This window comes from Suillus fuscotomentosus, assembly GCF_016647785.1.
Source record: "Suillus fuscotomentosus strain FC203 chromosome Unknown F5891scaffold_2, whole genome shotgun sequence".
NCBI lineage: Eukaryota > Fungi > Basidiomycota > Agaricomycetes > Boletales > Suillaceae > Suillus > Suillus fuscotomentosus.
In genome coordinates this window covers 161,862-396,081 of record NW_024539514.1, presented here as the reverse complement: position 1 = coordinate 396,081, position 234,220 = coordinate 161,862, and the positions used below count along the sequence as shown (strand labels likewise).

At 45.9% G+C, this 234,220-nt stretch overlaps 57 protein-coding genes across 57 annotated transcripts; 31 read left to right on the top strand and 26 right to left on the bottom strand.

Moving 5' to 3' along the window:
* Positions 1 to 5,160: 5,160 nt before the first annotated feature.
* On the top strand, positions 5,161 to 6,251 carry F5891DRAFT_939341 (uncharacterized protein; the record flags this gene model as incomplete). Its single annotated transcript, XM_041374220.1, has 2 exons — positions 5,161 to 5,938; positions 5,977 to 6,251. Coding segments are annotated over 2 exons (1,053 nt in total), but the record flags the coding sequence as incomplete, so codon positions are not given.
* A 171-nt stretch (positions 6,252 to 6,422) lies between these two features.
* F5891DRAFT_1180636 (uncharacterized protein) lies at positions 6,423 to 7,237 on the top strand (the record flags this gene model as incomplete). Its single annotated transcript, XM_041365959.1, has 3 exons — positions 6,423 to 6,638; positions 6,693 to 6,989; positions 7,037 to 7,237. The coding sequence occupies 3 exons, from the start codon at positions 6,423 to 6,425 to the stop codon at positions 7,235 to 7,237; spliced, it is 714 nt and encodes a 237-aa protein (XP_041233188.1).
* A 5,006-nt stretch (positions 7,238 to 12,243) lies between these two features.
* F5891DRAFT_939141 (kinase-like domain-containing protein) lies at positions 12,244 to 13,326 on the top strand (the record flags this gene model as incomplete). The annotated part of the gene is made up of 3 exons (XM_041374213.1): positions 12,244 to 12,313; positions 12,369 to 12,640; positions 12,691 to 13,326. 3 exons carry the CDS (start codon positions 12,244 to 12,246, stop codon positions 13,324 to 13,326), a joined length of 978 nt encoding a protein of 325 aa, XP_041233187.1.
* A 5,129-nt stretch (positions 13,327 to 18,455) lies between these two features.
* F5891DRAFT_996256 (uncharacterized protein) lies at positions 18,456 to 18,788 on the top strand (the record flags this gene model as incomplete). Its single annotated transcript, XM_041378358.1, has 3 exons — positions 18,456 to 18,533; positions 18,588 to 18,707; positions 18,765 to 18,788. Coding segments are annotated over 3 exons (199 nt in total), but the record flags the coding sequence as incomplete, so codon positions are not given.
* Positions 18,789 to 27,679: 8,891 nt separating this feature from the next.
* Positions 27,680 to 30,670, top strand: F5891DRAFT_938521 (uncharacterized protein; the record flags this gene model as incomplete). The annotated part of the gene is made up of 7 exons (XM_041374171.1): positions 27,680 to 28,111; positions 28,162 to 28,562; positions 28,616 to 28,744; positions 28,794 to 28,906; positions 28,959 to 29,318; positions 29,351 to 29,578; positions 30,030 to 30,670. The coding sequence occupies 7 exons, from the start codon at positions 27,680 to 27,682 to the stop codon at positions 30,668 to 30,670; spliced, it is 2,304 nt and encodes a 767-aa protein (XP_041233185.1).
* A 182-nt stretch (positions 30,671 to 30,852) lies between these two features.
* On the bottom strand, positions 30,853 to 31,566 carry F5891DRAFT_1180630 (uncharacterized protein; the record flags this gene model as incomplete). Its single annotated transcript, XM_041365958.1, has 3 exons — positions 30,853 to 31,258; positions 31,314 to 31,430; positions 31,487 to 31,566. The coding sequence occupies 3 exons, from the start codon at positions 31,564 to 31,566 to the stop codon at positions 30,853 to 30,855; spliced, it is 603 nt and encodes a 200-aa protein (XP_041233184.1).
* Positions 31,567 to 33,055: 1,489 nt separating this feature from the next.
* F5891DRAFT_1124516 (uncharacterized protein) lies at positions 33,056 to 37,740 on the top strand (the record flags this gene model as incomplete). The annotated part of the gene is made up of 14 exons (XM_041363900.1): positions 33,056 to 33,118; positions 33,261 to 33,363; positions 34,240 to 34,355; positions 34,403 to 34,645; positions 34,697 to 34,993; positions 35,111 to 35,304; positions 35,354 to 35,516; positions 35,582 to 35,730; positions 35,781 to 36,181; positions 36,236 to 36,412; positions 36,465 to 36,597; positions 36,648 to 37,351; positions 37,406 to 37,533; positions 37,555 to 37,740. 14 exons carry the CDS (start codon positions 33,056 to 33,058, stop codon positions 37,738 to 37,740), a joined length of 3,057 nt encoding a protein of 1,018 aa, XP_041233183.1.
* A 9,230-nt stretch (positions 37,741 to 46,970) lies between these two features.
* On the top strand, positions 46,971 to 47,809 carry F5891DRAFT_974296 (uncharacterized protein; the record flags this gene model as incomplete). The annotated part of the gene is made up of 6 exons (XM_041376448.1): positions 46,971 to 47,111; positions 47,158 to 47,261; positions 47,315 to 47,353; positions 47,403 to 47,471; positions 47,523 to 47,684; positions 47,788 to 47,809. 6 exons carry the CDS (start codon positions 46,971 to 46,973, stop codon positions 47,807 to 47,809), a joined length of 537 nt encoding a protein of 178 aa, XP_041233182.1.
* Positions 47,810 to 55,711: 7,902 nt separating this feature from the next.
* Positions 55,712 to 56,236, top strand: F5891DRAFT_1180622 (uncharacterized protein; the record flags this gene model as incomplete). Its single annotated transcript, XM_041365957.1, has 5 exons — positions 55,712 to 55,821; positions 55,879 to 55,917; positions 55,972 to 56,029; positions 56,066 to 56,163; positions 56,215 to 56,236. 5 exons carry the CDS (start codon positions 55,712 to 55,714, stop codon positions 56,234 to 56,236), a joined length of 327 nt encoding a protein of 108 aa, XP_041233181.1.
* A 27-nt stretch (positions 56,237 to 56,263) lies between these two features.
* Positions 56,264 to 57,749, top strand: F5891DRAFT_1180621 (uncharacterized protein; the record flags this gene model as incomplete). Its single annotated transcript, XM_041365956.1, has 7 exons — positions 56,264 to 56,341; positions 56,390 to 56,572; positions 56,638 to 56,802; positions 56,864 to 57,001; positions 57,062 to 57,077; positions 57,126 to 57,207; positions 57,257 to 57,749. 7 exons carry the CDS (start codon positions 56,264 to 56,266, stop codon positions 57,747 to 57,749), a joined length of 1,155 nt encoding a protein of 384 aa, XP_041233180.1.
* An 866-nt stretch (positions 57,750 to 58,615) lies between these two features.
* On the bottom strand, positions 58,616 to 62,048 carry F5891DRAFT_1124515 (uncharacterized protein; the record flags this gene model as incomplete). Its single annotated transcript, XM_041363899.1, has 14 exons — positions 58,616 to 58,809; positions 58,831 to 59,152; positions 59,210 to 59,277; positions 59,334 to 59,738; positions 59,808 to 59,913; positions 59,967 to 59,992; positions 60,038 to 60,063; positions 60,122 to 60,297; positions 60,363 to 60,495; positions 60,562 to 60,682; positions 60,706 to 60,795; positions 60,846 to 61,047; positions 61,099 to 61,817; positions 61,949 to 62,048. 14 exons carry the CDS (start codon positions 62,046 to 62,048, stop codon positions 58,616 to 58,618), a joined length of 2,688 nt encoding a protein of 895 aa, XP_041233179.1.
* A 3,457-nt stretch (positions 62,049 to 65,505) lies between these two features.
* On the top strand, positions 65,506 to 65,901 carry F5891DRAFT_1180617 (uncharacterized protein; the record flags this gene model as incomplete). The annotated part of the gene is made up of 2 exons (XM_041365955.1): positions 65,506 to 65,541; positions 65,593 to 65,901. 2 exons carry the CDS (start codon positions 65,506 to 65,508, stop codon positions 65,899 to 65,901), a joined length of 345 nt encoding a protein of 114 aa, XP_041233178.1.
* Positions 65,902 to 67,623: 1,722 nt separating this feature from the next.
* Positions 67,624 to 68,178, top strand: F5891DRAFT_938597 (methionine sulfoxide reductase; the record flags this gene model as incomplete). The annotated part of the gene is made up of 4 exons (XM_041374178.1): positions 67,624 to 67,680; positions 67,736 to 67,895; positions 67,946 to 68,071; positions 68,126 to 68,178. 4 exons carry the CDS (start codon positions 67,624 to 67,626, stop codon positions 68,176 to 68,178), a joined length of 396 nt encoding a protein of 131 aa, XP_041233177.1.
* A 983-nt stretch (positions 68,179 to 69,161) lies between these two features.
* F5891DRAFT_996250 (tropomyosin like-domain-containing protein) lies at positions 69,162 to 70,361 on the bottom strand. The gene is made up of 6 exons (XM_041378357.1): positions 70,257 to 70,361; positions 70,128 to 70,195; positions 69,953 to 70,056; positions 69,596 to 69,900; positions 69,452 to 69,542; positions 69,162 to 69,399 (listed from the first exon to the last, which is right to left on the bottom strand). The coding sequence occupies exons 2-6, from the start codon at positions 70,138 to 70,140 to the stop codon at positions 69,328 to 69,330; spliced, it is 585 nt and encodes a 194-aa protein (XP_041233176.1). The 5' UTR covers positions 70,141 to 70,195; positions 70,257 to 70,361; the 3' UTR covers positions 69,162 to 69,327.
* On the top strand, positions 70,259 to 72,368 carry F5891DRAFT_1160751 (uncharacterized protein; the record flags this gene model as incomplete). Its single annotated transcript, XM_041365239.1, has 11 exons — positions 70,259 to 70,283; positions 70,339 to 70,366; positions 70,424 to 70,518; positions 70,585 to 70,742; positions 70,904 to 71,069; positions 71,131 to 71,302; positions 71,354 to 71,681; positions 71,731 to 71,820; positions 71,874 to 71,957; positions 72,011 to 72,142; positions 72,203 to 72,368. 11 exons carry the CDS (start codon positions 70,259 to 70,261, stop codon positions 72,281 to 72,283), a joined length of 1,359 nt encoding a protein of 452 aa, XP_041233175.1. The 3' UTR covers positions 72,284 to 72,368.
* Positions 72,369 to 72,370: 2 nt separating this feature from the next.
* Positions 72,371 to 74,710, bottom strand: F5891DRAFT_996240 (P-loop containing nucleoside triphosphate hydrolase protein). Its single transcript, XM_041378356.1, has 10 exons — positions 74,562 to 74,710; positions 74,455 to 74,500; positions 74,280 to 74,366; positions 74,180 to 74,227; positions 73,484 to 74,128; positions 73,199 to 73,431; positions 73,032 to 73,147; positions 72,828 to 72,973; positions 72,706 to 72,776; positions 72,371 to 72,651 (listed from the first exon to the last, which is right to left on the bottom strand). The coding sequence occupies exons 1-10, from the start codon at positions 74,619 to 74,621 to the stop codon at positions 72,475 to 72,477; spliced, it is 1,629 nt and encodes a 542-aa protein (XP_041233174.1). The 5' UTR covers positions 74,622 to 74,710; the 3' UTR covers positions 72,371 to 72,474.
* A 41-nt stretch (positions 74,711 to 74,751) lies between these two features.
* F5891DRAFT_1135213 (ribosomal protein L21-like protein) lies at positions 74,752 to 75,365 on the top strand. The gene is made up of 2 exons (XM_041364788.1): positions 74,752 to 74,849; positions 74,902 to 75,365. The coding sequence occupies exons 1-2, from the start codon at positions 74,801 to 74,803 to the stop codon at positions 75,321 to 75,323; spliced, it is 471 nt and encodes a 156-aa protein (XP_041233173.1). The 5' UTR covers positions 74,752 to 74,800; the 3' UTR covers positions 75,324 to 75,365.
* F5891DRAFT_996238 (uncharacterized protein) lies at positions 75,326 to 78,283 on the bottom strand. The gene is made up of 10 exons (XM_041378355.1): positions 78,225 to 78,283; positions 78,092 to 78,170; positions 78,019 to 78,038; positions 77,901 to 77,963; positions 77,739 to 77,848; positions 77,373 to 77,688; positions 77,083 to 77,316; positions 76,363 to 77,022; positions 76,174 to 76,311; positions 75,326 to 76,118 (listed from the first exon to the last, which is right to left on the bottom strand). The coding sequence occupies exons 1-10, from the start codon at positions 78,228 to 78,230 to the stop codon at positions 75,423 to 75,425; spliced, it is 2,322 nt and encodes a 773-aa protein (XP_041233172.1). The 5' UTR covers positions 78,231 to 78,283; the 3' UTR covers positions 75,326 to 75,422.
* A 95-nt stretch (positions 78,284 to 78,378) lies between these two features.
* Positions 78,379 to 79,259, top strand: F5891DRAFT_996236 (exoribonuclease, exosome component 4; the record flags this gene model as incomplete). The annotated part of the gene is made up of 3 exons (XM_041378354.1): positions 78,379 to 78,381; positions 78,432 to 78,715; positions 78,767 to 79,259. The coding sequence occupies 3 exons, from the start codon at positions 78,379 to 78,381 to the stop codon at positions 79,257 to 79,259; spliced, it is 780 nt and encodes a 259-aa protein (XP_041233171.1).
* A 551-nt stretch (positions 79,260 to 79,810) lies between these two features.
* Positions 79,811 to 81,055, top strand: F5891DRAFT_996230 (uncharacterized protein). Its single transcript, XM_041378353.1, has 6 exons — positions 79,811 to 79,840; positions 79,908 to 80,364; positions 80,430 to 80,555; positions 80,610 to 80,741; positions 80,882 to 80,940; positions 81,000 to 81,055. The coding sequence occupies exons 1-6, from the start codon at positions 79,833 to 79,835 to the stop codon at positions 81,031 to 81,033; spliced, it is 816 nt and encodes a 271-aa protein (XP_041233170.1). The 5' UTR covers positions 79,811 to 79,832; the 3' UTR covers positions 81,034 to 81,055.
* A 967-nt stretch (positions 81,056 to 82,022) lies between these two features.
* Positions 82,023 to 86,670, bottom strand: F5891DRAFT_996221 (ARM repeat-containing protein). Its single transcript, XM_041378352.1, has 22 exons — positions 86,472 to 86,670; positions 86,333 to 86,422; positions 86,222 to 86,284; positions 86,036 to 86,168; positions 85,752 to 85,986; positions 85,601 to 85,701; positions 85,462 to 85,549; positions 85,311 to 85,409; positions 85,036 to 85,261; positions 84,605 to 84,983; positions 84,044 to 84,550; positions 83,886 to 83,994; positions 83,760 to 83,831; positions 83,572 to 83,707; positions 83,412 to 83,521; positions 83,195 to 83,362; positions 83,082 to 83,142; positions 82,941 to 83,029; positions 82,697 to 82,879; positions 82,490 to 82,644; positions 82,428 to 82,436; positions 82,023 to 82,372 (listed from the first exon to the last, which is right to left on the bottom strand). The coding sequence occupies exons 1-22, from the start codon at positions 86,545 to 86,547 to the stop codon at positions 82,354 to 82,356; spliced, it is 3,108 nt and encodes a 1,035-aa protein (XP_041233169.1). The 5' UTR covers positions 86,548 to 86,670; the 3' UTR covers positions 82,023 to 82,353.
* Positions 86,671 to 86,682: 12 nt separating this feature from the next.
* F5891DRAFT_1160745 (DUF185-domain-containing protein) lies at positions 86,683 to 88,714 on the top strand. The gene is made up of 2 exons (XM_041365238.1): positions 86,683 to 87,252; positions 87,307 to 88,714. The coding sequence occupies exons 1-2, from the start codon at positions 86,767 to 86,769 to the stop codon at positions 88,429 to 88,431; spliced, it is 1,611 nt and encodes a 536-aa protein (XP_041233168.1). The 5' UTR covers positions 86,683 to 86,766; the 3' UTR covers positions 88,432 to 88,714.
* F5891DRAFT_206632 (uncharacterized protein) lies at positions 88,560 to 89,831 on the bottom strand. Its single transcript, XM_041370896.1, has 3 exons — positions 89,672 to 89,831; positions 89,425 to 89,609; positions 88,560 to 89,356 (listed from the first exon to the last, which is right to left on the bottom strand). The coding sequence occupies exons 1-3, from the start codon at positions 89,723 to 89,725 to the stop codon at positions 88,915 to 88,917; spliced, it is 681 nt and encodes a 226-aa protein (XP_041233167.1). The 5' UTR covers positions 89,726 to 89,831; the 3' UTR covers positions 88,560 to 88,914.
* Position 89,832: 1 nt separating this feature from the next.
* F5891DRAFT_206639 (S-adenosyl-L-methionine-dependent methyltransferase) lies at positions 89,833 to 91,228 on the bottom strand. The gene is made up of 10 exons (XM_041370897.1): positions 91,190 to 91,228; positions 90,992 to 91,124; positions 90,922 to 90,939; positions 90,737 to 90,869; positions 90,643 to 90,681; positions 90,529 to 90,592; positions 90,412 to 90,480; positions 90,316 to 90,356; positions 90,203 to 90,258; positions 89,833 to 90,153 (listed from the first exon to the last, which is right to left on the bottom strand). Exons 2-10 carry the CDS (start codon positions 91,036 to 91,038, stop codon positions 89,991 to 89,993), a joined length of 630 nt encoding a protein of 209 aa, XP_041233166.1. The 5' UTR covers positions 91,039 to 91,124; positions 91,190 to 91,228; the 3' UTR covers positions 89,833 to 89,990.
* An 831-nt stretch (positions 91,229 to 92,059) lies between these two features.
* Positions 92,060 to 93,248, bottom strand: F5891DRAFT_1168895 (translation initiation factor eIF 4e-like domain-containing protein; the record flags this gene model as incomplete). Its single annotated transcript, XM_041365473.1, has 4 exons — positions 92,805 to 93,248; positions 92,303 to 92,749; positions 92,184 to 92,248; positions 92,060 to 92,157 (listed from the first exon to the last, which is right to left on the bottom strand). Exons 1-4 carry the CDS (start codon positions 93,032 to 93,034, stop codon positions 92,060 to 92,062), a joined length of 840 nt encoding a protein of 279 aa, XP_041233165.1. The 5' UTR covers positions 93,035 to 93,248.
* On the top strand, positions 93,249 to 94,818 carry F5891DRAFT_996202 (uncharacterized protein). Its single transcript, XM_041378351.1, has one exon. The coding sequence runs from the start codon at positions 93,449 to 93,451 to the stop codon at positions 94,631 to 94,633; it is 1,185 nt and encodes a 394-aa protein (XP_041233164.1). The 5' UTR covers positions 93,249 to 93,448; the 3' UTR covers positions 94,634 to 94,818.
* A 718-nt stretch (positions 94,819 to 95,536) lies between these two features.
* On the bottom strand, positions 95,537 to 96,313 carry F5891DRAFT_996199 (transmembrane proteins 14C-domain-containing protein). The gene is made up of 4 exons (XM_041378350.1): positions 96,205 to 96,313; positions 96,051 to 96,151; positions 95,922 to 95,995; positions 95,537 to 95,862 (listed from the first exon to the last, which is right to left on the bottom strand). The coding sequence occupies exons 1-4, from the start codon at positions 96,205 to 96,207 to the stop codon at positions 95,732 to 95,734; spliced, it is 309 nt and encodes a 102-aa protein (XP_041233163.1). The 5' UTR covers positions 96,208 to 96,313; the 3' UTR covers positions 95,537 to 95,731.
* A 6-nt stretch (positions 96,314 to 96,319) lies between these two features.
* On the top strand, positions 96,320 to 97,567 carry F5891DRAFT_206550 (vitamin-D-receptor interacting mediator subunit 4-domain-containing protein). Its single transcript, XM_041370895.1, has 5 exons — positions 96,320 to 96,346; positions 96,392 to 96,732; positions 96,786 to 96,995; positions 97,182 to 97,346; positions 97,398 to 97,567. The coding sequence occupies exons 2-4, from the start codon at positions 96,399 to 96,401 to the stop codon at positions 97,304 to 97,306; spliced, it is 669 nt and encodes a 222-aa protein (XP_041233162.1). The 5' UTR covers positions 96,320 to 96,346; positions 96,392 to 96,398; the 3' UTR covers positions 97,307 to 97,346; positions 97,398 to 97,567.
* Positions 97,568 to 97,692: 125 nt separating this feature from the next.
* F5891DRAFT_206527 (protein-tyrosine phosphatase-like protein) lies at positions 97,693 to 98,922 on the bottom strand. The gene is made up of 4 exons (XM_041370894.1): positions 98,412 to 98,922; positions 97,900 to 98,352; positions 97,819 to 97,846; positions 97,693 to 97,761 (listed from the first exon to the last, which is right to left on the bottom strand). Exons 1-2 carry the CDS (start codon positions 98,760 to 98,762, stop codon positions 97,942 to 97,944), a joined length of 762 nt encoding a protein of 253 aa, XP_041233161.1. The 5' UTR covers positions 98,763 to 98,922; the 3' UTR covers positions 97,693 to 97,761; positions 97,819 to 97,846; positions 97,900 to 97,941.
* Positions 98,923 to 98,960: 38 nt separating this feature from the next.
* F5891DRAFT_996188 (ribosomal L29e protein family-domain-containing protein) lies at positions 98,961 to 99,788 on the bottom strand. The gene is made up of 5 exons (XM_041378349.1): positions 99,678 to 99,788; positions 99,545 to 99,629; positions 99,481 to 99,492; positions 99,394 to 99,429; positions 98,961 to 99,339 (listed from the first exon to the last, which is right to left on the bottom strand). Exons 1-5 carry the CDS (start codon positions 99,692 to 99,694, stop codon positions 99,304 to 99,306), a joined length of 186 nt encoding a protein of 61 aa, XP_041233160.1. The 5' UTR covers positions 99,695 to 99,788; the 3' UTR covers positions 98,961 to 99,303.
* An 86-nt stretch (positions 99,789 to 99,874) lies between these two features.
* F5891DRAFT_206417 (PHF5-like protein) lies at positions 99,875 to 100,695 on the top strand. Its single transcript, XM_041370893.1, has 6 exons — positions 99,875 to 99,939; positions 99,993 to 100,025; positions 100,091 to 100,127; positions 100,179 to 100,282; positions 100,336 to 100,458; positions 100,522 to 100,695. The coding sequence occupies exons 1-6, from the start codon at positions 99,921 to 99,923 to the stop codon at positions 100,536 to 100,538; spliced, it is 333 nt and encodes a 110-aa protein (XP_041233159.1). The 5' UTR covers positions 99,875 to 99,920; the 3' UTR covers positions 100,539 to 100,695.
* Positions 100,696 to 100,704: 9 nt separating this feature from the next.
* F5891DRAFT_1124497 (uncharacterized protein) lies at positions 100,705 to 104,359 on the bottom strand (the record flags this gene model as incomplete). The annotated part of the gene is made up of 13 exons (XM_041363898.1): positions 100,705 to 100,771; positions 100,821 to 100,840; positions 100,891 to 101,057; positions 101,108 to 101,163; positions 101,217 to 101,332; positions 101,384 to 101,446; positions 101,495 to 101,716; positions 101,766 to 101,910; positions 101,957 to 101,987; positions 102,040 to 102,170; positions 102,221 to 102,332; positions 102,395 to 104,177; positions 104,246 to 104,359. The coding sequence occupies 13 exons, from the start codon at positions 104,357 to 104,359 to the stop codon at positions 100,705 to 100,707; spliced, it is 3,027 nt and encodes a 1,008-aa protein (XP_041233158.1).
* A 98-nt stretch (positions 104,360 to 104,457) lies between these two features.
* On the bottom strand, positions 104,458 to 113,549 carry F5891DRAFT_1098646 (uncharacterized protein). The gene is made up of 27 exons (XM_041363547.1): positions 113,327 to 113,549; positions 113,023 to 113,275; positions 112,869 to 112,973; positions 112,779 to 112,819; positions 112,450 to 112,726; positions 112,264 to 112,398; positions 112,119 to 112,209; positions 111,982 to 112,075; positions 111,509 to 111,928; positions 110,875 to 111,104; positions 110,593 to 110,820; positions 109,755 to 110,541; positions 109,054 to 109,705; positions 108,574 to 109,001; positions 107,951 to 108,521; positions 107,735 to 107,899; positions 107,128 to 107,681; positions 107,009 to 107,075; positions 106,639 to 106,956; positions 106,345 to 106,588; positions 105,810 to 106,295; positions 105,612 to 105,756; positions 105,485 to 105,559; positions 105,336 to 105,425; positions 105,070 to 105,283; positions 104,870 to 105,019; positions 104,458 to 104,819 (listed from the first exon to the last, which is right to left on the bottom strand). Exons 2-27 carry the CDS (start codon positions 113,219 to 113,221, stop codon positions 104,623 to 104,625), a joined length of 6,963 nt encoding a protein of 2,320 aa, XP_041233157.1. The 5' UTR covers positions 113,222 to 113,275; positions 113,327 to 113,549; the 3' UTR covers positions 104,458 to 104,622.
* A 113-nt stretch (positions 113,550 to 113,662) lies between these two features.
* On the top strand, positions 113,663 to 114,487 carry F5891DRAFT_974274 (uncharacterized protein; the record flags this gene model as incomplete). Its single annotated transcript, XM_041376447.1, has 1 exon — positions 113,663 to 114,487. One exon carries the CDS (start codon positions 113,663 to 113,665, stop codon positions 114,485 to 114,487), a length of 825 nt encoding a protein of 274 aa, XP_041233156.1.
* A 171-nt stretch (positions 114,488 to 114,658) lies between these two features.
* F5891DRAFT_1124495 (DRMBL-domain-containing protein) lies at positions 114,659 to 116,359 on the top strand (the record flags this gene model as incomplete). Its single annotated transcript, XM_041363897.1, has 7 exons — positions 114,659 to 114,846; positions 114,897 to 114,964; positions 115,018 to 115,361; positions 115,408 to 115,604; positions 115,658 to 115,692; positions 115,738 to 115,966; positions 116,044 to 116,359. The coding sequence occupies 7 exons, from the start codon at positions 114,659 to 114,661 to the stop codon at positions 116,357 to 116,359; spliced, it is 1,377 nt and encodes a 458-aa protein (XP_041233155.1).
* Positions 116,360 to 116,560: 201 nt separating this feature from the next.
* F5891DRAFT_1273388 (ribosomal family S4e-domain-containing protein) lies at positions 116,561 to 117,784 on the bottom strand (the record flags this gene model as incomplete). The annotated part of the gene is made up of 5 exons (XM_041370138.1): positions 117,718 to 117,784; positions 117,443 to 117,520; positions 117,202 to 117,382; positions 116,742 to 117,141; positions 116,561 to 116,693 (listed from the first exon to the last, which is right to left on the bottom strand). Exons 1-5 carry the CDS (start codon positions 117,718 to 117,720, stop codon positions 116,561 to 116,563), a joined length of 795 nt encoding a protein of 264 aa, XP_041233154.1. The 5' UTR covers positions 117,721 to 117,784.
* A 2,196-nt stretch (positions 117,785 to 119,980) lies between these two features.
* Positions 119,981 to 121,687, top strand: F5891DRAFT_996159 (uncharacterized protein). Its single transcript, XM_041378348.1, has 6 exons — positions 119,981 to 120,152; positions 120,208 to 120,287; positions 120,347 to 120,510; positions 120,571 to 120,600; positions 120,653 to 121,015; positions 121,067 to 121,687. The coding sequence occupies exons 3-6, from the start codon at positions 120,462 to 120,464 to the stop codon at positions 121,636 to 121,638; spliced, it is 1,014 nt and encodes a 337-aa protein (XP_041233153.1). The 5' UTR covers positions 119,981 to 120,152; positions 120,208 to 120,287; positions 120,347 to 120,461; the 3' UTR covers positions 121,639 to 121,687.
* Positions 121,688 to 122,120: 433 nt separating this feature from the next.
* On the top strand, positions 122,121 to 123,577 carry F5891DRAFT_892799 (triose-phosphate transporter family-domain-containing protein; the record flags this gene model as incomplete). Its single annotated transcript, XM_041373320.1, has 2 exons — positions 122,121 to 122,534; positions 122,585 to 123,577. Coding segments are annotated over 2 exons (1,407 nt in total), but the record flags the coding sequence as incomplete, so codon positions are not given.
* Positions 123,578 to 123,911: 334 nt separating this feature from the next.
* F5891DRAFT_1180591 (CRAL TRIO domain-containing protein) lies at positions 123,912 to 125,289 on the top strand (the record flags this gene model as incomplete). Its single annotated transcript, XM_041365954.1, has 7 exons — positions 123,912 to 124,193; positions 124,271 to 124,419; positions 124,471 to 124,629; positions 124,689 to 124,754; positions 124,807 to 124,883; positions 124,942 to 125,039; positions 125,092 to 125,289. 7 exons carry the CDS (start codon positions 123,912 to 123,914, stop codon positions 125,287 to 125,289), a joined length of 1,029 nt encoding a protein of 342 aa, XP_041233151.1.
* A 161-nt stretch (positions 125,290 to 125,450) lies between these two features.
* Positions 125,451 to 128,144, bottom strand: F5891DRAFT_206060 (uncharacterized protein). The gene is made up of 3 exons (XM_041370892.1): positions 126,123 to 128,144; positions 125,922 to 126,065; positions 125,451 to 125,863 (listed from the first exon to the last, which is right to left on the bottom strand). Exons 1-3 carry the CDS (start codon positions 127,757 to 127,759, stop codon positions 125,716 to 125,718), a joined length of 1,929 nt encoding a protein of 642 aa, XP_041233150.1. The 5' UTR covers positions 127,760 to 128,144; the 3' UTR covers positions 125,451 to 125,715.
* Positions 127,837 to 130,003, bottom strand: F5891DRAFT_996145 (uncharacterized protein). The gene is made up of 16 exons (XM_041378347.1): positions 129,734 to 130,003; positions 129,636 to 129,673; positions 129,525 to 129,577; positions 129,365 to 129,475; positions 129,301 to 129,314; positions 129,206 to 129,250; positions 129,073 to 129,156; positions 128,955 to 129,022; positions 128,871 to 128,902; positions 128,704 to 128,816; positions 128,574 to 128,651; positions 128,454 to 128,527; positions 128,316 to 128,402; positions 128,218 to 128,261; positions 128,120 to 128,168; positions 127,837 to 128,066 (listed from the first exon to the last, which is right to left on the bottom strand). Exons 1-16 carry the CDS (start codon positions 129,959 to 129,961, stop codon positions 127,976 to 127,978), a joined length of 1,209 nt encoding a protein of 402 aa, XP_041233149.1. The 5' UTR covers positions 129,962 to 130,003; the 3' UTR covers positions 127,837 to 127,975.
* A 97-nt stretch (positions 130,004 to 130,100) lies between these two features.
* F5891DRAFT_996140 (ZIP-like iron-zinc transporter) lies at positions 130,101 to 131,983 on the bottom strand. Its single transcript, XM_041378346.1, has 8 exons — positions 131,571 to 131,983; positions 131,483 to 131,513; positions 131,347 to 131,430; positions 131,182 to 131,290; positions 130,943 to 131,132; positions 130,816 to 130,886; positions 130,528 to 130,763; positions 130,101 to 130,470 (listed from the first exon to the last, which is right to left on the bottom strand). Exons 1-8 carry the CDS (start codon positions 131,729 to 131,731, stop codon positions 130,345 to 130,347), a joined length of 1,008 nt encoding a protein of 335 aa, XP_041233148.1. The 5' UTR covers positions 131,732 to 131,983; the 3' UTR covers positions 130,101 to 130,344.
* A 542-nt stretch (positions 131,984 to 132,525) lies between these two features.
* Positions 132,526 to 134,469, bottom strand: F5891DRAFT_996136 (uncharacterized protein). The gene is made up of 6 exons (XM_041378345.1): positions 134,319 to 134,469; positions 134,182 to 134,260; positions 133,915 to 134,134; positions 133,574 to 133,862; positions 133,332 to 133,524; positions 132,526 to 133,278 (listed from the first exon to the last, which is right to left on the bottom strand). Exons 1-6 carry the CDS (start codon positions 134,396 to 134,398, stop codon positions 132,880 to 132,882), a joined length of 1,260 nt encoding a protein of 419 aa, XP_041233147.1. The 5' UTR covers positions 134,399 to 134,469; the 3' UTR covers positions 132,526 to 132,879.
* A 100-nt stretch (positions 134,470 to 134,569) lies between these two features.
* Positions 134,570 to 136,952, top strand: F5891DRAFT_1273380 (P-loop containing nucleoside triphosphate hydrolase protein; the record flags this gene model as incomplete). The annotated part of the gene is made up of 9 exons (XM_041370137.1): positions 134,570 to 134,916; positions 134,971 to 135,140; positions 135,190 to 135,262; positions 135,311 to 135,502; positions 135,553 to 135,614; positions 135,663 to 135,839; positions 135,885 to 136,021; positions 136,069 to 136,619; positions 136,668 to 136,952. Exons 1-9 carry the CDS (start codon positions 134,677 to 134,679, stop codon positions 136,950 to 136,952), a joined length of 1,887 nt encoding a protein of 628 aa, XP_041233146.1. The 5' UTR covers positions 134,570 to 134,676.
* F5891DRAFT_996125 (uncharacterized protein) lies at positions 136,927 to 139,184 on the bottom strand. Its single transcript, XM_041378344.1, has 11 exons — positions 139,087 to 139,184; positions 138,939 to 139,025; positions 138,765 to 138,877; positions 138,516 to 138,714; positions 138,337 to 138,469; positions 137,928 to 138,284; positions 137,819 to 137,873; positions 137,741 to 137,768; positions 137,541 to 137,692; positions 137,275 to 137,488; positions 136,927 to 137,223 (listed from the first exon to the last, which is right to left on the bottom strand). Exons 1-11 carry the CDS (start codon positions 139,137 to 139,139, stop codon positions 137,010 to 137,012), a joined length of 1,605 nt encoding a protein of 534 aa, XP_041233145.1. The 5' UTR covers positions 139,140 to 139,184; the 3' UTR covers positions 136,927 to 137,009.
* A 146-nt stretch (positions 139,185 to 139,330) lies between these two features.
* F5891DRAFT_996121 (glycoside hydrolase family 47 protein) lies at positions 139,331 to 142,167 on the bottom strand. The gene is made up of 9 exons (XM_041378343.1): positions 141,377 to 142,167; positions 141,200 to 141,320; positions 140,975 to 141,150; positions 140,803 to 140,911; positions 140,651 to 140,750; positions 140,494 to 140,592; positions 139,860 to 140,443; positions 139,641 to 139,810; positions 139,331 to 139,585 (listed from the first exon to the last, which is right to left on the bottom strand). The coding sequence occupies exons 1-9, from the start codon at positions 141,697 to 141,699 to the stop codon at positions 139,432 to 139,434; spliced, it is 1,836 nt and encodes a 611-aa protein (XP_041233144.1). The 5' UTR covers positions 141,700 to 142,167; the 3' UTR covers positions 139,331 to 139,431.
* Positions 142,168 to 142,225: 58 nt separating this feature from the next.
* F5891DRAFT_996118 (ANTH domain-containing protein) lies at positions 142,226 to 145,583 on the top strand. Its single transcript, XM_041378342.1, has 9 exons — positions 142,226 to 142,309; positions 142,366 to 142,464; positions 142,517 to 142,643; positions 142,713 to 143,029; positions 143,079 to 143,190; positions 143,239 to 143,390; positions 143,440 to 143,584; positions 143,630 to 143,798; positions 143,852 to 145,583. Exons 1-9 carry the CDS (start codon positions 142,244 to 142,246, stop codon positions 145,383 to 145,385), a joined length of 2,721 nt encoding a protein of 906 aa, XP_041233143.1. The 5' UTR covers positions 142,226 to 142,243; the 3' UTR covers positions 145,386 to 145,583.
* A 141-nt stretch (positions 145,584 to 145,724) lies between these two features.
* On the top strand, positions 145,725 to 147,230 carry F5891DRAFT_1180582 (uncharacterized protein; the record flags this gene model as incomplete). Its single annotated transcript, XM_041365953.1, has 6 exons — positions 145,725 to 145,732; positions 145,784 to 145,933; positions 146,000 to 146,142; positions 146,195 to 146,476; positions 146,532 to 146,914; positions 146,964 to 147,230. 6 exons carry the CDS (start codon positions 145,725 to 145,727, stop codon positions 147,228 to 147,230), a joined length of 1,233 nt encoding a protein of 410 aa, XP_041233142.1.
* Positions 147,125 to 148,820, bottom strand: F5891DRAFT_1219577 (gamma-glutamyl phosphate reductase; the record flags this gene model as incomplete). Its single annotated transcript, XM_041369386.1, has 4 exons — positions 147,125 to 147,883; positions 147,939 to 148,261; positions 148,316 to 148,586; positions 148,653 to 148,820. 4 exons carry the CDS (start codon positions 148,818 to 148,820, stop codon positions 147,269 to 147,271), a joined length of 1,377 nt encoding a protein of 458 aa, XP_041233141.1. The 3' UTR covers positions 147,125 to 147,268.
* A 612-nt stretch (positions 148,821 to 149,432) lies between these two features.
* F5891DRAFT_938601 (Alpha/Beta hydrolase protein) lies at positions 149,433 to 152,217 on the top strand (the record flags this gene model as incomplete). The annotated part of the gene is made up of 16 exons (XM_041374179.1): positions 149,433 to 149,586; positions 149,639 to 149,825; positions 149,878 to 149,914; positions 149,973 to 150,067; positions 150,123 to 150,160; positions 150,209 to 150,240; positions 150,292 to 150,390; positions 150,435 to 150,548; positions 150,601 to 150,671; positions 150,725 to 151,074; positions 151,123 to 151,154; positions 151,201 to 151,342; positions 151,554 to 151,643; positions 151,691 to 151,701; positions 151,754 to 151,915; positions 151,975 to 152,217. The coding sequence occupies 16 exons, from the start codon at positions 149,433 to 149,435 to the stop codon at positions 152,215 to 152,217; spliced, it is 1,857 nt and encodes a 618-aa protein (XP_041233140.1).
* Positions 152,218 to 152,906: 689 nt separating this feature from the next.
* F5891DRAFT_1180579 (RNA polymerase II-associated) lies at positions 152,907 to 154,377 on the bottom strand (the record flags this gene model as incomplete). The annotated part of the gene is made up of 5 exons (XM_041365952.1): positions 152,907 to 153,146; positions 153,230 to 153,773; positions 153,830 to 154,034; positions 154,084 to 154,313; positions 154,361 to 154,377. The coding sequence occupies 5 exons, from the start codon at positions 154,375 to 154,377 to the stop codon at positions 152,907 to 152,909; spliced, it is 1,236 nt and encodes a 411-aa protein (XP_041233139.1).
* Positions 154,378 to 167,199: 12,822 nt separating this feature from the next.
* On the bottom strand, positions 167,200 to 172,409 carry F5891DRAFT_974257 (uncharacterized protein; the record flags this gene model as incomplete). Its single annotated transcript, XM_041376446.1, has 16 exons — positions 167,200 to 167,450; positions 167,511 to 168,262; positions 168,312 to 168,423; positions 168,516 to 168,621; positions 168,725 to 169,109; positions 169,161 to 169,306; positions 169,419 to 169,527; positions 169,580 to 169,761; positions 169,809 to 170,012; positions 170,064 to 170,480; positions 170,529 to 170,715; positions 170,998 to 171,542; positions 171,598 to 171,771; positions 171,820 to 172,031; positions 172,084 to 172,217; positions 172,273 to 172,409. The coding sequence occupies 16 exons, from the start codon at positions 172,407 to 172,409 to the stop codon at positions 167,200 to 167,202; spliced, it is 4,053 nt and encodes a 1,350-aa protein (XP_041233138.1).
* A 1,536-nt stretch (positions 172,410 to 173,945) lies between these two features.
* Positions 173,946 to 179,860, top strand: F5891DRAFT_974256 (uncharacterized protein; the record flags this gene model as incomplete). The annotated part of the gene is made up of 24 exons (XM_041376445.1): positions 173,946 to 174,052; positions 174,095 to 174,331; positions 174,498 to 174,520; positions 174,802 to 174,868; positions 174,923 to 174,988; positions 175,044 to 175,111; positions 175,165 to 175,231; positions 175,285 to 175,351; positions 175,405 to 175,436; positions 175,525 to 175,687; positions 175,743 to 175,940; positions 175,992 to 176,303; positions 176,338 to 176,402; positions 176,446 to 176,589; positions 176,638 to 177,053; positions 177,382 to 177,566; positions 177,611 to 177,715; positions 177,740 to 177,999; positions 178,061 to 178,189; positions 178,243 to 178,361; positions 178,400 to 178,579; positions 178,629 to 178,816; positions 178,868 to 179,119; positions 179,174 to 179,860. 24 exons carry the CDS (start codon positions 173,946 to 173,948, stop codon positions 179,858 to 179,860), a joined length of 4,137 nt encoding a protein of 1,378 aa, XP_041233137.1.
* A 10,909-nt stretch (positions 179,861 to 190,769) lies between these two features.
* Positions 190,770 to 191,003, bottom strand: F5891DRAFT_938936 (uncharacterized protein; the record flags this gene model as incomplete). Its single annotated transcript, XM_041374200.1, has 1 exon — positions 190,770 to 191,003. A coding segment is annotated over one exon (234 nt), but the record flags the coding sequence as incomplete, so codon positions are not given.
* Positions 191,004 to 196,027: 5,024 nt separating this feature from the next.
* F5891DRAFT_913394 (uncharacterized protein) lies at positions 196,028 to 196,372 on the bottom strand (the record flags this gene model as incomplete). The annotated part of the gene is made up of 1 exon (XM_041373661.1): positions 196,028 to 196,372. A coding segment is annotated over one exon (345 nt), but the record flags the coding sequence as incomplete, so codon positions are not given.
* A 28,321-nt stretch (positions 196,373 to 224,693) lies between these two features.
* On the top strand, positions 224,694 to 224,933 carry F5891DRAFT_913220 (uncharacterized protein; the record flags this gene model as incomplete). Its single annotated transcript, XM_041373658.1, has 2 exons — positions 224,694 to 224,771; positions 224,823 to 224,933. Coding segments are annotated over 2 exons (189 nt in total), but the record flags the coding sequence as incomplete, so codon positions are not given.
* A 5,390-nt stretch (positions 224,934 to 230,323) lies between these two features.
* On the top strand, positions 230,324 to 230,957 carry F5891DRAFT_1180568 (uncharacterized protein; the record flags this gene model as incomplete). The annotated part of the gene is made up of 4 exons (XM_041365951.1): positions 230,324 to 230,360; positions 230,413 to 230,471; positions 230,537 to 230,611; positions 230,664 to 230,957. The coding sequence occupies 4 exons, from the start codon at positions 230,324 to 230,326 to the stop codon at positions 230,955 to 230,957; spliced, it is 465 nt and encodes a 154-aa protein (XP_041233133.1).
* Between the last annotated feature and the right edge of the window lie 3,263 nt (positions 230,958 to 234,220).

Here is a 234,220-nt window from a genome sequence, read left to right as displayed (position 1 = left end):
CTGCTAATATCCTGCAAGTTCAGTCAATTGTAGATCGCCTGGGTGATTACCAACAGCGTCATGGAGATCTTCCTGCCCCTACAGTAGCACAAATTCTTGAGGCTGACAGACCATTCAGGATGGCATGGGCTGAAAAATGCGACAAGCTGCGGAAAGCAGATGCTGACCTCCGGAGGATGCAAAGGGTAAGGGAGTCAACCTCCAAAATGCTGAAGGTATTAGATACCATCATTGAGGCCTTTGAGGACTCAAGTAACATGTAAATATTGATCAATGTCTGATAGTAGACACATTGCAGTATACTTTACCTACTAAGTACTTAATACTTGGTACTTGTATACTGTACCTACTCAGTAGGTAGTCCTTGGTACTTGTATACTCTACCTACCTAGTACTTGCTGCCCGGTTTTCGGTGCTCGGTACTTGGTGCTCGGCACTCGGTGCTCAGTACTCGGTACTCAGAGTTCGGTGCTTGGTGCTTGGTACTCGGTGTTCGGTACTCGGTGCTCGGTGCTCAGTACTCGGTACTCGGTGTTTGGTACTCAGTGCTCAGTACTCGGGCCTTGGTACTCAGTGCCCGGCGTTCGGGGTTCAGTACTCGGGCCTTGGTACTCGAGATTTGGGATTTGGGATTTACAATTAGATTGTTAGTACTTTGACATATACATAATAGCACATATGACATTACACACGAGGGCAGGAACATATATGTAAATTAAGTGCGTCCCCGTGCTCTGGTTACTCTAGGTGTACTGTCTACTGGCATTTGCAACTTACTCTGGGTCGTCCTTGTGGATGGTTCAACAGTGACTCGAGTGCCCCGCCTCCGTTTCTGTGCCGGCGGCGTGATACTCTCTTCCATTTCAACATCATCTCTAACCTCGCCTGTCGCATCTTCAGTTAACCCAGCAAGGAGGTCTCCCATTCGTGATGTCAGTAATGCACCTTTTTTGGCCAGCTTGGCCGGGCAAGGCTTTGGAATTGCATGTGGGACTGCCGGCCCTCTGGGTGTAGGACCTCCCGTCCTGTGTTTCTTCAGTGGAGGTCTCCTGTCAGCCAGGTCATCATCCACATCATGCTCCATATGATGAGTAGCACTCTCCTTATCACTCTCGGCTTCTGTCGATGAGTCCCGAGGCCTTCGGATGGTAACCCTCGGCTGCCTTCTCACTATACGAGTCTGAGGAGAGGGTGAGTTGCCAGATATGACAGATGGTATCATGTCCCCATCTTTGTTCTTCCGTGCTTTGAACAGAAATGTGGGACCTTCGCCTGTTTCCTGCCGAGCGCGCCAGAAATGGAGCAACGTAGTGGTATCCCAAATTTGCAGCTTCGAAGGTTCCTTCAAGTCAACATCCGCCGGAAGATATGTCCGGGCCATGAAGTCATCCTGACTTTGTACAATGGCACTCCATGGCACAACTGCCTTGTCCTTCCCGGAGCATATCCCTTTGTCCATGCATTGAACAATTTGTCAGGTGATGCGATGACAAACTCACGATAGTGCAATGTAAGAAAGGCCCTCACTATGGCCTTCTTCTCCTCAAGTTTAGTGTCGGTGATCTCTGGAAGGAGTAGCATACCCTCCCCATCCATTTCGAGTTCAAAGGCTGGTTTTCGACCTCCCTTGACCTGATGTCCTCCATCCCGTGCCCTGGCGCCTATCATCGTGATGCTCAACATGTTCAATCTGGTATACATGATTCAAACACTCACCGAACTGTTCCTGTGCGTACTCCTGCCACACTGGCTCAATGTCCTCCCAGTCCTTCGTCTTCATGAAGCTGTCCCCATCTCCTAAGGCCTCGTTATCATCATGCCTGCATGAATATTTTGAGCCGAAAGATCTCCGTTGATGGATAAATGTACTCACATCCCAAACAGCACCTCGCCCTTTTCATTCTTCCAAGCCGACATCACAAACACTCTCATCCCACATTGCCTCCACATCTCATTCGAAAAGTGCTCCATATATGCCGGACCCTTCTTATGAGCCACTTGTGCTTGTATCTCCGGAGGCGGACAGTTGTTGGACCACTCTTCGGCTGTTTCTTTCACCTTCTCCAACTCGTTGTCATCCAATTCAGCCATGACTCTCTTCACCACCGCCTGATAATGTTTGAACATACCAGGATCTCCTGGCTTTACCCCGGACTCGTCCTCAATCCTCTTCAGCACCTCTTGGCGTTTCTGCTGGTAGACCACCATCCTGGGAGTCCATTTCCTCCCATACTTGATCATGTCCTTCTTTTCCTTCTTTTTCTTGTTGTTGAACAACCAAGTCTTGTACACCTAAGAGTTGATGAAAGAATGTGATGTTGAAAATTTAGTTTTTCCACACAACAAAGAAGCCTCACCTGCCTCCTCTTTTTCCATTGTTTTTGGTCCAACTTAGGAGCAAACAACCTGGCCACCCTTGCTATGGCAGTGAAAATTGCTCGCTTCTCACTCCTTTTGGCAGCAGACCACTCAGGAAGGTAGTTCTTCAACTCCAAAATCTCCTTGTCCATGAGCTTCTGAGACTGTGGTTGACGCATCCTGTGTCTTCCAGAAGTTGTGTTGGTGGAATGACCTGTTCTTGCCATAGTGAATCAGAATGCAGAAATGGCTAAGGATTTGCAAGATGGAAGTATTAATGAATTGTGCGAAGTTGAACTTTGAGCAAAGCCTAATGATGGGTTAATCGGCCCATATTGGATGTGAAGCCATTAATGGAAATGAATTTGTAATGCGCCAACAGGACTGCACCGCATCATATTGCAATAACAATTCATTACACCTGAGCTGATGCCTTGCTTGCAACATTAATAAACAAGATGAAGATAGGTAGATGCACCCCAGTGCAAAAATCTCACAGGGTGGAAGCAAGGGGCAGCAAAGGTAGGAAGACTTGGGTCAAGGTCCCACTTGCAAGCACGAGGCGACATGCCTACAGGTCCATGCCTAACTCTCCCCCAGAATCACCAACAATTCAGCCTGTTGAGGCACCACCTCCTTGGGAAGACTTTCCTGACAATACTTACGAGCAGGATCAAGGCCCATTTGAGCCTTTGCAACTCCCAAAAACCATGGCAAGTTCATGTACAATGTTGGAGTGTCATTCAAACTATGGCTAAGCATTCAAAAATACAGAGTCAAAATGACTACCTCAGGCAATGGCTGCCAAGGCAGGAATCATATCTACATCACCTCCTCGATCGAGAAGCTCCACCAGAAGACAGGAGATGCATCATCTGCCAACAGGATGGGGTGTACAATTGTCAAGATTGTCTTGGCGAGCCACTCTATTGCACGGGCTGTTGCAGGAGTCAACATCATAGCAATCCTTTCCACTGGATCAGTCAATGGAATGGGCGATTTTTTGAGCGGAGTTGTCTAGCTCATGTGGGACTCATTATATACCTTGGCCATGATGGCAAACAATGTCCGGCGGTCACCGATCGGTGGAATTTGTTTGAAGAAGATGAACCTGAAGACCAGCTTGAGCCTGAAGATCTGCCATTTGTGTCCAGACCTGAGTTCCAGCCAAAGGAAAACATTATGGTCATTGTTGACAAGTCCGGAGTTCATCGCCTGGAGGTTCGATGCTGTGAATGTCCGAATGCCATGAGTCCGGACATTCAAATGTTTCGACGCAGATTTTTCCCTGCATCTTTTAACAGGCCAAAGACTGTGTTCACCTTCAGAGTGCTCAATGATTTTCTACTGGACAGCCTTGAATGCGGCACCTTGGCGATGAACTATTACAGCAAGCTCTGGCGAATGACCTCCAGCATATTTCCACACCTTGTTCCAGTAATGCCTTACCCTCTTCATCTACTGGACATCATATTGACAAAGCACATTGCAAGGACCAATACAGAGAGTTCATGAGGGTCGCTCGATAGTGGAGGCAGTTGAAGACAATGAAATGGCATGGCTTCGGCCATCATTCTGATAACCCGAGCATAGGAGAACTCGCATTATTTTGGCCGGCATGTCCTCAGCCTGGGATTAATGTGCTGTTGTCAGAGGATGAATCTCTTGATGAGTGAGTCCTATTCTCAACCGCTGTGGTCTCCATAATAATACTAGCGATCCAAGCTGGAAATACACCCGGTCATTTGTGATGGACGGAAATTTCAAAGCCGAACATCTGCATCCCATTAAGCCATTCAATGAAGTTTGGCTGTCCGATGGGCTTGGATTCATGGTAGGAAAGGACAGGTATAAAATGCATCTGGCAGAGGCTGCTGACACAGTGAAAAAATCAAGCTGCAACAATCACCAGGCAGTAAATCAAGCTAATGCTGCTCAGCACAAGCTGGAGTCCACCGGTATCGGGGGAGTTGCCTGTGCCAGACACAGTTGCTTTGTCCCTCACTCCATGGTGGATTTTCAGAAAGGCGAAAGGCAAGCCACATCCACCATTCCCCATTCATGAGTTAACCATGGGTCACTTGCAGACAAATGAACATGGACTACGCCCTTTGTGAGGCTTCCCGGCACAACATGGAAGGCATCACCAGGGCTGTCACCTTCTATGATATTAATTGTCAATACAACAAACACTTTCGGGTTCGGGTGGATTGAAGTTGATTTCTAGAAATGGCACCACAACTAACCATCATTCCCGGAATTGGGTTGTGGCACGTTCATGGCCATCAGGACAGCTGCTATGTCCAATATGCTTCTAACTTTATTGAAGGCATTGGTCGGATCAATGGAGAGATCATGGAGATGCTATGGGCACGGCTCAATCTGATCTCCCCTGCTGCTCGGGGAATGTCATCTCCCCACCGAAAGGAATGCCTTGATTATCAGATGAATGACTCCAATTTCTGCAAGATGATTCACATGAAAAGGACTCTATGCCGGAAATACAAACTGGCTAGGAATGGCATCTCGGAAAGTGGAAAGGCATTCAACAGACTCAATGAAGCAGCACCCTCACATTTGAAGACAGAATGGTTAGCCAGGGAGAGGATAGCTCAGTCAAGCAGATTGAATGATCCTTCAGCCATGGATGAATATGAGATCAATATCAAAAAGGGTACATTGAGCTCCATTGTCTCCATCAAGGTCTGAATTAATATTGCACTCAGCACCTAGCAAAAGGAGATCGAGCTTAGATTGTTAGAGGAGGGTAATGCCCGCAATGCAGCACCCTCTCGCAGATCTGTGGCAACATGGATATCAACAGGGTTAGCAATTGAAGAGGCTCAGATTGCATTGCTCATTGAGGTCCGAAGGATCAGAAGAAGATCCACTGAGACACAGAGATTAGACATTGCCCATCAACGGGATCAGCTCCAAGGCCAGATAGATGGATTTGCTCAGTCTGCTCTAATACATCTCGGGGAGGGATTTGATGCAGATGATGAACCTGAGGACTTGGACGTAGACATTCTAGATGATCTCGATGATGACCCAGTGGATTTCACAGAGACATCTCATACATGGACAAACTCTCCCGAGCTCACTGTAATCCCATTGCCATCAAACCTGGGGGTTGATAGATGCAGACGATGCATGGCAGAGGATCTGATTCCCCTGGAGATGTCACTTCATGAAGGGCAGGCCAATGATGCCCTTCACAATCTCCACATTTACCTTTGCAACAAGGCCATCCTATTCCGAACAACCATTAGGCAGGCCAAATCCCAGGCCCTGAAAACTCGAGCTTGGTCCCAGGTGACATCGGTGCAGCAGGCAGTCTCCCTCCATGCCAGCATATATACAAAGACAAGGAAGCAAATGATGAAACTTGAGCCGGGGCAAGACCAGCTTCAGAAATACAAACCCCTGCTTCATGAGCAACTCAAAATCAGCACTGCAGTGGGCGACCCAAATGCCCGAGGTCAACAAAATGAATCTTTGGCTTGGTTTTGGTCTGTTGAAGTCAACCTCGGGGGTCCTGATCAATCGTGGAATGAGGAATGTGAGTTTCTGCTTGCATGTCATATCCAGCGGTTACCTGACTGGACCCATGCCAAGTTTACCGAGTCCATTGGCTGAGGGCAAAGGCACTACGGGATCAATGGAGGGAAGAAATGCTATTGGTCAAATTGGAGATAGATTGGACATGTAAGTTCTTTTTGTGGAAAACAACCCAATGGGGCGACCACATGCAGGAATCATTGGAGAAATGCCTTCTGGGTCACGGATGCTACGCCAGAAGGCAATCCCAAATGTATTCATTGCTTGCACAGGATGCGCAGGCAGCTTTTCAAGACCTACAAAATGTGTTGATAGAGGCTGGAGATGAATGAACATTGTTTTCTCATGAAGTCCCTTTTTCCACATACACAATTGAGGCCCAGGAATTGTCCGGGTCAGCCCATGTCGGAGTTTGAATTTCATATCCATCCATCAGTGATTCTTATCTTCACATCTTCACCATCTTTCACTTGCATTGCCAGCGCCATAGTCCTGTATTAGCCATGTCTGCAACTCCTGCATCCACTTCTGGCACTCTGAATGCCAGAAGCCATTACCGACCCTTGAAGCTGAGCCTTGCAACTATTTCCTGCACATTGGCAATGGCTGGATCACGCGTCCATGCATGCATCTCTCAATATCGGATGGAAGCTGCCAACAATGGTGTATCTTCTGACTGGATCAAGTATTTTAAAGCTGGGCTGCAATGGGAGATGAATGTATGTTACCACTGCCCTGATGACTTTGTTGGTCAATGCTAAGAATTTGAGCAGAATTTTGTCACACCACTCCTGCAGTACTCCACTTCACAGAATATTGTGTCGGTGGTTCCGGTCCCTGTCGCTTACATCCTTAAGTTGTATCCCATGCTAACCTGGAACACAGTTCCGGACAACGTCTTTCCATTCCACCTCCTTTCATTTCATGATGAGCCAATTGCAGGACATCCGTCCTGGATTGTGTTCGCATATACATGTCCATGGTGGATGGGAAACACCACAATCCCTGATCAACCATGGCAGTGGGATGAAATAATGGCTTCCTGTGTCTCTCACTACCAGTATTGGGCGGTAAGATCTTAGCTGAATTACCTTGATTGATGACTTATCTGTTTCAGCTTAATGTTGAGGATGATGCTTTGGTTCTTCCAGAGAAGTTGAAAAACACTTCAACTCCACCACTTATGGGACTGAAGTTCATTAAAGAACGCATGGAAGCATTGATGGAGGAGCAAGATCAGGGCATAAAAGCCAAGATGGGAGAGGTGAAGATGTACACTGACATGTTAGAGAAATTGAGGAAAGGCAAAGGAGTGTAGTCCCATTCAGTCTTCATTGTATACAAGATGTAACATATTCTATGCATTCAAAAATCTCACATCCGAGTCCCAGATGCCCAGGTCCCGAGTCCTGCATTTCGGAGGTCGGGGTTCGGCAACCTGGAGCTCGGCAACTGTGTTGGGTGTCAGGGTATCCAGAGCATTGGAAATAGCATGTGTCAGTATTTTGTGTTTCATGGTTCATGTTTCGTGGTTATGGAATCGGGCGTCAGGGACTCGGTATTGAGAACAGTGTTGAGTCCCAGGTCATGAGCTCCGAGTCCCGAGTGCCGAACCACGGGTCCCGAGTCCCGAATTTCAGAGGTTGGGGTTCGGTGACCCGGAGCTCGGCAACTGTTGGGTCTGGGGTTCGGGACTCAGGACTCGGTGCTCATGACCCGGGACTCAACACTGTTCTCAATACCGAGTCCCTGACGCCTGATTCCATAACCACAAAACATGAACCATGAAATGGAAAATACTGACAAATGCTATCTCCAATGCTCCGAATACAGTTGCCAAGCTCCAGATCGCCGAACCCCGACCTCTGAAATTCAGGACTTGGGACCCAGGGTTCGGCACTCGGGACTCAGAGCTCGTGACCTGGGACTTGACACTGTTCTCAATACCGAGTCCCTGACGCCCGATTCCATAACCATGAAACATGAACCATGAAACGCAAAATACTGACACATGCTATTTCCAATGCTCTGGATACCCTGACACCCAACACAGTTGCCGAGCTCCAGGTCGCCGAACCCCGACCTCCAAAATTCGGGACTCAGGACCTGGGCATCCGGGACTCGGTATTCAGAACAGTGTTGAGTCCGGAGTCCACAATGTCGGGGCTCAGGGTTTTGTCAAATGTGTATGGCAATAACAAATGTTAATTAGAGCGTATTTATACATCTTCCCCCAGTCTCAAATATCACGTGCTGAGGTCCAGGTGTTGGGACTCAGTAACCCGGCACCTGGGACTCCCATATGTCAAGTCATGAGTTCCAATTATTGAATACTGAGGCTTGCATCCAAATTATTCAGTCCCACATATCACTTTGCAAATGCTCAAAATTGAGTATTGAGGTCCGGATAACTATTGGTACATGGTATTCATTTGTTGGAATGTATATAGGTCACAATGCTTGCTCTTTGTTTGATCTTTCACACGCTGTATGCACCATCCACACTAGCCCATCCACATGATGGAACACCAGCGTAAATGTGAACAGCATCCCTCATATACCATGCCCAAGCAATCTGATCCCCTTCCACATCATAAACTCCATGTCTCACAATCCTTCCGGAAAATGCAATCATACAGCCGGAATTGTACTTGAACTCCAGCTGAAGGCTTGGCATTGTCATCCGAGCATTAGAATAGTTCCCCATGGTGGTGAGAATGCCGAAGCATTCAGCAATGGACATGTGGTCTTGATGATGGGGGGTTTCCTGATTGGAAATGATGGAGAGGGTGTTAAACACGGATGCCCAGTACTGCAGGGCCTCTGGCATCTGTGGCAGATCCTTGCTTACTGCTATATTTCCAAGGTTTGACAAGGTTCTCAATCCTGCCCAGTACTGCTCAGGATGCATGACTCTGAGTGCCGCGGACGCGATGGCTGCTGGCCTTGCAATGGCTTTGAGAATATTCTCACAGGAAGGTCCCTTCAATGATGCAGATACCTCCGGATCTGACACATTCTTTGGGATTGGTGAGTATGACTGCCAGAATCACCATCCCATCAGATCCTACCTCGTGTCCCTGTTGAAACCATGCCGGAGATAGATTGATGCATCCGGGAGTTGGTCCAACATCTTCCGAGCCCTGGTTGAACAATGTTTGATTAGTTCGCCAATTGCCATCAGCCCTTACACTTTCTTCGAGGCTTGGAGCGAGCAAATCGGTGGCCTCCCTGATTTCCTTCTGTAGGTTCCATTAATATTCAATATCCATTGAGTAACAATATATATTACACACCTGGGTGGTGTCGGTCAGGGAATCTGGGAGGTACCATGCAATGATGGCACCAGATGCATCGACAATTGTGGCAGGTTCATCGACCAACCTTTTGCCTTCATGGCCAGGAGGACACCTCTCAAGCAACCTCGCCTCTCTATGTTCATTATGCCTGGTGTCCTTTGGGGAGATCAATTTGCTATATCTTGCAATATCCATCTGCATCTGAACTGTCATGCAGGAATTTGAATGATAAAATGAATTTTCCGAATCTGCACGAAGACCCACTGGGATTTTTATATGCCTTTATGAGTACATCAGCCAAGCGATCACATGCCATCACCAGATCAGTGTCTAGGTTGGGAGAAGGTATGACTGGGCCTCCTCCAGTCTTCTCTGCCTTGAATTTCTGTTCAGTATATTCCCCTGCTTCATAAGTCACAGTCAGGGCCCAAGTGCGCCAGATGTTTATGCTATCAGGAGGGGAAGGGGAAGAACCGTTCATGCTGGATGTTAATCTTGGGAAATCAGACGCTGAATGCTGGATGTCCGGACTTTGGTGTTATAGGGGGTGGAGATAGAGAGGATCAGATAAGGGAGCCTGGGATAATTTTGGCTGTCAAAGATGTATTATTATCCATTGCTCAATGAAATACTACCTGATTGAAAGTGTGCTGGTCATCAGATATTCATTTGTTGACTCCCGGGTCCCGGAACTCGGAAGTCGGTACGGTGTAGGGATTCATTTCTGGCTGGGCTGGTAGAGACTGTTTTTACCTTACCTTATGTTGGCACTTTTGTAGCTTACATAATCAATCAATCTTTTCACCAGTTACCAGTATGAGTCTGAGTGCTCAGTAGTTTTCTATGATATTTCCTCTCCTCTGAGCCTTAAGCCTAGTCCAGAAACCCTTTAGGGTCAAATAGCAGCTAGGTTCTGCAAGACCCAACATATTGTTCAGACTCACCATCTGAATTGTTGTACCTTCAACGGTTGACCCATATTTGGGTGGTTGGAATTTGGCGTCTTGTAGGGCAACACAAGCTTCGCACAGCCATGTCAGGAGATCACCTGCTGCTCTGGGAACTTGGTAACTTTGATTTATTACCTCCTCTGAGTACGGTTGACTCACATTTTGGTGGTCAGAACTTGGCTTCTTGTAGGGCAACACAAGCTTCGCACCCCGGATTCCACATTCTGCAAGACAACCTAAGCACCATCAAAGGCCATGTCAAAAGAGCACCTGCTGCTCTCTTCAGAAACATCTCAACTTCGGTTGGCCATTTAACATGGAAAGTATTAACCAAATTATGTGTTGAGTTCCAGGTCCCGGAACTTGGAACTCGGAACTCGGTACAGTTGACTCAAATTCTGGTGGTTGGAACTTGGCTTCTCATAGGGCAACACAAGCTTCGCACCCCAGATTCCACATTCTGCAAGACAACCTGTGCACCATCAAAAAGTATTAACTAAATTATGTGTTGAGTTCCGGGTCCCGGAACTCAGAACTCGGTACAGTTGACTCAAATTCTGGTGGTCAGAACTTGGCGTCTCGTAGGGCAACACAAGCTTCGCACCGCCATGTCAGGAGATCACCTGATGCTCCGGGAACTTGGTAACTTTGATTTATTACCTCCTCTGATTTGGTTGATGTACAACTACCTCAGCTCCATCATGTCTACAATTATGATACACATGGGCCCACTCATCTATATTTTATACCACCCTCGGCCCACCTGTCTAATACAACATCCCATACAACACCCTCGGCCCACCGGTCTAATTAATATGTGTCTGGGCCCACCCGTATAATACAATATTTTATAATACCCTCGGCCCACCCGTCTAATACAATATTTTATGATACCCTCAGCCCACCCGTCTAATTTAATATGTGTCTGGGCCCACCCGTGAATGTGATAACAAGTACCTACCCATCTATCTCATACACATCTACCTTAATACACCCATCTGCATAATATCCAACTACCTTGGCCCACCCGTCTACCTAATATTCATGTACATCGGCCCACTCATCTACTCTATATATTCCCTGCATGGGCCCACCCGCCTCCATCGGGAATAATTTGCCTCCCGGCCCATCCGTCATAGTCGAGGATATTGTTATCCTGGGCCCATGGTCTGCTGGCCCATATCATATGGGATATTATGCACGTCCATTCCCTTGTATTATACGGAGATAGGTCACTGTAATATATGCTGCTTCTGCCAGCTGCTCACGTTGTTTCAGGATCTTCTTCATAAGTCAGTGTCGTGCCTCCTGACGAGCCATATGTTTCGCTGTGGTTTTCTTGTTCTTCGGAGTCCTAGGGTACCAATGCTTAAGTGATTGATGCTCCAGTTCGCCCTACCAGTGTGTGTAAGCATGTAAAGCCTAGGTATTTCTTAAAAAAATGTACCAGCTGAGTAGAGAAATTATCAGTGGTTCCCATGTGCCATATCATATTAGGATAGTCTCTGAGTGTGTGATACTTATAAGTCTCAAGGTTGAGCTTCTTTGACTTTGGCCCAATGGCCGCTGAATCTGTGGCCTTTTTCTTCCCATCCCTAACAGTCTGCTGACTCGCCAAGGCTGCAGCTCGTCGTCCATGGGCAGCATATTCATGAGGGAGCTCAGTGGTGTGATAGTGCGCACATGTTGTTTTGGAAAACTTTTGTACAGACTGACCCAAGACCACAGTCACAGTGTCGAAAAACCCAGGGTATCATCAGTATGCAATTGGAGTTTTGCATATCCATGCCTAGTAGTGCCATGGCTCAGCTATGGCTGGCTCTGGTTCAGTATTTACTGGTTTGCCAGAAGTTCAGTGATACCTGTTAGCCAAGCCACCAATCACTGACTTGGTCCGATTTATAAGCCATGTGAACCAGCTACGACTTTTACAAGCCGAAAATTTATGAACCGCGGCTTGAACCGCTTTAAGCCAGCTCAAGCTACACGGTGGTTGGGTGCTTTTTTTGTTGCCTCCAGTGTTGCTTGTCAGATCCCCTGGATTTCTCTACTCGCGGGCTATTGTACTATACACTATGGATAAGGTCCTTGTTCAAGTTGATGGAAGGTTTAGGCTAGGAGATGTTTTGGGAGCCGGCTCGTATGGTGTGTTATCATGATTACTGACTACATGTTGACTTTGACATTTGGACCCCATTAGCTGTCGTGTATCGTGCACGGAACATCATAAAGGATGATGCAGTTGCCATCAAACTTGAACCCATCACCCACTCATCTTCCGTGCAGCGTGAATACAACATTTTGAAACACCTTGAAGGCGGTGTTGGTATTCCCCGTGCCCTCTGGTTTGGTAGGGAGTCAACATATCACACTCTCGTTCTCAATCTCCTTGGGCCATCCCTGCACAGTCTCTTCCTTTTGCACAGCCGCAAATTCAGCCTTGACACTGTCATAAATCTAGGAGATCAGCTGGTCAGTCGGTGTGTGGGTTGCATGTACAGATCACTAACCCCTTTCCCCAGCTCTCACGTCTCAAATATATTCACTCGCACAGTTATGTTCATGGCGACATTAAACCCCAGAATGTTGTTCTGGGTCTTGGCGATTTGAGGCACACCGCCTTCATAATTGATTTCGGTATCGCGAAGGAATTCTGGAATATGTCAGGTGTCCATATACCATTTCACCAAGGTCAATGTCTCACTGGCACTCCTGCATTTGCATCAATCAACAATCACTTGGGAGTCGAACCAGGTCATCGTGACGATCTCGAGTCACTTATGTACATGTTGATATACTTCTTGCAGGGCTCCCTTCCATGGTTAACCAGTGACCAAGAGAAACTTTCCAGCACTTCCATACTCGAGTGGAAAGTGAACACTACCATCGAAGACTTATGTCGTGGAATTCCTGTCAAGTTTGCAACAATTCTCATTTACACGTGCTCACTCGCATTCTCAGAGGATCCTGACTATAACCACCTTTGCTCATTGCTTCATATACTTTGTTCTACACCACCTGCACCAGCTGCATGCTTGCTGGATATAAGCCAGCCTGAAGTAATACCTATGACGCATTCCCCTCCATTCTTCGACAAACCTTGCGTAATTGAGGCAGTGTCTCCATGCCCACCGCTTCGCAGATCGACTCGTATGTGAGTAGTTCATTTATCTTAGTACTTACAAACTAATGTGATTCCAAGTTTGCGCCCACGTAATGGCTCCCCATTACGTGCAACATCTTTAACTCCACGCTGGAAAAAAACTAGATCATGATGCTGTTGGATACATGTATGAGTAGTTTGTACAAGCACTGTTATGCATACTTTATGATATAGTATGATTTGCCGCACCTACAATTTCTCACAACGAGTTTTGCAGCATGTATATGACGTGGCGGATGCAATATATATTAATAACCACTGAACCAGGTATCCCTGACTCCCGAAAATCTCTTTAACTCCCACGCAGCGCCTCTTATCTATCAACATCCTGCAGGCTGCAGCCCTGCCTGGAAATGACCTTCGCAGCTCGCAAGGGACTCGTTGTGACTTCCTAAACAATTAATATTGGTAATCCAGCCACACCACATAATAACGACAACTCACTGAGTGCTTATCGATGGAGCTCTAATTTTGACTCCATCGATCATTCAACTGCACCTGAGAATGAAGATGTGCTCGACTTCAACCCTTTGGGCCCTCTGGAATCTGGAGCTTCAAGTCGGAGATGATTCTCTCCAGGTACGCACAGTTGCGCAAGTTTTTTTCACCTCCCACTCACCGCTGAATCAGATTTGACTTGCATGAAGCATGCATGAGTTGCGGAGTCATACCTCATGACAATCGTTCATTGGGCTTTCTATCAGGGACTCAGGATTACTGCATATTGGCATATTCTGGAATTTCCCCAGATGCCACGATATGTATATCTAGACCAGCAATTCTGCTGTTGGATCATCTTCACCACCATCACCACCAACATGCCTCCTCGACAGAAGAACGCTGCACGGGCTACTGCCAGAATCGCTGTCGCTGTTCCAACTGTTGTTCCCATCACTCCCACTGCTGCTCCCGCTCCAAATGCTGCTGCTCCCACTCCAATCACTGCTGCTCCTGCTCCAATCACTGCTGCTCCTGCTCCAATCGCTGCCGCAGTGAATGCAAATATCCTTTGTAATCCTCAAAGACATCGTCAGTGTCCTGTTCGATTCCGAGAAAATGGCGCAGATGAAGGAGAATCCTTCCATCTTGAGAATGTCTCTGGTGATGAGGGGGACGAAATGGTCAACTTACCTGCGCCAGCAGTTGGGCCTGCTGCAGGCCATAGTCCACTGCAGACTGCAATGAATACCGCTACAACTGACCCTTTGGCGACTGGTGGCCAATCAAAACCACCTAAATCCTCTGCTGATATTCATTTCTTCTTCAGACAGGACCCCACCACTCTTTCGAATATCTGCAAAGCCTGCGAGTGAGTGTCGTGTATGGAGTCTATAGTTTTTTCTGATATCCTTCACCAGAGCAATCCATGATGTTGACAATACTCACCACATTATGTTGTACCTTCCTAGTACAGGCACTTCAGCTCATTGTACACACACCTTCGCCGACCATACCGATACTTACCTGGAGGAGGCAGAGCGCCAGAACTGGCATGTTCTCCATAAGTCATCACGTTTGAAGACTTTTTTGGATGAAGGCTGGACAGTCGCGACCATGCATCAAAGGCTGAAGGACCCGGCTTGCATGTTAGACTCACTCGGTACTCCCCCTAGTCCTGGCCCACTCCCCGGAACTAGCCTCTCATTTCCAGACGATATACTGCCTGCCTTTACTCTGGATGAGATGCACAAACATATTGTCAAATTCATTATTGCCAACAATCAGGTGAGTCAATGTACACTTTCTACACACTATGTTTAATAATCGTCCTCAGGCGATTAACATTATAGAATGTCCGGAATTTTGTCGTCTGATCCATCTTCTGCAGCCATCGGTGAATGAGACCGATGTATTTCACCGTATCAAAATTCGTGAGTTGGTCATCAATGCTTTTCATAAATGCTTCAATGCTTTGAAGAGGGACCTTGCGGTAAGTCTACAGCTGTCAAGAGCCCTACCAAGTATCTTATATCTTTTAGGCCGCCCAGGGAAAAGTTTCATTCACATCTGACCTCTGGTCAGATTCTAACCTTCGCCCGTTCATGGCACTTACTGCCCACTGGATCGCTAAGGCCGATCGAGGTTCAATGCTCACTTTGAGGGCTGCACTCATCGGCTTCCATAATGTTCCAGGCAGTCACACCGGTGAATTGCTGGCAGGAGTCATCATGCATCTTACTGATCGCGCTGCTGTGACTGAAAAGGTCAGTGATTAATTGTACCATGTAACACACTCTGACTTCTTTTAGACTGGTCACTTTACCTTGGACAATGCTGCGAACAATCAGGTTTCCATGCGAGAGCTTTCGCAAAAACTGGAGTGCTGAGGCATTGATTTCGACCCCATCGAACGCATATCATTAATGATTACCACAAGGCCGACTTTTCACTCATGCCTGAACAGTGGGTAAGTGGTGATCGCACCATCATCAAGGCGGAGTATCTCAAAGCAGTGACCAGGCAAGCTATCAGCAGAGCTAGGGACCTTGTGCGCACAGTTCATGCATCAAACCAGTGATGTATTTCTTTCAGGGACACTATCATTACAGGTAACGAGAAGGAGTGGTTCCAAGATGACGTGGGCACAAAACTATGCCTCCCTGTTGTCGAACTCCTGCTTGATGAGGTAACCCATTGGGATTTAGCCTATGTCATGCTCAACCATTTACGAACCCTTCGCCAGGTAAGGCATCACGCATGAAACATTTGTCATAAACTAATATTCATCCAGGCAGTAGATTTATTCTTTGACTCTCCCACTCAACGCTCCATCAGCAAGTTCAAGTTGAGTCCGATGGATTGGCAGTTCTTACAGGATGTCGAAGTAATCCTAGAGGTTAGTTTTCTCATCTTCGAAATGTTTCATCTTATCGTTATATACTAGGCGCCCCACGCTGTCCAACAAAGCATGTTGGGCGAATGCACTCCCATGCTGAGTGGTACATATCCAGCATTCGAAACATTGATAGAGCAGTGGAATTCTTTGGCCGATCACGTCCCACACTGTGACCCTCTTGTTCAGATAGGTCTGACTTGGGCAGATAAGTATGACGACAGGCTGGGCGCCACAAATGCCTTTGCAGTCGCTATGCGTGAGCCCGGTATCTTTTTCAAATAATTGGTTGCTCACAATTGCATTTATAGTTGTTGATCCTGCGGTCCGAATGTCATGGGTTCGGAGTCGTTGGGCGGAACAACTGGTTCGAGATGTAGAGAAACATATAATCGATCTGGTACGTTGTGTCAAACTATAACAACGCAACTTTGAACTAATATTAGCACACGCAGATGCATAAAAAACGAACCACAAACAGCTCAGCATTTGTCGAGTCTCCAGCTTATGAAGTAAGACCTCAGCAACAACCACGCATGCTAGGCTCCCGCCTTTACGGACTTCCTGATATTGGTGTCCTGGCATGTCACAACAGTGGCACCCAAACAGTTGAGCAAGAATTTGAGGCCTACACCACGGGTAATCTCAGCGCCAAGGGAACTGATTACTTGGGTTCTGGTCAGTAAGTGTCCCATATCTCTACAATTCAAATCTTTATTGACCATGTGTTCACCAGGTCTCGGAGACCTTATTTCCGACACTCTATGGTATTGCGATGGACTACCTCCCTATACAGACCTCTGCCGTTCCATGCGAGCGAGTATTTTCGTCCAGCAGTGAGACCAACACGAAGAAACGCAATCACATCAGCCCGGTCCTGATGGAGGCCCTGCAGGTGGTAAAGTTTCTCGTGAAAAAAGAATGACTTAACTTTATGGAAGGTTGGGCAGCGTCGCAAAAGGCTATGGAGTATAAGGTGTTGGGTGAGGGAGACGAGGCTAACACTCTTTTGACATTTCCAGCAGCGGAATGACAGGTGATGTATATGACACCCTCCTCAGAGCTATTGCAGAGGAGAAGTGTGATGACATCGATGATGTTCCTATTACCTATGACATGTGATGTTTTCTTTCTTTGTTTTACTTATTCTGGTTGCCTGGCATCTTGCAATGTCTCTCATGTTGTATTATGATTTCAATTTTCAGCTATTCTCTCTTTGCTTGCTTGACTGTCTCTTTCACCCCTTTCATTTGCTGAGTGTCACCTCGCTCTGATGATCTATGACATTGTGAAGGTGACGGTGTAGGGATTCATTTCTGGCTGGGCTGGTAGAGACTGTTTTTACCTTACCTTATGTTGGCACTTTTGTAGCTTACATAATCAAGTTACCTTTTCACCAGTTTTACTATGAGTCTGAGAGATCAGCAAGTTTTTATGATATTTCCTCTCCTCTGAGCCTTGAGCCTGGTCCAGAAACCCTTTAGGGTCGAATAGCAGCTAGGTTCTGCAAGACCCAACACATTGTTCAGACTCACCATCTGAATTGTTGTACCTACAACGGTATCTACCATGCATCTTCTGCGCTATAATCCTCTCAGTACCAGGTGTGCCTTTTTTTCTCCCATCTTTACGATCACTAAACCATTGCCCCGCCAACCACCAACATCACCTTCCCCATGTTTTCTACAACTTGTCCCCCCTGCAGCTGGCAATACCATTGGCCTACCTCTAATCCCATTATCTCACATCCAGCCCTGCACAATGCTCGCTATGAAGGGTGGCCCCATCCCCCACTATTATCTCATGTGTTGCACCATTCGCACCACACTCACCAGTCCCATGTCTCGCATCAGTCTCATGTCTCGCATCAGTCCCATGTCTCATATCATTCACATCACACTCACCAATCCCAGTCGCGCGCGCGCTCGCCGGCACATGTGGAAGAAGATGACAGAGTGACGCCCACGCCCTCTCGTCCGCATTCTCCGTTGTTCTCCTTGAACCAGGCTGAGGAGGAGCTGGTAGCAAATGCACTGGCCAAACATAATGCTGGTAATTGCATTTTGTATGCCCCTAGTACTCTTGAACCAGAAATTGTCGACTCTCACTTCCACGATATGGACCTTTGTATCTTACTTCATCAAATGGACGATAACACCACCCATGAAGTGGTGAAGAAGGCGCTGCAAAAAGAATTGAGGCAGCGTGTCAAGAAACTGGGTATGAAATATGACCAAGATGTGCGCTCAACTGTTTATTCTTCATGTTGAATGTATCTTACATCCTCACAGTCCAAGCGACAGTACAGGAAGTCATTCCATGATCATGATCCTAGCGTTCATCTGGATGCGGGCTTCCAGCCAGACACAGTAAGTTACTCCAATTGTCTGTAACATTTGGATCTGACATCAACTCTGCAACAGCAAGAGCCACCTGAATGGGCCAAAGAGCTTATGAACAGAATGATAAAAGTCCAAGAGTGTCTTGAAACCCTCAGCCCTCAGTCATTGAATGCGCCCATGCCACCTCACAGCCAACAGTCATATGCCGAGTCTGCTGTTTCTCGAGAGCAATACCGAGCAGAGACAGAGTATTCAGAGAACATGGATCAGTACGGCCAAACCCCGTGCACTCAATCAAAAATGTCTTCTTAGCCCATTCCTAACGTTGTTTCACACAGTGACGAAGCGAGACAGCAATATGTATTCAGCCCGGAGACAAAGGCGAAATGACAAGACAAGGAAAGATCTCTACTTGGTACATCTGCTCTTGACATCGCGCTACCCCTGGCTCAAACGAAGCTTCCTCAACACTCCTTTCACCCATTTCTTCACTCGCCCTTCACCCACTGCTCCCTCGACTCCCTCAATGTTTCTTCTCACCCCCATTTGCGATGATCTTCACTTTCACAAAGCTGCATTCCTCCTCTCTGCTTGCTCTGCCTGCATCCTGCGAACACGATCCAAGCTACAATACAACTAAATCGGGTAAGTTTTCCAAACATCGGTGTAGAGACTGATATCTCTGTGGGCTTGCAGGGATCTAAAATCCCGTTGTCTCTATCACTTCCCAATATAGTGCGACTCATATCTCGCCCAGCGCACTTAAGCGCTTCATCGGCCGCTCACACGCACCAGCGCTCCAGCCACTCCTTAGTCGCACATCGGCGCACACATCCTCAGTTCTGTCGCACGTCCTCCGTCCATCCATTCCATGTCTGTTCGGTTCATCTGTGCGTATTCCGATTCTATTTTTCATTGATTCTAACATATCTCTGGCGCTTATGGCCTTATTTCATATGTTTTCCGTTATGGACCCTTTATTACATATTATCTCACATCCGCTTTGCTTCTCGGTTCGCTTTAGCGCTTGACAGCGCTTAACATTACTTGGTATATATAGACGCGTATAAATTGTATAATGACTATCTTTTCTGCCCACACATCATTGGACTATAAGTCTAAGTTGTCCTCTAAAATCTAAAGTATCTAAGTACAATATGAGCGCCGCCGCTGTACATTACTAGAAACTCTGCCCATTAGTATTCTGACTCATTAAGAGTCGCTGTGCTCCACCACCCGCACACGCACCGCTTCCGCTTAGCGCGCGCCGTTATCTATAGTCGGCCGCTATCGCCCATTGGCGCTTCACATCGCCTTCGCTCGCTTGCGCTTCACTCATCGTCGTGCGCCTTACCAGGCTTGATCAAGTGCCCGGTTCAGTGTTTCCCTCCGTTTTATACACTTAGAGGAACCTTCTCAGTAGCAATCCCCTTGGGCCGACGTATATCTCGCTCACCAAGGACTACTTGAGTTATCTCATACCACCTATATTCACCCACTTCCCAATCCTCTTCTACAACTAGAGCCCACCGCGAGGGGATCATCTGAGAAAACCGGTAGGTTACTCAGGCCTACTAAAGAACGCGTCGCAAGAAACGAAGTCTTGGAAGAATTCCGAAGAGCGGTTGCCTCTTCGCGCTTATCCACCATTCAGGAAATTCTGACTCTGGTCAAATACAACCGGCCGCAGAACTTCTTGGAGCTGACGCACCCCGACCTATCCCTATTAACACCAAACCCATTTGCACCCACATCACTGGTCACACCATCGCCCAGAGAATCAGTACATGGTGAATCCTCGGACGACTTCGAAACACATGACCATCCCCACAACTTGCCGCCCAGCGCGTTTGTTGAAACACCTAAAAATCCGCTAGATCTGAACTTTATTTCTTTGTCTCCGCTTACCCTGCTAACCATATCTAGCACAACCATCAAAGAAGAACCTTCATCTCAGATACGCGCGCCGCCAACAAGCACAGCGCCTATTGTTAAAACGGAACAAACAGAACCCCTAATTGGGCCGAACTCTATTCGGAACCGCGCCGCCATATTTATCCCTCAGTTCAGTCATCCAGGACCCTCAAACGTCATACTCCCAACACCCACCATAGCCAAGCCTCAACCTACCAAACCTCAATCCCAACCTGTCAAAATGGCCGCAACTATCAGAATGCCGATCTGCAGCTTGGACAAAGCGCCGAAGTTTGACGGCATGGCAGAAAATCTCCTCGCATTCATTGAGGATTATGAAGCATGTGCCGACGACGCGAACCTTGTCGGAGGTGATCGCATCAAAGGTATCATCCGCTACTTACCTAACAGTGAGCGCGTGCTCTGGTCCAGGATGCTGGAGGCGAAGTTAAGCGACTATAACACTTTTATTAAGGAAGTAAAAGAAATGTATCCTGGCTGTGAAGGCGAGAAGCGCTACGCCGTATCCGACCTACAGTCGGTAACATGCAAACACGCGGCTCTACCAATGCCTTCGCTCACCAAGCTCGGCAATTATCGCCGCACTTTCAGGGAGATCGCTGATTCCTTGATTGCGAAAGATCACATAGGTATGGCGGAATGGAGCTGCATGTGGTTAGAAGGGTTTCTGAGCAATATCCAAGCACTGCTTCGCACGCGCTTAATGATCAAATTCCCAGATCACCATCCGCGCGACCCTTATCCTTTTGCAGATGTAGACGCGGCCACCAAATTCTTGATTCCAGGAATGGGAGCGGTAACCCCTGAAACCATAGGGACGTCAGTATTAACGCCGTACCCAAGCGCTGCCACATCGGCGGCAAAGGCACTGCAACAACCGGCACAAGGTATGGTTGTTAAACAGGAGTACCAAGCCCGACGACCCAGCGGCAGTTCATCGTTGAGCGGTTGCATGTTCTGCGGAAAGAACGACCATTTCCTCAGCCGCTGCCAAGAGAAGGACACCTACATCAGCACCGGCAAGTGTAAGGTACACGAGACCTCGATGAAACTGGTATTGACCAGCAGAGATTGGATTCCCGGTTGCGCAAGCAATGGTACCCTGAAGGATCGGCTGGATAGGTATCACTCGAATAAGCAGGCAAACGAGGCGCTCCCCAGTTCTAGCGTTACCGCGGCGACGGATGTCGACATCGTACTAGACATAGACCCGTCCGCGTTTATCCACACTGTCGCAGAATCTGAGTCTGAAATAGATGAGGAGGAAGTAGATGTGTTACGTGCCGCACAAGCTCTCGTGCTCGCAACCGCCTGACGCGATACCAAGTGTGGATCAGCAAAAGGCAAAGGTAGGGGAAAGACCATCTGGTTTGACAGCGTAGAAATTGCCAGCGAGTACCGCGCCAAACCAGTGCCCGCATCTAGGCAAGCCACTGTAGCAGAGGAGATTGTCTCTCCTGCTGTCCAAGCTTCGTCGAGTAGGGGGAAAGCGCCAGAAGTCACGAAAGCAATAACCACGCCAGCAGTGGCCAAATCATCGGCGAATGCGCGCAGGGTAAACGCTGCTCCCATAACTTCATCTTCATCCTCACCCGGTATAACACACACTGACCTCACAGATTCGACAACAGCCACGGCATCATCTTCGGCGAAAACGACATCATATCGGTATTCGCACAGCTTAGAGGACAAGGACGCTGATAAGCACATCCTCGAGCGCCTGCTAGATACTCATATCAATATCTCGACAAGGGAATTATTTGCAATATCGCCCGACCTTCGCAAGCAATTCTGCGACCTCACCACCACCAAATGCATCACGGTTGGCACAGTATCGTCAATGAACTAACAGGACACCTGGTTTCGGACGAATGGATGCGCGACTATGACGCCAAGCACTTGTGAAGCGACGACGGCCAAGTTGTAGCGGACCATTTTGCACCGCTACGCTGCATTCGCGCAACCACGATCGGTGGCAGAGTAGTAACCTGCATCCTAGATCAGGGCGCCGAAGTTGTGGTGATGCCAGCCACCGTCTGGAAAACACTTGGTGTTGGTCTGTGGTCAGACCATCGCTTAAACATGGAATTGGTAAATACTAACAAGGACGCGACGCTCGGTGTCATCGAGAATGTGCCGCTAGACTTTGGCGGAGGGCCGCTGTACTTTCAAGTACAAGTCATACCCCGCGCGAGTTTCAAGATTCTTCTCGGCCGCCTGTTCTTTAAGCTAACTACCTGCCGCACGTTTGACCTCCCTGACGGGGAACAGGATATTTTGGTTACCGACCCAAACACGCGCAAGGAATTGCGCATTCCGACCCTGCCTTGGGTTAAGCGCTGCGAGCGCTGTACCAGCGGTCTTTCGTGTTCGGATCACCCGCCGAAAGTAAAGGAGGAAAAGGGTTTTTAATTTTCGATGATCTGCATTATCCGCAGGGAGACAATACCTCTCATACCCCCCGCTACTGGTATTTTTCTTCATCAAGTCTCATTCATTCTCGCATGTTTCCCGAAGTGCCGCAAAGTGTGCGCGCTTCAAGCGCTCGATTATCGCTCTTAAGGAGCATCCCCGCATCATTTCCCAATTCCGCACAAAGTTCTGTTTCTTCGTTTTCTCATCGCATCGTTTCCGAACTGTCCGCACATTATGCGCATTTATCGTCCACCCGTTCTGTTATTGATAAGGTGTCTATCGACACCTTCAATTCTTATTATTATGATTGTGCACTTCACGCGCTGGTATATAAACCAGTCGCGAAGAAAGTACGAATGGTGCCTACCACTATGCTGCCAGAGTATAGAATAGTGCGCCAGTTACCTGAAGACCCACTGTAGAGACTCATGCCTCTCATGGTGTGATATGGCACGTTACACTAGGAGTACATAGCACAAACTTGCAGCATCACTCTGTGTGCTATCCACAGGTATTCCACTATGAGGTGCAGCTTTCCCGCGCAATGCGCGCCATGCACGCGCCATTCCCGCGCTTCACGATGTATACGCGCGCGCGCGCGTTCCCGCACTTGAGCGCCCTATAGTGCCAGCCATCCAGAAGCACCCATCCACTGTCCACCAAGCCCTCTAGTGTGTATATTTCTATTTCTCTCATTGCATATTGTTCCACCTTTATTTTTATCATGAATTCTCACTCATATTTATCTTTACATACCTACTCAGTAGCGCTTTGGCTCCGCATTACAGCGCTTAGGCGTGCTATATAAGCGCCAGCAGTACATAGTGAAACTTACTTTTCAAACTACTTTTTACCTTACTGAACTTTCCACCTTACTTTACTTTCCACCCACTATCTACCTAGAAGAACATAGTAGAAATCCATTGTGTCTATACTTCACATCTCTTTTCTCTTATCTTGCATCATATTATCACTTAAGTCTAACCTCTCTATTGTTTCCACACGCGCGCGTGCGTGTTCCCGTGCCTTGCGCGCACCTGCGCTTTCTCACGCCTCACTTCAGCACATACCTCTAGATCTTCGCTGCACTTGCTTCCCCTTTAGGGTCGAACGTACTTGTCTTGTCAAGTAACGCAGACTAGGCAAAGCGTGACCTTACAAACATTTATAGATACAGTCTGGAGCCTCATTTGCTCCTCTCTGTATTGTTGTTTCTACACCGCTCGCCGGGTTACCCGATTTACCGACTCACCCCCCAGAATTCACACCAGGTACCTGCTTCACGTGTGAGCACACGGAAAAGCTAGATCTAGATCCGGCCAATTGGCTGTGGCCTGAAGAGCTCAAGTTGATAACTTGGCTCGTTAAGGCTCACGAACTCGCATTTGCATGGGGCGCCTCAGAGCGGGGATGCCTGAATGAAACATATTTCCCGCCCTATAAGATTCCGACAGTACCGCACACTCCATGGTCGCAGCGCAATATCCCAATCCCACCCGCAATCACCGGCAAAGTCATTCGCATCATCAAGGAAAAGATTTCATCAGGAGTATACGAGCCGTCAACAGCCGCCTATCGCTCGCGCTGGTTTTGTGTCGTCAAGAAGGACGGCCATTCGCTGCGCTTAGTCCACGACCTACAGCCACTGAATGAAGTTACCATTCGCGACGTGTCGGTTCCGCCGTTCCCAGATTTCTTGGCCAAAATGTTCGCCGGATATGCGGTATATGCGATGTTGGATTTGTACGCTGGGTATGATCAGCGGGCGCTGCACATAGACTTGCGCAACATGACAACCTTCGGAATGCCCTTAGGACCGCACCGCTTAACAACGCTTCCGCAAGGACATGCTAACACCGTTCAGGTTTATCAAGGCGACACGGCCTTTATTTTACAGGACGAAATTCCCAAGTACACGTCGCCATTCATCGACGATGCACCGATCAAATCGGTCAATACCCGATATCAGCACGAGGATGGCTCTTATGAGACCATACCCGAAAATCCCGGCATTAGGCGCTTCATCTGGGAACACTGTATAGTGGTCAATCGCATCTTACAGCACCTAGAAAATGTCGGCGCGACGGTATCCGTGACCAAGTTTGTATTAGCCACGCCATCCACAACCATCGTCGGTCACAAGTGTACTTTCGAAGGGAGGATACCCGACGAATCCAAAGTACAAAAGATTTGTGATTGGCCTGAACCGAAGAACCAGTCGCAAGTGCGCGGGTTCCTAGGTACATGCGGTGTCTTGCGCATTTTCATCCGTAATTTCTCACGCATTGCGCGCCCGCTGATTAACCTGACCAAGAAAGATGTTCCATTTGAGTTTGGCGAAGAGCAACGTCAAGCGATGCAAACACTCAAGGACTCTGTTCTAGATTCACCCGCGCTTCGGCGGATAGATTATGAAAGTGGCTGCGAAGTCATCCTAGCGGTTGATACTTCATGCGTCGCGATCGGGTATATTTTGCTACAAGTTGGCGAGGATGGCAAGCGCTACCCCAATCAGTTTGGATCAATTGCGCTCAACGAGGTGGAAAGCCGCTACTCCCAAGCGAAACTTGAGCTTTATGGCTTGTATCGCGCGCTGCGTGCAGTGCACGTATATATATTCGGCATCGTCAACTTAATGGTCGAAGTCGACACGAAGTATATCAAAGGTATGATCAATAATCCCGATTTGCAACCCAACGCAACCATCAATCAGTGGATCGCGGGTATTCTTCTATTTCAATTTAATCTCGTTCATGTACCCGCTGCGAAACACGCTGGCATAGATGGTCTCTCAAGGAGACCATGCACCGACGATGATCCAGAAGAAGATGACGATCACGAGGATTGGATCGACTGCGCTTACTCATTTGGCTTCACGATCCTGAATGATAGGACACTCCAAGTAGAGTCGGCCAGCGCCAAATATGATTTAATTGCGCATATGATGCCATTCATGCAGCCACCAAGGTGCCTACCTGTCTTACGAACCTTCCTTGATGTTACAGAGCCGCTACAAGATGACCCGCAGATCCCGCGTTCCGAGAAAGCGCAAGCGCTCGATAGGCGCATGGTATTGATAGAACATTTCCTACTCAATCGCAAAAGACCCGCTGAATTTACAGATGATGCATTCACCGCATTCATTAGCCACGCGGCGCGCTTCTTCATTCTCGAAGATAACCTTTGGCGCCGTGAAGCGAACAGCAAGCACTAGATCATGGTAAAGCCGCATAAGCGCTACCAAATTCTGAAGCAAGCGCACGACAATCTAGGGCACAAGGGAATATACGCTGTTCGCTCGCGGCTGCTACTGCGTTTTTGGTGGCCGCACATAGATGATGACATCAAATGGTACACGCGCACATGTCACGAATGTCAGACCAGGCAATCGCTTAAGCTCCACGTCCCACCGATGGTACTGACGCCCGGAGGTTTGTTCCGCAGGGTGCACATTGACACTATGAAGATGCCAAAAGCGGGCAGATATGAGTACCTAGTGCAAGCGCGCTGCTCGCTCACATCATATCCGGAATGGTGCATGTTGCGCAAGGAGAATACGAAGTCGCTTATGGCCTTCATATATGAAGAATTCCTATGCCAATGGGGCCCTATCACGGAGATTATTACTGACAACGCGCCCACTTATAGATTAGCCGCCGACATGCTCGCGGAGCAGTATGATATCCATCCAATCTGCATATCGCCTTATAACTCGCAAGCGAATGGTATAGTAGAGTGCTGACACCGTGATGTCCGGGAGGCCATCATTAAAACTTGTGATGGAGATGATACTCATTGGTATCAAGTTGTTCACTCGGTATTTTGAGCCGAGCGTGTCACCATGCATTGCGCGACGGGCTTATCGCCCTATTTTATGGTGCACGGTGTAGAGCCAATCTTCCCTTTCGATCTAACAGAAGCAATGTTCTTAGCGCCGACACCAGCGCGCGTGACGTTCACTACCACAGAACTCATTGCATGGCGTGCACGCCAGTTGCAGAAGCGCATAGAAGATCTTACCACTATTAGAGATAAGGTAATGAAGGCGCGCTTCGCGTCTGTTCGCGACTTCAAGAAGCGCTTTCGTGCAACTATCCGCGACTATGATCATGCGCCCGGCACCTTAGTGCTGGTGCGCAATTCGAAGGTTGAGTATGAGCTCAGCAAGAAGACGAAGCCACGATATTTGGGACCGATGATAGTAGTGCGCCGCACGAAAGGAGGCTCATATCTGCTGGCTGAGTTGGATGGCGCTATCTCTAAGTTACACTACGCAGTGTTCCGCATCATTCCCTATTTCCCGCGCAGCGACGAGTGCATTATGGTGACAAGTGTCACTGGTAAAGACGACGAGACCCTTGATCATTTAGCTGACGAAGATGTTGAAGAACCCAACGAAGACAGCCTTAGTTGTAGGATTTGACCTAGTATATATGGTAACTACCAGTTTTCCCATAGACACTATTCACGGCAACTACCAATTGCGCACTTTGACCTACCGTGCTGGCAAGTACCGCTCATGGCTGAGACCCTCTTCCTAGGCATCCCATCACCTGTTGAAATACCCGCCTCCAATATTCCTGGCATTATATTCATTTAATAATCATACAATACCATTTATACATTAAGCATGCACGTGGGGTAGACGCGAATTGGTTCCGCGGGATCAAACACTCCGTGCTTATATATATTAGAAAATATATATCATATATCATATTTGGTATGTACTTTGATTACAAACGCTGTCGGTCGATACTGCTTTCGTGACTATACTTGACTGTCTAGGCGTTTCACAAGGATGGAGTGAGTCAGTTTAACTTCTGATGGTTTTTACTTACTATTCGACCCATAGAACAAGCAGTCCGGTACCAGACAACACACCTGTAGTGACGCTATCCAACCCACTGCCCACCCCATTGCCCGACCCAGATGCGCCGCCTACACCAGCTCCTGGAACAAACAGTGATGATCCCAATGCCTATGTGGAAAAGCTGTTTTGCAACTGGGTGAAAAACTCACGCCTGGCTTTTTTGAACGATCATTTATCTACTTACCGTGAGCGCGTCAATCAGGGAAAGTCACAAGCGAACAATTATGTACACAAGGTGGTGAAAGATTACTTCAAACGATATCACTGGAAGTTGAAGGTATCAGACGAGCCTTCTGAAAACAATCCATTACAAATGGAGTCAGACGAGTCTCTGTCCCCAGTCGAACTCAAGCAGAAATCGCAAAAGATTATTGCGATGCAGAAGGTAAGCATTTATACATGTATTTATCTACAAAAATTTCAACCCTCGAGTAGGCAATCAAGAGCTGGCTAGATTATTGTGCCAAGTCCTCCAAGAAGTTGCTCGTGCGCAACGGCAAGCCGGAGAACAATGAATGGATTCGGCTTCTCAGCCAACTTTCTGGCGTCCGACGAAACAAACCGAAGGCCTTGCAAGCACACCAGCGATGGTCAAAAGACCATTTCGGGACCAAAATCAAGGCTCATTTTCTACGGAAGTGGCGCAGTGCTGGGCTACCTAGCAAGAAGATGGCAGCCTTCCGTGACAAGATCACATGCAAGCACTTCAAAAAGCTATCGAAAGAAGAACAGACTGACTGGAAGGATAAAGCGCAAGCTGAAGGTAAAGCAGCAATCCAAGAATGGAAGGACCGGCTCGAAGCTGCTCCTTCCACATCTCCCATCGACAGACAAGTGTAAGTGTTCGAATATCTTCATTTGTATCGTTATCGAGAACCAACTTGATTAGGGCCCTGGATAACCTAGCAAGTTTTTCTGGGCCGATTCTGGCTGGTATGTCCGCAACTCTCGGCATGCACGTATCCCTCTTAGTCGGTGGACCCGAACCTCGGAAGCAAGGAAAAATCACCGTCGTCAGGTATGTTTTTTGATATTGTTCTAACACAGGACTAATGTCACACTGGAAGTATGCATGAGGGCGTTGATTTGGGTCCCATACCATGCAATTGGCAGACCCGAGATCAGAAAAAGTTCAAGATGGTTACTAAATATTTTCAAAAGTATTTATCACAAGCCTATAGTATGTTTTTTTTTTCATTTCTATCATCTAACTCTATGATAATTGCCGTCAGCCAAACAGGACTGCGATTCCCGTCGCCTTCCAGACGATCTCGATAACATGTTCACCATTTCGCAGGCAGGCGATCAATCCAACGCCAAAGAGGATCAGACAGGTGGCGAAATGAATAAACCGACAGCAGCTAAATTTAGATCCCGCCGAGTGAAGCCACGGCAGCAAGGTACTAAACCAGGTCGTGCTTCTCGGCAGAAGCCTTCTAAACCTTCTGAGATGGACGAATCATCATCCGAATCATCTTCCCCGACCTCCGGCTCATCTTCGTCTTCATCATCCTCAGCTTCATTGATCTCTACAGATAGCAAAGGAGAAACCCACTGGGAATTACCATTTGCACCAAAGAAAATGAACTACGGTGTCGCACACTTTAATTAACGCCACAAAGAGGCAGATCTCAGGCGACTCAACGCAAGGGGAAGCCATCTTGTGCCAATGGAAACCATTTCACATCTGAAGTGTCGGATCAGACATCCGAAGTGCCGGATCGGGCATCCACAGTGCCGGATCGCTCATCTGAAGCTGCTGTGTTTGAGATGCTGGAAGATACCGAAGAATTTGATGAGCTTGCTGAGAATACCAACACCCCCGTTAATGAGGCCGAGATAACCATCGATCGTCCTCCTGTTCCACCTGGTAAATATGATATCTAGTTTGACATACAAGCGTACTAAATTCATATCTCCTTAGCAATCGCATCTGCGACCGTAATTGAGTCTCCCATTCACAATATCACTGCCCCCCCACCTTTCGCTGACAACGTGATTGATCCATGTCTCAGAGGTGTCTCTGGGGTGGCTGTTAATCATCCACCTGCTCCACTTGGTGAGTGCTGGCGCTCAGTATGCTGACATATTAATATTAACAGCCGGGCAAGATCTTCATGAGCCTGTCAATGATCATGATATGGGTGAGATATCCTCTGCCAAACAGGATACAGAAGGAGCTACAGATGATCATGACACACCTCACATGAATCTCGACGAGCGCACTGGTAACTCAAATCGGACTGCAAGTATGTAATCAATGCTTCTCTTTTGCACCATTAATCATCCAGGCTCATGTACAGCATCTCCTGATGGCAACTTATCGCTCAACTTACCTGCACTCCCGCTCAGCCCACCGTGGTTCAGAAATCCATTCCAGCAGTTGATGAATCCTGCTCTGGCTTCTCCCCAGTTAATCCAGCTATTTGAAAAGTTGGTATGCCTCGAGGATGCCTCGAGCTTTGCGAATGAGAAAGCTGCCTTGGGATGCGAGCATCGTCCAATCGAAGTCCACTGGTGGATTTCCCGCGGACGTAAAGGGAAACCAACCATACCTGATCTAGACGCATTCATGTCGCAATGGTGGTCCTGGTGGCTGACACTTCAACCGGAGTGGAGAAAATGTCAGGCGCCAACACTCATGGCACGTGCAGTTCTCCCTCGCACCGATGACGGCAATTGGGACACCCTTAACAAACCAGGTGCAAACGGCATGTTGTCAATTGTAGCTACCTTGAAATGGTGGGCAGACGGTGCCAATGGCAAAGGGCATGAAGAGTCCTGCTGGGAAGATGCTGCAGACGACGTGACTTGGGTTTTGGACCGGCTCACTGCAATTCGTTCTATGTCGAAGTCTAAGTCTTCCGGTGGTAACAAGAAACAGGGTTGCTCTGATACTCAGGTAAAGGTATCATCATCAAAGAGGACACGTAACCGGCAGTAGTAGACTTGCTGATTGATGGATCGCTAGGCTATAAATCGAGTCACTTGAATACATGTTATGTTGATTTACTTTTGTATCTCGCATCAACTTGAACACGCAATTGTCCGACCTAATTTTGTTCCACGCTTGCTGATAGATTGTGGCAATGAGCGAATTAACACTGTATTCTAAAAATGAAGTGGCTATACTCCAGGAGCCTCTAGTCCCAAGGTCGTCTGGTACATTGTTTCCCCAAGTAAATAAGCCTCGTCGAGATCACCTGAAAGAGCTAGTCTGTAGAGATCCTCCAGCATAGCTACCAGATGCCCAATGAACCTGGAAACCTCGTCAGCAGCACACCATTCGTCACATACACCACACATGTTGAAAATTTTATCCTGCCCCTGCTGTGCCCATAACAAATAAGGTTCGACCGCGGTGAGCCCTTCCCCGAATACCTCAATGTCCCCAGGAACACTGTCATGCAATGACATAGTGTATTTGCAGAGGATGCCCTTGACGTATATTGTAGGTGTCCCAGAAGGAACAATTGCCAGGACTTTATTCTTTGCATCACGCACGAGCCCCAAACAATCAGACAAAGTGATACTACAGCAGATCATTAAAGAAGGAACTTGATTATCATCGAGAAAAGAAGATGTACATTGCGTCGAAGTCGACCTCATCATCCGAGTCCGATAGGACATTTGTGTTAGACTTGGCTGTGATGGAAGGAGTGTTGTTTGTGTGACAGAGACGACGTCTCAATAAAATGAGGTCTCTGTGTCTAAATACTTCAGTTGCAGGGAGAGAGGCAGTAATAATAGTTGAACTTACTTTTCATAGTATCTTTTGCGTTTATCCCGTGATGCCTGCTGTTTGGCTGCAACAGTGTGATGAATGGTGGGGCGAACCATGAGGAAAGATCATGAATACGAGGAAACGAATGTAGCACCTTTATATAAGGAATTTGATTACCTTAAATTGACTCGCTGCCACATAGGCCCATATTTCAGTGATCTTGATCCAATGGTAGGACCATAACTGGGCCAGTCTAAACTCAGCATGCGAGTTCGATTGTGCATTCCCTTGAACACATGATTGCTCAAATCAATGAACTACTATTGATCAATGACTTGGAGCTATCTTACCAGGTGTGATCTTGATGATATGATGGTGAAATTTAGTGATCTTGATTCGACGGTAGGACCATAACCCGGCCAGGAGCCTAAGCTCAGCATGTGAGTTCGATTGTGCATTCCCAATACACGATTGCTCAAATCAATGAAATACTATTAATTAACGACTTGGAACTACATACCAGGTGTAATCTTGATTATTTGATGGTAGGACTGCTAACTTGACCCATGCTTCAGCGATCTTGAATGGATGGTAGGACCATAACCCAAGTTGGGCTGACTCGGAGTCCAGTCAGCATGCGGCAAGTTCGATCATGCATTCACAATGCACAGTGGCTCATGGGCTCATCAGCTAACTAATTAGTGTCAGATAACGAAGGAACATGGCAAATAACATCAATATCATTCACATATATGAGCACTGTGCTAACACACAAGCCACACATAAGTACATGATGCATCACTCGGAGTTCAACATTCATTATGTAATCAACTACTTTGTACATGATCCAAGTCTACAACGCACAAACGTCGTTGGAATCCATCTCAAAAGAAATCGACCACATACGATATCAAGCACTGTCAGATAACGAAGGTTCATTCTTTATTTTTTAAGACACAATGTCACTGTTCACACATATTATAGGCGCAACGCAGAAGTTTTATTATGTAAGTGAGAAATACAAAGTTTTGAGTTTCGACGCTACAGACACTGAACTTGATGAATTGTTCAACAGTCATTTCAATGTATTTAAGAAGATTCAACATACATTATCACTCGTCCACGCCGGAGTACAAAGCAGCTTGATCTGTTGTAGTCTCAGTGCCTTCAGTGGCTGCAGCTACAGCAGCCTCATATGCTTGAAGCCGTTGTATAAACAACAATACTGAGAGGAACAATTGAATGCTCCTTTCTGTATCTATAAAATGTTGTAGGTCGTGCGTTGCCTAGTCTGCGTTACTTGAGGAGACAAGCGCGTTCGACCCTAAAGGGAAGCGAGTGCAGCGAAGATCTAGAGGTACGCGCTGAAGCGAGGCACGAGAAAGCGCAGGTGCGCACAAGGTACGAAGGCATGGGAAAGTGCGCGCGTGTGTGCGGAAATGAGAAAGAGTAAGCTTAAGTGAGGATATGATGTAAGACAAGTGAAGAGAGGTGCAAAGTGCAGACAAATATATTTCTACTATGTTCAGCTAGGTAAATAGTGGGTGGTACTCAAGTCAAAAGTAAAGTTGGGTGAAAAGTAAGTGGAAAAACTCCTCTCGTAGTATGTACTGCTGGCGCTTATATAGCGTGCCTAAGCGCGGTCATGCGGAGCCGAAGCGCTACCGAGTAGGTATGTAAAGATATATATGAGTGAGAAACCATGATAAAAATAAAGGTGGAATGATATGCTAATAAAAGAAATGGAAATATACGCACTAGAGGGCTTGGTGGACAGTGGATGGATGCTTCTGGATGGCTGGTGCTATAGGGCGCTCAAGCGCGGGAACGCGCGCGCATATACATCGTGAAGCGCGGGAAAGTTGCGCCTTGTATAGGGATAGCTGCGGGTAGTGCACGGAGTGACACTACAAGTTCGTGCTATGTACTCCTTAGTGAAAACTTGTCATATCACACCATGAGACACACGAGTCTCTACACCATGCATTGTAATCCTCCTCTGCTTCCTCCCAAATAATTTGACGGATCATACGGCAGAAAGCTTCATTCTTTGTTGGATGTTTGGCCAATAGATCCACGACGGCAATTGCTACAAGCTTAACTAACAAGCAAGTGAGTGGTGGATTCTGTCGGTGCTAAATTAAACTCACCACAGCAGTCTGGCATGCAGATTCAAGCTACTCAATGACCGCACTGACCACAGACACTTTGAAGTGTAATCTCTGTGTGTCCACACTGGAAGACATCGCCAACGTTGTGCGGACTGTCAGGCGAGGGTGGAGGCGTAGGAGTGCTGGACATCTCGGGCGAGGGTGGAGACATAGTAGCAGTAGACATGTCTGAAGGTTTGGATTCAAGCTCAAAATTTTAATTGCAGACTTTTAACAGGTCTTTCGGTTTATTTATGCAAGTAACCGAATGAGCGATGAATCGACCAGGTATTTCCTATTATATTAATGTATCTACCAAAGTGATCGTCTGACACCCTCTTCGTACGTGCTTCTTTTTTGAAGCACTACAACTCGAGGGAGGGAGGGACTCGTTCGCGGGAGCGGGCGTATACTGGTAAGTTCTATTATTTTACCCTCGAACGAGCTTATTCATGTCAAAGAAAAGAAAATACATTGTTTACCGCGACGAGTCTGACTCAGACAACTATACGACAATAGCCTATGCGAGGATGGTAGCGGTGTCAACTAGCAGTCGCAGGCAAGTTATCGTACCCTGTTCTCCAACAAAAGTGAGGGCAGGAAATTTGCCGGAAGACCAAGCTTGGCCCCTGCAAACAGACACTTGGGAGACAGATCCTTGGGAGCCAACACTCGGCGATGATTTGGCATTCAACGAGGTGGAGTCTCGACCCGTCACAGTGGGCAAGGTACCAGCGAAACGTTATGTGAACTCGGTACGATTTCAATAAATTTCCCCTTCAAAAACTTATCTCTTTATTAGGACGCACCTTTGCATGAATGGATGGGGCTCGGCACGCATACCAGATTCCATGAAGAATATCTTCTAGAAGAGCTACGTCTGGAGGGTTGTGGTACCTTGGCGATGACGCCGTGCTCATGCAGTGATATCGACAATGACATACAAGAACGACTATATCGCTGCGAAGATTGCTATGGACCGGATATTTTGTGCAAGTATTGTTGTTTATCAAGGCACGCACATCATCCTTTACATATTATTAAGGTGAGTATTTCAAAGTTCTGACTCTATTAGTATGTTTTTGACGACGGGCAGAAATGGAATGGGACTTATTTTGAGCGCACTGCCTTGGCTGACATAGGGTTGAGAGTTCAACTCGGACACGAAGGAATGCCATGTTTGTGTCCGCAAAGAGGGCATAACTCCTTCGTCGTTATTCACACCAATGGAATCCACCGTGTAAACATTGATTTTTGTGGCTGCCATCAGCAAGTCTCTCATCGCCAGCAACTGTTACGTTGCGAGTGGTATCCAGCTACCTTATATTATCCTCAAAGTGCCTGCACAAAACGGGTTTTGGAGTTCTTCCTCATTCTGACATGGTCAAGCAAAGTATCTGGCTACGAGTTCTATACCAGTCTAGAATGACTCACTGACAACACGCGTTTAAAAATACCTAAGGTACGTGACCACACAGCCTACGTCTTACAAATATTGACCTAGTCACAGAGTCGGTATAAAGAATTCATGCAGATGGTTCGTCAGTTTCGGCACATTAAGTTGATGAAGCAAGCCGGCCGCGGCAATGTAATGGGTGGCATCTACGAGACTCAGCCTGGCGCATTAGCTGTAAAATGTCCTGCTTGTCCACACCCTGGCATAAACTTGCCGGAGGACTGGAACAAGGTGGATGAATCAATGAAGTAGGTTTTTTTCTTGATTCGCTGCATCCATTAAATGTCCCCCTCATAGATTTCTGTATTATTTAATTATCGCTATGGATGCCAACTTCCGCCTCAAGAACAGGGCTCGATCTTCTACAAATGCTGATCCTGGGCTGCACACAGGTCTGGCGTACTTCGTTCCTGAAAAACCTTATGTGGAGCACATACTCAGGAACGCAAGTCAAACCGATGTAGGTTTTGAAAAAGATTCACTCTCGATGCACATGCACATGCTTACGGGGCACCAACCCACTAGATTAGCACTTGTTCAGGCTTTAGGACATTGGCGCACACTGAATCTAAGTATTCGAGTGGGTTGCGAGCGACTGGCATTGGCTTATGTCTTTGTGCACGCCATGAATTTGTTCGACTTCAAGGAGTTGGAGACCTTCAAAAGGGTGAAAGGTATTTTCGTTTAAAAATGTCTATATCCAACTGTCTAATGAAGAATTTAGATACGCTAACATGGATTTCATTTTCTTCTCGTCCATCATGCCTCTCCTCCTTCTCTCCGTCGTCATCTCTTACGATATCGCTTGCCAGTGGAAAATCAACCTTACAAAGAGAATGGATGACCTTCCAGAACACCTTCAGATTTCGGCAGCTGTCGCTCTTGCGGCATTTATGTTTGGAATCCCTAAGTTTCACTGTCCTGCACACGAGGAAAAATGTGCGATCCCACATTCGTTGAACCTCATGCCAGGCGTAGGACGGACTGATGGTGAGGGAATTGAGCACAATTGGGCAGAGATGAATCGTGTTGCGAACAGCACGAAAGAAATGGGCCCCGGTTCTCGACACGATGTCCTCGACGACCATTTCGGATATCACAACTGGAGTAAATATACTGAACTAGGTAAGATTTTTTTTCTATTTCCACCTATACAATGATGATTCAATTGATTTACAGGACTCTCGCTATGGAGAAAACTTCTGAATGCCGTCAAGGAGCATGCTCATCACCAGTCCTTTTTGCGTGACTTTGATGAAGTGATTGGTGATACCCATCAAGGAGAATGGACTGCAATGATCGAGGCTTGGGAACGCGATAAATCAAATCCGAACCCATACGTGCTCAGCAGAATTAGTAATGTCCATATATTTAATTTTTGTCGTTGAAGCTGACTCTGGTATAACAGATCTTTCAGAGGCTCAAGTACGTATTAATCTTGCGAATGAGGAGAAGATTGCTATCAGTAATGGGCATGTACTTCCGCATGAAGTGACTCCCAGTTCTTTCATGAATATGGCCCTGGTTCTTGAAGATGCTCAGTAAGTTTTACTCCTGTAATAGTATGAGACTCCCTTCTGATCATTGTCAGGCAACGAATCAAGGTTGATGTCACATCATCTCTCAGCACGAATCAATACGCTGAACTTCACCAACGTCGGGTCACGCTACGACGACAGCTAGACCGCTTCCGCATCATACAGCGGGTATATATGGCAGGTATCGAAAAGTGGATTGAAGAACATGATGGGGACTTGTCTGATGACATCGAGGACGAACATCTCTGGCTACCATCAACACTCCCTGAAAGTGATCGAGAAGAAATTTGTAGGAACAATATTGCTCGCATTGAGGCCGAGCTTCGCAAAGGGCAGTGTCGTGATGCACTCGATAAGCTCCGCAAGCAATTACATACTAAATCTCATTTCATTAAGCACCGCAATCTCGATTTACGTGGACAACAAGCGAACACTCGCGCGACTTCCTTTCTCGCTCGCTTCGACAGCAAAATCAACGCTGCTGCTGCAAAATATCGTGTCGCTTGGTCAGCATTGCTCGAACTGGTTGGGATCAGTGAGCTGGAGAGGGAGAAGGAATTTCAATGTTTAGAGGTGAAGGATATTGTGGCACCCGTCGACACAATGTCAGGTGTCAGGAGTACTACTGGAATGCGCGGAAGGACAAGGTCCGAGCAAGACACATTTCGTGGATTAGGGCAAGGCTATCAGACGACATCGTGGATTTGGCTGGCTTCAGGAGTTCGGGATGATGAAGTTGATGGGGGTCTGAATGATGGTGAGTGTATTTGCTGTTGCATAGATTGACTTGCTTTTTGATGTTAAACGTCAGTGTTGCGTGTAGAATGGGGCAAGTCTCGTGTGCGTGCACAACGGTGGAATGAAGAAGTGTATCTTCTCAAGGAGGAAATGCGGCGAACACAACAATTTCTCACATGGTGTGCAAAAGAGTGGGAATCTGTTGCTAACCTATCGCACCAGGATGCACAAATCGTGGCTGGCGCTGCCGCATATGCGAACAGGCAGGTGGCAATTCAGCACGCATTACTGGCTCATTTCACTGTTCTCTGGGGCGCTGGAGTTAGCGCGAATGACACAGCCGGTGAGGATGAAATGACCACATATTTCGCTGAAAATGAGGATGATTTTGACAACGATGAGGGGTAGGGGATTGTAGGGGCTTTTTTGTCTATTATTTTGATCGTGCCAATATTATCATATTTGTGTTTAATTAGTCATCATCAATGAAACATTTATTTGAAACATACATTTAAATATGATTATTCGTGTGGATACCCATATTACTGGTGTGAACCAGGTGTGGGTGACAGAGTGGCAAGAGCCATGAATTAGGTCAAAGTGCATAGCTGGTAGTTGCTGTGAATGGTGTCTATGGGAAAACTGGTAGTTACCATTATACTAGGTCTAACCCTACAGCCAAGGGTGACGAAGATGAACCCGAGCGCGCGTCTGACGCATAGCGCTTATTCACTTCCCGCATATCAACCGACACTCTCACACACATATCCGCACATAACCGCCATCGCTCCGCTGAACAAATCAACAAAAACAAAAATATAACACAAAACAACTGCAAAAAAAAAAACATACCATAGATTTCTATTCTCTCCATTTTACCCCGGGTTTCGGCCAGCGACCTCAGTTTCTCTTATCATGTCTCATAACACGCGCATTGCATTGAACATACACCCAACAGGCTCTATCCTATACAGCCGATCGACTGATAATCAACCGCCAAGTATATATATATTCAAAAAGACAAGTTATCATAGAAGCGCGCGCATAAACCACCCATAGACTTTCTATTCAAACGCGCGCAGCTGCGCCACACCCATTTACATTTATAGAATGATATGCCAACAGAACCTAATAACCAAGCGACGCACAGGGATTATGAAGGAATAGACGTGACAGGACGCCCGACGAAGACAAGACAAGCGCGCAGCTTGTGCAACCGCTGTATTTTCCTTATAAATTCTATACCTTGTCATGAGCTTACCCATAAATTCCTACTTAATTAGGTCGGCGAACTTATTTGGACATGGAAATGGATTTGGGACAGACATCAGACTGGACGCGACAGGATATTATCATAAGGCGCTGTAGAAACAACAATACAGAGAGGAACAAAAGATGCTCCTAACTGTATCTAAAAATGTTGTAGGTCGAGTGTTGCCTAGTCTGCGTTACTTGAGGAGACAAGTGCGTTTGACCCTAAAGGGGAAGTGAGTGCAGCAAAGATCTAGAGGTATGCGCTGAAGCGCAGCGCGAGAAAGTGCAGGTGCGCGCAAGGCGCGGGAACACGCGCGCGTATTAGCGCGAAGCACGGGAAAGCGCGCGTGCGTATGCGGAAATTGATAAAGACTAAGCTTAAGTGATAATATGATGCAATGTAGGAGAAGAGAGATGCAAAGTGTAGACAAATAGATTTCTGCTATACTCTGCTAAGTAGTAAGTGACTGGTAGGAAAAGTAAGTTGTGAAAAGGTCAGTGAGTAATAGTATGTACTGCTGGCGCTTATATAGTGCGCCTAAGCGCGGTCATGCGGAGCTGAAGCGCTACGGAGTAGGTATGTAAGGATATATATGGGTGAGAGTCCATGATAAAAATAAAGGTGGAACACTATGCTAATAAAGGAAATGGAAATATACGCACTAGGGAGCTTGGTGGACAGTGGATGGATGCATCTGGATGGCTGGCGCTATAGGGTGTGCAAGCGCAGGAACACATGCGCGCGTATACATCGCAAAGCGCGGGAAAGCTGCGCCCCATATAGGAATTGCTGTGGACAGTACACAGAGTGGTGCTGCGAGTTGGTGCTGTATACTCCCTTAGTGGAAACTGCCATATCACGCCATGAGAGGCATGATTCTCTACAGCGCACCAGGCACCGCTCCGCTGGGAGACTCTATAGTACAGGCGCACTGGCGCCTACAAGGGAAACTAAACTAAAGCACATTCTAAGTACATCTACCGCTTTTCCTCTAGCATCTCCACGATTTCTTTCTCCCAAGCGCCCCAATCGCGCCCCATGCAGTAAATGTGATTGCTCATTGCCATTACCTCTGCCTCCTGCACACAGCTATGCTGCCGCATGTCTATGACTACTCCCTTCCACTTCGCCACCTCAGCCTCCAGCTCAGCATTTCGGATCTGCAGTTGAGTGGCCTCGATCCAAGACTCATCCAACTGCACCACTAAGTCAAGGTGAGGGTGCTTAGGCGCCAGTGCAGGACGGGAAGCGAGAGGACGCTTCGCACATTGGACGACAATAGTCTTGCCGCCAACGGCAGCATCCTCATCGACGGTCGACTCACCGACGATTTCCATGCCTGACAAACTGACATTAGGCACGGTATCAGTAACCGAACACAGCGCCGGTCCAGCGACAGGAGGAGGTGTCTTGCCCTTTTGGGCAGGCGCAGGAACAGGCGTCTTTGCCTTAGGTGCGGCTGGCGCAGCCACCTTGGGTTTGGGCACAGCCAGCGCGCATTCCTTTGTCTTGTCGCCAACTAAAAGAAAATATTTAGTGCAAGGAGAGAAGAAGAGAAAAAGAAACAAACCAAAGAAGCAGCCCTTCTTGGCCTTGGTGCATCCCTTGCATTGCAGGTTGCCGTCGACCAGGACACAAGGGATCTCAGTAGTCGCGCACCGCGCGCTGTAGAAACAACAATACTGAGAGGAACAAAGAAATGCTCCTGACTGTATCTAAAAAGTTGTAGGTCGTGCGTTGCCTAGTCTGCGATACTTGAGATGGCAAGTGCATTCGACCCTAAAGGGGAAGCAGGTGCAGCGGAGATCTAGAGGTACGCGCTTCAGCGAAGCGCGAGAAAGCGCAGGTGCGCGCAAGGTACGAAGGCGCGGGAACGCGCGCGCGTATTAGCGCGAAGCGCGGGAAAGCGCGCGCGTGTAAGCGGAAATAAGAGAGACTAAACTTATGTGAAGATATAAGCAAGATAAAGGATGTGAGATGTGTTGTGCTAATGAATAGATTTCTACTGCGACTTTCTAAGTAGTAAGTACTAGGTAAAGTTGGGTGAAAAGTAAGGTAAATAATAGTATGTACTGCTGGCGCTTATATAGCGCGCCTAAGCGCGGTCATGCGGAGCCGAAGCGCTACCGAGTAGGTATGTAAAAATATATATGAGTGAGAAACTATGATAAAAATAAAGGTGGAACTATGCTAATAAAGGAAATGGAATATACGCACTAGGGAGCTTGGTGGACAGTGGATGGATGCATCTGGATGGCTGGCGCTATAGGGCGCGCAAGCGCGGGAACGCACGCGCGCGTATACATCGTGAAGCGCGGGAATGGTGCGCGCATGGCGCGCGTTGCGCGGGAAAGCTGCGCGTCATATAGGAATCACTGTGGATGGTACACAGAGTGATGCTGCGAGTTGGTGCTGTATACTCCCTAGTGTAAAGCGCCATATCACACTATGAGATGCACGAGTCTCTACAGCGCACGGGATGTCCAGGTGCGTAATCACTGGTGTTGTGGTAATACGACCACCGAGACGCTAGTAAGAACAAGTTAGCGAAAAAGAGGAGACAAGAGGAAGAAGAAACTTAGGGGACAGCCCATATCAGTCACTTCCGCAGAGGCTGCCTTCTCCATCATCTTCGAAGCTTCCAGCACCTTCTCCTTCTCCAAACGCACCTGATGTGCAGTTGGCGCAGGTTCCACAGCCTTCTCCTTCCAAGCCTTGATGGCTTTGTAAAGGGCCTTAGCAGCAGCCTTGCCAGCGGCAAGATACACTGCTTCCGCATCACTGAGGGACAGATGTACCTCAGCGGCGCGTGCCTGATCGAACAGCGAACTCATATCACTCTAAGAAAAGTTATATTAGTCATCAGTAAGCGGCACATCAATCATAGGAACTCACCATCATCCACTCCCAAGCGCGAAGCCAGGACTCCTGGTCTTCAAGGAGCTCTGGTTTTGGAGGAGGACTAGTCTTCACCGAGATGTGCATCGTGCTTAGCGTCACTGCCCAAGACCAACGGATCCGGTCGGCAATGGTTTCCTGCGGCTCCTTTGGAGTCGTGTCGTCAAGAGTGGTGTCATCGACAGACGCGTTGCCTTCGTCTTGAGGGCGCTCCTCAGGTTCAGGTGAGGGAGAGGGAGATGCAGTAAGCATAGCAGGGTTAAAAGGAATGGAAGACATGATGGTATAGGTGATGGAAAGGTTATCGCAAGGACACGATGGATAATTGAATTGAAGAAGAGAAGCACGACATGAGGCCAGTTCTTTTATGCCCGAAACAAACCACATTATGTCAGCACAATAGCGCTCGCAGTCCACATCTTGCTAAACTCTGGTGGACCATTCCACATACACTTTCGGCGCATTCTGCCCACGATCACGTGACTTTCCTCGTCGAAATTTTGTTGAGTCCATCTGCCCCTATATACACTGACTGGGGACAGTCAGAAGCTAAGTTCCTATGAGATGTAGAGACTGATATCTCTGTGGGCTTGCAGGGATCTAAAATCCCATTGTCTCTATCACTTCCCAATATAGTGCGACTCATATCTCGCCCAGTGCACTCAAGCGCTTCATCGGCCGCTCGCACACACCAGCGCTCCGGCCACTCCTTAGTCGCGCATCGGCGTGCGCATCCTCAGTTCCGTCGCACGTCCTCCGTCCATCCATTCCATGTCTGTTCGGTTCATCTGTGCGTATTCCAATTCTATTTTTCATTGATTCTAACATATCTCTGGCGCTTATGGCCTTATTTCATATGTTTTCCGTTATGGACCCTTTATTACATATTATCTCACATCCGCTTTGCTTCTCGGTTCGCTTTAGCGCTTGACAGCGCTTAACATTACTTGGTATATATAGACGCGTATAAATTGTATAATGACTATCTTTTCTGCCCACACATCATTGGACTATAAGTCTAAGTTGTCCTCTAAAATCTAAAGTATCTAAGTACAATATGAGCGCCGCCGCCATACATTACTAGAAACTCTGCCCATTAGTATGCTGACTCATTAAGAGTCGCTGTGCTCCACCACCCGCACACGCACCGCTTCCGCTTAGCGCGTGCCGTTATCTATAGTCGGCTGCTATCGCCCATTGACGGTTCACATCGCCTTCGCTCACTCGCGCTTCGCTCATCGTCGCGCACCTTACCAGGCTTGATCAAGTGCCCGGTTCAGTGTTTCCCTCCGTTTTATACACTTAGAGGAACCTTCTCAGTAGCAATCCCCTTGGGCTGATGTATATCTCGCTCACCGAGGACTACTTGAGTTATCTCATACCACCTATATTCACCCACTTCCCATTCCTCTTCTACATCGGATCAAAACATTGACTTACATCCTTTTGTGGCCCCATATCGAAGGATGATTGTCGATATCAGATGCAAGTTTAGATTCTAGCGTGTGTTGTAGACAGACGTTAGCGCTGCCTAATTCGGAATCCAGGCCTTGGGCCTTGGGCCTTGGACCTTTGCTATTATTATCACTTAATGTATTTACTATTTATAAATTGATACAAATATATTTTATATCTATTCTAATTTTAAATGCGGCTGGAGCAGGCTGGAGCTGGCTTGAAGACCTATGAAACAGCTCAAATGACCGGACCGAGCCATATATTATGTAAGCTTAATTTGGTACACAGCTAGCCTAATTGTAGCTCTGCTCTCGGCTAAAGCCGGCCTCAAGCCAGAGCTGCGGCAACACTATCCATGCCATACAACTAAGTCAAAGAGAAGGTTGAGGACGATCAAGTCATGCTCTTTGGGAAGAAGATCTTTGAATACAGGGAGGGCACACTGCATGATTATATTATAGCGTAATTTACAAATAGCCCATAAGACATACCTGAAGGAGATCTTCAAAATCTCTTGCAGCAAGTTTCTTCATAGAGGACACATTACTGTGGAAACACCGAATAGTACCGTGTCCAAAAGTTGGAACCATGTGATACCTGGCAATATATCAGTCAGGCTGACACTGTCAGTATACCATTACTTACTGTTTATTGAGGTCTTGAACGGAATTTCCTGCTGCTGCATGCAGAATTCACATAAGGTGAGTAAAGATTGCTTTCCAAACCCCAATTTCGAACTTGTGCAGGAGGTCCACGACAAACAGGATGAACAAGTTGAATCCAAACCTTGTGAGTTTCTCTGAGAACATGTTCTAGTATATGATCAGGACAAGTTATAAGATTAGGTAGATGTACTTACTCGAGTAGGCACCATGGATTTATCGTTCAAAAGATTGTTCACCCAAGTACCAGAAACTGGAGCCCCCTTTCGAATATGAGTGACCAAGCCCTTGCAACACTATGATGTCATGAATGGTCATTGACGTGCTGCAACTTGTCTCAGCGTCTCAAATCAGACTTCATTCCCATCTTTGGAACATCTGCCTTCTTCACCAGACAGCACGGACATGGGCATTGACCCAGAAATTTGATACTCGCAAGTAGAATTCTAGAGAATAATGTCAGGGTAAATAACAAGGTTACAAAATGATACCTACTTTTCTGGATAGTCAGCTGAATAAGTAAAAAACCGAGGGAAAACTCGACGAGTGATGCCATCTGAACATTTGATGACAATACCATGTTCATAAGCATCCATGAACTTGTCATCCAGGAGGAGTGTCCAGATAGCATGCATCAGATCCCACTTGCAGAAGGTATATGTCTGGTCTGTCGAGGGTTCCCCAAATATGCCAATATAGATTTCTTGAAAATCACTGGCGAGCTATCTCAAAATATTCAGCCCTAATGTTCAGCAGTAGCAGATGAGACGACGTACAGTTGGTATATAGGCGACATGGTGACATGCACCAGATGTTGGCTTCCCTCTAGTATATTTAGACTGATCCCCAAAAAATAAATAAAACAGCCACATTGAAGTGTCCCCGAAATTAGTTAGATGAGTCGCATCAGACCAAAACATGAGGGAGGCAACCACGCGTTCAAGACCATAGTCAGGTTCACGTGGCAACTTATTGATCTCCTTGTATGCTTCGAGCATGGCAGGGGAGCTGTGAGCTTCTGAGAAGACCTGGACAGTCTTTTCCTCTGAGATCTTCCAGTACTGAGTGAAAGGCATCATATTGAAGGTCTGCGAGATATCGTCCTCGAAAACGGCTGTGATAATGTCAATGAGTGAGCAGTGGTATACTCCAGGTATCTCCAACTCAGGAGCATCCTCCTCTGATGCCCATTTCTGCTTCTCCTTTGGTAGACGAATCCTGACTGTGGATTCGCACCAACCATATTCCTCCTGGAAAGGATTGGACTTGTCGTCCAAATATCTATCGAGCAGCTTCGACTCATGGATATGCGTGATTCCAACTGCGTCTTTCTGGCAGAAGAGAGGATCGTTGAGAAATGTACCAAGGTGATCAAAGTGCGTGGCTGAGTTCAGACCTGTCCCAGAATACTGCCATGCCATCAAAAGTCCACATGTTGGATTGGTGAATGCATTGAACAATTCATCCATCCCTACATCTGTGGACAGAAGTCCAGCAAGAATCTTTGTGCACTTTGAGCCTGGTTGACTGCAGTCAAGAGTAGGGGCATCCGTCACAGTGTTAAGAGTGGTGCCATCTGTGGGAACCAGTGTGGGATGGGTGGGATAGATACAATATAGGCCCATGTTGTCGGGCTTGGTCTTGAAAGGCACAAGGGTGGGTTCTAGGCTAGGGGTGGGGCTGGGTGACTGAGGGCGATTGACAGCACTGTTGACCTCTGTATGCAAGGCCGACACTGCAGTCTGAGGCTGCTCACCATGCTGCTGGCGACTGGTGCCTGGCATATGAGCAAGATGTGTTGCTGAACCAGGAAGGTAATCAACATAGCGGCGTGGCATTCGGATTGTGTGCCCAGAGCATTGTGAGACAACTGGACCGGGTGGCAGGACTGTAACCTGAAATTGTATCAAGATCAACGAGACATTACAATGTAATTCACTAAAAGAAAACACTCACATTATCTTCAGGGAGTGGAACATTGTCGCCGGCTATGTGTGACAGTCCAGCAACATCATTATCCTGCTGCTACAATGTTTTATGAATATTATGAGAGGCTATAAATGAAATACTCACAGGCACATCATCATCAGGCGGGTCAACCCAGCCATCATTGCAGATATGCTGGATTCCATCCTGAACAATCTCATCTGAGTCTTCAATACGACGCCTCTTCTTGCTGTGCTTATCTGACCTGCACTTTTTTGGCTTTTCATAGATAGAGTCGGTCAGCTTAACAGACATATTATGCCCACACTACGCAGCATGCGACAACAGCTGCCTTGTCGATTTGAACTGCCTCCCACAACCAAGACACGTTGGACGGCCTGACATAGTTAACAAGATACAACACAGTGAGGAAAGTGATAAGTTACCTGGTCACGACACATCTGAAGTCTTTATAGTCACCAAGACTCGGTGTCGACTGCTGCCGATTCTAATCCTTGAGCAAGATAAGCTCAAGAGTCATGGGCTGATCCACTGTTCATGCGACAGTGTGCCAAGCTCACCAAGCCAAAAGTCACACTGCGACACCAAACATTTAGAAATTGATATTGAATATTGTAAAGCATACAGTACAAATAACATAATGGGTGCACTGGAAGTGGCATCTGTTAGACGCTGTTGTATCTTTCACATGGAGATTCTCATCAATCACCATGCTGATCAGGAGGGGAAGCACCTGGTTGATGAGTGGGGTAAGAAGAGACCTACCAGGCTGGCTCACCTACAAAATGCCAGTCAACTTGAGTCGTGGAATGGAGAAGGGAGATCCAAAAACTAAAACTCACCTCTGACACTTAGACAAGGAGGGGACCAGAACCATCCAGAATAGAACCAAATGTGGGAATGACGCAAGTGGAGTGGGGGATCCGGGGATAGCAAGTGCAATGTCAAAGTGGGCATATATAGTCAATATCTCTGGTAGGTTAGGAGCACCAAAATCAGAGTTGACCTAGAACAAAATAAGTGTCAAACTACTCACTTGAGTGTGTCAATGACACTCGGCCAAGATTGAGGTACCAGGAAGGAGGTCCAGTCAAAGGTCCTGAAAATTGCTGTGTTGGTGCGAACAGCAGAGGTAAATGGTCTATGTATAAGAAATGACATTGTGCACTTGATCCTCAGATAACCTACAAAAGGCTTGTCCAAAGGTGCACAATCTACCATGCTGGCTCACCTACAAAAGGCCGGCCAACTTGGGTTGTGGAGTGAAGGAGAAAGAAAAAGTTTGAAATTGTGGTTTTGAAAGTCACGTGACTTTTGAAAGTCAGCTGGAAAATGCCAGAAATGCAAAGAGACACGACTACACGTTTCTCATAATCGTTTCTATCAAATACTAATCGTTTTTATAATCATCTACTACTATGTCAGCCCAGTCTATTCTCGTTGATGGTATCAACCAGGTCATTATCCGTGACAATGTCATTGTCATGGATATCGAGAACCTCCTGACTGGCTGGCCGACTTACGAGATTAATTTTACGCCCGAGAACCCAGGCCCATTGGTATGTAATCTCGATCTTTTCATATTACTTACTGACTTTGATTTAGAAACTTATCATCCACCTCAAAGATCCCATCAAGATGGTCCACATTGAGGATTCTAGTGATAGCGAGGCAGATTTGTTGATTCCAGGCAATCACAAAAGGAAAAAGTGAGTACCATTTGGTTCTCCTCTCACAATGAGATCGCTAACTTAATCTACAGGACCTCATGGACCAATCGTGAGAACAAGAGGACCAAAACGTGATAACTTTGGTGTTCTAGTGAGTTGTACTCATGTCAAAATTTACAGGTTCATGACCGATACCATCAAGCTCACTGAAGATCTTGCAGGCCTCAAAATCATGTCCCAGAGTTCTGGGTAAGGTTTTCTTATATTTACTTGATCACGCTGACAAATTTTGATTTACAGAAATAACACTGTCAAAGGGAGATCAGTGCGCTTAGTGGGAGCCCGCAAAAATCCTCTGCCACGAAAACGCATATTCGACAGTAGCACTCATTGGCCGCCCTGCCGTCCTCTCCATTACAGGGACGTGGAAGATAAGGATTGCATTGCCAGTTTAGATATTTTGTGAGCTGTGCCTGCTCCTGTTACCACGGACTTTACTTAGTTTAGATTTTGCTGTACCATTCTTTTTGCTCTCGCACTGCTTTCATGCTATTTTATTTTGCAGTCTGTACACAAGAATCATGTAATTGAAGAATTAATCATTGTACTTGACACGTCAACATAGATTTTGAGATATCGCATAGACGTGTTGTAGAAACAACAATACAGTGAGGCGCTGTCATATCCCATATATTCACGCTTCTCTTCCGGACTTCGGACCCTGAGATCCGGTCCGGTCCGATGTATAGATCCGCTTCCGATCCGATTTACGATAAGCTTTCTAATTCATTTCCTGTTTCATATAACGTTAAACACAGCCTATTCGGTATTTCCTCTTCCCGGTGTTTCGGTTATGCTTATTACCGGTATGATTACTGATCCGTTAACCTATGTCTCATTTCCGACTCGCGTTTGATAACCTTTGCACATGCTTCGTACATAGCCTCGGACCTTTGCTTACTGATACTTCCGTTATCCTCATAGTATATAAACTCGTGTATATGTCCTGTAGTACCTCAGTTCGAATATCATCTTAGTTTGTCCTCTTTCTGTCCTCCGGACTTGAGTTCTCCTTACTCTTGTCACTCTCCGAGACTTCGGATAGATTCCGATAGTCTATATCCTCGGCTCTACCTTCGGGTAGTCTTTACTCTGTTAGTTTCTAGTTCGGATACGTCCGGATTAGCCTTATACGCGTTTCCGATATCCGGAAGACTTCCGGATATACTACGAGACCCGTCCGGACCTTCGGACGCGTTATCGTTAGTACTTTGAAATAAGGGACAGTACTTGGGAAAGGGGCACAGCGTACGAGCTGAGGCCGAAGTCCTTCGGATCCGATCTTACGAGAGTACGACCTTAACAGTATATTCGAACTCACACCTTTCCAAGTACACTTACTCATATCATGGCTCCTACTAAAGTAAACCAAGCCGCTTTGCACGCTGTCGGACTTTCGTCCACCCGACGCGATCCGACATCCGTAGTTAACGCCTTCACCAGTTTCTCTCAGCGCCGTGTATCACGCGGTCCTGCTCAAAGTATTTCGCAACTCATGAATCGTCCGCATCCGGAAACCCCTACGCGCACTCCTGCTGGAGGTGATCCGGATGACGAAGGACCTCCGGACGATGAAGATACTCCTGGTGGAAACCCTCCGGATGACTTCGGAGGTGATCCGGATGATGAACCGGATGACAACGATGATGAATTTGACGGGTTAAACCCACAAGACCGTGTCATGCTTCGGCTTTCTCAAGCCATCGACAATCTCACACGCAACAATCGTCATCCGACCTCGTCCGAAGATTCTAAAGTCAAGATCCGTGAGCCCGATACTTTCGATGGCACTGAGCCTCGGAAGCTTCGTGCATTCTTCGTCCAATGCGAGCTCCACTTCCAAAGCAAACCCAAAGCCTTCCGTTCCGGACGGGCAAAAGTCAACTTCGCCCAATCCTACCTTAAGGGTATGGCACTCGAGTGGTTCGAACCGGATCTCCTAGCCGACGAGGACGATGATCGTCCGGATTGGATGGATGATTACTCCGCGTTCATGCTTGAACTCCAAACCAATTTCGGACCGCACGATCCGTCCGGAGATGCGGAAATGCAATTGGAGCAACTTCATATGCGTGACGGACAACGCATTAATAAATATGTTGTTGAATTTCAGCGTCTTGCTTCACAAGTCCGTGGCTGGGGTGACGGTGCCCTAAGACGCCAATTCTATAACGGACTTCCGGCTCGTATCAAAGACGAAATCAGTCGCATGGGTAAACCTTCCACCCTTTCCGAATACAAGATCCTTGCCCAGACTATCGACGCTCGATACTGGGAACGGAAGGGAGAAGTCGCCCGCGAAACTAAACCCACCACCTCCATTCCTCCTAAGCAAACCACGTCCGATCGGACGAATTCCAACTCGTCCGGACCTTCGAGGTACAAATCCGACAAACCCGCTACTTCCGCATCATCCTCCGTTTCTAAACCTCCGGACCTTACCTCCAAGTTAGGAAAGGACGGGAAGCTCACGTCCGAAGAACGTAAGAGACGGATGGATAACAAACTCTGTCTATTCTGCGGTGGACCCGGCCATTCGGCTCGGGAATGCACCAAGTCTACTTCGCGCGCTGCCAAAGGCCGCGCTGCAGTAGTAACTCCGGAAGACAAACCGGAGGCTTCGGATGAAGCAAAAAAATAGTCCGCAACCCTCCCGACTCCGCACGGGATGAGGGTTGCGTTGACTCTACCCGTGCAACGGAGCTACGTCTCAATGCTGTTTCTCTTTCCGATCCGAACTCTCTTTGTCCATACGTTTCTATTCCTACTTTTCCTGATATTTCTGATTTTCCTTCACTAATTGATTGTGGTTCCTCTCACTGTTTTATAGACTCTGATTTCGTCCGAAAAAATAAAATTCCTACATATCCGATATCTCCGCTTTCTCTCCGTTTGTTTGATGGTACTTGTAATAATATGATTTCCGAAGCTATAGATTTGCCTATCTGTTTTCCGTCCGGTGTAGTTACCTCCGATACGTTTTACGTTACTCCGTTGGATTCTTCTTGTTTTATCGTTCTTGGATATAGCTGGCTCACCCTACACAATCCGTTGATTGACTGGGTTTCGGGCAGCATCGATTTCCGAACGACTTCTCATGGAATGCCTTCGACACCTCCGACGTCGCTTCCGTCTCCGGATCCGCATCCTCCGATGGAAGATTTACCTCCTCCGACTACATCCGGAACCTCCGCTGATAAAACCATCCCCAACATTTCCTTGATCAATGCGGTTGCCTTTTGCCGGGCCTGCAAATTGGAAGGATCGGAACAGTTCAGCATCTACCTTCGTCCGACCGGTGTAGACCTCCGGTCCGCTTCCCTTTCATCCGATCCTCCGGACCTGTCCGGAATTCCTCCGGAATATCACGAATTCTCGGATGTGTTCGATAAGGGCAAAGCTAGCCAACTTCCTCCTCATCGTCCCTATGATCTCAAAATCGAGTTAGAGGAAGGAACTAGTCCGCCCCTCGGAACCATTTATTCTCTATCTGCAGTTGAGCTTGCAGCCCTCCGGAAGTTTCTTGATGAAAATATTTCCTCCGGACTCCTCCGTTCCTCATCCTCTTCTCACGGAGCTCCTGTCCTGTTTGTCAAGAAAAAGGATGGCTCCCTTCGCCTCTGTGTAGATTTCCGTGGACTTAACCAGATTACCAAGAAAGACCGATATCCGTTACCTCTCATTACCGACCTCCTAGACTCTCCGAGCCACGCTAAAGTCTATACCAAAATCGACCTCCGATCCGCTTATCATCTCGTCCGGATAGCGGACGGAGACGAATGGAAGACCGCGTTCCGAACGCGTTATGGCTCATATGAATGGTTGGTAATGCCGGAAGGTCTCACTAACGCTCCGGCTGCATTCCAACGCTTTGTCAATAGCGTGTTTGCTGATATGCTGGATGTATGCGTTATCGTATATCTGGACGACATCCTCATCTATTCCCAAGACCTTGCATCCCATAAGGAACATGTCCGAGAAGTCCTTCTCCGTCTCCGAAAACATCGACTCTATGCTAAACCCGAAAAATGCGCGTTCCATACCACATCCGTTGAATACCTTGGTTACATCCTATCTCCGGACGGCTTGACCATGTCGTCCGAGAAGATCCAGTCCATCGTTGACTGGCCGGAACCTCGGAAAGTTAAGGATATTCAATCCTTCCTCGGATTCGCAAATTTCTATCGTCGATTCATTTTCAATTACTCGGACATCGTAGTTCCGCTCACCCGTCTTACCCGCAAGGGGGTTACTTGGGATTTTTCCGATGATTGTCGGAAGTCTTTTGAAACACTCAAGAAAGCTTTCACGTCCGCTCCGGTGCTTACGCACTGGATTCCGAATGTTCCGATAGTCGTAGAAACCGACGCCTCTGACTACGCTATAGCCGGAATACTTTCCATAGTATGTCCGGACTCAGAGCTTCGTCCGGTGGCATTTTATTCTCGGACGCTTACCGCTCCGGAACTCAACTACGACACTCACGATAAGGAACTTCTAGCCATCCATGAAGCTTTTCGGACGTGGCGACATTACCTTGAAGGCTCTGCCGAGCCGATAGACGTTGTCACGGACCATAAGAACCTTGAGTATTTCTCTACCACAAAACTCCTCTCTCGCCGTCAGGCCCGCTGGTCGGAATTCCTCCATCAGTTTAACCTAGTCATCCGTTTCCGTCCCGGAAAACTCGGAGCTAAACCGGATTCCCTTACTAGACGCTGGGACGTCTATCCCAAAGAGGGGGATAAGGACTACGCTCGAGTTAACCCTCACAATTTCCGTCCGGTATTCACTTCGGAACAGTTAGCTTCGTCCCTCCGAGCCTCAACTCTAGTAACTCTGGTTCTTAGGGCAGCCGTTCTGATTGATATCGACCAGCTCCGGAAAGACATCCTGACCGCACTTCCTAATGACCCTATCGCATCCGAACATCTTCCGGAACCTTCGGATCCGAGATGGACGGTGGACGATAGTGGTTTCCTCCGCTGCGACAACCGTATATATGTTCCGGAATCTAATAATCTCCGTCTTCGCGTCCTCCAGAATACTCATGATCATCCGTTGTCCGGACACTTCGGACAGAACCGGACGCTAGATATCATCCGACGCGAGTACACTTGGCCAGGAATCCGTACCTATGTCAAAGACTACGTCAAGTCTTGTACTTCCTGCGGCCGAGCTAAGGTTCCGAGACACAAACCTTACGGATTGCTCAAGCAGTTACCCATACCGGAAAAGCCTTGGAATTCTATATCCATGGATTTCATCGAGCACCTTCCGGACTCATCCGGCTTTACAGCCATCCTCGTCGTAATCGACCGTCTATCCAAACAAGCTATATTCATCCCTACCCACGACACCATTACCTCTCCGGATCTCGCTCGTCTATTCGTCCTCCACGTGTTTTCCAAGCACGGAGTTCCATCCCATGTCACTTCGGACCGAGGAACAGAATTCGTATCGCATTTCTTCCGGTCCTTAGGAAAAGCATTAGATATGGTCCTCCACTTCACGTCCGGATATCATCCGGAAGGAGACGGACAAACCGAACGAGCGAACCAAACCCTTGAACAATACCTCCGGATATACTGCAACTATCAGCAGGATAACTGGTCGGAACTACTTCCCTTGGCAGAATTCGCTTATAACAACGCTCCGAGTGCTACTACCGGAGTATCACCCTTCTTCGCCAATAAGGGATATCATCCGAACCTATCCGTTCATCCGGAACGTGACCTCTCATCCGCCCGCGCACGAGACTATGCAGTAGACCTTGACGAACTCCATCAGTTCCTCCGAGAAGAAATGGCCCACGCACAAGAAAGATATCAAGGACCTGCGGACGCCAAACGGAAACCTGCTCCGGATATGAAAATCGGAGATCCGGTCTTCGTCAAAGCAAAATACTTCCGATCCACCCGTCCGTCCAAGAAACTCTCGGAAAAGAACTTAGGTCCGTTCGAAATCATAGCTCGTCCGGGTACGCATTCTTTCACCATCCGACTTCCGGATTCCATGCGCTCCGTACACCCAGTTTTCCATGTCTCGCAATTAGAACCAGCCACACTCAATACCATTCCTAATCGTATCCAATCGCCTCCGCCTCCGGTCGAAGTCGACGGAGAACCCGAATATGAGATATCCGAAGTTTTGGACTCAAAGTTAGACCGTCGGAGAAGACAATGTCAACTCCTATACCTCGTCCGATGGTCCGGATATGAAGGAACGGACGAGGAGACTTCATGGTTACTTGCTACGGAGCTCGGTAACGCATCCGAACTAGTTTCGGACTTCCACGCTGCATATCCGAACAAACCCGGTCCTATTCAACTTTGAAGTACATAGTGTGCATACGAAATACAAGTACATTTAGAGAAGAAGCATAAACGGACCAGAAATTCCTACATCTCCATAGACCCATCCGCCTCTCCGGATCCGCCTGCATCACTTCCGGACGCCCTTTCCATCACCTCATCTTCCTCCTCCGGACCCGGAGACGTCCGAAATCCCTTCCGAATATGTCCGAACAACATGGCTTGAAATTCCCTCTGTTGCTGAAGGAACAGCTCAATTCCGGAGCTCATCCGGTCCGCTGCAGCCCTGCTGCCTTCCGCCGCCTGAATACTTCTCCATCATCTCGCGATAATCTCGTCCGGTCCGGACCGATGGTTCTTGTGCCTCTAGGGATCGGCCCTAAGGGGGGGATACTGTCATATCCCATATATTCACGCTTCTCTTCCGGACTTCGGACCCTGAGATCCGGTCCGGTCCGATGTATAGATCCGCTTCCGATCCGATTTACGATAAGCTTTCTAATTCATTTCCTGTTTCATATAACGTTAAACACAGCCTATTCGGTATTTCCTCTTCCCGGTGTTTCGGTTATGCTTATTACCGGTATGATTACTGATCCGTTAACCTATGTCTCATTTCCGACTCGCGTTTGATAACCTTTGCACATGCTTCGTACATAGCCTCGGACCTTTGCTTACTGATACTTCCGTTATCCTCATAGTATATAAACTCGTGTATATGTCCTGTAGTACCTCAGTTCGAATATCATCTTAGTTTGTCCTCTTTCTGTCCTCCGGACTTGAGTTCTCCTTACTCTTGTCACTCTCCGAGACTTCGGATAGATTCCGATAGTCTATATCCTCGGCTCTACCTTCGGGTAGTCTTTACTCTGTTAGTTTCTAGTTCGGATACGTCCGGATTAGCCTTATACGCGTTTCCGATATCCGGAAGACTTCCGGATATACTACGAGACCCGTCCGGACCTTCGGACGCGTTATCGTTAGTACTTTGAAATAAGGGACAGTACTTGGGAAAGGGGCACAGCGTACGAGCTGAGGCCGAAGTCCTTCGGATCCGATCTTACGAGAGTACGACCTTAACAGGCGTGAACGATGCTCCTGACTGTATCTATAATTGTTGTAGGTTGTGCGTTGCCTAGTCTGCTTTACTTGAGATGGCAAGTGCGTTCGACCCTATAGGGGAAGCGAGTGCAGTGAAGATCTAGAGGTAAGCGCCGAAGCGGAGCGCAAGAAAGTGCAGGTGTGCACAAGGCATGAAGGCGCGGGAACATGTGCACGTGATGCGTGAAGCACGGGAAAGTGCGCGCAGGTATGCGGAAATGAGAGAGAATAAGCTTAAGTGATAATATGATGCAAGACCAGAGAAGAGAGATGCGAAGTGTAGACAAATAGATTTCTACTATGTTCTACTAAGTAGTAAGTGCTAGGTAAAGTGAGAGGTGAAGTAAGGTAAAGTGAAAAGTGAAGTTCAAGTTAGGTAAAAAGGTGAGGAGTAGTATGTACTGCTGGCACTTATATAGCGCGCCTAAGCACTGTAATGTGGAGCCGAAGCACTACTGAGTAGGTATGTAGAGATATATATAAGTAAGGGTCCATGATAAAAATAAGGTGGAACAATATACAAATGAGAGAAACAGAAATGTACGCACTAGAGAACTTGGTGGACAGTGGATGGATGCATCTGGATGGCTGGCGCTATAGGGCGCTCAAGCACGGGAACGCGTGCGTGCGCATATACATCGCAAAGCGCGGGAATGGTGCGTGCATGGCGCGCATTGCGCAGGAAAGCTGCGCCTCATATAGGGATAGCTGTGGGTAGCACACAGAGTGATACTACAAGTTCATGCCATGAACTTCCTAGTGAAAGGTGCCATATCGCACCATGAGAGGCATGAGTCTCTACAGTGTCGAGGTTTCCCAGCGTGTTCTTGAAACACGTCAATAGAGCCAAACAAAAGCTTGTAATTGATAATGCCACGGACGCATCTTATTTCCATCTTATCTACTACTATCATCATGCCAGCACATAGGCACTGCTCACTGTCAACCTCCAGTAGCTCGTCATCAGACAGAGATGACTTGATGAAGAGTCAGTCATGCTCCACTTCACCACCCATGACTTTGCCAATGCACAAAGAACCGAAACAGAAGAAATCCCTGCAAAAATGCGCGAGGGAATCATCAGATAGCGACAATGACACGAAGAAACCCAAAAAACGAACAAAGTAAGTTAGTTTCGCGTTATCAGGTGCATATATGCATATCTAATCCCTCCATCTTAGGAAACATAAAGACTCAGACTTGGGCAACAAACCCAAACAGTAAGTACATGCCAGCACATCTGAGTCATGTTTATCTCTCAATGTCCAATACAGGAAAGGAATGTCACTGCAAGAGCAATGCTTACATGTTGCACGTTGGATACCCCGAGGGGTAGACATGTTTTGCAAACTTACTGATGTCTTTCAGGTCGCACCTCTTGTCGAGCAGCGAGAAGCAGCTGAAAAAGCGGACCATATTGAGGACAAACAAGTTAAGAGTGACCATGAAGCAATATGGAAGAACATGTAAGTACAGCTCGCGATCACATTTCATTTTCGCTGATGACACTACTCTAGCTCCAAGGATGAAGAGGCATGAATGATGCGAACCTACAAGAAGATAACCATGGCTGCCCCATACCTACTAACGCTGGTCAATGGTAACAAGAAGAAGCGGCGAGAACTTGAGGGACTTCTCACTGAGGTAAGGCATGCATATATGCACTGGTTTGTGCGCTAATGCCACTTACAGATGCAAATGATTATCGGACAAGTTCATTCAGAGGATGCTAGCCATCTGAAACCTGTCATTGGACAGTATGCAGCATATGACCCTGACAACAAAGATCTGGATCCTCCCATTTGTGCTAATAATCAGCGGTCACGCACAAAGATGGGTATCAATCACCCGCAGCTCGCCAGGATGCTCTGCCCTGTGAAGCACTTAGGTGAATATTTGAAAGATCCTATAGCATAAGTACTCTCCACCATTGGTTGAAGCTACTGATGGTTGTGATCAGAACACGCCAAAAGTTGGAAAACGGTGATATCAAGATGCGCGCATTGGTCTGGCTGGCCCTGGTATACTCTGATAAGATCGCTGGGGAACATTTCAACCCTCAGCTGGTGCAGAACGGGCTATTTGAAGGATGCCTTCTCAAGCGAGTGAGTGATTTTTTATTAGACCGATTGATCTTCGAGTATGCATCAAACCTGTCTCTCTCAGGTGATGAGGCATCTATTCACAGGACCATCCTCCACTCTTTGCACAGACAGTGAATCTGTTGGGACGTGTCCATGTAATGCATGTCTCCATAATATGATGGAGGTAGAAGCAGAGAATATTGCATATAGTGTGATTCAGGTACATCTTTCAATACACTTACTTTTTACATTTTAACTACTACTCAATGTCCTTATACAGAGCTGTTTTGCCATTGGTTTGCATGACAAGTGGAAGGAAGAAGACGGCACTTACAATTACTGAGATGCATACTATTGGATCATTTCAACAATCTGTGACGCCCCAGACCCTAGTTGGGCAAAGGCACTGCACGAACATTGGAACCTGTATGTATTAACTTCTTTAATGAGCAGTATCTAACATTGAGCTTCATAGCAAATTGTTCAAAAACAAACTTGGGCTTCATGCCTCATCTTCCATGAACACCACCGATGATGACAATGATGACAACTTCGCTCTAATGCGAAAGCAGTACGAGCAGAGGCTTGCAGATGAAGCCACTTCACGGATGGTTTCTTTGGATTCTGGTCCTGGAGAGGAGCTGCCTACTCCACTGAAGAGTCCATCTGTTCCTGTCACTGCATCTGATGGTGCTAAATCTAGCACGAGTCTGCCACCCGAGATTCTGCCTCCCAGCCCAGATCCAAAGCCTCAGGAATCTGCGACATCCGAGAAGCCCGAGGAGCAGGTAGTATCTGCTAAGGAACGAGCCGTTAATAATTTCAGTGATCTTAGTGAGCCTGATGAACTTGACGAAGAACCCCAGCCACCAAAGTCCAAAGCCAAGAGGGGCCGTATTCATAAGGCTGTTGTACAGTCACCATTACCAGCACCAAAGAAGGCCAGGACGAGCTGCAAGAAGAAATGAACAGTCACGATCACTTACTTTTGTAGGTCACTGCATGCTTTGCTTACATCAGGAAACTGGGTTTTTCCCTGATTTGGCTGATGTGACTGTATGACATGACTGGTCTGATTTCAGACCTATCATAATCCCAGATTGTCAAAATCACAGTCAGACAGTAGTGTCAGACACAACATACTCTCAGTTCATCAGAACATCATGATGCTCAAGTATTTCAGACAAAGCAGTCAATCCTATTCACAGACTATCGTGGTTGTCAAACACAGCAGGCTAGGCAGGATATCAGTCTCTCAGGACCACTGGACAATCAAATATATCAGACCAAGTCAGAACACAGTTCTGACAGACTTTCAGTATTGTCAGACCTATCAGATACATCATAAGCACAGATATACAATATAACTGGTTAGTCAGACACATCAGTGTGATCAAGCACTCAGATATTCAGCCTATCTGATGGTGCAGACACCTCAATAATAGCAGAGTCCCAGTCTGGCATATGTTTCCAGTTATCATAATGTCAATGTTGACAGATTCAAATGATATCAGACAGCTCAGGTACTTCAATGCAATTCTGCAGTTCCAGTCTCTCCATGTATCAGAATATCTAGTAGATACTTGCTTCTGAGTGATCATGATGGTAGGTGGGGAGGGGGGGTCCAGTTCTGCTCACCAAATTCTTCGATCACTTGCTTGTGAGTGATGGTAGGGTGGAGGTCAGTTGTTTGCCCCCGTCCTCATGCTAAAGGTAAGATGGCCTAGTACTACTATCTTATCACCTGCAGAGGGTAGTATACCCATGGGTACTATCTAGTAGTATATAGTAATACAAATACTAGCTGGTAGCCACTACTAGTACTAGTATTGAATCAAAAGGCAATTTCAAAGGCATGATAATCTGAAAACTTATTAACATAAAAGGCCACAAAAGCAAGTAAAGAATCAGAATGTTGCATATCATGATCAATGTAATCATTACCATAGACAGGAATCAAGTGTGCTGGACGCAAAATTGTGTCCAAGTGAATTACTGAAATAAGACGCTGACCATTGGCATCAAACTCTGGCTCAACCATTCACATACCAGTGTTAGGATGTGGCTGATCACCAATAGTTTCAAACCAACGGACAAGTGCACAAGGATAATCAACTCCCCAAAAGTAAAAAGAGAAAAAGAGAATGACTTGAGCAACATACAGACTCTTGAATCCTTGTAATGTAGGATCATGTTCAACAAAAACACAATCATGACGAGCAGGTCCATTACACCAAGTTGGTGTTGAGCGGATGATATGACGCAGCATACCATTGACTCCACAAATATCACTAGGAGCATAAAATGATGCAACTGCAGAACTAAAAACATGCACCCTGCCATTGAAGTCTGGACAAAGGGACACATCCATCTCATGCCCAGGCAGAGGATGATCAGGATTTCATTGATCATGTAGGAATTGGCGTACAAGATCATGGAAGTTGAGAACACCAATGAGTTGGCCAATAGCCTGTAACTGAGTTGGATGATGAAGCACTAATTGACATTCCACTCAATTAATATGCTCAAAATAATGAAAAAAATACACATACCTGGTGTTTTGGCCAGCTGAACAATTACTTCAGGTTTATCTTCCTCATCTACAAATGCATCTGCCAAATCTCCATCATCTCGACAATTTTCATCATCCAGATCACTAATAGAGTCAGAGTCGACAGCAATGATATTAGTTGGCAGTAAAGGCTGGCTAAGAAGGCCTGCAGCAAACTTCTCAGCCCAGAATTGAGCAAGTTTATCGAGACATTGATTAGTCACAAGCATTTGACCTAGTGCAAGATAGCCACTAGATCTTCGCCAAGGCTCCTTAACAGCTTTGCAATGCTTTGACTCAGTAAGGGAGGAACATAAACCATTTGGTGCACCAAATTGTTGGATGAGATGACGATAATGGCAAAGTGAATGTTGACGAGGCAAGGAGATCCCATTAGGTCGAACACCTGTGTCCACGAAGACACTTCACTTGTCATGAAAGCGTAGGAGGGCAGCATCAAGAGCATTTAGATCACCTTCATCTAGGCTCGAACGACGGACTATATAGCAGAAGTCCAAAAAGGCGCTAATTGCTTGAACCATTTTATCTGGGACATGGCCAGCAATGGCTGGTAGAAAGACCTGTAGCTCATGTATTAGAAACAAGAGTAACTGAATAAATAATGATTTTTTACCTTCATTAGTGCCTTAGAATCATCACCTGTCCACTGCTTGAATCTTCAGCCCTGTGGAAATCGTTGAAGACCTGGAAATGATGGGACCACAGCAATGCTAAATTATTACTAGGTCAATACAATAATACAGGAAACAACGAGATATCACTTAGTACTGATGATCAATATCAGCCCATATCAACTGAGCTTGTGCTTCGCCATATGTTATGACAAGGTACTCGTCAACCCACTTGACAAGATGGTCTTTGAAGGTGCCCTTGATAATCTGATGAAGAATATCGGGGGCAAGAAGTTCATGGATATCAGCACGCGGAAAATATGCTGTGAAAGACTATGAAATTATTGCAAGTCAATACTAAGACTTAAGTATCAGTACTACTACGAGGTAATGCCTACCAAAATATCATCAATGATACCCCACCCGAACCACATGTCTAATGCCGAAAAACCCTGCTTGAGAGTTCTCGTATGAAGGTGTGATCTTCGGCCACATTGTGTCCCATCCAAGTTTTTGGGATCGGCAGTCCCACTGTCAATAACCCACAGTACAGATTAGATTCGAAGTGTGCTCTTCGAGCAACAGAAAATGACGTACCATGGACACCAATTTTGAACAATGCACGATAACAACAGCTGTTCAGGATAATCTGCGATATAGGGTCCAAGACCATAGACTGCACGTTGGTAGTGGCTGTCCGCGCACTTAACATTGTTATCTCTGGCTTTTCCATTGCGTGACGAAAAGACTCGAGAATTGCCCTTAACGATGCATGAAATAAGTGACAGCGGAAGTTTCGAAACTCTTTGCTTCCATTGTGACCTCGTTCGGCTAATAGACATAGTTAATATATATTTGTATAATATTCAAAGGGAACGTACTCTTGGGAATTGATAGAAACCCGACGAGACTTACAGACTCTCGATGCGCACATCGAATGTTGTTGTGGAGGTTGCCAGCAGATATATATAATGGATAGTAATCGTTTTGACCGGTCGCTACTGAAACTGTGGTCTTGTCACTGCCGAGAATAACCAGCACGAACATAGCGCCATGGCAGTCTGGATCATCTGCAAGGGTATTCTACAATTATACCGGTTAACACTGGCCAGCGAACTACAACTGGGCACTCACACATTGGCCCCATGCCAAATTTCCAGTCATCAGATCTGTCCAGACCCACTGACCTTGCTCACCAAAGACTTGTTGTGGTGCATAGTCAATGCCTCCAGCAAACTCAGGGTTTGAAAGCTGGTTCCGCAGCAGCTCACGTGGGTCGTGATACCAAACATCATACTCAACACGTTTCCATGGAGCAGCGTCAGGATCATTCTGGAGTATCTCGAAGTCAGGGTGTTGGAGAGACAATGACTGCCACTGAACATCGTGTGAAGAGATGGAGTCGATGGAGTCGTAAAGATGGGTGTCGCTATTGAAAGGTGGATGGCTGTGAGTCTCGTCAAAATGTGCGAGGACCTGCATCAAGTCGTCTATTTGTTTTGCAGGCATTTGATTGCGGCGGAAGATGAAGTCGGCTAGCTCAAAATGGCTGTGGGAAGGAAAAGGATGCCAGGTATCATGTTCTGGGTGAGATGGGTGGTTGGGAGGCTGGTCTGGAGGCTGGTCTGGAGGCTTGTCTGGAGGTAAATCAAAACCCTCAGCATCACACAGCGTGCCATCTAACACTGGATGGTAAGTAAAATAGGTGCCCTGAGGCATCTCTTCTGGCGCAATCTCGTCATTGATGAACGGATGCTGACGAGGGCGGGTGGGACGTGGAGGTTCAATGTGAATAGCATTGCGATGCTGTCGGTATCCACCCAATGTCTTGAAACCACGTCGACAAGCGAAAACTTTAGAGTTGACACAATAGTATTTGCGTGGTCAGAATTCTGAGGTTGGCTCAGCCATTATGTGTTTGAGTTGAAGTCTACCAATTATTATACAAAAAACTTGAATGAATGGAGAGCATCAAATGACTTACAGTGTTTTCTCGTGAGAAAGTTGCGTGCTCCCACAGTTAATAGATTCCTGTGGTGGGACTTCAACTTGCTTTTTACGGGGTGTGAGCAAGTCCTAACCATTGACAATGGTTGCAACGTGTCTGTCAAACAAGTCGAAGCATCCAGGTAAGGTAGACTTACCTGCAAAGCAACAAAAGGATGCAGAGGACAGTGACGACGAGGACAATGTCAAAAAGCATCAGCCTGTCAGGAAGAAGCCAGCACCAAGAAGACACCAGCAGGCCAAGAAAGCTGCAGCAACAAAAGCGATAGCTCAGCTTGAGCTTGAGATGAAGGAGAAGGATGCACAAGACTTGTTGCAGGCGAATCGTCCCCCCATGTCGAATGTCTCGAAGGTACCTCGAAAGCCGAGCGGTAAGCCTAAGCCAACAGCAAAAGGGAAAGCAGCTTCTATATGTACGTGATTTTTTTAGTCTCTGTGCTTGGTGACCCAGCTGATGAGACGATCATAGAGGATGTAATGCTGATAGACAACGATCAGAATAATGAAAGCGGGGTCCAGAACAGCGAGAACTTACCAGGATCCTACAAGCCAGGTGCTAAGTTCACCAAGGCTCAGAAGGTGCACCGTGATGTTGAGGCTGCAAAACAGAGGGCTGCGGAGCAGCCGAAGGGCAGGGCAGAGAGCGAGGAGGACGAAGAGGCAATGGACAGCGGTGATGACAATGTCAGAGGTGTTGGAAAGAAGCGACAAAAGGGCAGCTGCACTTGCAGCGATGGAGAGACGTGAGTATGATAATCTGATTAGCGCTCGAGAATGCTGACTCACCATTCTACAACGTCAATCAACATTAATCAACACTTGTCAACATCGGGACAATGTCGTGCTCCCTCCTCTGAATGCCATTACCATCAAGATGCAGGCCCTCCAGCAAAAGACTCAAGCAGGATGACCTTCTGTTTTCCTTGCAACTGCCCCGGAGTGGCATGGTTAAGAACTGGTGTCAGGTCATATCCATGCAGGTTCCAAATCACAATCGACAACCCAGTGCTGCACCAAAATCTGCACCGGCTGCCAGTGGAACAGGTATGTACTAGTTAACTTCTTCCTTTTTTTTAATTGATTAAGTCAAAATTAAGGCTCACTTGCATCCGGAAATACTGTCCATCCAGGCAGTTTTGAGGTCGAGCTCAATGACGATGAGCAGCCTGAGCAGCCTGGACCCAATCAAGGAGAACAAGACCCTCTGTTGACACACGTTGAAGTAATCAAGGTATTTTTCTTTTCTTCTTTTTGCGTGTCTTTCAGCACACTAACTACTCATTTATCTTTACTTTAGAATCCTCCCTCCAACAAGGCAGCCCAAGCAACCTCCACAGCAACATCAACTCGCCCTACCCCCAATGAGCCTCTTTCGCATTCTCCTTCCAACGCACTTCCTTCGCCTCCTTCCTCCAAAGCACCTCCTTCGCGTCCTGCCTCCAAAGCACCTTCTTCTCATCCACCTTCAAAAGTGTCGATTTTGAACCATACTTTCGGAGAACCCCAGTTCTCACATGCGCATTGTAGAGACTCATGCCTCTCATGGTGTGATATGGCGCGTTACACTAGGAGTACATAGCACAAACTTGCAGCATCACTCTGTGTGCTATCCACAGATATTCCATTATGAGGCGCAGCTTTCCCACGCAATGCGTGCCATGCGCGCGCCATTCCCGCGCTTCACGATGTATGCGCGCGCGCGTTCCCGCGCTTGAGTGCCCTATAGCGCCAGCCATCCAGAAGCATCCATCCACTGTCCACCAAGCCCTCTAGTGCGTATATTTCCATTTCTTTTATTAGCATATCATTCCACCTCTATTTTTATAATGGACCCTTACTTATATATATCTTTACATACCTACTCGGTAGCGCTTCGGCTCCACATGACCGTGCTTAGGCACGCTATATAAGCGCCAGCAGTACATACTATGAAAGAAAGTTTTCCACTTACTTTCCAACTTACTTTTCACTGAACTTTCACCTCTCACTTTACCTAGTACTTACTACCTAGAAAGTCGCAATAGAACTCTATTCCTTTACATCTCGCACTCTCACATCTCTTGCATCATATTATCACTTGAGTCTAGTCTATCTATCATTTCCGCATACGCGCGCGCGCTTTCCCGCGCCTTCGTACCTTGCGCGCACCTGCGCTTTCTCGCGCTTCACTTCGGCGCGTACCTCTAGATCTTCGCTGCACTTGCTTCCCCTTAAGGGTCGAACACGCTTGCCACCTCAAGCATAGCAGACTAGGCAACGCACAACCTACAACATTTTTTAGATACAGTTTGGAGCATCATTTGTTCCTCTCTGTATTGTTGTTTATACAGCGTGATGAACAGGCTGGGACAGGAGGCTGGGAGCAAGCGGGCGGTGGATCTGGTGAGACTGACATGAGAGAGGGCGAGGACATGCACTACGGTAGGGAACAATGTTCCTCCCCAGAACCTGAGAGGGCAAGACCTTACATGTGGAAGGTGCACATTTTTTTTTATCTGCAACTCATTAATCTCACTAATCGCAACCTTTCAGCTTAAAGTAGTCAGTCACACAATTACTTGTCCTCCTCCCGAACGTCAGGGCTCAGCAACCAATTCCATGCAAACAGATCGATTGAAGACTGGCTACGGCAAGGTAATTCAACTCCCTTTTGTCCCTCACTTTTACTAATATCTATCTAGTCTAATGAGCGTCGTAACAACAGGGCCACAGGACAACAAGGGAAAAACAATGCTACCTCTCGCAAAGTAAGGTTTATTTTTACTCTTTGACTTCACTGATGTTTTTCTAGTCTGTTACAAATCCACCACGGTCCACGCGCAACAACAGCGAAGACGATGATGACAACGACAGCAGCGGCGACAATGAATCATCGCAAGCGCCACGTACTTGTGTCAAATTCACGAAGAATGACCTTCCCCCAGGCTCGCCCCGTGATTTTGATGCCCTCGTTGTGCCGATGTGGATTGATTTTATTTCCACCCTCGACAACATGTGGGATATATCTGATTTCACCGACGAGATGCAAAGGATATGGGACCTTGCATTACCAGCCATCAAGCACACTGTTTCCAAGTCGAAGGACCCAGTATACAAAATTGTAAGTGCTTACTTTGACTTATGCAGGCTGTTGTAACTACTTTGACTATGCAGTTGATGCAACGAGCATATGACTATCGCAGCGACTTCGGAGAGCGTGCAAAGATCGTAATCGCACAGTATATCAAGGAACAAGGCTGGATGTCTGACGAGATTCAACAAGTAGTCGCATACATAGTTCCCGAGCAAATTCCATTGGTCAACAAGAAGGGACAAACGGTCCTCATCAATCCCCCAATTTATCCTTACATGTGGAAAGAGTGTCGTGGAGATGAGAAAGATCCCGATGCAAGTACCACGACTTTATACCGAGCCAATTACTGATGTCGTTGACAGAATTATTATGGTGCTTTCGAGGACCAATGCATCCTTGATACGTTTGTGCTATATCTCGAGCATGTTCACTGCCTCCCAACTACATACCATTCTAGAAAAATGCCGAAGGGCGCGCTGTCTATCGCCACAGTCGCAGTACGTCTTATTCCTTGCTTGAGATACCATCATGCTGATACTTGTCTATAGGTCGAACGAACGTGGAATATGTGGAAGACGGGGCATTTTGTTCAACCAACCAAGGCTTCTCAGCGCCAATTTGCCGAAGGACTCTGGAGCTACAGCATGGAGCTCATCATGGAGTCCATTGACAGAGCCACTCATCGTAAATGGAAGAAGATCTTCAAGGGTGCTGCTCCATTCATCGATGCTCATCGGAAACGACCGACTCGGCGCACACAGTTACAGGCTAAGGGTAAGGGTGTGAATGGTCGAACTGTCTGTGTAGATGTAGATTCTCATTCGGATTCTGGTTCTGATATCTTGCTCATGGCCTAATACTCGTATTACTCTTCTTTGTCATTGTTTATAGTCTCCCAATGAAGCTGATGATTTGATGATTTGATGATTTGCTTAACTGTGTAGTGTGATAACCTGGGTAGGCTGAATGAATGATTATTATGACATTTTGCCAGGCCTGTTATTCAGATAGTATTGAGGATTCAGTTTGAACTGCATAGACAGAGTATCTTGATTAAGCAGATATGGCTGGTTACCTGAGCCAAAGGCAGTGTTGACAGGATGATTCACTGATCCCTCTGGCAATCTAATGGGCTGAAAAATAAGCTATGGCTACACAGATTGATTATTTTGATAGAGCAGGTATGGCTGGGTATCCTGAGCCCCTGAGCTTCAGGCACTGTTGACAGAATGACTCGCTGATCTGTCTGATAGGCTGTCATGTCTGATGAATATGATGTTTTAGATGAATTGAATGTCTGATAGGCTGTCATGTCTGATAAATATGATGTTTTAGATGAATTGAATGTCTGATCAAAATGCTGCGCCTGGCCAATATGGTATGTTGATCACTCTGACATTGGTCTGATTTCAGAAGTGACCTGTCTGAAATCTGACGAAATCTGACTGACTGATTTGTTTGATTTGACTAGTGGGCCTGCTGTCAGTCAATCCAGTCAAATCATGGAAAATCCCGGTTTCCTGATGTACTGTCATTGTGCTGACCAGCACAATATTCACATTTCAGGCTCGCACACCATTCCATCTCGTTGTATCATGTCTCTTCGCATCAAGGTCTTCGCAGTGCTGTCCATCTCTTTGTTGTTTTCGCTGTGTCTTTGCATCGATGCTTTCACACTGACTTCCGTCTGTTTCATCATTTGTTGTACTACTACCAGGATCCGGGATTACTCATGTTTCTGACTGCAACTTCCCTTTGTTGTAACTCACCACGTGTTTTACAGTACAATCAGGACCTTACTCATAGCTAATGCCATGTAATATGATAGCAAATTGACATCCGTTTAGCATGACATATCAGTGTGATAACCGGATAGAACAATGAAAATGGCTTAGCAGGACATATCAGCATGATACATGGCTAGCAGCTGAGGAATGATCAGCAGTTGAGCAGCACATTAGCGAAAAAAATGAACCTAGGTACAGAGTCACGTATCCTCCGCCCATGCGCGTGCAGGCTTCAGCCTTGTGTTTCAATATTTGCTGTCATAATAATGGAGGCCCTCGCGATCGGTTGGCCCTCGGTAATTGACAAATTTGTTTTTTGCTGGTCTCCCATTTTGTACATATGTCGGAAGTTTTTATACAGCATTTTAATCCATTAAAATGGCCTAACGACTAGGCCAATTATAACCCATTATTATATAACAGTCAGCATTTTATTACACATTTTGATGAATATTATAATAGATTGTAATGTGCATTTTTATGGTGTTCACCCAGTAATCGCAACGTAATCTAGTCATAATGGTGGTCGTAATGATTCCAAGGCACGTTAGAATAGGTTAGAATGCAGGGGCATTATAATGCCGGAAAAAAGTCTCCGACATAGCTTAGTCACCTTCATGACCCTTTTCGGCTGGTCACCTGACGTCATTGTCAGCATATTGCTAGACGACGTACGTCCATCATGATATGCGTAGTCTACTACGGCATCACAAGTCCATTGCGTCTTTCACCAGCATCAGAAAAGCCTCTCCTCTGACTTTCGAATCTCGTTTTCATCGATCCGCCTTCGTTATGGGAACTAACTCCAAGTCTGAAGATGAATGGCGTGCCATTTTGTCTCCACAGCAGGTGTGTTCTTCAATCTATACCTTGGACATAAGCTCACTCTTTGCGTCGGAGATAGTTTAGGATTCTCCGTCAGAAGGGAACAGAGGGACCCAACACAGGGGAATACAATCACCATGACACGTCAGGCGTGTACAGCTGTGCTGGCTGTGGCACACCACTATACAAGAGCAGCACGAAGTTTAACAGCGGCTGCGGATGGCCTGCTTTCTTTGATGGTAACTTATCATTTTCGGAAATCCATCTTCTCTCTCATGGTTCATCGTAGCAATCCCTGGTGCCGTTAGTAGGCATGAAGATCGGTCGATGTTTATGACGAGGACAGAGATTACCTGTACCGCATGCGGTGGTCACCTCGGGCATGTGTTCAAAGGAGAAGGATACGACACGCCAAGTACGCTCCTTTCTATCTTGCGTATTTTTGGTCTGGGTCTTACAACCTCTACAGCCGATGAACGACACTGCGTGAATTCGGTCTCGCTGAACTTTAAGGATGAATAAAGTTTTGGTTGCGTGAATATCATGAGAATGCAGATACAACGTGTACCATTAATGGCCGGTGATGCACCGTCGATTAGAAATTGAGCTTATCCAGTATCTCACCTGAGGAAGAATAGTCGAATCTCCTCAAGGACGGCTTAATCTCTATAACATAGCTGAATAACGAACAGCTGTATTATGACATACTGTAAGCTCGTTGCTTACCTGAGTTCTTATAATCAGCATAAATACTGTCCGCGATAAACAAAGCGTGCTTTGTTTATCACTTCCTTTTGACGTAACGGTTAAGGGACGACAGTCTTGGCCACTCACACATACTTTGGTAATAAAAATGCATGGATAAGCACAGGAACTGCACACCTCGATAAGAACGTCCACACGGTCCCAAATACAACCTGGAGATGATAGGCCAATCTCGGGGTACTGCTGCAAATGGACGAATGAGACCCTGGATGAAGACCTACGTATAGAGTCAGCCACAGGAAACAGAAAGGGTACACGGGATCGGGCGGTGTATAAATGATGCGATTGAGAATCGAGAAGCACAAGGAACGATAATTGGTAAGGCGAGTGATCAAGCTGGTACCGGCTTCATCTTGTCGATGAAATTCTACGGGAAACGAGGGGTCATCAAAGGGGGTGACTTAGAATCAGTGGTCACCGACTGCCTAGTAGTATTGCTTCACGCGATTGTCACGCGGTTGATGAAAAGATAAGTAGCAAACAACACATCTGTTCCTGAATCGTGGTCCTGTTTGTCGAGCTAAAGAAAAACACGATGTCCATTTGTGAATGTCAACTGCATGAGCAGCCTCACACAGTAGTGCCAGCTGATGATGCATACAGGATCAGTGCATGAGGCGTGTAGTCAGGCCAGGTGCCAAACTTACAACTTATGTAATCATGATTACGAACCCCCTAACGCTTCAGCATGCAGGAACTTACGAAGAACAAAGAATGTCGGATCGCGAGATCAGCCAATAGATTTGGGACAAGAATTTATTCGGTTAAATAATCAGACAATATTCCTGGTAAGAGAATTATGAGAATGTCGTGTAGGAAGGTCGTGACCACGCAGTGCTGGCTGTGGTATGAGATAGTCAATATCGAAGCCCTACATGGAGAGCGCACGAGACGTGAAGAAACAGATCACAGTGACTCCATGTTAGCAACCATGTTGTCCAGTTCTGCTTGCGACTGCTTGTACTTCTGTTGCATTTCCTGTGCAAAAGCGTCAGTTGGCATTTCAACAGCATAGAACAAATCGAGATACCTCGAACTTCTTCTCCCATTGGTCACGCTCTTGTTCGATTCGTTGAACTTGGCGTTCGAAGTGCTCTGCCTTGACGTCCACTTGTCGCAGCCTGAACAGGTAATCAGTCGTTGATAACAGAGAAATATGGTAGCCACAACGTACTTCTCCATCGTTTCTTTCACGTTCTTCTCAGCGGCATCAAGTTCCTCCTCCAGTAGCGCAATCTTTCTCGTAAGGTTCTCGTTCGTGCTCTTCAGCGATTCTCCCTCTTCCTGTGAAGCCTTGGCTTCTGCAAGTTTCGCATCTACCTTGTCAAGCTCCGCCTCAAGAACAGAGATCTTGTGAGACATCGAAGTAATCTCCTGATCCTTTTCAAGGATCAGTTGATCATATTTCTTGTTCTTAGCTTCTGCATCTTCGGCGCGGGTAACCGCATTGTCTGCCTCAAACCGCAGCTGGTTCATTTTCTACAAGCGCATGTTCAGTAAGATCGTATGTACGCAAACGATCACTGCCAACCTCTTTAATCTTCTCCATTGTGTTTGATGGATGTGCAGATGGTATAGACGATGATAGCGGTGAACGAAGAGGAAAACCGACTTGAACGGGCACTTTGCTGGGCACTGCCAATAGCCACAGTCAGCTTAAATGGGATGATACCGTGGGAAACGTGGATTCGACCATAAGCACTTGCCTTTTCCAATCATGATAGGACAATTCTTGGCAATTGGAAACCAAGCTGGTTTGCTGGCGTCTCTGTTCCTTGAAGAAATACAATCAGTATCTCACGTACTCCACGACGAGCAAGAACTGTGAATCTTACAGATGAGCGCACCGGTCGCGCAAGAGGGCAAGTGGCAGGTGCTACTTTTGATCCTGAGCTTCACTGATCTCTTATATCTCAGAACTGCCGATCCTCGAGGCCGTGATAAAGTGAGTCTAGTGCGCGCTCTTATTGCTACCAGTCCAACAAACCCTTGCCCACCGCAGCATACGGAACCGGCTTACTGCCCTGAAGAGGGACCGTGCCGAGTTTATCAAGCCGTCAGATGTGAATGCCCTATACCAGGCCGTCGTTAAACAAGGTGGGTATAATTCTTTCTTTCTTCCAAAGTGTTGTTTATCTCATTTTGGACACTTATCTTCCATAGTCACAAAACTCAACGATGTCCGTGATGATAACACGACCTACAACAATCGAGTGGATACAACACTGGCCGATGTGTTCAGCCTCCTTTCCTTGTGTTATCTTACATTGGGGCGAACGAAGGAATGTCCCGCTGTATACTCACAGCTGGCCTCCATGAGGGTCAGTATTCCATCTCTTCACTATCTCATCACGGGTGGTGTGCGCCCTGTGTTGCGGAGACCCAGCCGGCCATTGTCTACCGCATTCCATTCTGTCTCCATATCATCACACATGCGTCTACTGTATGAAGATCCGTGCTGATTGTTATTTATCACGCACAGCAATTACTCAGTCATATGGAAGAATCAGGAGTCTACAATGAATCAGACCTAGCTCCTTTCCAACGGAGACTAAGCGAGCTACGCCACATAGTACAACAAGATGCTGAGAGTAGTAAACACCCCGAAGCTATGACAAAGCTCCTGGAGCGCCAGTTTAATGAATGTGGTGCGCCTTCATCTCCGAATATCCTTTCTAAAGTCGCTTAATGAATGCTGCGGCTCTAAAGATGTTATCATGCGATCACTCCAAGGTTCTCTGTCGGTGCTCTCAGTAGAACTGGTTCCCATTCATGAACGCCTCGTCACGATTCGGAGACAACTAGTTGCGCTGGCTGCCAAAGAGGGTTCACACAAAGCCGAAATAAAGTCTCTGGCTGAGGAACTGCGCAAGATCGATTCGTGAGTGCGCCATCAACTAGACTACATCTTTTGTCTTTATCACCTTCACAGAAAACGTGTCGACGGGAAATTCCTTGGCCCAGGAGGAATTATGCCAGCTTCTCAAGCACTTTGCACCTCCCTCATCGAGGAATGCTTCGACATTCTCCAGCAAATTAAAGCGCAGGACGAGTCAAAGAACGTAGCGTCTTCTCTGAAGCCCATTCATGACCGCCTGAACCAGCTGCGTGCGGAACTGGAGAACCTTGTCCTCACGCATAGATGGAGTCTCCGTGAGACAGATCTTTATAATTATTCGATGAGCCTACACGAGATCGACAAGATGCGTATCGATGGCAAGTTTGTCGATACAGAGGGTAACAGGCCACCAGGACAGTATGTGAGTGGTGTTTGTACTCGTCGATGTGCAACTATTCATACATGTGCAGGTCCTACTGTACTTGCTGAGACGGTGTTATGGTCTTATCTACCGTCTATTATCGTCGAGCGAGCCGGTATCGGAGGAACTCATCCCCATCGTGCGTCTTTCTCCCATCTGCCCTCGATTCTGATTCTCATACATTGCATGCAGGCCAATAAACTCTCCACAGTGAAGAAGTGTCTTAATGAAGTATACAAATTTGGTGGTCCGTTTACGCCCCGGGACCTCTACCCCGTGAGTTTCCGGTCCTTTGATTATTTTGGTGTCAGGGAGTTCATTTTTCATAGTATCAACTGGCATTGCACCAGATCGACTCCATGCGGCGAGACGGCAGATTCGTGGGCGTAGGTGGAAATATTCCCGAAGGACAGGGTATCGTCATGGCACACCTGAACGAGTGTCATGAACTACTAGAGATGGTGCGTCTTGGTCTTGTTGTACTTCCTAGAACAGTAATACCGACGAAGCACGTAATATAGCTCAAGGAGTCCATGGGCGAAAACGAGGATGATCAAGATTATGACGATGAAGATGAGACCGAGACGGAAGTCGCAGCATGAGGCTAATTACTTGTTGCGAACTCTGCCGAATTCGATGTACCCCACTTATAGGCCTTGTATCTCACCATGCTGCTGACTTATATACAATATTACAATCGCGCTGCGAAAATAATCATGGTATTCGCGATAGGACTTTAGTGCGTGTCCATTACAACGGAAAAAACCGGGGTAGATACACAAGAATATCTAGTCTACGAGGAGGTGAACGACGAGACGTGGTCCTCAACGACCTTCTTAATTTTAGCCTCCATCTCGGGGGTAACATTGCCAGTCGCAATTTCTTCCAGAAGTGCACTCTGGGTAGCAGTTAGATGTGAACGGAATTCAGCTTCCCATGAAGTGATTTTGTCGACGGGGATGGAGTCAAGCTACATGATAGAGATTAGCGAGCGGCAGGTGAGGCTTGGAAGATAGTTACGCACGAGACCGTTGACACCAGCGTAGATGATGGGCACCTGGATCTCAGTAGGCAAGGGCTGGTATTGGCCTTGCTCTTTTAGAAAGCATTAGCTATATTTTTAGATCATTAAACGCAGTTGCTTACTAAGGAGCTCGGTCAAACGAGCACCACGGGAGAGGAGGAAACGTGTTGAAGCATCGAGATCTGAACCGAATTGGGCGAAGGCAGCGACTTCACGGTATTGAGCAAGGTACAGCTTAAGAGAACCAGCAAACTTCTTCATGATCTTCCTGTAGGCGGAGAGAATTGGGTTAAGGGTGATATACGAAAACCGTAACAGATACGAACGTTTGGGCAGCAGAACCAACACGAGACACGGAGAGACCAACGTTAATGGCGGGACGGACACCACGGAAGAACAGCTCAGCCTCCAAGAAGATTTGGCCATCAGTGATCGAGATGACCTATATGCGAGATGGGGGTCAATAAATGTGCAAGACTGAGCAGTCACGTACGTTGGTAGGAATGTAAGCGGAGACATCACCACCTTGAGTCTCAATAATGGGGAGTGCAGTGAGGGATCCACCACCGAATTTGTCGCTCATCTTGGCAGCGCGTTCAAGGAGACGGGAGTGGAGGTAGAAGACATCACCAGGGTAAGCCTCACGACCGGGGGGACGACGGAGGAGGAGAGACATTTGACGGTAAGCAACGGCCTGCTTCGACAAATCATCATAGATAATGAGGGCTAACATAGTACTCAGTACCGAGTTCGCCCGAAGAAGCGAATAATAACATACCGTGCTTGCCATTGTCACGGAACCACTCGCCCATTGCACAGCCAGAGAAGGGCGCAAGGTACTGCAGGGGAGCAGCCTCTGAGGCGGTAGCAGCAACAATAATAGTGTACTTCATTGCGTCGTTTTCCTCGAGGGTCTTGACTAGCTGGGCGACAGTGGAACGCTTCTGGCCGACAGCAACGTAAACACAGTAGAGCTTTTTGTCCTCATCCTTGCCATCATTCCATCGCTTCTGGTTGAGAATGGTGTCGATTGCTACGGCTGTCTTTCCGGTTTGACGGTCACCAATGATAAGCTCACGCTGACCACGACCAATAGGCACCATGGCGTCAATAGGTTTGAGACCGGTCATCATAGGCTGGTTGACCGAACGACGGGGCAAGATACCGGGAGCCTTAAGAGAGGCACGTCTCCGCTCGGCAGCCTCAATGGGACCCTTTCCGTCAATTGGGTTACCGAGAGCGTCGACGACACGACCAAGAAGACCTGGGCCAACGGGAACATCGACAATCTGACCAGTACGCTTGACGGTGTCGCCCTCCTTGATGAGGCGATCGTTACCGAAGATGGAGACACCGACGTTGTCAGCTTCCAAATTGAGACACATGCCCCGGACACCGGACGAGAATTCCACCATCTCCTCGGCTGCGAACAAGGTTATTTGCACGGAATGAATGGTCGAGAATCACGGCTTACCCTGGACATTTTTGAGACCCCAGACACGTCCAATACCGTCACCGACGCCTGCGCATATTATGAGACCAACAGACTGGAAATGACCACCGCGACTACGCACTCAAGACACGGCCAGTCTCCTCAACGTTACCACTGATAGCAGTACCAGCAATACGGGACTCCAGTATTGAAGAAACCTCGGATGCGGCTGTTTAAGACACGCAATGTGACAAATAACACCGGAAAGTTCCAATACACGTCAAACACAGTAGGATACGCCGCACAGGAGTACGCACCAGGCTTTGCGGTAGCATATGACCGAGAGGCAAGTGCAGCAACATTCTGAACATAAAAAAGTTGTATGAGCATGAAATTGAGTAGGAGAAAGCGGCAAAAGCAGGACCTTGGGGGCAGCGGCAAAGGCAGCTCTGCGCGCCGAGTTCTGGAGAGCGATTCTGTGCATTGTCGCGACAGGAATGAGTTGGATGGGAAGGAATGAGCAGAGTCGATGTTAAAGGAATTTCTCGGAACAGACTTAATTTAAATCTCCGACTAAACCGGTTCTCCGTGTCACAGTGTCACGCGGTCACGGAGTCTTTACTTGAAGAGAACTGCTGGTTGCCTGCTGGTCTTCATTTCACCATGGCGAGTTGGCAATTTCGCAGCTGGCTATCAAATAATCTAAGACGCGGTCGGTCATTTTTTTTATACATATTGGTAGTGCTTTCTGATACGATTTCTAGTGGCGTCGTGTTCGGTGTCAACACAGGCAGCGCTCCCGAAAAATACTAGTGCCGCGTTTTCTCTTATCCGTTCCCAACCTTCGCAATACATTGTCGCATCTCTCGCAGGACGTAAATATCTCCTCGCACCCAAGGACTTACTCACAGTCCCACATCTGAAAGACGTACGCGTTGGCGACGTGTTGGCGTTGCAGGATATACATGAAGTTGGCTCACGGGATTACACCCTTCGCGGTGATCCTGTAATATCGTCAAGTCGCGTTAAGGTTGATGCTACCGTCGTCGAGCATACCAAGGGTAAAATGGAGGTGGTGTTCAAGAAGAAGCGTAGAAAAGGTTATCAGAAGACGATCAAGAACAAGCATCCATACACTCGTCTGCGTATAGGCTCTATTGAGTTCCCTGATCCTTCGAATCCATAGCATTGGTCCGAGCATTATAATATTTTTGTTTTCTAATCAGTCAAATCATCACGCACAAGAAAACGGAAGTTAGTCAATATTAAAACCAGTGGATAAGTATCATATCTCCCCTTCTTCAGGCGTTTCCGCCCTCCGGGATCGTTCTCCGCGCTCCTCTCTAAAATCTACATCAGGATCGTAGCGAGCACGCTTTTCAGCGCGTTCACTATGTGCCCTATCAGAACCTCGCTTCCGTTCTCTACTCTGTTCTGGTTTATCCCCTGCAACATCTTCCTCGTCCCCGTATGGCGGCGCATCAGTCCGACTATAACCACGTTCCCTTGAACCTTTCCTACGCTTGCGCTCATCCCTTCCGTCCCGCTCGTCTCGGGTATGCCGTTTGTGCTCGCGATCCCTGTCCCTATCTCTGTCTCTTTCCCTGTCCTTCTCCCTATCACGTTCACGTTCACGTTCACGATCCTTTTCCCGCTCACGCTCGCCATGCCCGTCCTTGTCACGGCCATGGTACCCGTCGTGGTCCTCACGGTGGTGGTGTCTGGAGCTCCTGTCCCGCTCACGATCTCGCTCGCGGTCTCGCTCTCTGTCACGGTCATCGCGGCGGTCACGGTCACGATCCCGCTCACGTTCGCGCTCAGGCTCCTTACGACGTCTACTCGTCGTTGAAGCACCATCCTCCGACGGAGCCTCGCGTAGTCGTTCCTTTTGCCTCTTCACAAACTTGGCAAAGGCTGAACGTCGACTCTCATCATCGTCTAGGGCCTTGTACTCTGGGAGGTTCTCAATGAAGGGGACAGCCTGCATAAGGATTAAATTAATATCTGATGTCAAGGGAGGGCCACGAAAGACGCACGGCTTCATAGGACAATGTGATGTCAAGCGGCTCGGGAAGCTTCTTCATCGCGTAGCGAAGATCATCTTGTAGGTGCCTCTGCCTTCTCTCTGTGCGGCGCTTCTCTTCATTCTGCTTCTTCACGACTTGATCGTGGATCTACCAGACTCATAAGCACTCTCGTCATTTACACACAGAAAAGTAACACACCGTGTCATACACCTCGCGCAAATCATCCTCCCCGAGCTTGCCTACGCTGTCAGGGTCCCTCCTTATGCGAGCCTTGAACTCTTCGAATGTCGTCTGTACGGTCACCACGCTCACGGATTCTTTATCCTTATCGTTCTTCACTACGTCCATGACATTGGGGTCATCGCCACGCCTGGCACACTCCTCAGCAATAGTGATCTTAGCATCGAGCCTCTGGTCAAGTGCGTCGATAGCATCCCAGAAAAGTTCCAAGGGATTCGATCCAGGCTTGCCGAGCATATTGAGGTATCGCTGATCAGAAGCAAAAGTTGGGTAAACATGACGCCATTTGCTGCGCGCCTTGATTTTTCCAGTAGCCACAAGATCTTGCAGCAATCCCCTGAACGCCTCTCTGGCTTTGCGCTCCTCACGTGTCTTCTCAACTTGGGCGCGGCGCATGTGCTCCTCAAACTCACGTTCTTTGACACGCGAGTAATCTTCGAATGCAAGGAGGATATCTAGCGTAGGAAGCTTACGCAGCTCAGAATCAGCTTGCCAGTCGAGGGACTCAGTGACCATTTCGTGGGCCTTGCGCCAACGTGTGAGGACATTCACATCGAGTTCTTTGAAAAGAGACACGACTTTGGAGATTGCGCGCGTACGCGCAGCACGGGTTTCTTGCTGTGGATGTGAGTGTGAGTCAGGTTGTATTCATGATCAGGAGAATAAACAAGAACGCACCACTTCGCGCTGCTTGAGCTCCGCGACGTACTCCTCAAATATGAGCTTTCGCTCAGCCTCGATACGAGCTAGTTGCCAGATGGGATGCTGCGAGAACAATTTATCCGCAGTAGCGAATGTAGTGTAATGAAACACATTCGGATTGCCCTTGAGCATGTTACGTATAGCTGGGCGGAGCTTGGAAAGCCGTGCTTCACGCTCTTCTTCTTCCTTCTGACGCAAACCGTCTGTGTACTGGGCATGCCACAACAATTAAGTAATACAATATACCGTGAACGAAGGAAACGCACCTTCTGCCAAGTTGCTTTCTTCTCGGCTAAAGAGTTCAAAGCCTTATATAATGGATCCGTGATGATGGTACGCATAGTCTGGTCCCATGTCCAGTCCGCATCGACACCCGCCTTGCGCAAGAGATGCATAAAAGCTTTCTCACCCTCCTCAAAGGTGGCGAAACCATTGTGAGGAATGGTAGGGTCATCTGGAAGGTTCGGCCTTGCGGGAAGAACGCCTGTGTTACTGAAGGGGAGCGAGGCAGAGCCTGCAGTGGCTACGGTGCCGTCAGGCTGCGCTGGGGCTGTCGCAGCATGAATTGGAGCAGACGAAGTGCTGTATTGAATGATAAGGAGAAAGGGCAGGTAAATAGGCTAGGGACATACGGAATGGAACCAGCGACGACAAGTTGGCTGTTTTGTTTCTCCTTCTCGACTTTTTCAAGGAGCAGGAGCAGCTCGTCTGGCATGTCCCATTTTGATTCTTTGGATTCGGTCTGCTCAAGTAGATTAGATACTGATGAGAAATATCTTCATCGTTGGACGCACATTGTAATAATACTTTCTGCCTCCGGAGAAGTATTCTTTCCATTTTGTCTCCCCGAGAGCTTTCTGGAGGGACAGGCTATTATGAGTACACAGCTAGAGGGAAAAAATGTTAAATTACCTCAAATGGAGTCTTCAAGTCTAAACAGTTCACAATTAGCGCAGGACAGGACAGACAAAACTTCGATGCGCACCGTCTGGCTTCTCCCAGACACTTTCACGAGTGCCAGTATTGAACCAGTATGTCCTTCCTTCTGGATTTCGATGTTCAGTCTATTCCACCTAGTCAGTATCCTTTCTATGAGAAGCGATGGCGACGAAACTTACCCACATACTTTGCAAAATGGCAAGCTATCGACCAAAGTAATATTTGATCTCATACCAAGTTCTTCAAAGTCCGACTCGCGTGATTAGTCATCACACAGGCGCTTAAAGTTGGCTATCCGCCACTAGACCACACGTATTACCTAAGTGACCAACCATGGTGCGCCCATTTACTCAATCCCAACATAGCTCCCACCCATTCACATCCAGTCATCCCGTATCGAACTACTTAATGCTGGTCTTCTTCGCAGCGACGGTCGCAGACCTTATGAACTACGAACACTAGCCATCAACTTCGCACCACAAGGAACAGCAGATGGCAGCGTCACCTACTCACACGGCCTCACTCAAGTACGCGTCTCAGTCCTCGGTCCACACGAACCAAAACCAGGAACAAGACGCGAGACATTCCACGACCGTGCAACACTAAACGTCGAAGTCCAACTCGCCCCTTTTGGCATCGGTGAACGAAGAAGAAGAGGCAGGGGCGACAAGTAAATATATCACCTATACCAACACTTCATTACATCGCTAATACCACTCAGGCGTCTCCTTGAACTCGCAGCATCAATCAAAAGCACATTCGAACCAGTCGTACAAACCCATCTCTATCCACGCAGTGCAATCGATATCTTTGTACATGTCCTGCAGCTCGATGGCGGCCTCCTCCCCGCTTGCATAAATGCCTCCACCCTCGCTCTAGCAGCCGCAGGCATCCCCCTCTTTGACTTTGTCTGCGCCATCGGCGGCGGCGTGCATGGCACCCAACCCTTACTTGATCTAACTACAGTCGAAGAAAATGATGTTCCGAGCGTCGTGGTAGGGGTGATGCCTCGTACAGGACGCGTGACGCTCGTCCAGATGGAGACCAGGCTGCATATGGATCGCTTTGAGGAGGTTTTCAAAGTTGCGTGTGATGCAGGTAAGGTATTATGGAGTGAGATGAGGGATGCTCTCAGGGAACGGACGGGGGATTTGGTGGATAAACTTGGGGCTGGACCCGGAATGATTGTGGCGAAGGAGACTGAAGAGACGTAGGATTGATTACGACGACTATCTGTAAGTCGGAGCTTGTGATTAGAGATACTTGATAACGAATGACAGGCCCACTAGTCCTGACACGGACGTTCACAGCACGGAGCATTTGATCCCGTGGAACCAATTCGCGTCCAACCCACCTGCGTGCTCCACCTGCGCGCCACCTGCACGATCTTTGTGTACAACACTACACGCAGAGATTTATCTTTCATGTCGCATGCTAGCTTGTAAAGTACCACTATGGATTCAATATCATATGATATCAGATGCAGGAAACAATGCATCAATGGAAGCCCACAATCCCCTAGAATTGTACTACCAGATCAAACGCGGATAACGCGGATACTTTGATTCTTTATCTGCTGTAGGAAGACCACTTCGTTTCGCAAATTAATACCCCATGCTCATGTGGTCACGAATTCGAAGTAATGTACCAATTTCATTATTCATACGCCGCTTGGTTATGGTCAGGCGAGCTCACAGAAGGCGGCCAGGCCTTATTGGGTGTGCAGTATAAAGACCCTTCATGCGTGATCGTTTTCCCTAACGTTGAACCTGTCGCGATCATCTATCATGTCCAGGTAAGATGTGTCAAGTGTTTATTTATCTAGAAATGTTGCATGAAACGGAAGCTGAGTTTTCCCATAGTTCCCAATTCCCAGCTCAATCGGCGTCTCCTCTCGGTAAACTTGGTGTCGAGGCTGCCCTAGAGGCTGCTGCAGACCCATCCATCACACCAAAGCCCAAGATCTTCGATGAGTTCGCGCTAACCGACCGCGTTGGGCTTGTCTCCGGCGGAAATAGGGGCCTTGGCTTGGAGATGGCTCTTGCATGTTGCGAGGCTGGTGCACGTGTCGTATATTGCTTCTATCTTCCAGAAGAGCCATCAGATGAATGGATCGCAAGCAGAGATTACGTCGTGAAGCTAGGGAATAACTCGCGGCTGGAGTATTTCAGCGAGACCGTCACTGATCAGCAGGCGCTTTGGAAAAAGACAGAGGAGATTGGTGATAAAGAGGGAAGAATGGACTTTTGCATCGCTGCGGCTGGTATTCTTAGGTCACCCATAGACTGTCTGGAATACCCGGCAGAGGAGTACAGAGAGGTGGGTGATTATTGACTAGTTGCTTTCCACCGACCGACAGTTTTTGAAATCAACCCCGTGTGAAGGTCCTGGATGTCAACGCCAGTGGTGTCCTCTTCACTGCGCAGGCTGCTGGTAGACAGATGTCGCGATTCGGATGCGGTGGCAGTATTATTCTTATCGCATCAATGTCGGGCAGTGTCACTAACAGGGTGCGCATCGCCCAAAAACTGTTATGGCCATGTTTGCATACTGACCCTGTATAGGGCCACGCCTGGGTATCGTACAACACCTCCAAATCAGCTGTCCTGCAGATGGCTCGCAGCATGGCTTGCGAGCTTGGCGAAAAGAAGATTCGCGTCAACTCGTTGTCTCCAGGATATATGTACACCAGGTTTGTCTCGCGATTAATTGCATTGCAGTGCTAAATCATGATGGCTGTGATAGTATGACTAGAGCATATCTGGACAAATAACCGCACCTTCTCGATGTGTGGTCTAATATGAACCCTGTGGGTCGATTCGGACGCCCTAACGAGTTGCGCGGTGTAGTGACGTGGTTGGTATCTGATGCATCGACATTCTGTACGGGTAGCGAGTGCGTCGACTTCCTTGTATTTCTTTGCTTAGCAGTGAAGCTAACTGTAAAATTCGCAGTATTGTCGTCAGCGGTGGTCTTCACTCCTGGTAATGGAGCACTCGAGGAGGAAGGGCGAGTCCGTCCAATCATGAGGTCCATCATGACCCGCCTCGCATGTGTACATTGTACTTCAATTGAAGAAAATGTGTTACATAGACCAAAATTTCAAAGCAGAAAGCCATATCCATGGGACGTTTACACTTGACCTACATGTTATACCACAATCACGATTCCTCTGCTACTGTAAGTTAGTCTTTCAGGATTTCGAGGTGATCTCCACAGACGAACCTAACACAGTGAGGTGCACTAGTGTCTTCACGGACGCATCAGGGAATCGCGGGACAATGCAGCAGGGAAATATCTCCGGATTACTGAAATAAGACATTAGCAGACTACTCTTGGGAGCATGCAATTATGCACACATTACGAAACCAGTGCTGAACTTTGGAGTAACTGGAATTTCCATGCCGCGTTCGTCGCGAGCTTTATGGGCCGAGAAAAAGGCCAGAAAATTCACGATCGCTATCCAGAAACATGAAATGGATACCAGAAAGGCATCCTCAGGATCTGTGCTGCTGGAGATATGTGATGGTGGTGCTCATGAAAAATCGGCATACATTCATGGATTGACGATATTGCTTCCACTCACGAAGAGTCTAACTTGGTGGACGTCGGGATCCTCAGACAAGAAGCTAAAGGTGCAGCTGTGCCGTGTCCTCCTGCTAAGCTCTGACCAGTCATCAGGCCTTCAGGTTTGACTCGTGAGCGACCGCCTTCCTTCGTCTGAGGATTTCCCGAGGAAGACTATGTTGTCGTCATAGACGATTTCCAGCGAGGTTAGCCAATAAGGTACCACATTCAAAAACTATTTTCCGAAGCGTGGCTGGAAGTTCCAGCTCAGTGAGGAGCGTTCCCGTTTTTAACAGTGTCTGTTAGTCCAGGTACATTGACGAGTATAGTTTTGCTCTGGGTGCTACATACCGACAGGAGGGTGCGTTGTGGTAGATATCGCACCGGGCAAAGTTGAGCCAGAGGAACATTCTGACCCAGAATGACACAAATTATTTTGGAAGAACGATTGGCAGATGTTCCATCCATACTTAGAACAGCGTTCTAAATTAAGCGAAGTACATCGGCCGAGACAATAGTGTCATTTCGACTTGCCTTGAGATCTAGACACTTAGGCCTAGGAGCGATGCTTTTGGGATAGTTCAATACGCGTGCACACTCATGCCCATTTAGGTTTCACATCGCATGCAACATAATGCATAACCGGTTAAACCAGTCAGGCCGCCTCGAAGTGGTAATCTCGCTCTAACTAAGGAGTATTCAGACCACCCCATGATGTGCCCATCCAAGGCATTATCATCCCTACCCACTGTATTTGTACCTGACCAAAAAAATCAGTTCTGCCGTGTGATGAACTAGCTTGCATAGAAACTGACCAGTTTGTTCTGTTTGATTCATGATGAATAGATGAATGACCGAAAATATTATTATGCCATACCTTGCAATGACTGCCTCCTTCCTCACCGCACGCTTAGGGTCATCCAAAACCTTTGCTAATTCCTTCAATACACGCGTCTTGTAAGGATGCAGTAAATCATATCGCACAGTGCCTGGCAGCAATGCCAGGTATTTGAGCGCCGCTACGCGTACTCCCTTTGGCCATTCAGTAGTCCGAGCAAAATCAATGAACACGTGAACGACGCACAGGATCAGGCATTTCCGAACACATGCAATTTTTAAGCATGGCAAGCACGAGAGTCGACGCATACATCGAGACAGCGTCCTTATCAGCGGATGTAACATCGATATTGTTAGACAACGTGTTAATAATGTGTGAACGAATGGATGGGTCAACGAGGTCGAGTCCGCGTAGTAAAATAGGCATCAGCTAAGGGAACGCCGTCAGCAAACCAACCAATATGCTTTAGTCAAATAAAATGACGACTAACTGAGGGCATCTGACTAGCGTAGATTGCCTTCGGTACAGCATTGATGAGGTACGCCAAAGCAACCAAATATGATGTCTCTCTTCGCGATCCTTGCGAATAGGAAGTGTGTTAGATTATATGGAGTATGAACACTCTACACACCCTTGGCTCCTTCTAACAACCGCGGCATCACTACATTGAAGTACTTCTGCACGTGTAGAATCTAAAAATACGCAGTTTTTTTAGGATGATTCTGCTAGGTTTCCTTTGCATACCTTAAGAACAGCATCATTGCGTTTCGTCAATATGACATCCTCGCTTGCAAGCAAACCGATCGCTCGCGCTGCATCCCAGTCGACTGTGTTGTCATCCAAAAGCTCGAACAAGTGATTAATGAATGCATTTGCAGAGGGATGAGAGCGAACAAGGAGCGCCCTTGTAATCTGGAGAGAAAAATCAGGGCAAATAAGGTGCGAGCTAGAAGGCGAGTACAGATATCCAGGTACTGATTGCGTTCTTGCGTGCTTCTGCCGGGATACTTGTGTTTTTGAGGGCTGATGACGAGTAACCCTCCAGCTGGGATGTCAGAAAGTCAGATGCATCTGAAGAGAAGTGATCAGTCCGATTACAATGAACATATGTGATAAATCACCATCAACATGCTTATTAACATTGGATGCAAGAACATGAGATGCAGCTTCTCGTTGTAATATTGTACTGGATGGGCTATCACTCCACGCGACCAGTTCGGAGAGGAAAGTGGATAGATTGTCGACAGGCATCCGAACCTTGAAGCGGCATTAACAAAAGCACCGAAATTCAGGTTGAAAAGCGGCATACCTCCTTGCGTAATGATACAATGGTAGAAGAGAAAAGAGTGAAACTGTTCCGTTGTCGGGGACTGGCATTGAGCTAGGATCGGAGTCAATGTGACGTACATAAGGGGAATGTGAGTGTTGCACTCACATGGAGAGGTGCGAATGGTATGGCTGAGTTTAAGAGACCACCAGTAATCAGCTTCACGTCACCTTGCGTATAGGCGGCAAACACAGCGGCAACAAGCTTTTCTTGCCCCCTGCTACCTTTATCAATGGTGTTCACTCAGAGATAAGACAAAGACTCACGCAACAGTCAAGGTCTGACTCACGAGCCTGATAATCCTCGCCCCAACTTGCAGCAGCCTTGGATCTGCAGCGATAGCCACCACCTCCGAGCTCGCTAGCGCAGCATCCAAGTACAATCTGAACATGTGCGGCAGTAGCTGCTCGGCGTACTTGGGGACATCTACGTCTTTCGAAGAGACTTTGACGTCGAGTGTATTTGCGAGTGCCGTGAGGATAGCATGGGCATACGCAGCTGTACTTTCCTGGTCAATCGTCCTAGATGACAAGATTGCACAAAGGATATCAAGTTTGGCGATGAGCCTGACAACTAATGTCTCAAAAAGTTGTGGTTGTACACAAAGGGCACTGAGGGACGAAAGGGCGCGCCAGTAAGATGCGCGCTGCGTGATGGCATCCCTTGATGGAGCAACATCTGGGAGGAAGGAAAAAAGGATTGGGAGCGTCTGCGATGACAGATGGTGCGGGGCAATACCAGCGATGGTAGAGAGAAGCGCGAGGGTGTCCATACTGAAACCATGAACCTCAGTAACTCATCGTAGATGGAGAGAAAAATGTTCATACGTCACGTCTTCTACTTCATCAGGCTCCTTGCGTAGTAGTTCGCTGACCTCAAGCACTATGTACCCAAGCTCATCATCAGCTACTAATTTAGGAGTGCGCACAAGTGCGTTTAGACCATGCAGTGCTGGCAGGCATGTCGCAGGTCCTTTCAAGCTGACAATGAGGAGCCCAAGGAGGGGATCCTTCGAGGCAGCGAGTGGGGATAATGTTGACTGAGAAGATTGAGAAACGGAGGCATGCGTAACATCACCCCGGCAGGCTTCAATCAACTCTGTGAGTAATATAACCACTGACGCCCGGTTTGATACCTCATCTGGGTCATGGAAATTTCTGATGAGAAGCTCAGCAGCTTGCGAGACTGCAAAACTGGAAAGTGGTCCTGATGAATGAAGACTGTTGAGATCCAGCTTGTACCATTGTACAACGCTTACCATTAGCTCGGGCAAAGGCACATATGACCTTCATTGCAGCTCTTGCTTGGGATTTCTCAGGCTCCTTCAACGTTTGTATGCACTCGCTACACATGTCTTGTGCGAGGCTCGTGATGGAGTCCTCACCTACTGCGTCTTGGGATTTATCAGCATGCATGGTTCTAAGAAGGAACTGAAATGTATTGAGGGCTGAATGTTCGGTATCTGGATCAGTTGGTTGAAAAATCTGATTCCACGTAATGTTATACTCAAGATTCCAGGGGATAAAATCTTACTTCGATTTTCAGAGAGCTCCAAATTTTCTTCCCCAACTCGCGCGCCACAACAGGTCCGTAGACCGGAAGACAGGTATCCATTGCATGTAGAGTATCTCGCTGCCGATGGATTATTAGATTAATATTTAAATATCACAAGTGCAGCAGTGACCTTGGTTGAGGGTGATCCAGCAGTAAGCTTTTCCAGAAAGACTGGAATTCCAAGGAGCCCGAAGGCTGGAGTTGCGCACAGACAGAGTCTGCAGCAGCATTAGAAAATGGAAGACACAGTGTGTAAGACCTTATCGCACCGAAGAGACTGCTTCAGATCATCTGCACTGATGCCATAAGGATCATCGGGTGGTGGTCGGAATGTGATGGGAAAGTAGCAGAATGTTATGTCAAAGAAATCCTATGTACGACGGTTGGACGTGGAGCAGATGGCATAACAGCGAACCGTACCTCAGTGTGAGCAAGAGTGTCGAATTCTGCCAGCACAACTCGAGCAATGGCAAATGCCAACATGAGATTTCGAGGGTCTTTCTCTCCGACTGCAAGGTTCACATATCCCGCAAGGAAAGCACTTCCCATCTCCTTGAGGGTGTCTCGATGGCTAGCGATCAGAGAATTGACGATTGAAAAGACGAAGAAGCGAGTGGACTGCACAAGGGCTCTCATTTTGACATTGGCAAATATACTAGGCGATATTAAAAGTAACGGAAATGCACGACAATTCAAGTACGTACGCGTTGATAATATCCTTCACCTCGGCCGACTGTATGTTAGGAAACTTGACAAGGTAAGAGAGACCGTTGAGTGCAGGGATGATGGTCTCAAGATCTTCAAGCTTGCTGCAATAAAACGTGGTGAGTACACGAACTATTAAAGGCGGTGAGTAGAATTAATTCATCCTTGAGGTGACCTGTACTTACTAGCCTGGCGATTGAGCTTTTCGTGTGGACATCGTCCAAGAACAGATGAGAGAAACTCGACACCTGCAATGACTAAGAACAAGAACACCGACAAGTGAGTGACATGTTCACCTTTCGTCCGCAAGCGGTCCTCCTTAGATGTTAAGAATTCACCAAGAGCCTTTATAATATCCAACAAAGTTAATTGACCACTTGATATTCCTGAAGAATTCATTTAAATTTTGATATCGCCTTGCAACGAAATGTGTACCAGCAACGCTCTCATCGACCTCGGAGTCCTTCTCTGATGCCATCCAGGAGCGAACCAAACGCTCCGCTGTAGTCATTTTCGCCGAACTGTGGTACCAGCCGATACCGGAAGGCAGTGGCAGTTGAAGGAGATTAGAATCATTACTAGATTCGAAAAGGAAAGTGGAAGCTCAACAAATCAACATCAGCGCATATTGTCACACGGAAATTCTGTCTGATCGTGTTTCGGTTGAAGCTCTTGAAGGTGACTGTATGCATATAGCGCCAGCTGTATTTTCACCAAGTTTAACTAGCAAATGCTTCGCAGCATACTCTCATGTAATCATCGATGCTGTCCACGACAAACTCACCTCAAGGTCTACTTCTCTTCGACGGCGCTGACAGCGAACGATAAGCCGCCCTCGAAACACAATGACAAAATTAACTATAACCCGGATATCTCTTTCTCTACCACTGTCGACCCGAAATATCTCAAGTACCCAATGCTTTCGTCGCATGACCTAGAGTCTCATCGTAAACCACCAACCAGAGTACGGATGCTAGTCCGAGATTTCATAGAAGATTCATTGTACAATCCGCACTACGGCTATTTCAGCAAGCGCGCCACGATTTTCACTGCACCTCCGCATTGCGGTGGCGTTGAGGGAGGCTTTGATTTTAATAAGTATAGAGACAGTGTTGAGTTTGAAGTCGACGTTGCAAAGAGGTACGGGGAATTTGGCAATGGAGAAGAGGACGGTCCTGGGAGGCAACTCTGGCACACTCCGACAGAATTGTTCAAGGTGGGCAACCCTGTTTTTCGTGTTATTGGCACAGACAGCTAAAATGTCCTACAGCCATGGTATGGACAGGCGATAGCTCAGTGCCTAGTGTCCGAGTACCTGCTCAAATACTTCCCTTACGAAGATTTCAAGGTCTACGAACTGGGAGCCGGCAATGGCACGCTGGCGCTGAATATCTTGGATTTTCTAAAGACGCACTACCCAGATGTTTATGACCGCACACAGTATACGATCATTGAGATTAGCGAGAAGTTGGCACGGGCACAACGGCACCATCTACATCAACGGGGCCATGGCCAGGTCGTGGACGTGGTGAACCAGAGCGTTTTCCAGTGGCAACGCAAGGAACATGCTCCATGTTATGTGGTAGCAGCGGAGGTGGTCGACAATTTTGCACACGATGTAGTGCGGTATGATCTAAAGACCCTGGAGGCATATCAGGGAGTCGTAGCTGTGGACGAAGTGGGCGATTTCGTACCGTTTTACACGAAGATCAGTGATCCGCTCATCGCTTCTTATCTTGCGCTGCGTCGGCGGCTGTCACTTCCAGTCCCGCTACCCCGATTCCTCCGTTCGCCAACTTTGCGGAAATTGTACGCATCTTTACCATTCGCACCAAACCTTTCACCCCCAGATTACATCCCGACGAGACTGTTGAGCCTACTGAAGATACTACGTACGCACTTTCCTCGCCACCGGCTTTTATTGTCAGACTTTTCATCGCTACCGGATGCGGTGCCAGGCTTAAACGCCCCTGTAGTACAAACGCGCGTTGGCACGACCATGATTCCTTGTGGGACTGTCTTCGTGCAGCAAGGCTGGTTCGACATTATGTTCCCGACGGACTTTACTGCTCTTCGCGAGATGTACGAGTTCTTGTTATCACAGGCGGGGCCCGACGCGGATGAACAGGACGAACTCTCGTATGCAAGAGTGTCGCCGTTGACATCGAGCACATCTCCCCTTTCGCTTGGAGCCGATTTCTTTTCATCCCGTGCTCGCCGCTCACCTCTGGATGGCGTGACGTCTGCGAGTGGGCTTCCCGTTGGTGAGCGGAAGAGCAGTGTGTTCAGTCATGCAGAATATCTGGAGACATATGCAGACCTTGAGAAGACGAGGCTGGTGAATGGGGAGAATCCAATGATTGGGTTTTATGAAAATGTAAAGGTGTTATTTTAATGGCGTTGTTAATGAATTTTGCATCATGATTCAGAAGATTGTCCAATTGGGTAATTTTCGTTATCTGGGCCACGTGGCGGCCAATATGCACTAGGCTATCTGAGTGTGCAAATGATACAATATCATCGACCACCATCTATCACCGGTCACCGATCACCCCCTTCATGGACCCACACTGGTTTGACGGTGTTGCTAGTGCACGGCAAGCACTTTGCTACTCTGAACAGACCAGAAATGATGCTAGTGCAAGAGCAATCCAGTTTGCGGTAGCATCCGTATCGCGAATTATCTAGAATATTCGGGCAAAGTTACCACATAAAACGTTGCCAATCTAACTGTTACTGAACCTGATACACAACGCATTTCCCCGTCCCTGATGGCATTGTACAGGGGCTAAGTTATCGTAAGGCAAATCATACAGAAGTGCATCGCCGCCGATCCAACTTGTAGTCCAAAGTATGATATAAAATTAAGAGTTTGTAATCACTCCTGCAAATTAAATACTTGACGGATTCGATTGGTATAATCGTATGAATTAGATCCTCGAGGACCAATCGCAGTGACAACATTTGAACGGTCCCCTGTCATGTGGTGCATGTAATAAGCCAAAGGCGTGGTAGAATGTGAACTCTCCCGAATATCAGCAAGCTTTAACGCCGTATCCAGTCCAAGTTTCTGTACATCTTCGAGTCCAACGGGCTCTTCTCTCCTTGCCAGTTGCAGCAGACCAGAGACCAGCCATTCTGTGATCCCATAATCTTGAGCAAGAGCAACTTTGTCTAGAGGTCTCATAGCGAGCATAGGCTCCATCTGTTCAATGGCGAATTCCTGAACGCGGGTGAAGCTCCACATTTTGGATAGCTTCAATATGCCTATCCACTCCTCGAGGGTGGCATCCGGGGAAGCTGATAAACGGGTAAATGGCCTTACAAAGGAAAAACGCCATCAGGATCCAAGTCACAAATTCGTGAAGCGATTCTCATTGATACTCACATGGGATATAAAACCTTCATGAGGGACTGGAACTCTTCCCTCTGAATGCCCTCGAGAACGATAGGATTTGTGTCTGAGTAACCCTCAGCTCCGTCGGCTTGAACAGGTAGTAGAAACAAATCGCGAAAGACGTCTGACTGCGACTCTAGGGTGTCGCGAGGCACTCTGAATAAGTGGTCCTCAACCTGGCGCAGACAGAGTGAGCACTGAGCTGCTGCATGCCAGCCGCTGCCCAATAACAACTCACCAGAAATGTGATGAAAGTGAAGTAAAATTGTTCATTGTGTTTGGGAGTAGGCATTGCAAGTTGATATCAGCCTGGTGGATCGTGATGATAAGAGTGAACGTTAGCGCTCAGTGACATTTTGTGCGAGGTACAAGTATTATCGGCGCTAGTCAGGGGTTTGTATCTTACATAACTCTACTAATCTATTGTTGACACGGTGGCGGGTGGGTGCAGGTAGGTGCTCAGTACGGTACATATAAGCACATCTCCCGTATCTAGGCGTCATGATATGGGAAATATAATCAAGCAGATAGATTTGTAATCCTTCGATCAGGAAACATCATAGCATCCGCAAGGTGTACATGTAATAATGGAAAGATTCTCCCAGTTGGTTGATCTCAAGTGAAGTATCTCGTGTTATATGAGGACCAGTGAGATATCGTCTTCGGAAGTGAGGTTGTCCGAAGGTAATGTAGATGAAGATGCCATTGCGCTTAAGTACACTACCAGTCCCTGTGAGACCAGAAGGTATGAAGATATGAAGGAACTAACCGTATGACTTGAGATACTTCTGCCGTGCAGTCTTTGATTACTTGCTCTGGTGGATCCTGTGAAACAACGAATCTTCTCAGTACGTTGTATGTTGCTATGATGATTGAACATACCCAGACGTCGGTTGAAGACGTCATCATTGCATCCATTGTTCCTGGGACCGGAAAGCGTGAGATTTCGAAAAACAGGAACTAAAATTCATTACGTACCTTTATCGATGGCGACATCGAAGGATGAGGTATCTAGACCGTCTAGAGTCCGGACGTCCTTCACTTCCCCTATTAAAGGGTTAATGTGTTTTCAGTGGGTTCTGAGGAAATAAATACATGTCATCTCTGGGCGCGCATCTTTATGCCGGTTGCGCATCTTCTCGATCACAACGGGCGAATACTTTGAGAGAAATATGAGGTGAATCAAGACCATCGCAGCGAGAAGCGTACATCAACGTTCACAATGTTTTTGTACCCGTCTTCCCACATCTGTTCGCACGACGGTGTCAGTCGCAAGACGACATATGCAAGAGGAAATATTTACATCCTCTGAAAACTTTGAATTTCCACAACCGAGCATTAGGATGCGTGCATCTCTACTGGGGATGAACTTGCGGATGTCATGCGCAACATCCGCGTAGGTCTTGAACCAGTCAAAAGAGGCATCCTCAGCTTCTCTAATCATCTACGGTATCTCATCACTCATCAAGTGAGCAGACGAAGACATACTGCTCGTATCTCTTGTCCCTTTAATGAGTTTTTTTGTAAATAAATAGTCTCTGAAACAGATACTACTCACCAGTACACTTCGGTACCATACTCTTCATTCTTGTGGGGAAGGGACATGTTGATATCCGACTGCTGAAGCTGGGGCCTGCGCTAGTCAAAAATCAATTGATGTTATTTCCAGCTCCGAATCCGTCGATAGCGAACTCGATACCAACGCCGCGGAGTTTTATGTCAGCCGAAAGGATGGTCGGACGGACGGCGGACCTACTATCCCTTCCAAGTTCCGGCACCCCACACAGAAGTCGGCACTGTCACAAAAATCATATCTAGATCCTTAAATTCTTGACATATATATCATTATATATAAGGTTGCTACTACAATTAATGTCAAATTTAAGCAGAATTGAGTGAGATACTAAGTTGAAAGCGCCGAAGTCACGCAGAAATTTCACTTGCCGATATGTACCATATCGTACGGATTGCAAGTGCACATATATATAGTGCCAGGTACAACGCTACTGGATATTTTCAATGCTGCCATGTGACGGTTCCATTGCATCATCAACATAACGTCATGGACAGCCTCATCCATATGATCCAAGTCTCACAGTGCAGTGTGCACCACACATCCCCTTCCAAAATTTACCACAGCACTAATGGTCACCCTCGCACTTAAGTAGACATATCTGGTAGTAAATGCTGTACTTGCTCGAATGCTGACTGAACTTGCGCTCTTGCTTGACTAGGCAGAGCTTAATTTGATAATTTGAAACCGGCCTAGGACATACTATGACTCACAGTACTAGTGACGACTGCACCGGAAGGGATAGTATACTGTGCAGTTCGAAACGTTATCGTAGCTTTAAAAGCCATTCATGAAACATGTTCATTTCAGTCTTATATGTATGAGAAGCAAAATCAAGATAGTAATGAATTATCTGTGTTGTGGACAGAAAACCCCGTAACTGTCTGCTACTACAATTCAAGATTCGAGCTACAGTTTCATGTTCGATTATTTCTTGGTATGCTGGAGAGAAAGTCAGGATACCAAGAAGACATTACGTTCGTGTGATGTTGCATGTGCACCAAAACACAGGATAAAATGATCAGGATTCGTTCCATGACACAAAAAAGGCCGTCACGATGCGTCAGCAATGCTGGGCATCCTCTCAATCGCGGAATTGCGGAATGAGGATTTGTCTTGCATGGAGTCTGTGGTTGCATCATTAAAATGAGCTATGAAGAGGATGGAGAGACCACACCGTTATTAGATTTATACTCCATGATGGTCGATGGAGGAAGGTTGAGCACAGCGCGCAAGGTGTCCCTACCACAGCAATCAGACCGTTTAAATTACGAGAAAAAAATGCAAAAGACGCACCGAATCTTCTCCCGCACTTTGGCATCCCCATCGACGCGATTCCACAAGCTCACAATATCCTCACTCTGACGCACGCTGATGGTGCAACCACAAATTTCTGGCCACCCCCCTTCTTCCCCTTCCCCCTGTGTGCCACATTCATCAAACATGTCACCAACGACACCCATAACAAGGTCCTCCCATACCCTGTCTGCTACTCCCTTGCGCAATCGTATGATCCACTTTCCACCAGTACGATTCAGGGGGTCTTCCCACACGGGCCTGCGAACACCTGCATGGAACAGAAGGTAGTCCGTAGTGGGCAGGAGTGCAGAGGGGCGTGAAAGGTGCGTTTGAAGGCCCCAAAAAGATTCAACGCTGGAAAAAGAAGCAATCTTTTTGATGCCTTCTTCGTAATTGGTGATTTTATTTCCCGGAGCGCGCTGTTGTCGGAACCAGAAGACCCACCTAGTGAAACAGACATAAGTCACGGATGAGAATGAGAAGGAAGCCACGAACATACGTATTCCGGAGAGGGTGGACGGCCAGCGGTGCAGGAACATCGACACCCCGGTCGCGCTCCTCGTGTGGCGGGTGTGCGACGGAAGTGGAGAAATGCCTGCTTGTAGGGGGTCGCGGACGCGTCTCTGCTGGGATGGCAGGTGTGGTAGTAGCTGTAGTTGTGGTGGTGTTAGATGCTGCGTTTGCAAAGCGAGTCTGGAATTGCGAATGGTTGGAGAAGTAGCCAGCCATTGTGAATAGGATAAATAGATGAATAAAATTGCGAGAGAACAAAGAGATCTTGGATGTTAATGGAGTATGGAGTACCAGGATCGGCCACTAGAAGCAGAAAGAGAGGACGTTCGGTGAGTATCAGTGAGTATGGACAGACAAAGTATGAACAAGATGGTATCGTAGGCCCGAGTGATTGAGAAAAGCAAAGGATAATAGGATTAGTAAGCCGTAGTCTTGTCTGTCCTTTCATCTCAACCACTACCACAAAATCTAGAACTTCTGGGCCATAACGGCTAGGCAACCACAAAGCACTCATAGACAAGTACTTGCGTAGAATTCGATTCGATCATTCAAGACACCATCGCATTATTAATACGCGTCCGCATCCTCTATAGACTCACTATACCATCCTGTCAAGATCTGAGCGGCACCATGTCGCACGCCAGACACCAGTCCTCGTCGCCACGTAAGTCAATGCGGGCGTCTGAACCGCTCTCGTCCCTGGATCAGACTATGCCAAATGGGGCACATTCACTGGCACATGAACTCGCTGTTGCACTAATGCCTGAGCCTGGAGGCGGGTCCCGAATGCTGGCGGAAGAGTTTGGGATTGAGTACGATGAAGGCGCAGAAGGCATTGATGAAAATGACTGCGTACGTGGAAATGAGGAGCGTGAAGTGCACGTAGCAGGGGACAGTCGTGCGAACGAGATTGGAAGTAGCCTAGCTGATGAGATGGGGGCCTCTAATTTGGCGGACGAACTAGGCGGGAGTGGGAGCGCTGATGAGGACGCCGATGAAGATGTTGAAGACAGTCTAGATGAGGATGATGGAGATGACTCGCTTATACCAAGAAGACCAGAGCAAGATGCCATGGAGATTCTTGCACAGAATCTTGCTTCAACAGATCAATTCCTTGCACATCTACGCGCCGTCGATGCTATACCTACTTTATCCTCCGCACACATCTCGGATACTGCTCCAAGCGCACACGTCCTGGAAAGACTGGCATCGGACATGATCCGTGCTATTAACGAGGCCACAAAAGAGAGGGAAAGTCAAGTGCGCGAGCTCATTGCCTATGAGCGCGAATTCCGCCGGCTTTCCACCGAGGTCGGTGGAAATGATGTCCTTTGTGAGTTGGATGACATTGACGAGGGCGAGAGCGACAGCGGACATGCGCCGACGAAGTTAGATACCGTCGCCGAGGAAGACGAGCTTGACTCATCTTATGCACCATCCTTACCTTCGTCGCCCCAAAAGCCCTCTTTCGCTGCACCCCAACCCTCCAGTGCTGCTGCACCGCTGCCGCACCTGGTGCAACTTAGAACACATACAGCGGCCCTACTCTCATCCCTCACGACGATATCAGAGCAGGCGCAGGTGAATGGAGCCGCTACAGCAGATTCAGGTCGGCGGATTCGTGCGCTGAAGAACCGTTTTGGTGGATTACGCGGGGAGTGGGAAGGCGCGGAGCGCAGCCGTGGACGTATTGAGCGATGGGAGCGGGAAGGCGCATATCTCAACTGCAGAAGAGTTGCTGAGGAACACATGATTGCATTCCAACAGGCCATAGATGAGGCGGGGGTTAAGACACAGGCGATTATGGCGCGATAGATGGTATGATATAGAATGGACTTGACTACGCTGGAGGATCGCTACATATCTATTCACATTCACTCATTACAGTATTATACCAGTACATCATTTATTGTATGTAGGACTGACTAGTCCGACGTCGGTCACTTCGTTCCGGAAGACATGTAAGAGTTACACCAAAGTGGATATGCGGACGTGTCAAGTGAATTTTCAAGGATTTCAACATGATACAATTATGCAATGCTCGGAGAACCCGCAATCACTTTTAGCACCGAGATATAACCAGGCGGTAATATTTCTTTGGGTATAGCTATGTCGAATTGTATGGTACTTAGTCTGCCCCTCACATGCGCAGTCCTCACTCGAAGCATATATATAATACACCCGAATGCTTACAGTATCCGCCAATAGGCGGGACTTCAGCTACACATTTGACTGTTGCGGGTGGACATGACAGTGTCTGGTACAACAAATCTAGTAGCGCGTTCTAATGTAACAGCATTTAGCATCACATTCTGTTCTCAGAAGGCATCGTACCAGTGGTCGAAGCTTTTGCAGGCACGACATTAACCCCTGGTGGTAATTGGTCTTGGGTACTACGGTGGAAAAATCGTGGTCAATAGATCGGTCGTCAATGCGGAACACCTGAGCCATTCCAGGCTCGCTAGAAATTATACTGTGACACAATGTCTTTCTGCAAATGTCACCTGCAGTTACGTTCACCCAAGCGAGGTTTTGCGGAAGTGGGATGATGATACCACTTCGCCAGTCTTTCGATGATCAATTACAACTTGAGAATGGATGACTCATTATCCTGTTGGTAGTAGCGTCTGCCCACTGGATCTGACACGTAAGTTAGTGGCTGTGCTATGACATGCCAGGCTGAGCACAAAGCGGACTGAGTGTAAGCTCGTTGCTTACCTGAGTTCCTATAATCAGCATAAATACTGTCCGCGATAAACAAAGCGTGCTTTGTTTATCACTGCCTTTTGGCGTAACTGTTAAGGGACGACAGTCTTAACAGCTTACACTGAGCATCCTAAGACTTATTTGAAGTAGGAAACGCGATGATAATTGAGTGAAGACCGCAAATAGATAATCGTACAAGGAAATGGGCTAGTTGCGCAAGTTGTACACCTTCGTGCCATAGTATACACCCGCAGCACTACTCGTTGCAGCGAGCACAAGGGGTACTGGGCCCTTGGTAATACGGGGAAGAGATGAGAGCAGTAGCAGGGCCGAAGCACCTATGAGAATAAAAGTCAGTATATGTATAAGAATGTGAATTTGAAAGAAGGCAACGTACCCAAGGCGCCCTCCAACCCATTTGGCGCGCCTTTCCTGATGACTTCTGCACTCCACAGGAACAAAAGACCCACACTAGAGTACAAGCGTTCGCAAAAACACGCCTTTATGTTACCAGGACGCGACTCACCCGATACCAGCAACGAGCGAAGGAACCGAACGAGTTCTTGCATACCCAGTGATGCCACCGACGATACAGAGACCGCCCATGGTGTATGCAGGGTAGGCAGACTGGATAAACTTGGTGTGAGTGGTAATTCTATATAAAGAAAATAAGGTCTTACCATTGTGCAAAACTGTAAAGCGAAGAAAATAATACGAGGTTGGAGTAAGGTGGCTTTGAAGTCGTGGAATTCGCAACTACAACATTTTACCCCGCATAGGCCGCATCGTACTTATGGATTGTCGGAGATTTCAGACTCCGCGGTAAGCGATTAGTAGAATAAATTAATATATTCACCTTTTCGCCAGCTGAACTATGGATGCTCAGCTCCTTGCACCGCTCACGCAACTTACTGCTCTTTCCCAATCACTCTTCCTTTCGTTATCTCACCAGCCTTCGCAAAAACAAGTTCCCCCACCTCCTCTAAGCTCATTTGCAACCGTCGATGCTGAGTTGCAAGCAGCACTGATAACAGCGGCAGCACATCAGCGCCGACAGGCACGCATTGTCGCATTACAGCAGGAGCTATTGGAGGTGGATGCTCGATGGCGCGCTGTGTGTGAGGCATTGGAAGAGGGGAGGAAGGTGTTGGACGAGATCGTGAAGGAGGGCGATGAACGTGTAGAATGCATAAGAAAGGCAAAGGAGGGTTCGTAGTCTATCTTTTCATCCGGTTGACATTGAACTGGTGTACACATGAAGCCGCGATCCCTTATCCCGAATTGCTTGCATATGCACAAAGCCTTAGCGCCTTTACGAGTGCGCCGCCAGGCTTGACTATGCCCGAGCCAGGTGCTGTAGGTCCTGTGCCTCTATTCTTCCCGCCATTCCCAAATGAGGAGAAGATGCGCCGTGGCAGACTGAATGTGGAGCGTCCGCTAGGTGGGCTTGGGGAGAATCATAGCGTGAGAGGTGAGTGGTTCTTCAATAACGAGCATATTCTACTAGTGGTCGGGTTTTGTCTACTCCTGGTTTCATATTTGGTTTAACTCTTATAACTCTCCAATATTATCATTATTTTTGAGTGTATCTTGTTTCCTTCACTATATATATTCCCTTCTGTGCCTTTAAATTGAACTCAAACTAACACATGAGCAGCTCCAGAGCCGTCGCCCCCACCTGTCCAAACACGCGAGCGCCCAGGTGTGAACCCTTATCGTCACGATACTCGCCCACAGCTGGCTGTGTTCGACCTCGATCTCGACCTCAATCCAGATCTATGATCTCAACTGTGTTGCGGGGAGATCTCGTTAGGCACTGCCAGTGAGTCTTGTTGTGTTCGGTTCATTGTTTTCTCTCATCTGGATAACAAAGTGCAGTGCGACATCCGGGAGAACATTGATTGCGCGAACTTGAGGTGGTATTCCCTTACATGGCACAACTCTTGTTGATTGACAGGAACGGAAGCACGCAGTTTAGCGAGGCTGAAACTACCGGTATATATCTTCACCCTATGAATAGTCGCAGCCATTATAAGACTGCCTATCCAATGTCCATCGTGCCCAGATGTTAAGGCCGAGGGTACCAAGTGCTAACTTTTAACAATTATCATTAATTCGTTACGTACTCAGTACTCAGTTTCTAGTCCAGCGCAAGATGTTATATAATGTGGGGTAAATGCGGGGTATGAGAAATGGCCCTTAGCCTCCTTCGGTTCCTTATCTTTCCCTCGATGATTCCAAATAATTAAGGTAATGTCAATATGTACCCTCGATCCTGCAAATGAAATATTTACGAGGTGTGGCCACATGCGGGTGCGAACACTGGGAAGGATGTCAGGAAGAATAGTTTGTCACGATGCAACGCCCAGGCTTACTGCAGGGTATATCATAGCAAGACATGGCATAGTGAAGGAGGATCAGTTGTCTGCCTCCTTTGTCTTGTGAAGAGTTTCTAGTGCTGCAGCCTTTGCCTCCATTAGGGAGGCTACTTGTGAGCCTTCAACAGACATTTCCTGTCGGTCCTCATGCACAAGTAGCGGTGCTGCAGGCATAGGTGCAGACTTGGACCGTTTCATCATTTTGGCTAGCAGCTCCGATACACCACCTATACTCCTCTTTCTGCGGTGTTCCTGATCAGCACGGATTTTGGCCTCTTCGAACTGGCGACCCCATATGATAAGTTGTCTGCGAAACCCGATATTTGGCGCAACTATTCCACGCTTTGCTTGGACATGCTTAATGGTCTCCAAAGCGTGCATCGGTGTTGTTGCGACGAGATAAGCGCAAATCAAGATAGGTGATCTCGAGATCCCCTGGAAACAGTGGACCTACGAGGGGTACCTCTGTTGGTTCCTACAAATTAAGAGCTTAGCGATCCAAGGCGCACCAAGACTTTTGTGTCTTCCTTATCCAGCGCCTCCTTGATAAACTCCACCACGGGATCGAACCATCCGCAAATCTGCTCCTCGGCTAAATCGCGCACGGGAACGTGGAAGACCTGGACGTGCGGTGGAAATACGCCCGTGATATCAAAATCGATAGCAGATACGACGTGTGTGATACCGAGACGTGCGAGGTTGCCTGGTGTGCGAGCGGTGTGGTAATCGGTAAGATAGAGGCGGGGAGTTATGGCCGTTGCTGCGCGTCCGTGAGACGGGTCTTCGTCGTTCCTTGAGCGTCGAGAAGTTGTTTTTTGGATGAGTGATGATTGCCATGAGGTAGAAGGGAAGGATATCATGATCTAGGATGGTGCGAAAGAAGTGGTATCTTCAGTAGTGCAACGATGAAGCTCCTCCGGTCGAAGCTGAGAATTTTATAGGTCCAGGTCGACCTCCGGATCAACTCAATACCTCAATAAACGAGACCTATGCAGGTTTCTCAGCTGTCGTAACTCATCGGGCAGTGCACAGGTCATTGCATTACATATGCAAAAACAGCCATAAATACAACTCTAAGCTCTTAAATTTGGCGCATAACACGGAAAGCGCGCTCTCATGCCTGGCAGGCCTGAATATGCATCAATATATGTATTTCTTCATCTTACAGGCTGCGAAGTTATTAGCAACTCTTGATCGGAATGGTAGAAGCCTCCAGGCGAATCGGCGATATACGGCCAGTTCACAGACATAACTCACAATAATGCGATGTATGTGATATGATATTTCGATAACCTAAGCCATATGTAGTAGTCATGGCAGGTAATACACGACGTGCCAAGTGTGTGACATGTCCCTGGATACCAGAGGTGAAAGCGTACTGCAACCTTGCTCGCAACTGAATCATGATGCAGCCTTTTGCTCAGCCCGTGCTTTCCGCTGATGTGTAAAATCAGTACAGTCAATTACGGGACTTTTGAGAAGTCAGCCCACCGATCCATTGAGAGCGTACAGCGAGTTCTTGCGGAACTATGTGTGCTTGAGCACTCAGCACATAGAATCGGACACCTAGAAACGTACCTTGGAGTCAACCTATGATGAAAAGTGAGCCCAAGAGTAAATCTTGATTATTTTGACAACGCACCCCCCTCAGCGACCGAGACCGGTTAGTTTGTGGTCTCCTGATACCATTGCGGTGTGCCTTGCGGTTCTGGTTGTGGTTGGTGTGGCTTCGCAAGTTTCAGTTGGATAGATATCTACAAAAATACCAGACGCACTTTTTGGACTTGGCCATGGCGTCGACGTTAGTTTGAGGCTTGGACTCAAACGATTCAATGTGAATCTTAATGACCGCGTTGGAATCAGGTATATCGAATGATGTGGCTGAAGAACTGTCTAGTTGGTTGTCCCACGGCTCGGCAAACCCCGAAGGCATTACTTTGGTAAGCTAGATTAGTAATACATGACTTCTTACATCATTTCAAGGTTGTAGGAACTCGACGTATATCATTCAAACCACTATGTCGAAACATCACCCCGGTGAGTCTCCTCTCCTGTGACTCTAGAACAGATAATTGAACAAACTGATACAGATTTGATTATGTGCCGGCGCCAGCCTGGTATCGGTGAGTACATCATAAATCGATCCGGTGGTGATGTTACTCATCTTTTATCTTATGAATGCTTCAAGCTATTGGCAGATTGTGTGAGAAGTGTGATGGTAAATGGTACGCCAAGCAACACTATCTTTCGTGCTATCAACTAATACGCAGAGACAGTCCTGTCTGTGATTCATACGTTCGACCTGAAACACTCGTCCGGATATGTGACGAGTGTAATTTTGGTACATATGGAGGAAGGTGTATTATCTGCGGATCACCAGGTGCGTTACAACTATTCGTGCGTTTAGAGCATAGATCATTCGTATTCTCGTAGGTATCTCAGATGCGTACTACTGTGCAGAGTGCACGCGGTTAGAAAAAGACAGAGACGGATGCCCGAAGATCGTGAATTTGGGTGCTAGTAGGACAGATTTATTCTACGAGAGACGCAGACTAGGTCAGTATTGCGTGGTTGAAAAGCTTCTCGTCAGCTGCTAACATAAGCTTTTGTCCCATCCAGGCTTTAAGAAGAGCTAGCCTTACACATACTACACTTTGTGCGACTTTACTCATGAGTTGCACCAGATTTTGCGCTCCAAGATGTCTGTATTTCATTATACGAAGACGGGGTAGGAGTAGGTATGCACTCGATTGGCTACCCAAACGCGTAGAACATTAAGAATATATATATATCGGTATACATCTAGCAGTACACTGGGAAAGGGATAATAGGCGGGCTGTCGTTGGGGTTTTCCAGGTTTGCGAATCGCCTATGTTCTCATTAGATGACATTACGTGAAAGCTGTAAGAACAACACACCGGAATTGAACCATGTCGACCTTCTCATGTGTTAGTAGATGGATGATGATGTAGGATACGGAAAACGTACAGGTGCCTTAAATACAACAAATATGTGCGTCTCGTCATGAGTGTCAAGAGATTCACATTCTCCACATAGGTCTTTCGCGCAATACGCACAACGGTACCATGCTCCTTGAATACGCTCCATACAGCGATCGCAAAGCGCCGTGGAGTGAACCAAATGATAGAGATGCTCTGTGAATCTTTAATGTGAGTGTGAAAGCTCATCAGTATGGTTGACAAACCTTGTGGATCTGCGTTGGGTGCGAGGCCACCAACAGGACCTGCCGGGACCTTGTACCTACCAACGTGTCACGGAATAACCTCGATGAATTGTTACAATTCAAAGCTCACAGTTTCGGAAGGAAACCAGACGGTGACTCGAGTTGTACATTAACAGGTCTCGGTATCTTGAAAAAAGAGTGCATTGGGTCATGGACGGCATATGACTTCTGCTCGCATGATTGGCACTTAACATTCGTGATGAGAGCAGTGTAAGTGTGTAATTACAATGCACATACCAAGCTATATGCAGTGGGTGAAGAGGGGCATGTAGCACATTGATACCGTGTACCAATTATTGTCTGGAGAGTCGTCAGCCCTTCATGGGAGTATGATTGCGAGGACCAAACCTGGTTGCAGCCCTTGCAGGACAAGTGGTGGTTCAGCGACTCGCCATCGAGCGCACTTCGGGCATGTCTCGAGCCAACGACCGTCTGAGCATATGAAGAGTATACGGAGCCTGGTTTGGAGCGGGATGCAGTCAAAACATGTGCTGCGTCCCTGCCTGTCCATAAATGGATGGCACGGCGGCTGGCCGTTTGCACTTCTGTTGTTTCGAGTGGATAGGGAATCTTGAAAAAAATGAGCAATGTGTTCGACCCTGAGAAAGATAACAGATACCTTTATCATAATATGCGAGGATATGTGCCCCCCGTCCGAGGAGTCCAAATTGCCTGGAAGTCCTGCAGACTCGCAATTGGAGCAAATGTCGATGGAGTCGCAGATCGCGCAGTGGAATCGGGCACCAAGAATATCCTGTAAACAACTGAAATTCATCAGGTGCTGTAATCATGTCGCCATAGGCCACCTACTGTGCACACTTGACGCCGGGATGTTTCATAGCTACAAATATAGCAGTGAGAGAGGACAGACAACTGTTGCTTAAAACACTCACAACGTTCCTCATTATTGTCGTTTGACATTATCATTGGTAGAGCATGTGAATATTCTGGTTCACTTCTAGACCTAACAGACTTTTCCGTGACTACCAGGAATGCATGTGAAGGGTGTATATCGTGGACTTGGCTGCCCAACCAGGTATTAGTTCAATCTCCATCGCACAAAAAGCCACTTGCCTGTAACACGCTCGACATAGATTGAATTTCTGACATGATGTACATTTATACCGCTGGTTCGCGATGGCTGAATTGCAAGTCGAACATTTACAGATATGCATATCATCTTGCTCTGTGAAGAATGAAGGTAAAGATGTCGTTCCAATGTCGCCGTATATTCCATTATATGCTTACCTACGTCTTCCCATCCATGATGGCCCCAGACCTTTTCAAAATACGCATGTCTGAGCTGGCCTTTCTGTCTGGGAGCGGAGCGACTCCACGATGATAAATCGTCTTCCGGAGACGATTCTGCACCTGATCCATTCCGCCGCTCCGTGCTTGCACGAAGCGCATGTATCACGCCAGCCGATTCAACACATCCCGAGCACAGTTCAAAGCCCATAGTAGACGACTCGGATCCATGGCGAAATCTGAAACCTGACCGTGCACTATATAATGTAGGGCTTGACGAAGAGGAACCGGGTAAGGAAGGGAGTGGCTTGTTGTGTTTGTGTTCGCTGCGCGTCTGCGGTGACCCGCTTAATGTGACAGAGTCGAAGAACGTAGATGGGGATGGTGAAGATGACAGGAGTGTGTGATGAGGATGAGGGGGATAAGAATGTAATGGCTCTAAGTCTCTGGCCTTTCCTTTGCCTAGATCAGAGTCTGAACCGTTGCGGAGCACGATGCTTGCCAGAGGTTCCTTCTCACCACACACCGCACAGACGTACCGAATGCCATCTAGCATGACTCCACAGTCTGAACAAGTAGTGAGCGAGCCTGGAGGAGGTCCTGGAGGTGCAACAAACTGGAGCACCTCTGGTGGAATGTCGGGAGCGATTGGGTATGGAGCTTGGTCAGATTTGGAGGAGAGTGGGGGAAAACGCTTATATGAATCAGGGATGTTATCGGAATGATCATTATCTGCTAGCTTTTGTTGCGAAGCAATCCACGTAAGCTGCATGCTGTTTGGCCGCGGGGGCGAACCGTTAAAGGGGTCAGCGTCATACTTTACACTCAAATTGTCCTCGTAACCCGAGTCATGTGTCGTAGAACTTGCACCAGTATACGAGTAGTAGTATTTCCCGCGAGGATCTCGTTCCAGTGCAAGATCCCCATCCATGTTGTTAGATGGAATGTGCTCGTCAGAATATGTTAATGATATTGACCTCGAATCAGATTCCGAGGGCTCAGGTGTTGCCCCGAGCATGGCTTTGATTGTGCGCGCATTTTGATCGCGCAACCACGCCGCCCCTCTGTCCTGAGCAGAACGCGCCAATGCTATGTCAATCGGCGTAGGAGAGCATGACCGATGTGAAGGGGCCATGTCAGATGCTGACGCATCAGGGTGCTCCTGGAGCTTGAGTCGTTCAAATGCAACTACAGGGTCTTCTAGAACGCGTTCTTCAGTGAAGAACTGGTGATTGTCTGCGAATGGACCCTCGTCATGCATTGTTTGATCTTCCACCGCTGTCGAATCTCTTTGGGATGCCGAACAACCGGTAACACTGTTCTCGGGTATAGAAAACGAGTCTTGATGTTTGACCAAGTCATCCGAACGCGGTGTGATAGGGTGCACTGTCGACCCTTTTGCAAAGCGCCAATTGGTATCTCTCGAGCTCACTGTCACTGAATCATCGTCAACTTCCCCTCCTCCAACGGACCAGCTTAATTCGCCTTCGCTCCTGTTACGGCCTTTGTATTCTTCCATGCTGGCGAGACTTGATGTGTCGCTTAGGCTCGGGCCATCGTAATCAACAGTGATGTGAACACGTAGCGTTATCCGTCTGCTTCCGAAGCTGCGGCCAGATAGAATTGATGCTGCAGAGGAAAGCGGAGGATCATCAGATCCAGCCTGGAAGTATTGAATGGCTTCTGTGAGATCGGATTCTGTGGTGATATCGGTGATTTCGCCGTCATCGTCCTTGTACGCAATCACATATGAAGTCGCATAAAGTGAGAAACACTGCTCAACCTGACCGATGGTGTGGAAGAAGAGAATATGAATGATAAGCCTTAAATTTAATGACCAAAGAGACGCACTCTGTTCCTCAGCAGCTCGTATGAGCAATTCCTAGCGGAAGCAAAGCTTATCCGCTTGTTCCATCTATCGAAGGCGCACTTGACGACTAGGGGTCTGTCTGGTCTAACATGCATCTTTCTTGCAGGTTATATCACCTTGGCCTAAGTGACCTTCCAACCAAAGGAGGCGCACGTTCCGCAGTCAAGTCAGCACTGTGCTCATCCCGCGCTGGTAATTTCAAGTTGCCGATAATCAAAATGGGAAATCTCCTATCTACTGGACGCTCATTGTTACTGTGCACTAAGGATGTGAGCCTCTCTCTATATATATAAAGTTACAAACGAGCGAAGAACAAGAGACATTGTGCGCATATACAATGATATGATGCCGAAAAGTACTAGGACAAATGGAAACTGCCAACTCCTTCTTTCATCGCAATGCGTAATTTCTCTCGCATCACTACTTTTGAACTATACTCCGGTAGCTTCAGGTAATTGACACAGGTCATTACACTTGGCAGGTAATCATCTGCCACAAGTGGTGGTTCGTGTGGTTTGCGAACGACAGTGAGTGGAGGGTTAAGACCACGGAACCCTTTGAACACAGCGTCAGCCAGTCTTGAGATGAGATGTAACGAAACACACCTCCGATAGGAAGTTTCGGGCTTCCTGTGATAAACTGAAGGAAATCACGGCGAGCTAAGGCATCAAAGTCCGACATGATCCCTACGAGCTCACGAATAGCACGACTCTCGCTGTGGAAGCCATGGTCGGCTTTGATAGCTTCATTCAACGCTAAAGTCTTATTGTCAGCCAGGTTGACACCAGTACAAAAATTCACGTACTCTCAACTCCCCAGTCTTCGTCTGAGTTACCAAATAACATGACCAACTCGTCCGCCGAGAACGCCTGCAAATCAGAAATTGGGAACACCTTTGAGAAGCCCTCTCGGAACGCCTTGGCCTGTGGCTGAACGCCAGTGCCAATAATTGCATCCAGGACCTCGTGAATGTATTCTTCTGCATTTTCCGAAGTCACAGGAATGTTACGTCCGCCAGGCTATAACATGCATTATGACCCACTTGAATAATGACAACAAGATGAGACTCACCCGAAGCTCGATGTCGTATCCGGGAACTGTGAAATCAAGCGCAAGATCTTCGACATTGACAATATCCATTAATGCAACCTTGCGGAAGAGCTAGATATCGCGGAGGTAAGAAAACTTCTAGTCATGACGTGGTAAATCAGCCAGAATACCTTCTCACTCTGCCCTTTCATGGACGCGTAGCTCTGGAGTTTGGAGAGAGAGCTGGCAAGTTCATTGTCCACAAGCTGGACACGATCATATGAGTACAGTGTCTTATTCGCACACAATATTTCTTACTTTCAGGGACTCGATGGTCAAAGGCACTTCCTCCCCTAGCACAAGTTTAACGAAAATCTTGTTGACTGAGAGGTCTATAATGCGGGAGTCCAACATTGCCTTCGCCACATATTGGCCAACAACTCGGAGGATGTGCGTCCGTTTTCTACCACTAGACGTCAGATATACAACAGCCATTTGGGCTAGAGAAGCACTCACTGTCCCCCATCATTTGCAATGTCGTCAGGGCTAATAGGGGCAGGATAGAGTCCCGTAGGGTGATGAACATATATGCCAGGAGCAGCTGAGTCGGCATCTCGCCATATCTTGAGATCTCTCCTGGCAAATTCCTTCGAAACGAGGGAATAAAACTCAAGAGTAGGTCCAAGCCCAGTCCCAACCTCATCAAAATACTCCACTTCCAAGATCGAGGATGAAGACCCATAGAGCTCGAAAACCTTGACCGCTGACTCCAGTATGTGTTTACGAGAGATACGGACCTTCTGGCGCTGCAGCCGTCCAAGAAAACCGATACCCTCATCTCGCCGCGAGCTGTCCTGGCTGCGGCCTTGCTGGCTTTGCCACTTCAGAATAAGGCGAGCGTATCCAAAAGAAGTCGATTGGAGGTAGTTGTACCTAGTGGCGAATGGAAAGAGGAAAGGGAAATTTTGTGGCAAGTCAAGTGCCCAGTCGGGTAAGCATGAACTGAATAGAGTAAGCAACTGCAAGTATATAAAAGGAACGACTGAATCACCTGACTACGATCATCGGTTCCTCCAGCTGACGAGTGAGTTTAGCAGTTAACTTGTTGTTAATGAACGTAGACTCCGAGAGCGCGCGACGATCTAACGGTCTGGCTGGCCGTTGGGCTTCCGCAGCATTCAATCTATGCAATACGCGAAGCAAACGGAGAATCTTGGCATGAGGGGCATCATCCGGGAGGGAAGAAAGGATGGGACTGGGTGATCGGATTTTAGATGCCGAGGTGTCTGCACGAGCTGTCAATATCATCAGATTCAGCAACACCAATCAGGTTACTGGTGCCTACATTCTTGGCTCGGGGGAGGACCATTTACTTTCTTGAACTTGACTGTATAGATTCCCTGCCACATGGAGCTAGATGGCACAGGTCCAAGCTTCTTACGGATTTCATGCTGATGAATGGCGCCATATATTGTCAGGTCAAGGGGGAGAAGGTGGTCATCCATCGAGAACTCAAGGTGCCAGTCCGACGGTTTGGCTTTTAGAGCAGCTGCATACGAGGTTTTATTCGGATTGGGCGGTCTAGATGATGAAATCGAAGGTGCTGTACTTGGAGTTGCAACTCGTGTTCCATCAGGAGTCTGCGCTTCCACTTTGCTACCGTCTGAGGATGTGTCGGATGAGTAACCTCCTACAGCATTATCGCGATGGCTTACCATCAGCAATGGACAAGGTGACGGTCTTGTCTGCAGCAGAGTCGATGTCATCGTCATCTTCAAATACCTTCCAAGAAAGCGGTCAGCCCCAAAGTTATATGTTTGATTTCGGTAATTACCTCAGCGTCTACCTCATCATCGGTAAAGTCTGATATGAGTCCGCCGTCTTGAATAAGGGCTTCCATGCGTTGGGCTGTAGATTGAGGGGCAACAGATGATGACGAGCCAGTATGCACTGAACCGATGGCAGGCACTGTTGCGGAACTGCCCTCGCTCTTGTCACCTAATGGTCCGCCATTCTTAGCGCTGAGTCTTAAACTCCGGCGTCGGCCAATCTCCGAGGAGCCAGCGGCAGGTGTTTCAGAAGCAGGTTTTGTAGCACTGCTAGACTCTGCAGGCTTGCTTGCTTGTATTGGGGCTTCCGGAGGATTGCGCGAACTTGCTGGGCCAAACCCAGAGGCTGCCAAAGCTGCTAACATTCCAGACAGTCCTCCGGTTGACATCAACCCCGTAATTCTGGGACGCAAGTAATCATTTAATGCTTGGAACGTTGCGATGGCATGGATAGAAACCACCATGTTCTGGAGGTTGCGAGGAATGTCAGACTCATTATCTGCAACTAGACGAAGGCGAAGTTGTCGGGCAAGGAGAGATGGTGAACTTCGCTTGGAATCTACCGCACGTTAAGTTTGACACAGAAAGGAGAAGGATCGGCATTGTACTCACCGTCTGTTCCTTGTGAAACAGTGACGACATCAAAGTCCTCCATTCTCGTGAGACTCTCCTGCAGCTTCTTCACCAAAACAGTAAGTGGAGACTGAGTAACAGTCCCACCTCTCGGGATACGGCTAAATGCATCATACAATAACTCTTGGCGTCGTTTGCTAGTGACTGTCATAAAGTAAATTAAGCCATCCGATAAAACGTGGCAGTGATTCGTACCTGTACTCCTGGCAGCGTCAGTAGCAAAGCGCAACAACCCGTCGACAGCTCCGCTCTGCAAAAGCTCGAAGCTTGAGACAGAAGAGTGGGATGTGAAATGATCTGCAATGTCCCTCAATGCAGACACCATGGCCGACTCGCCCACATCTGGAGTAGCAAGTCTATCGACAAGACGGCGAAGTTCATCAAAGGCATTATCTTCGTCTCCCTCCTCCTGTCCCAAAGAATACTTGAAGCGGATGACTCGGGCCCGTAAAGTAATTGCATCCTCGGGCTCCAAAGAAAGCGAGTGAAGCTTTTTGTACCCAGGTATCGTAGAGGAAATATGAAGAGGAATGTTCACAGGGTCCGCTACGATGGTGCCATCTGAATCCTTAGATTTCATGGAAGTTAGTGTTCTTGCAGCAAGTGATTCGATTTCGTGGAATACTCCTTCTCGCCGCAGGACAGGGCGGTATTCCGCTGGAAGCTTCTGTAGCAGAAGATCGACGAGCTGAAGTGCACCAATGACTAGTGAAGGATGATCCTTAGACGATAGAATCGATGAGGCAAAACTCGCAACAGGTACTAGCTATATTTCAAAATCAGACGGGGCTATAAAACAAACAAAAAAAGATACTCGCATTAAATGCGTCCTTCAGCGCCTCCCCTTCAAGGAAACCTACTGCCTTCAGTAGACCTGTCAAAGTTTTAACCCGGACGGGAGTAATTACGCTAGCAGCATATACGTCTATCAAGATGGGCACCATTAACTGCATAAATCGTCCGACAACCTCCGGCTTGGAACGTAGAAGCTCAGAACGATCTGCTACTGCAGGCTCAGCGACAGAGGTTAAAGGAAGAATGTCGTCAGGATCCTGCATTTGAAAGTCATTCATGCTGGTATCCTGAAATGGTTCTGCTGCAGGTGTTGCTTGCGCCGATGTGTCAGGGCTTGGCTGATAAGGTGCGAATACAGCCTGACGCGCAGCAGCGCGATCAGCCTTGGTTTTAGCTTTTACCATCCGTGACAATGCCTTGTCGGTATAGCCCTTGTGATCAAACACGCCATCTTCAAAAGGTGTGAGTAGGCAATCATGTTATTACGAGATTCTCAGGCGTACCTTTTGGAAGAGGAGGCATTAGTTCGGACACCAGACTGAGGGCTTCTTCCACTTGCTCCTTGGATCGGTGGGCAAGATTCTCCATGACTGTCATATGAGTCACATCGCCAGCCAGCCCTTGGCCACCTTGCTCGCCCCCACCGCCAGATGCTGAGGGGAGAACTCCCGTCAGGATCTGGTAAAGTGTATCAACGATGTCTGCCTGAAGTAGATTGAGGGTAATCTTTGGGCTTGCGCGGGCGGCTGTTGCCAGTGCCTTCAAGAGTAAAGTGAATGTATTAGCAGCAATCAAGGGGGAACCTCCGGCTGGCATAAGAAGTAAGTTGATCGCACGAATGGCGGTCTCATCCAGCAGGCTTTCCAGGTTCTCCGTCGCGGAGCGATGATAAGAGTCCACAACTCTGATGACGCACAGGCATGCAAATTCAACCAGCCTCTGGTCAGAATAGCCAATGCAATTGCGAATAATGGGCCAGACGCCAAGAATCATCTGGAAATGATCCGGCGAGATATTTCTGCAACAATTCGCAGCAGCTTGCAGCGCAGTCCTTTGTACAGCGATGGAGAAGAAGTCTAGATAGTTCAGCAGTGCCGCTAAACCATTTTCTCGTACGATGGAGCTAGGGAACTCTTCGGATATTTTTTCCAGTGTCTGAAATACAATTTAGGGGAGAATGTGGCATTGCAACTGAGGGACTCACGCTCAGAGTCTGTTCTGCGAGATCAATATAAGATATCTCAATCAACTTGCTGCAAAGGACCGGTATTGCGCCGTGATAGACAACGGAGTGGGCTACACCAGGCAGAGCCTCCATCAGATTTGCCAGGCAACGACATGCCAGCATCTGCGCTTCGAGATTCTCATCGCCCTGGTATGTTCCACCCCCGCTCATCGCCAATGCAGCAGCTAGAGCCGCGTCCTCGTCATGATCATCCCCATCATCACCACCGTCGTCGTCTTCGTCTTCATCTGCGCCGCGCCCACCAAGGATCTTCACGAGTTCCCTTACAAACTGTTCCACTTGGAACGAGCCTGCTAAAGTGTCTTCCGTGCTTATGCTGAGGAGCTCACTAAGCTCCTGCAGTGTCACCAAGCGAGTGGTTGGGCTCGCGGTTGATTTTATATTATTCAACATGGTCTTGAGTCGGCTTGAGAGGGAAACCATGTATGATCCAAATTGGCGATAATCTCCAAAGATTGCCATCGCAGCAGATTCGTCTAGGCCAGCAAATCCACGAGTAGCACCAACTGGTAAGCGTCCTTCTTCATCCCCGTTGTCGTCGCCTTCGCCATCACCACCGTTATCTTGGTCATCCATGGCGACGTCATCGTCATCACAGCCGTCAGGTTGTTCTTCATAGGCAGGTTCATCGGGCCTAACTATCGTAGTATCAAGCATCGCAACGTCTTCGTCAGCCATCTTCGAAGAGCCTGCAGAAGCGCCAACTTTGCTTTTCGTCGCTGCTTTCGCTTTACTCGGTGATGACCTGTAACGTAACATGTGAGCAAATCCAGGGCGAGAGAGGCTGAATACAAACTTGGGTCTTCTAGGCATGGGTGCGGAGGCAGAGGTTGAGGCGTCTGTTCTTGATCTCAAGGAATATGCTGTAGTTCTTGTGCGCTTAGAAGATAAGGTAGTGCTCTGCCCCTCTTCTTCTGAATCCGGTTCTGGAGCGGCGCGCTTCTTGCCTTTGCGGTCTTTTGTTGGTTCGGTAATTGCAAGTGATGGGGCGGATGTAGAGGGAAGTGTCGCTCGATGTGCTCTGCTGTCAGGATGTCAGTTAAATATAACTATGGGTGCGGGAACATGTTCGCCGCACCTCTTGCTCACGCGGGCAATTTCTTCTGACGATTCTTTAAACTTTCCGTTTCCTGAACTACCTTCTCGAGTGCGCTTGTTCTTGGCCTGGGTTGTCGACCTAGTTTCACGGGTGCTCTCTAATGGCACTGCTATGTATTGCTCTGCTGAGTCACCTTCCCTATCTTTCGCCTGCTCGCGTTCCTTCTCCTTTTGCTTGGCTGCTTTTACTCTTGCGCTAGAACGTATTGGCTTGAAATCTATAGTCGATACCGACGCCGATGTGGATGGAAAGTGAGCTTGTTCTGATTCTAGTGGCTGCAAGGATACACTGGAGCTTGTGGCTTCTTGCTGATAGATTGGTTGATAGTCCATTAGAACATGCTCCCAGCCATCGATTCTGAAGTTCTGCTAGATGTTGGGAAGCTAGTGGTCAATGAGAAAGAAACGATGCGTCGACGCAATGTTAAAGCCGGTGCTCGAATTCGGGTAGATGCCGCCTGGAGAAGGCGTGCGAAAGCGATGGTGGCGTAACCTTGCGGGATGCCCCGATCACCGAGGGCTTGGGGTTACTACGCAAGGATGCTTACTGCATTCACAAAATTTGATGCTATGTACAGAGTGATCGATATTTATGCAAAATTTTCTGTTAACACTTCCTCGATGCTCTTCACGAAAATATCCACAATCTTCTCTATCTCTTCGGTGGTTGCATTGTACGCAGGGCCGAGCATGAGGTGGTCCCCCTTTGATCCATCGAGCGAGGAGCCACCGACCATGCCCATCACAATAAGTCCATTCTCAAGACAGCGCGCCTGCACCGCCATTGCAAATTGTTGGTCCTTCATATCAATACGGCGTGCCTCGAGGCTGGAGAAGTCGAATTCGACCCCAAAGAAAGCCCCAGCCCCGCGAACATCGAATGTATATGGCGCTGCGAGAGCATTTTGGGACTGTAGGCGGTCTTTCAGCAGCGCAATCATGTGTACGCCGTTCTTCCTGCACTGCACAAGGAGATCCTCTTCAATTATGACCTTCTGCACAGCTAAAGATGCTGCACATGCTAGTGGATTTGCCTGTCAAGAATAAATGTTAATAACCGGCTCTTCGATAACCTCACAGTACCGACCTGATATGTGTGACCATGTTTGAGCAGTCCGGAACTCCCCCTGATCCCTTTCGCAACTTTAGGCGAGATGAGAACAGCACCTATGGCAGCGTAACTGTGGCCCAATCAGTAACATTAAAAGAGAAGGGATGTGTAACACTCGCCCACCACCCAAACCCTTGGCTACTGCCTGCAGGTCAGGTGCAGCACCATCACCGAAGCTCTGCCAAGCGTGCATGGTGCCCATTCCTGGCGAACCCCACCATCAATAGTGGTCAAGATCAACATATCGAGATCACTTACGGCCCATGCCAGACATTACCTCATCGAGCATGAAAAGGGCACCATATTTGTGACAGACTGATTTCATGGCGTTGAAGTATCCCTTTGGTGCACTCACAACCCCTGTTGTCGCACCAACGACAGTCTCCGCGACGACTACCGATCGTCAGATTTTGAAAGGAGTAAATCATGACGACAATGACGTACAGCCGATTACGGTCTCGGGACCGAGTTCGATAAACTTGTCCTCGAGTTCTTGTCGGAGTCGCTCGACGTACTGCTCCTCCGTCTCATCTGGTTTTTGGAACCTCTTTGCAAATGCTGGGGAAACGTGGTGGAAATTCTGGTGGTCTAAAATAGCCTCATACGGCGCACGGCGGCCAGGATGGTATGCAAGGGACAGATTACTTAGGGTATTTCCATGAAAGGACAGTTGACGGGCAATGTAGTTCGTCCGTTTCGGCTGCCCGACCTCGAGATAATACTGCATTTATGTTCATGAGCCCTTGGCCTACGCCTCCACAATACCAACACACCTGTCTCGAGAGTTTGACAACAGTCTCCATTGCTTCAGAACCTAAATTGGTAGTGGTCAGTAAGGTTCAAGCAGAGTTCTATGGCAATACCTCCAGATAAGAATGCGACCTGCTCAAAGACACCGTCGCTGGTATCCACGAGCAGTTTAGCTAGCTCCTCTGCAGGAGGGCTGGAAAGCTGCATATTGTATACATCTATTCATGATCAGTCACTCGTGTTAAGGAGTGAAGAGAAAGACATTACATGACATGACATCGATTTGATCTTTTAGGGCTCTGACTACCTTGGGATGGTTTCCGCCGATGCAAGTCACAGCGGCACCGCCGATCCCATCGATGACACGTCGACCATCCTCCAGATCGATGTAAACACCATCAGTGGCGATGGCGATGGGAGGTGTCCATGGCGTTCTATGTAAGATAGATGTAGGACGAGCGTTCATGTTGTAAGTCGAGGGATCGATAATCTTGATATGAGCTCAAGCCAGAGCACGAACCTGGACGGGTGGTTATTATAAGAGCGGTATCGTAAATGAAGACAACCCCACAAAAACCGATACCCTGGTGGCCCTGTCTAAAGGAGCAGCGGCGCTCCTTCGACTAGTCGAACTTAATCTAGATTAAAACTCCAAGTCGGTTAACATATTATAAAACCAGGCTTGGCTAGCCCTGTAGCTGGAATAATATCGAGTTCACGATAAATCGCTTTCGATTTGATACGTAGTGCCGATAGAATCCGAATCAGCAGACTCGGAGTTGCGTGTCAATGACTCAAAGTCGTGTCAAACGCCGATCGCCAATTTGGGATCCTACTTTGTTCAAACTTTGTTTTGTCTCACTCCTTCTACACAAGTAATCTCTGCACTTTTTTTTGGGATCAATGCATGGCTCCCTTGAGCAAGAAACGCAAGGAACCTTTACAATCTCGCACTATCGTTGATTTCTTCTCAAATAACGCATCTACGAAGAAAAGCAAGCTTCAAAACCCCCTTCCCAAAACGAACAAGAAGAACTCCAAAACTTCCTTATCTCGGGATATCATCATCATAGATTCGGACAGTGACGATTGTACAGCGAAAAGAGACAACGGGAAGACGCGAGCAATCCCAGGTGCTCAGAAACAACACGCTTCTCCGCAAGGGGAAAAGGGGAATCTACGTGGTTCTAATGAATGCGAGTGGAAGCCATCTCTCACACGTGTCGCTTTGTCAAATCATGAAGAATCTCATGAGGATAAACTCCCCACATTTGGAAAGCCCGCTTTATTGCAAGCGCCCGTTCAAAGCAGCATGAACACTGTAGAAAGGAAGGATACTTTACTCCAGTCGTCGGTCATTAAAGCCACTTCCAGCATTTCTACCTTTGGTGTTCCAACTTTGTTACTCCGGTCCTCAGTCGAGCCAACTCACGAGCTACTTTTTGAAGGAAACGCATCTGCAGAAGTCGGTATCCCCAAACCCTACAGGGATCATGGAAATATACCACATTCTATTGATGTGGTAGATGTCGACTTTACAGGTGAAGATGAGCAATGGGGTGTTGGAGACGATGAGCTGGCCATCATCAAAGCCGCTAACGATGACATTGAGATGGAGGATGTCTCAGAACAACTCAATGACTGCGTCCATCCTGCTAGTTGCCCCATCTGCGAGCTCGACATATCACGTTTACCTGGCTTGGTTGGTGACATGACCACGCTGCAGATGTAACCCCTCTGATGCACATTTTAGGAGAGACAACACCATGTCAATAAATGTCTCGACTCCACCGTCAGTTCCTCAAGCGCAAATGCAACCATAACTTCAGGCTTGGATGTCACATGCGAGCCCAGTACGAGTAGACTAGAAGATGTCCACAACACCGACTTATATGCCGTCCTGATGACATCCCATAAGGAAAATGAAGCTTGGAAGGAAGCAGATCTCGCAGAGGACCGTAGTTTTCGATCATCTCGAGCACAGGGCAGCCGGAGAAAGGCGCCATTTTACAAAGTTCTGCAGGGAATGCCCATCGCCGTTGATGCGTTCCGCTATGGAACCATACCAGGCGTCGCTGCCTACTTCTTAACGTGTGTATCCCCAAATTGATACGCCGTCACAGCCTTCACACGATTTTTAGTCATGCTCATTCTGATCATTATACCAACCTCGCTTCAAATTGGAAAAGCGGGCCGATTTATTGCTCAGGTATTGTTCATCCTAGCTTTTCAGTTGAACATGAATATTGAAAGTGTAACTAGGGGACACAGCTAATTTGATTATATATATATTGTCGGTTGATCCCAAGTGGGTTCACCCACTCCCGATGGATGTCCCTACAATTGTTCCCAACTCCGGCGGGGTCACTGTCACACTTATTGAAGCTAACCATTGCCCGGGATCGTGCCTATTTTTATTTGAGGGTCCACAGACTGTGCACGCGGGTGACAGTGCCTTCAAATCGCCATTTGTTGGTTCCGGGAAGACTTTCCGATATTTGCATTGCGGAGACTTCAGAGCTTCGCCTCAGCATGTAATGCACCCTGCAGTGAGAGGAAAGCAAATTGACCATGTGTATCTAGATACGACCTACCTAGACTCGAAGGTTAGTCAAGTTAGTTGACGAGGCAATAACGCTTATTGTGTATCAGTATACCTTTCCACCACAGCCGCTGGTCATCTCAGCCTGCGCAGAGTTGGCAAAAAGAATCGTTTCTGGGGAGTGGATAGGTGCTCCAGACACGAATGGAAAACGCAACTCGACTATGGACGCTTGGGTCATTCCTTCAGATAGGGCAGACGATACCGTTATGAAAACACTCAAAGATAGGATGTTGGTGGTTGTCGGGTAAGTTAGTTATTGTATAAATCCAGCTTAGCCATTGATCCACTCTTGTGCAGTACCTACTCCATTGGTAAAGAACGCATTGTTAAGGGTGAGTATTGTGTGGACCGTATCTGGCTCGCTCAATTGTTTCTAGCTATCGCACAAGCTCTCAAGACCAAAATTTACTGTGATGCGCGCAAGGCTGCCATCCTACGATGTCAAAATGACCCTGAGTTGCATGCGCTATTGACCAAGGACCCAAACGAAGCTGGCGTGCATGTTGTTCCGTTGGGCATGATCGTTTCAGACAAGCTCGAGGCATATGTGCAACGGTTCAAAGGGACATACTCTCGGGTGGTTGGTTTCAGGCCCACAGGATGGACGTGAGCATTTGCCATTCCCCATACACTCATCCATCGATCAATAACGCCTACTACAGTTACACACCACCGTCCGGCAGCGATCCCAGTCCACCTATCTCATCCATCATATCACGCGGGCAGTCACGGCCGCCCTTCACACATACAGACCTGAAACCCATGCAAAAGTCGACATTCGCTGTGCAGATGTACGGCGTGCCCTATTCAGAGCACAGTTCGTTTTTTGAGCTTACGTGCTTTGCAATGTCATGTGATTGGGTAAAGATAATTGCGACTGTGAATGTCGGAAATGAAAGACCCAGAGCGAAGATGGCAAAATGGGTGGAACGCTGGGAAGTTGACAAGAAGCGGAACAAGGAGGCCATGGTAAAACCTAGAGCTGCTGATTACTGGTGATTTTCCATCCCTTTACACTGCAGCTACAGTGCTGGTGGAATGTTTAGTGAACTCAGCTGAGACGTAGGGAGTGCAGATGAATCATATATTCATAACCACCTTGCGAGTATCTGCATTTTTGCGTGATGATCGGTCATACACATGGGGCATAGAGTGAAGGAAATGCTGCAAAAGAAATCAATAGACCTTCCGCGATAATATCTATTGTTCGGCAGAAGCCCGCTGTCTCCTCCTGAGATCTCTCTCCTCCGAGATGGTAAGCTTCGTACCCTTGCCCTTGGGTAGTGATATCCAGGGCTTTGAACCATCACCGATGACGAAGATGTTGGAAATACTAATCAAAAACATTAGATTTTTACGTTGGCTGATGGGAGGCACTTACCGGGTGGCGAACGTCCTGTCCAAAGAATCTTTGACATGCACGATATCGAAACCACCAATATGCTTCTCGCGGTGTGTGATGACACCAGCACGACCCATGTTACGTCCGCCAGTAATCATCACAATGTTGCCGGTATCAAAGTGAACGAATTCGGTGATTTTTCCCGACTCAAGGTCAAACTTGAGAGTGTCGTTGACCTTGATGGCAGGGTCAGGATAACGGATGGTGCGGCCGTCGTGAGTGACGACATGGGGAACACCCTTGGCACCGAGAGCAACCGTGCGGACTTTGAGGAGCTTGTAAGAGGCTTCCTCAGCAGTGATGCGGTGGATGGTGAAACGACCCTTGACATCATAGAGGAGGCGGAAGTGCTCGCCGGACTTCTCGATAGAGATGGTGTCTAACCAGCGGAAAAAATGAGATCAAATGAATGAACCAAGAAAAAAAAAAGCTTCTTTACCCATGAAGCCAGTAGGGTAGGTAGTGTCTGTGCGCACTTTGCCATCGACCTTGATCAATCGCTGCTTGACGATTGAGGTAACTTCACGGCCGTTCAGTGCATATTTCAACCTGTTGCGAAGAAAAATGGTGAGGGGGAGCGATTCACGGAGTTTGTGGGGACCAGGAGAAGGACGGGGAGCCTGGGGTATAATTCTGGTGCTTTAGAACAAGGATATCCAAAAGATTTGGGATGCACGCACGTAAGTACCGCTCAACTTGTCCAACATCCATGAGGAGGGTGCAGCAAGGCGCTTCAAGTGTTTTTTCGGTCCGCGTGCCTACGGATGACAAGGGAGAGTCAGCTCTGCGGTTGAGCATATCAAGCGGCAAGAAGAGCAAGATTGGGGAGTCAATTATCCTGGTACATCCATCTCTAAATTGTCACATCCACCCATTCCAACATCGATGATCGCGTAAAACCGTATTCATGGCTACCACGGGGTCCGTAAGAGGTGCTCAGGACGAGAAAACTGACCATGATGTAAGTCTTGAGGAGCGAACGGCGTCGGCGGCGACAATACTGATTTCGGTGCCTTCGTCTGACTGACTCAACACGTCCACTGAGCTCAGAAGTTTAGGGTGGGTAAATACAAATCACGTGATCGATCGATCTCGCGACTTCACTGGTTGTCGCTACCCCTTAGCGAGATCGTCTCATCATCAGTCCTTTCTTCGTGCCCATCAGCGCCTCCCCTGGGCATGGATTTTGGCACGACGAACCCTCCTTGATGTCAATTGCTCTATTGTGCCGACTGATCAATCTCACCTGCTCGAGGGGCACGTCAGCATACGTCATATCATAAACAGTTCACCACGGCTTGCTTCGTCCTTCCCGAGCGCTGCCCTGCCAGTACTGACACGACATGGTTTCACGCAGCTCTCTCGCTTCGGATCTTGATCTGCACAAAATACGGCCTCACCATTCCGTTTGAGCCTTCGCATAATTTGACGGCTGAACTGCCTACCGCCGCGCCATCGCTACGGCGTCACCTCCCTTCGTTGATATCTTGGCTTGAACATCTCTGCCTCAGCACGCTACTAAGCGGATCATGTGATGAAACACTGGCTATTGCTCGTCCTCTGCGACGCTTAAATGCTGCTCCCACGACCTTCTTTTCTCAACAACGTCCTTTTGCTGCCTCGGACGCATCAATGCTCCTATCACCAGTGTCACTTTTCCAGACTCGCTCGGTTACGTCTGCAGCCGTGACACCTAATAGCCAGGTAGTATTCTCACTCGCGAGGTATGGAACATCAGCAGGGATCCTGCACGGCGAGCTACTGGGCATCATAGCCGCTGTTTTACTGTCTATTCACGCTAGCCAACAAGAACCCTACTCCGTTTTGACAGATCACGGAAATGCAGTCCACATGATACAGGAAGTACTTCCCGGTGCTCTACCGTACGTCTGGAACAATCAGCCAGCGCGTTCTTTGTACCGCTGGTTGTTTTCACTTCTACACTCTCCGACACCCGCGCCCTCACTCGTCTGGACCGCTGCTCATACCAACGGCCTGACGCCAGAATGTCTCGCCAACAATTATGTTGATCGGTTGGCCTCGTTTGCGCAAGAATGGCGTGGTGTTATTCCCTCTGCGCCCCTGGCAACTTTCTCAATGGATGACTACGCTATATTTGCATCCGGTTATGGTTTTGTTGAGAACAACTTGTCTTCTTTCCTCCTTTCTAGGCTCGAAGATTCTTATGTGTTAAGCGACTCCTTTCGTTCAGCGCGTGCCCTGACTCTCGCACTGTATGACAGTCATCGCCTGCCGGACTTCCCATACACTCGAGCATCTAGCTCTTTCTCTGCCGTCGTACAGTTGTATGCCCGATCATCACAACTCGATACCGCAGAGGTGCGGCATCGCGTTTTCGTGATATGCCGCCCTGGTGTCATTTCAGTTGTGATGCCTTTGAGAGCGTGCACCATATTTTTGCCGCTGCCCGGCCTTCTTGGCTATCCGTCGTGCGCATAGCATGCAGCTCTGTGATGAGACCTCCTCGTTACTCGAGGGCAAGGTTGCTGGTCGTGTGCGAGAGGTCTTGGAACGAGCAGCTCAGCGCCCGTTGACGATGCGGCGCTTTGGCCACAATATCGGACGCGTTTTTACATGGGTGTGTTACCCCCGCTTGCGCGTATTGTGGGCAACAAGACTGAGACAGAAGTGGGTGTATTACCCCCACAGTCTCACGACATGGGCAACATTGCATCTGGTAATGCGGGTGCCTTACCCCTCGCAGCTGGATAGTACGACGCTAGATGTTAAGGTGTTGTCACGATCAGCGCAGGCATGACATGTGCATCGTATCTGGGGAGAGTGCAAACGACGTATAAGGTCTCTGAATGCCGTTCCTTCTAGGGTGGCATATAAGTCTTTGAACACTTATGCGTATCTGTTACCAACAAGTTTGCGAGCTTTGCTTCAATTTTAAATGTTTGACTGGATTCGCAGGACGTTTTTGTTTCATTTCGAGGAACTTAGTTACCTGAGCTTATGTCACAGAGCGTAGATGGCCAAATATCAAAAATTCAAAATTCAAAGACTTCCATACGGATTATGTAATATTATTGCCTGCCTATTGTAACTGAGTCCCATAATCAGCATAAATACTAGATGATGAAGCTAAGCGTCACAATTACTGCGTGTGACGATCAAAGGACGGACAATCTTAACTACTTACACTACCTTTTACTCCTGGATGCTCCACCATTGACATTCTTCCAAACACAATCCACAAATTCGACACGATAAGAACTTCAATCGGAGGCTCATCTTGACCAATGAAGCTGAACGGTGACAGTCCATCATTGTTTCCTCACACCGGAACTCTGGCTCGGGTTGGTCACCTTCTCCATTGAATAAGAACAGGAAGTCGGTGTTGTCAAGTTATGGCCTTGCGGTGCAGTCCGTTTTGATTAGGTTGTCATGCATTGGCAATACTGATTGTATGAAACATTAGTTATAGGTGCAAGTACCGCACGAAGGTCTCTAGTCCCTCTTCAAGAAGTGAACTTGATCTCGTGAAATACCGCTTGCCACGTCAGTCTAGCGGCGCGATTACATACTAGGAGAAAATGCCAGGCTAATGGACCCTATAGACCAAAAAACGGACGAATTGTGAAAGAATATACCAAAAAGGTGTAGTGACACGCTTTGCAAATACACTAATAAGAAACCGCATGTAGTCATGAATACCGTTTTTTCGATCTAAAGATGTCCACTCCAATGCAACATGAACTTGAAAGTCTAGCTATCAGTGACGGTGTGTCCTACTATTAGTTTGATAGCGGCGATGTCCCTGGAAAGACCTATACAACCTTAGTCTTCGTGCCTGGCTTGGGTTTCAATGGAGGTGTGATTTGGATAGTGCTGCGTAACGTTCTACCGACTTATTCTTCATGCAGGTGTTTTCAGGAAGCTTTTCCCTCTAGCTGCTGCACACCGTCTCCGCATAGTCAGTCTATACAGACGTGATTATAATCCCACTACCAGCTTCCTTGATGCAGACTTGGCTGGTCTTGTGTCCCGTACAGTGGAGGGACAGGAAAGCTTCCTTCGCACCCAAGCCGTCGATATCGCTACTTTCCTTGTCAATTTTGCCCGCAAGCAACATATTCCCCTGGCGGAGGGTACCGGCGGTGGAATTGCCTTGGTGGGGTGGTCTTTGGGATCATTGCACGCGCATGCTGTTGTGGCCCATCTTGATGCCTTGCCACCTAGTGTTCTGTCTGACCTTGAACAATATCTTCATACTGTAGTTTGTCACGGTGGGCACATTTAATCTTCTAACACTTACGCAATGATGAACGGTGTTACAGATATAAGTGGAGTTTTCATTGGTATACCGAAGCCTCCAGGCTTCAATGTGGAACTTTGGTCCGAGACCGATGTCGAGAAGAGGTTCAAGCTTTTCCATGAATGGGTGGCAGGACACTTCCCACACAAGAATATCACCTCAGGAAGCATTGATGACCTCGAGTTGTACAAATCCCCAGACAAAACTTACTCCATGAACGAGCTGTCTCCTCAAGAGTTCGCAGCGTTCACATCTACCAAGGCTTTTGGTACTTCCGATGCACTCATCGTCTCTATTCAAGCAGACGTATTCAAGGCCACGACACGACGTGCATTCTTCGACACAACCTTGGCGGAGAAGTTCATGCCCAACCTACGTGTCAGGTACATGTGTGGTGGGGCGAGTCCTGGTGTTATTGTCTGGGCATTGCATGAATTTAGGAAGTGTTTGGTTGACCCCAAGCCAATTTATGGGCCTGGTGCCGAAAAGGCACGAGATGTAAAGTTCAAATTCCAGACGGAGGGGAACCACTTCATTTTTTGGGATGAACCAGAGGTTGCCGTCGAACAATACATAGCTACCATCAACCTTTAGAAATAGTGGTTCCAGTTAATGGTCAATTATTCTTGACATGCGGTGTATATCATTCTAAGTTTAAAATTACTCAGCCCAGCCTGCCACGCGCCAAATAAAACCAAACCGAATTGCGGCCGTGCGGGCGTATTCCTTGACCTAAACTCGAGTTCAACCTGTTATCCCGCCAAAGACGTTGGCAGTGTCTACTGCGGCAGTGCTCATTTTTTTCTACTTCTTCTAGATCTAAGACAATCACACTAGGCTGGACTCTTCAACACATTCGATAACCCATGCTTGACCGCCAGCTGCCTCCCAAACTAGCTTATAATAACTACTCATCAGATAATGCTTTCGATAACCAACAACACCTCAACTCTGGCGAAGGCTGGCAGGCCACCTTCCTAGGCGAGAAACCTCTAGCATCTGCCTTGGATGGAGGAATTCCCTATGCAAGACAATCATCCTTGCGCCTGGCGCCAGATGCAAGCCTGGCGAGATTTAGAAAGTTCTTGTCTCGTTATTCCATTTTCTCCGACTTACCATCTGCATCATCGAATTCGCGGCGATCTATTGGCCCTCTCACAACACCTTCCCCATCTCCTGCCGTATTGATGTCTCGATTTATCCTCTTGTGCAGTTTCTGGTACACTACATCTGCACTTTCGTCAAATACTGGCAAAACTATCCTCAATCAATGGAATCACCCTGTCACCCTGACAATTGTACAATTTGCATTCGTCGCAGGGTACTGCCTACTCTTCATGTCGCCAGTCATCCAATTTACAAGATTGCGTCCGCCAACTGGCGCCATTTTGCGAAGCACCCTGCCCATGGGCATGTTCCAAGTTGGTGGTCATATGTTCTCTAGCATCGCAATTTCCAAAATACCCGTCAGCACCGTTCATACTATCAAGGTATGCTGGACCATCGGTTCCTTATTTTTAAGTGATGAACGTGCTTTCAGGCTCTATCTCCACTGTTCACCGTTGCCGCTTACGCCATACTTTTCGGCGTCAAGTACTCTCCAAGGACGTACTTCTCTCTACTGCCCCTGATCATTGGTGTCATGCTGGCATGTACGTTCGAGTCCGCTTCAAATCCGACAGGTCTCATTTGCGCATTTGGTTCTGCCCTTGTGTTCGTCAGTTCCAATATCTTCTTTAAGAAGATTATGCCGTCAGGGTCACAGACATCGTCAAACAAGTTAGACAAACTCAACTTGTTATTTTATTCTTCGGCCATGGCATTCGCATTGATGATCCCGATTTGGTGCTTCACCGATCTTCCCCTTCTCGCTGCTGACTCTGTTCATGTCACGCACCCGGCTCGTGGACATGAGGCTCCTCATTCCATCCCGTATTATTTCTTCATGAACGGCACCGTCCACTTTGCGCAGAACATCATCGCATTTGTAATCCTCTCCAGTACCTCTCCTGTGACGTACTCTATCGCCTCTCTTATCAAGCGCGTCGCTGTCATCTGTATCGCCATAGTGTGGTTCAACCAAAATGTACACCCCATGCAGGGTCTCGGTATTGGGATGACCTTTCTTGGTTTATACCTGTATAACACGGCGAAGAGTGATGTTGAGCGAGGGGAGAACAGGATGCGCAGGGTGGAGGCGACGCGGGACATGATGCTCCCCATTAATCGGATAGATGAGAAGCTATTGAATGGGAGCTCGCCATCATCCCCCGTCCCTGGCACGCTGGGGCTTCCGGTGGCCGCAGCCACAGGAATGGGGGCACACCCTGCTGCTGGCCGACCTCGGGTGCAGATATCCACAAATGCGCATCCACACCCAGATTCGTATGGGAACGGGCATGGGCATCCTAACCAAATTCCTTCACAAGACCCTTTGTCCATCTTTTCAAAGCGAAATCCCATTTCGCCTACAGAACCATACCCGTCACCGCCTCCCTCCCTAGACTCGCCGACTTCCAATACGGTCCCTATTGGATATCAGCTCCCGCGTACACAGCAGCATTTCGGGATGGAGTCGTTCACTGTGGGACACGTTACTGCTTAACAGAACTTAGTATCTCTATCCATATTTATTCTCGAGGACTGTTGCCTTTCGATTAATGTAGATAGTGTTACCGACAGTCTCTACGTGACATTAGACTATATAGCGCTCATTTTGTTCAAATGACGATGTGGATATGTACATACGTGTTTCTAGGCTCTAGCTACTGATCGCCATTTGCGTAAGTCCCGTTTGATCTAAAGTTCATAGTCAGACGTCCCACGTTTGAAGCTTGAGCTCGACACCCTCTTACACTTGAGTAAACATGACTCTGATCGTTGATAGTGAGACAGTTTCGGCAGCAGCAACTACCCCGGAATTCGCAGTCGAGTGTAGTGCTCTGACAGCAACAACAACAACGGAGGCAGCTGCACCTCAACCAGGCGTGACGCCCACTGTGCTGGAGGATACGCCACGCCCAGAACCAACATCTGTTCTGAACGCGCCCAGTGCCGTTGAGGCTACGCTAGAAGATGACAAGGAACCACAGAATCCATTGACGGAGAAGTTTACCGAGGCTGAGTGGAAGGCCTTGAAGGAATTCCGCGTGAGTTAATCAAGACCATTCATGCACTTTAGAGATGGTGTTCAATTGTAACGTCAACCTGTATTTGTAAATCACAGTCTACTTTTCCTGAAACATTCAAGGAGGCATTTCCAGAGCAGGATGGTGCTGGGTCAACGCCATATAACTTGTGGGGTGTCACCATCAGCCCACTGAAACCCAAGGATGCTCGCGTCAGTGTCGTGTTAATGAAGTTCCTTCGTGCCAGGTGCGATTCGTTTTCTTGGACTAAAATCTATCATGAACATCAACTGGATAGGAATCTCAATCCTGCGGAGGCCAAGGACATGTTCATCTCTACTTTGCAATGGCGCAAGTCCTTCAAGGTCAATGACATTATGAAGGAAAAGTTTCCAGAAGACATATTTGGAAAGCTTGGAATAACATATGGAAAGGACAAGGACGGACATCCCATCGCGTATGTCCATCATGTACCTTCTGAGAAGTCCGAGTCTCGTTCTGACTCGATTTCTGAAGGTACAATCTATACGGCGCCAATAAGGATCTGGATGCCGTCTTCGGTGATACACAACGCTTTCTAAGGTATACACACATCATCATCACTTTCGTGGTGTCGTCCCTGACATCTCTCTAGATGGCGTGTTGCTTTTATGGAGGAAAGTATAGCCCTGCTTGACTTTGAGACTGTCGACCAAATGGTCCAGATCCACGGTATGTATCTTGGTAGTCAATGTGATGTGTTCGCTAAGCTTTCATACAATTTCACTAGACTACGAAGGCGTAAGCATGTCGGATAGAACACAGGCCTCCAAGAATGCAGCATCCGAAGCATCCAGTATATTCCAGGGTCACTATCCCGAATTCCTGGTTCGTATTTCTGTCTCTACTGGCTCCCGAATGTAATATATTATGTTCACAGGCGAAAAAGTTCTTTGTCAACGTGCCTAGCTTTCTTACTTGGATTTTTTGGATATTCAAGCCGTTCCTATCAGCTGCAACAGTGGCGAAGATGAGTGTTGTTGGTTCTGGTCCCAAGGTCATCGGAACCGCTCTTCTACCTCTGATCCCTGCCAACCAGTTGCCGAAGAGGTACGGTGGGGACGCTGATGGATTCTAGTGAGTTTATGAACGCGTGTGTATGATTTGAATGTGCTTCTGCAGTCGACAATCCCGATTCCCAGCCACACTATATATCATATCTCATATATCCCCGCTCAGATATCAGCTCTATTGTTTTCTGATGAGACCTACGTATATTCTGCAAGCCTACGTGATTCGTACATTGTTGTACCCGATGCATATGTCCCTCCAATCCAGACTACAAAGATTACGGAGATGAGAGGCAAATGGGCAAAGCAAGGAAAGAAGTGGGGCAGTAGTATAAGTACAACATTGCGGATGCGAGATTTTTTGACCATTGCTGCGGCTTCGAAAAGACAAGAAAAGATATCGAAAAGTTGTCAAAGACCAAAAAAATGCAGGATGCGCCGAGTAATGAAAAGGTTGATTATTGAGGGCGCGGCGTGCAGTGAGGTGCGTCAGCTTATTCACCGCCCCCAATACTACTGCCGCTAGCGGTGGTTGCGGCATATTCGTGCTTGACAGGGTCCCAAGCATCAATCCAACTCGGAGGACGTCCACCTGGCGCCCACTTGGCAAAGCGCGAATGCGCTGGACGCAGGTTAGGATTACTGAGTGAAGAGTGGTCAACATTCGATCGTTGCAAGTAACGCTTTAGAGAAGTCTTACTTTGCACTCAGCGTTGGGCCCAATGCCAGTCGCGCAAAATTGCTGGGGAATAGCGGATTTCCTGGACCGCGATCTCCAACAGGATCATACAAGCGCTCGCTATCGTTGTCCCCGAAGTCAGATCCGGCTGAGTTGTGGATGTAGCTGTGAGAACGAGGGGAGGGTTAGCAAGTATGTCATGAGAAGCACAGAAATACCAACCTGAACGTGGGTCGTCCAAGGCTACTGACCGAGCCATGCGAACTCGTGCGAGAAATGCGCCTAGTAAGGGGAAAGGTAAACTCCGACGACCATTTAAGCTCCGTGCTGTTGCGTCTTGAGTCATTTGAATTCATGACCGGGCTAGTAGGATGTGAAAATGGTTGTGACACAAAAGCAGGGGAAGACGGCACAGATGAAGTGGAAATGCGTAAACCATGAATCTGCAAAGAATCTTCCACAGGTTGAGTGTCCTTTTCGGGCGCTTCTGTGTCTGCGCCGTCCTCGTCTTCTGCCTCCTCACCAATGTCCTGCAGCCCATCTCCCTGTCCAAGAGAAGTAGACTGTGACAAGTTTGATGGGAGGCTAAGCGGAGGTGGATTAGCTGAACCACAAGTGGAGACGTTCCCGTTTGAGGGTGTCGCGAGTATGGGCTCAATCAACAAGTGAGGTGGGGTTGAGAGAGGGTCCTCTCGCGGGGATGAGGGCATAGAATCATGTTGAGTCGATTGGACATCGCTAGGCAGAAAAGGTGTAGTGTGCGTGTCTGACTCTCCTGAGCCTTCGACCGCACCGTCTGTATCCAATATTGCCGGAATAGGAGAGTCAGAGACGCGCGGCGGGTGATCGTCCACTGCAATCACGCTCTCCGTATCATATTCTCCGTCAACCTCAAGCTCGGGAGGCACGCCAAGAGCTCCTTTCAGACGCTCCCAGATGAGCTCTGAATGAGAAAGAACACATCTGCGCGCATTGCACACCCAGAGGGCGTCACTTGCTGTTTGTCTATCAACATTGGTTAGCCAGAAGCGCAAAGTCCCGAAAGACCATGTCGCAGGATCAGCAGAGAATGTAGAATCGTTAACATTTTCTGGGCCTTGTGTCCTGGGAAATGTCTGAGCGAGGAGGGAAAGAAGTTTGGTTGTGGGATGAGTTGATAGTAATTGAGTCACTTCGATGGGACGATCGATGAAAGGAAGGTAAATGTCATCGGGTAACGGGGTGAACGTCGCAGGTACCGTTATTGCACCAGCGGCATGATTCACCGGACTTGTGAGTGCGGGAAGATGAGGAGTGCTAGGGGCAGATGCAGGCGGAGGGACATAACGAGGGCTAGTTGATTGACGAGCAAGGTCTACAAGCTGTTCTGGGGACAAATTTGGTTTGGAGAATGGGGTTGAACCTGACGCAGATTGTCTCCGGGTGAACTGCGGTGAACTAGAGCGTAGACGGGGGGAAGTAGACGGGCTGGAGGCCCGTCGGCTAGGGGAAGTAGCGACGGCTGGTGCAGATGCAGAAGAGGATGGTGAAGCTGAAGAGTTCGGAGCGAAAGATGAAAATGCAAAGCTGAGTCTACCAGCTGATGATCCGTCTGCATTCGTCGAAGAGGATATACTCCCAGGATGACGTAGTGAACGCCGGTGAAGCGCTGGCGCGGACGACTCTGAGAGATTACTCGGAGTGGTCCCAGGACCTTGCGATGCGCCTGCTTGCGAATTGGGATCCAGGACGCGAACGATGGTCAAAGTCGATGACGATGATCGATTAGGATCATGATTGAGGGGAGCATGATATCCAAACGGATCCGACGCACTGACAGATCCTCGTCGAACAGATAGTTTTCGCTGCGGCTGGGACATGGTCGTTTCAAGCTACAGAGCTGAGAGAGCTCACAGATCGTTTACCCTAGTACTTGTGAAGCTCTTTATAAACGGTGGGACACGGGGCAAGAAAGTTTAGTACATCTCGCTCCTTATGGTAATAATAAACCAAATTTAATACGTCAGAGGTGACGCCGGAAAGGTCCGTCTAGACCAAGTGGAGTCTACATAACAATATTCTACACCTGTAGCAAGCTAACCTCCGAGCTCGATTGCAAAGGCCACAGCCAATTTAGAAAATTCCAACATATGTGAGAAGCTAAACTCATCCGAGATATCAATCCGGCTGTAAGATTGGAATCAGTATCCAGTCTCCACGATTTGGTTTGATATACAAACTCGTTAGCGGTATGAATGTTCCTGTGATTTGAATTCTCAAAAGCCCCCTCTAACACCACAATCAGAATAAAGATGCAAGTAATGGAATATTATCTCACCAATGGTAAAGATGCTAGGATATCCCGCTTTACTCCAAGGAGCACTGTGAGAGACGTAAGTAGCTGGCATTCATAACGAAGTATTAAGCATAACTCACTGGTCGGAACAAGCATATCCACATTTGGTTTCAACAAATGGTATGTCCAGATATTCAGTAATTAATCCTTTGTTGAACTCCGTCAAGCTAGTATTGCAGGTTAGAATACAACAAATGATCATGGCAAAATATGCTCACGCTGAATCCACATAGTCTACAATTACACCAACTTCCTCAACTGTACCTCTCTTTACCCATGCTGTCATGTCATACTACCCAAGTCAATTTACTATAATCAAGTTTAGACATCACCCCTACCTGGCTCATTGCGTAAACTTTCAAACCCTGGGCTTCATAGTGCTGAGCGATAGCCTGTGAACCAAGAAGACCACCCTCCTTAAAATTCAGAATCAGCAACACACACACGTCACGCGTTCATATGACTCACTTCAGCGGAATACCAGTGGAACTCAACAGGCCGAATTGGGTGGAAGTCAGATGCCAGGAGTGCACGGTATGATTCCAGGATGGTGACACTCCCTGACCCGTCATCATCAGCACCTTACTTGGAAATCAGCCAGTCAACTCAAAGGATATAAAATAAGCGCAAATTACCAGGGGCAGCAAGAAATGGCCACAAGTTTGTACTGGGAAAATAACATCAATTACGCAAATATGACATCCAAAGACAACAATCACCTGTCTTGGTGAGCACCAAGAATGACAATCTGATCATTTGCTGCATCGGAACCGTTGATTCTGACAATCTAGCTAGCAATTTACCGACGAGAATATAAAATTCAATGATAGGCCTTACAATCGAATGTTGTCCCCAAGGATGATGGAACTCGTCGATGCCGATTAGAGACTTCAACGAAGGCGATGCGAAATCCGCGGTGACCTAATGACCAAACTTCGGCAATCAATCTAGTAATGTGCGGAGAACATACTTCATTGATCTTAGATAGTAGCCATTGTTGACTTTCCTTGCCTGTCTACACAGCAGCTGAATATTTCAGGATGGACTGTGCAGATTAGGATTTACCTCACTACGATAGTCTACGACACTGAGTCAGTGTACTGAAACACTTAGCGAATACAAGACATACATCTTGTTCTAAAACTGGAGAACTTCTCTAAGTTTGCCCTTGGACCCTCGGTAGACAGCGTCTTGATGACTTTGGTGACTTGTTCATGAGCGCTCAGCGGCGGGTATGAAGCTATGAAAAGGTAAGCTCCACGACTTTCACAATCGACAGCTATACCCACCTTTCGTCGCGACGCGGAAGTCAGCAGACAAACCGAGATTGCGATTATCTGTGCTAGACGTGCAAATATAATTGAGAACTGACATTCGAACGAAGAAAAGAATATAAGTACATGTCGAAGAAACGAAGCCCTTTGGCTTTAGCCTCAATCTGGATGACACGCGGTTAGAAAGTGAAACCCGCAGTAGCTGTAAAACGAGTTGTCCTCACCTTCTCAAGTTCTGTCATCCATACCGGTTCCTGACCTTCTGATAGCTGAACCAGCCGGAGTTCATCCAGGTTTAGATTGAAACCAGGTTGAGGGTTAGAGGGCACGTCAAACACCTGGCCTTGCATAACGACCTGGCGGTTACTTCCTGCATCATAGAAGACTTGGTTGATAGGTTTAGAAAGTGTAATTCCGCTGAAAGAGAGCAGCAGGAGCAGTGAAGTCCTCATCTTATTGGTGAAGCACAAAGGAACTAGTCTGAGAGGTGATAATCCCACTTAGTAATAGGCTAAATAGGTAACAGAGCATAACAAAGCATAACTTAACCAATCAAAACTCCCTCACAATATCATTTAAGTTCGAAGGTTTCAACTGCCACAGCAAAATTACATGGTTACAACTATTAATGTTGCCGAGAATATCAAGTTCTCATACTCTTGGACAGGCTGATCAAGATAAATTCGCCGAGCATGTGTGCCATATATTTCGGTAAGCTCCACTCGTATGTACTACGTATCACTTCGCTGGTTATATTCTCCGCTAGTCACCGTATGGGCCATGTTGACATTGTCCACTTATTGGAGATATGCCGACTTATATTACACAATGTCCGTTATGCCCAACGCCCCAGGAGTGCCATGATCCCACATCCAAAAAGCATGCATGAGATAGCATAAGCAACGTGTCTGTTAGACCCGTTAATCATCTCTTTGTTGAAGATAAACTCGTGAGCAAGAAGCTGCATAAAATGATGAGTTCTCGCGCTCTGGTCACGACACTAAAAATTATAACATACCTCAACGAGGCCAGTGTACAACAGGATACCCGCGCTCAGTGAGTCGAGCACTCCACTCACGATGGAGGCGGTGGTACTGTTTGGGTTGTACGTGGTTTGAACGCCAAGCCCGACTGCAATGCCTAATGGTGTGGTGATTCCGTACAGCAGCGCGCCACAGATGGCTACATAATTGTACTTCGAGGGAAGCTGTAAGTGAGCAAGACGAGTACCGACTCCAAGGCCTTCGAAGGTTTCTGCGTATTATGTCAGTCCAACAGTGATTCATAGGATACTGAGATTGCTCACGGTGAAATATGATGACAACAAACAGGATTTTAAAGTCCGGGTCGACCGCCAGCGTCAGACCAATGAGCATACTTCACAAATAGTAAGCATGAATTAATCATTGGACGTGGGTCAAGGGAGACCACACCTATGCAATAATACGCCAAATTCTAGGATGAACACACCGATGATCTGCCCCGTGGCAGCAAGATCTGGGTGCTCATGATCATGTGCAGATTCTAGATCTTCCTTGATCTTCTCAGAGTTTGAGTCGCCACCCGTCATTACACCTTCAGGTCCATGTGCAGCGTGCGCGCCGAGACCGTGACCGTGTGTATCTGTCTTGAAATAAGGGGAGCCTCGGCACGCGATTAATCCAAAACGCACCGTGCCTCATACCGAGGGCCGCCAGTTTGGCTGTACCCCACCTGAAAGCCACCAGTTCAACGATAAATATAGAAAATATACTGAGCAAGGCTAATGCGAGCGCGTAGGGCTGTGATATGACATGCATGTGAGTAATGATACTACTTCCAGAGACTCCTGACTTACATACTCCTGCCAAGCCGGTGACAGGCATGGAGATGAAAGCTCACTCATGGCGGGGCTGAGGAGATGAATAAAGGCTGTAGCTATCTGCGGAAATATGAATAACCAGATATTCTAATCGAGAGCTGATGGAACGCACGATAACACCGGAACCAAAGTATTTGGCAAAGCTACAAGATTCAAATCAGAACGCTGCACGTATTCACGTTGAATAATTCATGGCTCACTCAAAGACGGCTTTGGGGACGTGAAGCCAGCTTGTCCGGTTAGCAAGCACTGGAAAAAGTGCACCGCTAGTCGATCCGATAAGGATGATGAAGATCGATGCGATCCGCAACTGTGCATATGTAGTCGCGCCTCCACCAGAACCGCAGTTTGAATCCGACATGGTTTGAAGTGGGGCTGCCTTTCAACGATCTTGGCGAGTCAGAGAGGAAAATGAATGCTCTGGGAGGAATTTGGTGGTGCTTGTGAACGTTAAATATCCCCTGTGATTTTCATGACTGGGAGGGTCCTCACTAGCACTGCTCAGGCCTCAGGCCTCAGGGCTGCGGACCCACATGCCCTCACAGTCACGTCGTCGATCGACGGGTCCATTCGCCACCCTGTATCTACTAGATAGTCCCACGAATTCGCGTCGTCCTTAGACTTCGCGCATTGGCTTAGCACACGCAATTCTGCACGGAATGCCTATGTATATGACGTAAAAGTTCCTCCCAACACAATACACATGTCTATGTGTTTTTTGGTAAAAAACGAAGTGAAATTTTTGCTACGACCGAGTCATGGGTATTCGAAGCTGGTTTTGTACATATTTGACTTTCTCAAAGGTTAGATATCAGATCACCACGGAAAAATCTGGAATGCGATATGATGGTTATACATGCATATGATTATAGAATGTTAAAATAAATTTCTCCGGGGCCACATGCTTGTCAGAAATTAGAATCATCTGCTATGAATGATTAATGTTAATGAGATACGACCCAGACGTGCACTGTGACATCTAAACTCCGCAGTGCCGAAATGCGCGTATTGGTGCGGAGTGTGAAAAGGCATGGCGGCAGACGTGACATGGTGTGACATATTGGCACTTTTCTGCGCGGTACGCCGGTAAGTCACTGCTGGACTCAACATGCTGATGATTTTTTACTAGTGGGTCTTGTACTTTCGATGTCAGACTATCCATCCGCCGAAAAATTATATTTTTATGTGGATGCGTTGTAGAGTTATAGATGTTTTCCCAAAAATGCACGAACTCTACTTCATGTGACATAAAGTTTGGCGTATGAAATACGTACGATGGAAGGGAACGTATGAAGTAGGTCGTGCTACCAAAAAAAACGGCTTTCTGTCGGCTGCATTGAGCGCACAAGGTCTATGCATAAATAAGACCGCATCTCATAATTTCACGGCGTCTACGGACCCCCACCCATTTTATTAGTGTCATGTATTTTTAAGAGTCGTCGATTAATACCAGATCGAGCCTCCACGTTACTAAAGATACTCCGAGTCCTCAACCGATGGCCCAAAGCTTCAGCCGCTGGTTGTAATATCAGGTTTCGGCGCAGGCTTTGGTTGCGAAGCGTCAAGGTTCTTCCCTTGGAGACTAGGATTGCCAATTACTGATCGTGCCTCTGCTTTCAGGGCCTGCGCGTAATCTTGCAGTTCGTTTGCAAGCGCGTGAAGGACAGGCTGAGGCGTCGAGAGGACTTGAGCGGCATAAAATTTAAGCTTCATCTGAATGTGACTAGGCACGCCAACTGAACGTGGAGCAAAAAGACCAGAGAGGTCTGACAGTGCGGCTAATAATGTAACAGACCAATGATCGCTTAATAAGCTGTTATCGGAAGATGTGGCGACCACTAATCTGGGTCTCGCTATGATGGACGAATCAAGTAACAGTGCCGACAAGGACTCGGCGCTCATGGTTCCCTTGAATAGGACTGAGTACCACCTCGGTGATTGATAATGAGAAAAACACGCACAGGGTCAAAGCGTGACCACACGTCAGTGACAGCACTGCTCAACGTCGAGTACAGCACTTGTGACCGACGGGCTACCAGGAACGGGACAGCTTGCGAGATGATTCTTCGCGCCTCTGCTTCATCTGACGCATCATTTTCCGTAGAGGATAATGGTGAAACAGATAGATGACGGGTGGCAAACGCATAAGCAACACTATTACGATCAGGCGATCACCCAGTGACGACAGATTTTGAAGACTTACAGGACAGCACAAACATTGTATATCAGAGAGGGACTACTAGCCTGGCTTGTTACGAGCTTGAGCGGGAACTCCATCAGTGCAGGTTTTGATCCATATCGCATGCTCCCGCTCGAATTCGGAGAGCCTTCCAAGGAAGCTTCCCACCATGGCTCCTGCCTCACAGACTGCAATTCTTCACTAGACAGTAATTTTTGAGCCAATTGACTGGTTGGGTCCCTGAGCGCGTTGAAGAACTTGTCTATTTCTTCCTTGGTCATAAGTCTGAGTAATTCGTCGGATGATGCTGAAGCTAAACAGACCACGTTTGGTTACGGACTAGCTAACGAATCAGGATCACGCACAAATATCCACATCGGCAAATCTAGAGACAAGATCGCTAGAGTCACTGTCGGATCCATCCTGGTCACGCAGCAAGCTGCTGTCTTCCTCCTGAGTTTGCTCTTCGAGGCGCTTCAGCAACTCGAGCATCTTTTGCCTCTCTTCATGTGTTTTCGAAGACTTCGTTTCGATGCTTGTTTGGATTTCTTTTCGATAAAATGTCTCCGAACATTGGTAGTGAGCCTGCACAACTTGAACGCCTTGTTATTGAAAGTGGGTCATGTACCTACCTCTGAACGAAAACACGTCAGGTTGCAGTAAGACACGTTGCACCCCGGACATGTATACCTGGAAAACTGTCTACGACAACTTCATAGAGAAATCAATAGGATTTGGATTCAAGATGACATAGTTCAAATGCACGTACATGCCACACAAAACTTTGCTCATCCCCTCGGCGGAATTTGAGCCGTCTTCGCGGACTCGAATTTGTCCCACTTCGTTCATGATGGTCGCGGTGGATCCTGCTGTAGATGTAGAACAGTCAGGGAGAAATGACGAGCATCTTCATTCCCAAGTGGCTGCAGCCTGCTACTAATCTACATAGCTCGGCTTCCGCCGGGCCGCCGGGAACATACCTTTCTTGGCTAGTTTACCGTGAGTTTTGAAAACGCGGTCCACCACAACTCTGCAAGTAAGTACTGAGAGACCACGACCTTCAAAAGCATCAATCTTCATTTAGCAGCTATCTTCTACTGCAGGAATACGCAGTTTCGAAGGAAAAAATGGTGGAAGCATGCTTGGTTGACTCTAAATCAACATTCTCGATTTTTGCTCATTTACTAGACGCCCGCATACTACGCGCCCTTGCAGATATGGGCTTCGCTCGTCCAACCCTCGTTCAAGCAAAAGCCTTGCCCATTGCTCTGGAAGGCCGCGATATCCTTGCAAGAGCTCGGACAGGCAGTGGCAAAACTGCCGCATATTGTATGCCAGTCGTGCAGAAAATTCTTAGTGCAAAATCTGTGGGTGTATTATATTCAGATCATATATCAAGTACTCATCGACTCGTGCAAAAGTCGTTGTCTACCTCAGACGACGCTTATCAAGTGACACGCGCTGTGATCCTTGTGCCCACTCGCGAATTGTCCGAACAGGTCACGGCATGCCTTCAAAGACTTCTTACTTATTGTGAGAAGGAGATTATCGTTATGAACTCTGCCACTGGTTCCTCTACACATCTGCAACGGTGAGATGGTTTCTGCTACTCATATGGTTTTGCTTATGACTGCATCCAGTGCACTTCTCGCAGATAAGCCAGACATCGTCATTTCAACTCCTTCTCGTGCCCTCGGGCTGCTTCAATCAAAGGTGTGTCATAGCCTCACAGTACATGGAGTGTGCCTCATATCGATCCAGACTTTGAATCTCTCCTCACTGGAATCCCTTGTTATCGACGAGGCTGATCTCATTTTGTCCTATGGGCACGATGAGGACGTTCGACAGATCTTTTCTGGAGCATATCTCCCAAAGGTGTATCAGTCATTTTTGATGAGTGCAACCATGACAGATGATGTCGAGGCGTTGAAAGGCTTGGCTCTTCGGAGTCCAGTGAGCTCACCAACTCACCAGCTTTTGTCTTTGCTGATTGCGGTCTTCAGGCCATCCTGAAGTTGGAAGAAGATGAGGATGAAACCTTACTCCTCAGCCAATACTCTGTTCAGTCAGTCCTGCATTGAGTCATCACTTGTTGACTCTCATCCCTGCTTAGGTGCTCCGAGGTCGACAAATTCCTTCTCACATATGTCATCCTCAAACTCCGCCTCATAAAGGGCAAATGCATACTGTTCGTCAACGATGTCGACCGTTGCTACCGCTTGAAACTATTCTTGGAACAGTTCTCAATAAAATGCTGTGTGCTAAATTCTGAGCTTCCCCTTAATTCCAGGTTGGATAAAACTTGTGACATGTTTTCACGCTTAACATTTCATAGATACCATACGGTGCAGGAGTTTAACAAGGGTGTTTACGACTATATCATTGCGACTGATGAACACGGTGCTCATGCAGAAGCTGATTCTGACGATGAACCTGAGGAAGATAGACTTCAGGATGGTGTTGGCGACGAGTGCAGGTAACATTTGTTAGAGCTTTGATTGCTTCTTACGGCTTCTCAGTGACGCCGTCACAACGCGCGGAGACAAACTCGGACAAAGATACTCAACTCGAACCCGCGTCTAAAAAGCGGAAGCATCCCCAAAATGCTCCTCAACCTGGCCCTTCCAAACCAAAGAAACAGAAGCGCCGTACGAAGTTGGACAAAGAGTATGGCGTTACGCGTGGAGTAGACTTTGTCGACGTTGCTTGTGTACTCAACTTCGATCTACCCACGTCATCTCGGTCATATACCCATCGCGTAGGACGCACGGCTCGCGCTGGTCGGGCAGGCATGTCATTATCCTATGTCGTCCCTGAAGATCAATGGGGTAAAAACAAGGTAGTCGGTGGCCTTGAAAGCGCGAAGAATGACGAGGCTGTATTTGCGAGGATTGAGAAAGAGCAGGCGGCACGTGGTTCCAAAATACAGGAGTACAAATTTGATATGAAACAAGTGGAGGCATTCCGATATCGAATGGACGACGCACTGCGGTCCGTAACAAGAAGTGCTATCAAAGAGGCTAGAATCAAGGAACTTAAAACTGAGATCATCAACTCAGAGAAACTCAAAGTAAGCACTCTGATCGATTTACTTCTGTGTTACTCATGTACTGCACAGGCCCATTTTGAGGACAACCCACTCGATCTCGAATATTTACGCCATGACAAACCGCTACATCCCACCAGGGTCCAGGCTCATATGAAACATGTACCAAAATACTTACTTCCTCGTCTAGTTTCAGCTCCAGCTATCGAAGCTGAAGAGTCTCAAGTTGGTTTCGTACCTTTCAAAAAGTCCTCTGCACGCGGTCGTGGCCGCGGTCGTGCTCGCGGTAGCAGAGGTGGGGGGGGCGGAGGCCGCGGCGGGAAGAAAAAATCTGATCCTCTTAAGAAGTTTCGGTAGTGTGTTACTCAGTATGTAGTAGCACCCAAAATTATATTTCATCATATCATTTCCATTTCACTCGTAAACGCCTTCATCCCAGCCCTTTGACCTCTCGACGGCACGCAGCCATGTAGTGAACCCTTTTTCCCGATCCTCCTCGGGTATATGGGGTTTGAAAGTTCGACTGCCTTGGGTATTGACTTCCGCCAACGTCGCTGGCTTAGATATGTCCCAACCGAATAATCGGATGGCTGAGCCAGCAAGAAGTGCTGAACCCAGGGCGGTTGATCTGTCTTGATAGTTAGCGTGTTATCCTCCGTCCTTATAGATATGCACACACTCTTTCATGTCAGGACGAACAACGTCGAAACCACCGATATTCGCCAAGATCTCCATACAAACATCACCATTGGTCATGCCTCCGTCGACCTTAAGGTGTTCGAGCTTTGCGCGCGAATCAAGTTTCATGCTCTCAAGAACTGCACGAGTCTGGAAAGCAGTAGCTTCCATAGTCGCACGAGCAATATGTGCGGGAGTGGTATACGAGGATAATCCTGTTCTTGAAACTCGCTATTGCGTCAATGAAACATGGTAAATTCAGCGTACCGATAAGTAGGCCTGCAGCACCGGGATCCCAATATGGTGCGAGGAGGCCAGAAAACGCAGTTACGAAGAACACGCCTCCACTATCAGGTACTGAAGCTGCCAATGTGTTTATCTCGCTGGCGGACTTGATGAAACCCATGGAGTCCCGCAACCTGACACGAACACTCAAGGGATGCAGTAAATCAAGACTTGCATCTCACCATTTGATGGCGCTTCCAGCAACTCCAACTACATTAGGTTATCACATGTGTGTAGTACCAAAAAATCAACACGCTCACTACTTCCTTCCAGTGCATAGACTGGGGCAGCCCCTGGACCGGGTTGGTAAGCCACCTTACAAAAAAACTCGTGAAAAATGGTGCATGACACCCTGAGAAGGCTGCCTACCGTGCTCAGAAGTCCATGACTACTATTGACAATGTTCTTTCCTGTACAGAATAGGAGGAACGCACCCGTACCATATGTACATTTGGCTTCTCCTTGGCGGAGACACTTGTTTCCTACTAAAGCGCCTTGTTGGTCTCCAATAAGTCCTCCAATAGGAACTCCTTTTAGTGGGCCATGAGACAGATGGCCATACACCTCGGAGGAAGACACAAGTTTTGGTAGTATTGACCGTCGGAAACCAAAAAAAGTCAGTAAACGCTCATCCCAAGCAAGCTTGTGCAGATTTAGCAAAAGGGTGCGAGATGCATTTGTGACTTCGCCAACATGAATGCCGCCATGGACACCGCCTGTAAAGTTCTGTGCGTACATCAGGGGGATCCATCGCACTCCTTGACAGAATGACACCTACATAAACAACCCACGACTCGATTGTTCCGAAAAGTAGATCATCTTCGTGGTGGGCCTTCTGGACTTTACTGTAGTTGTCAACCATCCATCGAAGTTTGATCCCAGAGAAGTACGTGGAGAGTTTCAGGCCCGTACTATCCAAGGATGAGCAATCACAGCACGTAGAATTATATCACTTACATGTCACGTAGAGCTTCCACACCTTCTTCTCCTGTCTTAAATTTCCCAGGCTCTACCTCAATGCCAGTTGTAGCCAACAGGTGCTCAAAGTGAGCGACAGTGTTCTTCGTACGAGAATCGGTCCAAACGATAGCCTTACACAGAGGTTTACCTGTAGTCCTACTCCATGCGACAGTGGTTTCACGTTGATTCGTAATCCCTGCAATTCATGAAGGATGAGGACCTTTTGAGTAGGATGAACGCAAGTACCGATGACTTTCACGCTCTCCTTGGCCCATCCTGCTTCTTCAAGTTTCACACAAGCCTGAGTGATGCACTGCTCTGAGATTTCTTGTATCTCTTCAGGGTCGTGCTCATGCCACCTGCCACATGCAGTGCCAGTAAGGATAGGGTTAGAATTAGGGGGTGCCAGTGACTACTCACCCTGGGTTCGGGTAATACTGCGGGAACTCTGACTGATGCTGGGAAACGATGTTTGCGTACTGATCAAAGATGATGAACCGCACGGAACTGCATACATGGCTGACCATCAGTAATCACGAGGAAGTTCATAGTCAATTCATAGCCATACGTTGTACCGCAATCAAGAGACCCAACAAATTCGCCCTGTTTCAAAATCGACATGGCGTTGCGGAGATGGGGTACCAGTGGTAGAGAAGGGTCTTTGACGCTGGTGGCGGCTTCCGTTGTCCAACCCCGGTAACCTCGTGAACACTTGTTCCGAACCGGCCGGCCCACCGACTGGCACCACCGATAACCTACCGACGACTTACGAGCTCGCATTGACCGTATAGCTTCATGCGAGCTACGACACATTATGAACGGCACAGTACGGTATTAACAACGATTGAGATTGTACGTTGACAGTTGGTAAAACGATAACCGCTGAATCTAGTGGGAGTGTGTGGAGAACATATCATAAAACACCATATGCTTCTTTCTCTTCTTCTGTCCACTCAAAGACAGGAAATGGATGTGCTTCTGTATTGAACACCCACTTATCCAAGGGAATGAGGTCGTCTTCTTGGAAGAGAAGATAGAGATACTTCAACGTTTCGGCCAAGAAAAAGCTATCATAACGCCATTAATAAGAAATACAAGGAGACGCATGGGTGAAGCACGAACCTAGGCATCACATCAAGCTGTTGTGGGTCGTATGTGTCCACTTTGTCAATGTTGGCGTACCCCGATGGTGTCTTCGCTTCCTTTTCGATCGCCTGGAAAATGTCCCATCCACGATGTCGCCATTTCACATCACCAGTAACACGATAAAGGATGTAAAGCGACTCTACAGTCTATAAAGCGGATGTCAGAATGCAACATCATGCAGGCCTGTTTCCTTACCTCGGGTCTCAGTTGGTAGTCAGCGTTCTTAACGTAGTAGTCCCTCATAGCGTACGCCATCTCACGCTCTCGTGCATTCCTAGGGGTGCGATCTCCCACCCAAGGGTGCTTATCTCCCACTCCAGGTGGGGGACCTATTCCACCAGACGTTCTCCAGTCTTGCATGGCGTCCATCCACAGTATTTCAGGACGCGAGCCACCAGATAGCATATTAATGATATCGGGTCCCAACCCTGTCGGCTGGTCTGCGTAAGTCAAGTAACAGGTTTGTGCCAGCCCTTCGGCGGCCCATAGATGTAAATCCTTTAGATCGAATGAGGCAAGCACCTCATAGCCTAATTTCTGTTTGGGGAGCAGGTCATCTGCAAGCGCGGTAAAGTTCAGTCCAACCTCTTCAAGATTATTTAAGGGAAGAGTGTGAGCTCCAAGGGCGAGCAGGCCAGGGAAAAAACAAGATAGATGCTCGAAGTTGTGTGTGGGGCGATTGCCGGTCCTATATAATTTCGAATCTGTAACGTACAAGAGGTGGCGATTCGGCGAAATGTACATCAAGTTGTTGAGGACGTGGGAGGTGAAGCGCAGGTCTACAAAGAGTGATTAGATATAAACGAAAGATTGGCAAGCGAAACCTTACACATCTCCAGGTTGGCCTTGTCCTTGCGAGCGGTCATCAGGTACTGCTTGAGGATGTACTCGTGGGCGCTGTCGGACGCTGCACCAACAGAAAGGTGGGCTGGTCATGGCAAGAATGCAGTCAGCAGGAGTCTATCTACTATGCATCATGCACGTACCGTCTTTTGCCTGTCCCGACGATATGTTCCAATACATAGGATACATACCACCGTGTTGGCGCAAATCAGCATTGAAAAAGTTACGTGTGGCGGTTGTAGCCTGTGTGCAATAGGCTCAATCTTATGTGCGATACAGTTTATTTTAAACTCACTCGGTCGACATGTTCCTTCTTACCAGTAATCTTACCGAGATAGGCGTATTCCATTTGATAGCTTGCAATCTCTGCCAAGCTTCCAACTAATGACCCGTCGCTTGTACCTCTGAAGCAACAACAAAAAATTAGGCCTGTAGAAGTTATATGGGTTGGAAATAATAGAGATTACCTAATAGTGTTTACGCCGTACTTGGGAAAACCACTGGCGGTCTCGAATGCAGGAGCCAATATTGTGCCAAGTTGATCAGCGCGAATGCGCAATATGTCGTCATTAGTCAGCGCATAAGCGGAGAGGAGACCGCCAAGTTGACGTATGACAGTCTCAAAGAATGGCACGCGGGTATTCTATAGGCAACTTAAGCATCATTGAGAGATGCTAGGGGATATCGCTCACTGTGGGTAAAGTGAAGTTTGTATCATGTACAGCTGTCATTGCGCGCTTATATTCTTGTTCTAAGCCCATCATATGCATTGTGTCAAGGGAGTCAACTGCAGTGACGGCCCATCCATTGAAGCTTTGTATTGTTACGTGAGCGAATGTGGGGTAATTGAAAGGTATACGTAAGCTCACTTGTTGATGCTGGTATTTGATAAAGGGCGGAGCTCATCATTTGGGAATGCGAAGCGCTCATAACCATGGTAGGCGTGCAAGAAGGCATCCCTAACTTGGAAGGATCTGTCTGTCCATACCTCTGGTGTCACGGGGGCGTAGTGCATAACATCGACAGGAAACGAGTAGCCGGTACGTCGGAAGTAGTTGAAATAAAGCACGAGCAGTGCTATAGATAAGGCGAATGCAAATACGATGTGACGAATGGAGACGCCTCCGTGACGCAGCAATGAGGAGGCTTTGGTGACTACGTTGTTCCCTAGGAGTTTGGCAGGAAAATTCATGGTCGAGTAAGATATGGGAGATCCTATGCAGTAAGAATGAGTGTGGTGCAGAGAGACTTGCTACGTGAGCAGAGCGTGCAGAATGAACTCTCCACGCCCAAACACCCACGGTAGACAGATACTGGTGTAAATTGCTTGAGCTCCGCCTGCAACCGGCGAAACAGCAGCAAATGGCGAGTACCAGACAACACTGGCACAATAACTAATCGACTACTAGGAGAACGTGTAAAGCGAGAGAAACACTAGTCATGCCAAAGTCATGCAGAAGGAATTTCAAGATTAACCACGTTCCACGTGGCAACAGCAAATGAGGAAACCAGTGGACCTGCGGTCAACGGTCAATTTGGAAGATAGCTCGGATGCAACGGAAAGTGATGTGAAGCTACTTTCAAAGACTTCAAGAAGATGATTGAATATTTCACTTGGCTTCTAGATGTTTTATGGATGGAGCATGGGCGGAAGCTGGCGGAGCTGAGTTTGAAGTTCGTATGAGAATTAGGCAGTGAATATGTGAATGACTTATGACCAACATCATCTTCGAGCAATGTCCAGCTTCGACAAGACAGTCAAGTTAGCTTGCAAACCAAAGGCGGCTCCTCCAAAGGCAAAGGTATCTCTCTAATAACACCAGTATCACTTGATTTCACACTAACTTTTATCCCCTAGTACCTGGATCCCATAATTGCTGCTACTTGGTCAGAAGATGGTGCTGTTCATGACGTTTGCAAAGCGCTCGTTCCTCGCCTTCGCGAACCTAATGCAATCGTGCGCAATAAGCCTTATAGCACCTCAGACTACAGCTGACGATCTAGCATAGGTTGTGTTCAAGGCACTAATCGTGCTTCATACCATGATTCGCAATGGAGCAACAGACAACGTCTTATCTCATCTATCTTCTTCGGAAATCCTTCGTCTGCGAAATGTGTCTGCCGGTAACTGGGAAGGTATGTTCTGCTCATAGTCATAATTCTCATGGAAATATAGACCCACTTCTATTTTATCGGTGTACTTAGGATACAACGCTCCCCAGAATCTCCAGCACTACGCTATTTATTTGGACTCCCGCATACGTGCATATCGTGATTTGAAGCATGATGCAATCCGTGTCCAGGCAGAGTCAAATCGTGACATGCGCGTCAATAACTCCATTGAAGAGGATATGGCGTACTCTAGTGCCCCGGCCCCAAAGTCAGCATCCACCAAGTCCAAGGCGCCTCAAAGGAGTAAAACAATCATGGGAAGGAAATTACGCGTCATGACAGTGGACAAGGGCCTACTCCGGGAGACTAAGACTGTGCAAACAATGATTGACACCCTGGTAGAGTGCAGGGTACGCCTCACGTCTGAATCTGCCAGATCACTTACACAATATTTATTAGTTCTATCTCGATGATCTAGAAGACGAATTAACTATAACTGCGCTCCGCATGCTCGTCAAGGATTTACTCATTCTTTTTCAGGCCGGCAATGAAGGCGTCATCAATGTATTAGGTTTGTTTATCCATCCTCGTGACATTTTTTTGCTTAAAGGGATCTCAGAACACTATTTCGAGATGTCAAAGATTGACGCGGAGCAGGCACTCTCCATATATCGACATTTCTGCACTCAGACAGAGCGAGTGGTGGAGTACTTGAGCGTCGCAAAGAAATTGCAGAATCTACTCAACGTTCCTATTCCAACTTTGAAGCATGCAAGTAGAGTTTTCCTGCGCTTGTTAAACCACTCACAGATGCCATCAGGCCCCTGTATCGTTGGCGGGTGCACTCCAAGAATACTTGAACGACCCCAATTTCGAGCAGAACAGGATTGAGTACAGGACAAATAAGGAAGCTGTCGACAGAAATGGCAAAAATCGCAGTGGGGCCCTATCTTCGGCGCCTAAAGGTGACTAAGTCCACTTTCAGAGAGTCACAATCTGACTTCTTCCAGCCTCATCATCGCAAGCAACCTCCACTGCATCCACATCTACCCCAGCAAATGGTTCATCCACTCAAACTTCAAGTTCCGCACCCAAGCTTGAAGCTACTCAGGCTATGGCAGACTTCTTTGCTTCTGTGGAGGAAGATCAACCTGTCATGTTCAATCCTCCGACTAGCAGGTAAGCCACCATTAATTGCAGAGATCCCAACGACTTTGCTTATTTTTGCACAGCCCGACGTCCAACCACTTCCGTCAACAGCCAGTGTCCAATCCTTTCGTTCAGCGACAAATGACAGGTGCTTTCCAAGGTCAACCTTTCGGTTTTCCTGGTCAAATTCAGCCGCAGGCCACTGCCTTCCCTCAGTCCTTCCAGTCAGTTCAGCCCAACGCCTTCAGTCAGCAACCGCCATCCACTCAACACCAACATCGACCTTTTTCCACCTTCTTGCAACCACAACCTACTGGATTTATAATGCCGCAAGGCACAGGTTTCTTGCAGCCGCAAGCTACCGGCGCAAACCCATTTAGACAGAGCATGGTGATGATGCAGGGGACTAGTACACCGGCTTTCAACTTTGGGGTAACGAATGCCTTCTTGCCCCAGATGCAACCTGCTGGACAAACCAACGCACCATTCCAGCCAGCTTCCCAGCCTCAGCCGTCATGGTCTTCGAACGGATTTGTTATGCAAACGCCTTCCACAAGTACACAGCTTGGACAGGTCAATGGGGCGCGCACATCATTTGACGTCCCTACTCGACCTGCTTCGACTCCCCTCACAACTTTCGGCACAACACAGGCATCTTCGACCTCGCCACCAGTAGCACAACCTGTCAAATCTCATCAGACTGGTTCGCGCAATCCGTTTGGAGTGCCAACTACGCCAGCCCCGCCAGTGCCAAAGCCACCAACACTGATGGAGTTGGCCATGGCTGCCGGAAGCTCGAATAATGTTCCACCTACCGATTTTGCACCGCCTCAGGCTCCACAGCCACAACAGACGGGCTTTTTTGGACCGCCAGGTGCTTCTGGTGGGGAGTCATCGATATCGAGTGTTGCCTCGTCCTTTGCATTCGGCCGAAAACCAGAGGACAGGAAATTCAGCCCTAGCGGTCCTGGAATACTCAACCCACAGACCACCACGACTGCATCAGATTCTTTATTTTCTTCCTTCTCTCCACTGTCTACGCAACCTACAGGAGCCACCATAACCTCCAACACTCCTTCCATGTCACTTTCAGGTGACCAGCTAAAACCCCAAATGACCGGCTTTAGTGGCATCAAGCCATTTAAACCCACATCGTCCTTTGGCGCTTCCTTGTTAGAATCACTACCTCCAATACCACAATCCGGTCCCACTACTCCTAGTATCACTGGTACATCCGGTAGTTTGTCTTCTCCACCAGCCTCAAGCGGGACAACTTCTGCTTTTGGCGCTCATGTTTCGAGCATCGGACAGCAGCCGACTGGTATTGGTGCTCTTAGTTCACAGCCAGATATAAGATCCACGCTTGGGGTAGGTCTTAGACCCCAGGCAACCGGTGGAGCCAACCCTTTCAGGGCTACGATGTATGCTGCATCTTCGCCTAATGCCGGAGATGGATCTGTGCTGCCCACTATGAGCTCGCTGCCACAGTTCAGCGGAACCAATGGATCCTCATCCTTTGCATCCAGTTACGGAAGGAGCCCTTTTGGATACCCTGGAGCCCAGGATCCCTCGCAACAGTCTTTCCAACAGCAAACCGGGACCGCATCGCTTATTTAGTCCTGACCTGTCCTATCCACGCATCTATTCCTTTTCAATTTTGTCTCTTATTGCTATCTCTCGCTCAAGTTCCCACTATCGTTTACGCTCGGATATCACGTTGCCTGGACCTCCCATTCATTTCTTCTTTACCTGTCTCCTGTATAATCTAGTAGTCGAGCTTGTGGAAGCGTCTTGAATACCAATTTTTACTTTTCACTGAGGACTCCATAAGTTAAGCGTCAAAGACCCCGAGTCACCGTGATCGGAAGTCGCGTCACGCTTCCCGCCGCTGGCTGCACTTTGTTCTTTACCGCCACCAACCTTACCACTTCAAGTGACGGTCTAAGTCATTCCAAGATGGCCTCGTGAGTTGCGCCCCGAAAATACCTGGTGCTTTTTATTGATCATAAATGCAGCGAACAACTTAAAGCAGCGAGGGCAGATGCCACCGACGCGTTTGCACCAGACATGACTGTGGAGACCGCTCTTGAACACGCGAGACGTGCGTTCGCCCTAAAAAAATATGAGCAGGCAGTAGAATATTATGCTACTGCCCTGGAACTTCAGTACGTGATCGAAATTGGACTCATTAAGCTGTGGTTCTGACGCGCTGTGTGTCTCTCATCCCATAGAACAAGGAAGCAGGGTGAGGATGCACCAGAAACAGCTAATCTCTACTTCTCGTATGGAAAAGCGCTGTTAGAGAACGCGATATCACAGGCTTCGGTTTTGGGTAAGGAGCAGCCCGAGAACGGAGATGAAGCAGAAGGGAAACGTGTGTGACGCGTTTTATTTACGTCTTGTGGGTGCAGCTGATCATCTCGTAGTCTCGGGCACTGGCGCCAATGGAAAGGGTCCTATTCTATCCTTTTCCGGAGATGCAGATGAAGGCATTGACCTTTTCGGTCAAGCCGCGATTGCAGAAGAAGAAGAGGGTGAAGAGGATGCTGAAGCGGAAGATGGAGAGCCAGAAGATGACTTTAATGCCGCATGGGAAGTCTTGGAGCTTGCGCGTGCAATTTACGAGAAAGGCAAGGATGAAGATGACGAAGTCAAAATGAAACTTGCTGAGACATATATTGCCCTCGGAGATGTATCTCTCGAGACGGGTACGCCCACCTTTTACTCGGCTAAGTATCCGCATAGTAACAGACTATCATATAGAGAAATTCGACCAAGCTATCACAGACTACTCAGAGGGACTCGCACTTAAGCTCGATCTTCTCCCGATTTCATCGCGCCAAATTGCTGAAGCACACTATAAGCTCAGTATAGTGCTTGACCTAACCTCTGGGCGACTTTCGGATGCTATCTTGCACGCGGAGAAGGCTCTGGAAAGCGTTGATGCTCGCCTAGCGGAACTCCATGACGGAATCGATGGAAAGCTGCTCCCTGAATCTAGTCGGGAAGTCAAAACAGACAAAAAGGGCAAGGGCAAGGCCATTGGCTCCGACGTACACGCAGATGGTGTGCGCCGTCTGACCAGGAGCCAGATGGAAGCCGAAATGAAGGAATGCGAAGGATTGAAAGAAGACCTCGCGCTGAAGGTGAGCCGTGCAGGTTCAGGAAGTGTATACTGACAATGCTTTTGCATAGGTGGAGGAACTTAAAACAACTCCCAGTGAGCCAACAGAGTCTGCTCCTGCAATGGCTGCAAAAGCGCTAGATGCGGAATTGAATGCTCAGTCGATATCTGTCCCTGGCCAACCAGCAGTGGTTAACGATTTGACATCATTGGTTGTGAAGAAGAAGAAAAAAGCTGCTGAATTAGATGCACCGGCTAAACGCAGGGCAGACGACGGAGAAGGTGATGGCAGCCCTACTGCAAAGAAGGCAAAGCTGGAAGAGGATGCACAATCATGAGGATCTATTTACTTCAACTATTGCGATAGTCATGTTTGTTAGAATGGTACACTGGTTGTTGCAATCGCTGCATGCTTGAAGCTCTTCTTTCCCTCTCCTACCCCAAATTCTCCTACGGTATGACCCCTCTCCGCCTTGCTCCTCAATATATATTTGTAGGTGACAAGTCCCTCGAGACCCACCGGCCCACGAGCGTGTATCCGTCCTGTACTAATTCCAACTTCAGTTCCGAAGCCATAACGGAATCCGTCTGCGAAACGTGTGCTAGCATTGACAAAAGTCCCTGCAGAGTCTACGCCTCTGCAGAATGCAGACGCTGCACGTTCGGATTCAGTTATGATAGAATCCGTGTGATGGGAGGAATGAGAGTTGATAAATTGAATTGCGGAATGAAGGGAGGGCAGGGCTATGACAGATATCGTAAGATCAAGGTGCTCGACAGAATAGGATGATTCTGTGGACGAGTGGACGTGACTTGAGAACCTTTCGGGGACGTTGGGAAGTGAGGCAAGTGCTGATAAGGTATGTGAATCACATAATAGATGAACGTCTGCTGCCAAGAGTGCTTGTGCAACCTCTCGCCACACCGTATTTAGAAGAGAGGTGTGCACAATAAGAGTTTCTGCAGCATTGCAAGCAGATGGATAATCCGTCTAGCATATGTTATCGTGAGAATATGATCGCTGCCTCAACAATTGAGAGACTTACCTTTGAGTCCACAACCACGCGAACGGCTTTTTGACTATCAGCGGATTCATCTAGATATACATGACACAATCCATCCGCATGTCCCATGACTGGTATCCGCGTGCTATTCTGAATGGCCTTCACAAGACTGTTGCCTCCGCGGGGAATGACCAAGTCAATGTAGCGGTCAAGATCCAGTAGTGCAGAAACTTCTGCCCTCGTTTGAATGGCTTGGACATACGTGCTCGGAAGTGAAGTCTGTGACAATCCCTGCGAGATTGCCTTGGCGAGGAGATGTGTCGTGTGATTCGATTCCTTTCCGCCTTTGAGGATTGCAGCGTTTCCTGAAAGTGGCCGGTTCGTATGCACATATGACAAGCTGGAGATAACAGGCCTACCTGACTTGATCGCCAGAGCCGCAATATTTACCACAACCTCAGGGCGTGCTTCAAAAATCACAAGAAGAACGCCTATCGGACATGAGACACGATACAGTTCGAGATCGTCATCGAGCTGTGAAGTATAGGAGACGACACCAGTTGGATCGGGAAGGTCTGCGACATCTTGCACGCCCTTGAGCATGGAATCCCATTTATCGCCCATTCCGAGATCGAGACGCTTCATCATGGCGTTCGACATCTTTCCTGCATCGACCTCGACTTGCGCCGCCTTGGTATGCAAGCAGAGAATGTGTGAGGATCATTATGGATCTTGAGCCGAGAAACGATGCTGCACCTCCATATCCAGCTTATTTGCTGCGAATATTTCAGCCTTGTTAGCCTCGAGCTGCTGTCTGATCTTTGCGAGGGCATCTATTCGGACAGTAGCAGGAAACAACTGAGACTCTTCGAATGCAACTTTTGCAGCTTTTGCGATTTCTTCCGCGGTGATATCGGATCCCATTGATAGTACTTGTTATAGATGAGGAATTACAGTTCTTTCGTCCAAGTACTATGATCAATGGTTTGGCCGTCTTCAGGTAACTACACTTTTGTCCGCGTTATATACGCCAATATGATATTTTCGGGAGGAACGAGCATCTGTATGGGGACAATTGGGATGACGATGACTCCGGGCCCTGAGACCTGCTTGTGGTCCCGCCTCATCCTTTGAGGATTCTTTATATAGATTAGGCTGATATTCGATTCCGCTTCATCTTGTTGCACATGCACGCAGTCTGGTGCATGCGAGGCATTCCATACGAGATCTCTTTGGCAGCCACCACACGAACGTGGCAGCGGCATATTCAGCCCTTTTCCAGTGTAACGAATCGACGATGTATCGGTGGTGCTAACAATAACCGAATCCGAGCTCCCTGAGCTATTGTCCGAGTAGTAAACGAAGCCCCGCTCACAATAGTGTGAGATGATCTTAAGTTGTATACTCCATATTTCGGCAAGTCAACCGTTGGTGCCCCAAGTCTTCCTGGTCGTTGATATAAAAGAACGCAGCTCGCCATCACATTCTCTCACCTTCGTAAATTATCAACTTTTTGCTGGTTTTGTTTTCTTCGCCATGGTGTCTCGGTCGCACGCCTTTGTCTTCGCCACTGCTGCATCTTTCATTCTACTTGCAAAGGCACAACAGACCTCTGGCACTCCCCCAAGCAGCTGGCCTCAAGTGTACCCGGGAATGCCGAATGGTAGCTACAATACGGAGTGGCAGGACTGTATGTCAACCCTTGATCCCACCCGTAATAGGAAGGCTCACTACACACCTAGACTTCCAAGTGACCGAGAATCTTCCAAATGTTACATGGTCCCTCCCTCGTAATTGGGCAGGGAACATTCCTGTTCAGAGAGAGGGTCATCCTAACAATACCTTGTTTTTCTGGGCATTTGAGAGCGAAGAGGGTTCTTTCACTTCTGATTCGACTGACGCACCATGGGGTATTTGGCTAAATGGAGGGTAGGAGATACGATATTCACTGTCCATCATGTTGGTGCTGAGACCGTTGCAGACCCGGCTCATCAAGTCTTGTTGGCTTATTGTTTGAGGTCTGTCTTTCGTTCTACCTTGATCGCTGCCGACTCTGGATTTGACAATTGGCGAAAGAATGGCCCAATCAATGTACAAAACGACTATTCGTTATTGGAAAACCACTATGCATGGAACACAGTGGCAGACTACGTCTGGATAGACCAGCCAGTGTAGGTGTTGTATCATGTGTTGATGTCCACTCTCCAATAGAAATCATCCCGTCAGCGGCGTTGGGTTTGGAACTGCTGATTCCACTGGTTATAGTACGTTCAGATCCCACGAGGCTTGCCTCAGCTTACTTATTCCTTTAGTTTTTGACGAAGATCAAATGGCGGCGGACTTCGTCAGTACACACACATCATACTTGCACCTCACTTTCACTGACTGCACACAGTTTGGGTTCTTGGAGAATCTTGTCAAGGTCTTCCCCGGCTTGGCTAAGCGCCCATTACACCTAACGGGTGAAAGCTATGCTGGCATGTATATAGCAAGTGTACTGTCTTGCTGCATGCGCAGAACTAACATTGTTCGGAACAGCCTTACATAACGAAAGCTTACTTCGAGATGGAGAATCCGCCAGTTATATTGGCTAAGATCGCTATCGGAGATGGCTCTATTGCCTCTGGAGAAACATTTGAACTCCTCCCGGTGGTGAGCCTTTTACTCACCAGATGACCTACTTCACAGTGTTCACATTCTAAAGCTTAGCGTCATCGAGACATATCCGCAGGTGATCGGGTATGACACCGATGTCTTTGAGTACTTCCGCGAACAGTTCGTACTCGTATTCGAATTATACTCCTGCGATTTCTTTAACATGTCCCCAGAGAAGCGCTTTGTGGCTATGATCTTACCCTTGAATATCCCCAAAACGGACACTTCCCAACGCTGAATTACACTCCTGGAGCCAACCCATCTAGTATGTCTGCATCGAGGCGATACAGAGCCCGACAAGGTCAATTCTCCAAGAAGCTGTTTTTGGCCGAAATGGAACAGAAGTACAATGCACGTCTGGCAAAGCGGACCACTAGTCTGTCCAAACATGAGCGCCTGCGTGCGCGGGATGCTTGGAAACGTGATTTAGCAGGCCGTGCAAATGGCACCATCGACGCATGGTATGGGTGCGATGTTTACGATGAGATATTGGATTATGCCATCAACTTCACCTTCCCGTGGTGTATGTTCATTGCTTTCATTATTTGGCTGTCGCTTATGGAGACAATAGCACTCAGTAAGGACTCTGGAGGGATGTTCGACGTAAGTAATATTTTGCTCTCGCCGCTGTACTTATTGCAAGTCGTAGGTATATAATATTCCAGATGCCCTAAACCCTGAGGCACCTATGGATGGGTCAGTTTTTTTGAACAACCCACAAACTCGCGCTGCTATTCATGCACCGACGAGCATGGATTGGGCAGAATCCATCTACTACCCATTCGGCAACAGTTAGTCAGCGACTGTTCTCAAGGGTTTCCTTCGACTAATGATCCTGACTCAGACTATACTAATGGTGATCCAAGTAAGCTTATATTTGCCCTCTCGCATAAAATTTCTTCCTGACTGAACCCTTTTCTAGGTCCTGAGTCAGTGAATCCTTGTATACCCTATCAGATTTGATGCTTACCACGTAACACAGACCTATGGCATTCCTCACAGACTTGGCCACGAATGCCACAGCCCACAACGTCTCTGTTGTCATATTCTCCGGAAATGATGACTCCCTCATTCCTCACCTTGGTTCACAAAGTGAGTCGCCACTATCGGTCGAGTCAAAGTGTTAATCACTTCCTCAGTTACTATCCAAGTATGTTGAACGATAACCGGTTTGTGAAGAAATGTCGGCTCATTGTGCCTAGAACACTACTTTTGGCGGGATTCAAGGTTTCACGCGCAGACCATCGACACCATGGTATGATGACAATGGCGATTTTGCTGGTATTGTGCATCAGGAACGCAACTGGACTTATGTCCTTGTTGACCACGCAGGCCACCTCGTGGGGTACACAAATCCCCAATCAGTACGTCTCGTCTTTCATAATCTATAGTGTCATAAATTCAGACTACAGAAACTCCGAAGGGTTTTGTCTTTATCAGGGAGTTCGTCTTTGGAAACAACCAGACTGGGCTGGTCACCAACACTTCCTCGGGATCTGCGACTGTCATAGGTGGCGAGGTCTCTTCCCTGGCAAATGAGATTATGACAGGACAGGCTGCCATCTACTACGGCTCAGCGACTACCGAATCCACATATTACTTCCCCACCGCCACAGTGCAGGCATGGAATGCATATATTGCAACCGCTACCGGCACGCCTCTATGATGGCCGCGTTGGCGAGGTAACTAGGTCTGCATCGACGCAGATAGGTGGAACGATGGCATTCGGGAGTGTCATTGTGGTGATAATGCTATTTGCACTGTAGGGACTAATTAACATTAATTATTGAATGGACTTAGCCTGTTTGCATGTACTTGTGTAGCTCTTTTTACAAGGCATATTTTAAAATACCAATACTATTCTTAAACCGCAATCTACTACCGCACCGTTCATTTGCTCCTGTTCTCATTTTGGCCATAAATTAACTACTGCTTATTTACTTCGCAATTTCAAAGGGCCACACCCGAATTCATGACTCACAACACTGTCATGACACTACCGAATCTTCCTAAGAGGATCAGATTTTGTCTTCTCGCCGCGACCTCGGCCACCACCACCTCTGCTACCGCGAGCATGACCGCGCATAGAGACTTTTTGAAAGGGACAAAACCAACTTGGGACTCTTCAGCTTCGATAATTAGAACTGAAACTAGACGAGGAAGCAAATATTTTTGGTACATGTTTCATATGTGCTTGGACCTGGTGGATGTAGCGGTTTGTCATGGCGTAGATATTCGAGACCGAGGCTGTCCTCAAGATGGGCCTGTGCAGTACATTAATAACGCAGAGATCATGAGTGCAGCGCGGGTAGTGCGTCCTACGCGATGGATGTATGACCGAGATGACGTACGAAATTAAAATATTTCTGCCATGATTCCCCCATCTCCTTCTGCATCTCCTTCTGTACCTATCTCTATCCCCCCAATATCAACTTCACCATCCGCATCTACCTCACCCTCAGCGTCGCGCGAAAAGAGGTATAGTGGATCTACGACCTCCGCGAGAGCCTCATTACGCTCCTCGAGTTCGTCGCTACTCATAGCCACGTGCGAAATGTGCACAACTTGCCATTTGTCTGCATAGGTGTCGTTTTGCTGCCGGACAATTATTAGTTATTAGGCAGTCAAGGGATTGGACGAAAGAGTGAGGGGCGCAGAGTTTGGAGGAGTTTACATACATTCATCCGCTTCTTCTTGAGTGTCATTTTGCGTTCGATATTCTTGTAATACGCGCCTGGCCCACGCTCACCTGCGTCTCCATTGTCGAGGACAAGTAAAAATTCATTGGGCACTTCTTGTTCGATTTTGACGGTCTCATAGTCGCGTACGAAGTGGAATGCCGTTGTCCTATTGTCCTCACCGCTCTTCAGTGCGAACCGCTCCTCCTTAAATTCCAGGGCATCGGCGTCCTCCTTCGTTAAGTAATACGCTAAAAAGTGGTCACCGTCGCTCTCCATCGGACGCAGAATCGCACAGTCCAGCCGTGGGTCCTCCGTGTCTATAGGTCGTTCGCCTGGGCGCTCATTGAAGCGGAATAAATCATACGCGTTCGCCCAGATGTCGGCATCTGGGAGGACGTCGTATGATTGGATAGCGGTGACACCAGTCTTGTTCGGATGAGAAAGTGTGGAAAGGTCGAGAGACGTAGAAGCGGTGAAGCCGGCTTCGATGGTTTGAAGCTGTGCCTCATGCGAGACATTAATGGGTTGCAGAAGTTGTTTCCTGTAGATAATGAATCAGGAATGTTAAAATTAAATACAATAAAAATAATGATGCACGATTCGTGTGATGATGAAGTGCGTTGTACGCCTTCGCGGCTAAGATACTCCGTCTTTCGGAGCCAGGGTACATGTGGAGGGAGAGGTGTCGATGTCCCTGATGTTGTGGGTATGGTGTAGGGTGTAGCATATGTTGAGGGATCACCCAGAAGAAGTCGGTCCTTTGGGTCAAGGGAAGGCAGGTTATCCGGGTCAGGATTCAGTGCTGTAGGACATTAATATCATGAGACTACCCTTGAAAAAGAATCATGTACTATCATCGTTGCCATTCTCTTCCCAAAGATATTCCCACCGCCCAAGATCTAAAGGCATGCCGCATTCGGCGTCGACGATCATCGGGAGAGGTGTGTCGTTGGTGACCACGTTGATAAAAGTTGGCTGCGCATAGCGCAAAGGATTTGTGGGGATATCAACTAATTTTGGCGGACATGGAGGCGCGGGGAGTGGATTTGAATACCGGACGCGAACAAGTAAGTCGAGTTTGCTAGAGACAATAAGCTAGGGAATCCAAGCAAAGAAATAGATACGTACCTCTTTCTAAGACTCATTTTATTCGTTTAGCAGGAGCCAGGAGGTTGCCTTGGTTCGAAATTGATCACATGAGTGACGCGTGTGAACTTGAATGTGACGTTGACTATTTAGCGGATAAGGCTAGACAATGGCACGAAGAGCGTTCAAACGGAAGTGACAGGATCAAAGTCTCCGATTCAGGAGTTCAAACTGTAGCAGATAGCTCAGCGACGTACGGAGTCAACTAGTCATATTGGTATACCTGTAGCAGATAGCTACATGTGTTGTTAGTTAAGTAGATACTGAATACTAGATGGTACTAACCTCAGCGACGTACGGAGTCAACTGAGGATAGTACGAGGCGCGGGAATGAACGAGAATATATAGGTACGAGGTAAGCTACCGGTACCGAGTGTCCATGACGAAGGTTTGATAATCCAACACTCCCCCTCAAACCGAGCGAAGTCCGAGGGCGGAGGCAAAGTGTTTAACCTTTAAACTAGGAAGAGCTTTTGTAAGTGTATCAGCAATCATGTCGTCCGTAGGACAATAAACAATTGAAATAGAACTTTTGTCCACGCAAAAACGTATGAAATGGTATCGTATATCAATGTGCTTAGTCTGAGCGTGAAACGCTCCGGACTGAGCAAGTGCGATGGCGGATTGGTTGTCACAATGTAAGGTGGTAGGGCTGGTAAGCGGGCGAAAGACTTCACTGACGAAGCGCCGAAGCCAGATGGCCTCCTTTGCAGCGTGCGTCGCCGCGACATATTCTGCCTCCGTTGTGGAAAGAGTTACCAACTCTTGCTTCTTCGACGCCCAAGAGACCGCTCCACCATCCAACAAGAATGCGTAGCCGGATACAGCATGTCTGTGTTCTTGTGATGCGCCGTCAGCGTCAGTGAAACCTTCCAGGCCTTGTCTGCGGCCGCCAAAAGTGAGTGCGAGGGTCTTTGTACCTATAAGGTAGCGATAGATCTTTTTGACAGCGTCCCAGTGGGGCATGCCAGGATTTGCCCCAAATTGGGCTACGGTAGATACTGCGAAGGCGATGTCGGGGCGTGTACCGACAGCGAGGTGCATGAGCGAGCCGACGGCTTCGCGATAGGGCACAGTTTTTCATCCGTGCGGACTCAGTAGGGGTTGTAGGGGACTGCGAGTGCGAAAGTGGGAGGTTGGGGTCCATTGGGATGGAGCACGGCTTCAAATCTATGAAGTTGTATTTGGTGAGTATAGCTTCGACGTAGGTCTCATGCGAGAATGAGATGGTGCAGCGCGACACGTGTCGCGCGTCACCTTCATGCCGAGCAGGGATGCGACTGGACCTAAGTCCGTGAGCTTGAAGCACGCAGCAACCTGCTGCTTGAATTGAGCGATGAGAGAGGAGTTGCTGCCGGTGATAGTGCAATCGTCAACATGAGACGCGAGAATGAGGATGTCCATGCCTATGTGCTTAAAGAATATCCCCCAGTCCGACTCTGCGCGCGTCATCCCTAAGCTCTTCATCAGCTGACACAACTCCTGATACCACTTTAAAGCTCCTTGTTTCGACCCGTAGAGCTGCAACGCGCAACAGTGCGACAGGGCGCTTGAACTTCTTGTTGACGTTTAAACCAGGTGGGAGCTCCATATAAATGATTTTGTCCTCGTCCAGCTTACCGTTGAGGAAGGCACTGTGGAAGCTGAAGACATCGATATTCCAGTCGTTTCATGCGGCGATGGCGAGGATGGTACGGAGAGATGCGAGGCGTGTGACAGGTGCGTAAGTGTCATAATAGTCCACACCGTATACCTGGGAATAACCTTTAGCCACTAGCCAGGCTTTGTACTTGTCGATTTCCCCGTCCGCGTTCCGCTTGATCCGGAACACCCATTTGCACCCTACTATATTCGCACCTTCAGGCTTCTCGACGATCGACCAAGTCCATGCGTCTTCTAGGGAGGTGAGTTCCTTGTTGATTGCGTTTTCCCATTTAGGCCAATCCATTCTGTTGCAGGCTTCCTTGACCGTCGTTGGGTCGCTACTCGCTACTTCAGCGACTCCTGCCACCATGGCGAAGACCTCTTCATCATCCTCGTCTATCTCTCCATTCTCCCCCTCCAGTCCGAGTTCGGCCGCCAAATTGGATTCTTCTGGCGTGGGTTGCATCCCACGAGGTAGGTCGCTGCTTTTTCCGTCCGTAGTGCCTGCGCCGTCGCGCAGGCTCTTGATATATGCTGACTCGACTCTTACTCTTGCAGATCGACGTGGTACCATTGCGGCTTTGAATTGTGGACCTAAGTGGTCAGTAGGAGGGGCTGGATTCGGGTTTTGGGTTCTGGGTTTGCCGGTGAGTGTTGAACTGACATCATCGATTCGTGCCGTGTGTCTAACCGTTGGTGGGGCAGTTGAACCGGCATCATCGGTTCGTACCGTGCGGCTTGCCGGTACACTGCCTCCCTCTAAAGGTATGTCCACCTCTACTATGTCGAATGTGACACTTCTTTCCACAGCTACTCTCCTGACATCAGGTAAGTACACTCGGTGCCCGTTACTCTCTGGGTCAAAGCCCATCCACCGGCCGTCTATGGCGCGCATATCCAGCTTCGAACCAGCTGTGGTATGGACTTTGACACGACATCCCCACACAGGTACATTTCTTAGGTCGGGTTTCCTTTTGAATAGCGTCTCATATGGCGTCTTGTTTTCCAGCGCGCGGGTCGCAGTACGGTTCTTTAGCCAGGTAACGTGCATGATAGCTTCTCCCCACAGATATTTTGGGAGCCCACTCGCGTGCAGTAACGTGCGCGCCCATTCGACAACAGTTCTGTTCAACCGCTCGGCGACCCCATTGTGTTCAGGCGTGTCATGTACGGTGAGTTTCCGTTCTGTCCCGTTTTTCTTCAAATGACGCGTGAACTCTTCACTAGTGTACTCTCCCCCTCCATCTGAGCGGAGACGCTTCACCTTCGCGTTAAGTTGGGTGTTAGCCCACGCTTCAAATTTGGTGTAAGCATTGAAGGTCTGGTCCTTCGACTTTAGGAGGTAAAGGTGGGTGAAGCGCGTGTGGTCGTCTGTGAACGACACAAAGTACTCCTTCTGACCGGGAGTTCTGACAGGTGAAGGGCCCCAGAGGTCACTATGGACCTCGTCTCCAAAGTTCTCGCGTCTGGGTGGGTCTCGCACTTTTCCAATCGGCTTGCGCGTGGCTTTTGCGTACTCACACAATTTGCAGCTCTCCATCGTCGCTTCGGACGGGTCAAGCGCGACTCCGGTGATTGCGCCATCCCGGATCATTTGCGCGATACCGCTGGGGGCTACATGTCCTAATCTTGCATGGAGTTCGCGCATGGTGAGTGCTTCTTTTGTGTTAACTGCGCCGGCAAATGGTCTCTTTGGCCCTCTAATGCAGTATAGGCCTTTGTTTACCGGTATCTCCCCCATCATCCTCTTCTTCTCATTGAAGATTTTGCACAAGTTCTCCCGGAACAACGCTGCATACCCGGCGGATGCGAGGCGACTAATGGACACTAGCGTCAACCCCATATGAGGTGAGTAGAGCACATCTTTCAGCAAGATGCGAGTTTTTGACTGGCCGTTTGGTAGGGATATCTCTATGTTCCCCTTCCCAGTGGCTTGAAAGGTGTGTTTATCCACCATTGTTATCGGCTTCAGTGCGATGCTGACAAAGTCTTGGAATAGGTCTTTGTATGATGACATATGGCGTGAAGCGCCTGAGTCGAACAATTTGATTCGAGCGTCTTGTCTTCCACTCGAGTCCGTGAGTGTGGCAAAGGTAAATGATGTTCTTTCTTGTGATGGACTTGCGTCATGCACTAACCACACTCCTTCAGGTTCATCGTCCTTGTCCTTGTCTTTCGCACTTGCGGCCATTTCTGGTTGTTTTCCCTTGGCATCGGACCTGTCTTTGCCTTTTCCTCCGGCTGATCCTCCTCCCCCAGGTCTGCGACAATCACGTTGCATGTGGCCATACTTGCCGCAGTTGTGGCAATTCCCCTTTATCTTACGAGTTGTTCGGTTCGTATTTGCATTGTATGCTGCGTCATCTGCTGATGAGCCCTTTTGCTTCGTCTTCGAAGCTCTTCGGTTGTACTCGTCAACGACTGTTGACATGAGCACGTCCGCAGTAAGTTTCACGCTTGATACTTTGGCGGAGGCCGTTAACGCGGATAAATGGGGATCGTAGGATGCCGGGAGTGAGCTCATGATGATGGCTGCAAAGCTTTCGTCCGTTGGCGCATGGCCCAACGAGGACAGCTGCTCCTTGATGGTGCGTAGTTTGTCGAAATGCTCTCTGATGTTTCCTTTTTCAGCGCACTTCTGGTCTTGGAGCTTTCGCAATAGCTCCACAGACACTACGCGCGAGCGCTGCTCGAAGAGACTCGCAAGGTGCATAAAGATGTCTTTAGCTGTGTCGAGATTTTTGATTTGTATGAATAGAGAATCGGGGATTGTTCCCGCGATCTGTTGCTTCGTTATGGCTTGGCCCGTGCGCCATTCCTTAAACTCTGTTTTGTATGTACTAACTTCTTTCACTTCATCCTGAGTAGCAGGTACCCACGACGCTCCTCTGTTAGGCAGCATCTTGGGGTCTATAGGCTTCGTCTCGGTGTCATCCAAATGGCCGAGCAGTCCGCGAGCATCAATGGACCATTGAAGTCGCTCTTTGTACATCATCCAATTCTCGCCATCAGTGGCGAGCTTCGGGATGCGGAGGAAATCTTCTCCGAGTTTTCCGTTCAAGGTTGACATCCTTTGTGAGTCTTTTCTTCGCGCGCTTAATTTGAAATTTTCACTAATGATGCGCAGGGCTCATAACCTGTAGCAGATAGCTCAGCGACGTACGGAGTCAACTAGTCATATTGGTATACCTGTAGCAGATAGCTACATGTGTTGTTAGTTAAGTAGATACTGAATACTAGATGGTACTAACCTCAGCGACGTACGGAGTCAACTGAGGATAGTACGAGGCACGGGAATGAACGAGAATATATAGGTATGAGGTAAGCTACCGGTACCGAGTGTCCATGACGAAGGTTTGATAATCCAACACAAACAACTCTGCCTTAACACTCCTCCTAGGTACAGTACTTAAGGTCTACTGAAATGGCCGATGTCCATTGTGGATAGTGATTCCAATCAAAATTAGTACTGATGTTGAAATTCTCATTGGAACTTCTACTGAAATGGCAGTACCTTAATTTTATTGGAGTGCTGAATCCAATTCAGCACCAAATTCAGCTCCATTTTCCAATGAATCTAATTCAGAACCACTTTCAGTGCTATTTTCCAATTGGGCTGTTCACCATATTGTATATGGCATATGGCAGTACTATATATTGTGTACTGCTGTCAAGATTGAAAAATAACCATCTAGTATGGTTGGAAAAAAATATGCTGACAGTACTGTACAGGGTACTTTAAAGAGTCAATGAGGATTAGGATCAATTCATTTTCAAATGTTCCTGGTACTTAGTGGTGCCGTGGTCTGGTCCTGAACCCTGATTTGAACTGGACTTTTGGTCTGGTTCCCCTGTGGTTCAGTCCATGGTTCAGGTGTCAGCCAGAACCGGACCATAGTACAGTTCTCGGTTCTGGCATTGGACAAATGGTTCAGCTTTGGTTCAGATGGGTCCTGAACTGTTCTGAACCCCAAACCAATTATTATACTACTTTCAATAGTCTATAGTATGTTGTATGTACCTTCTTCGATTTTGGTGAGTGATTCGCCAGTTTCTCCGTGCCAGACAATGACCTAACCAGGAAAGGAGATGTGGCACAGCCTCCTCCACATACTTTCCAGTAGACTTCAGGACAGAGGACTTCCCCAAATCACAGAACTTCCATCTAACTTTTGGATTCTCGTTACCTCTCACCCACTTCATGACATTGAAGATGGATTTCACGGTGCTCAGCATATTCTATGATTGTCCATGGACAAGATGCCTGCAGCAATGACAGAGTGTGACATCTACATGTTTGTACCTAAGGGGGTACCAGATTTTTGCGACAAAGAGTTTACAAGTCTAGCTGTGAAAGCCAATGAACTTTTTGAGTGAGTGTGTCTTGTTTGCGCACCATCAAGTTAACAAGTTCAGCACCCTCTCGCTAAGGAGGAGGGAACGAGAGCACATGCAGCACATGTAGACCCAACTCTAGATGGGGAGTTCTCTCAGCTGCAAAGGTGAGTCATAGTGTTTTATTGTCTTGGTGTCTAATAAATTTATTATACCCCATAGTACTCCACAGTGCAGGACCACAACTGAACGGATCATTGAGTCTGAAGGTGTCATTCCAGATTATATTGATAGAATTTGTGTCACTGGTATGTTAGAGCCACTATTTCTATTCTTAGGCTGATATCTTTTTAGATGCAACAAGCCTGCAGATCAATTTTGGACGATGACCTCTCCGCCTCTATCACTGCTTGCTATCAATTGTCCGTTTCATGTCACACAGCATTACAATGCCCCTCCATCTTCTTCAACACACATTCAAGTCCATAACCATCCGTCATTTATCAGGGAAAATAGTGCTGGCCAGTGCTGTTCCATTGGGAGAAAAATCCAATGAGTTGATCTGCTATCAATCATCCATCTCCTCTCTCTTGTTCTCCTCCTTGTCTTCTTCCCTTCTCCTGCTCTCATCCATCGTCCATATTCATCTGAGCCATGTCAGCAGTTGCTGACATATGCTGGGCATTTGTGCATGGTGTTTGTGGTGTTGGGAATGGCATGGTGGAGCTCAGACATTGATTGCAGCAATTCAGCATGTTGACACTGTGTCATCTTTTTTGCATGCATCACACAGGAGTGTATAGGAATGGGCACCTGTCTGCTGCAGCAGAGGCTGAGGGACATGCAGCTTCATTGGATATGTAGCTATCAGTACAAGTACTTCTACTATGTTTTTTTTGCTAGCTATAAAAAAATTGGGTCCGGTTCACGTTTGAGCTGAACAAAAACTGAACCTGACCACTGTGAATCATCTGCAAAGGTTCGGTCCAAGGTTCGTCGAGAAAGGTAGAACCGGACCAAGGACCAGTTCTTGGTTCTTGTCAAACTGCCTCTGAACCGGACTGAACCGACCACAGCAGCACTACGTACTAGGGGTAAGCATATAGGATGGTTGAGAGGAATGGAGAGAACCATTCTAGCATATTGTGGAAGCTACATTCTGTTAAATGGAATTCTATGTGTGTTGGAGTCTAAGCAATCTGACTAGTTGAACTGATGGATCTAAGATAGGGAAGATGAGGAGGAACAGGGGGAGAACAGTCCAAGTGCAACTCAAAATCAGTAAGCAATGAGAGACATTTGATGTTGGCTCATTGACACTAATATTTACTTTACAATTTTCATTCCTATCTCACCTGTACATATAGAATAGCAGCCTAGCATAGTTGCAACTCAGTTCTTACCAGAAACTGAGATGTAAGTCTTATTATTATTCCCTATCCAGAATGAAGCTTACAATGACTAGTATACTTTAGTGATGTGCAGGGCTGGGCCTGAGGCCCTCAGGCCCTCACTAGGCCAGACCAAGCTGGGCCTGCTGTTAGGCCTGGCCTGGTATTTGACTAGGCCCAAGCCACAGGCTTGAGCCCTGGCTTCAGAGGTACTAGGATCCAGCCGCTTGAAAGGTAAGATTTCAAAACTGTATAGTTGATGTTTCTCAATAAGGCAAGTACATGCTATCACATTGAATGATTAACACTGATTTTGACCACCTGTATATTGGAGTCCGAGTGATCTGATGATTCATTGGCCGAGGGATCTGAGATAGGAAGAATGAGGAAGTAGGTTCGTACGAGCACATCCTGGACGAGTCAACGAGCGACGTTTGACGTTGGCTTGTGCACTACAATATATGTCAAAGTATTTCCATTCCTACTCTACCCGTATGATAAAGTCTGCAGTACCTACGATGAAGCATCTCAGTCCTTTACCTTGAGACTGAGATGTGAGTGCACCTATACCATTGTTTTATGTTACGAGCTAACAAGTCCATTTAGAATAATATTCTGTCCAGGTACATACACAAATCCTTTACCTCGAGACTGAGATAACAATATTCTGTCCAGTTCCGTCTAACGTCTGCCTAAACGCTCTCATCGCTACAGGTTATGAGCCCTGACTCTACCATGGATAGCATGCTCCCCAGCACAAACTCTGTGCTCTTTAACATCCCCAAGTTGGCCGAAGACGGGTCCAATTGGATAACCTGTAAGGAGAGAATGTTAATGGTGTTGGGTGCTAGAGGTTTGATGTGCTATACCGATGGTCAAGCCGTAAAACTGATGTAGAGACTCATGCCTCTCATGGTATGATATGGCACTTTTCATTTTTCACTAAGGAGTTCATTGCATGAACTTGCAACACCACTCTGTGTGCTGTCCACAGCTATGCCTATATGAGGCGCAGCTTTCCCGTGCAACATGCGCCATGCATGCACCATTCCCGCACTTCGCGATGTATATGCGCGCGTGCTTTCCCACACTTGAGCGCCCTATAGCGCCAGCCATCCAGATGCATCCATCCACTGTCCACCAAGTTCTCTAGTGCATATATTTCCATTTCTCTTATTAGCATATTGTTCCACCTTTATTTTTATCATGGACTCTCACTCATATATATCTTTACATACCTTACTCGGTAGCGCTTCGGCTCCGCATGACAGCGCTTAGGCGTGCTATATAAGTGCCAGCAGTACATACTACTGTTCACTTTCAAACTGACTTCACCTCTCACTTTACCTACTACTTACTATGTACCTAGAAAGTCGCAGTAGAAAGCTATTCCTTTACATCTTGCACTCTCATATCTCTTATCTTGCATTATATTATCACTTAAGCTTATTCTCTCTCATTTCCGCATACCTGCGCGCACTTTCCCGCGCTTTCGTGCCTTGCACGCACCTGCGCGCTTTCTCATGCTTCGCTTTAGCGCATACTTCTAGATCTTTGCTGCACTTGCTTCCCCTTTAGGGTCGAATGCACTTGTCTTCTCAAGTATAGCAGACTAGGCAACGCGCGACCTACAACATTTACAGATACAGTCAGGAGCCTCGTTCACGCCTCGCAGTATTGTTGTTTCTACACTGATTCCATACACAATTGATGAGAAAATGAAAGCTGTCACAAAGCTGGATGGCTCAACACCTTCGCAGACCAAGATCGATGAGCACGACAAAAAGCTTGATGAGTTTTACCAAAAGGACTCACTCGTCAGGCAACAAATATTCAGCACTATCACTGATAGGCTGTTGTTGCACATCCAAAAGCTGGATCACGCATCTAGTATCTGGAACAAAATTTGCGTCATCCATGAAGGAAAGACAGAATTAGTACAGGTAGACCTATGAAGACACCGCGACGTCAAGGCACATTTCGCTGAGCTCTTGAGGCTGCACAAGTCCCTAGCCTGCATGGGATCCTCCATTGAAGATCGCAATTTTCACGCCATCCTTTTGGGATCATTGCCAGAGTCATATAGACCAATTCTGTCCTCCATTAATGCTGCTGCCAGGATAACCCAGACACCACTCACCTCGAATGAACTCATCACTGTAATCAGTGAGGAGTACGAACACTGTCAGTTGACAGACAAACGTGGATCCAAGAAGAGTGGGAATTCGGCTCTTGTAGCCAAGTCTCCTCCTGGAAGGGGTAAGAAGGGCAGAAGCACGAGCAAAGAGAACATGGACGTCACCTGTATCAATTGTGAGTGGAAAGGACACTATAAAACCGACTGCTGGAGACCTGGAGGAGGAAAAGAGGGTCAGGGACCAAACCAGAGAAGGAAAGGAGCACGGACACCGAAAGAAGGCGTGAACTCGGCCACTTCTGACCCCACTCCAGATAATTATGCCTTTGCAACGTCCAGCCTCAGCAGCATTACTGAACAGGTCAAGGTTCCAGTCGAGCATAGAGGCGCGATAGTGGACTCTGGGGCAATGTCGCACTTTTGCCTCAATAGGTCAAAGTTCATCAACTACAAACCAATAGACCCACAGAATGTCCATACAGTGGACGGCTCCACCCTGAGTGCTATAGGCAGAGGGGACGTGAAGCTGGAGTTGCCCAATGGCAAGGAGAAAATGTTAGTAACATTAAGAGACACACTATACGCACCTAGTATGGCGTTTACTCTAATCTCCACTAATCGCATCACCTCCGCTGGCCTCGCCGTCCACTTTGAAGACAGGATGTGCAAAATCCTGTCTCCATCGCCCACACACACAGTTATTGCAACCATTCCTCAAATCGAGGGCCTCTATAGCATTGCAGCTACTGTTCAGCACCCAGACCCTTCAGTCACTTCTACTGTAGAACCCTGTCATAGGACATGTACATTGGCCTGCAAAACCTGGACTACCGGACACCGGCCGGTCCATGTAAATCCAGGCTCGGCCGATGCTGTAGAACTCTAGCAGGCCGATGCCTCACATAAAAAAATATCAGAGGTGTAGGAAGGGGCCGGCCGGCCAGATTGATGTTAGCAGAATGGGCCAGCCCTGATGTGCAGTGTGTATAAGGGGGCCGGCTGACCAATGTCTGCCAAATGGTGCATTAGGCCTGCCTACCTCTGCATTATGTGAAAGGGGGCCGGCCGGCCAGGTTGATGTTAGCAGAATGGGCCAGCCCTGATGTGCAGTGTGTAGGAGGGGGCCGGCCGACATACCTCTCCCAAATGGTGCATTAGGCCTGCCTGCCTCTGCAATATGTGAAAGGGGGCCGGCTGGCTGCAAATTGAATTTCAGCTGAATGGGCCAGCCCTGATGTGCAGTGTGTAAGAGGGGGCCGGCCGACATACCTCTCCCAAATGGTGCATTCAGCCTACCTATCTCTGCAATATGTGAAAGGGGGACAGCCAGCTGCAGATTGAATTTCACCTTTGTGAGCCACATGGGCCAACCTGTATATGCAGTATGAAGAAGGGGGCTAGCTAGCATACTGCTTCCATGATGGCCTGCCTGCCTCTGAGGTAGGTAGAAAGTGCACTCAACCTCACTTCAAAGCTGCAGTTGATGTAGCATTTGAGTAAGCTGTCCAGAATAAATTGCAGCTTTCTGGTGCCATTTTGGTTTATCCGAGTTTGTGGCTGGCCACTTTATACAGAGTCTGCAACAGCAGGCTGGCCCATGTGACCAGCTATCCACCTCATACACACTGCACAGCCTGTCCAGCAGACTGGGGTATAATCATAGCCAGAATAGCTGGCCCAGCATATCAGGCTGCAATATAAGCAACACAACTATTGCAATGTTGGAAAAATCAAACTGTGGTTGATGTGGCATTCAAGTAAGCAGTCCAGAAAGATTCAAAGTGAGGAACATTGAGGCTTAAAAGTAGCCACAATCATGCACAAAACAAGTTTGGTGCATGTCACTGTCCAGCAAGCTGGAGTATAGGTGAAAGTCAGATTGGCCAGACTGGTATTACATACTGCACAGCTCATCTGGCCAGCTTGGGTATAGAAAACAGCCAGGCTGGCCGACCCAGTATTACAGGGTGCAACAACAGGCTGGCCCAGCCAGACTTGGCTAGGGTATTGGTGAAAGCCATGTGGGCCGGCCCGGTATTACACACTGCACAGCTTGTCCGGCCTGCTGGGGTATAGGACACAACCAGGCCGGCCAGCCTAGTATTACAGGATGCAACAACAGGCTGGCCCATGCTGGAATCTCACAACCAGTCTCCTTTGGTAGAGTAAGTCTGATTATCTACTGTTTAAGCCTCACTCATTTCAGATGCTCACCTTCTATATCTATAAGTGAGAGAAAGTGAATCGTTTCTGTTGCACAACAGAAACGATTCACTTTCTCTCACTTATAGAGATAGAAAACAACAGGCTGGTTGAGCCTATGTAGTTCACCTTCTATATCTATAAGTGAGAGAAAGTGGATCGTTTCTGTTGCTTGTAAATCATTTTCATGGCAATGATGTGCTAGCAACAGAAACGATCCACTTTCTCTCACTTATAGATATAGAAGGTAAGCATCTGAAATCAGTATCATGAAAATGATGTGCTCACTACAGAAACCATTCATTTTCTGTCACTCATAGACATAGAAGGTGTTGCACCCTATAATACTGGGCTGGCCAGCCTGGCTGTGTTCTATACCCAAGCTGGCCGGACAGGTTGTGCAGTATGTAATACTGGGCTGGCCAACTTGGCTTGTCACCTATACCACAGCCAAGTCTGATAAGATTAGCAAAGTCTGGCTGGGCCAGCCTGTTGTTACACCCTGTAACACTGGGTCGGCCGGCCTGGCTGTGTCCTATACCATAGCTGGCCTAACATATTGTACAGTATGTAATACTGGTCTGGCCAGCCTGGTTGCCACCTACACCCCAGCTTGCTGGACTGTGTTATGTACCAGACTTGTTTTGTGCATGGTCATGGCTACTTTTAAGCTGGACTGCTTACATGAATGCTACATCAACCACAGCTTGATCATGCCAACATTGCAATAGTTTTGTTGCTTATATTGCAGCCTGATGTGCTAAGCCAGCATTCCTCAGTCGGCCGGATAGTCTGTGCAGTCTGTATGAGGTGGACGGCCGGTCATATAGTGCCATATTCTATATGGGCCAGCCTGCTGTTGCAGCCTGCACCTCTGGGCCGGCTGGCTTAGCTGGCACTTATACCTGAGCCGGCCGGACGGGATGTGCAGTATGTATACAGTGGCCAGCCACCCATCCCACATCGGCCAGCCTGCTGTTGCAGCCTGTAATATAAGGCTGGCTGCACACCATCATAGGCTGGCCTACTATTACAATATTTGGGCGAGGACACCTAACCTCATCTGGTATGTTTAGAAGTCAAGTAATTACATTATGAAGCCATCTTTAATATCAACTTGTCATGCTCCATTTTCCTTGAAAACTCTTCATGCCCTCAGCTGCAAACTCAGCCCACATGGAAGCCTGCTTTTCAGCATATGCCCTATGCCCATTCTTGATGCTTTCATCTGCCCTTGCTCTCCACTCCGACTCCTGCTTCTGAAACCACCATACTGTCCAACACATTTCATGCTGTACCAACTTCAGCTCTTCACTCCAACGGTCATATCGTGCTTTTGCTTTCAACCAATTGACTCGATAAACTAGGAATGGGGAACATAAGCTCAGTACCTTCATAAAAATCAGATAAGATTAAAACTCACATTCATTCATCCACTCGCTCTTCTGGCTGTCCTCTGCACTGTTGATTCTCCAAAACCAAGCTAGCCTATCAGAACCCTGACCATGCCTATTTTCCTCAGTGACTTCTTTGCTTACTGTAAGGTCCTCAGCCTTTAGGGCTTGATAAGATGACATTGTATCAGAATCAGCCCCTAATCGTTGCATTGCTGCCCTTGATCTGCGATATTCTCGAGCATGTTTGTTGATGGCCAAGGTGATTTTTCGAAGTTCCTTTGTTGATCTAGTACCCTGATGATGGATTGATTTGTTGGAGTGTAATTTCTCTCGAAACACCACAGATCTGTCACCAAGAGCTTGACGAAGCTTTTCCAGGCAGTCATTTGCTTGACCCTTTCGAAGCTCCAGTTCTTCTTGACGTAATGGCATGACAACATCATTCATGATCGGATCAGATGTCCCCCATGATGGCATCCAAAGTTCAGCAACCTCTGCAGGTGAGTCAGCATCATCTCCGATGTCCAAAATACTGTCTTCCCCCAGCTCTTCAATTCCTGGAAAATTAGATCCATCAGCCTCCTCCAGGCACAGTTCAGAGTCATCTTGGTGCAATCCTGCTCCCCCTTCCAATTCCATCCCATTTGTCATAACCAATGCAGTCTCGTGGAACTTATTGATGCGAGACAAGAGTTTCTGCCTTTTTTCTTCCATCAGAGTTCTCTGAGAAGCAGTTGGATCCTCTGGCAGTTGTCTTATAGAAGAGCGTAGGCTATCTCTAATAACCCAATTTGAGTCAATCACACCTCAAATATTGAACACCTTACTGAGCATTTTCTATGTTGATACCCTCGATCAACCATGCAACAGCCCCAGTCCTACCATTGGTGGACACTTTGTTTTCAGTCAACCTTAGCCTTATTTCAGCCATAGTTGGAGCTTTTGATGATTCATAATCAGGTCCAATCAAAGTTGAATTTTACCGAACCTACCTTTATCCATTGTAAGCTGATAGATGTCGAGAAGCTCACCTTGGTGAAGAGCTGCTAGTTCAGCTTCCTTCTTCCATTTCTGGATATTGGCCCGATCAAGAGACTTCGTTAATTCTTCATACGGACCCTGAGTGTCTTTAATGCCCTGTATGGCTTGATGATACTTTTTAAGTAATAATTTGACTTTTGAAGTGTTCCATTAGTCAAAGTTGACATCTCGGAAATAAAGGGGACTTGCCAATTCTGACAAGCTTCTTCCAATTAGAATCCCTCATATGGTCGTCCAAGACTTCCTGTCTGTGAGAGAGAGTCATGGACCTTGCAGGTGGGGAAATCTTGTTAAACGGGGCCCAGAGGGTCTCCAAGATTTCCCCATCAATATGACCAGCTCCTGTAATAAAATTAAGGCTGAATCTGGGAAAGCACAGTAGCTTATGAGCGCTTAGATGAAACTTGCCGACCGCTGGCAATATTTTGATTGATTGAGGAAGAGACAGGTGATAGCTTTGATTCACCCGTTCATGGAAGTGGATACTCCATTGGCATGCAACATCATAGATTATGAGTGCACTGCCAATATCTTCTGATGGATATTTCAATGCGTTGCAGATGGAATAGTCCATGTTCATTTGCCTGACTACATAGTCAGCCCAATGTCGTAGTACAACAATGCAACCAACATACCTCTCTCCCTTTTGGAAGTCAACTACTGCATGGGGAACAAAACATCCATGCCTAGCACATGCAGTTGCCCCAACTCCTGTAGCTCTTAGGTTGCTTCTCTGGACATTGGCTGCATTCACAGCACGGTGATTGCTGCAAGATGATTTCTGAAATTATATTAGACATCATTTCTAATGAAACATGTCATGAAATATGACAACTCGCCTCTTTCTCTTCCACAGATTCTATTATGTGAGTTTCATAAGGTCCTTCTGTTACCATGTATCCCTTTCCGTCTGCTAGTGAAACATCATCTTCTGGAGTCTTCATCTTCATATGCTGAGCTGTAAAATTTCCATCGACAACATATCTTTGCATGACCAACCAACTGCCGACCACAAAAATTAGCTCAGTGGGCAGTTGTTGATGAACCAACTTACCTGTCATAGGTATCCTTCCAAGAAGAAGGTAAGTTGATGCCAGGCTGGGGACATGCTGGACAATAAAGAGCTAAATCCCCTGGACCAGGAGATCTGTCCGACTCATGTGCAAAGCCAAACCTTATTCTATTGACCAAATCCCTCCATATACGAGACACCCGCATAAGTTCACGGTAGCGATCCTTTTTATCATGTAAGCATGGGGTACAATGATGAAGAAATTGCTCACAGGTATTGTATGAGGGAAAGCATTGTTGGTAAAACGACGTAGCTTTTGATAGAAACTCATAGCTGAGGTCTTGCACTCCAAAGCGTCTATGAGGAAGTTATCTAGCACATCGAAGGTAAAAGCAGATTGAGGCCGAGTGATGCTGGCAGGAAATAACTTTGCTTTTAGCAGATGTAGATGTCTGTCCTTCTCAGCTCCAGGACACTGACACCAGGATACACAGTGTGAGTAAACTCCAGTGGAGTGCACAATGACCAGGTTAGACAATCCCAACTGTGTTTCATAAATAGTATCCCCCTCCACGTGTGCAAACACATCTTCCATGGCTCCAAGATCTGACCAGGGTGACAGGTTTGACTGCTGCAACGCATTGGGGCAAGGATGTCCCCCATGACCAAGATGCATTATATACCCATGGTCCCGTAGGGTAGTAGACTCATAGAACTTGCCATTCCAAAGCTGAAGGTTGTGGAAGGGGTTGTGCTGGTGGGCTTTGACAGCACATGAGGAACACCAGCTGTGCTCTCCTGAGCAGGACAGACAACGAATAAAGCCCTCCTCTCGTCCGCAATCCTCACATTTCTCATTGTTGATCAGCTGTTCCAACTCCAACAACACTGAAAGATATTCATTGCGCCAAGGCAAGTATTCCCTGAGGAAATCATTTTGGGTCTGTAATGTTGGCTAGTTTTCAAGAATAATTATTTCCACAGAACTCACTTTTGTCTTTCGTTGGATACTATTTAAGCCTCCTGTCCCAAAATCATCATATATCTCTCTGTCATAATTGACCAGTGAATGATCTTCAATATTCTGGTGGTGTTTTTGTTTCACCGGTGAGGTTGGCTCCACCTCACTGTCATAGTCTTCATAGACAGTATCCGCTTCTTTCCATGAAACATTTCCCCTCCGAGTTTTAGATGAGATGTATGTATATTTATAAGCACCTCTTTTTCTCTTTGTTGGCTGGGCATAATCAGAAGATGTTGCTACTCTGGCCCTATTTTTCCGTCTTGGTGTGATTTTTGAGGTCATTGAAATTATGGGTTTGTTCAAAGGTAACAGAGGTCAGAGCACCACATGAATTTTGGCACAGCTACATAATGATTCCACCAAAAAAATAATTATGGGAATTTCCCAATACTATCTCCTACTCCTTATTCTCTTCCGACTCTTCCCTCCTACTAACTCTAAAAAGAAACTCTGCATCGGAAATGATGGCCTTGGCACCCCAACTCTGTCATGCACAGCATCCTTCATGAAATGGGCAATTACAACCCGTTCTCCATTAAGCCAGGGACCAACAGAATGTTCTAGCACCCGCCCTGCAATATAGACCATTGCTCCAGGGGAATAATCTACTTCTGCATGGAGGTCTGCCAAGGCCAAAGTGGCATGATGATTTCTTCCTAGACTGACCAGGAGATCAAAAAGGGATGGGGATCCACCAGCATCTCTGTGGCTAAAGATAACACGGTTAGCAATAATTTCAAGCCCTGAAAAGATTGAGGGCCAAGAGTCCACTGGAGCAGGGTTCTTTGGGTTCTTTTTTGATCCATGATGGACTTCTTTGATGGCCTGAGAAAATGCAGAGTTGCCAGCTTGAAAAAGATCCGGAGCCACAACTCCGGTAATGGCATTCCATAGAACTTCTGATGTTGTCAAGGCAGCTAACCATTGTTGGACCTTCTCTGATTTGTAAGACTCTGAGGTCACCAATGGATCCACTCGTCGCTAAGAATAGAGTTAAGCCTAGACCCAATATATATAACAAGTGAAAATACAATACCTCCCGTCTTTGCATGAAATATGCAGGAGCTACTGTAATTCTACCAGCCCCAAATTCCCCTCCTTCAGCTGGAACCATATATTCATCATCTCTCCAACATTTGTTGACATCTTTAGGATCAACAGTTTTGAGAAGGGATTCTCTCAAGCCACCAGTGATGTGATTGAGATGCTCCTAATTAATTAATCAGCCCTGAAGGAAAATCCCCAACCAGAAACATACTATGCGAGAAGCTGTCAAAATATCAGGGAGATGAACTACCAAAATTTTTCCGTGCCTGTCCACAATGGTTGCTGGAACTGAAATTTTGCCGAGCACAGCCTCAGGGAAGAACTTCTTCAGTCTCTCCGGTTCAGCAGTTGCTGACCCATCCCTGTTGGGTTGTGACAAATTGACCTTGTCAGCATATCGGTCTACATCCCAATTGACATTGACTGTAATTCTCCATTAAATTTCATGTACAACCCTAAATATTAACCTACTCACTAGGGTTGACCATGGCATGTGCAATGGTCAGGGCGGCCCAGTCAATTTCATATTCGGAAATTGAGGTATAATCAAAGTTCAAGGTATCACCGGGTGATGCCAAGCATTGCTGTAGCTGTACTGCTATTCTCATCCTTGATTCCCTCGGTCATTAATAGCTGGCTGCAATGAATACAGAACCACAGTTACCTAGCTTTATGCAGCAATTCTGTTTGAACTTGGCCATCTTTTAGGACCCCTAGTTCAGATGAATTGCCCATTATCTCTCTGGTCCTCCTGTCAAGACTTGCCAAAACCTCAGTTGTCTGCCTTTTGACTTGGTTCATGAGTGAAAAAAAGTGAACCAAAGTTCTCGCGCTCCGGACTCATGTTGACTGAACTTAGTTGTGATGTAATTAGAACACATTATGTAATAGCCTAATACACCCTAATTAAATTTTAAATTGGACCACATATAGCTAGTCTCCTCTAGTAGAGTAAGTGTGAGGCTCGAACAATAGACAATCAAACTTGCTCTACTAGAGGAGACAGTAGACAATTAAACTTACTTTAATTGTGGTGTTGTGAGCGAGGCTGACTCGATTAACTAGGCTGGCTCTACTTCACTAAGAACACCATGGGGGCAGCCACCCTGTGCCATGAAAATGAAACGATTCACTTTCTTTCACTTATAGATATATCATTGACCTCAACAGTCATGAAAATGATGTGCTCGCAACAGAAACAATTCACTTTCTTTAACTCATAGATATAGAAGGTGAACTACATAGGCTCAACCAGCCTGTTTTTTTCTATATCTATAAGAGAGAGAAAGTGGATCAGTTTCTGTTGCTTGTATATCATTGCCATGAAAATGATGTGCTCGCAACAGAAACAATTCACTTTCTTTCACTCATAGATATAGAAGGTGGTGAACTACATAGGCTGGACCAGCCTGTTGTTTTCTATAAGCAAGAGAAAGTGGATCGTTTCTGTTGTGAGTACATGGCAATGATGTACTCGCAACAGAAACGATTCACTTTCTTTCACTCATAGATATAGAAGGTGGTGAACTACATAGGCTGGACCAGCCTATTGTTTTCTATATCTATAAGTGAGAGAAAGTGGATCATTTCTGTTGTGAGTACATGGCAATGATGTACTCGCAACAGAAACGATTCACTTTCTTTCGCTATTAGATATAGAAGGTGAGCATCTGAAATGAGTGAGGCTCAAACAATATATAATCAAACTTACTCTACTGGAGAAGACTGGTTGTTAGACTGTGGTGTTCTCAGTGAGGCTGATGTGATCAGCTAGGCTGGCTCAACCTCACTGATGACACCATGGGCGCAGCTGCCCTGTCCCTTCACAAAAATGATGTGCTCGCAACAAACAGATTGTATTCTTTCCAAACTTACTTTAATTGAGGTGCAGTCAGTGAGGCGCATGTCACCTTGCATTACTCTCACGATCACGTGACTTAATTTTTGGGCAAAAAGTTATGAGTCACATGTCCAGAATATGCCCATACAAGGGTGATACATTTAGTCTATGTTCTACACCAAGCAAAGTACAAGTTGGAGTCGAAAAAACTAAGATAGAAAAAACTAAGGTAAATGATGCAAGACAGGGATGGAGGGGCCCTCTCCATCCTAGCCTTGCACCCTACAGTAAATGAAGCAAAGTAAAAAAGTAAACTAATAATGAGCCAACTGTAATGATAGTTAGTATGATGTTGAATATTAAAGTGACGCTTACCGAATTAAACATGTCAAAAAAAAATGGGAGGCGCATCAAGTGCAGACCAAAAACTATGGCAAAGATCAGTATCATCTTGAATCTTGAAAAGACACTTACCTCATCAAAACCGCTACCAGACAATGTGTGAGATAAAGCTGGAAAAAACACTGTTAGCACAAATCAGACTTGAAAACAAAACAAAAAACAAGCCGGAAAATTCAGTGGATCTGATAAAGCTAGAGAGCAGGTTAGTAAATTAGATTTTAACAGGAGAGACAGATATATGAAGGCGCCAGTCCCTGGGGACATGGATGGCCAAAAAATTATCCCCCAGAGCCCAAAGTGAGAGGCGCCAGTCCCTGGGGACATGGATGGCCAAAAAATATCCCCCAGAGCCCAAAGTTAGAGGCGCCAGTCCCTGGGGACATGGATGGCCAAAAAATTATCCCCCAGAGCCCAAAGTGAGAGGCGCCAGTCCCTGGGGACATGGATGGCCAAGAATATATCTAAAAAAAACTAAAGAAAAGTGAGCCGCTGGCAGAATGAGAAGACTCACCTTTAAGGCGCGCGCCAGTTATTAACAAGAACTGTAAATAAATATGAAAAAAATCAGTATTGTCAAGCGGATGTACAAAGAACTTACTTGTTATTATGGGCTTGATGACTGCAGCGCTGCCTTTGACTACTTGCAGCTGCAGTCTGCAAGTAGTCAAAGGTCAGATGCAAGGAAGGTATGGTAGAGTAAAGGAGGATGAGTAGTGTTGCAATACATGGTTAAAGGTTGAAAGAAACGAACCGTGGGAGAAATGGAAATGGTTGATGTACCATTTGTTGATTTGTTCTTGTTTGCCGGAATATCACGTGCACAATTGTGGTTGGTTTTTGCGCACAATTGTCTTTTGTGGACGTGTCTCTATTGTCAACGCGTCTCCTTCGTCACTTGTAAGTTTTATTTCTTTTGTTTGTGACTATGTAACATACTGACTACTATTTCAGGCCAACTGTTTGCTCAACGCGCGTGTTTTGTGGACGTGTCTCTATTGTCAACGTGTCTTCGTCACTTGTAAGTTTTATTTCTTTTGTTTGTGACTATGTGACATACTGACTACTATTTCAGGCCAACGTTTGCTCAACGCGCGTGTTTTGTGGACGCGTCTCTATTGTCAACGTGTCTTCGTCACTTGTAAGTTTTATTTCTTTTGTTTGTGACTATGTGACCATACTGACTACTATTTCAGCCAACGTTTGCTCAACGCACGTGTTTTGTGGACGCGTGTTTATTGTAAACGTGTCTCTTTTGCTACTGGTGAGTTTTTGTTGTTATTCTGTGGCGCAGTGGCAAATTAACTACAATTTTAGTTCAATCTTTCGTCAACACACGTTTTGTGGACGCGCGTCTCTTGTCAACGCGTCTCTTTCGTTTCTGGTGAGTTTTTGTTCTTTTTCTGTGGCGCTGTCGCATACTAACTACAAATTTAGTTCTATCTTTCGTCAACACGCGTTTTGTGGACACGTGTCTCTTGTCAACGTGTCTCTTTCATTTCTGGTGAGTTTTTGTTCTTTTTCTGTGGCGCTGTCGCATACTAACTACAAATTTAGTTCTATCTTTCGTCAACACGTGTTTTGTGGATGTGCGTCTCTTGTCAACGCGTCTCTTTCGTTACTAGTGAGTTTTTATTGTTGTTGTGTGACGCTGTGGCATACTGACTACAATTTTAGGTTCTCTATCATGGCGCGCACCAAAAACACTGCAAAGAAGTGCACTGGTGGCTCAGCGCCACGTGTACACCTTAACATACTCAAGACCGCCGCCAAGAGCCTTTCTAGAGAGCCGGCTGGGGGCCAAAGTTTGGAGATGTCCAAACCGGTTCATCACAATGAGGTAAGTCTTTTGTTTCTTGCTGTATGTGTGCTAATGTACCTTCTTCTCCCAACAGTTCTGTATCCTCTGCCGGGATGGCTCTGCATCATTTAAAGAGAATACACTCTTTATGTGCAACCACTGCCCCAGAGTGATGTGCCGCCTGTGTATGCGCCTCCCTCCGGGCACTGAAGACACGATCCTCAATGAGGACGTGTCTTTTAAGTGCATATGTTGTCACATCGCCCTGGAACAGCAGGGCGCACCGTACTATGTAAGTGTTTTGTTTTCATCATTTGTTCATTCACAACTAATACTATGACAGGGCTTCTATCACGCTAATGGTGTCCCGGTCCTCAAGTCTTTTCTACAGGTCCACGCTTCCCTCGAGCTCTCATCGTGTGCTGAACTTTCAGCGGCACCGGTGATATTCATTCACCTCATCCTTGTTGACTTCAACACTACGGCCAGCCCTTTCTCCTTGGCTCATTCGTTCCTTCAACCCTACTTCACCAGCGGCGGCATCGAATATCGCGAGATCGCCTACAACATTGTCTCTGACGCGTCCGGTTACCGCAAAACCGTCCGTCAAATCATCAAGGACCTCAAAAACTCGTTCGCATGGGAACGTGTGGTGGTTGGTATATCCACTCACACTGACAATGATTCAGGTGATCCTTTTGCCGGGTACAGTTTGGATGGCGAGAAGCACTATGCTGGCGCCCCAACTGAAGATGTAAGTTTTTTGTTAAATTTTTCTGCCACTGATTACTAACTAGAGACTTGAAGTTCTTGGAGGGTATCCTTAGTCCATGGCAATCTCTCCTGGACCATGCTGACGAAACCTACCTGTGGCTCTTGTGCTGCAGCGCAATTGTCAACAACAGTGACTCATTTGCAGGATTGCAACGCGCAGTAGTTCAGTAAGTTCATTTAAATTGCATTTTTTATCTTATCTGACATTCCAACAGTCACAAGTTCTCTGCCACAGTCGCATTCAATGCCGCACATTTTCAACCATCTTTTGCGTCCCATTTGCTCCTGGCATTCACTGAACAAGTCCTTGTGGAACGTTGCCCCATTGGCCTCGCATTTGGTGACATGCTGGCGCAAGCTTACAAACTTGGTCGCCACACTGACGTCTTCTTACTGACACCACTTGTGGGTAGTCTGAAGGTCTCCAAGTTTGTATGGGCTGATGTCAAGTCCCGGCCTTGGGGTGGCTTCCTGCCAATCCAATGCCCAAGCTGTGGGTGGACTGATTGTTGGAGGTCAGTCTTTGTGAGGGCTTGCAAGGATAAGGTCTATGTCTTTGAGTGCAAGAATGACACCTGCACCCAGTCTTTCACCTTCAGCCCTCCTGAAGGGGCCATCATGTTGACATCAGGTAGGAAGCAAGGGTGTTCATGGATGCATGTACCTTTGAAGCCATTGTTGACTTGATTATGTACATTTCTTTCTTTGGTTACTCAAATTTGGTCACTTCATATATGTCTTAGCTTTAGACAATAATGTTTGGTTGTTTGTGAATGAAACTTTGGTAGATGCACTTTGTGGATTTTGAATATAGTGAAAATTGTCAACATAAATGTCACATGACCGTGTTTGTCACATGACCTTGTTTGTAATGTTGAGTTTTTCAACAATGAAGTCTGGTCCAACAGTACATCTGCAAACTTGTACCGGCCTGCATCCCTGTGATTCTTATTTGTCAGATATAATGGCCAGCTGGACTCTTGTTTTTAGCAATGTGTTGAATGAACACAAAGATTCCTTTGTAGCAGCTAAAGGAAATTCTGGCATCAGGGCTCGCATCCTCAAGACAATCAAAGATGCTATAGGCAGCAGTGAAGCAGCCAAAGACCCTTGTGTCATGCTTCCTGAGAAAAATCTGCGCAAGGTGAGCTTTTATAATTGTGTTCTATACTAATCTAATCAATACAGGCTGTTCGTGCCTATTATTTGGACTTCCTGGAAGATGATGAGGATCGCAAGGCAGAGGAAGAGATTATTGAGGGAGGAACTAAGGACACATCTGCTCCAGATGCTGTTACTGTAGAGATGGTGAGATAGAGGGAAGATGATAAGCCTGAGGATGCTGGGAAGTACAAGACAGAATTCTCTGGTTTTGATGTCATCCAAAAATTATTTAAGGATGAATTTGCAGAATATGACAAGCAGCACAGAGATACCTCCAACCCAAAGTCTATGGGTCAGAGGACAAGATTGGCCCGCATGTGGCACCAGGCCATGTCCCCTGAGGTGAAGAAGGAGCTTGAGCGAGTTGCAGGAAAATGGAACCAGGAAGGACCTCCTGCAGATACCAAGGACAGGTATTTTTTTCCCAAGATTCTATTGGCATACATGCTATATAACTCAACAATACATCAATAGATACCGTACCCATAACCAGAAAAAAATGATGGAGGACTTTATGGACATGGTCCGGAGAACCATGGGATTGCATGTCGTCATCCTTACAGCCCATGACCGAGGTGAGGGAAAAGCTCCTGGAACTACTGTGTAAGTGTTTTTGATGCTTCATATTGTTAATCATGACTAACTTGTTTCTAAAGCTGGGAGACTTCGCCACAAAAGGCCAAAAAACCTTTTACTCAGGCGACCAAAGACAATCGGAAATGGGCAGAACATGCTCAAGATCGTCTTGCCAACTGGCTTCTCGAAGGAGAATATGGTAAATGTCTCTTTTAATTTTTTAATTTAATATGGTAGCTAAAAGTCTGTCAGCCGATGGAGAGGTTAGTGATGGAGAGGATGACGATGAAAATAATCTCCCAGATCTCACTGTTGAGGTCGATGATGATGGTTATCCTTGCCTACCCACAGGCTTTGTATGTCTCAAGCTGAAGCACAGACAACAGCTTGTTCGGGCTGTCTTTCAAAAGGCCTACGGTGAGTTGATTTGTCTTATGTGATTGTATCATTTACTCACTTTTCCCAGCTGTTATTACCAACAATCCTAGGGCTCTGGTGCCCTGGGGTGAGATGTCGACCGATCCCACTCACTACCTTGATTCAGGATGCATTCCTGAGAATGTTGTCATCAGGGATCCTTCCCACCTGCAAAAGGACACGATCACTGCAATCTACTCCCACTGGAAAGACCGTGCTAGTCATGACATGCCGATTGTACGTTTTGTTGGATATAGGCAAGCTGATTTCTATGATGCTCACACTAAGAAAGGAGCTGCAAAGGGCAAGTCAAGGACGAAGCCTGCCTATGTTGAAGTCTCTTCAGATGAGGAAGGACTCTTGAACAAGGTCACCAATGGTAAAAGCTCTTCAGATGAAGATGATGTCGAGGTGGAGACTCCGACCATTCCTGAGTCCAGCCCAAAATACCATCTTGCTAGGGACATGGTCCCTTACCTCAAGTCTCTCTCTACTGTCCCTTCATATCATCGTCTTCTTACTGCGGTTCAGAAGCTTCCGGTATGTCAGATCTCTTAACCTCATGATTTTACATTGATTTTGTCTTTTTTAAAGCAAAGAACAGATTCAAAGTCAAGGAAACAGCATCTTCCTGTCTGGGCTTCTTGGACATGGTCTCAGGCATATCTGCCTCAAGACATCCATGAGGATATGAAAATTGCCTCAGTCGCCCTGGAGCATTTGAGTAACTACCAGTTCGATTCTCGTGGATGGGGCATGGTTGTGGCCCTGGGACTTGGACTCCTACTTCGTGAGTGTCGTCGTGCTCAGGAGTATGAAGCCGACGAAGCTGGAGATGATGTACCTAACTACTTGGGTAACTCGATCTTGGGCATCCAGATGGGCGACCAGATTGAGGAAAAGGTTGTAGAGATAGGGGCAGCAGTAGAAGCCATGCTGAAAGATGAGAGCCTGGGGTTGTCTGTTGTGAGGAAAGACATTGAGAAGAGGCGTTCAGAGGAGAAAAGGAAGTTGAAGGAGAAAAGGAGAGTCGAGGAGGAGAAGAGGGCTGAGGAGGAGAAGAGGGCTGAGGAGGAGAAGAGGGTCGAGGAAGAAGAAAGATTGGCTAAGCAAGCAAGCAAGGTGGACAAGAGGGTGAGGAAATCCAATGCTAAAGGGAAGGGTAAGAGGCCTGCTGCAGATGTGGAGGAACCAACCAAGAAAAAGGTGAAAGTTTCCCCTCCTGATCCACCTTGTCGTTCTGCCAGAGACAAAGCACCTCCAAAGAAGTACAATGTCTGAAATATTTGATATATCATTCCATACATCTTGTATCACAATGGCTTAGAGTTGATTCAATGTTTTGTATATCTGTGCTTGAGACTTAAAGAAATATTCAATATGGCACTGGCCATACATGTTTGAATATAGGTCATTACTCATGCAGCTGGCCCATTTGCACAGACTGCACAACCAGGCCGGCCCTCATTGGTATGGGTCACTATAGGTGCGGCCAGCCCCCTTTTCACACTGTAGAAGCAGGCCAGCCCACAGGAGTATAGGCCATTACCAATGCAGCTGGCCCATTTGCACAGACTGCACAACCAGGCCGGCTCTCATTGGTATGGGTCACTATAGGTGCGACCAGCCCCCTTTTCACATTGTAGAAGCAGGCCAGCCCACAGGAGTATTGGTCATAACCTATGGAACTGGCCCATTTGCACAGAACGAAATACAGGGCTGGCCGGTATTGACCTTTGGGGCAGCTGTTCCCCTTCACATATGCCAGGGGCAGACTGCCAGAATGTTGGGTTCTTCACAATTCGCTGTACACTATCAATGGCTATAACTTGATGTAGATTATGCATGACCTGGCCTTCATAGTGTACAGTGAATTTTGAATAGCCCAAGATTGATGCCCTAGCCACTGTATATATTTTAGAATATTCACAGATTCACCATCACAGTGATATGCAGGGTGAGGATGGCTCATCACCTCTACATGCATGTGTTACAGTTTTGTGGGTCACAACTGTACTACTAGTGTATTGCACAGATTTTGTAGGTTTTATATTATTTTTTTCATTAGCCTTTATCATCAGTATTCAAGTTGGATCAAAGGTAATAACCTCATCCCAATCCTTTAATCCAACTTGAATACTGATGATGTTTGGATAGTTTAGTTACTGATCCAAAATTGTTTACACTGCACTGTATTTTAGATATTACCATTTTTTTATACTGGAGGATGGAGGTCTTCAAGTGCCTTCAAAACCATACTAATCCAAGAGCTACCATTAGCCCCTACAGTGTTTGGCCTATCTGTCATTTATACTAGAGACACTGGCCTGTCCAGGTACTGCAGGTATGTAGAGACACCGGCCTGTCCAGGTCCTGCAGATACATCATGTATACTAGAGACACCGGCCTGTCCAGGTACTACAGGTATGTAGAGACACTGGCCTGTCCAGGTCCTGCAGATACATCATGTATACTAGAAACACCGGCCTGTCCAGGTACTGCAGGTATGTAGAGACACCGGCCTGTCCAGGTCCTGCAGATACATCATGTATACTAGAAACACCGGCCTGTCCAGGTACTACAGGTATGTAGAGACACTGGCCTGTCCAGGTCCTGCAGATATATCATTTTTACTAGAGTCATTGGCCTGTCCATATTTCACATAGTCGGCCGATCCTGGATATACGTACACCGGCCGGTGTCTGGTAGGCCAGGTTTTGCAGGCCAATGTACACATCCTATGACAGGGTTTTACAGTGTCATATGACTGAAAGGTGTGCAGCACCAAGCTAACATAGCAAAGAGTAAACACACCATTTACGACACCCACAGAATCCTCAGACATGTCTCTCAAGGTGCAGTGAGGCACACCATAGAGAAGGGGTTAGTTGAGGGCATTGCCCTTGATACAGCGTCCTCTGACGAATTCTGTGACACATTGTAGAGACTCATGCCTCTCATGGTGTGATATGGCACTTTACACTAGGGAGTACATAGCACAAACTTGCAGCATCACTCTGTGTGCTATCCGCAGGTATTCCACTATGAGGTGCAGCTTTCCCGCGCAATGCGCGCCATGCGCACATGCATTCCCGCGCTTCACGATGTATATGCGCGCGTGCATTCCTGCGCTTGAGCGCCCTATAGCGCCAGCCATCCAGAAGCATCCATCCACTGTCCACCAAGCCCTCTAGTGCGTATATTTCTATTTCTCTTGTTGCATATTGTTCCACCTTTATTTTTATCATGAATTCTCACTCATATATATCTTTACATACCTACTTGGTAGCACTTCGGCTCCGCATTACAGCGCTTAGGCGCGCTATATAAGCGCCAGCAGTACATAGTGAAACTTACTTTTCCAACCTACTTTTTACCTTACTGAACTTTCCACTTTACTATACTTTCCACCCACTATCTACTTAGCAGAACATAGTAGAACTCTATTCCTTTACATCTCGCACTCTGACATCTCTTGCATCATATTATCACTCAAGTCTAGTCTATCTATCATTTCCGCACACGCGCGCGTGTTCCCACGCCTTGCGCGCACCTGCGCTTTCTCGCAGCCTCACTTCAGCGTGTACCTCTAGATCTTCACTGCACTCGCTTCCCCTTTAGGGTCAAATGCACTTGTCTCCTCAAGTAACGCAGACTAGGCAACGCGTGACCTTACAACTTTTACAGATACAGTCAGGAGCATCATTTGTTCCTCTCAGTATCGTTGTTTATACAGTGTGCATCAAGGCCAAATCTACCCGTAAACTGTTTCCACAAGAGTCAGCAAGGCACGCGAAGGCATACGGTGAAGTCGTCCATACCGACCTGTGGGGACCAGCTCAAACTCAGAGCCTTGCAGGATCAAGCTACTATATGAGCTTTACCGATGATTACTCCTGCGAGACCCAAGTGATGTTCTTGAAGCGCAAGAGTGACATGTTAGATGCATTCAAGCACTACAAGGCAAGACTTACCACACAGCATGATGGGCATTGCATCAAAACCCTTTGCTCTGATCGAGGAGGGGAATACTTGAGTGCCAAATTTGACGCCTACTTGAAGGAGCATGGCATTACCCAGGAGATGACGGTCCATGATTCCCCACAGCAGAATGGTGTGGTGGAACACCTAAACCACACGCTCGTTGAGCATGCATGAGATGCCCCGAAGTACCTATGGGCAGAGGCCATCAGTTATGCTGTCTGGCTGAAGAATAGATTGCCTTCCAGGTCTATACCCGGACACACACCTTATGACCTCATCCATCGTAAATGCCCCGACCTGTTGCTCACATGCAAGTTTGGGAGTGAGGTCCTTGTCCATGTGGAAGATGCTGGGAAGCTTGAGGTGAAGGCTGTGAAGGCCTTGTTCGTGGGGGTAGACAGCCAGAGTAAGGGTTGTCGAGTCTATTGGGAGGGTAAGAGGCATGTTTCTGTCGAGTGTAACGTGACATATGTACCTCAGATGGTTGATGTCGCTGATGCTGTCCCAGTCGAGGGGGAGTCCACCTCCAATCCTGTCGTCATAAAGGTCACCCAGGAAGCATCAATCAATCACTCACCTCCCAGAAACCACATACCGGCACCCACCACCCCTCCAAGAAGCCACAACCCGGCACCAGAACCTCCTGTAGCTCCACGGTCCACAAGGGTATGCCCACCGCCAGGTTACTACTCCGCCCTAAATGAGGGGGAGCACGCTAACCTAGCAGCCGAAATACAAAAGCTGGAAGCGGAAGAGTCAGTACCAGCAGAGGAAGACTACGTGACTCACCAGTATGCTATGGCTGCACTGCAGCCAGAGCCCTCATTGCAGCAGGCACTGAACGGTCAAGACGGTGCAGAATGGCAAGAGGCTATTGATTATGAAATCAGCCAACTGGAGAAACTCGGCACTTGGGAAGTTACCGACCTGCCATGTGATGCAAATGTCATCCCATGTCACTATGTCCTCACCACCAAACAGGGCCCGGACAGTGAAAAGCTTAAACTCTGGGCGCGCCTCGTTGCAAATGGGCAACACCAAAAGTATGGCATTGACTACTTTGAGACATTTGCACCCACCTGCAACATGGCCACCATCAGAACCATCCTCAGAATGGCCGCAAAGCATGACTGGGAAATCCACCAAGTGGATATCAAAAGTGCATACTTATATGCAGACATCCAGGAAGAGATTTACATGAGGGCACCACCAGGCTACTTGAGAAGAGGGCAGGAAGGAAAGGTTCTGAAGTTGAGGAGAAGTCTGCCAGGGTTGAAGCAAGCAGGGTTTGAGTGGGTGGAAGAGCTGGCCGGTGTTTTCTCAAAAATTGGATTCAGTCGCTTGCAAGTTGACCAGGCTGTTTACTTTAAGCGCACCCTGCAGGAACACACGGTCATCACCGTTTCAGTCAACAATATGGCAGTAACCTCCTCCCATACCTCCCACATCCAGCGCTTCAAATCCCAGCTTCGCGAGTTCTTTGAGATCACAGATCTCGGAGAATTGAACTGGCTCTTAGGCTTGAAAGTCACTCGTGACCGAACAGCGCAGACCATTTCCCTCTCACAAAAGGCTTATATTGACACTATCATAGAGCGCTTCTACCTCACTGACATGAAATCCGCGCAGATGCCTATGGAGCCTGGGATGGCACTGTCCTTGGAGCAATGCCCTTCTACGCACAGTGAGCTACAAGCCATGTGCGACGTGCCTTACCAGTGAGCTATCGGCTCAATCATGTATGCTGCCACGAGCACATGCCCAGACATCTCCTTCACTGTTGCCACCCTCTCGCAATTCATGCGAAACCCTGGAAAGCCTCATTAGGAGGCTGCTAAGCACATCATGCGCTACCTAAAAGCCACAGCCCACTTTGAACTCACCCTTGGCTCCACAGAGGCCAGCCTCCAGGTGTTCGTAGATGTGGACTGGGCATCCCAGCCCCATCGGCATTTGATATCAGGATATGTCATAATGTTGAATGGTGGCCCCGTTGCTTGGAGTGCATGTAAGCAGCTGTTGATAGCTTTATCTACTGCCGAGGCAGAGTATATTGCGCTAACTACTGTTGCCAGAGAGCTGCTGATGCTTTCACTAAGCCCCTCTCACATCCTCAGCCTTCAAAAGCTCCAAGTCTTGATGAGCTTGGAATGCGCTCGAGGGGGAGTATTGGAGTCCAAGCGATCTGATGATTCATTGGCCGAGGGATCCGAGATAGGAAGAATGAGGAAGTAGGTTCGTACAAGCGCATCCTGGATGAGTCAATGAGTGACGTTTGATGTCAGCTCGTGCACTACAATATATGTCAAAGTATTTCCATTCCTACTCTACCCATATGATAAAGTCTGAAGTACCTATGACGAAGCATCTCAGTCCTTTACCTCGAGACTGAGATGTGAGTGCACCTATACCATTGTTTTATGTTACGAGCTAACAAGTCCGTTTAGAATAATATTCTGTCCAGGTACATACACAAGTCCTTTACCTCAAGACTGAGATAATAATATTCTGTCCAGTTCTGTCTAATGTCTGCCTAAATGCTCTCATCGCTACACTGTACCTGTAGTATTGAAGCTTCAAAGTATCAGATTAGACACAAGCCTTGAAGTATAAATCACTCTCAACTTTTGACAGTGAAGCATTAAGTCAGAGACACTGCCTGCTCTACTAATCCCTTTGACCATAAAGCATCAAGCCAGAGATGAGGGTCAGGCCTTTGCTATTCTTGCATGTCAGATCATCATCAGATTGATCTCAGACCAATTTCATTATTGATGTCCCTTGCTGAAGTGCCAATGCTTCTTTCACTGATGCTTCTCCGTCCTTGGTGCTGGAATAGTAACTAAAGCACTGCACAGGGGGGTGGCTCTTGGACAGTGTGAGGCACAAGTGTGGTATCATAACAGGTGCTACTATAGGTGCACATGGCATAGTGTATGTACTGAGACAAGTGCTAAGGCTAGTACTTACAACTGTGCACCCATCATCCCTTGTAGCTTTCTCCTGCTTGCCTTCTCATTTCCTTCCATTCTTTTATCTCCTCATCTTTCTTCTTTCTGGGTTCTCTCTCTGGTGTTGTGTGCATCTGTTCAAGCCATGCCAGCCTTTGCTAGTGTATGCTGGGCATATGTGCATAATATCAGCAGATGCTGGTATCGAGTGGAGGTTAATTTTGGTGCACTGGGTAGGTGACAACAATAGCAAGCATTTGCTGATATAACTTGAAGGTGAACATGAAGGGTACTAGGGGTAGAGTGTGTAGCTGGGCAAGTGAAAGAATATATGACACATCTCTGGCTCAAAAGATGAGATTGGGGTGATATTGCAGTGAGCTATATGCATGCATTTGAAGGAGTGAGATGGTGATGTGCCAGAGTAGCTGCTCAATGCAAGAAAATGCAGGATAGATAGCCTAAAACATGATAAATAAATATACAGGTGACTCTGTTCTCACCTTCAGCCACTGGGAAATGAGTGGAAGTACAGCAACTGCAACATGGAGTATATTGAGGAGGTTAAGTGCTTCAATCCAGAAAAGTAGCCACTCATAGTTGAAAAATAATCTTATTTCCTTCGCAAGCTTCATGTCGAAGTCTGTTGCTTGTACATACATAGCCCAAAATCGACAGGAATAGGAAATAAATTGAATGCCATTAGAAAGTAGTGCTAAATTATTAGAAATGCCAATGAGATGCAGCGCATGTGACTTACTTAATAGGCTATAGCACTTCACCACGCTGTGTGCACAGACACTTTGGGACAGATAGAGCAGACACTAAAACTGTGTTCACAAGTTGCAACTACCTATATGGATTGATCATTTTAATTCTAAAGGGTCGTTCACAACTATGTACCAATAGTGCTTTGAGCCTCTGAGATCAACAATAAGGGTGAAACCAAATATGAAAAATGTTGTGAGAAAATCTGAAGTTTCAGTGCAGAGGTGCAAAGAAGCCAGTGTAGGAATACAACTCAGAGTGGGGCTATACAAAGATGGCTCCAAACTGATATCTCTATGTTGTGGTCTTGCACTGCCTAGTCTGCTATACTTGGTGAGACAAGTGCATTTGACCCAGGGGTCTGCGGTCTGGGAATAGTTTTGGAGGTCAGTGAGTGATGTGGGGTCAATAGTCCGAGTGTGGGAAACAATGTCTGAAGGTATAATTATGATGTCCGATGCAAAAGCATTGGATCCGATGTTTTCGGGTTTTGGGTTCGTTGGGTTTGGGTTCAGGTTATCAGAAACTAATAGTGACACAATAGTGAGTGTCGGAAAAGCAAGCGGTGTGCGCAATAATAACAATGAAGGATATGGATGGGTGAAGGAACAATGATATTCGCAATGTCAACTAAGAACTACGAAATATCGGATTTGACCCCTAAGTGTCGGAGAACGATTCTCCTCTACTTAGATGATGATGATGCTATGGGGAGTCCAATATTTATGTAGATACATAGAAATCTGGAACCCTATAGGCGAGAGTAGTAGCACAATATTTCGGATCCGATGTCCTATGTAATAAGACATGATGTACTGTGGACTATGAGAATACATGTAATAATGCAGTCTGAAACATTAGAGATGTGAAGATAAGTAACTATGCACCTAGTGAGGCTAGCAGAATGAGACTGGACATAGGTAGGACAAGTGCGCATGATATCTGATAGTCTGATGTGAAATCCGATGCGATGTCTGATGATTTTTGGGTTTGGTACATATTGAGTTGGATATGATAGGAATGATTTGGGTAATGATTAGCATGTCTACATGCATCAGAAAATAGACCTCTACAAGGCCATAGAGATATCAGTCTCTACACCGGGAAGTGCTCAAAAAGTGACAGGAAGGAATTAAGATGCTGGAAAGGGTGTGTACCTGCTCAAAAGGGTGAAATTGAATATCAGAAACATCATGAGAAAGTCTGAAGCTTCAGTGCAGAGGTGCAAAGAAGGCAGGAAGGGGCATGTACCTGCTCAAAAAGGATGAAACTAAAGAATGGAAGCATTATAAGAAAGTGTGAAGATTCAGCACAGAGACACAAAGAAGCCAGGAAGGGGCATACTTGCCTAAGGGAAAGCATGAAGCTTCAAGGCAAAGACACAAAGGCTTGATGCTTTATGAAGCATCAAGCTGCAGATGTCAAGGAATTAGACATTATGCATCAAGGTGTGTCTCTTATCATACATCTTAAAGCTTCAATATGACAGTATTGCCTGTTTTGACAATGTCTATTGTCATGTCTGATGACGAGTCTGCATTAGTGCATATTGTGTCTTGACCCTGCTGAACTGTCGTCTTGTCTTCATGGCTTACAGATGCTAACATCAATCTGACACCAGAGGTTTCAATTCACAGGAATCCTCCTGTCATACAAAAGTCTACACAAACAAGCAACAAATGAGCTGCTGATGACATAGTCAGTCTATTGGCTAATGAATGCACACCTAATGAGGCTGCTATGGAGGATGGATTCCATATGAGTAAGCATTATTTTCAGTTCTCATCTTATTACTGACTAGGTATTCAAACTCATAAAGGTAAACACTTGCAATACATGGTTTTGGACACATTATTTGATATGCTTATAGGTATGTTTTTATTTTTATTTTCAAACAATTATTCAGTCTCTAACATACATGACAGATACTGAATCTACAGCACCTGAAATGCTCACAGATGTGTTCAAATTTTGGTGTATCATCTATTCTGTGCTAACTTACATACACTTTTGAAGAATCACTTGATAGTGAAGGCTTCGAGTCCAATTAATCAGATGTGACAGATGGTAATAGATTCTTAGAAGACATCAATGTTTAAGATATTGATACACCTACAAAGATGTGATGGAAGGACAAGACCATGGATATAGATGCTTTCTTTGAAGCACTTTGTGCTGCAAAGTCAAAGGACGGAAAGGCTTGCAATGTTAGAGACTATAAAATGTGTCAGTAAGTGTATGGCTTGTATTGTATCATTGGCACCACTTATAGTATCACAGCAAAAAAGGATTGCCACATCAAATTGTGAGTGCTAATATAACCTAAAGACAAACTGATTGCCTTTTACCTCATTCTTTCTAATGCTGACACAGATATCATATTGTGCTTATAAGCAAAGGGAAAAGAGAAGGCTGTAGATCTTGATCCTAACAACCTTATGAATGATAATGCTCCTCACACTACCACCTCTGACCTAAATTTTGTTAATACTAATCTTGATAATATTAATAAGATGAATATTAATGTCAACAATTCACATATCAAGATACTCAACTCTCCTACTAACAGTATGTGACACTGAGGGCTTAGAGATAAAGGTGGATAACTATGAGGAATAGAGTGATACTCAACAGTATCTAAGCAACAAACACTCATATCAAACATCTCTCTCACTACCCCCTACTATCTTCAAGCCAACAAATTAAGCCTCTCAGTATAATCATTACAAAGAAGCCTTCACTGGCAAATCTCATGTCACTTATGCCATAAATTATGGCTCTTCTCATGTAAAAAAGGTAGCATTTATGGTATTCTCATTATCTAATACCTTCAGCTTATCTACATGAATTATTAAAACCATACACAAAGGGTAGGACTGATTCTGAGGAGCTTGGCTTCAGCTTGTATGCTATGTTTCTTATCTAAAGATGTGCTCTTAATTTCAGATAAAGTCCAGGGAAAGTCTAATGAAGTCTGGAGGACTTTGAATATAGACTACTCTGGTGAAGTGCCAGAGGACTTCTAGAGAAGTATAAGAAACTTCTGGAGGAGTGTAGGAAATTTCTGAAGGAGTTTTATCTACTTGGCAGAGAAGTGTAAAGGTTACTCAGAATAAATTCTAAGTAGACAGCAAACAGAGGAAAGGCTGCAGAGACAAAGTCCAAAGCAAAATAGGAGTAGAGAAGTGGAACTCTAGCCTAGAATTTGAGTTTTGTTGCCATATTCAAAGGCTAGTCTTAGATGGTTGTGATTATTCATTTAACTGAAAGGAGGATGGACTAGGTTTGTCATCAGCTTAAGATGATGGAGAGTTTTGCAAGATTTCTAGTATTGAGAAAGATTAAGGGCATAGAGAGAACTTTACCTAGTTACCTCTACTCTTTACTTAGTTTCTTCTTACTATTGCTTATTTCTTATCATGCACTTATTGGACCTATGGCTGTGCTCTCACTTTTATTAGTATATTCACATTTCTAGAATTGCCTTAGGTCTTTTCTATTTTGCATTCACTCCCTTCATATTATACTTGTTCATAGCAATCCTTTTAGGTTGACTTAGCACACTTGCACCTAGTAAAATCAATAGTATACTAGCTGTTTTTAGGCTAGCTCATATCACTTTTTCACACTGTCATATGAGCACTGACAATGTGTATTTGATAAAGTGATATATATAATGTACTATAACTGATCATCTCTCTATAGCTCTCTGTAGCACAACTTCTGGTGAACAATGTTTCAAATCTTGGATATTTTTTCAATGTGTATATATAATGTACATAACTGACTACTGATCTCTTTGCAGTATAACTTTCAATAACAGATCTTTGGTATATTTTCTCATCTATATATATAGCTAAAATATTGACTTATTTTTACTTATATTTAAGGCATGTAGTGGCATATTCACACTCATACTCACTTAGATCACTCTAATTTATATAGCAAACTCAAACAGCATTGTCTGTCAATTCATAGAAGATGCACTTACTGCTGAAGATCAAATCTGTGGACACCCAAGTTATTGTGCCATATGGCTACAATGTATCCTAGCAGATCTGGGTGCAATGTGTGTATACTACGCTATGCACAATATAAAGTGAGATCTATAACATCCTAGAAACTCATCAGTGAGTTAATAATAATTTTCTTAATGTTATTTGCTGACATATTTGCATTAGTGTTACAGTCTGCCACAATATCAATTTAGCGAATTTTTTTTCTTATATAGTCCTATTATATATGGCTCATCTTTCTTCCAAAGGCAAGTGATAGGCTTAGTTTTTTTTTGTGTTCTTGTTTATTGTCCATTGGGGCAAAGCCCTATAGTAGACAGTACCTATGGTAAGTAGCTATTGATATACATATTTAAAATGTGAGGGGTGACCATGATAATAGTTCAGACGTGTTTAGATGCGAGAACGGTGACACCGTCTGAAGGTGAGTCTAAGAAGGTGTGTGTGGAGGCAGTTAGTCTTTGAGCTGTTTTATCTTTCTTTTGGCTTGGGGGGTGTGACGTCCCTGAAGGTCTTCTCTAGCCTTCTGGTGTATACGATGTACTTTGGGAGCTCTCTGTTTCTGTATTGGATGCTGAGGAGAAATTCTAGTTGGCTTGCTTGGGTGCCACCCTCTGTCCGGAGGGCGGCCCTTTGTCTGGCGTATCTGTTGCATGCCATTACAAAGTGATGGACAGTTTCATCATGTTTGTTGCATTGTTGGCATCATGCCATGGTGGACTTTGAAATTCAGTGAAGAAATTGATTCAGTGGGGCATGGCCCGTGCAGAGCTGAAATAGTAGAGAGGTGTGGCAGCAAGGGAGCTCCTCAGTTAGGTTTGTGAAGTTGTTCAATGGGATGGATGGGTCTATTGTCCATATTCTGTGGAGTCATAGTGAGTTGTCCATTATAGCTTTGGCTTCCTTCTTTATCAAGACGTAGAAGCACTGTTTGGTTGCCGATTTGCTGAGGGGGAGAATGAGGGGGTTGAGAGTTTTGGTGCACAGTGAGTCTGGTAGGGACCTTCCTTCTGATGTTTCTCCCTTGCTATGTGTTTCATGTGTTCATCAGCTGCCTCATTTCCTGCTATGCCCTTTGCTCTAGCATTCACCTTATCACCAACTTCCTCCCATCTTCTTCCAGCAGTAGGTTTCTTAAGTTGTTATGAAACTTGTCAACTAGGTAATGGCCTGGCTGGGACTGAAATGCACCTGTGGCTCTGATGGCTGCTTGATTGTCCACTTCTAAGGGACATTGTTCCCTCTCCTCCTGTGTCTTTGAGTTGCTGCACTGCCAGTATCATTTCCACTATCTCTGCTTTGTACACCATATGCTCATTCTCTTTTCCCAGGTGGAATCTTCTTTCATCGATGACCCGAGCTCCCCTCATCAGCACCGTGGCTCCTCCAACCCCTCCATCTACTGCTGATCTGTCTGAGTAGACTTGTAGTGTTTCGTTTGCCTGTTGTTCTTCCTTGACGGTGTCACACTCCTTTTCTGCTATGCTGATTTGTGTGCCCGGAGTCCACTTGGGGTAGTGTCAGATGGGTATGATCTTTTCCATCATGAGTGGGTTGACTTGAAACTCATTTAGGAGTATGTGCAAGGGGGAGGCATGACACTTTCGACCTTGAAAATTCCTCTTTGCATAGTATCTGTATGCTATGTTTAAACTGTTAGCTATAGGATGAGTATGAGGGAGTGTGGCTAGTCTTAGCATAGTTCTAAAACATATTCTTCTTATTGATTGGTGCACTGGAAGAACATTGGCATGGGCGTCTAGGAGATCTCTGGCAGAGGACCTTAATCTGCCAGTGATCATGATGGTGGCCATTCTCTGGACTCATGACATTTGCAAGGTGAATCCCCAAGCTCCCCTACCTCCACCTTTCCTGCCTCTACCCTTGGCCACTACCCCTATGCACCAGATGTCTGCTGCATAGATCATCTTTGGTATTATGACACTCTCATAGAGTCTATACATTAACTGGCCGTGGATTCCTTTTGTCAGGCTGGTTATATGTTTGCATGTCATAGTGTAGGTGGTTCCCTTTGTGAGCGTGTATGTGGCATGTTCTTTGAACTTGAGCTCATCGTCGATGATGACTCCTAAGAACTTGTGGGAGCATGAAGGGTTGATGGTGTAGTTGCGGATTGTGATTGATGGACGAGGTGTGGGGATCATCTTGCGTGGATTGTCCTTGCTGGGGACTCTGTGCTTAGAGAGATATAGCAGGGCCGTCTTGTCCAATTCAAACTCTGTGTTGTATTTCTCGCTCCACTCTAGCGCTCCTCCTGTCTTTTCCATCATGATCTTGAGTTTGACATTAGATTCCTTGTACAATTTGCTTCTGGCTCCCAGTGCAACATTTTCAATGAAACCAACACTTATTTCACCGCTGCAGGGATTAGGGTTAGCAACACAAAGTAGATCTGAGTTATAGAAAATGAATCCTAGCGGTGATAACGGGCATCCCTAGTCCACCATGTCAGCTACATTGAATTCTTCTGAGTGAAAGTCATCAAAGGCCAGAATTGTTTCCTGTTTTCTAGTCTCCTACCATACCATTCTACATATTCTTGAGGGATTCTGGCCTTGCATAGGTTGTGGAGAAGCTTGGAGACCACAACACTAGGGAATGCTGCTTTCATGTCCAGGAATAGTAGGGAGACATGATCATTGGCTGATGCCCAGGAGTCGGTGATGAATTTGGTGAGGAGATGTAGTGAGTCCATGGTTGAGCGGCCAGGACGTCCTCAGAAATGTGTAGCTGGGAGGAGGTCATGTATTTCAGCTATGTAAGTCAAATCATCAGCAACACAGGAAAAGAGAATCTTAGTCATGGTATCAAGTAGGGTTATTAGTCAGTATGCCTTGGGGACACTGTAGTCTGGGTGTCCCGGCTTGCAAAGGACTATTGTGGAAGAACACTTCCACTTCTCTGGATACAATCCTAATGTGAAGGTCACCCAGAAGATCAGTGCCATGAATGGTACTAACAGATCAGCACACTTGATGAAAACTATATTACTTATGCCGTTGAGTCCTAGGGCTTTGTGTGGAGAGAGGCATCCTATGGCTCAGAATATTTGTTGATCAGTGATCGGCTCAAACTTGCCTACCGGAGGGGGATAGTCGTAATTGGGGTCCACAAAGTTGTTTGCTGGAGGAGGACAGAAAAAGATGTCATAAAGTAGTTCACTTTTGTGCTTGTTGTCTTGAGATCGTGCATTGATGCTGGCCTGGGGGTCTTGAAGTGTCTTGATGCGAGTGTGAATTTGATCTGTTAGGTTGCCGGATGTGTATCTGTGAAAAGACCAGGTGTCAGATAATGGGAGAGAGTCAAGCCAGTCCTTCCAATGATGTTCCTTTGCTCATTTGATACTGTCTGAAAACCGGTTTCTTGCCAGCCAGAACTCCTCATGGATTGGGTCAGTTCGTTGTGTGATGTGGGTGTGTGCTTTTCAGCCAAGTTTGTGGACTTGCTTCCTTTCCCTATCTAGATCCTTAGTCCACCATCTTTTTGTGTATGGTGATGGTTTGGAGTGCGGGACTTGCTTCTTTATTGTTTGTAGGATGACATTAGTGAGGGATTTGAAGGCATTGTGGAACTGTTCTGGAGAGGTGAGTTTGGCTGCCTGGAGTATCTGATCAAGTCTGGCTGACAAAGCCTCTTTGAACACATTCCATTCTACTTTGGAGTAATTGAGGTGTGGGCTGGAGGTGGAGCATTCCAGTTGGAGGTTGATTGTGCTAATGATTGGAAAATGATCAGTAATGACCGGATGAAGTTTGAATTGTACTTCGCATTGGGTGAACTTGTCCTCGAAGTCTGCAGAGCAGAAGACATTATCTGGGTGGGTGAGGTTTCTGGTGTTGGAGGCTTCTAGAGTGACGATTGCCAGAGGTAGCACCCGGATTAAGTTATATATGGCTAATAAATTGATTAGTGTGCCTGCAGTGTTGAGGTTCTCTGCTGAGAACAGATGTGTGTTGTGTGGAAGCTCCCACATTGGATGGTGTCAGTGGAAATCACCCATCCATATTATGTTGTGAGGCTCAGCTCTGTTTTTGCCTTGAGCAAGGCGCTGTGAGCACTCTTCTGTTGACATGTGCTGCTCGAGGAAGTGGAGGACTTGTTTGCTGTTGCATGGGTTATAGATGTTGTAAATATGTACCTTGCCGAATTGTCTTGTTAGTTCAATTGCCATGACGTTGGGAGATCTGATCGGGATGATGTGCCAGTTATTCTTTGAAAGGTGTTTGTTGACCAGCATGATTACTTGAGTATGGATTGTGCCCAAGTTGTGGTCTGATGGGTATATGATGTCCCAATAAGCCCTGAGATTGGAGGTGTTGGCCAGATTGACTGGGTTCAGGTACAGTTCCTGGATGCAGGCAAGATCAAATGATTCTGTATCTAGGTTCTTTAGCATGTGCTCCCACATGTTGGAAGACTTGCACAGATTTTGTTGCCATATTTTTAGGTTGTCTCAGTTTGGGGTGTTGTTTGTGAGGTCCATCATCAGTTCCAGTCAGAGAGGTTGTTCGCACTGTCATTCTGGTAGGAGATTGGAGGGGGAGTAGGAGTAGGAGACCAGTGTGGGGGAGTGCTAAGCTAGTTGGCATTGGTGTTGGATGTTCCTAGAGTTTGCTTGTGGGGGGATTGGCATGGACCAGCCTTAGGGAATTCTTGTCTGTCAAGGCCAAAGCTAAACTAAGAGTTTGGGAGGTGCCATTGGGTGCTGAGTCCGAGTGGGATTAGATTGGTGTTGTGAGAGTTCTTGTCTGTCTGGTGGTGGTGTTGCCTGTTGGCAGGTTGCTGTTCTTAGTAGTTTCTTACTGGAGGTGGATATCTAGGTTCCTGTTGATGATGGTTAGTGGGGTCAGACAGTTGAAGGTTAGGAGGAGGAAAGTAGTCTGTGTTGCTGTCAGAGACAGTTTCCCATATTAGTCACTGCAGGCATTTTCCCATGTTCCTCCACCAAAAATACAAAAAATATTTAGTGAGAAGATAGAAAATTTTCCTTCTTTTATGTGTCAAAACATTGAAAAAAAAAATTACGGTAGCAAAGATGTTCCGTGCATGAGATATCATGCAAACATTATTGATTTATGCTTACAAAACATAGAAAATGTTTCACAAATTTCCTCCTGCCAAATATACAAAGGAACTTTTGAGAGTTTCTTCGCTTTTCCTCGAAAAAACATTGATAAAATAAAATATATTATCTATTATATGTTTTGTAAATGTTCTTGGACCAAACATGTAGTAAACTGGATGAAGTAATTGAAACTTTTGATAGATAGAATATTCGAAAAACACAGGTAAGAAAATTCACATCATTGCAAGCTGCTATTCGAAAGACAATAGATGGAAAATTCATCATTTTCCCTGAGGGAAAATCAATAATGTTTGCAGTATATTCCACACACAGAAAATCTTTGATACAGTAATCATTTTTTTTCAATGTTTTGACATGTAAAAGAAGGGGAAATGTCTATCTTCTCACTAGATATTTTTTGTATTTTTGGTGGAGGAACATGGGAAAATACCTGCAGTGAGTGGGTCTTCAGTTGGGAAGTAAATATACTTGATGTCGTCGTTATGCTTTTTGTAGCTGTCTACTTTTTGTTTGAAGGTGGGACACTCTCTGTTCCATGTGGTGTGGCCTTTGTCTTTGCAGTTGACACAGTAGTGTTTGAATGGGTCCTTCACTAAACAAGTGGTGGTACAGTGTTGTCACCACAGGTGCCACACATGTTGTGTTCTTGAGTACATTTAGCCACTATGTGTGCTCCCTCAAATGAGTAGCATTTGAGGAAGTGTGTAGGTTCTGAGAGGAGCTTGTGCCCGTAAACTTTCTTGCCTACTATGACTAAGCTCATTTTGATGGCTTGGTTGGCACTTGCCTTCGAGGAGAGGGTAATAGTTACATGGGCTGTTTGCTGATTTGATTGGTGTCTAGTGATCGGCTTGATGTACCGAACCTTACTGATGGTTCTTGCCTTGAAGCTGGCCTTGTTTTCAATGTTGGTAATTGCTGCTGGAGAGTCTAGAACAAAGGTGATGGGGACGTTCTCCATGAGGATGTGTAATGATCATTCTCTAATGGTGACATTTGAGGTATAGTATTCGAAGAAGTTGCTGCAGTTGGATGGAGTGTTGAACCATTAGGCTGACATCTTGGAGTCCAACTCATAAAGGATGCCTCCTGCAAGGAGGCAGTTGAGCTGAAATGAATGTTAGGTCTTTGGGAGTTTCTATACTTTTGTCTGATATTAGTTCGAGTGTGGTTGATGCTTTGGCTATAAGTTGAGCCTCCATTAGGTCCCTCAGTGAGTTGGTGATCAGGACCGAGTGTCAGTCAATTAGAATCTGTCAGTCTTGTGCATCACTGCAAGCTAGAATATTGGCCAGTGGAGTAGGGATTCCTGCCTTGGCGATTGCTGTGTATATTAGTGGTCCATCAGACCTTATGGGGTTGGAATTGAGTTCAGGTGCTCGCTTGGCACTTTCTACTATCTTTCTTATGTCATCGGTTAAAGTTTGTATTTGAGTATATACCTCTGCGACCACCTCCTCCATCGTAGTTTTATGTGTTGCTAGTTATCTCCGCCAAAGTCTCCACATTCTTATCTAGCATTGCGATAGGTCCTCTGATAAGTGTCTCAATCTTGTCTATTATTTTCTCTGTATCCAGGTCTATGTCAGCTTCATAGATGATGATTGCCTAAGGCGTGTATGATCTCCGTATTGATGGCTCCTAGGTTGGTCGCTGAAATGCTGAGTTCAAAGAGAGCTGAGGCTATCTCCTTGAGGGCTCTTCTCATGACTGGCAGTGTGAGACTGTATGTATTGAGAGTCTTCCTAGCTGAGCTAGTATTGATTATGTCTGTATGAGTTCCAGTTCCTAGAATATGTTCTTCAATGCTCTTGCTGTTGGCTAGCAATGGTTTGCTAGCTGTTGTGCTGCAGCTAGTTCTTCCAGGGACAGAGGCCATGAGAACTGAGTTATTTGTACCACTGGATGGGATAAGTGTCGAGTTGATGTTTCTGTAGTACCTGTGGTGCTAAAGAGAAGATTAGTGACAAAGGGTAATAGTTTATAATGAGAATGATTCTATATGAGTCTAATTTATGTATGCCTGATGATGTAGAGGGCGCTGTTATACATGATAAAGGACACTGGTGTTTTTTGAGGTCCTGGTTGGAGTGCCACTTGGTTCCATATAGGCTTAGCTAGTTCAGAAAGCCTAAAATACAAATATGAACAGTTCTACATAGGCCTATGAAGCCTCTTGCTTCTTTGACTATGGTGGGAATAGGGTAGTTAAGAGTTTGGAAACCTTATCTGTGTCTAATAGGGTACATCTTTGTCTAACTATGAGGACATCTGGCAAATAGATCTGTGTCTTTGTTGCTGAAAATATAGTACCAACATTCTTAATATAGTGCATAATTCCATAAACATCAATAGTGTGTTCCCAAATGAATTTCCATATACCAGGATTTTCTTTTAAAACCTCTGATTTGTCTCTGGATAAAGGGACTTAGGACCTTGAACTAGTAAGTCATCAATAAAAACATTTGTAATATGCAGAATTTCATCTTGAAGAACAAAGATGATATACTTCTAAAATTTGGCAGGTACATTTGTATATCCTATAGGTAATGCTGTTAACTGTAACAATCCCAGGGAAGTCAAGAAAGCTGTCAAGTTTTGACTGTCTGGGTGCATCTTTCTGATAGCAAATCTTCAGAACAAGTCAACAATAGTGTAATTGTTTGTTTGTATATTGTAAGAATAGGAGTATATGTAGGATCATTTATATCAGAAGATTAACAAACAAATATAATATGTATATCATCATAATCTGACTCTGAATCACTAGGATCCTCCAAAGAGATTGCTGTGATAGCTTGAGGCTCAATGAGAGACTCCTGACTATCTTTTTGGTACATCATATAGTACTCTTTAACTGTTTGACATTCTGGAATATCCTCAGAATACACAAGTATAGGTTTTTTAGAAGACATCTTTGCAAAATTTTCATGAAGGATAGTAAGGCTAAATTCTTTTGAAGTGATACTTGTAAATTCCTCAGACTTCACAGTAGAATTTTTAAATAGATTCACTGCATTACAAACTATGCTAGTATATAATGTCCCTACTGCGAAAGCATTTGCCAAGGATGTTTTCATTAATCAAGAAGGATACATAAGAATAATAGGAGAGTTTCAAATACAGGTACAGGGCTATAAGACATAGGCCCAAAGCAATATAAAGCCAACATGAGAAAATGAAACTCAAAAGAAAAGATATAGATACAAATACATAAAAATGCAAACCAAATCAATACAAATACACTTGGTTGCAAACAAAGATCAAAGAAAAGAATAGGATGATTTTTGAAATTTTTTAAAATATAAAACAAAAAAAGTAGATACACAAAACTAAAGAGCACAAATGATCAAAATCAAACACAAATACAAGAAACATAGTCACAAACAGGCTGTGGCCAGACAATGACATCAGAGGATATATACATGTGAGCCACCATGATGTTTGAATACCTTAAGACTAGAGAAAGAAGACAGGACCACCCTTAGGTCCCTTGTTGTTTTGATCTTGGTCTTTTTAGTGAAATGCCCCATGTGCAGTGCATCATCAATAGTTGATACAAGCTGGTGCTCACCATGGAATTCTGTAACAGCAGCAATGGCATATGGATGCTCCATCTTGTCATTGGAGAAGAAAGAATTGATAGAAGGATATAAAGGCTAATAGTGAGAGGCTGTAACATGAGTCCTTATGCAATAGTGCTCTTTGAATATGAGAATAGAGGGCCTTCATACTACTTCAGTTAGGATATTATGAGTAGGAAGAGCATCTTCAACCATGGTAATAGTGTCTTAAACATGTGCTTGAACTAGTCTTATTAAGACTTTGGCCTAAGGATTGGATAAGATAAGGTAGAGTTGGATGGATTATTAGAGTCTCCTAAAAGAATGTCCAAAGCTGGGTCCCAGTTGTTTACAATAAGGTGATATTAGCAATGTGTGAATAAATGCACAGCTTATGTAGCATTCAAAATAAAGATAGTATGAGTATTATTAATTCTGAGTAGATCAGAGCAAAGATAGTCTTGAACTAGGTCCTCCATTTTGGCAATAGCATCTGGGTTCTCACATTTAGTAACACAAGCATCATGTGAGACATATGAAGGTAGAGGTAAGAATGACATGCATATGCTATTCTCTGTAGGTTTAAGATGAATTAATTGGTGAGTATTAATCTATTGGTCCTTCAAAGACATGAATATTGATGCTCTAGAGTCAGGAAATGATATATGAGGTTCAATAGGCATGTTAAAGTTCCTAAATTGAGAATGTGAAATGAATATATTAGGAGAAGAAAGTGATACTGAAAATGATGCTTTTATGATCCTTGCATATGACAATGAAAGTAATGAAGAAGAGTACTATGTTTATCCAGCAGAGAGAATTATAAAGACTGACATCAAAACCATTTACTAAGAGCAGAAAAAGTTATAATAATAATAAAGAAAGTCGCTAATCAATCTAAGCTATAATGAGGAAGACAAGAAGAAAGAAGAAACTATTGAAAAAATAATACAAATGCCAATCAAAAGGTCACACAGTGACATATCTTTGACCTGGCAGTTTGTGTGAAACCAGAGAAAGTTTTAGAGTCACTCCTTAAAACTTCAGTTTTTTTGGAAGTTGGTGAGATTCTTGACACATTTCATGAATTATCAAGGATGTTAGCTAATGTGATCAAGCCAAAGCTTATTATTATTGAAAAAACCCAAGCTCATTTGATTTGGAGCAATACCTGTGGCTTATTGATCAAGATAACTATGTATTGTGATAGACAACCTATTAGTGCTATAATGGACACTGATAGCCAGCTCAATATAGTGAGTCATCAAGTTTGGAAAGCACAGATTAATCATACCATTGATATAGGCAGAAGCATCTCTGTAAATGATGCCTATGGAAGTGAAGGAAAATTATAAGGATTAGTTGAAAATGTTCCACTCTTGTGTGGAGCAGTTCATACTAAAGCTAATTTCTACATTGGAGACCATGTACCTTTCAATTTGCTATTAGGAAGATCTTTTTGAACCATCAACTTGGCTTAATTTAAAATTCCCCAGCAGTTTCTTGATTTTTGATGAAGAATGTTGAATATTACCTAATACACTAGTCACTCAAAACTCTACAAGATATTGAGGATTACATAATCCCATTTCTTCCAAAATACAGAATATTCTGGAAGAAAGTGATGTCATAGGTGATATCACAGCTCTAGACCTACCAATTTGAATTTATACCTACTCTATATAGTATAAAAGCATCCAAGGACCATACTATGAAAAATAACCCTTCATATTTTCTCTCTCAAAATTGTCAGCTGGCCCACTTACCTGATTTGGAAATTTAGATAAATGGTATGCAAAACACTACTAACTCTTTGAGTGCCATTTTGGGCATCACCAGTGACCTGCACCAAACTGGTTTGGTGCATGGACAACTAATACTCTCCCATGAGTCTTATACCCTAAATACCACTATGAAACCCTTTTCCTTTTATCTAAAGTTGAACTGAGGCTAAGGAAATATTTTTCAAGTTTGTATGCAAGTAGTCTGAATATTTTAGTATATTTAATTCTGCAATGAGTTTTGCTTAGTCAGCCATGGTGATGATCCAGACAAAATCCCATGCATGTCAGGTGATTGTAAAAAATATTTCCCACATATGTTGTTCTGGAAAAACATAAGTAAAATGCAAAATACTAGGCTCATGTCATTTTCATCCATCAAACAAAGCAAAGAAAAGACAGACACACAAAGGATTCACATCATGTGATATTTCTTACTCTCTTTCTGGATAGGTCACATGACTAGCAATAAGCCAGGATGACTTAGCAGAATACCCAATGACTTACTATGACTCATTACGACTCCTGATGACTCTTGAATATACTAGTAGCATAGCCACATTTATTATGTATATAATGACCTCAGTTTTAAAATAATGAGTAGCAGATAGTAGGGTGTTTTTCAGCCCATCTGACACTAAGTTGTGAGTAAGGTGTGATAAGTGTCAGTATCAGCAGTCAAGAACTGTGTCAAGACTGAGAGGAACATTTTCAAGAGACAGTAATACTGCAAGCTCATCATACTAAATGACCAGCTATGAACTCACTGTGTGCAACAACCAACAAGTAAGATGCAGCCACAGTTATATTCTAATTTCTATTTTGTTTTTGTTTTTGTTTTGCTTTCACCAACCTTTAGTGTTCTTTTTCCAAAAGCATATTCCAAAATATTCATGGTGTCTCTACGTCCACCTAAGACTCAGAGTAGCTTAGTGGAGAAACTTTAGGAATTGATAGTGAAGCTTGACCTCATTCATCTGAGTAGTGATACTGAGCCAATGTTTTCTGTGCCTGCTAGGCTGTAGCTATTGAAGAGGGAACTTGGTAGTAAATCCAAGGACTTCTGTTCCTGAGTCTGTTTGAATACTCAAAAGAGAGTTCCTTGACAGCAGGTTCAATATTGAGCTAAGAGTTCTACAATAAAGCATTTGACTAGCCTTTGATTCTACCTGTTTTATGCTGAGGAGGTTGATTATTGTAATTCTGTACCATTCTTTTTGGAGTATAGTTGGTACAAGGCACTGTTGTTGAAGGGGAACTTGAGGAAGAATCTTATATATTCTTTTGATCACTATCATACTGTCAGGCTAACCATTGTTTGTTTTTCTGTCAAGTCCATAGATTAGATTAACCATCATATTTACTGATCTTGCAGAAGTATTCTTAGCTGAACATACTTTGGGTAGTATACAACTAGCCACCCATGAACAACTACATTATCAGTTATTGGTATTTATCTGAATTGCTAACTGTGGAGATATTTGTTGTATAGGTGTTTATCTATAGATCATCTATCTAAGAAGACACCAGAAGTTACTAGCTGACTTTGAATTCTCAAAACAGTGGAATATACTGCCTTTTCCCACATTCTTAAGAGACATAGGCTTATTCAGAATGTACTAGTAGCTATTTATATAAGTTATTTGTATTATAATTATATTATTAGTCTTTAGTTATCTCAAGATATGGCTTTGTCATGATTTGGTTTTAGGTCATAGGTTATCTGACTGTTAGGATTATATGGCTTAGTCTCATGTGACAAGCTGTTTATGTCATGCAAAAGAAATATTCATGATCTGTTGGTATTTTGCTCTGATGTTTCATTGTTGTCCATAGAAATAACATGAGCTATGTATTTAGGGTTTTAAAGAAGTTCCCAAAAGGTAAGTTATGCGAGAATTATTTTTCACAGTTGCCTGACATGTATGGGATTTATTCTGAGTCATTGTTGAAGGTGACTAATCAAGATTAATCGCAGAATTAAATGTATAAAAATATTCAGCCTATCTAAGTCCAATAAAATGAAATATTGTCTTCAGAGTAGAGGGAAATTGTTTTATAATGGTTTCTTGGATATTAGGCTCATAAGGAAGCATTAGTCATCCATGCATCAAACCATTTTGGTACAGGTCATCTGGTGAAAACTGAGAAATTAATTATCCTCAATTGTGAATTGCAGGTGGTAGTAGTCTGTTAGCTTGCTGAGTTTGGCTCGTCTGCAGTATTTGGGAATGGGTATCATAATTGATTGGTCATCAGGTTGTTGTTTGGTAGAGGAGGGAGCTCCTCAAGCACATCTTCTTGCTGAGATTCTTGTATTTTCCTTTCTATCTGATCTACTGTTTGATTTAGTTCTTGTGCAAGGTTGAAGATATAGAAACATGTAGAACATTACCATCTCAAAAGATATGCTCCTCTTATTTTATCACTTTGATAGGATCTCACATCTATCTGATAGTGTGGGTCTCCATGTGGATGTATTTCTCTTGCATATCATGTAAATGAACTTCCTAGCCGGTCAATCTGACTTTCAGCTATGGTCAACTGGCTTCAAAAGTATTCTTCATTGGAACATACCTAATCAAAGTGAAGCTATTGGGTAGGTAAGAAACCAGGTTCAGGCTGAGGGTTTACTTCCAAGCCTTACTCAATTCTTATTGCACAATTCATTGTTCTTCAAGAAGAATAGTGGTACTTGGATATCTGTTGTTCTCAATAATCTCCAGGTAATTTGTATTTTTACTTACTAGGATGTATAGTGCAAGTGCATAAATAGTGTACAAAATAAGGTCCAGAATTGGCATAGGTGGTTACTGTTGTTACAATACATGTTTGGTTGTCAAGAAGTCTACTTTATATAGGTATGCAAAAATGCAGGTAAGGAAAGAATAGTGTATTTCTACTAGGAAAGACTAGCTAGTGGCTGAAAAAATGGATGTAGTGACGATTACAAGAGCTTCATACCAAAATTTCACCTTCAAGATTATCTATGTTGTTCTCAAAGCTCTCACTTCCCTCACACAACTCATGCAGGTCCTGGAGGGACTGCATGAGCATTTATAAATCTGTGGTCTTGAGTGTTGGGAGACAATTGATATGCTTCTTATACCAGTATACAAAGTGAAGGTGTTTGGGAAGGGAAATGATGCCAGTAGGCAGGATAAGGCAAATGGGTGGCAAAATATATGAGTTTAGGTCTGTCTTGTCATAGTAGAGTGGAGTGACATTGACAATAAGGAAATTTTCATAGTGAAGCACTATCTTGGAAATTTGGCCAGTATAGTGCTGGTAACAGAAGGACTGGTCTTTCAAAGATATGATTATGCCAAATTGGACAGAGGGGCAATGACTGTGACACATGTGGTTGTACATTCATTTGCGCTTCAACACACAAGTGCCTCAGTCCAGCTTGGTGTAGATGGTAGGATGTGAATGGGAAGAGTCCACAAATGTGGGACGGCAGTGGAAGAACATAGTTAAAGAAAGAGGGAATTGATTTGTGAGTAAAAGAGTAATATTGAGTAGCACTGTTGTGTGCCAGCGGAAAACTAAGAAACACCTCTAAGCCTTTTAGCATCCTTTATATGAAAGCTAGACAGAGTCCTCAGGGATTGAAAAATATTATATCAATCCAGCCCCTAATGAATTGTAAATGAAAAGTGCTGTCTGTCTAATTAATGCCGCTAGGGTTTTAAGTTTTAAAGTATACATGTTTTCTGCTGCCAAAATTAAGGTTCTGTCATTAATTTAAGTTTCAGCTCAATCAATTGCCTCTCAGTGCGCATTAACTAATGAAAAAATAGATAACATGTAATGCAGTGTCTTTTTACAAGCCATTGGTATCCCAAATCCCATAGCACAATTGTAGTCAGTAGATAGCCAGAAAATAAAGCTGAATGTGAACAGTGTACATGATGTATGGACAAAACTAAGCAGCCTGCTTGTGTTTCATGCAGTAAGTGTTCTTCTGCAGGTATATGGTTCATAAAAAAACTTTAGGGAATTTAAGAAAAACTAATCTAGTGGAAATGTTACCCACAACTGAACTTCTATCCTTTCAATTTCTGTCAGATAAGCTTCTGCATTCTGGGCCCATTGTCCTAAGGTAGCACAAATTAGGCAAATCCAGTTGGGACAATTTGGTAATGTGTCCTGCTCTTCTAAGTTTAGTGGTTATGTAAGGTATGCATTCCCAGGCTCGAACAGAATGTCACTGTTTTCTTCTGATTGTGTATGTTTTTCCAGTATGTGGCCTACCAATACAACTGTAATATTAAGTAAGTTCCTACAAGCTTGGTGATGCCAGGCTTTTAGCTGCTGTGGGGAATAATTGACATTCATCAAGGGTCAGGGGTAAACCTTTTTCCTCAGTCTCTTTGATTCCTTAGGAAAGTATTTGCAGTTGTGGAGAATTTCTTGATATATATAGTAAGAGTCTAAATACAGCAACTCCATGGCGAGATATTGTTCTGTCTATTTTTCTTAGTACATATGATCCTCCCTGAGTTCTCCTGCTCCACTTTGTATGAGCCAAGATAGTGGGGTTTTGTCTTTCAGTTCAGTTCAGCTCCTTTTCTATTCAGGTGTTATGTACAAGTACTAGATCTCCTATCTGATATACCTCCCATCTTAATTGCTTTGAGTATCTCCTCTCAAACTGTTCCTTTGATTTGAACCAAGCATTCTTCAAAGTTTCTGCTGCTTGTTCCAAGTCTTCAGGTTGTCTTTCCAGCTGCTGTATCCTTAGTGCTAGTAACTCAACTGATGTCATTCCACTTATAAATCCATCAACCATAAATGTAGCTTCTGCTAAGTCAAATAGCAATACTGGGTGGACTTCATGAACTAAGTAGAAAGCAGAGAATCCTATGATATGACTTGTGGTGACATGATCTGCAAATAAGGTTTAGGGAATCTTCTGAGGCCATTGTGTAAGATTGTCATCACATGCCTTGACCAGTGCTTCTCTTAATATGAAATGATCTCTTTCAACTACTCTGTTAGCCTGGGAGTTATAGGGTCAAATAGTAACATGTGGGATATTTACTCTCTTCATAAGGGCTGAAAAAGCTTCCTGTCCTCCTGGTCTATTATCTGTGGTTACTTGTCCGATGGCACCATATCTGCAGTAAAGGTCTTTCCAAAAGGACTCACTAAGGGCCTTGGCAGTGGGTGCCTTAAGACATTGTCCCTCTACATAGTGTAACAAATCATTCCTTGCTAGTACAATATATTTAAATCCTTGAGCTGAGGGCATATGCATGATATCAATGTAGACTTTCACAAAAATTGTAGATGGAGTAGATACTGTGATAGGAATATGCATTTTTCTAGTGCTCCTTATCTGGCAGGAGTGGCATGATTATACATGATGCCATACATCTGAAAATAGGTAGGGCCAGAAGAACTTAAGCCAAATTGCTTCTCTCCTGTGTTATGCTCGGCGTTTTTTTAGACATCTTAATATTTCAAGGATCAAAGTCAAAGTCAATGTTCTGGTGAAAATAAAGCTAGATTGCAGGCCCTGGTCTGCATAGGTCAAGCTAAAGATACAAAGTGTAAAGAGTAAATTATATATAGGGATATTAGAAAGGAGTTTAAATGTGAATAGTGAATAGGAAAAAGAGAATGAGAATCATACAATAGAATGTAATAGAATACTATGGAATGATGAGTAAGCATATGTGACAGTGTGATAGAGTAAAAAGATAGAACTGTAACATTACCCCTGTTTTAAGGGTAGTAAGCTCAAATTACTACAAAAGTTAAAGACAATGTGATTGTTTATAGGAAGAAAGAATGTCTGAAGCGTTATCCAACTGTCTTTCCATTAACCACTCATTCTTGGAACTCGGGAATCCTTTCCATTTGACATGATAAGATTGTCTAGATGATGAGCCACGATGACCAATGATGGCTTTCACCTCATATTCTTCTGCTCCATCAATAATGTCTGGTGGTGCATTAATAAAGTTAGGGCCATGGATGTCGTTTTATTTATAGGGAGATAGCAAGGCAGCCTGGAAAACAGGATGAATATGCCATTGAGGAGGGAGTTCTAATTTATACATGATGGGTAAGAGGACTTAGAGGATAATAAATGGTCCTTCATGTTTTGGGGTAAGTTTCCAATTAGGATATCCGAGATGAAGGTTTTTGGCTTCAAGCCAGACCTTATCGCCTATAGAGAATGGTACAAATTTAGACGTGATTCATTGATGTATAGGGTTACAAGCGAGTTCATGAGCAGCTATCGCTTTGTCATGTGCTTTGTTTAGCATAAGTAGACATTGTTCAATATTAGGGATGTCAGATTTAGGATGTGAATCGGGAAGATGTTTTGGGTGATAGCACATCATGAGGTAGAATGGAGATGTACCGCATGCAGAATGATGCCATGAATTATGAATGAATTTGGCAAGAGGAAGCATAGTGGCCCAACAGGTCTGGTCATTGGTACAGAGGATCCAAAGGTAGACCTCGAGTTCTTGATTAACTTGTTCAGGCTCTCTGTCACTTTGAGGGTGGAATGCGGTGGAAAGGGAGTTCTTGTATCTGAGGAGTATTCTGAGTTCAAGTTGGAATCTGTAAGCGAGTTGGGGTCTGTGGTCTGATATAATTTTATTGTAAAGTCTGTATTTAGAGAAAACTTTGGAAAAGAAAATGTTTGCAACTCCTTCAGAGTCGATAGTTTTGAGACAAGGGGTGGAAACTACCCCCTTCAAAAGTCCATGGTCTACCATGACTGTTATAGAGTCAAAGCTGTCTGAAAGTAGTAAATCAGTGATAAGATCGACTGAGCAATGAGCGAATGGTCGATTAGATAAAGGAGGTGGAATAGGTGCTAGAGGTGGATGTGAAGGATGCGTGTTGACTTTATTCTGTTGGCAAATGCTACATCCTTCTATGTAGTTCTTGACGAAGGTCGCAAGACCTGGCCACCAATAGTCACGGGATAGGAGTTCTGAGGTTTTAAAATGTCTGGAATGTCCTGCGGTGAGAGAGTCGTGATGGAGGGAAGTGAGTTCATGTCAAATTTTGCCAGGGGGTATGTAAGTAAGTCCTTTATATAAGAGAATTCTGTTGCTCAATTTCCAATCAGAAAGAGCTGAGCAGAGAGGAGGTGGATTTTCTGGGTCCATAAGCACTTTAAGTGCTGTATGTACTACTGGATCAATAGAAGAAGAGATTCATAATCTGTCCGTAAGAGAAGTGTCAATAGTGTTAATGAACATTGAATCATGAAGGAGTTGAATGGAAATATTGTCTTTTTTATTGGTATTGACTGGAAGGTGATCCGTCCTACAAGATAATAAATTGGGAATGACTAAGTCTTTACCTGGTACATGTTGAATACAAAGTTCAAATTGAAAAAGAAATGTCTGCCAGCATACTTGGCATTGGTTGAGGTCTTGGATATCTCTAAAATATTGAAGATTTTTGTGGTCAGTGTGTATGGTTACAGGGAAAGGGGAACCAAGTAAATAATGTTGCTACACTTTAAGAGTGCGAACAATGGTCAAAAGTTCTCTGTCATAGATTTGATAGTTACGTTCAGCAGGTTAAATGATTGAAATAAAAAGGAACATGGTAACCAATCTCCATTATTATTTTTCTGAAGGAGCACAGCTCCAGTTGCATATAGAGAAGCATCAGTTGCAATAGTGAATGGTGCAGCTTTATCAGGAATTTGTAGATGGGTGACGTGGTGAAGATTTGTTTGAGCTTCTCAAAAGTGTTTTCACGTTCTTTAGTCCATATGAAAGGTTTGTCTTTCTTCATGAGATCAATTAAGGGTTGTGCCACTGTGGAATAGTCAGCAATAAATCATCTGTAGAAGTTAGCGAATCCGAGGAATGACCGGACTTCCTTTACTTTCATGGGAGTCTTCCATTTGGATATACCTTTTAGCTTGGCGGGATCCATAGTTACTAAACCAGGACAAATAATCATACTGAGATAATTGATCTCCATGATGTTGAATGTGCACTTTTCTGGTTTCAGATAAAGGCAATGTCCGCGGAGTTGTTCTAATACCCTATGTGTTCTTTTCTGATGTTCTTCATAATCATCTGAGAAAATGAGAATATTGCTCATATAAATAATTACCCATCCTTCTTGTAGCATGTCACCAAAGATGTTGTTCATCATCGATTGGAAGGTAGCTGGAGAATTGCACATGCTGAAAAACATAACTATTGGTTTGAATAGGCTGCGAGCAGTAGCAAAGGTGGCTTTTCATTGATTAGATATCTTTAGATGTACATTATTATATCCCCATCTGATGTTGAATTTGGTGAATATTTTGGCATCCTTGAGTGTATCTATAAGATCTGATATTAGCAGTAATGGGAAGTTATTCTTAACCATGTGATCATTGAGGTATCAATAATCTTGGCATGGTCGGGGGAAACCATCTTTTTTTCCTATGAAGAAGAATGGTGATGATTGAGGGGATTTGGAGGGTACAATCATTCCTTTGGCCAGGTGTTTGTCAATGAAATCATTCATGGCTTTCTCTTCCGCTGGATTAAGTGGATAAACCTTGCACCTGCATGGTTCAAAAGAGTCCTTGAGTTTGATTTTGTGGTTGAATTTCTGTTCTGGTGGCAAAATACTGTTAGCTGCTTCTCCGAATACATCTTGATACTTTTAGAATGACTTGGGGACGAGTTCCTCAAAAGTTTTCTTAACAGGTTTATAAAATTCCTGAGTGAGTGGTTGGGACATGTTTTGTGCTTTCCATACTAGAGTGCCATAGGTTGAGTAATACCGATGATCTGAGGGAACATGTTTATCAGTGAGGGGAGGTTTGGATACTTCTATGGAGAATGTTCTGAGGACATGTTTGCCTTTAATATAGGCAATAAGAATGTCATTGGGATCTATAATATCTGTTTCATCAGTATCATCTTCGATGGGAAGGAGGTTAGGAATTTCATTAGAAAAGGATTCTGGAGTAGTTTCGCAAGCAGGATCTCACTCCTCATCAGAACTTTCCTTAGGTTTGATAGTGTCTCTATCTTCTGCTTCTTCTAAGACCCTTCTGATGTTTGATTCACATAAGTGTATTTCTTGATTGTTCCAATCGATATCTGGGTTTTCTTTCTTTAGCCAACCCATTCCCAGGATTGTATCTTCCCCTCTCAAGGAGGTGACAAGGAAGTGTGTTTTCATGGGAATGTTACAGATTAGGAAGTAGAGTTTGAAGTACCATGTAATTCTTCCATTTTTGTTAAGCATACCATCCACATTTCATATGGGTATGGGTTTGTTGAGTTTATGAGTTCTAATATCATTAATGTCATAGAATGAATTCTTCATCAATAAACTCTCCTTCAATGCCTGAATTGATTAGAATGGTCACTTTGATGGTTTTTGGGGTTCGAGTGGAGTAGATGGTAAGTGGAATATGCATAGAATTATGATTACCAATGCTCTGTACTAAAAGTCCTACTCTGGGAGACTCTGACACTGGTGCAGGTTCCCATTCTAAAAATCCTCATCATCTGATTCCTCCTTCTTCTTCGGCTTCTTCACCTTGACATGCTTTAAATGCCTTCCATGCCAGAAACTCCTGGTATTCAGCATCGTCCTTGCTGGAGCTAGATGCGGAGTTAGTCTGGGTTTCCTAGTGGTAGTTACCATGGGATGATTAGGGCAGTATTTGGCAAGGCCCTTCTTTCTGCATTTAAAGCAGAGGCCATTCTTGCACCTGCAGTCACATTCTTGAGGCATGAGATAAGTCTTCCTCATACTTTTCTCACCATCATCATCTTCTCCTGCCTCCATCTTATCAATATCCATTGTGTATGGGTCACAACTCTTTCCTTAGGTAGGAGGATTGATAAATGACCTCCTTACCTCAACGTCTAAGGCTTTGTTAAGCCAATCATTGATGGTGGTGGGAATCATTTCAAATCCGAGGATGGTGGCAACTAATTCTTTCTTGAGGCCATTTCTAAAGAGAAGAATCTTGGTTGCTTCTTCTTCAATGCCGGTGTCGGCGAGGATGGTTCTGAATAAAGAGACGTAGGCTGCAACACTGTCCATTTGTTTAAGTGTGTTGATTCTCCTGGAGGCAGTGTTGGCGATGTTCTTTGGATAGAATGTGGCAATGAAGTGTTTGGAAAATTCTTCATATGTTCTGAAGGAGGCGTCTGTCTGAGTGGCTTTCTTTAGTTTGCCTTCAGCCCACTTAGCTGCTTCTCCTTTTGTCATCCTGCTAAGGACAAGTATGATCTTCTTCTTATTCTCATTATAGATTTTGCTATTGAGAGTCATATAAGCGGCCATCTGGAGTGACCATCCAGTGGCTTTCCAGGTGTCACCATTGAAGGCTTCGGGCATCAATCCAATTTCTTTAGGCATATCTTCTTCATTGTCTGAGTCAGTGGTAGGGATGGTTTTGTAGGATTGGGTGAAGAAGTTATAGCGCTTTCCTAGTGGTGCTTTCTCGTCATGATAGATTCCCCACTCAGGGATAGTCCAATTCTTTCCATGTTTGTCTGGACAAACAAAGTCTTGTCTCTGATCACTCCAGGTGAAACCTGGTGGGCAATTAATTGAGGAAGACATGGTTTCTGGGTTTGTGTACCAGTTACAAGTAATGGTGCCTAAAGATGTTAACTTGACCTTTTGTTATGCTCGGCGTTGTTTAGATGTCTTAACATTTCAAGGATCAAAGTCAAAGTCAATGTTCTGGTGAAGATGAAGCTAGATTGCAGGCCCTGGTCTGCGTAAGTCAAGTTAAAGATACAAAGTGTAAATAGTAAAGTATATATATGGATATTAAAGAAGAGTTTAAATGTGAATAGTGAATAGGAAAAAGAGAACGAGAATCATATGATAGAATGTAACAGAATGCTATGGAATGATGAGTAAGCATATGTGACAGCGTGATAGAGTAAAAAGATAGAACTGTAACACACTGTGTCCAAGTTCTTCATGGGTTTGATTCAGAATAGTCGCACACTTTTCAGATCAAAGATTACCAATAGGGGTGGTCTAGCCTGCATCCTTTTATACATTTTCCCATTCTGTACAAAGAAATTAACAGCCTTCTTCAGAAATCTCTTCTTTACTGAAATACTTTCAAATGACTGTGTTTCTAGCATAGTCAAAATTTTGAAAACATCCTTTAGGTTCTGCTCCTGAAAACTTGTTCCTATAAATACTACAGGGAGAGGGGTTGTATTTTGGTCTGATGATACTGTAGCTTGGAAACAGGCTTGGGAAACTCCGCTGTATAGTGCCAAATCATCCAGCCATGAGTCATCCTGCAAATTAATGCTTTCTCTTTCTCCTAGACCTCTTCTTGATAATGCATCTAGTCCTTTGAATTTGGTGGCAGGTACATGAATGAGTGTGAAATCAAATAAAAGGATTCCTTGAATCCACCAATTAATGGCAGCATTTGGTTGAAGGTCAGACTCATTTAACATCCCTTTGATGTACTTGGCATCGACTTCTACATGAAGAACTTTCACACCAATGATATATAGATAGAAATGATGAAGTGCTCGGTAAAGTCCATATAGTTCCAGTTTTGGCTGAGAATAATGGGCTTCCACTTCATTAAATGGTATCTTGCAGGTCACTTACATCCATTCTCATCAACCTGAGATAAAATAATTCCTGCTACCATATAGTTAGAATCTGCTGATAGTATTACTGGTAAGTCTGAAGTATAGTCAATTGACCTTAGAGCTGGTGCTGAAGCAACCAATTTCTTCAATGTTTCAAAGGCTTCCTTTCACCTTTCATCCCAAATAAACTATATGTTCTTCTCCATAGCTCACTTAAAGGTTTTGCTAGTATAGAGTATCCAGGAATCCAAATACAAACAGTACCACACAATCCTAGAAATGCTCTAGCTTCCTTTGGGGTTGTCAAGTCAGGCCAGTTAAGAATCTTATCTACTGTGGTTTTGTTAGGGATACATCCTTCAGGGGTACAGGTTTGTCTTACAATCAGAACTTCTGGAAGACATGGTTGAATCTTAAGTGCTAAAATGTAGCACCAGCTTCCTTAATGTGATGCATAATTTGATGAAAATCTAGGGCATGTAACCAGATAACTTTTTGTATTCCTGAATTCTCTGCCAAAACTGTAGGTTGTTCTTGCTCATCAGGGAATGTCACCAGTAAATTCATACATTCCTTGTTTGGCTTTTCCGCCACTTGCCATTACTTAATTTCCCACAAGAAGCAGATAAGTCGCTTGCAAGGACGGTAGAAACCACTTGCCGCAAGTCGCCGCAAGTTCAACAAGTAGATCCCTCCTCTTGTTTTGCACTTTTTCATACTTGCCTCACACTTATTTTATACTTATTTTGTACTTATGCTCACTTAGTAAGTCATAAAAAACTGCATTTCAAGCAAAATTTCAAGCAAAGCAATTGTATTAATATAGAGGGAGAGTAAGTATAATAGTCTGAAACTATAGTACTAGTGGTGGTGTTGGGCATTGGCACATGGTGCTGGTGGTGGTGGTGTTGGGTGTTGGCGCATGGTACTGGTGGTGTTGGATGCGGCATGGTGGTGGTGCTGGGTGTTGGCACATGGTGGTGGTGGTAGTGTTGGGCATTGGTGCATGGTAGTGGTGGTGGTGTTGGATGTGGTGTGGTGGTGGTGTTGGGTGTTGGTGTGATGGTGGTGTTGGGTGTTGGTGTATGGTACTGGTGATGTTGGATGTGGCATGGTGGTTGTGTTGGGTGTTGGCGCATGGTGGTGGTATTGATGTTGGATGCAGTGTGATAGTGGTGTTGGGCATTGGCGCATGGTGCTGGTGACATTGGACATGGCATGGTGGTTGTGTTGGGCATTGGACGCGGCATGGTGGTTGTTGGGGTATGCGTTCAAACATGAGGGAGTGGCGGGTGGGATTGGAGAAAGCTGAAGGTGTTGTTAGTACAATTGTCATATCCCATATATTCATGCTTCTCTTCTGGACTTCAGACCCTGAGATCTGATCTGGTCTGATGCATAGATCCGCTTCTGATCCAATATCCGATAAGCTTCCTATTTCATTTCCTGTTCATTTAATATTAAACACAGCCTATTCGGTATTTTCTCTTCCCGGTGTTTCGGCTATACTTATTACCAGTATGATTACTGATCCATTAACCTATGCTTCATTTCCGACTCGTGTTTGATAACCTTTGCACATGCTTCGTACATAGCCTTCGGACCTTTGCTTACTTATTGTTTTGTTATCCTCTTAGTATATAAGCCCGTGTATATGTCCTGTAGTACCTCAGTTCAAATATCATCTTAGTTTGTCCTCTTTCTGTCCTCCGGACTTGAGTCTTCAACTCTTGTCAAACCTCCAAGACTTCGGATCGATTCTGATAGTCTATGTTTCCGACTTTATCTTCAGATAGTCTATACTCTGTTCATTTCTAGTCCGGATTAGTCTTATATGCGTTTCTGATATCTGGAAGTCATCTGGATATAACTACGAGACCCGTCCGGACCTTCGGACACATTATCGTTAGTACTTTGAAATAAAGGACAAGTACTTGGGAAAGGGGCACAGCGTACGAGCTGAGGCCGAAGTCATTCGGATCCGATCCTACGAGAGTACGACCTTAACAACAATACAATAAAATAAAACAAAGAACTTACTGCTCACGAAATTTAAACATGAGGGAGTGGTGGGTGGGACTCGCGAAAGCTGAAGGTGTGAGTGAGGAGATGTGAAGTTAAAACAAAGGACTTACTTGGAGCTAGACAAAAAAGTATTACTACTAGGTGGCGACATGGTTGGTAGAAGGGTTGAAACATTGAATGACTTGTCAAAATGTAAAATGATAATGTCACGACTCACAATCGTGACATGTCACACTCGCTCTCGAGCCTCTTGTGAACTTTTCGGTACTTGTGTCGACTTGTTTCAACTTGCACTCTTGTATCACTCATTTCCTTTTTGCACTTGCGAGATCCAGGGCCCAAGTTGACAAGGTGAAATAAGTGAAATTAAAGTGGAAATAAGTTTTAATTTATGACACAAGTGAGATCAAGGAATGTGTGAATTTACTGATGGTGGTTATAGGACCTTTGATTGGGAAATAATCGATGAATATGTTGGCTTTGTTAGGAATTTCATCTTTAAGAACAAAGGTCATATATTTCTGAAACTCTGCAGGGGAATTAGTGAATCCAGTAGGGAGTGAAGTAATACAAAGTAGTCCTAGGGAAGTTAGGAATGCTATAAGATCTCTGCTTCCTAGCATCAAATCTCCAGAATAAATCAAACACTGTAACATTGTGCTCCTGCAAATGGTTCTACAAAATCATCAAGAATAGGGGGTAATCCTGCATCACAAATTGTGACTTTGTTCAAAGGTTGCAAATCATGAACTATCTTTAGCTTTCTATTTTTTTAACCATACAGAACCATCACAATCTGTATGCAGACTGGCTTGATTCATAGACTCCTGCATTGATTTTGAGCTTAAGTACTTCTATAACTTTACTTCATATTCCTGGAGGAATTGGGATATGTGGAACAGTAGGAATAATATAGGGTGAAAAATAAGATTCTTTCAGAGTACCTCTATCTGTGTCCTCAAATGCTAGTGCATCCTGGTGCAGCCATATAATATGTTGAAATAGCTTCTCTTCTTCTGGGTATAAGAATCCATTAGAATTGATGTTCGGCTTCAAGCCATTCTGCAGTAAGTTTCTTGGTAGGAATCACATCTGGAGGGTTAGGAGATAGGGGTGTGAGTGTTGCTAAAGGGTCATTTGGAAATTGCCTCACTACTTGAGCTTCCTGGGAAAATACTCCTGGAACCAGTCATACTTTCTGATCAACTTTCTTATATATTGTAAATGAATTTGCCTTGCTTTGGCTATCTTTCTCATAGTCTGAATTGTCATTTTGAGTCTAGAACATTCCTTTGCTCTTGTCTCCATTACTGGTCAATATCCATGTTGAATCTCTCGGTTCAAAATGTTCCAAAATATTATCAGCCCATATGACTATCTCATCCTTTTCTCCCAAATATTTTGTTTCATCTGCTCCTTCCTTATCTTCTTCTTCAGAATCTGTAAAGATATTCTTGGCTCGTACATAGAATCCGTAGTATGAGTTCTTAGCTTCCAAATATTTCATTTCTGCTGAATTTGTTGCTAAGGGTATAATCTAGACTATAGGTTGTGTATATTCTGACATCTGTCTAGAATTCAATGTGGAGCGGTTAGGTTTGGTAAATTCAAACTGACAGGGGTTGTTAAGGGTCCTGAGCTGGTGCTTGTCAATTTGTGTTTGACTGTTGCTTGTCAGTCTTAAGTTTGCACATATTCCAATGAGAACCACTTTGACCAAAAGTTTGTAAATTTGAATGTCAGAACTGCTAGGGAGGCTTCTAGTAGGTTCTGAACTTGATTGAAAATACTTTTGTTTGAGAGGTATTTCTGCGTTAAGGTTGTTGATAGGGAGTATTGATTCTAGTGCTTATTGTTGAGCCAAAAATTGCACAAAGACTTGGTATATTTTTCATACTAACAATCCCAAGCTTTGTGGTCTTTCAATGAATCAATTTTAGATTCATTACATACATGTATATAGGGGTTGACATCAGGTACTAAATGAAACTTCTATCAAGAACTATGATTTCACATGTCAGAGACAAACAAAAGCTAAAAAGAGAACAATTGTGTGATATAAGTACAAGATTTCAATTGGGATATTTGAATAATTCAAACATGTCATATGTATGTATACAAAACAAGGAAAGTTCAAACATTATATCAAAGGTACGAAAAAAACAAATACTATTCTAAAAAGTAAGGACCAACACACTTGGCATCATAGTCCTTGTCACACTTAGCTTTGGCAATGGAAAGGATGACTTTAGTGCTAATAGTAGGGACAACATTAGTACCATGAAGATCATTGAGTAAATAGTTCTGTAAAAGAATGAAGACAATGTCCTTGTCGGGAAGAGAACATTGCAGAAAGTTGTTGATGTCATTCACAAGTGTGAAGTACCCAAAGAAGCAGAAGAGACCCATGGCTGTTTACAAAAATGTGATCTCCTCATATGTGAACAGGGGGTTAGTGGATGGACAGAGTTGGTGAAAGAACATAGTGTGGTTTATGCTGGCTGGAATGCATGGGACTCCGTCGACAACAATGAGGAGGATCTGCTTCTGCGAGCATTCCTGCAACTGGAATGGAGTAAGTGTTGCATATGTCAGTTGAAGGATCTCCTGCGCTGTTGTGTACATATTCTTTAGTTCATAGAGGCGGGAATGTAGGTGTAACTTGCCTCAGGGAACATGAAGGTTGTACATGGACATGTCATAGTGATAGGTGGCACTCGGCTGAGTGGTATGGAAGGCAGCTCTCTCTAGCCCAAGCTCCCAAACCATTTGTGAAGCCATGATGCTGGAAAGGAACTTTGTGTGGGTGGTAAGACAATAGACAGATAGGTTGTAAAAGTAGCTGTGGAAGGGAAGAGGCTCATATGAGAGTTCACAGTGTCAGAGGCCGAAGGGAGATGGTGTGAGCTGGTTGAGAAGACCATTGTCGTCCGCTTCCTAAGGCACACACGTGCTCCCGCTGCAAGACCATAATGTATCCTGGTCCCGAGAACTCGGGGTACAACCATCGATGGGGCTTCTGTGCTGACAGCACCAAGCAGGTGTTGAAAAATGAGCCACCTCCACCCTGGCCACAGCCACCAGGCGTATTCTCCGAAGGCAAGCACTTCCATCCGTGTGCCTTCCTTGAAACCGTTAAGCAAATCTACAAGCAAGTATTCCTATGGCCTTCTGGTGAAAGCCCTGCCCTCAAACAGGAGGCATTTGCGACAATGCTACTGGACCGGTCAATGACACTTGAATCGGGGACGGTGTTGTTTAAGTTGTATGAGGAGTTGGAGATTGATGGAACAACACCGGACGCACTGCTCACCATGCACAAAGGTGCCAAGCACCTTTGCATCGAGTATCTGCAGGAGCACTGGGCCACGTCGTAGTATTTTTCTTTAAAATCTTCATTTCAATTGATGCTATTGACACCTGTCTCATCCTCATTTAGCTTTTTCACTACCCTAATGTCCACATTTTGTACATACATTAGCTTCCCCTCACCTCCATCAGTCCCTGTCCTCCACTTTGCATTGTTCTCTCCCCATTCCACATGATAGCTAGTATTGTGTCTCCCTCCTCCATTTTCTCAACCAATGTCACATGACTTACACGATTGGTCTCACAAATGGTCTGCACGTGCATGACCATTTTGGCGTCACATGAGACCAAAAATGGTCCATCCTTTCACATGGCGAAGTTGTCTCTTCCAGATCATGTGGTTGTTCTAGTAGGCCAAGCTCCTCAGCTAAGGCTTGGAGGGTATCATTGAGTGGGTCTAATGTGGAGTCTCTCATGAAACTTAACAGGACATTAATGACGAAATAGAGTGTCACAAGACATGCTTTAGGAAATACATTGGTACGTGCTAAATGAAGATACATGTGACACATGCTATTGAGAACAACTTGTAATGTTACCTACAAAAACTCGACCTGATATTGCCTACACTGTTGGCTGTCTTGCAAGATTCAACTCCAACCCAGGGATACCTCACTGGCAGGCCATCAAGCACTTGCTGCGCTATCTAAGAGGGACTGCAGACTATAGGATCACATATGCACCTGATGAATTGTCCAGCAAGCTGTTCTCAACTTACTCTGATGCTGACCATGGTGGATGCAAGGACACAGGATGATCTACTGGTGGATACTTGGTGAAGATTGGCTCTGGCACAGTCTCATGGTCGTCAAAACTACAAAACATCATCATACTATCTACTACTGAAGCAGAGTACATTGCAGCAGTCTTAGCTGGAAAAGAAATTTGTTGGATGTGAAATTTACTGCAAGAGATGAGATTCCCTGCCAGCCACCCATCTATACTCAGAATCAACAACCAGAGTGCCATATTTGTAGCCAAACATCCAGAACATCATGGGAGGATGAAGCAACTGGACCTTAGTTGTTCTAAATGCTTCATGCATTGACTTTGAACTCTCTGGTACAGTACATTAGAATAGCTACTTAATATTATTGCGCATTAACTTTGAACTCAGCTGATTCTAATATAGGATTCTAGAGGATGTCAGGGAACTGGAAATTGCGGCTCTTCCTAGCTGTCTGGGTTCATTTGAATCTGTGCAATATTATGTTACAACTCAATAAGGTATGCTATCTACCTTTAACCTATCACTAACTTCCTGCTGCATCTACTATGCATACCTACATTTCATTTATCATACTATCAAACACATAAGTAGTTGATAATATCTCCAAATCTCAGTGCTCACTAGTATTTTATAGTATGTCAGTGGAAAAATTACATCTGGCTGGGTATTGCTGGAGAATTTTCTGTACTACATTTGAATAGTATTGAGAATAAGATCTGACTAGTTTAAAAACAACTCACTATTGTCATCCAACAACCCTCATTTCCATGTTTATTAGATTTGCAGTGCATCCATGGGACTTCTTCATGATAGTTGTCACAGAAGTAAATAGATGTCGGTGCAAGGTAAGCAGCAAGTGTAGCCTGCTAGGATAATACACTAGCAGCTTTTGACATGGGCAAGTTTATGTTTGAAGATGAACCATAATAGTCTTGCCAAGGGTAAGAGTCAATACAGAAAAATCTGCAGAATAAGAAATGATGCTGGAGATGGGACAGCCACTTCTTGTGGCACATGTACATATGACTCTGGTGATCTCATCTACCTTGAGCACAGTGTGACCACTGAGGATCTACAATGCTCAGCCTACCCTTGAAATTTGTCTCGCCTCAATCACACTATACTGACTCACCTCCTTGGACCCACATGTGGATGTGGCGATTTGCTACAACTACATCCTGAACAGCCTCAAATCTTTTGTGGTGTCAGCGCTGGAATGTATTCAAATTCATGACAGACCTTGTCAAGCATGGGCCCCCATACTTTAGCCACTTCCATAATTCCCTATATCCCAAGACTGTGGACCCAATCCCAGTGATACAAATGCATCATATACCTGCACGCGCAATGGACATTAATTAATCCACGGCTGGCTGGAGTAGTGTTGATGTGTTCATTGTGAGGGCGAAGGGGAGTTTGAGGTTGTGGATTGGCAGGAATAGATGTAGACAGTGAGTGAGACATAATCAGCTTCAGAACATCTTCTCCATACTCTTTCACCCTATCCATCTATCTCCCTCATAAGATTCTCGTGTATCTTGATTTTCCCTGCATGAGTGCAATAGTGCGGGCAATCAGTAGGTGAGTCAGGGAGACAATGCAGGTGTTGGATGGCTTTTAGGTTGGAGAAATCAGTGTGAATTTAGTGGCTGTGAAATTGAGTCATAGGTGCACTCACTATACACACTATTACTCATTAATTGTGTATTGCCAAAATACAACATGACTGGGTGTCTGTAACAGCTGAAATACCTTGTTGCAGTGTTTACAAAGTCATCTTCTGCTGGACCCAATGCATCACCTGTGTATTTCACTTTCTGACCATTTTTTGTAATCTTACATGAGTAAATGAATACCCATTGTACATCAAGACTCTTGTGCAACTGATCATGACTGACAGAGCATACTGATTCCATCTCTCCACTAACACTTGTTTGGGTGTCTATGATCCTGACTATAGATCTCGTGCACCATGTCTAAACCATTGCCAGAGGGTGCACAGGTCACATGACATGTGCCATTAGATAGCAAGGGCAATATTTGGTAAGTCAACACCCTTGAGTGTTTTGTATTAATTAATGTAGACATACTATGGTAAGATATGAAGCTCACCATGCCAAAGGAGTCCATGCAACATAAGCTGTACACTGTGCCATCTTTGAGGTTTTCGGTATGTTCTTCTCTGAGATTCGGTGTCATTCCACATTGAACCATACAAATTTCAGCATACTTCAAAGTGGCTGAGGCAAATGCAACCTCACAAAACTTCACTGCTACTACTGACTTGCTGATATCATCAAAGAATATCAAGAATTTGGGCAGTTTTCCACAGTGTATTGAATCCACCGTTGGGCTTCATAAGGGTCTCCAGATTGGTGACAACGACACGATACTGACCTTCTTCTATTATAGCCTATGTCAAATAATTTGAGGTTCAAGCCAAACTTCTTGCACAGTGAGTATTACTTTGAAGTTTGTATTCATTGCAGAATTCATACAAGGCATTTCCCTATTTTCCTCCACCAAACATCCAAAAAACATTGATTGACAAGACAAAATTTCTCCTTCTTTTGTCTGTCAAAACATTGAAAAAAAGTAATTCATGTTTTAATGATTTTCTGTGTGTGTGATATGATACAAAAATTAATCATGTTCCTTCAAGGATAATGCTGTATTTTCCATCTATTGTCTCTTAAATAACAGCTTTAAATAATATGGATTTTCTTCTTTGTGTTTTTCAAAATTATACAGAACATTTGAAAAACATAGTATATTTTACAAATATGGAGAAGAAAATTAATATTATCTTAAGCTGTTATTTAAAAGACAATAGATGGAAAATAAAATATTATCCTTGAAGGAACATGATTAATTTTTGCATCATATCCTATATACAGAATATCATTGACACAAGAATTACCTTTTTTCAATGTTTTGACAGATAAAATGAGAGGAAAATTCTATCTTCTTAATAAATGTTTTCTGAATGTTTGGTGAAGGAAAATGAGAAAATGCCTGCAGTGATATCAGAAATAAAACATGAGTAACAGATCAGCAATCAAGACAGAAACATAAATAACTGGAGTCCAGAGTCAGGGGATTACTAAATGAGGTTGTATGCTGATTTAAGGTTTGGATTCTGGAAATGATAAGTGGACCAGACTTTGAGATCAAGAGATCTGAATCTCAGATCCAGAGTTCCAAAGAAGCAGATTTAGAGTTAAGGGTCTGGAATGGAATATGACAGAGATCTTGAGAAGGGCTCTTTATTCCAAAATTATGTATGTACTATACTTTCCTTATGAATTCTTATAGCCTGACCTCCTAGCATTCATCAATACTCATGTATAGTATATTGACCCTCCTAGTCCTAGGAGACTCTGCAGGTATGGTTTCATTGTAGTCCTTCAAGCTCACTCAATGTCTGTCACAGTTGACTGATAGCCTATGACCTCAATTATAGTCTCCACTTAAATGATAATGATATTTGGATCACTGGTAGCATTATTGGTATTCTAATACTGATAGGACAATTTTACCTAGTGAGCTTATTGTGATATACCTGAATGTCAATGATGTTCAGATGAATTACTGATATGCACTACCTGGTGAGCTGGTTAATCCTTACTAGAATCTGATTGTGTGCTCCATCAAAATTTTGCTTGCATAATTTACTAGCACAGATACCAACCCATGTATTTATGTCACACTTCAATTGATTCACTTTTCACTGCTAGCAGCATTATTGGCTGTTTTGCCCTCTAACCCAGACCTAGATCCAGCATTCTCATATAAGTCCTCTATTTCCTGGCCTTCAACCTCAATTTAAGTGTACTCCATTGCAGTGGTACACATTGCTTTCACAATTTTCTTTATCTGTTTGAAGTTGCTCATATGTTTATATATACCTTCAATCACTGCCACCTGAAAGCCTGATTAAATCACAAGCCACTTGGCATATTCATCAAATCCAAACTTTGCAAAGCTTGCAATGTCCTTAGGGTGAATTTTAGAATCCAGATAGACTCAGATAGTGATTTGGGTACTTTCAGTGGATACCTCCACAGATTTTTCTGTATTTCTATTCATGATAGCTTTTCCCCTAGTAGACTTGAAGGAAGTCTGTAGGACACTGTTAGATACCTCCAAATTTTCATCCTTGATGGTTTTGTCCTCAGTAGACTTGGAGGGACTCCGAGAGATGTGATGGAGGTGTGGGGCCATTGAGTGTTAATCTATTAGTATGTCATAGCACAGTGTACTAGTTATATCTAAGCTAGTGCAAACTAAATTTGTTTATCCTACCAGTCAGAAGTGAGAATGAAATTATTTATATAGTGACTTAGCACAACAATATCTGAATAGTTAAGTGGTAAGGCTAGTATAGTAAGGTTAATGAGTCTCAACTCTCCTCATTGCTACAATAGAATCTCCATCTTTGCCTGTCCTGTACCATACACATACAGTACTATATACATTCCTCCAAGTCCCACCACCCTTTGGGCCTCTATCTTCAGCAACCTTTTGTGAGCATGTTTGTATATGAACTAGATGTTATATGCAAGCTATTAGCTGCACTGGAGCTAAAATACTCACAAAAAAAATTAAAATAAGCTGGAAAAGTTTAGTAAGTAGGTGCAAGTCTATTAAGATTAAGAACTGATCTGACAATTATTTGACAACATAGGTCAAAAAATGTGTAGAGTCCTGGACTAGCTATGATGACTATATGATGAAATCATAGCTAAGGCATCAATGTGAGTAGGAGGCTGAAATTATTGAGCACATCAACTACATCTTAGATAAGACTTGAGTATGGTCAGCAAAGGTGCCCCTATTTTGTGCCACCATCTTACCTCCATGCTCTTTAACAAAATCAACCTTAGCCTGTAGTCAACCTGGAGTCCTTATATCTGAAACCATTTTGGATCATTCACTTGTTCTATTATTTAGAACTCACATGTTGTCCACAATGTAACTGTATAGATAGTGTCCAATGAAATAAGTGGGCTGGCACTGGTTTATGAGATGTCTATGGCATGTTTGTTGATGAAGATACAATTGGCACGAAACTGTGCTATGAGAACTGTAAAAATAAGAAAGGTGATTAGCAGCAGAGCTTTGGTGAGTAAGATGAGGAAGAAATTCAAATCAGACTTAGCCTAAGAATCACTGCTTTATCACAACAAACCTAGAGTTCTGGCATAATTGGGTGCACTGGTTAATTCCTAGTGAGCATTGGCATCTTCATAGTATAGTATATATTTATAACTTGCTGTAGTAGACATATCTATATTCTTTTGGAGGTATGTAGTAACATATGAGCTCTGTGACTTGTTGATTGAGCTATGTCTTTTGTAAACTGCTGGTAGTCTCACTGAAAATGTTAGGCATGAGTGTTAGTTCTAAATTTAGACCATCTGCCTCATTGTAGCCTAATACCTAGAGTTTTACCTACTTGAATTTAACTAGCATAAGTTAACATACCTTCAAGCTTTGAAGTCTCATCACATTGCATATCACAGCATAAACTACTTTAATCTAAATCCCCTACAGTCATTCTCTGATCCTAGTGACACAAAAAACTATAATAATAAACTGATTTTGAATAATGTAATCACCAAGGTCTTCCAGGAATTTGTATGAGGAGGTCATAAAAGGGGATCAGAGGACTATCTATGAATATTGTCAGGCAAGTCTTAATTTAAATGGCTCCTATATACCATAAACTTACTTGCAGTAGGTGTCAGCATTTCATTCAACAATATATTTCATGCTATAGAAAAAGCACTCATAACCAGTGGAGACAAGCAGAGAATCAAAGTTTTGAAGGGTGAAATCATTAGTCTTATGAATGAGAATAACAAGATAATTGATTAGGTTAGTCCACCACCAGTTCCAAAATAATCTTAGGCTCACACTACTTACCTATAATAATCAGCAGTTTTGTCAAGGCTAGTCTAACACTGAGATCACCAAACTTCTTGATAGTCTGAAAGCTCACAGCAAGAAGCTTGATGTCCCCTCCACCTGAGATCTTTGTTGCAGACAACTATTGTTATGTTCATGGTGCAATTACTGTCATTTTCTCTCAAGCAAGAGTGAAACTTAATGTATTACCAGTAGTATACTTATCAAAGCAAAAACATAGATACACATAGCTAAGATCTCTACATGTATCCTTAAGAAGCATGTATAGGGCAAAATTCCTGTGGAGTACTGGAACTAGTGTGAGCAAGAGAAAAGGCTTAGTGATACTTTTGAGAAGTGGTCAACAGAGGGCACAGTGTGGTCTGCAGGGACATGCAAAGTGAGGTCAAAGTCTCTTGCTGGTGGTGAGGACTTATTCTTTTTCTGCTAGGTACATAAAGAACAACTTAAACATGTGAGAAAGGGATATTGTAAATGTCTGTATCAGGATATACATACAGATGGCAGTTATATTGAGGGATCCCATAAGGGCTGGAACTCTTTTTAACAAGTTCATAGTAGCAGCATCACAATGTTTATAGTGCTATATCATAACTTTGTTCTCTAATGGAACATCTGTGTTGATTTTTCACACAACCACACATCTGATTTCCTTACATCAACTTATAGTTCTCATCACATTCATCTTGTTCAATAACCTTCAGCATGAAGAGAAATCTACCACAAGTACCTACCTTCTGCCTGAACTATACAACTTTTATCAAAGGAGCACTTTGATCTTATTGAGTTAATATTTGTATCCACATTTGGTGGCCTACTAGACATTAAGGCAAAGGACTTGGAATCTGGTGATGCTATTCATGCACTAACCTTCTTAACAAGATTACTAATGATGGTTATACAGAGACTATGTGTTAAGACTGTGCACAGACAGTAGGACTGATTACAAGGGGCTTAGCTTCAGCTCGTATGCTGTGCCCCTTATTCAAGTACATGCTTTTAATTTAAGAATGAAGTCTGGAGAAAGTCCAAAGGACTTCTAGATGAGTATGGAAAATCTGGATGAATCTTCTAGCCAAGTGTGAGAAAATTCTGGAGGAGCTTCCAGAAATTACAATGGAGTTTTATTTTAATAGGGATATGTCTAATGGCTACTCAGGACAAATCCTGAGTAGAAGCAAACAGAGGAAAGGCTGCCGGAATAATGTCTGAAGCAGAGTAGATCTGGAGGACCATAGGAAAGTTCTGGAGGAATGTCCAAAAACTTGAAGGAGTTTAGGATTGAAGGATTGAAGGAGTAGAAGAGTAGAGGAGTAGAGCTTTGACCTAGGGAATTTCTCCCTAGGCCTAAGGTGGATACTTGCAAGGAAGGAACTAATATGAGAACTTAGTGTGAGATCTAGTGTAAGTGTTAAGACTATGTACAAAGGGTAGGACTGATTCTGAGGGGCTTGGCTTCAGCTCGTGTGCTGCGCCCCTTATCCGAGTATATGCCCTTAATTTCAGATTGATGTCCAAAGAAAATCCAAGGACATCTGAAGGTAAGAGAAACTTTGAAAGGACTTTCTGGATGAGTACAAGTAACTTCTGGATGAATGTGGGAAAGTTTCAGAGGAACTTCCAGAAATTACAATGTGATTTTATCCTGATATGAATATGTATAATGGCTACTCAGGACTTGTCTTGAGTAGAACCAAACAGAGAAAAGGCTACAAGGACAAAGTTCAAAGCAGAATAGGTCTAGAGGACCATGGTATAGTGGCTGGGTTGGGCCAGTGTTCTATTTCAACTCAGGTTTGGGGCAAGCAAGTGTTAGCAGGTAACATGAGGTTTAGGGCAGGCTTGGTGGCAGCAGAGGTAGTAGCAGAGTGGATAGAGGCCAGTCTAGAGCAGGCTTTAGTCAGCAGGTGTCGAGAGGCCTAGGTTCAGAAGGTTCAGAGGTAGTAGAGGCAGCAGTAGAGAGTGGCCAAGTGGAGTCTTTGGAGGTTGCTGAAAGTGTTTTTAGAGCTTAGTCATGTGTGTTTGCAGAGCAGGTGTTAAGACCATGCACAAAGGGTAGGACTGATTCTGAGGGGCTTGGCTTCAGCTTGTGCGCTGCGCCCCTTACCCGAGTATGTGCTCTTAATTTCAGATTGGTGTCCAAAGAAAGTCCAAAGACATCTGAAGGACGTCTGAAGGCGCGGGAAACTTTGGAAGGACTTTCTGGACAGGTGCAAGTAACTTCCGGATGAGTGCGGGAAAGTTCCGGAGGAACTTCCAGAAATTACAATGAGGTTTCGTCCTGATATAGATATGTGTAATGGCTACTCAGGACTTGTCCTGAGTAGAAGCAAACAGAGGAAACAGCTGCAAGGACAAAGTCCAAAGCAGAATAGGTCCGGAGGACCACGGGAAAGATCCGGATAGACTTCCGGAAACTTCGGAGGATCAGATGAGTGGATAAGTGGATGAGCGGAGGATCAGAGGATCAGAACTCTGGCCTAGGGAATTCCTCCCTAGGCCTATGAATGATGCAGGCTAGCTGCGAAGGATAAGGGATCTGGATGTGGACATGCAGATGTGGATGTGCAGAGGTGCAGGGATCCGGATGGGTACTGGAGACATGGATAGGACATCCGAAGGTCCAGATGAGGTGTGGGAATATTATCGGATGTAGGTCTGGAATACAGGATATGACAGCAGGCTTGTTTTCTTTAAGTGTTTCTGCAGTGTGTTGGCACTTGTGTGTTGTTGAGGGTCACTGTTCTAATGAGAAAGATCCAGATGAACTTCCAGAAACTTCGGAGGATTGGATGAGTAGATAAGCAGAGGATCAGAGGATTGGAACTCCGGCCTAGGGAATTCCTTCTTAGGCCTGAGGTGGATATTGACTAAGTTGAAGGAATAGAACTGATAAGAGAACTTAGTGTAAGACCTAGTGTGAGGACTAATACAATATTCAGACTGAGGAACTATAGGACATATACAAGAGTTCATATACTAAGTGACTATCAGAAAGATCAATAAGCAAAGGTCTGAGGCTATGTATGAAGCATAAGCAAAGTTATCAAATGCGAGTCGGAAATGAAGCATAGGTTAATGGATCAGTAAGTATACTGGTGTAGAAACAGCTATACTGAGAGGAACAATTGAATGCTCCTAACTGTATCTATAAAATGTTGTAGGTCGTGCGTTGCCTAGTCTGCGTTACTTGAGGAGACAAGCGCGTTCGACCCTAAAGGGAAGCAAGTGCAGCAAAGATCTAGAGGTACACGCTGAAGCGAGGCGCGAGAAAGTGCAGGTGCATGCAAGGTACGAAGGCGCGCGTATTAGCGCGAAGCGTGGGAAAGCGCGCGCGCGTGTGCGGAAATGAGAAAGAGTAAGCTTAAGTGAGGATAAGATGTAAGACAAGTGAAGAGAGGTGCAAAGTGCAGACAAATAGATTTCTACTATGTTCAGCTAGGTAAATAGTGGGTGGTACTCAAGTCAAAAGTAAAGTTGGGTGAAAAGTAAGTGGAAAACTTTCTCCCGTAGTATGTACTGCTGGCGCTTATATAGCGTGCCTAAGCGCGGTCATGCGGAGCCGAAGCGCTACCGAATAGGTATGTAAAGATATATATAAGTAAGGGTCCATTATAAAAATAGAGGTGGAATGATATGCTAATAAAAGAAATGGAAATATACACACTAGAGGGCTTGGTGGACAGTGGATGGATGCTTCTGGATGGCTGGCGCTATAGGGCGCTCAAGCGCGTATACATTGTGAAGCGTGGGAATGGTGCGCGCATTGCGCGGGAAAGCTGCGCCTTGTATAGGGATAGCTGTGGGTAGTGCATGGAGTGACACTACAAGTTCGTGCTATGTACTCCTTGGTGGGAACTGCCATATCACGCCATGAGAGGCATGAGTCTCTACACCGGTAGTAAGTATAACTGAGATACCAGGAACAAGAAATACCGAATAAGCTGTATTAACATTATATGAACAGGAAATGAATTAAGGAGCTTATTGTATATCGAATTGGAAGCATATCTATACATCAGATCAGATCAGATATGGTTCGGATATGATGCGTGGATATATGAGATATGACATTAGGGCGATGGGACAAAGGGCAAATGATGCAGGCTAGCTGTAGAGGTATGGAGGTCTGATGTATAGAGATACAGGGGTCTGGAGGTCCAGATGAAGCATAGGAACAGTGTCAGACGTAGGTCCAGAATATGGAATATGACAGTAAAGACTAATATGATATTCAGACTAAGGAAGTATAGGAGTTTCTATAGGAGTTTATATACTGGAGGCAAGTCCAAGTAGATCAGTAAGCAGAGAGGTAAGGCTATATATGAACATGTGGAAGTGTATTAGTAAGTGAGATAGATCATAAGGAAATAAACTCGGAGATGAAACTCATACAAGTATTAATAAGCAAAATAGAAACAGAGATAACCAAAGACCAGAAACAGGTTATTACCATAAGGGGATAAGCACTGATTTAAGGTTTGGGTTCAGATATGAAGCATAGCTCAGATCTGGAGATCTATTAGATCAGATGTCCAAATATTGGATCCAGGAATTGGACAGATAGCGGACTAGAGGTCTAGAGACATGGATAGGAGATCTGGAGGTTTAGATGAGGCATGGGAACATTGTTAGATGTAGGTCTAGAATGTAGGATATGACACTATTCTGCAGTCAATGAGATCAGAAATGATCAATAAATTAGATATTAATTCACAGCTGTTGTTGATACCTCAGCCACCCAGCTGTGAGCCTCCTACAAGCATAGGAGAGCCACTGCAATGAGCAAAGCCTGCAAAATGCAAAGCAGATGACAGTGAAGAGTCTCAAGCATACCAAGGTCCACCCCACAAACTTTTGAGGCAAACAAAGACATCATAAGGGAATATTCCAGCAGAAGTTCCTACTATGCAGTCTTCAGAAATTGCTGCATTACTATCTAATCAGATAAGCCTATTCTTTCTTCTTTGACAAACTACTCCTTATTACTCTTTCGATAGATAACATCTTATGAAAAATTTGAATTTGTCACCTCATATAAAAAACTTTAGTTACCTTAGACAACTCATTTTACAAAACATTTGTTGCCTTATATGAAAAAATTCAGTCACCTCTCATCTTACCTTACTTGCTCTTTTAACTGATGACTCATCTTACAAAAATTTTGTCATCTCATATGAAAAACTTCATTTTCATCCTATCTGAACTTTGGACCACTTTCACTTGCACCAGACCAGTACTTTGGTACTTCAGACACAGCCTTAGAACTTTGGATGCACCTTGGGTAACTTTTTCTTCTCTCATCTTTGATCTTAATAGACCTCATAGTTCTACAGGTAGTCTCTTTGGGATGTATTATACTCGCACTCTGAGTTCTAGAGATGAAGGGGTCAACCCATATGATATCAAAATAGTCATACATGTGAGGGACCATTTGCAAGATCAACTATGAGTCATGTGACATATAATGAAAAAAGTGAAGGAAAGGAGATGTAGCTATTGTGCAGAAAGGGGGAAAAAGAATAGTGTGAATGAAAAAGCAAGATGAGGATCTGATAAAAATGCAGGGAGAAACTAATATTAAAGTATGAAAGCTGGACCACACTAGGGTAGATGCAAATCAATATCAAATACTAAGAATTGAGGATAATGGAAGGATCAGTAAGCAAAGATCCGAGGCTATGTACGAAGCATATGCAAAGCTTATCAAATGCTAGTTGGAAATGAAGCATAGGTTAATGAATCAGTAAGCATACTGGCAATAAGTATAACCGAGATACCGGGAAGAGGAAATACCAAATAGGCTGTGTTTAACGTTATATGAACAGGAAATGAATTAAAAAGCTTATCGTAAATCAGATCAGAAGCAGATCTATGCATCGGACTGGATCTGATCTAAAAGTCTGAAGTCCAGAAGAGAACTGTGAATATATGGGATATGACAATGTGTCAAAGAGTGTCTTTAAGTGTGAGTCACTAGCACTTTTTCATGTATTAACTACTCGCTTCTTTCAATATAGCTCATTCTGGAGGACACTATCACATTATTGAGCTTGTCAAGACTGAGCCCAGAAAGAAGGTATGTGAATTTATAGCTGTTTGAGTAGTCACATTTACTGACAATCTCTTCCTCATATTTGTAAGGCTCATACCTACTCCCACTGCAAGCCAATTATGTACCCTAGTTCCAAGAACTTAGAGTACAATCACAGACAAGATGTGTGCTAACAGTACCAAGGAGGTATCCAAAAATGAGCTACCTCCATCCTAGCCACAGCCATCAGGCATTTTCTCTGAAGGCAAGCATTTCCATTCATGTGCCTTCCTGGAAACAGTCAAACAAATCTACAAGCAAATCTTCCTCTGGCCATCTGGTAAGAGCCCTGCCCTTGAGCAGGAAGCATTCATGATGATACTGTTGGACCAGTCAATGACACTCAAATCAGAGACTTTCCTATTCAAGTTGTATGAGGAGCTCAAGATTGACAAAATAATACTGGATGTGTTGCTCACTGTGCACAATAATGTCAAGTGCCTTCACATCGAGTACCTCCAGGAGCACTAGGTCTCATAGTATCTTTCTTTTAATCTTTTCTTTTATGCTCTTAGTATATAAACTCATGTATATGTTCTGTAGTACGGCAGTTCAAATATCATCTTAGTTTATCCTCTTTCTGTCCTCCAGACCTGAGTCTATTCAACTCTTGTCAACCTCTGAAACTTTGGATCAATTCTGATAGTCTATATCCTCAGCTCTGCCTTTGAGTAGTCCATACTCTGTTAGTTTCTAGTTCAGACTTGTTCGGATTAGTCTTATATGCATTTCCAACATCTGGAAGTCATCCAGATATTACTATGAGAATCGTCCGGACCTTTGAACGCATTATTGTTAGTATCTGAAATAAGGGACAGTACTTGGGAAAGGGGCACAGCATACAAGCTGAGGCTGAAGTCCTTCGGATCTGACCCTACAAGAGTACAACCTTAACAGTATATTCGAACTCACACCTTTTCAAGTACACTTACTCATATCATGGCTCCTACTAAAATAAACCAAGCTGCTCTGCATGCTGTCGGACTTTCGTCCACCTGACACGATCTGACATCCATAGTTAATACCTTTACCAGTTTCTCTCAGCGCTGTGTATCACTTGGTCCTGCCCAAAGTATTTCCAAACTCCTTAATCGTCTATATCCAGTAACTCCTATATGTACTCTGGCTGAAGGACCACCAGAAGATGAAGATACTCCTGGTGGAAACCCTCTGAATGACTTCAGAGGTGATTCAAATGATGATCTGGACAATGATAACAACAATAAAGACAATGGACTAAACCCACAATACCGCATTATGCTTTGGCTGTCTCAAGCCATTGATAACCTTGCACACAACAATTATCATGCTACCTCGTCCGAAGATTCCAAAGTGAAGATCCGTGAACCTGATACTTTTGATGGCACTAAGCTTTGGAAGCTTTGTGCATTCTTCATCCAATGGGATTACCTCAAGGCACTTATGTTGGCCTGCACTTTAAGTCTTAGTAGTCTCACACAGTTTGAGATAAGAGTCAAGTGGGAGGATTGTATTTCATGGGTGAAAATGGGGTCCTTTTATACCTTTTGGGAACCCCCTTACTAAGCATGATTTATCAGATGGATTGGTAAGAATGCGGCTCACAAACCAGGTGATGAATTAGCTTATTACTAAGTACATTACAAATACAGTGTAATCTTATAAAGAAATTACAAACCATGACTGAACATGAGTCATGTTAAATGTTGTTACAAAGCATGACCAATCATGACTAAACATGTTGAGTCAGCTTAAATAATGTTACAAACCAGAATATTTCCCAGTCACATGATGTGATGACAAATAAAATCTAGTGGCTGAAAGAAGCCAAATAAAAATAAACAGTCAGAAATAAATAGAGATACAAAACTTGGTGGCTGAAAGAAGCCAAATAAAAATGAACAATAAGCAATAAACAGAAGGTCACATGCTTGAAACAAATACAAGGTAAAATAAGCCTGAAAAGTGAGAAATAAGATACAAGATGATGAATCAAAGGAAAAATGGAGAAGTAACTTAGTGACAGAGAGCTAGACAGTCTCTCATATCTTCCTTATCACTCTCTACATATATCTGACATGATATGAATCACATACCATGCATGACAGTGTGCTGCTAAAGGCCATGCTGCAGTAGTAACTCCAGGAGACAAACTAAAGGTCTCAGATGAGACAAAAAATAATCTGCAACCCTCCTGACTCTGCACAGGATGAGGGTTGCATTGACTCTACCCATGCAATGGAGCTACATCTCAATGCTGTTTCTCTTTCCGATCTGAACTCTCTTTGTCCATACATTTCTATTCCTACTTTTCCTGATATTTCCACTTTTCCTTCTCTAATCAGTTCCTCTGAGAAGAAATGGCTCACACACAAGAAAGATATCAAGGGCCTATGGACACCAAACAGAAGCCCGCTCCGGATATGAACATCAGAGATTTGGTCTTCATCAAAGCAAAATACTTCTGATCCACCCATCCATCCAAGAAACTCTCAGAAAAGAACTTAGGTGCATTTGAAATCATAGCTCGTCTGGGCATGCACTCCTTCACTATCTGACTTCCAGATTCCATGTGTTCCATACACCCAGTTGTCCATGTCTCAGCAATTAGAACCAGCATCTCTCAACACTATTCCTAATTGTATCCAACCACCCCTGCCTCCAGTTGAAGTCCAGAGAACCCAAATATGAGATGTCCAAAATCCTAGACTCAAAGTTAGACCATCAGAGACAACAGTGTCAACTTCTATACCTCATCTGATAGTCCAGATATGAAGGAACAGACAAGGAAACTTCATGGTTGCTTGCAACAGAGCTCAGAAATGCATCTGAATTAGTATTGGACTTCCACGCTGCATATCCGAACAAACCTGGTCCTATTCAACTTTGAAGTACATAGTGTCCATACAGATATAAAGTACATTTAGGGAAGAGACAGAAACGGACCAGAAAATCCTACATCTCCATAGACCCATCCACTCCTCTGGATCCGGCTGCATCACTTCTGGATACTTTATCCATCACCTCATCCTCCTCCTCTGGATCTGGAGATGTTCAAAAACCCTTCCAGATATGCCCAAACAGCATAGCCTGAAACTCCCTCTGTTGCTGAAGGAACAACTTGAGTCCAGAACTCATCCGGTCCACTGCAGCCCTACTGGCTTCTGCTGCCTAAATACTCCTCTCCAAAAGGGTGTTAGTCCTAGCCAGCTCTGCCACTATACTGTTGGCTGCGGCCACCCAAGCCTGGTCATTGTATTCTGTCTCCATCTCTTCCGGATCTTTGTCATATCCCATATATTCACGCTTCTCTTCTGGACTTTGGACCCTGAGATCCAATCCGGTCCGATGTATAGATCCGCTTCCGATCCGATTTACGATAAGCTTTCTAATTCATTTCCTGTTCATATAACGTTAAACACAGCCTATTCGGTATTTCCTCTTCCCGGTGTTTCAGTTATACTTATTACCGGTATGCTTACTGATCCGTTAACCTATGTCTCATTTCCGACTCGCATTTGATAACCTTTGCACATGCTTCATACATAGCCTCGGACCTTTGCTTACTGATACTTCCGTTATCCTCATAGTATATAAACTCATGTATATGTCCTGTAGTACCTCAGTTCGAATATCATCTTAGTTTGTCCTCTTTCTGTCCTCCGGACTTGAGTCCTTCTTACTCTTGTCACCCTCCGAGACTTCGGATAGATTCCGATAGTCTATATCCTCGGCTCTACCTTCGGGTAGTCTTT

Excerpts from the sequence above, each read along its gene's own strand:
- F5891DRAFT_996250 (XM_041378357.1), bottom strand. Across the intron at positions 69,901-69,952 it reads CAATGGAGAAGATTAAAGAG|AAAATGAACCAGCTGCGGTT; the intron begins GTTGGCAGTGAT and ends ATGCGCTTGTAG. Across the intron at positions 69,543-69,595 it reads GTGAAAGAAACGATGGAGAA|GCTGCGACAAGTGGACGTCA; the intron begins GTACGTTGTGGC and ends TTACCTGTTCAG.
- F5891DRAFT_996240 (XM_041378356.1), bottom strand. The coding sequence starts at position 74,621 with ATGCACAGAATCGCTCTCCAGAACTCGGCGCGCAGAGCTGCCTTTGCC. Across the intron at positions 73,432-73,483 it reads CCGTGACAATGGCAAGCACG|CCCTCATTATCTATGATGAT; the intron begins GTATGTTATTAT and ends GTACTATGTTAG. Across the intron at positions 73,148-73,198 it reads CCGCTTACATTCCTACCAAC|GTCATCTCGATCACTGATGG; the intron begins GTACGTGACTGC and ends TCTCGCATATAG.
- F5891DRAFT_1135213 (XM_041364788.1), top strand. The coding sequence starts at position 74,801 with ATGGCGAGTTGGCAATTTCGCAGCTGGCTATCAAATAATCTAAGACGC. Across the intron at positions 74,850-74,901 it reads ATCAAATAATCTAAGACGCG|TGGCGTCGTGTTCGGTGTCA; the intron begins GTCGGTCATTTT and ends TACGATTTCTAG.
- F5891DRAFT_996238 (XM_041378355.1), bottom strand. Across the intron at positions 78,039-78,091 it reads TGTCTGGGAGAAGCCAGACG|ACTTGAAGACTCCATTTGAG; the intron begins GTGCGCATCGAA and ends TGAACTGTTTAG. Across the intron at positions 77,849-77,900 it reads GCAGAAAGTATTATTACAAT|ACCGAATCCAAAGAATCAAA; the intron begins GTGCGTCCAACG and ends CTACTTGAGCAG.
- F5891DRAFT_996230 (XM_041378353.1), top strand. Across the intron at positions 80,365-80,429 it reads CGGCAGAGGAGTACAGAGAG|GTCCTGGATGTCAACGCCAG; the intron begins GTGGGTGATTAT and ends CCCCGTGTGAAG. Across the intron at positions 80,556-80,609 it reads CGGGCAGTGTCACTAACAGG|GGCCACGCCTGGGTATCGTA; the intron begins GTGCGCATCGCC and ends GACCCTGTATAG.
- F5891DRAFT_996221 (XM_041378352.1), bottom strand. The coding sequence starts at position 86,547 with ATGACTACAGCGGAGCGTTTGGTTCGCTCCTGGATGGCATCAGAGAAG. Across the intron at positions 84,984-85,035 it reads TGCCTTTGCCCGAGCTAATG|GACCACTTTCCAGTTTTGCA; the intron begins GTAAGCGTTGTA and ends TTCATTCATCAG. Across the intron at positions 82,880-82,940 it reads ACGCTAGTCAGATGCCCTCA|CTGATGCCTATTTTACTACG; the intron begins GTTAGTCGTCAT and ends GCGTTCCCTTAG.
- F5891DRAFT_1160745 (XM_041365238.1), top strand. The coding sequence starts at position 86,767 with ATGCTTCGCAGCATACTCTCATGTAATCATCGATGCTGTCCACGACAA. Across the intron at positions 87,253-87,306 it reads CTCCGACAGAATTGTTCAAG|CCATGGTATGGACAGGCGAT; the intron begins GTGGGCAACCCT and ends AATGTCCTACAG.
- F5891DRAFT_206632 (XM_041370896.1), bottom strand. The coding sequence starts at position 89,725 with ATGCCTACTCCCAAACACAATGAACAATTTTACTTCACTTTCATCACA. Across the intron at positions 89,610-89,671 it reads TCACTTTCATCACATTTCTG|GTTGAGGACCACTTATTCAG; the intron begins GTGAGTTGTTAT and ends TGTCTGCGCCAG. Across the intron at positions 89,357-89,424 it reads ATGAAGGTTTTATATCCCAT|GCCATTTACCCGTTTATCAG; the intron begins GTGAGTATCAAT and ends TTCCTTTGTAAG.
- F5891DRAFT_206639 (XM_041370897.1), bottom strand. The coding sequence starts at position 91,038 with ATGTCCCTTCCCCACAAGAATGAAGAGTATGGTACCGAAGTGTACTG. Across the intron at positions 90,481-90,528 it reads TGCGCGCCCAGAGATGACAT|GGGAAGTGAAGGACGTCCGG; the intron begins GTATTTATTTCC and ends ACCCTTTAATAG. Across the intron at positions 90,357-90,411 it reads CGATGTCGCCATCGATAAAG|GAACAATGGATGCAATGATG; the intron begins GTACGTAATGAA and ends TTCCGGTCCCAG.
- F5891DRAFT_996202 (XM_041378351.1), top strand. The coding sequence starts at position 93,449 with ATGTCGCACGCCAGACACCAGTCCTCGTCGCCACGTAAGTCAATGCGG.
- F5891DRAFT_996199 (XM_041378350.1), bottom strand. Across the intron at positions 95,996-96,050 it reads TCGCTCGTTGCTGGTATCGG|TGTGGGTCTTTTGTTCCTGT; the intron begins GTGAGTCGCGTC and ends CTTGTACTCTAG. Across the intron at positions 95,863-95,921 it reads TGGGTTGGAGGGCGCCTTGG|GTGCTTCGGCCCTGCTACTG; the intron begins GTACGTTGCCTT and ends TTATTCTCATAG.
- F5891DRAFT_206550 (XM_041370895.1), top strand. The coding sequence starts at position 96,399 with ATGGATGCTCAGCTCCTTGCACCGCTCACGCAACTTACTGCTCTTTCC. Across the intron at positions 96,733-96,785 it reads CATAAGAAAGGCAAAGGAGG|CCGCGATCCCTTATCCCGAA; the intron begins GTTCGTAGTCTA and ends GTACACATGAAG. Across the intron at positions 96,996-97,181 it reads GGAGAATCATAGCGTGAGAG|CTCCAGAGCCGTCGCCCCCA; the intron begins GTGAGTGGTTCT and ends ACACATGAGCAG.
- F5891DRAFT_206527 (XM_041370894.1), bottom strand. The coding sequence starts at position 98,762 with ATGATATCCTTCCCTTCTACCTCATGGCAATCATCACTCATCCAAAAA. Across the intron at positions 98,353-98,411 it reads AGGAAGACACAAAAGTCTTG|GTCCACTGTTTCCAGGGGAT; the intron begins GTGCGCCTTGGA and ends TACCCCTCGTAG.
- F5891DRAFT_996188 (XM_041378349.1), bottom strand. Across the intron at positions 99,340-99,393 it reads TGTACGCTCTCAATGGATCG|CGGAAAGCACGGGCTGAGCA; the intron begins GTGGGCTGACTT and ends TTTACACATCAG.
- F5891DRAFT_206417 (XM_041370893.1), top strand. Across the intron at positions 100,026-100,090 it reads CCGGCGCCAGCCTGGTATCG|CTATTGGCAGATTGTGTGAG; the intron begins GTGAGTACATCA and ends GAATGCTTCAAG. Across the intron at positions 100,283-100,335 it reads TATTATCTGCGGATCACCAG|GTATCTCAGATGCGTACTAC; the intron begins GTGCGTTACAAC and ends GTATTCTCGTAG.
- F5891DRAFT_1098646 (XM_041363547.1), bottom strand. The coding sequence starts at position 113,221 with ATGAACGCTCGTCCTACATCTATCTTACATAGAACGCCATGGACACCT. Across the intron at positions 112,399-112,449 it reads TCCCGAGACCGTAATCGGCT|TCGTCGCGGAGACTGTCGTT; the intron begins GTACGTCATTGT and ends GACGATCGGTAG. Across the intron at positions 110,542-110,592 it reads CCCATGCCTAGAAGACCCAA|GTCATCACCGAGTAAAGCGA; the intron begins GTTTGTATTCAG and ends GTTACGTTACAG.
- F5891DRAFT_996159 (XM_041378348.1), top strand. The coding sequence starts at position 120,462 with ATGTCCACTCCAATGCAACATGAACTTGAAAGTCTAGCTATCAGTGAC. Across the intron at positions 120,511-120,570 it reads AAGTCTAGCTATCAGTGACG|TCTTCGTGCCTGGCTTGGGT; the intron begins GTGTGTCCTACT and ends ATACAACCTTAG. Across the intron at positions 120,601-120,652 it reads TGGCTTGGGTTTCAATGGAG|GTGTTTTCAGGAAGCTTTTC; the intron begins GTGTGATTTGGA and ends TTCTTCATGCAG.
- F5891DRAFT_206060 (XM_041370892.1), bottom strand. The coding sequence starts at position 127,759 with ATGTCCCAGCCGCAGCGAAAACTATCTGTTCGACGAGGATCTGTCAGT. Across the intron at positions 126,066-126,122 it reads CTTGGACGACCCACGTTCAG|CTACATCCACAACTCAGCCG; the intron begins GTTGGTATTTCT and ends TCGTTCTCACAG. Across the intron at positions 125,864-125,921 it reads GGCCCAACGCTGAGTGCAAA|TAATCCTAACCTGCGTCCAG; the intron begins GTAAGACTTCTC and ends CTCTTCACTCAG.
- F5891DRAFT_996145 (XM_041378347.1), bottom strand. The coding sequence starts at position 129,961 with ATGAGGACTTCACTGCTCCTGCTGCTCTCTTTCAGCGGAATTACACTT. Across the intron at positions 129,157-129,205 it reads TACTATCTAAGATCAATGAA|GTCACCGCGGATTTCGCATC; the intron begins GTATGTTCTCCG and ends TTTGGTCATTAG. Across the intron at positions 128,903-128,954 it reads CTTGGTGCTCACCAAGACAG|TACAAACTTGTGGCCATTTC; the intron begins GTGATTGTTGTC and ends TTATTTTCCCAG.
- F5891DRAFT_996140 (XM_041378346.1), bottom strand. The coding sequence starts at position 131,731 with ATGTCGGATTCAAACTGCGGTTCTGGTGGAGGCGCGACTACATATGCA. Across the intron at positions 131,291-131,346 it reads CACCGGCTTGGCAGGAGTAT|CCCTACGCGCTCGCATTAGC; the intron begins GTAAGTCAGGAG and ends GTCATATCACAG. Across the intron at positions 130,764-130,815 it reads TGTTGTCATCATATTTCACC|AAACCTTCGAAGGCCTTGGA; the intron begins GTGAGCAATCTC and ends CATAATACGCAG.
- F5891DRAFT_996136 (XM_041378345.1), bottom strand. The coding sequence starts at position 134,398 with ATGAACGAAGTGGGACAAATTCGAGTCCGCGAAGACGGCTCAAATTCC. Across the intron at positions 134,135-134,181 it reads TGACGTGTTTTCGTTCAGAG|GCTCACTACCAATGTTCGGA; the intron begins GTAGGTACATGA and ends CAAGTTGTGCAG. Across the intron at positions 133,525-133,573 it reads TACAATGTTTGTGCTGTCCT|TGTTGCTTATGCGTTTGCCA; the intron begins GTAAGTCTTCAA and ends TGATCGTAATAG.
- F5891DRAFT_996125 (XM_041378344.1), bottom strand. The coding sequence starts at position 139,139 with ATGTCGATTTTGAAACAGGGCGAATTTGTTGGGTCTCTTGATTGCGGT. Across the intron at positions 138,878-138,938 it reads CAGTATTACCCGAACCCAGG|GTGGCATGAGCACGACCCTG; the intron begins GTGAGTAGTCAC and ends TGCATGTGGCAG. Across the intron at positions 137,769-137,818 it reads CTATGCACTGGAAGGAAGTA|TTGGAGTTGCTGGAAGCGCC; the intron begins GTGAGCGTGTTG and ends AACCTAATGTAG.
- F5891DRAFT_996121 (XM_041378343.1), bottom strand. The coding sequence starts at position 141,699 with ATGAATTTTCCTGCCAAACTCCTAGGGAACAACGTAGTCACCAAAGCC. Across the intron at positions 141,321-141,376 it reads TCAAATACCAGCATCAACAA|CTTCAATGGATGGGCCGTCA; the intron begins GTGAGCTTACGT and ends AACAATACAAAG. Across the intron at positions 140,444-140,493 it reads CAAGGCCAACCTGGAGATGT|ACCTGCGCTTCACCTCCCAC; the intron begins GTAAGGTTTCGC and ends CACTCTTTGTAG.
- F5891DRAFT_996118 (XM_041378342.1), top strand. The coding sequence starts at position 142,244 with ATGTCCAGCTTCGACAAGACAGTCAAGTTAGCTTGCAAACCAAAGGCG. Across the intron at positions 142,465-142,516 it reads TTCGCGAACCTAATGCAATC|GTTGTGTTCAAGGCACTAAT; the intron begins GTGCGCAATAAG and ends GATCTAGCATAG. Across the intron at positions 143,585-143,629 it reads CCTATCTTCGGCGCCTAAAG|CCTCATCATCGCAAGCAACC; the intron begins GTGACTAAGTCC and ends GACTTCTTCCAG.